This window comes from Mobula birostris, chromosome 4, assembly GCF_030028105.1.
Source record: "Mobula birostris isolate sMobBir1 chromosome 4, sMobBir1.hap1, whole genome shotgun sequence".
In the NCBI taxonomy this organism is placed as follows: Eukaryota; Metazoa; Chordata; class Chondrichthyes; order Myliobatiformes; family Myliobatidae; genus Mobula; species Mobula birostris.
The window spans coordinates 92,719,169-93,007,526 of NC_092373.1; the positions used below are offsets into that span (position 1 = coordinate 92,719,169).

General features: G+C 42.0%; 3 protein-coding genes across 5 annotated transcripts; all 3 read left to right on the plus strand.

The window, feature by feature from the left end:
* The first annotated feature begins 43,511 nt into the window (after positions 1–43,511).
* polr2d (RNA polymerase II subunit D) lies at positions 43,512–47,328 on the plus strand. The gene is made up of 4 exons (XM_072254670.1): positions 43,512–43,621; positions 44,065–44,245; positions 45,657–45,752; positions 46,698–47,328. Exons 1-4 carry the CDS (start codon positions 43,549–43,551, stop codon positions 46,774–46,776), a joined length of 429 nt encoding a protein of 142 aa, XP_072110771.1. The 5' UTR covers positions 43,512–43,548; the 3' UTR covers positions 46,777–47,328.
* Positions 47,329–51,178: 3,850 nt separating this feature from the next.
* wdr33 (WD repeat domain 33) lies at positions 51,179–205,352 on the plus strand. Of its 3 annotated transcripts, XM_072255759.1 has the most exons (21): positions 51,179–51,454; positions 60,197–60,424; positions 85,905–85,973; positions 97,057–97,161; positions 98,490–98,585; positions 100,456–100,607; positions 102,914–103,011; positions 149,073–149,199; positions 150,843–150,997; positions 155,410–155,488; positions 155,794–155,904; positions 167,750–167,847; positions 168,456–168,542; positions 171,061–171,200; positions 172,018–172,170; positions 173,132–173,938; positions 181,477–181,573; positions 190,072–190,546; positions 202,248–202,417; positions 203,079–203,240; positions 204,811–205,352. In XM_072255759.1, the coding sequence occupies exons 2-21, from the start codon at positions 60,221–60,223 to the stop codon at positions 205,032–205,034; spliced, it is 3,609 nt and encodes a 1,202-aa protein (XP_072111860.1). In that variant the 5' UTR covers positions 51,179–51,454; positions 60,197–60,220; the 3' UTR covers positions 205,035–205,352. The 3 variants fall into 3 exon arrangements, with proteins under 3 accessions (XP_072111860.1, XP_072111861.1, XP_072111862.1); XM_072255760.1 differs by lacking the exons at positions 149,073–149,199; positions 150,843–150,997; positions 155,410–155,488; ... (9 more) ...; positions 203,079–203,240; positions 204,811–205,352 and adding an exon at positions 112,104–112,210 and having other exon boundaries at positions 51,201–51,454; XM_072255761.1 differs by lacking the exons at positions 149,073–149,199; positions 150,843–150,997; positions 155,410–155,488; ... (9 more) ...; positions 203,079–203,240; positions 204,811–205,352 and adding an exon at positions 128,059–128,102 and having other exon boundaries at positions 51,208–51,454.
* Positions 205,353–211,194: 5,842 nt separating this feature from the next.
* LOC140196483 (LIM and senescent cell antigen-like-containing domain protein 2) lies at positions 211,195–239,893 on the plus strand. Its single transcript, XM_072255768.1, has 3 exons — positions 211,195–211,456; positions 238,065–238,224; positions 239,764–239,893. Exons 1-3 carry the CDS (start codon positions 211,326–211,328, stop codon positions 239,884–239,886), a joined length of 414 nt encoding a protein of 137 aa, XP_072111869.1. The 5' UTR covers positions 211,195–211,325; the 3' UTR covers positions 239,887–239,893.
* Positions 239,894–288,358: the final 48,465 nt, after the last annotated feature.

Below are 288,358 nucleotides of genomic sequence, written 5' to 3' on the forward strand. Positions count from 1 at the left end.
TTTTATTCACAGTCACTTTCATTACTGACTGCAACTCAATTGCATCTCTGTCTGTAGATTCAATTGAAACAGCAATTTTGACTGTTCTTTTAAAGTAAGTTGTGCCTCAGTTAGGAGCCATTTTTGAATACTTTCTTGTAAGATTCCACAAACTAAATGATCTCTCGGTGCATCATTAAGACGATTACTGAACTGACAATATTCAAATCTCTTCAATTCAGCCACATATGCTGAAATGGACTCCCCTTTCTTTTGATTCCATTTATGAAACCTAAAGCATTCTGCAATCAACAATGGCTTCAGTTCTAAGTGTTCCTGCATCACTTTTACAATATCAACAAAGCCTACATCTGCTGCTTTGGTTAGAGCAGACAAACCTCGAAGCAAACTGTATGCCTTTAAATCCAATGCACGAAGCAAAATTGGCACTCATTTCTCATTGGTTACTTCATTTGCTTCAAAAATTGCTGAATTAGCTCAGTATATATTTTTTCCAGTATCTTGTGTAATTGAACATGTCAATTTTTCCAACATAGCCAGCTGTTTCTAATGATTATTTTCACCCTGTACTCAGTCTTTATGAACCCATGAATTCTTCTGTGTTCTGTCCTTTTTTAAAAACTCAATCATATCTTCCCTTCCGAAGAGTATGTACTATGTTGGTTAATAACATAGTATTCAAATGAATTTTGTGAATTGTAAATGGTGGTAACGTATCTCACTATTGGGATGGACGCACTCCTTGTGACCTTTCCTGTCTACTTGAGGATGCCTCCCCCTGTCTATCACTCGTACCTTCCGGTGGCTCAGGTCCCCCTGGACATCTGACTAAACTCAGCTTCCTTCAGTTTGAGCTGCCAAACATCTTCAACCTGCATTGGTGCTAATCAGCGAGACCTCTCTTGGGAAGTTGTGTCCTCGGTCACTCTACTAGAGTGGCAAGTAGGCTTGCAGCAGCCAACGTCAGACACGTCAGTAGAAAAGACAGCTTTGTGTTCCCACCTCTTCTCTTTAATCTCCTTTTCCATTCCGCAAGTATAGGTGAGTCACCAAAGTTGAATGACTTTGATATCAACTTCCTCGATCCAGAAAACTGTTTCTCTTCCATTTCCCCTGGAAAACTAGTCACTACCGTCACAGGAAAAAGATGGGCAACCAGCATTCCACACCTGAGGGCGACATCTCTTCCTGAGGTGTTCCTGACAATCACTGTCATCCCACTTGCTTCCCAAAGAAGTATTCTAAAGAGAGGATGAGGCCTGGTGTCTAGAAGACAATATATTCCAATCAGTGTATCAAGGGAAATAGAGTGCAAACGCTATTCCTGAAGGTCCAGTGGGACCAAGCTCTAATGTGTCCATACGGATTGAAGATGCTTATGCTAGAGCCATACTTGACATAGGTTCTTAAGTTACTTTGCTTTATAGATCCTTTTACAACTGGTAGTTTAATCATTTACCTTCACACCACTTAGTGCCCCTGAGACTTGGGGACTTAGTACTGATGAGTACCTGTATGATGGTTACTTGTCATCGAACCTGGAGTTTTTGGAAACAGACGTTGGAGTAACTGAGATAATTAGATTATAAGACCAAAACATATAGGAGCAGAATTGGGCCATTTGTCCAACAAGTCTGCTCCGCTATTTCATCCTGGCTGATCCATTTCCTTCTCAGTACTTTTTTGGGATGAATCTATCCTGTGTTTTCTGGATTTCTCCCAAAAACTTCAACCAGTGCTGTTCTTCCATCATCCCTGCTATTTTCCCCTTCCAATCAACTTTGGCTGGCTCCTCTCTCATGCCTCTGTAGTTCCCTTTATGGCACTGTAATACTGATACATCTGATTTTAGCTTGTCCCTTTCAAAAGTACAGGGTGATTGATGCCACCTAATGTTTCCTTTACTGTAGGCTCCCTAATTATATCTGGTTCATTAGACCAAAAGATCATAAGGCATAGAAGCAGAATTAGGCTATTTGACCTATGGAGTCTGCTCCACTATTTCATCACGGCTGATCTATTTCCCTCTCAGCCCCATTCACCTGCCTTCTACCCATAACCTTTAACATCCTGACCAATCATGAACCTATCAACCTTTGCCTTAAATGCACCCTGTGACCTGGCCTCCACAGCTACCTTTGACAATGAATTCCACAGAATCACCACCCCCTGGTTAAGGAAATTCCTCCTCATCTCTGTTCTAAATGGATGTCCCTCTATTTTGAGACTGTGTCCTCTGATCCTAGACTCCCCCACCAAAGGAAATATCCTCTTCACATCCCCTCTGTCTAGGCATTTCAACATTCAATAGTTTTCAATGAGATCGCCCCTCATTTTTCTAAATTCCAATGAATACAGCCCCAAAGCCTTCAATCACTGCTCATATAATAACCCTTTCATTCCTGGAATCATTCTCGTGAACTTCCTTGAAACCCTCTCCAATGTCAGCACATCCTTTCTTAAATAAGGGGCCAAAAACTGCTCACGATACTCCAAGTCAGGCCTCTCCAGCGCCTTGTTCAGCCTTAACATCACATCCTTGCTTTTACATATATTTTAGTCCTCTTGAAATGAATGTTAGCATTGCACTTGCCTTCCTCAACACTGACTCAGCCTGCAAGTTAACCTCTGGAGAATCCCACACAAGGATTCCCTAGACCCTTTGCACCTCAGATTTTTTAATGTTCTCCTCTTTTAGAAAATTATCTGTTTTTATTCCTTCTACCGAAGTGCATGACCATACACTTCATGACACTGCATTCCATCTGCCATCTCTTTGCCCATTCTCCTAATCTATCTATGCCCTTCTGTAGCCTCTCTGCTTCCTCAACACTACCTGGTCCTCCACGTATCTTTGTATTGTTTGCAAACCTGGCCACAAAGCCATGAATTTCTTCATCCAACTCATTGACATACAATTTAAAAAGAAGCAGTCCCAATATAGACCCCTGTGGAATACCACTAATCACCGGCAGCCAACCAGAAAAGGCTCCCTTTATTCCTACTCTTTGCTTCCTGCCAATCAGTCAATGCCCTATCCATGCTAGTATCTTTCCTGTAATACACTGGGCTCTTACCTTGTTTAGCAGCCTCATGTGCAGCACCTTGCCAAAGGCCTTCTGAAAGTCCAAGTACACAACATCCACCAATTCTCCTTTGACAACCTGCTTGTTATTTCTTCAAAGAATTCCAACAGATTTGACAGGCCAGATTTTCTCTTCAGGAAACTATGCTGACTTTGGCCTATTTTGTCATGTACCTCCAAATACCCCAAAACCACATCCTTAGCAATCAACTCTCAACATCTTCCCAACCACTGAGGTCAGGCTGACTGGCCTATAATTTCCTGTCTTCTGCCTCCCTTCTTGAAGAGTGGACTGACATTTGCAATTTTCCAGTCTTCTGGAACCATTCCAAAATCTAGTGATTCTTGAAAGATTACTACTAATGTCTCAACAATCTCTTCAGCTACCTCTTTCAGAACCCTGGGTGATTTATTTACCTTCAGATCTTTCAGCTTCCCAAGCACCTTTTCCTTAGCAATAGTAATTGTGCTCACTTCTGGCCCTTGACACTCTTGAACTTCCAACATACTGCTGGTGTCTTCCACAGTGAAGATTCAACCAAAGTATTTATTCAGTCCATCCATCATTTCCTTGTCTCCCGTTACTATCTCTCCAACATCATTTTCCAATGGTCCAATATCTACTCTTTCCTCTCTTTTACTCTTTATATAGCTGAAGAAACTTTTATATGATTGGCTAGCTTACCTTCATATTTCATCTTTTTCCTTTTATTGTTTTATTTTTAAAACTTTCCCAATCCTCTAACTACCCACAATTTTTTTTGCTCTATTATATGCCCTCTCTTTTGCTTTTATGCGGCTTTGACTTCCCTTGTGAGTCATAGTTGTGTCATCCTGTCTTTAGAATACTTCCTCTTCTTTGAGCTGTGTCTATCCTGCACCTTCCAAATGTGCAGTCACTGGAGAAAAATATTGAGGATCTGAGGGCAAGATTGCTGTATCAGAGGGAAATGAAAAATCGTTGTGTTCCTTGTTTGAACAAATATGGCTTACTCCCAGCATGTCAGATTCAGTGATCAAACCCGAAGGTTCTCAACTCACAGGATGGACAAACAGCTGACTCAGAGAAGGCAAAAGGTGGAGATGTGTGTTTCATGATGGTGGCGCTCTGATGAGGCGGTTTTGTTGAACTCGTGTTCTCCTGACCTTGAACGCCTAACAGTCAAATATCATCCATTCTATTTACTTAAGGATTTCTTTTCCTTACTTTGACCGCAGTTTACATTCCACCAGTGGCTGACTATAATCAACCACTTGAGAAACAGCATGATGCTGTCTCCAAACAAGAAACAGTCCATCCCAATGCATTTCAAATCAGAGCTGGGGACTTCAACCAAACTTGTTTGAAGAAAACCCTATCCAATTGCCATCAGCATATAACCTGTAGTACCAGAGGCCCCAACACACAAGACCACTGTTATACTAAGACAAGTATTGCCCATGCCCAGACTGCACTTCGGTAAATCTGATCACTTCAATAGTTCAAGAGTTCCATTTAAAAATCAGAGAAATGTATACAATATAGAACTTCAAATTCTTACTCTCCTCAGACATCCTTGAAACAGAAGAAAAACCCCCAAAGAATAGATGAAAAAGAAAAAAAGCAGCAAGAACCCTAAAGTCCCCTGTCCCCCTCCCACACACAAGCAGCAGTGTCAACTCTCCCCACTCACCAAATTATTCTGGCATAAAGCATCAGCATTCCCACCACCCACCTTGCAAGCAACAGTGAAGCCTCCAAAGAGTGTCCATGGTCTACCGTACATCAAAAAACTAAATCTGTTCATTTCAATCTCCCTCAGTCAGTCTCAGTCTCTCTCCCTCTTCCCTCTCTCTCCCCCCTCTCTCCCCGCTCTCTCCCCCTCTCTCTCTCCCCCTCTCCCCCTTGCCCCCTCTCCCCCACTCTCTCCCCACTCTCTCCCTCCCCTCTCTCTCCCTCTCTCTCTCTCCCCCCCTCCCCCTCTCTCTCCCCCTCTCTCCTGCTTCTCCCTCTCCCCCCTCTCTCTCCCCCTCTCTCCCCCTCTCTCTTCCCCCCTCTCTCCCCCCTCTTTCCTCCTCTCTCTCCTCCCTCTCTCCCCCTCTCCCCTTCTCTCTCCCCTTCTCCCCCTCTCTCTCCCCCTCCCCCCTCTCTCTCCCCCTCTCACCCCCCTCTCTCCCCTTCTCTCTACCCCACCGTTTCTTTCTCTCTCTCTCTCTCCCTCCCTCCCTCCCTCCAGATATTGCTCCTTCCACAGCGACAGGGAATACAGCAGTTGCTATTTTGATGTTACAGTCAGTCCGAGGTGTTGCTTCTCTATTTCCAGATAAGCTGACAGGAGAATCGGCAGATCAATTACTGAGTGCCGAGCCCTCCAAGAGCTAACCTCGCTGTCTTCGATGTTCCAACTCCCGCTACGCTTCGGAATGTGACAACAGCAAGAATTTGTGTCCACAGGGCTGCGCAGGCCAGGCATTGACCTGGACATACTGAAACGTGGCTTATTGGCGAGCTCCAGGAACAGGAACACGCCATTGTGAAGAACTGCGGCTTTTGAGTGCCGCTGTAGAGCAAAGATCCCGCTAGGACTCCAGCTACCCCTCATTAGAATAGGAAGAATTAAACTACTCACTGATGACCTGGGAGAAGTCGCCGTCCAGTGCCATCTTTAGCTCCAACCACTCTTGGCTATCCTTCTACCTGCATACAGGCAGCGGCGAAAGAGCAACGCTCCAGAGGTGAGGACAACAAAGAGGTGTTTGTGGGAGGCAGTGCAGCAGCCATGGGATTGCTTTGAGTCGGTGGACTGGGTCGTACTTAAGGACTCATCTGTGGATCTGAATGAATAAACCAGGGTTGTAAAACACTTTATTAGAACAGTTGTAGATGAGTCTGTCCCCACAAGATCATTCAGAGTCTTTCTCAATCAGAAGCCCTGGATGAACCATGAGATCTGCATTCTGCTGAGGGCCAGATCAGAGGCGTTCAAGTCTGGTGACCAAGAAAGTCACAAGAGATCTAGATATGATTTCAGGAAAGCCATCTCAGGGGCGAGTGGCAATTCCAAACTAAATGCAAAACAACAAAGGATGCCTTACTGTTGTGGTAGGTATTGAATACTATCACCGCTTATAAAATTAAATCAGGCTTCATAGATGATAACAGGGCTTGCTTCCAGACTGTCAAAACATGGAAGAACCATCATGAACTCCCACAGCCCGTGATGTTTTTGCGATTTCATTCTCTGAACGTGTGAGCAGCATTCAGGAGGGTGAATCCTTAAAAAGCATCCAGGCCAGATGGGGTAACCAGCCAAATCCTAAAGACCTGTGCTGATCAATCTGCGGGAGTGCTCGTTGAGATGTTTAACCTCTCACTTTGGCAGTCTGACGTATTAACCTGCTTCAAGCAGGCTTCAATTATCTGGTCCCTAAGAAGAACGTGGTAACCTGCCTCAGTGACTATCACCCAGTAGCACTTACATCCAGTGTGTTGAAGTGTTTTGAGAGGTTGGTGTGAAACATATCAACTCCTGCCTGAGAGCGACTTGGATCTGCTTACATTTGACTACCAGAGCAACAAACCACAGCAGATGCTGCCTCACTGGCTCTTCACTCAACCCTAGAACATCTGGACAGCAAATTTGCATATATTTGGATGCTCTTTATTGACTACAGCTTGGCATTTAATACCATCATCCCCTCAAAACTAATCAATAAGCTTCAAGACCTTAGCTTCAATACCTCTTTGTGCAACTGGATCCTTGATTTCCTCACTTGCATACCCCAGTCAGTTTGGATTGGCAACAACATATCCCCCACGATCTCCATCAGCACCCCAAGCCTGTGTGTTTAGCCCCCCTGTTCTACTTGCTTTGTACTTATGACTGTGTGGCTAAGCACAGCTCCAATGTGATATTCAAGTTTGCTGATGACCCCACTGTTGTAGGCCAAATCAAAGGTGGTGACGAATCAGCATATAGAAGCAGGGTTGAAAATCTGGCTGAGTGGTGCCACAACAACAACCTCTTACTCAATGCCAGCAAGACCAAGGAGCTGATCATTGGATTCAGCAGAAGGAAACCAGAGGTTCGTGAGCCAGTCCTAATCAGAGGATCAAGGTGGAGAAGATAAGCAACTTTAAATTCCTAGATGTTTCAGAGGATCTGTCCTGGATCCAGCAAGTAAGTGCAATTATGAAGAAAGCAGTGCAGTGCCTCTACTTCCTTAGGAATTTGCAAAGGTTCAGCATGACATCTGAAACCTTGACAAACTTCTATAATAGTTACTATTCTATTAAGGATTTTTTGAGTACGCTTACAAGAAAATGAATCTCAGGGTGACATATATGTACTTTCATAATAAATTTAGTTTTTGAACTTTTTCCTCTCCTGACAGTCACTCAGCAACCTGCCTCCTACAATGTAGAGGTGACTACTTCACTGCAGCTTCTATCAATCACTTTCTCATTCCCCTATATGAGCCGGAAGTCATCTAGCTGCTTCAGTTCACTAACATGGTTTGTAAGGAGCTGCAGATGTAGTTATGAGGGAGTTTGGAGACCTCTCAGAATTTCCACATCTTAGAAGAACACACCACTGACCCTGGGCCCATTCCCACTGCGCTAGCTATGCACTAATAGACAAGGAAAGAAAGAAACCTACCAGAAATTTATCTTAGCCTTCGCCTCTTTTCACTGAAGCCTTAAACTAGCGACTTCAGCAAGTAATGCAGCACATATTCTTTAATCTCTTTCCTTCTCATCGCCATTCACGTGTATTTCTTCAAATCTAGTTCACTGCACTCAGTGTTCATAATGTGGTCTCTTCTACACGGACAGACCAAACACAAATTGGATCAACACACATCAGAGTTACTGGTGAACGCAGCAGGCCAGGCAGCATCTCTAGGAAGAGGTACAGTCGACGTTTCAGGCCGAGACCCTTCGTCGGGACTAACTGAAGGAAGAGTGAGTAAGAGATTTGAAAGTGGGAGGGGGGAGGGGGAGATCCGAAATGATAGGAGAAGACAGGAGGGGGAGGGGTCACTTTGCATTCATTCCTCAGAGGTGTCCCTGAGCTTTCTATCGCTGTCACTTTAATTCCCCATTCCACTCCAACTCTGACCTATTGGTCTGTGATCTCCTGCACTGTTATTATGAGGCCCATTGCAAGCTTGAGGAACAGCTCCTCATCCTCTGTCCTCTTGGACTCCATATTGAATCCTACGATTTCAGCTAACTCTATTCCTTTTATTTTTTTTATTGATTATAGAAACAGGTCCTTCCGGCCCTTCAAGCCATGCCGCCCAGCAAACCCCCATCCCAATTTCATCCTAGCCTAATATCCATTGTCCAACTGTAAACAATGGCTCAGCTTGATTTTTTTCCCTCTGGGAGTGGAGAGCACATCCAGACTGATCTGCTGAGTATGTCTTCCTATTCTGCATATTGTAGCTCCTACATTCCTTTATTTCTGTTCTTTTGCCCATGTTCTTTCTTGGGAAGTAGTGAATCAAACATTCATTGGTACATCCTTGGTGTCTCTCATGCAAGATGTATATATAATCCAACCTATCAGTCTGCGATCTCCTTCACTGTTATAATGAGGCCCATTGTAAAACAGCATGAGAATGAAGTACAGCTATCCGATAAAGGGAGGAACCCTGAGTGAAAGATTTAGAGAATGCTGAGTACTACAAGTCTAAGATGCATCACCAGTTGCCTTTGTAAATGGAAACCATGCAATCTGTGAGCACTTATGCTTTGCCTTTATAGTGACAATCTTGAATAAAGTTATGTATACCTTCCACCAGTTTTCAGTTGTGTGACTCTAATGTGAGAGTGAATTTGATACACCACCTTGGTTTTGAATGTATCCACCATCCAAACAGTTTTATCATTACTTCTGAAGATTAGGTCCACTTTCACAGGAAGCTTATTGGAGGTAAAACAGATTAAGAAATGAGTAACAACACTGCCATCTATCTGCCAATGTGAAAAATTGCCCAGGAATGGAATTGTAGGATCAGAGATTTGACGTTTTGGGCCGAGACCCTTCGTCAGGACTAACTGAAGGCAAATCTAGTAAGAGATTTGAAATTGGGAGGGGGAGGGGGAGGGGGAGATCCAACATGATAGGAGAAGACAGGAGGGGGAGGGATGGAGCCAAGAGCTGGACAGGTGATTGGCAAAAGGGATATCCTCATATCCTCAAATCTCTTACTAGCTCTTCCTTCAGTTAGTCCTGACAAAGGGTCTTGGCCTGAAACGTTGACTGTACCTCTTCCTAGAGATGCTGCCTGGCCTGCTGTGTTCACCAGCAACTTTGATGTGTGTTGTTGACTCATAGAGTTGGCAATAAACATCCACGCCCATTTACACGAATGTACATTAATCCCATTTTTCTTATTCTCTTCAGATTCTCATGCACTGGATTCTCTCCCATTTTCACCATTCAACTACTTACTAGTCCAAAGTTACAGCAGTCAATTACCCAACCAGAATTCATACCTTTGGGATGTGAGAGGAAATTGGATGAAATTGGTCACAGAAAGCATACAAACTCTCTCGAAATACACTAAGGTTAGGATTTAACCTCGGTCTTTGCCACTGTGAGGTAGCAGCATATCTCTGCAGTGGTTGGAGTCTTCTGCAGTACTGCAATATGTCTGTAGACATTGGAGATCAAACATTCCATCCCCAAGATATCACAGCAAGAGTTACTCACAGTGGGGTCCAAAGTCAACCATTTTGAACAGCTTCATCACTGGTCTTCTTTCCATAATAAGCTCAAAATTCATTGCATTTGCTGATGACTGTATGGTGGTATTGGGTTCACTGTCAGCAAAGACCTTACTCGAAGTGAAATTTTAAGCCCTATCGATAAAGTTATCTACCGGTACCTTCACTCTAGGAAGGTCATACTGAATCAACCTTCTCTTCAACCTTAGCTTACTTCCATGTCTAGTCTCCGTGTTGAAAACTAGCTGCAATATCCATTACTTGGGTGGGTGGTGGGTCCCCATCCCTACCAATGGGGAGATACTTGCAGTTACCTAAGTTTAAACACAGTTTTTAATGATAAACATTAAAATTTAGACAAATAGTTCTTAACACACACTTAACACCAATGGAGGATTTTTGATTTATAGAAGATCTCCAAATTACAAAAGATTTATAAACTACAAAGGATTTCCAAATACAGATACAATTCTTAGAACTGAAAGAATATACCAATAAGTTCCAGATGAACAAGTTATCTTGGTTCTTCTTTCTGTCACGCCGTCTTTCTATCATTCTCCTTGTAATTCCTAACAATTCCCAATGCTTTCTAACATTTACACTGATTTGCACATGATGTTTTTTGGATACTTTTGACATTATCTGCATGTGATGTTTTTCATGGAACAAAATAATTCACACAGGTGGTCTAAAAGTTTCTGGGGACAGAGATCCCAGACACCCAAAATTAATGCTGTGAGAGCTGACTCACTGAGCACATAAATATCCCAATTGTTACTTGATCAACTCTACTTGTGACCATGTTTGATGTGCTAAATAACAAAATCAGTCTGGTCTACAAACTTCCATTAACTCGGTCACAATGGTGCAAATACTTAGCTGGTGTTTTCTAATTTGATGCAGACTAATTAATATAACCCCATTGTTTTACATTGATTAAACATGAGCCTACAAGACCTTGTTTTTTACTTGTTTACAAGAAGCTGAGCAAGGAATATTGGTTAGAAGTTTAACTTTGTCACAATCAACTCTGACTCTTTGGAAAGGTCATGCTGCAATGCTAGAAAGCTGAGGTGAGCAATAAGCCTCTCAGATCATGGAAGGTGAATATCCATCACAATCGCACAATGTTCAGTTCCACTGGTAACTCTGCAGTAAGTGCATGCTGCAAGTCTGGACAGTATGAGCTGATAACTGGCAAGTCATGTTCAGGCCACAAAACTGCCAGCCAATGACTACTTCAACAGCAGAGTTTAACCATCTATCCCTCATATGCAATGACATTAGTGTTACTAAGTGCCCCACTAATAACATCTTGAAGGTCAGCAATAACCAGAAGGTACAACCAGAAGACTCACACATATGTAGATAAGGAGTAGGCCAGAGATTGAGCAACCTGTGGTGAGTGACTGGTGAATAAGTGTTGCTGTAACAACACTAAACATGTTCAAAGTATCCAAAGGCAATTATTGTTGGGCAATAAATGCTATCTATTTTAGCAATGCCTCATTTCCTCAAAAATTAATTAAAATAAATCACTTTCCCCCCTTTCCCTAACTCCGACTATTCATTCATATCACAGGCAGCATCATCTGACTTTGATTGGTGAATAAATTCAAGGGATTAAGAGACCAACTCCTGCTTCTGTTTCCAACATTCATATCCTGAAATGCTAAATCTAACTTTCACCAAAACTTGCTCTTTCTTTTCAGTCTTTAGCCCATCTATAACAAATAAAAACAAAAACAATCACTTTCCTACTGGAAAACAACTTCCCCAAAACAACGATTTCTTCGAAGCAATGACGATCTCAGCCGAGAGACGTCTTGCATGAAGGAATCAAGAAGAAATACAGGAACTGACCTTTTGACTGGAGGGTGGTCACTGCACAAACCTTCCCACCCTGGCAGGGGTTTTACTCAAACATGCACGCCACAATTCCTGAGTGAAGATTAAAAAGGTCGATCATTCCCAAGAAGCTGAACGACATTAACTCTACTCAATCCTTTGCTCAGATAATTCTGGTAATATCTTCACTCTCCGATACTGGACTGTAAAGGAAAACAAAGGTGCAACAAACAAAAACTGGCAGTGATTTTCGAAACTGCCGGCGCAACGTTACACTAAAAATAAAAGTGAGAACTGCATCACCGTGGCGGGCTTTTTTTCATACCATGCCATCATGTGACATCACATCACCCCATTATCTCAAGACCATTACATCATTCCAATTGCATGAGACCATTACATCATGCTCACAAGATAATTACATCATGATCACGGGATACGTAACAGTAGAGAACACCAATATCTTTCTGGGTTCAGGAGGAGGGATCAATAGAATGTCTCTGTAGAATCCTTTCTACATCACTGGATCGATACCTTTGCAAACTACATCAACATCAAGAATTGAATTTATTTAATGCAATTTATTTACCAAATCATTCCAAGATTCTTCATGTAATAATAACAATAAACTTTGAGAAGAAGCCCCATTACCAATCTTAAAGCAGTTGATTAAAAGTGGGTTAACGAGATTGTTTAAGAGGCATCCTAAATTGTACAGCCAAGAAGCGACTAGCAAAGTCATTGATGGATGTTAAGGAGCAGCAGATAAATGGAAATCAGGAGAGGATAAGGATAGCTTTTGTTGGGGTTCAGGGCAGAAAGAGGACCTTTGTTGGTGGTCCTTAAACTACACTGCTTGGACGAGAATGGAACCAGGCAAATGTTGACAACAATCAAAATCTGTTGGAGGAGGAAAATAGTAAGGATAAGAAAGTATAAGCTGCCTCTAACACAATCTTATCAGATGACATTAGTGTGGGAACACAATTAGAGGGATGCACACTCACTTTAAGGCAAAAATTTTGAAGGACAAAGTGGAGTACTTTGGAGGCAGAAAATATGAAGGACTGGCAAATTACTTTCTAGAGAACCATTAGAAAAAATCAGCAGGCAGATGAGGCCAGGTAGGGAAGGTATATGACGAGTAGTATGGTGCGGACAAGATGTACTCAGAAAGACCCCGAGGGAAAACAGCAGAAAATAGAACAAGATTTGAGTTCAGGGATTTGTTGTTGGGTGGGGAGAGTCTAAAAAGGCACAATGCCAGTGATGAGAAGTCTATGAAGTGAGGGATGGACAGAAGCTGAGAGTTTTAGACTCTGACCAAGTCCATTAGATCCTCTTCCTTTTATGAGATAAGGGTAGAAGAGAAAGGAGAAAGGATATTGATGCAAAGAAGACAGGACTTACCTTTGAATTCCAGGATAAGAAGATATAGATGAATCTTTGAAATATCTGTCAAACCCCTCAGTAAATATCTAAATTTAAGATGACAAGGATGAGAACAATAGGTGAGAGTAGCCTGAGTGACAGATGATAACTGTCCTTACAAATGAGGCAACACTTCACCTGTGAATCTGTTGGGTTTGAATATTATATCCAGTACTCCCAACGTGGCCTCCTCTACTTTGGTGAGACCTGGCGTAAATTGGAGGACTGCTTTCTTGAGCATCTGCAAAAAGTGGGATTTCCCATTGGCTAACCATTTTAATTCCTATCCCACTCCCATTCTCATTCTGACATGTCAATCGATGTCCTCCTCTTCTGCCACAATGTGGCCACTCTCAGAGTGGAGGAGCAACACCTCATATGCTAACCAGGTAGTGTCCAATGTAATAGCATGAACATCGATTTCTCCTTCCAGAATTTTTCCCTCCCCCTTCTCTCTCCTTCTGTTCCCCACTCTGGCCTTTTACCTCTTCTCCTCACTTGCCTATCACCTCCCCCTGGAGCCCCTCTTTTTTTGCTTTCTCCCATGGTCCACTCTCATTTTCTATCAGATTCCTTCTTCTCCAGCTCTTTACCTTTCTACCTATCTTCTTCCTCTTGTAAAGTTTAATGGTGGTTGGCAGACCAACAAAAGGTGCATAACCACCACCCACTGAGTTGGAGTGTGTAGCAAAGGGACAGGAAGTATACCCACTAAATTCACCGTCCCCAAAAAACTCAAAAAATATCAAAAAGCCTAATGTTTTTCAGAAACATTATATATAGTGATAGCCTAACAAACTCTCCATGTTTAACCGTGTTTGTCCCAAATATCTCAATTGAGCAATTAGATGTTTCCTCTGCACATCATAGGAGCTCCATTCAAACAATATATGCTGCACTGTTTCTTGACAAATGCACTCCATACAGATGCCAGTATCATGCATATTAATTCTGAGCAGGGAATTATTCAACCTAGTATGTCCAATACGTAAACATGTAAGTATAAGTTCATATCTCCTTTTATACCCCTCTCCCATTTGAGTTCCCACCATCCTCTAAATTTTATACAAATGCCATCCTTTCCTTTCCTTATCTCATCTTTGTTGCCAAAGTGATTGGATGGACTTTTTAATTATGGCTTTCATCTCCCCTTTACACAAAGTCACTACATTTTTTCCTTAATTTTAAGTGATTACTTGGCAAGAATGTCTGCCATCTTGTTCCCTTCAACCCCAACATGGGGTGGGGGGGGGTGGAGGAACCCGTATGAAGTTTATAGGCCGGCCTAAACCCTGAAGCTTCTACAAATGTTGCCCAATCTCAAGAAGAATATCGAGCCTACAATTTGAAGTACTTGATTTGATAGATGTTTAGATTGAGAATGAATCAGAGCACAGAAGTACATAATCAGGGCTTATCTCTTCGACCCATTCCAAGGCTAAAATGATAGCCTTGGAGACAGAAACACCTGTACAACTTGTCACTGGATCTTTTGAAACATCCATGTAGATATGTAAGAATCCATAATATCTGCCCTGCATATATAACGCCCCTGGCTGGCGAGCCAAGCTGGCACATGAGCTCTGGCAACTCTACTAACAGCTACATGACTCAGTGGTGAGCAGGCCACCTTCTAAACAATGTGTATCTAGCGTCGGTATGATTTGGGGTTCAACCAAACAGGAATGTTGGGAATTCCAATTAAAGGATCCTCAATTTGAGAGAATACTGTATAAATTCTGCCCATACACAATTATCAGTCACCAAGAAATTGGATCGTACACCAGCATAGAATTATCAAGAAAGTATATTTACTAATTTCAGCTTTATCAAACAGTTAATAGGAAAAAGAAAGGGGCCCATTACAATTAAACGGGTCCAAATGTACACACAATGCTGGAGCTCATGCCTGTAATGGTTGGGTGTACCGCTTCACTCATCGCGCTGAATTCTCATCACAAATTACAGGTAGAATTTCCCTTCTTCGACTCTGTCTTGTGAAGCACTCCTTGTATTAAGGTCTTCCAATCACAAACAAGAGAATATCTGCAGATACTGGAAATCCAAGCAAAACACACAAAGTACTGGTGGAACTCAGCAGGCCAGGCAATATCTATGGAAAAGAGTACAGTCGATGTTTCGGGCCAAGACCCTTTGGCATGGCATTCCTTCAGATAGGACCTTCCCTGATCCTCTCCTCTCTGCATCTCCCACCAAAAGACCACAAACCCGACTACTGTCCATCAGAAATCCTTCTCTGCTCCACGCTCTCTAGAACCTTTTCTCCATCCCACCATCCTGATTGGCTGACACAACATTCCTAAGTTGAACAACATGGCTCCTTATCTTTAGCTGAAACCAAAACACTTTCACCAGCAGGGCATACTGCTTTTACAGAAAGCTGCTAAAATGAAATACCTCATAGCGTAGCAGTAGAGCTAGGGCATTACATTCTTCCCCACCATGCCCCCCACCCACCAAAAATAGTCATGTCTTCATGACTTTGGAACTTATGAAACCATTATTAATAACGTAGTATTCAAATGAATTTTATGAGTTCAGCACCCCCCCCCCCCCGGCCAATTCCATCTGTAAGGCAGTAACATATCTCACTACTGGGATGGATGCAACACTATGTTTCCCTGGTGCATCATATGCCAGCTTATCTTGGGGTTTCCTGACTCTCTGTGACTTTCTTAACTCATTATCAGCTTCTTCAGACTCAGGCACTTCTTATAAATATTCCTGTTTATTTAAGAATGCCTCCCCCGTCTATCAATCGTACCTTCCAATGACTCAGATCCCCCTGGATACCTGACTAAACTCAGCTTCATCCCTAATTGTATTGGAGTCCAGTTTCCCCTCACTGCCTATTATCGCATCTGCCTGTACACTGGTAATCTTTCCTGTTACATCTGTGTCATGGTCCAGTCTGTGAAGTCTGCATTCCAGTTCACGGTCCGGTCCATTGTTCCTTATTCCAGGTTTCCCGGTTTTCCCTTGTTCTGTTGGGTGCTCTAATTGAGGCACCTGATTCTCATTTTGGGCTGGCTACATAAATAGCTCCTGAGTTCAGCTTCATTTGCTGGCTGGGGTGGAAGACCTGGTGTGCTCTTGGTTCTGGTGCTGGGAAGAGGGCTGTGGCTGGTGGGAGGACATTCTGTGGGAATATTGATTGATGGCCTGTATAGGTCTAGAATGATATTTGTACACGGTCCCTTGCAAACTCTGATAGGATGGCAGGGAGGGAGACTGATGGTGACAGCAATAGCACGGAGTGTGATTGGGAAGAGGTAGGGAGAGGGACTGAGAACAGGAAGGTGAAGGGTTGGAAGAGAAAGAAAGGAGGTGGGTCTAGTGTAGGTGGATTGGAAAGTGAGGGAAGAGAAGTTGAGGACAAGGGCCTGAGGGCAAAATTGCTAAATGTAGTGATAAGATTTGAGGAGGAAGTGGGAGTAAAGAAAATCAATCTGCTTAAGCTAACAAAGATCATTAGAGGACAAGTAACGGAAGTGAACCATGCGAGAATTTTAGGAGATGGAAACCTGCTGATAGGATGTAAAACGGAAGAGCAGATGGAGAAGGCAATGAAGCTGACTAATGCTGGGAAAGTCAAAGTGTCCAGGGTTGTAAGAGTTGGAGCACAAAGGGTCAATGGTTGCAAGGGGGTGATCTCCAGGGTTCCCCTCAGTGTTAATATGAAGGAGCTGGTGGAGAACTTGAGAGTGAGGAATAGTTCAGTGAAGAGTGTGAAAAGAATGACAAGGGGAGCAGAGAAAAGGGAGACTGAAACCGTTCTGGTAGAATTTGAGGATAAGGTGCCTCCAAAGGAGTTATACTTTGGATTTCTAAGATACAATGTAAGAGAATATAGATTAGCTAGATTATGAGGACACGCAGTCCTCTTTTATTGTCATTTAGTAATGCATGCATTAAGAAATGATACAATATTCCTCCGGTGTGATATCACAAAGACATAGGACAGACCAAAACTAAAAAACTAACAAAAACCACATAATTATAACATATAGTTACAACAGTGCAATGATACCATAACTTGATGAAGAGCAGGCCATGGCACAGTAAAAAAGTTCAAAGTCTCTCGAAAGTCCCACATCTCACGCAGGCGGGAGAAGGAAGAAAACTCCCCCTGCCATGCCCGACCACTGTCTGACGCTGAGTTGTCCGAAAACTTCGAGCCTCCGATCAGCCCTCCAACACCAAGTACCGAGCACCATCTCTATCTGAATGATTCGACCTCAGCCTTGGTCATCAGCAGCAGGCAAAGCCGGGGATTTTGGGGACTTCCCTCCAGAAGATTCTTGATCGCCCAGTAACAGCGGCAGCGAACTGGCGTTTCAGAAATTTCTCCAGATGTTCCTCTGTGCTTTCATGTCTGTCTCCATCAAATCAGAATTGTCTATGGCCCCTATTTAACAGAAACAATATCATTTTCACTGGAGAGCTGCGCGTGCACATCGCGCTGCCATCTTCTCCTCCCGCCTTTCAAATATGTATCAAAACCTATGAGGTGTTTCAATTGTCAGGAGCTTGGGCATGTGGCCGAAGTGTGCAAAGGAAAGAGAAGATGTGCAAGGTGTGGTGGGAACATGAATATGGAAAATGTGGAGAGGGAGTGAGACCAAAGTGCTGTAATTGTGGAGGTAACCATAGTGTAGTGTATTGGGGATGTGAAGTTTTGAAAAAAGAGGTGGAGGTGCAGCAGATAAGGGTGAAGAAGAAAGTCTCATATGCTGAGGCAATCAAGTTGGCAGGACAGAAGAAAATGAATGAGGGAGGATGTAGCAAAGAGCAGGCGGCAACTAAAGAAAAGCAAGATAAGAAGAATGCATGGATAGAGAAGAAGAAATTGTTGACCTTTATAGCAGGAGTGGTTAACGCAACTTATGAGATCAAATCTAAAACTGAAAGGATTCAGATTATTGTGAAAGCTGCAGAGCACCATTTGGGTATGATAGGATTAAAATGGGAAGAAGTAAACGATGAACTCAGGGTACAGTCAAGTCAAGAGACAGTATGTGTGGGTTGATATTACTAATAATTTTACTACTTCAATGGAATGCAAGAAGCCTGATTGCTAATGGACAAGATTTCAAGCAGTGTATAGCTAGTAGGAGAGAAAAGCCAGACATTGTGTGTATCCAGGAGACCTGGTTAAAGCCTAATTTGGACTTTGTTTTATATGGTTATGAGGCAGTAAGGTGAGACAGCAGAGAGGGTGGAGGAGGAGGAGGATGTGCAACTTATGTAAAGCAAAGAACTTCTTACAGAATACTAGGTGTAGGAAGTGAACAAGAGTATGTGGTAGTAAAAGTATGGGCTGAAAGGAAAGAGTTGGTGATTATGAATTATTATAATCCATGCAGAAGACTAGAGTTAAACAAGCTTGAGGAGATAGAAGGGCAGAATAGTAAAAACGTTGTTTAGTGTGGTGATTTTAATGGACATAATGTATTATGGGGGAGTGACAGAACTGACATCAATGGTCAGGTAATAGAGGAGTTGCTGGATGAGAAGTATTTAGTGTGCCTAAATGATGGCAGTAGTACTAGAATTGATGTTAATAGAAGTAAAGAATCTGTGCTTGAATCAAACTCCATTGCATCAGTGTGTGATTGGTTAGTGTACCAAGAAGGAACTGTAGGGAGTGATCATTACTCAATCTGGTGCAAGATAAATATTTCTGCTTCATTGGTCAGAGAATACAGGTGGGAAATGGATCCTTCAGAAAGCCAATTGGGAGAAATTTCTGGAAAAAAGTGATAGCTATCTAAGTTAGGTCAGTGATGGAATGGATATAGAAACACTTGACAGTATATTAAAGCAAGATATAATATCAGCTGCATTAGAATTCATTCCTAAAAGTAAAGGAAGAGCCATGAAGAGAGTAATACCATGGTGGGATGATAATTGTAAGGAAGCAGTGAGAAATAGAAATAAAGCATTTAAACTGGTTAAAAGAACTCGTAACTTCCAATATATGATTCAGTACAAACAAGCTCAGGCAGTAGTAAGGAGGACAATAAATGCTAAAAGAACACACTGGAGAAAGTATTGTGATTCAATTGGAAACACAACTCAAGTAGGAGAGGTGTGGGGGATGATGAAGAGGATGGGAGGGGACAGGAGAGAGTGGAGGTGCCCAGTTCTGGTTGATGGAAATGTGACTGCAGTAACACATAAGGAAAAGGCAGAGTTGTTGGCAAACACTTTTGTTATGGTACATAGTTCCGATAATTTGTCTGAGAAGGGAACAAGAGGTAGAGAGAGAACAAAAGCTGAAAATATGGAGGCTTTATGTAGGAAAACTTACCTTGGTGTGCAAGATGTCTTTTTCAGCATGGGAGAATTAAGAAAGGCAGTAGATAAATCAGGAAAGACTGCGCCGGGTAAAGATGAAATATGTTATAGTATGATAAAACACTTGAGTGAAGGAAGTCTGGAGAAACTACTGCTTCTGTATAACAAAGCCTGGGTTGAAGGGAGAATACCAGGGAGCTGGAAAGAGACAATAATTATTCCAATAAGGAAACCTGGGAAAGATGTCAGCAGGCCAGGAAACTACAGGCCAATTGCCTTGACGTCACATGTATGTAAACTTATGGAAGGTATGATAAATGAGAGGTTAGTGTACTTCTTGGAAAGTAGAGGTATGGTGGCTATGTATCAAAGCGGGTTCAGGAAAGGAAGGAATACTATGGATCCAGTGTTGTGTCTAGAGGACGGAATAAGAATAGCTCAAGTAAATAAAGAGACAGTGGCTGCAGTTTTTTTTGATGTTGAGAAAGCTTATGATATGTCATGGAAAGAGGGGCTCCTAATCAAGCTACATTTAATGGGAATGGGGGGGGTGATGTTCAATTGGGTTAAGGACTTTTTAAACAGGAGAACTATTCAGGTGAAGATAGGATCAGAGCTATCAAGCCAGTATGTTGTAGAAAACGGGAGCCTAAGGGGAGTGTAGTGGGCAATGTTCCCTCTAATTTTTAGTAGTCAGTGTGCACAAAAATCTTATGTTGTGCAAATTTTTTTCCTGTGACAAAAGTATGTGCGCACTGAATGCACACATGGCACAGTTTATGTAGCTTTACAAAATATTTGACATAAAACTGCCCAGAACAATGACAAAATAACATACATATTTAAATCACTCAGTTATTTTTTTCTCTCTCCTGTCTTTGGCATTTACCCGTTCTTTGTAAACTCTATCTAGGCTGATAGAACTTCCATCCAATTGACAGCTTTTGTTTCTCATTAACATATCCAAATGACATTCACCTAAACGGTTTCTCAGCTTGTTTTTGAGTTGATTCATTAGGCTAAAACCTCGCGCACTAGACGCAAGAAAGGTTCTCCCAATGTCCATCAACTGTGCAAGGTTGCAAAACTGTTCATTTTGAAGTACAAATGCCACCATTTGAGCAAAGTTTGAAATCAGTTTGGATCTAATTTTTTCTTGCACGGAAAATATGAAATCATTAAACCGCCTAACTATTACAGTATTTTCATCTAGAAAATCATGATATTTTAGACATAAGGCATTAACTTGCGTACTCAACCGTAACATGCGTAGCACTCCTGTAACGGGTGATGACAGGTTCTGTTGCCTGAGCTTTTGTACACCGTCCAAATGCAATTTACTTGCCAAATGACACTTCAAAAAGTCAAGTTTCCAAATATCATCCCACTTCTTTCCACTAGCAAATTCTCCAGCAACTTTCACATCATGACAATACAGATAACTCCAGTTTCCAGATCATTCATAAATATTTCTCATAGCTGAACATTCATGCCCTCATGAGCTTTTGGTGTAGCAGTTTCTAGTATTTTGCTAAGCCATTCAACTTTAAACAGATCTGCAGTTTTTTGGCACTTCACGCCCTTCGCTTCTTTTGAATTCGACATACTGAATCAATATTTTTTTCAATAAAAATTTAGTAAGCTACCTAAGGATTTGAAACAGATCTTTGTAAACTTTATGATATGAACACTGTCCGTCAAAGGTGGCTGCTGCCGTGATGCAGCTGTACAAACCGGAACAGGATAGGTGAAGTGACGTGAATTAGTGACGTGCATTATGGTATTTGAAAAACCGTCTAACCGTCTAGTTAACAGAAACATTTAGCTAAAAGATTATTTTCAATAAGTATAATTATTAATTACTACATTATTTTAGGTAACTAACCTTTTGTGCGCACAGTAACTTCCTTTGAGCGCTGGTTGAAAAACGTGTGTGCGCGTGCACACACGCACAGCTTAGGGGGAACATAGGTAGTGAGTCCAACTTTATTCTCCATTTTGATAAATGATATATTCGTAAATATTCCAACGGAAGTGGGGAGGTCATTGTTTGCAGATGACGGGGCTTTGTGGAAAAGAGGGAGAAATATTGAACATATTGTTACGAAAATGCAAAATAGAATTAATCAAGATGAAGAGTGGGGGACAAAGTGGGGTGTTACATTTTCAGTGGAGAAGACAAAAACCATGTTCTTTACAAGGAAAAAGTTCAGGGGACTTAATTTGAATCTGTATGGGAGTAACCTGGAGAGAGTTGAAAGTTTTCGGTTTTTGGGAGTGCACTTTGACTTGAGATTAAAATGGAGAGAACATGTTAGATATGTAGTTAGTAAATGTGAAAATGTGATAAATGTCATGAGGTGTCTTGCTGGATTGGAATGGGGTGCTGATTTTGCATCACTGGAGTATATTTATGTAGCATTAACAAGATCAAGATTAGACTATGGAAGTATTGTATATGGGTCAGCAGCAAAATCTGTGCTGGCAGAACTGGATATCGTGCAAGTTCGGGCTCTAAGGGTGGGCTTGGGAGCGGTTAGAACTTCCCCCGTGTGTGCACTCCAAGTTGAGGCAAATGAAATGCCATTGGGGCTGCGGCGTAAACAGCTGGAGGCCAATCACTGGATTAATTTAAGGGGGCATGGTGATAGCCATCCTACAAAAAGGGTGCTGCAGACATGCTGGGAGAAGGAGAGGTCACAAAAAGAAAGTTTTGGCTGGACAGGAGAGCAAACAGCAAAAGATATGGGTGTATACGATAACGAGGAATTCTGCAGATGCTGGAAATTCAAGCAACACACATCAAAGTTGCTGGTGAACACAGCAGGCCAGGCAGCATCTCTAGGAAGCGGTACAGTCGAAGTTTCAGGCCGAGACCCTTCGTCAGGACTAGACAAAGGGTCTCGGCCTGAAACTTCGACTGTACCTCTTCCTAGAGATGCTGCCTGGCCTGCTGCGTTCACCAGCAACTTTGATGTGTGTTGGGTGTATACGATAAAGAGTTTTATCTAAGTGTGGTGTGGCCTGTCAGACCTTTCTGGGTATTAGAAAACCCCTCTGTAGATTTGAAATTGCTTAAGATTAAGCACAGTAATAAGACGGCTGATATACTCAGTGAATATCATAGTTATAGGGAATGTAAATATAAAGGCGTACAGATATTTACGGATGGTTCAGAGGATCCAGAAACAAGTGCAACAGGGTCTGCAATTGTTGTACCAAGTTATCAAGTGGAAATTAGCAGGAGAACACCTGATTGCTTGAGTGTATATGCAGTTGAAATGTTTGCCATATTGTTAGCACTAGAATGGAGTGAGCAGGTTGATTGTAATAATATTGTGATATGTAGCGACTCTGTGTCGGCCCTTGCAAGCATTAAGGCGGACACAGCTAGAGGTCACCAGGATCTGCTTTATGAAATCCTGTTTGCAATTTCAAGACTGGCTAGACAAGGCAAAAATATTGCATTCATGTGGGTTCCAGCACATTCGGGTATTATGGGAAATGAGACAGCGGATAGGCTGGCAAAAGCAGCAGTCAAAAAAGGATCTGCAAGGTCAATATTAGACTATCAAAATCAGAGGGGAAGAGCATAGTGTGGAGAAGGATAAATCAACAGTAGCAGCAGCATTGGGATAGAGCAATAAAGGGAAGACATTTACATTCAATTCAGAACAGAGTAGATGTGGGAAGAAGTAGGGGAGTAAAGCGGAAGGAGCAAGTAATTATAAGTAGACTGAGAATTGGGCACAGCAACCTTAATGGCATTCTGGCCATCATAAATAAGCATCCAACAGGTTTTTGTGATCTATGTCAGGAGACTGAAACAGTAGAGCATATCCTTATTTCATTGAGGAAATTTGCACAGGAAAGGCAACAAATGTTACAACAATTACGCAAAATGGGACTGGTAGAGAACAGCGTTAAAGGTTCATTGGAATGTGGGGAGAGTGATCAGGGGAGGAAATGGTTGTTTAGTTACTTAAGGGCGACGGGACTGGAAAGACGGCTTTAAAGTGAATGGACAATGAAGGACAATAAATCCTGAAGATGGCAGTAATGCAACAATGTGGATGCCAACTGCCGTAAAAACTCAAGGAGAAAGAAGAAGAAGAAGTTTCATTTGCTGGACTGTTCCCTTCCCTTCACCTTCCTTCTGAAGCCTTGCCTGCAACCTTTGCCTGCGTCCTCACCTGTATCGCTGTCAGGTTCTACCACCGGAGCAAGACTGGAGCCTTGCTGTGTCTAGATAAGGAACTGTCTATCGTTGTTTGGAACTGCCTCTGTGTCCACGCCTTTACTAGATAGATCCAGCTGTTTGCTGCTGCCTTGTGTTGGGAACTGTCTCATCGCGTTCAACATTCCGTGTATGAGTCCTGGCCCTACATCCTGTCCCAAGGAGGGGTCCCGGCTCTGTGTTCCATGTTCCTGCCTCTCATGTCCAAGGCTCCGTGTTCCCATGCTCTAGACCAAGGCTCCGAGCGTCCAGTGCTCGCCCAAGGCTCTGAGGTTCCTGTGCTGCCAAGACCAAGGCTCTGTGTTCCTGTCCTCCCAAGACCAAGTCAAGGCTTCAGTTTCCCATCCTGTCCATGTGCCTCGTCCTGTGCAGGAGTTCCACATCCAGTCCTGTAGTCACGTCTTGTCCTTGCCTAGTTCTGGGTTCCGAGCCCAAGTCAAGACCCAGGTTCCGGGTCCCTGTCCAGTCTCTGGCTCAGAGTCCAAGCCCTGGCTCCTATCTCCTAGTTCCTTGTCCTGGTTCTGCTTTCCTAGCCAAAGTCCTAGCCCAAGTCTGTTCCTGTCCCGCTCCTAGTCCGTGTCCTGTCCCATCCCTAACTCTAGTCCTGTCCTGTTCCTTGTACTTCAGTGTCTGTGACTTCCATTTGGGTCCACTCCCAGCACCTCTCGTTATGACAATCTGAGTCAGGGCTGAGAGATTCAGAAATCTTTTCATCAATTCTTGGGGAGTTTGCCCAAGTTAAAGCATACCATACTCTCATTTCCTCATCCTCTGAGTCTGTATAGTACTCAGTGGCCGGTCCCTCTTCAGTCCTTTCCACTGAAATCACACTGTTGTCAGCTGGATGCCTTTCTGTTCTCCTCTTTCTGCACAGAGTTCTCCTGCTAGACGTAGGTTCCATGTCAGGCTCTGGATCAATACATACTTCCTGCCCAGGGGGTAGAAGGTGATTCTGATGAGAATTTTGACAGGATCATTCCCCTGGCTTCACCCAGAAAACTGGCACATTTGGCTTCTGGCTCTCTACTATCTAGGTGTAGACACCCAGTGGTCGGCCAATATATGCTTCCCTGGTGGCCCCAAGTTTCTTTTTAAAACTCAGTCTCCTGGCATCAGCTGAGAGAACCTGGACAATAGACAATAGGTGCAGGAGTGGGCCATTCAGCCCTTCAAGCCAGCACCACCATTCACTGTGATCATGGCTGATCATCCACAATCAGTACCCTGTTCCTGCCTTCTCTCCATATCCCTTCACTCCGCTATCTTTAAGAGCTCTATCTAACTCTTTTTTGAAAGAATCCAGAGAATTGGAAGGGAACCTAATTAAAAGAACCTAATCTTTTGATCATACCTCCTCTTGTTTGTTCGGTTTTGCTTAGTAGCAAAAATCTCTGCAAACTCAGAAGGTTTTTGCAGTTCTTTCCTGATGTCAAGCATATACCTGAGAAACGTTTTCTGCAGGAAGCCTTCACTCCCAGCTCCAAAACAGAGATCTACAGGTAATCTTGCCTTGGGCCCGAACATCAAATAGTATGGCTAGTATCCAGTAGCTTCATTCTGTGTACAGTTGTAGCAGTGTATCAAATTCCCAATATGCTGACTCCACTTGTTATTTTTGTTAGCATCCAGGGTTCCAAGCATGTCTAACTAAGCCTGGTTGTACTTTTCAGGCTAAGGATCACCCTGAGGGTGATATGGCATGGTCCTTGACTTCCCAATTGTAAACATACCCAGTAACTGTTAAAATCCCTTCCCTCATCACCATGTATCCTTCTTGGGAGGCTAGAATGAACAAAATACTTCTCCCAGTACACCTTGGCAACTGTGGATACTCGCTGATCTTCTGAGGGAAAGGCTTGCGCATATATGGTGTAGTGATCTGTGATGACCAAGACATCCGCAGCATTGCTGGAATCAGGCTCTGTGGAGAGGAAATCCATATATACTAAATCAAGTGGTCCTGTACTCTGTAAGTGAGATAATGGAGCAACTCTCATAGGCAGCATCTTCCTCCAAATACATTGGATACATGACTGACAGTACTCTTCAACCTCAGACTTCATTCGGGGCCAATAGAACTGATCTCAGATCAATCCGTAGGTCTTGCCAAACCCAAATGACCTGAATTAGCATGAAGTGACTTTAGTACAATCCTCTGGTACTTCTCAGGCAAAACCAACTGGGAACTCTGAGGTCTGTCTGGAGGAGACATGACCCTGAATAAATCTTTGTTCCTCAACTCCAGTTTGTCTCATTCACTCATCAGTAGATGTATAGTAGGGTGTTTTGTCTCCTCTACTTGGGCAAATCCCCTTTGACAACAGATGACCAAATGACACCTATACAAGGCATGTCTCATTGTGCTGCTGCCAGTTCCACAAGATTCGTCAGGCGACTGCTTCGTATCCAGAGCAGTAACGTTGCAGTATGCTTGTGGTATGGCACAACTAAGTGATCCACAGCTCCATCATGCTGCAAGCTTGCCTCTGATTTCCCCACTGTGGAAGACTGACACATTGCTTTAACACCAGAGGCAGGAACACCACCCCCTGCCAATACTTCAGGCTGAAATCAGAAGCAGACAACACCACCAACCAGCGATGACCAGTGGCATCCAACTTCAGTGGACTGTTGTCAGTCTTCACCCCGAACTTGGCACCATATAGATGGTCACTTAACTTATCCACCATGACCCATTTCAATGCCAGACACTCCAATTTATGCATAGGGTAGTGTTATTTGGAGAGTGACAGATTCCGACTGGTGAAAGCAACAGGTCTCAAACCTTTACCCTGGTCCTAATATAGAATACCGTCCAAACCCTCACAGCTGGTGTCTGTATGCAGTACATATGGAAACTAGGGTTTTGCAAAGGCCAACTCTTTCAGCAGCTAAAAGGCCTCTTCACAATTTGCATCCCATCTTTCCCTGATGGGCTCCAAAGGGCTAAGATAAACCTTGGCTTTTTCATTCATTCTCCTCCCTTTCTCCCCTGAAGTTGGGGGAGGGGGTAACCATACAGAAGTTTATTCAAAGGGTGGCTTACTCTGGAGTAATCCTTCACAAATCTCCATTAGTACCCACAGAATCCAAGGATTCAGCGTAGAGCACTCACATTCTTGGGCCTTGGCAATGTGGTCACTGCATCTGTCTGGGACGGATCTGTAGCTACTCCAATCTGTAAGACTACATGTCTGACATAGTTAACTAGCGTCTTACAGAACTGGCACTTGTCCAGTGACAGTTTTAGCCCTACCGCTTTCAGGCAGCCTAGTGCCTTCAGTGGCCTCGTTTCATGCCCCCTTCAGTGTAGACTCAAACACTATAATATCATCCAAGTACACCAGTACCTCCCGAAAGTTTACGTCCCCAACAGCCTTCTCCATGACACATTGAAAAGTAGCTGGTGCTCCTGATATACCCTGGGGCATCCTTTCAAACTAAAAGAATCCAAGTGGACATATAAATGCTGGCTTCTCTTTATCAGCTTCACACATGGGAGTCTGATAATATTCACTCTTTAGATCCAACACACAGAACTATTTTGCTCCACTCAGGCAGGCCAGAGCATCCTCGATCAATGCAACAGTATATTGATGTGGGACTTTATGTCGGTTCAGTGTCTGATAGTCAACACGCATTTGTACCTTCCCATTCTTCTCGCTCAGCACCACTATGGGTGACACATAGGAACTCCTTGATTCAGTGATAGTGCCAGCTTCCTTCAGTTTTAGCAGGTGCTGCTGGACATCTTGGACCTCCACTGGTGCTAACCATCGAGACTTCTTAAAGGAGTGTCCTCTGTCACTCAAATAGTGTGGTGAGTTTTCTTGGAACAACCCACATCAAACTTGTCAGTAGAAAAGACATCTTTGAGCTTCAACATCCTCTCCGTTAGTCTCCTTTTCCATTCCTCAAATACTGGAGAGTCATCAAAGTTGAATGACTTTGCTGTTAACTTTCCCAATCCAGGAAATTGTCTCTCTCCTGGTTTTCTCACCAGAAAACTAGGTATTACGGTCACCAGGAAAGGATGTGCCATTGGCATCCCACGTCTGAGGGTGACCTCTCTCTCAAGGAGTTTCTGATAATCACTATCATCCTGTTTATGTGTACAGCCAAAACTTTCTGCTGTTCAGGTCCACCAGCATTATAGCAGCTAAGCATGACCCTTTATCATGATCCTCTGGAGCATCCACCAGCAAGGCCTCAGCATCAGGCATTCCAGGGAATCTGGGCTTTCCCACCACTCAAGCTACTTCCTCAGGATGTGACATGACAAGTTTGGACAGGGTGTACCATATAGTTCCTCGTTTATGCGCAATCATCCTGCTTAGGAGGAACTTGTACCTTCTCAAAAACAGCTCTGGACACTGGGTGGATAGACAAGATTTTCAAAAAATTCTCTCCATTTCTCTCCTTGTGTGCTCCCATAGACCCTCTCACAATGGGACTATTTGTTTCCACAACAATGGAAGCTTCACCTTTTTCAACCAGATCCGGAAAAACCAACATTAATATATCAAAGGTCTCAGCTACTCCAACATCTTCTTCCAAAGACTCCGGCTTTAATAACAAGTAACTATTATATGGGTAATCTACAGTACCAAGGCCCCAATTTCTAGGGCATTGAGTGGCATCAATGGTAAATGTGTCAAATACAATTGTAAAAGGATCTGTAGAGTTGAGTAACCTGAGAACCTGTGTCAAGTATGGCTCTAGCATAAATACCCTCAATCTGTATGGATATACTCAAACTTGGTCCCACTAAGCCCTCAGGAACAGGGTCTTGCACTTTAGTGTTTCCATTGATTAGAACATATTCTCTCCAAAATGCCAAGCTGCTCCCTCTAGTCTGAAAATGTAGACAGAGAGTTCCTCCCCTTTCTTCTGGAATGTGTGCCTAAATCTCATCATAAGCTCTGTCATGCCAAAAACATTTTCTAACACTTGCATGTAGTCCAAGGTCATGACCAACGGGTTTTTAGCCTTTAGGGACCTCACCACCTCAGCAGCTGGATGCCTCCTCCACCCAAGTCTCATATTCTTCTTCCCCATCGGAGGTAGGCTTGACTCTAGAGAGCATTCTCAGCCTCTGATAACTTTGGTTCTCCGCAGGTATGCTTTGGCATTTATCAGCTAGTGATATAATTGCCAAAGCCAGCTCAGAATTCCATCAACCACTGGAGGACCCATTAGACCTTTCACATCAGACAACCCCTTTCCCTCACTTCACAAAACTGAGAAGAACTTGTCTTCACCCTCAGCTACAAGCAACTTGTATTTAAGTCTTCACCCTCAGCTACATTCCCCATTTCTCTAAAAATATGGACTGCCCATTGCCCCACCTCTCCAGGTTCTCTTAACGTATCAGGCAGTGCAACTTCAGTTACATCACTGTTTTCTGGGCTAACATGACATCCTTACTAGCCAATTGGTCAAAATGCCATTCAACCAGCGTAACTTTCCCAATACTTTTATAGAACTCAGCACCCTGAGCAGTCTGTTGGGACTTTGAATATCCACCCTGCTCAGAACACAACCATTGTTTATGGATAACCTCTTAGAATTACACCAAACATTTACCTCTGCGGCGTCCATAATAATGTACAGTAATTACTTCCCCCGACACTAGCTTAAACACTGACTTAAACACACAAACCACTTAATCAATCCTTAACCAGCATTCACAGAGCATTCAAATCCCGGATGAGCCCCCACAAATGTAACCCCCTTACCAGAGCTGGTATGCCAGCTTGGCTCTTTAGCTAACTCTGCTAACAGCCATGTGACTCAGCAGTGAGCAGGCCACCTTTCTAAACAATATACTATATGTCCAGGGACAGTATGATTTGGTGATAAATCAAACAGGAAAGTTGGGAATTCTGATTAAAGGAACCTCAATTTAAGTGAATGCTATGTGAGTACTGGCCATACACAATTATCAGTTGCCAGAAATAACAGATCGTACACCACATAAAATTATAAAGAAAGTATATTTACCAATTTCAGCGTTATCAAACAGTTAATAGGAAACAGAAAAAAAAATTAAAGGACCCAGTACAATTAAACCAGTCTAAATGAGCATATCAATGTTGGAGCTCATGTCTGTAATGGTCGAGTGTACCGCTTTACTTGCTGTGCTGAATTCTCATCACCAGTCACAGGTAAAACTTCCCTTCTTCGTCTTGTGAAACATTCCTTGCATCAAGGTCTTTCCTTCAAATAGGATCCTCCAGGTGTATTCCCTGATCCTCTCCTCTCTACATCTCCCTCCAAAAGACCACAAAACCAACTACTATCCATCAGAAATCTCTCTTCACCCTGCTTTCTCTAGAACCTTCTCTCCATCCTACCATCCTGATTGGCTGACACAACATTCCTAAACACTTTCACCGGAAATTTTAAACAGGGTATTACACATTCAAAATGTTGCTGAACTTCATGTGCCACTCATTCTTCATCTTGATCTTTTCTTGAAGGCTTAAATCAACCACAGACAAAGGGAAAAGTGGCAGAAAAGGGTACATTGGGACCATATTTCACATTAATCAACCCAAGATTTTGTACCCATTCATTTCCCATCCACCCAAGAATGAAGACCTTACCAATGCAGTACTCCCAACACTCTACTATTGTTGCTAATATTGTATGATCAACTTTATGTCCTCTTATACTAACCCAATAAACCATTGCTAACTGTAGCCTGCATAGATATAAGGGTACTTTACCCATTTCTACTAGTAATGCTGAAATTGGGGATGATTTAATTGCACTACAACATAATCTCAATGCTTGAACTCAAACTTTATATAGGGGCTTTAGGACTGCTGGTGAGGCTAATCCATAAGCAACTCATTCATAATCAAAGACAGATCTGAGTAAAACAATATACTTTTGTTTATGTGACCTTCCACTCGCACCCCGATCACAGCAAGGGCTTTTTTACACTTCTCTAGAATTTTATTCACATGCACCTTCCATGTGTCCGTCCATATACCTAGAAACTTTACTACTGACTCCTGTTCAAGAGATTTGTCTTGTAACTTGAGATCAGAATCAGGTGACGTGAAATTTGTTAACTTAGCAGAGAAAGAAAAAAATAATAAATAAAATAAAACAATAATAAATAAACAAGTAAATCAATTACAGTATGCATATTGAATAGATTATTAAAAATGTGCAAAAACAGAAATACTGTATATTAAAAAAGTGAGGTAGTATCCAAAGCTTCAATGTACATTTAGGAATCAGATGGCAGAGGGGAAGAAGCTGTTCCTGAATCACTGAGTGTGTGCCTTCAGGTTTCTGTATCTCCTACTCAATGGTAGCAGTGAGAAAAGTGCATGCCCTGGCTGCCGGAGGTCTTTAATAATGGATGCTGCCTTTCTGAGACACCACTTCCTAAAGATGTCCTAGGTACTTTGTAGGCTAGTGCCCAAGATAGAGCTGACTAGATTTACAACCTTCTGCAGCTTCTTTTGGTCCTGTGTAGTAGCCCCTCCATAGTGATGCAGCCTGTCAGAAGGCTCTCCACAGTACAATATAGAAGTTTTTGGCATGTATTTGTTGACATGCCAAATCGCTTCAAACTCCTAATGAAGTATAGCCGCTGTCTTGCCTTCTTTATGACTACATCAATATGTTGGGACCAGGTTAGATCCTCAGAGATCTTGACACCGAGGAACTTGAAGCTGCTCATTCTCTCCACTTCTGATCCCTCTGTGAGGATTGGTATGTGTTCCTTCGTCTTACCCTTCCTGAAGTCCACAATCAGCTCTTTTGTCTTACTGATACTGAATGCCAGGTTGTTGCTGCGGCTCCATTTCACTAGTTAGCACCTCTCATTCCTGTACACCCTCTTGTCACCACCTGAGACTCTACCAACAATGGTTGTGTTGTCAGCAAATTTGTAGATGGTATTTGAGCTATGCTGAGCAACACAGTCATGTATATACAGAGAATAGAACAGTGGGCTAAGCACACAACCTGAGGCGCACCAGTGTTGATGGTCAGCAAGGAGGATATGTTATCACCGATCTGCACAGATTGTGGTCTTCCGGTTAGGAAGTCGATGATCCAATTGCAGAGGGAGGTACAGAGGCCCAGGTTCTGTAACTTCTCAATCAGGATTGTGGGAATGATGGTATTAAATGCTGAGCTTTAGTCGATGAACAGCATCCTGACGTAGTCGTTTGTGTTGTCTAGGTAGTCTAAAGCCGTGTGGAGAGCCATTGAGATTGCATCTGCCATTGACCTATTGTGATGATAGGCAAACTGCAATGGGTCCAGGCCCTTGCTGAGGCAGGAGTTCAGTCTAGTCATAACCAACCTCTCAAAGCTTTTCATCACTGTCAATGTGAGTGCTACTGGGTGATAGTTGTTAAGGCAGGCCACATTATTCTTCTTTGGCACTGGTATAATTGTTGCCTTTTTAAAACAAGTGGGAACTTCCGCCCATAGCAGTGAGAGGTTGAAAATCGATTGTGGGTGTAATTTTCTTCTTAGAAAAACAAATAACTTGAGCCTTTGCAACAGAAATTTTAAACCACCACTGACATCGCCATTCTTCAACTTCATTAATAGCTGCCTGCATTTTCCTAACTATATAATTTATACTCTTGCCTGTCTTCCACACTGCACTATCGTCAGCATCTAATGATTTGGAAATGTCTGAGCCAACATTTAAGAAAATATCATTAATCATAACATTAAAAAGGAGTGAGCTGCACACTCTCCCAGTGGAGACCCATTCTCTATCTTGGAGAATGATAGTCCCACCCTTCCTATCACATAAAAAATATTGAATCCAGTTGAACATTCTACCACCTATTCCCACATATTATAGTTTAAGCAGCAACCTTTGTGTCCATAACCTTTAGCTTTTACTACATCAAAAAAACTGCTATCACTGATTCCTTCTTAACTTGGGCCTTACGAACATCAGATTCCAAACTTAACACTGAGTCCATGGTTATTCTCCCTTTTAAAAAAATCTAGATTGGTATACAACTACATTTCCACTACTTCCCACAAAATAAGAAAGCCTTGCTATAACCTTTATCTTACATAAATGCGAATATAGCAAAATAGTTCGGTAATTGATTGATCCTTACGAGGTTTCAATGTATGGATAATAACTGCTGACTTCCAGTAGCAGGAATGCACCCTTCAACCCATATTGTGATAAAGAATTTCAAAACTAACATGTTTACTTAGTTTTAAACTCTAAAGTTTAGAGTCTGATGATCACATAAACATATTACAACAAATATTATTTTTTCCAGGTGATGTATGACGAACACTATTAATAGCCCTTTTAAGTTCAGACTAGATAAATTTGACATCCAAGCAGAAACTAGAACATTCTTTTTCTCGACAATCTGAGGATTGCTTGCCAAAGCTGCTTTGCTCTGAGGCCTCTCTTCTTTACTTAAATTAACCGAACTATGTACTCTGACATCACTGACATATGTTTTTGCTAATAACACTGCTTTTTCAGAGTCAGTAACTGCACCCTCCTCCCCACCGAGCAAAACTGATAATGCGTCGAGTTTTCTAAGTCCCTCACCCCCCATTTTCAGTATCATACCCCAAACTTCCCCTACCTGGATCTCTTTCCCAATGCCATCACAGAACATTTTTCAACATATTTTCTTTGCCCTTCTGACTAGTTTTCTAACTGTAGCTTGAGCTCTTTTATATTGTGTGAAAAATGAATAGGAGTAACACTGTGTAACTTTTCTAAAAGCTCCATGCCACTCCTTGACAGCTCTTTTACATTCATCCATCCTCCAGGGAACAGCTCTCCTTTTATTCTTGTCAAATGATCTGGGAATTGATTCCTTAGTTATTTATTGAGTTGAATATAGAGCATTATAAATTGTTGCTCATCTTGATATCTTCCAAAAGCAAATGATCAGGAAATCCACTTTCACATAAATCATCAAATACATCCCAACTGGCCTTTTTAAAATTCCATCCAGGAATGAGAGATCCTTTCCTCAGATACACATCTATTCCCATTCTACAGATAATGGGAAAATAATCACTCCCCACTGTTGTATCATTATACACTTCCCGGTTACACACATTTGCTATATCCTCAAATACCAGTGTAAGGCCTATAGCAGAAACAATGTTGTTAAACAGATTTATCCTTCTACTCCTACCATCATTCAAGCACACCAAACACTTTTCTTCCAAAAAGTCTCCCACCACCGTCCTATTCACATTTATGTCACTACAACCCCACAAAACCATAATGAGCATTCAAATCTCCACACCATACACCCACAATTCAACCCACACTTTCCAATATATCAGCTGTTAACCTTTCACAAGGATTATAAAAATTATTATTTGTACTTTACCATTCTTTCCCCAAATTTCAACTACAATTGATTTATAAACAACCCCAATTTCCAAGACACTGTGCTATCTCACTTCTGCCAAAGGTAGCCACCCCTCCTCAATTGCCCATTTTCTGATCGTGTCTTATATCAACATAAACTCCTATCTTAAAACTTAGACAAGATTTCAACCAGATTCCCTGTACGCATATAATATCAGGTTTATTAGTCAAATTTTGAATAAATTTCAAAACTTTTGACCTTTAGCTAGCAGGCTTCTAGCATTCCATTGTAAGATTGGAAAAACCAATACCAACCCTTCTTTGAAGTCTGAACATTATTTACCTGGTAACGTATCTTTAAAATCTTCTAGAGTTAAGTCTTTTATCTTCAGAAGTTTTTCTGCAGCTTTTATGATAATTTTAATTTCTCTCCTACTTCTAGCTTGTGGTGTACAATGTACCACATCTGCCATGAAAGGGACTAACTTTAGTTTATAAACAGTCAGAAAATACTTCATCATATGATCATGCACTTTAATCTACCTGTATTCTGGATATTAATAGGTCTCATTGACACTGTCTTCTGTACTTTCTGCAGAGCCTCTGTATACGATATGCCCATTTCCACGTGAACACACTGCACTTCCACAGCTTTCTGATATGTAGGGCACCCTACATAGGCAGAGCTATGTTCTCCTTCACAGTTGCTACAATTTAACCTAACATTTTCTCCACAATTGCCATCATTATGTTCTCCACATATACAAGCTGTGTATTTGCCTCCACCACTGACTCAGGCAGTGCATTCCCTGCACCAACCACGCTCTGAGTAAAAAACCTTCCTCTAATATCTTGAACTTCCCACCCCTTACCTTAAAGCCATGTCCTCTTGTACTGAGCAGTGGTGCCCTGGGGAAGAGGTGCTGGCTATCCACTCTATCTATTCCTCTTATTATCTTGTACACCTCTATCATGTCTCCTCTCATCCTCCTTCTCTCCAAAGAGTAAAGCCCTAGCTCCCTTAATCTCTGATCATAATGCATACTTTCTAAACCAGGCAGCATCCTGGTGAATCTCCTCTGTACCCTTTCCAATGCTTCCACATCCTTCCTTATAGTGAGGTGACCAGAACTGGACACAGTACTCCAAGTGTGGCCTAACCAGAGTTTTATAGAGCTGCATCGTTACATCGCGACTCTTAAACTCTATCCCTCGACTTATGAAAGCTAACACCCCATAAGCTTTCTTAACTACTCTATTCACCTGTGAGGCAACTTTCAGGGATCTGTGGACATATATCCCGAGATCCCTCTGCTCCTCCACACTACCAAGTATCCTGCCATTTACTTTGTACTCTGCCTTGGAGTTTGTCCTTCCAAAGTGTACCACCTCACACTTCTCCGGGTTGAACTCCATCTGCCACTTCTCAGCCCACTTCTGCATCCTATCAATGTCTCTCTGCAATCTTTGACAATCCTCTACACTAACTACAACACCACCAACCCTTATGTCATCTGCAAACTTGCCAGCCCACCCTTCTACCCCCATATCCAGGTCGTTAATAAAAATCACGAAAAGTAGAGGTCCCAGAACAGATCCTTGTGGGACACCACTAGTCACAATCCTCCAATCTGAATGTACTCCCTCCACCACTGCCCTCTGCCTTCTGCAGGCAAGCCAATTCTGAATCCACCTGGCTGAACTTCCCTGGATCCCATGCCTTCTAACTTTCTGAATAAGTCTACCGTGTGGAACCTTGTCAAATGCCTTACTAAAATCCATATAGATCACATCTATTGCACTACCCTCACCTATATGCCTGGTCACCTCCTCAAAGAACTCTATCAGGCTTATTAGACATGATCTGCCCTTCACAAAGCCATGCTGACTGTCCCTGATCAGACCATGATTCTCTAAATGCCTATAGATCCTATCTCTAAGAATCTTTTCCAACAGCTTTCCCACCACAGACGTAAGGCTCACTGGTCTATAATTACCCGGACTATCCCTACTACCTTTATTGAACAAGGGAACAACATTCGCCTCCCTCCAATCCTCGGGTACCATTCCCGTGGACAACGAGGACATAAAGATCCTAGCCAGAGGCTCAGCAATCTCTTCTCTCGCCTTGTGGAGCAGCCTGGGGAATATTTCGTCAGGCCCCGTGGACTTACCTGTCCTAATGTATTTTAACAACTCCAACACCTCCTCTCCCTTAATATCAACATGCTCCAGAACATCAACCTCACTCATATTTCCTCACCATCATCAAGTTCCCTCTCATTGGTGAATACCGAAGAGAAGTATTCATTGAGGACCTCGCTCACTTCCACAGCTTCCAGGCACATCTTCCCACCTTTATCTCTAATCGGTCCTACCTTCACTCCTGTCATCCTTTTTTCCTTCACATAATTGAAGAATGCCTTGGGGTTTTCCTTTACCCTACTCGCCAAGGCCTTCTCATGCCCCCTTCTTGCTCTTCTCAGCCCCTTCTTAAGCTCCTTTCTTGCTTCCCTATATTCCTCAATAGACCCATCTGATCCTTGCTTCCTAAACCTCGTGTATGCTGCCTTCTTCCACCTGACTAGATTTTCCACCTCACTTGTCACCCATGGTTCCTTCACCCTACCATTCTTTATCTTCCTCACCGGGACAAATTTATCCCTTACATCTCGCAAGAGATCTCTAAACATCAACCACATGTCCATAGTACATTTCCCTGCAAAAACATCATCCCAATTCACACCCGCAAGTTCTAACCTTATAGCCTCATAATTTGCCTTTCCCCAATTAAAAATTTTCCTGTCTTCTTTCATTCTATCCTTTTCTATGATAATTATAAAGGCCAGGGAGCGGTGGTCACTATCCCCCAGATGCTCACCCACTGAGAGATCTGTGACCTGACCCGGTTCATTATCTAGTACTAGATCTAGTATGGCATTCGCCCTGGTCGGCCTGTCCACATACTGTGACAGGAATCCATCCTGGACAGACTTAACAAACTCTGCCCCATCTAAACCCTTGGAACTAATCAGGTGCCAATCAATATTAGGGAAGTTAAAGTCACCCATGATAACAACCCTGTTATTTTGGCACCTTTCCAAAATCTGCCTCCCAATCTGCTCCTCTGTATCTCTGCTGCTACCAGGGGGCCTATAGAATACCCCCAGTAGAGTAACTGCTCCCTTTCTGTTCCTGACTTCCACCCATATTGACTCAAAAGAGGATCCTGCTACATTACTCACCCTTGCAACTGTACAGGGTACTGGTGAGGCCACACCTGGAATACTGCATGCAGTTCCGATCTCCTGATTTGAGGAAGGATATACTGGCTTTGGAAGCAGTGCAGAGGTGATTCACCAGGTTGATTCCAGAGATGAGGGGGTTAGACTATGAGGAGAGATTGAGTTGCCTGGGACTGTACTCGCTGGAATTCAGAAGAACGAGAGGGGATCTTATAGAAACATATAAAATTATGAAAGGGATAGGTAAGGTGGAAGCAGGAAAGTTGTTTCCACTGGTAGTTGAGACCAGGGCTAGGGAACATAGCCTCAGGATTTGGGGGAGTATATTTAGGACAGAGATGAGGAGGAACTGCTTTTTCCAGAGAGTGGTGAATCGATGGGATTCTCTGCCCAATGAAGCAGTGGAAGCTACCTCAGTAAATATATTTAAGACAAGGTTGGATAGATTTTTGCATAGTAAGGGAATTAAAGTTTATGGTGAAAAGGCAGGCAGGTGGAGATGTGTCCATGGCTAGATCAGCAAAGACCTTAATGAATGGCGGAGCAGGCTTGACGGGCCAGATGGCCTACTCTTGCTCCTACTTCTTATGTTCTTATGCATCTGCTCTCAGGATGAGCCTTTTCATTCCAGAACTGGAATGCTTGTCAGGGAAAATATTACTGCAGTGCTCTGGCAGGATAGATTAGAGGGCTCGTCTAAGGAGGCTATTTGGGTGGAACTGAGGAATGGGAAAGGTGTAGTAACACTTATAGGGGTGTAGTATAGACCACCTGATGGGGAGTGAGAAGTGGAGGAGCAAATTTGTAAGGAGATAGCAGATATTTGTAGTAAGCACAAGGTTGTGATTGTGGGAGATTTTAATTTTCTACACAGAGACTGGGAAGCCCATACTGTAAAAGGGCTGGATGGTTTGGAGTTTGTAAAATGTGTGCAGGATAGTTTTTTGCAGCAACACATAGAGGTACCAACTAGAGAAGGGGCAGTGTTGGATCTCCTGTTAGGGAATGAGATAGGTCAGGTGATGGAGGTATGTGTTGGGGAGCACTTCGGGTCCAGTGAGCACAATGCCATTAGTTTCAATATAATTATGGAGAAGGGTAGGTCTGGACCAAGGGTTGAGATTTTTGATTGGAGAAAGGCTAACTTTGAGGAGATGTGAAAGGATTTAGAAGGAGTGGATTGGGACAAATTGTTTTGTGGGAAGGATGTAATAGAGAAATGGAGGTCATTTAAAGGTGAAATTTTGAGGGCACAGAATCTTTATGTTCCTGTTAGGTTGAAAGGAAAGGTTAAAAGTTTGAGAGAGCCATGGTTTTCAAGGGATATTGGAAACTTGGTTCGGAAAAAGAGAGATATCTACAATAAATATAGGCAGCATGGAGTAAATGAGGTGTTCGAGGAATATAAAGAATGTGAAAAGAATCTTAAGAAAGAAATTAGAAAAGCTAAAAGAAGATTAGCGGTTGCTTTGGCAAGTAAGGTGAAAATAAATCCAAAGGGTTTCTACAGTTATATTAATAGCAAAAGGATAAAATTGGTCCCTTAGAGAATCAGAGTGGACAGCTATGTGTGGAGCCAAAAGAGATGGAGGAGATTTTGAACAATTTCTTTTCTTCGGTATTCACTAAGGAGAAAGATATTGAATTGTGTAAGGTAGAGGAAACAGGTAGGGAAGTTATGGAAACTATGATGATTAAAGAAGAGGAAGTACTGGCACTTTTAAGGAATATAAAAGTGGATAAGTCTCCGGGTCCTGATAGGATATTCCCTAGGATCTTGAAGGAAGTTAATGTAGAAATATCAGGGGTTCTGACAGAAATATTTCAAATGTCATTAGAAACAGGGATGGTGCCTGTATTGGCGTATTGCTCATGTTCTTCCATTGTTTAAAAAGGGTTCTAAAAGTAAACCTAGCAATTATCGGCCTGTGAGTTTGATGTCAGTGGTGGGTAAATTGATGGAAAGTATTCTTAGAGATGGTATATATAATTATCTGGATAGACAGGGTCTGATTAGGAACAGTCAACATGGATTTGTGCGTGGAAGGTCATGTTTGACAAATCTTATTGAATTTTTTGATGAGGTTACAAAGAAAGTTGACGAGGGTAAAGCGGTGGATGTTGTCTATATGGACTTCAGTAAGGCCTTTCCACATGGAAGGTTAGTTAGGAAGGTTCAATCATTAGGCATTAATATTGAAGTAGTAAAATGGATTCAGCAGTGACTGGATGGGAGATGCCAGAGCGTAATGGTGGATAACTGTTTGTCAGATTGGAGGCCGGTGACTAGTGGTGTGCCTCAGGGATCTGTACTGGGTCCAGTGTTGTTTGTCATATACATTAATGATCTGGACGATGGGGTGGTAAATTGGATGAGTAAGTATGCAGATGATACTAAGATAGGTGGAGTTGTGGATAATGAAGTAGGTTTTCAAAGCTTGCAGAGAGATTTAGGCCAGTTAGAAGAGTGGGCTGAAAGATGGCAGATGGAGCTTAATACTGATAATGTGAGGTGCTACATTTTGGTAGGACTAATCAGAATAGGACATACATGGTAAATGGTAGGGCATTGAAGAATGCAGTAGAACAGAGGGATCTAGGAATAATGGTGCATAGTTCCCTGAAGGTGGAATCTCATGTGGATAGGGTGGTGAAGAAAGTTTTTGGTATGCTGGCCTTTATAAATCAGAGCATTGAGTATAGGAGTTGGGATGTAATGTTAAAATTGTACAAGGCATTAGTAAGGCCAAATTTGGAGTATTGTGTACAGTTCTGGTCACTGAATTATAGGAAAGATGTCAACAAAATAGAGAGAGTACAGAGAAGATTTACTAGAATGTTACCTGGATTTCAGCACCTAAATTACAGAGAAAGATTGAACAAGTCACGTCTTTATGCTTTGGAGCGTAGAAGGTTGAGGGGGGACTTAATAGAGGTATTTAAAATTATGAGGGGGATAGTTAGAGTTGACGTGGATAGGCTTTTTCCATTGAGAGTAGGGGAGATTCAAACAAGAGGACATGAGTTGAGAGTTAGGGGGCAAAAGTTTAGGGGTAACATGAGGGGGAACTTCTTTCCTCAGAGAGTGGTAGCTGTGTGGAACGAGCTTCCAGCAGAAGTGGTTGAGGCAGGTTCAATATTGTCATTTAAAGTTAAATTGGATAGCTATATGGACAGGAAAGGAATGGCGGGTTATGGGCTGAGTGCACGTTGGTGGGACTAGGTGAGAGTAAGCGTTCAGCATGGATTACAAGGGCCGAGATGGCCTATTTTCATGCTGTAATTGTTATATGGTTATATGGTTATAACTAATGAGATGTCCTCCTTCTTCAAAGAAAGGGGCTTTCCTTCCTCTACCATCAATGCTGCCCTCACCCGCATCTCTTCCATTTCATGCACGCCTGTCCTCACCCCATCCTCCTGCCACCCCACCAGGGATAGGGTTCCTCTTGTCATCACCCACCACCCCACCAGCCTCTGCATCCGGCACATAATTCTCTGTAACTTCAGACTGGGCAACCACTTCACTGGGTACCTATGCTCAGAAAAAATGAAATCTCCTGGTGGCCACCCATTTCAATTCTACTTCCCATTCCCATTCCGACATGTCAGTCCATGGCCTCCTATACTGCAGCGATGAGGTCACACTCAGGTTCTGTCCTCTCCTATCTGACTCCTCCTCCAGCCCTTTATCTCTTCATAGGGCTTTACTTCACCTATCTTGTTCTTTTCGTTCTCCTCCTCCCACCTTCTTACTCTGACTTCTCATCTCTTTCTCCATTCCTGATGGAGGGTCTCAGCCTGAAACGTCAACTGTTTACTCTTTTCTGTAGATGCTGTCTGGGCTGCTGAGTTCCTCCAGCATTTTGTGTGTATTATTTTGATTTCCAGCATCTGTAGATTTTCTCTTGTTTGTGATTCAACCATCTCCCATTTGCTATTTCTATTGCTTCCTGCCATCTCTATCCCCACTTCCTACCTGAGAGAAAACTCCCAAAAGCAGGCTCAGTCCTTTGCTCCAACCCCTTCTTCTTTTGTGCAAATGATGGCTTGCACATATCAGGAAGGTACATTAACACCACCTATCATAATTGAGTATGTCGGGAGCCATAATGGGGATCAGATCTCGCCTTCCAAACCTGTTTTAATTAAAAAGTTCACCAGGGCCCAACATCACTTAACCGTCTCTGCCTCAGGTGCCAGAACATCCTGCAAACTGGGCAACCCAGATCTACCCAATGATTGCCTAAACAGCTTCCGACGTTCCAATGAATATTTCTGGCACACCTTGATCATATGTTCCACTCTCTCTGGGACCTTACAAAAACCATGCCACCCATCCCCATGCATATCAACAAGTGCCAAAGTGGAGTGCAAACCCCTATGTCCAAACCTCAGTCTCATCAACCACACCTTTTCCCTCTTATTCCTTCCCAAAAGGCACCTCCCCTGAAGTGATGGAATCAAATTGTAATACTACCTTCTTGTCCCACTTCTATCCCACAATTTCTGCCATTTGCCTATCTCAGCCAACCTAATACAAGATTTTGCTTCATACGTTCTCATACTATTTTTAATATCTACTTACTCCAACACCAATCCTGCTAACTGATCTCAACCATGCCCAGCATCCCCTCCCCCCTTTCCAATCAACTCCCAGTTTCTTACTTCATCCCACCTTTCCCTACCAACCTGCCTTTACCTGTTACCTTATCCTTCCCCTCCCCCATCATTCTTTATTCCGGCATCTGCCCCTTCCTTTATAGTCGAGATGAGGTGTCTTGACCGAAGCACTGGACATTCATTCTTTCCATAGGTGCTGCCTGGCCTGCTGAGTTCCTCCAGCATTTTCTGTATGTTGCTAATGATCTAATGGGAATGGGTACAATACATCCACAGGAATCTCGGATTTTGAACAAAAGATTGGGACATTAACAGACATCCCACCTACCCTGGAAGTTCCGGGAGTCTCCCGCATATTCATAGCGGCTCCCTGACGCCCGCAAATTATATACAATATCCCGGAAATCGATTTTTTTGAGAGGGGAGAGGGGAGAGAGAGAGAGAGAGAGAGAGAGAGAGAGAGAGAGAGAGAGAGAGAGAGAGAGAGACAGAGAGAGAGAGACAGACAGACACGTAGCGAGAGAGTGAGAGAGAGAGCATCCTGATTGGTCTCTCTTTGTGCTAAGTAGACCTATCAGTTTTCTCTGTGGGCAGGCTTTACAGTTGACCACTCTCTCTCTTTCATTGTCCATCAGTTCAGTGTCCTGCAGCGCCATGGCAGAGTGTTCTACAAAAAGAAAATATAAAACATATGTCACCCCAGACTACACTAAAGTGTACCCCTGCCTAATAGGGGTCAAAAATAATGACAGTGTTGCTCGCTGCACCTTTTGCAACAGTGACTTTTCTATTGCCCATGGTGGGTTAAATGACTGTAAAAGACATGTTGAGGTGAGTTTAACATGTGTCATTCATTCATTAGCATAGCTAACATTATTTAAACTAACAACACACATCAAAGTTGCTGGTGAACGCAGCAGGCCAGGCAGCATCTCTAGGAAGAGGTACGGTTGACATTTCGGCCCCAGACCCTTCGTCAGGATCTCGGCCCGAAACGTCGACTGTACCTCTTGCTAGAGATGCTGACTGGCCTGCTGAGTTCACCAGCAACTTTGATGTGTGTTGTTTGAATTTCCAGCATCTGCAGAATTTCTCGTGTTTGCGATTATTTAAACTAGCTGGCTAGCTGCTAGGGAGCTACTCTATTGATGTCCTACGTGATGAGGCCAAACTCCCTGTAGACTTGCTTAAAGTTGTAATAGAATAAAAAACGACTCCATGATAATATAAGTACATATTTTAATGTCACATTTTCTGCATAAGACAATATAATAAGGATACACTTTATGCTTTCACAGTGCAAGGAAAATTCGCAAAAGAATTAGAAAAGCTATTTGCATTAGCTTTTAGCATTGAGATTGCCTACAAAATACACAACAAGGAATATATGTGTGTGTAAATAGTTTCAATGTGTGATCAAATAACTTGTTGTGTTCTTCCGTAATCAAACGTCCTGTGGAAATCGACAGGGGGAGGGAGTAGGGGTTGCGGGGAGCGAGGGTGGTGGTGCTTCCTCTTTGAAATGAGTTTTTGCAGGGTGGTACGTCTGCATTAACGGAGCAAAGAAAACGTACGCGCTAGTTGAAGCCACCCAAGCGGAGCACTGCTGTCACTCGCAGTGAGCGGCTCCCAGACTTCACCAGTATCACAGACTCTGCGCATGCGTGCTGCCCATTCCGTGTGAAGATGGCGGCGTGCGGCACCGAGGCCCGAGTGGGAGATGTGGAGGAGGATGCTTCGCAGCTCGTCTTCCCGAAAGGTAGCCGAAGGCGATGGACCCGATACCCAACGAAACTGGGCGACAGCAGCAGGGACACGGGAGGAGGGATGGCAAGGGCCGAGCCGAATTATGGAGATAGTAGAATTTTGCTGCAGCATCATCTCCCCAACACCTACAATCCCCCTCCCGTCTACAAACTAATTCCCTGCATCCACTCTCCCGTCTACAAACCAATTCCCTCCATCCACTCCTCGCCCTACCTCCCCTACCACCGCCAATCCCCGTCCCCCTTCGTCCTCTCCCCCCGCTGTGCCCCGTCCTCCAACCCCGCCGATCCCTCTCTTTCCCGAATCCTCCCCCTCCCCACCCAGTCCTCTCTCTAGACTGGAGAGATTATAGACAACAAAATGTCTTAGAAGTGATTTGATTGGAAAAGTTATTTGTGTTAACATAATTTGGATGAATTTTGTGTTCCCTCTTAGAGTTCGAGAGTTCGGAGACACTGTTGAACTCTGAAGTTCACATGCTGCTGGAACACAGGAAACAGCAGAATGAGAGTGCAGAGGATGAACAGGAGCTTTCAGAGGTTTTCATGAAAACGTTAAACTACACAGCCAGGTTCAGTCGGTTCAAAAACAGGGAGACCATTGCAAGTGTCAGGAGGTCAGTGTGTAAGCCTTTAGAAGGCTGAATGCCTCATTTACTGAAGTTTGACTTAAATTGTTTTCCCAAAGAGCTGGGAGATAGGATGAGATTTGGTCTGCTGCACCCTTATGTGAAACTATATTCTTCATCATTTCTATGTGTTTTTTGTATTTGTACTAATTAGTAAAGTTGCTAATAATTGATTGCAATTGAGGAGTCTTAAAAAGTATGAAGATATCAACCTTACAGTAAAACTTTGGCTGCCTGGGACTTTGAGACTTTGCTGGACTGAGAAATTTTCAGGTCTGTTGGAGGTTATTTGAACAGCCAAACACATTTTAATTCACTTTATTTAGATATTAATAAAAATTTTTCAGTGAACCTGGTAGGTTTAGAAGGACAGTATGAAATGGATCCCTGGAGATTTTAGAAAGAGTCCAGAAACTGAGGCAATGGTAGTTAACTGGATGTTCAGAAACAGTGGTGCCAGAGAGTTGGAGGGGAGCACGAGAACTGGGACCCTGATATGGGAAGGGAGCATGGGAATGGGCTGTGGGAAGTCAGGGGGGACTGTAGGAGCTGGGCTGCTGGTGAGTTGCAGAGCAAAGTAGGAAATATTAACGGGTGAGCTGATTGAGATATTTCCAGATGTTGAGCAGGTTATCTAAGTTTTAATAAGTGTGTAATCGGTACTTCAATATGTACAAGTGTACACGATGAAACCTTAGACTCCCAAGTTGAGCACCAATATCTAAAGTTTAAGTTTTGCTCTTTAATATTGTCACAGTTACGTGACATATTGATCCACCTTCCTTTGTAATTTTGCTTAGTTTGTCACTAAACAAGTAGCTAAAATCTCGTTTGTGATTCTCAAGGTGTTACTCCTTCCTACTTAATAACATTCAGTTTTTATCTTCAGTAATTCATCAATTATCCCTAAACTCTTGCATGTACTTATAGTTTCACTTATAGTTTATAGTTTCACAAATAAAGGTGGAGAAATCTAGTTAACTCTATTCTCTCACCCATGCTCAATTATCAAAATTATTTGAACTTTTTATCATTATCTCATCTTGGCTCCAAAGGAATTTTTTTGTTGCTCTGGAAATTGTCTTGACTGAACTTTTAACCAAGGTTAATTTTGTCATACATAAGTGTTATTCAGTTATTGACTTATTTGATTCTGAAAAACGCATGTTGAAGAAGCCTGTATTTGGATAATGTTTGTACTTTGGGAATGAATCATGTACCTGACTTCATAGGATACCTATAAAAATGAAGAGTACAATCAATTCATTTTAATAATTAGAACAATGTGTATGAAGTATTCATGTTTGGCATTTATTCACTCGTTACATCTAAGCATGCAGTGACAGAACTGAAAAAAGAGTTGATGTAGTGTAGTTTTATTGGAATGCCTTTCTTGCAGTCTGCTGTTACAGAAGAAATTGCACAAATTTGAGCTAGCCAGTCTGGCTAACTTGTGTCCTGAAACAGCTGAAGAGGCCAAAGCTCTTATTCCCAGGTCAGTGTTCTATCTGTTCACATTATAAGACTGCATAATATACGGATGTTTGCAGACTTTAAAGTTGCAAATTAATTATCAGCTGTATTTTTAATGAGAATGGTATAACTCTAAACATTCAACTATTAGCTTCTGGATTGTTTTTGCGATGATTTTGTGAAAATGGTCAAAATGACAATCAGTGCTTGTTAAGCCATGGTCGGCATCACCCAACTTGAGAATCCTCTTTGGGATGTCACTCAAAATGCGGCTAAAGAAAACAAGTTAGACCATAAGTATTTTCAGAATGGTGAAATTTAAGAGGTGCTTTTTATACATGTGCTTGAATTTCTAAGGACAAGGTTTATGTTCATTCTTTTTATCTATAAAACATAGTCTGAGTGTTTGCCCTTAAGAAGACTGAGCTCACTGTGGTGCTGTGACTAATTGTGCCAACTTTTGGTATAAATGATGTGATTTTTGTCTTCGGATGATTCATTGATCCTTGTAGAGATAAAATGCTTAAGATAGAAATGAATTAAACACGAAACAGAAGAATACTCAAGATGTCATGTAACATCTGTGCAGAGAGAAACAACTAATCTTTCAAGTTGGCTGTGTATGAAATGGATGGATTTTGTAATAGGGTCTGCAAAGGTTGCAATGTATTCAAAGCAACAAAGCAACACGCAAAATGCTGGAAGAACTCAGCAGGCCAGGAATCATCTACAGAAAAGAGTAGACAGTCGATGTTTCAGGCCAAGATCTTTTATTAGTCCTGGTGAAGGGTCTCTGCATGAAGTACTGACTGTCTACTCTTTTTCCATAGATGCTTCCTGGCCTGCTGAGTTCCTTCAGCATCTTGTTGGTGTTGCTTTGGATTCACAGCATCTGCAGATTTGCTTGTGTTTGCAATATTTTCATATCTTGTCTTTTTCTTCACCCTTCTCCATTTCTTGAATTCAGTCTGGAAGGTCGATTTGAAGACGAAGAGCTGCAGCAGATTCTCGACGACATTCAGACCAAACGAAGCTTTCAGTATTAATATCACTGGCTCCAGTCAATAACTCTTTTCAGTGTTTTTCCATTGGAAATTGGCACCGGTGCTTCACACTAGCACCAAGTTGTTTTAAAAAGTGAAGATGGACCAACTGTGGCTTGAACAGACCAAACAAGTCACACAACGTGAAGACCTGATAATCTGCTGGGTTATTTCTACATCCAAAATCACTTAGTAGCACATTTGACGAGTCCCTGAATGTAAATATACTCTGGAATTGCTAGAGATAAGTTATTTTTTTATTCAGATATCCAGGTGCCCTTGTGTGTCAATTTTCTAACTGTCACTACTGACAAAGTGAAATCTTGTAACTCATTCTCAGCACCCTGGCTCCTTTTTTGTTTCATAGTAGGAATGCACGCAGGCTCCTTGGGGAGAGGTTAAGGGCAACTGTGCTCTTCCCTCACTGACTAAATTCAACTGAGACTGGTTATGGTCTGAAGATTGAACCCAGGGAGCGTGCTTACATTTGGATGTTGAGGTGAAGGCCTGGTGTCTCAACTCGCTTTCTACGGTTCCATTAAAAGATTGACATAATTTGATGTATTACGTAAATTTGTCTGGCTGTCGTACTGTTTTTCTAAATCTAATTTGCTATAGATTCTTCACCTCTAGAAATGAAGTGGAAAATGAAAAGAGTTAAATTGGTACTTCTCTTCACAAGTAGTTGTTGAAATAAAACTCCTGTGGAGTTGGTCAAAAACTGGCGTACTGGAGGTCATTCAGCCACACAGCTCCATGCCAGTGCCTATCCCTTCAGCTTGCTTTTCTAGGTTTGTTTTCCACTTCCCCAAGTGACATTTTACTGTGCCAGTTAACCAACAAGCATGTTTTTGGGAAACAAGACAAAATCATTGCATGCAGCAGAAGCCCCAGCAGTCAAAAGAAAACATGCAAGCTCCACAAAGACGGCACCCATTTATCAGAATGGAACCCAGGTTCCCGGAGCTGTGAAGTGGCAATACGTACTATGGGCTGTGCCTTACATTTTGTACTAGCAATGTTGCTATCTCATCTAACCATTTTAAGACCCATTTTCAAAACCAGCTTTGCAACTGAGTGATTATAAATTAAGGATATTTTATAGGCTTCTGCACACTTTGGCTTTTTTTTGCAGGTAGCAAGCACGTGGTTGAGATCTCAATTCAAATATTAGCTTACGAGGTGGCAGTTGCGCATCGATCCAAAATATTCAAGTGCTCCAGCTCCTATTTCTGCTTTTTGTATTTGTTCTCTCTGGATTCATAGCTAAGTTCTGCTGATGGCTTTGGGAACAATGGCTCAGTAATAAGTAAACTGTTCAAGTCAGCTGTCAAATCATATTGGCTAAAGGCAATTGTCAAGTCAATGAATGGCAGGTCAAAGAAAATAAATGGACATGAGACTGGGCTGTGGTTGAACAAAAAACTATAAAAAGTGGATTCCATTAAAAAATAATAAAGTTATTTTGAGCTTGTATGTGTAGCTAGAATATTCTGGGCTGGAGGGAATTGAAAGGGTCAGTTATTTAAGTACATAAATGAAAGTAAAGTGGGATCCTTGAGAGGCTCAATTTTTGAATGCTGATGAGCACTTTATGTATTTAGTTGTTTGCTCTATTGGTGTTCAGTAAAACGATGTTCACATAGTTCACTGTTTGGAGAGAGGCAAAATACTGAAGATGCTGGAAATAAGATGTAAAAAAAAATGTAAGAAATTGCAGACTTGTCACCAACTGTGGCAAAAGAATAATTAAAATGTTTTAGTGCATGATTTATTGTCATCCATTGGCCTATAGTTTTCATTCTGTTTCTCTCCAACAGTATTGCTCGACTAGAATATCTCCAACATTTTCTGCTTTTAGCCTGAAAGATGTGTTATAACCAAGGAAAAACGTTTATTGTCATGTGCTGTAGTATTGCATCAATTTGTACCATGTAGGCTCCAACAAGTAGTGTAATCATGACCAGATAATCTAGTAATTGAGGGACAAATGTTGTTTGAGGTAGAAAGGATTACTCCCATACTCTTCAAATTAATGTCTTGAGATTTGTAGGGTCATAATTTAACCTCCCAAACTTGCAATGCTTTTTCAGTACAGTACAGGGCACAATTTTGTGTTCTCTTGAGTGGGACTTGAACCCAAAGCTTTCTGACTAATTGAGACATGGTTGAGGAAACATGGAGTTCAATTCTAAAGAGAGTAAGAATGAAATGTGCAGTATTATGATGGATATAATGATTTTTGGATAGGAAGATTAATTCCCTCTCCTACTCAAATTTTTTGTTCATTCCTATCAATTTTTTGTCACTTATGAAACCAATCATCAGATCTAAAAGCGAAACAATTTTATTTCTGTCATCCCTTCTAAATGATATTTACTGCAAATTATCAATCTTGGCACTCATCTCTGAAGTACACCATCACTTGTTCCTTCTGTATTTGGACAGTTTCTCTTTTTCCTCTGATTCATCCAGTTTTCAATGGATTTCAAAAGTTACACCACATTCTAAGCTAAAGGACTAATTTTCTGTATGGTACTGTGTTAAAATTATGACAAAAATGTAAATATACCAAATAATAGTTGAGAGTGGCATTTGAAGTATACCAAACCTTGCAGGCTTTTGTTACCAAAAAGTGATAAGGAAATTGTCACAGGAAGTTGTCTTATCTCTCTATTAACAATCTATAACATTTGTAAAATGATAATGGGGTTTTACGAACCTGGAGTTGAGATGTACATTGAGAAACAGCACCTGAAAGTTGGACTTTGGGCCATTAGCCATAGCAGGCATATACATAAACATGATTCTAATAATACTATCAAGCTAGGGGTTATGACCTTTTTCAGTGAAGAGAGTAGAAGGGCATGCCTGCTCTTTCTGGAACATTTTCCTGAAATTCACTCCAGATCAGCAAAATCCCAGTACAGTGAGGGCCTTCTGCAAAACAGTGGGCTCTTCCCTCAGAAATATCTTGACGGTTGTTTAAGTCATGGCCCTAGGCTGACTGGCTGTCAAAATTGTTAGTGGTGGAAGATTTGTGAGTCAAAAATATTTAAATCGATTATAAGTTATAACTGCAAAAAATAGTTAGAATTTAAAGATTTAAAACATTAAAAAATTCAAACTAAACTACATTAAAATCAAGAAATTAAAGGATTTTAATAATTTTGACTAATATTTTAAAAACAGTCACTTTAAGAGATTAAAATAGCACTCAAAACTGTTAAACGCATTAATGCAACACACATCAAAGTTGCTGGTGAACGCAGCAGGCCAGGCAGCATCTCTAGGAAGAGGTACAGTCGACGTTTCAGGCCGAGACCCTTATTAATGTTTCAGTTACAATTCAAACAATTCCACACTACAACAGTTCTCCAGGTTATGACAGAGTTCTGTTCCTGAGAATTGTTCATAACCTATGTCGGAATTGAGCCTGGCCGAATGTATTTAAATAAAAACACAGGCTAAGCGGGGCCTATAATGCAAGCATTCAGATTTCTCTGCCAGGTAATATTACCGTGAACGAAGCCCCGCAGCGGTAGTCAAATCCATCCCACTGGTCTCATAAACGCTCGTTCATAGGGACGGGCTGTGTCGAATTCAGGAGTTTTTAATCTGAGGAGGATCTATGTTTGAAATGTACTACTCTCGCTCGCACCCATTCAGATGAACGTGCTTCAGAATTTAGGAAATGGAAAGTTAAATACGACTGCAGACACATCGAGGAAATGGAGGAATGCTCCGTTCTTCTAGCTCCTTTGTGGATGTGCTGGAGTTCCTCCAGCTATTTTGCTTGTTGTACCTGATTTCCAGCAACAGCAGTCTATCATGTCTCCAAAACCTGCCAATGTTGGAAATCCTAAACAAAATTCGAAAACATAGCAAAGGAGCAACAAGCTAGGATTCGTGAAAAGAGGAACAGTTTAAATGAGTTCATTCTCTTTTCCCATGTGTTGATTGACCTGCTGAATGTTTCCAACATTTTCTGGTCTCATTCAATGAGTGCATGTAACTCGTTTGGTCCTTTGTCCTTTGTTATTAAATTAGAATACGGTCAATCTTTTACCTCGATGTATTTTCCTGCCTATATATTTTGGTTTCTTTACGTTCTTCAGGCACCAAGCTGAATCTACTAGTGTGAGCAACCGGATTTTCCAGCAGAGTGACGTTTCACTGGAGTTAATAGTTAATAAATTAGAGCATGTCATTCCTCAGGAAATTTCAGTTGACTGCTCCTCAGAGTACTTGGGATTGTTAGCTTGATTTTCTCGGCAAATCGATGTGTGCCGCGGGAGATATTAAATAGGTTATTTAATTTAGTTTTGCTACTGAAACAATTATATTCAGCGTAAAGTGTCGCTCTGGAATGTCTGGAAGAAACAAGCCAACACTGAAAGCAAAGGTTCCGACACAAAGATGAAAACGCCGGGAAGGTAACCGCGCGTCCGTCCACACACGCAGTTCACGCGAGGGCCAGACGGACGCCGCGGAGGGTTGGCGGACGAATTGCGTATACACGAGCCAGGGACTCACGTACGCGCACGCTTTGACGTAATTCCGGTGCAGGCGATGTTTGTGGAAGATGGCGGCAGCAAAGAGACCCGTGACTTGAGGAACGAAAAGCATCGGCAGGAAAACGAAGTGGGAGTAAGGTCGAGCTGAAAAAGGCTGCAGTGTGGTAAGTCAGAATGTCGTATACTGCAGTGGCGTACCTGCTCTCCTCAGCCACCCAGACAAGGCGGCGAGGCTGGCGCAATGCGATCCGGCTACCGCCATTTTGGTTATGGGACAGGGAGGGCCGCCGGGCCGGATTGAACAGCGAGCTCGATGTGCTATTCAGGTACACCGAGGTCTCACACCGTCAACCGCTCTGAATAGTCCTCTCCTAATTCCGTATTTAGTGGTATGTTCGGACGAAACACAGTTTGCCCTCCTGCTCAGTGCGGGAATGTTTAATTACACCTGGAGGAATTGAAATTAAATGATCTGAAGATGGAGTGCAGGTGGCCGTAGTTAAAAATGACAACGTTTACATCCGTGAAACATTTTACAGTGCACCTATTTAGGGTTCACTCCTTAGCCGTGTTCTCGAAAGTAAAAGCTGATAAGGCTGGAGTTAATTATGTCCACATTTAAATCAATATACATTTCCTTTAAAAGATGCGTTTGAAATCAACGTGGCTTAGAGACAATGTTGGGAGCACAGTTGCCACCTAAATCGGAATTCTTATTTGTGACCCACGTGCTGACAAAGATAATGTGAAATTCTGAAAGCCTTGGTGCTCGATTCCAGACTGCCACAGTCAAAGATATTGTGTTGCTTGTCCTATAAGAATTCCTTTTGTGTATTTCTTCAAGTAAGAAATTCGATTGACAGGGCAGGAGTGTTAATTAAAAATACTTGATGCTGCGTAATTATGATTTGGATTTAGCAGTTGAGTGCTGAGGAAATTTGTTAGGCTAACTCCTTGAATTATCATCCAAGAGATATTGGGTACCTTGAGTTTCTATTTGTTGGAGTTCAGGAGAATGTGGGTTGACTTTATTCAAACATATAAGATTCCCAGTCGATATAAGGATGTTTTCATGAGCAGGACAGTCAAGGGAACATGATAACAGGAAAATGAGCCAGACGTTTAAAACTGAGGTACATAGAAATCTCTACTCAAATAAGCTGAATTTCTAGAATTCTATCTTGGCAAGTGGTGGAATAAAATATTTGATTAAAGAATGAATGGGTGTGGAGAAATAGTACCGAAGAGGAGTTGAGGCCAACCTAAATCAGTTAGGTTGAATGACCCGATGGCCTGTTCCCATTTTTCTGTTCTTAGAGCTGATGACTGGAAGTTTGCTCAAAGAAGAGGACTGGACAGATGAGAAAACTGGCAATGTTTAGGGAATAAATTCCAGATCTTTCAACTTTTGGAAATGTCTCAAGGCTCAAAATGAAGGAGCACAGCAAATAAGTGGGGTCAAAGACATTACAGAGTTTGAATTGGCAGACCATGGGGGCATTTGAATGTGAATTTAAAAAAATCTAAACATAGCTTAGAAACATTGGGTGCACTACTGGATGCCAGACAATGTAGAAATAATATGTTTAAGCATATATTGATTAGCAGAAAGAAATTATGGCAGGAGAGAAAGGGAATTCAGCTCAAATGTTATAAATAGAATGACTAATAATTTTGAAAAGTAGTCATAAACTTTTCCTGGGCTTCCAGCCATGTCCAGGTAAGCCTCAGAAGAGTTTTATGGTCATGTACACTGGGAAAGCACTGGATCTTTTTTCAGAAGCAGTCATGTTGGTAAAAGCCTTATTTTGGGAGAAGTATTAATATATAAGGGTAATCTATCAAGGTTTGTCTTATTGTTACCTGTACAAAGACAGTGGAAACATTTGTGCCACCCTAGCAGATTATGCCATACATAAGTTTCTCAAAGCCTCAATGGATATTGCATGGCAAAGGAGTAACTAATGTCACTGGCCAAGTAGCATGAATAGCATTCCAGATACAAACCTCAAGAGAGTAAACATTAAAGGTAGTTATTGAAAAGACTGAAGTGGAAAACTAAACAATTGCAGGGACCATTGTACACTACTTCATAAATAATTTAGGCTTTGCAACAATTTGTCTGATTCAAAACTTTGTCATACCGGTGTAGCTAATTCGTTGGCCATAATCTATTTAAAATTCACTCAGTAATGAAAGTAAAGTTTAACATTATTTAGTCAATCTGAAATCGGTGTATTAAATATAAACAAAATATAAAGCATGAGTTGGCTTTAAAATTTGGGTAAGCGTACTGAAAGATGTTGGTAAATAAGCAATGGCTAGCATTTTAAAGAATTACTACATACTTTGCAGTATACCCTTTTAAGGATCAAATATTCAATTGGATAGCTGTAGTTTGCAAGTGAAGTTAAAAGTTTTACAACTGATGGTGGTACGCAGTACTTCCTGACCTACCTCACTCAAAATCATCCAGGGATTTCAGTAGCCATCCAGAATGGCAAAGATTAATTTCCTCAAACTTCGAATACTGCATTCAGTGCTCAAGGGCAGACAAGATGACTGATTTGCAGACCACTGTGCCCTTTCCATGATGGCCATTCTCAACTCCTGGTTGCATTTTATTTCAACTTCCCTCCCATTCCCACATCCCAATGTCTTTTCACAGTCTTCATAGCAAAGGTTAGGGCCAAAGCAAACTAGAAAATCAGCACTTCATATTCTGTCTGGGTAGTCTATAATCCAATGATATGTACACTGCATTTTCCAATTTCATTTAACTCATATTTCCTGTGTTCATCTCTCATCTTCAATCTATTTCTGATTTTATTCACATTTTCATTCCCTTTCCCATACTCCTTTGAGACTCCCATTACCAGTTTTGTTCTCTGTCTGTTGGTTCTATCTGCTTTTCAACTACCCACTAGTGGTTCCTATTATCACCTTCTTTACTTTTCAGATTTCTTCCTCTCTCTATCCTTCTTTTCCCTCAGCTGGCTCCATTGTCACTTTTTGCTCCACTGTTGTCTGCTTCCACTGACTACCTATTTTCTTTTGTCCCCAGCTTGCCCCCCCCCCCAAACCTGGTTCGCTCTGCCCCTCATCCTTCACCCCTCCTCAGTTTAGCTGTCACTACTGGCCCTGGTCTCATCCCTGCTCTTGTCAATACTCCGGCGATCTTTCTTTTGTCAATTCTGATGCACAGATGGTGCTCAACCTGTTTTGTTCCTCCACTAGGTTGATTTTTGCTCCAGATTCCAGTATTTGCATATTTTTGTAACTCAGAAGTTTTGTTATGTTGCCAAATAGAGAAGGAAACTTGAGGGGGATTGGAGCGGCAAAGGTGGGCCAAGATATTAATAAGGGAAAGCAGGATAAAGAAGTGTTCTAGCATGAAGCATAAAAAATGTTTAAAGCATCAACAGATGTGCTGGTAGGAAAATGTAAATGAACGTTAACTTGAGATGGAAATATATTAAGGAATAAGGAATGTTGGGCAAATTGTGTATTTTGTCAGAATTCACATAAAATGCAGAAAATATCTTTAAAATGGTGGTGAGTAAGGGTTTGCAAGTAATCATTGGGACTAAAAGCTGGTTAAATCCTTGCAGCTAAGACCAGCATCTCAAGGACTTGATAAAGAGTTGATAGTGGAGGTAGTGGACACACTTTTTCCTCTCAGGAAATTCTATGACTTTTAGAACTGTTCCTACAGATCAGAAGGGAACAAATGTAACCCCAATATTAAAGTAAAGCAGAGAATGACATATGAATTAACTTGGTATTGGTAATAAAGATATTAGACTATATTGTTATGGTACTAAGACACTAGGAAAAATGGGGTTGGACAGTACTAGTATAGATTTATGAATGAAAATAGTGGTTTTTTAAGGTTAAAATAGATGATGGGAAACATTGTGCATTTGAAAGTTTGGAAGACCTTTGAACTGTTGCTATATGTGGTTGTTGGTGTCTGAGGTGTCTTGAAGATTGTTCAACGGATGAAAAGAGTAGAAATAAGTTATTTTTGGGTTGGTCTCGTGTGATTAGTGGGGTATGGAAGGGGTTTGTGCCGATGTTTCAGTTGCCAGAATTTATATTAATGAAGTTTGAGAGGACCATCCAAACTTGCTGATAAAACTGGGCAGGGAGCCTTGGGAATATTGACGGGCACATTTGAGGGAAGGATAGTGTATGCTGAGTAGCATCAGATGTCATGATGATGGCTGACCTTGATATGACAAGATTGTGGGGAAGTGTGCAGGCAATTGTGCACCTGGTTTATTGATTGATAAGGAAAAGTATTGAATAATGAAAAGGTACAGTGTTTAGTCAATTTGATTTTGGGAGCAAGTCACTATAGATGAGTGCACATTGAGAAGAACTGAAGAATTATCTAAATATCTGAAAGGTGATCTGAAATGTTGCCACTAGATTTGGTTGATTTTATTTTTTAACACAAACATTTACAGTTCCTCTAAATCAAATTTGATACTTCAATTTGACGGGTGGGGCAATATTTTGGTTGCTTTCAACATTGAACAATTAGGATGCTTGTCAAACGTATACAGAGACATATTTATGAATTTTGAGTTACACAAATGTGTTAACTTTGGGCTTTTATAATAAATTACAACTAAAATTGAAGGTGGCATGATAACTGCAAAATTGAAGTTATCTGTCATTATTTGTATTTTTTCTAATCCAGACACGTCACCTTCAACTACTGAGTTGCATCACTGAAAACTTTTAAACTAAGCATCTAGAGCAAGTGCATTTAGTTCCATCACCTGTGCATCATCTTCACCCTGAAGCCTTATTTTTACACCAAGTGCATGGTTAAATAACACTAAAACCAAAGCAATCTTAACCTCTTATTTTCTGTTCAAATGATTGCTAAAAAATTTGGACCACTGCTTTCATTAAAACAGTGTTTCTTAACTGGTGATAAATGTTATATACAGTATTTTGTAGTTTTTCATGCTTATGTTATCTTCACTTTGGCCATTGTAAGCTTTTACAGGTTTCCAATCGCTGGAGGAATTTTTATCTGACCTGTATGGAATTCTAAGCATAGAAATATATTATGTAGTCTGACCAGTTTATGCTGCAGACAAGTTTCCTTTCACTCAATATATGCTGCTATCGGTCTATTATGTTATCATTTATTATAGATTAATTTGAGTGTAGTTTATCCTTTTCCCCTTTAGTTTTAGGTTTGTCAGGAAGTGGAAACATTTCCATTTGAAACTTGATCAATATTTTCAGTGTATCGGCATCTGAGGCTTCTCTAGATTCCATTCCATTTAAACCTTTACACAGAAGATTTGCTCTCTCTGTGTGTGAGCTCATACTGGACACTTCTGACCAATTTCTGGTGTACACTCACATTATGCTGAAACATTAATTTCATCTATGGTTTTATTACTATTTATTACTTATGGTGCAACTGTAACGAAAACCAATTTCCCCTGGGAACAATAAAGTATGAATATGACTATGTCAGAATTTTCCGCCATTGTTAGCTGTCAGTTTATGCTGCATGTTTTTAAAAGTTTCAAACATCCCTAATTTGGATCACTTGTTGCTTCTGTCCATCCAAACACAGTGGATTCTGGTTAATTTGGACCAGTACATTTTGTCCCAATTAAGCACCTGCTCCAATTAGATGAAGTTTCATGGAAATAGTTAAAAAGATATATACAAGACAAACTACTGTTTATGACTAGCAAATTATGAATGAAATACAGATTAAATTAGAACACTACCAATATAGTACTATAAAACTGTATTAGTTCCTAATAGTTAGTGCTGGAGGAGATCACGCATGCTACACTGCTGTTTATTTTTGATTGCAAATGAACAAAATCAGTCCAGACATTGGTGCAGATAGTGAACTGCCTTCATACAATGCCTGCAGCATTTGCATCCTTCAAGACTTCATTTTCATCATAACATTCAAGATGATTGTCAATACCTTGATTCTTCGTAGTTTCTAACTTGAAATTAAAGAACCCTTTTCTATGCAAACTACTCATATAAGGAGAGTACAGAACCTTTAACTGTTGAGAGGAATATTGCCCTATGAGTGATGTGAAAAGTCAGAAGAGTCAGTTTCTTCTGTCTAATGGTGCAGTAAATCAAAAGCAAACCATGATGTTCTGACAGGCTCAAACTTGCAAGCTGTATATCAAATGGCTATTAACTGCCAATTGCTTGAGAATGCAGATGTTGGAATTGTAATTCAATTGTAAGTGGCTTGTTTATTTAACAGATTCCTTTCAATCAGAAAAGATTAAATTATACTGTTCTTTACAGACCTGTTGAGAAGACGGTCTTCAAATATATTTTTTGCCATTCATTGTCATGAGTGAAGTCTTTGTTAAGCAACGAATTAATTAAAGTGCTTTATTATACGAAGATTCATTAAGTAATTTTTTATTAAACATGGGTGAGCTGTACTCCAAATGGCCAACAATGGTCATTTGGAGTACTATCATCTAAATGCTTCAGTTCTGGTGGAGTCCTGAGACAATGCTGGTGCTCTTCATATAGCAGAACAGACTGTCCTCTTGGGCGGCCAATAATATAACAAATTTCAAATCATTTCCAAAATGATTGTAAGATTATTTTGCAAGACAGAGGAACAGATGGGTTATTTCTTTGTGGGCATATTTTCTATTAATCCGTTAGTGTTTGATTGTTTCTATATGTGAACATTGTCTGATATCTGCATACCTTGTACAGAAAGAGTTTGCAATTCCAAAAAGATTGAGTTTCCGGGAGTGTTTTCAATTTAGCATTTTTTTAAAATTGAGAGATGCAAGGCAATTTACAATGACCAATTAACCAATGATTTGTAATGTGGGAGAAAACCAGAGCATCCAAAGGAAACCTGGGCATTCATGCTTACAAACTCCTTACAGACGGTGTTGAAATTGAACTCCGAAGTTCGTCCTGAGCTACAATAGCATTGTTTTAACAGCTTTAACATGGTGTCATCCCAAGAATTTTATTTAATTTAAATATACAGCGTGGTTCCAGTCCAACAAGCCCTCACTGCCCATTATACCCATGTGACCAGTTCACCTGCTAATCCTTTCTTTGGAATGTGGGAGGAAACTAGAGCACCCAGAGAAAACCTACATGGTCATGGGGAGGACATACAAACTCCTTATAGATAGCAACGGGAATTGAACTTGGGTTGCTATCGCTGTAATAGCATGTACCAACTGCTATGCCACTGTGCTGCCCCTATGATGGATTTCATTGGTATATTTGGATCTGGTGAATTCTCCCATCAGTTTCCATATAGTGATTGCACGTAAATGTTTGTGTACTGTTGTATCCTTATTTTATTTGGGTGTTTCTGATTGATTTGTAATTTTTGCTTTTGAATATTAATTTTTTTATGATTTGAATAAATGAAACATACGGCCTATCAAGAATTTGTTTCTAATATCATGTTGAAGTATAAAACAAATAGCATGCAAAAAAATGTCGATCCCTTTTTAAGAAAGTAATGTTTTCACTAAAAATTTCTTTTCAAAGTTCAGTATGTCAATGAAGTAGGGAATTGTTCCATTCTTACCAGTCTAAATTGGCAATTTTCATTGTAGTTGAGTATAGAGGAATTTATAGCCAACAAAGCTGACTAAAAATGTGTGCCTATACCAGGTTCTTAGTATTACATTTTCTGGTGCTACATGTTCATTCTTAGATGGTTACTGGAGGAAAATTCAATGGAAGTCATCCAGTACTTCAGCTCCATGAGTGAGTATATATTGCATGACGTGACAGCTTGATTGTGAGGGTTGTTCTGAGTGACCTGAATCTATCTGTTTGATATTTGCACATTTCACTCTGGAACAAGAGGATTTGGGGTGGTGAGCTCCGCAAGTTGAAAAATTCTACTGGTGCTGTACTGGAGTCAGTTACTTTAGAACAGGGTGCAAAATACAAGTGTTCTTAGTTGAGCACTATTTTCAAGTTGGACATCTCCATGTCAAAGCTTTGAAAAGCTGGTAGGAATAATTGTAATTCAAAATAAAATTATAACAACTAATGGATTTTTGGGAAGAATATCATGTTTTTTTTATTGATAGCAAGTTAGTTTCATATTTTTGATAATAGTTGATTTCATCTGAGTTAACTTCAATTCATTACAGTTGTATCTAATACTTATTTTTTCATAATTTGAATGTGTTGAACAATTTAAAATAAAATTAACCAATAGATTTGCCAATTATTGTATTAATCCTTCTACAGCTAGAGGTAGCAAGGATACTTTGTTTTGAATCATTTGGATCTAGACATCATGCTCACCAGTTTTGCACATCTGAGATGAGAGCTAATCATTCTATACTACCAGCAGTTAGTTTTCCTAACCCCTCTACTACCCTATTCTCAGTTCCTTGCAATAGTGTGCCCATTCCCTGTTTTTATTGAGTTATTTATCTTCACTAGCAGAATTCTGACAAATACTTGTAAAACCCATTCTCTTCAAATTCTGACTGTTATAAATGAACAATGACAGAATGGTATTTTTAAACCTGGTGTTATACATTTGTAAAGCTCCCCTGGCATAGTGTTAAAGGCAATTGGTATTGTAGATTCTTTGTCAATGCTCTTGAAATAAAGTAAAATGAATTACAAATGTGTGATAAATGTCATCATCTTCAGTAATTATTTCTACTGGAGACAGGATGTATCCATTGATAGAGTTGATTTCATTTGTGGAGTTAAGATATCTTGCTCACTTAACTGACAGCAGTTATAAACTATTACTAAAAGTTACTAATTGTTTTTAGAATATGCGGAAATGTTTATAGTAGAAAGTGCAGAGAAATTAAAGGAGTTGTATAAAATTTCAGCTGACAATTCATATGAATTTTTTTCCTTTGCAGATTTGTTAGAAGAATTTTATCACCATGGCTTTGGAAATAACCTCACCTCCTCGATTTTTTCACATGCCAAGGTTTCAGCACCAGGGACCAAGGCACACATTTTACAAGCGACCAGATTTTGCCCAGCAGCAAGCAATGCAGCAACTGACCTTTGATGGCAAACGTATGAGAAAGGCTGTGAACAGGAAGACGATCGATTATAATCCATCAGTTATTAAATTTTTAGAGGTGAGATCAGAATAACAGTGAAACTGCTGCACTACTAAAAATGAGCTTGAGGTGGAATGCACTGCACTTAATGCAAAGTGCAAGGATTTGGTACCATTCTGTATTTATTTCTGATATAGTTGTGAATGTGTAATATGACCCCTGCGCTGACTTTTTCTTTCTAGGGTAAGCAATTCTTTCCTGTCAATGTTTCAGTGACAGTAAATATTCTAATCATCAGTGCAGTGTAAATAAATTATGCACGTACTACGTCTAAAATTATTCCTAACATTTATTGCTTATTTGTTAATTCCTGCTGAGCAGTTAAAGTGTCCCTACAGTCTTGCAGATTGGTAGTTTTAAGATTCTGGCCCATTGACAATCAAGATAGGGCACTAGATTCTGTGTGACTGGAAAGAGAACTTCAGAGGAGATGGGATTTCTAAGTGTCTGCTGTTTTTGGCGGTGTCCCTGATGGCAACTTTGGGCGGGAGTCTTAAATTGAATGCATCTTGGAGATGGATTTGCACTATTCTTGATCACTTTCAGTGGAAGGAGTAGCAATCAAGTAGGCTGCCTTTTCTTGCATGGTGTTGATTTTGTTCTGTGCTAGTAGAGAATTTCATCACAGTTCTAGCTATCATGTAATACCGCCTCTGATCTTTAGATCTAACCACGGTATTTGTGACTGGTTTTATTAAGTTTAGAATCAGTGTGGACTCACTAAATGTTTATGGTTTTGGGTAGCTTTTTTCAATAGAAATATTACATTTCATGGGGAGGCTGTTAGACCTGTAAGAATGATAGTTATTCCTTTGTTATCGTTTGGTACTTTTTTGTATGTGGATGATACTTGTTCTATATCACTGTGTTGAACATTGGGTCTTGCTGCACGAGTGTATAGATTGCTTTCTTATTTGAGCAGTGCACAGCAGTTTGTGAATATCACTTCGCACTTTGTGATGGAATGAAGGTGCTTTTTGAAGCAGCAGAAGATCAGGGGACCCTTCGTTGACAACAATAGGCTGGTTCTGTGCTGAATGAGATCCACTGCCACAGCTATCTTATGCCTGTAATGAGCATTCAAAGTAACTTTTACCACTATCTCCTACATGCAAAAGATTTACTCGAGCTTGTTAACAATGCACTCCGTCAAATGCTGCAAAAGTAGTCATTCTCTCCATGCCTTTGGAGTTCATCTGTCAATGTGTACTCTGGCCGAAGTGGAACTCAAGCTGAGCATTTCCTGCAAAATACAGAGTCTGGGATACCTTCTGTCACTCATTTAAATTTTGTCTTACTTTTTGTGACCGTAATATTGTGTCAACTTTGTCATTTGAATAATGCATAATAAATTGGTGTTGAATAACTATAAGTTTGGCAGGGAATCTTGTCAGTTTGGAAGAAATATGTAATGTGTGTTAAGGTCTTTTTTTTCAAAGGAATCGTTATTTATGGGCTTGAGGTGATACATTTTTGCAATTTCAGAATGTGATTTTCCTTGTCTAATGCCTTTGCAGCAAACCAGAGTGATGGAATTCAAACATGAAATCATCTCATCTATACCATCTAGCGATTGCATTGTGCGACTCTAGATCTTGTGCACTAATTTCCTGGCCCTGAATTTCCATATGATTGACACTTGGGACGATGGAAGTTTCTAATTACTACACGAGGAACCTTTTTTTAAGCATCATCCTGCCAAATTTTGTACCTAAAATGACAACTCAAGCAATCTGTTGAAATAATTTGAAAAAAAGTTTCCATTTGTAATTTTATTGCTTTAACATTCCTTTCCTCAAGTTCTGTGCACTTGTTGGGTGTATTGAAAATAAGTACCAATGAGTACCATTTACTCCGGAGCTTGGCATAAGGGCAAGTTTTTCATCGATAAATATGGATTAAAACAGCTTTCACATGGGGAGGTGGGGAATAAATGACATTATGTTCTATCTCTTAACCTTGGATGATTGAGAGGTGGTGTGATGACAGCTCAACTTGAAAATTGCTAACCTGCCAATCTAGTAGCAGATGAATTTTATTTACTAGGTTTAAGACAAAAAATGTACAAACTAATAAAAATGAGAGTCACATTCAAATTTATTTGGTTCTGTAAGCATAATCTTTTAAGTTTCAGGTAAAAACTTTTCATCCTCAGTCAGTTTAACTAATTTACTTTTTCTTTTGAAGTCTTTCTGTTGATAGCCTAGCTCCTGCAGTTTTGCATCACTTCATGGCCTCTCTGGCCTAGCCAGCTAACTCTTTGTGGTGTTGACAATTGTTACAATTTTATTTTAAAATATTTCACCCTGCGATTGAGAAAATATTTGAATTTCATCCAGGCTTTAAATGTGCATTACGTTGAATTGTTACATGGTATGCAATTCCAACCTTGACCAAATATTAATCTGAGATTCCATCTAGGTTTTTAGTTGGATGTTCCAGTGCCAGTGTTAAAGGATGTCTAGAATTTCTTGGCCATTGTTTCTCGCTTATTCAAAGCCTTGAGGAAATAGACAAGTTTGTTCATTATTAATCTTGAGGATGTTGGTGATTTAGAATTGTGATCACCATTGCTCACAAGATTTAGTGGTTTAAGGAAAAATTGTGAAGTAGGTTTGGGCGCCCTCTCTGTAAATACACTTAAGTATACCCTCAGAAAAGATTATGGAAATTTAATGTGGCCTCAGCCTAGAAAAGTAGAACTAATATATTTCCATACAACATGCCTTTACTTCCAAGCATAAATCAAGTTTGTAGTATTTATCACTGAGAAAGGGAGATAGGTTAATTCCACAACCTGCCTTAACTTTATCAGTAGACCAAGGACCATTTTCTGTTTCCGTTTGCTTTAATTGTCTCAAAATCTAAGGTCAACAGCTATTTGAGTGTTGCCTGCACATACTTATTTCTTCCACTTGATGGGCCTCCAATGTCATTACCTAGCTTTTCATTATTTCTCAAGTATGGTTGAGGTATTTGATATTCTCTTCAGTGCTTTAATTGCTGTAATAAGTGTTCAGTTTTTTTTGTCCACATTCTTGAGGTATCTGGCTATAAGTTCTTACTTTGCATTATCCCTGACTTGCAGTGAATAATGTTACAAACATCCTGAAAATTTAAAATTCAGTATATACATACACATGGCAAAAGTTCAAGAGAAGAGACAGAGTATCTACTGCCCTCATTACGGTTGCATTCCTGGAATCACATATTGAAGTTAACATGGAATGGAGCTAAGCACTCATAACCATAAACTAGGATTTTGATAGAAAAGTGTATTTTATATGGAATGTCTAGCTGCAGTTTTTGGAATAGAGCATGTAATGTTTGCCATTTTGTAGTAAGTAATATCTGCATGTAAACTCACAACATCTCATGAAGAACACAAGATCCACCTTTTTGAATTAAGTAGGCTGTGTGAAAGAACTGGATGGTACTTACAGACAATTATTGCAGATAGCTGTTGCTTGCTTCATCACCTGAATTGCTAAACTGAAGTTTAAAATACAGATCAGTGAAATTTGAACTGCAGCTTTTAGACTGTATGTGTCATCTGTCTTGGGGCTCTTCATGTTCTCTATTTTCTGCATTAGAATACTAAAGTTGATTATACTTTAGAATATGGTAATTAGACTGTATCTTCCACTGTAGATGACTAATTCTATGACTATTTTGAAATTATTGTAATATGAAGACTTAATTTGTGTTAGTTAATATAATACCCTGTGATATAAGCAAAAAAAAGTCCAGCGTACTTCCAGTGAATGCACTGATACTTCATAATTTGGATTTGAATTTAGCTATGTAAGCAATGATGACTCTTAACAAAAACTGAGATTATTATACAGAAGGTAGTTATGACATGGGAAGTAATTAATGTATTTCCATGAATTGTCCTCTGTGTATGGAGTTCAATATTAGGACAAAACAAATGTAATGGGGGTACTCATTTTGACAATTGATAATCGTACATTTCAGAGGCCCTTGGGCCACACTGTCCATGCCAACCATCTGGTACCTATCTGTACTGATCCCTTTACCAGCACTTGGCTCATGTCCTTGGTGATTCAATTGCTTATCCAGATACTATTTGAATGTGAGAGAAAAGATTCCAGCACCCTTTTGGTGCATTACAAACTCTAATCATCCTCTGGGTAAAATTTTTTAACATCCCTTCTGAGCCTCTTTCTTACTCTACCTTACATTTGTATCCTTTGGTTATTGATACCCCTGCTATGGGAATAGTTTACTGCTGTCTACCCTATCTGTGCTCTTATTTTTGTTAATCTCTATCAAGTTCCCCTTCATCAATCACTGCTGCAAGGAAAACAAACGTAGCTGAATCTGGTATCTTCATAACTGAAACACTCCAAGTTTTAACGAATCCTGCAGAGTAATCATATCCTCTTTCTAATGTGACTGAAATTGTCCACAATTTTCTAGATGTTGCCTCAGCCAATGTTTTATAAAAGTTGCACCATACATTACCCCCACTCTTATATTCTGTGCTCCAGTTAATAAATGTAAGTGTCCCATACACCTCTTAATCTGTATATGGTTCTGCCTTCAACTATACTGAGGTCCCTTTATTCCTCAATACTCTGGACTTTATAAAGCATGTATATTCCACCCTTATTTGTTTAATGAAATGCACTACTTCATTGTCTGAATTAAGTTCCATCTGCGTTGCTCTCCCCGACTTAACAACTGATCATCTCTTTCTGCACCTCCTCACCATACACAACAGCATTTTGTGAAATCTGGGGGGGGGGGGGGGGAGGGCTAATGGTACCTCCTATATTAACATCTGTTATTATTGATAACAGGACAGATTGTTGTGGTCACTTTCTATTAACGACCCTCCATTATTGCCCATTGTTTCCTGTGATCTAGCTATTTTGCTTTGTCTCACAGTTTTTAACTTTTTAGAATCTTTGGCTATATCTGCAGTTAAATTTATACATGATGCTTGCTGAAGTGGTGTGCAGGGCATATGTATGGCCCTTTTAGCTTCTAGCTATTATGAGCGTGGCTCCAGAGTCATTGCGGAGCGTTAATGGTGTTGCAGTTTCTGTTCTTTTCCCCTCGTCTCAGTACTTGCAAGGACTGTTTTGTTTCTGTTAAATAGCTAATCCACTTGAGATTGTGGATTGAAGATTTCAATACATCCAATTTTGCCCTTTCAGAATAGCACTGACCATCTTCTTGTCATTTCACTTACTAAGTTTCATGACCTTATTTTAGCATTCTAAAGTAATTTTGTATGTGATATTTTCTAGCTATTGCCTGCAACTCAAGTTATACTCATTCACTTTCTGGAATTGGTTATGTAATTTCCAAATTGTCTTTTTTTTAAAGGAAAATAATTAATGTAATATGGATGCTTTTAAATAAAACACTTGACTAACAATGAAGATGCATATGAAGAAGGTTAAAAAATAACTGTACAATGAGAACTTAAATATCTGACTGATACAATTGAAATATGTAACCAGAACCATTGTAATTGCTACCTATGTTGCTTGCATTTTGGTTCACATGTGGGTGAAAGAATCCATGCTGCAGAAAACAGTGTCAAAGAGCCATCATAAGAGAAGTGCTAGGAATTCAGTCTTATGAGGCTATTGAATTTGAGTAGATGACATAATAGTATTTAGTGTTTGGGGAAGGGGAAGGCCCCAAAAGACTTCAAAAAGCAGGGGTGCAGCTGACCTCGAGCAGTGGTAGTGAGCAATGAATGCTGGCATTGCCAGTGATGGTATCAACCTCAATGAATAAAATGTAGTTTGTCTGGGAGAAAAATAATGTAAATTAGGTGGTGTTGGGAGAAGTAAGAAGTTCAAATTCAAATTTTTGTTTTTATAGACCAGATAAAGAATTGTTTCAATTATATGATCATCTCCCCCCCCTCCCCCCCCCCCAGTAGTTTCCTTTTCTAAATGTTACCTGTACAACAGGGAGATTATTTATAAAGTTCCATTATATTTTAACTTAACATTTCTTTGAAGTACATCCAATGACTATTAGGTACACTTGTACACCTTGTTAATGTAAATATCCGTTCAGCCAATCACGTGGCAGCAACTCAGTGCATAAACACATGCAGATATTGTCAAGAGGTTCAGTTGCTATTGAGACCAAACATCAGAATGTGGAAGAGATGTGGTCTATGTGACTTTGACTGTGGAATAATTGGTGCCAAACGGAGTGGTTTGAGTTTCTCAGAAACTCTTGATCTGAGATTTTCCTGCCCAACATTTTCTAGAGTTTATAGAGAATGCTGTGATAGTGAAAATGCCATGTTAATGAGTGAGGTCAGTGAAGAAAGTCTGTTTAAAGCGGACTGGAAGGCAACAGTAGCTCAGACCATGCGTTGCAAGAAGAACATACATGTCAAACCTTGAAGTAGATGGGCTACAGCAGCAGAAGACCATGAACATACAGTCATTGGCCTCTTTATTAGGTGCAGGAGGTTTCTAATCAAGTGGCCACTGAGTATTTTTCCAAAAGTTAATTGAGTTCATTGTTAAATTTTGTAAGATCTGTGATATTCCTTTAATAATAATTCATCTCTACTCCATTAAGTCATTCCTGCAAGTTCCATTAAGACACTCCTTTAATGAACAAATTAATCTTTTCAGTACAAATTTATGTACTAGATGTTATAACTTGAAATGAAACTTAATTCAGCTTTCATGTTGTATATTTTTAAGTGTTTATCTGTGGCAGGTTGACATTCTGAGATGCAAACATAGAGTTTTATTTCTTTTAATGTATGACGTTCAAAGATCTCTTGGTTCACTTATATTTTCTCTTTGATAACTGCCACATCCTGGTTAAGCACACTGCAAAAAAAAAAAGTGCTGAGTTTGTGCGAAAATAAATTGATTTGGTATGTAACTAATGCTCTCTGTAGATAATGAGTGCCATTAATTTTTTTTTCAGAAGAAAATTCTCCATGGAATTCTGCAAGACTGAACCATTTTGTCCCATGGGATGTATATTGTAGATACATGGAAAGTTAATTTTCAGTGAAATGAAATGGAGGGAAGAAGTAGAAAATCATAATTTCTCTGATCAGGATGTGTGAAGATCTGACATTTGAAGACTGAGGAGGGAGTTTTCCCAGTGTCCAGGTTAATGATATCTCCTTCAGTACCAATGTCAGAGCACTTCAACACACTCTCTTACTGTTTCTGGAAACACATATATCATGTCACTGCTTGTGTGTTCTCAAATCTGTCCCCAGATATGTTGTGACTTCTCATCTTATCTAAATTGTTTTTGTCTGCAGTCAAAAAATTTAACAGAAACTTCACTTCTGCAGGCTTCAACTTATAGGCAATAAAAGAAATCACATCTGGTTCTTCCTCTTTGCCTTTTTTTCTGACTCCATAACTGCTTTCATTCTCATAATTTTTTTTCAACCTAAATTAAATTTAGGTCCTCTTTTATTGTCGTTTAGTAATGCATGCATTAAGAAATGATACAATGTTCCTCTGGTGTGATATCACAGAAACACAAGACAGACCAAGACTGAAAAACTGACAAAAACCACATAATTATAACACATAGTTACAGCAGTGCAAGCAATACCGTAACTTGATGAAGAACAGGCTATGGGCACGGTAAAAAAAAAGAGCTCAAAGTCTCTGGAAAGTCCCATGATCTCACGCAGACGGGAGAAGGAAGAAAACTCTCCCTGCCATGAGCTTCCAGCGCCGCAAACTTGCCGATGCAGCATCCTGGAAGCACCTGACCACAGTCCGACTCTGAGTCGTCGGAAAACTTGGAGCCTCCAACACTGAGCACCATCTGTCCCGAACTCTATGACCCCAGCCCTGGCTGCCAGCAACAAGCAAAGCCGAGGATTTGGAGTCTACCCTCCGGAGGTTCTCGGTCGCACAGTAGCAGCGGCAGCGAACCAGGCATTTCAGAAATTTCCCCAGATGTTCCTCCGTGCTTCTCACGTCTATCTCCACCAAATCAGAATTGTGCACGGCCCCCTATTTAACAAATATGATATAATTTCACCAGAGGGGCTGTGTGTTGCTATCTTCTCCTCCTGCCATTTTTATTTCTGATGTTCTCTAGAGAGATCGATCGGTCCTCAGCATAGGACATCTTATATCTCCACCTCATTGAATTTTGAACTTGCCTCAGTGTCAGCTGCACATCTGTTGCCTTTGCATTCATGATGACTTCTGCCACTATTTCAATCTCTTACTCCTAAACTACAAAGAATAGGAATCTGAAATAAAGGTGAAGGAAATTCTCAACAGCTCAATTAGCATTGGTTGACAGAAATGATTATTGTTTCAGTTCAGTGAGCTTTCATCAGAACGGTTGTGATTTATTTCATTTTCTCTACTCTGTTAAATTCATTCATCCTAATGTGCAGCACTCAACCTCACAGAGTGAGTTTTAACATTATCATTAAGTTTGTGGAGAAAATAATCCATTGCTGTTTGGCAAATCTGTCTTTTTCTGTGATGGGCGCAGTAATGTGAATTAACTTACCCGGAGAACTGCTTTCAACAACATTCAAACTCCTCGCAACCCTGAACATTCAGCTTTGAATCATCAACTCCCCCCACCCCCACCAACCCATAAACAAACAGGACTGCCTCTGGGAGGTGTATGTCTTTAAGGTTCATATCTCATGATAAATACTACCATTTCAACTTTTTTTTCGCTTCTCTTGTCTTCAAAGTTATATCTGCAGTTCAGCATCTTCCACCTAGTTTTCTTGCTGGCTCTATTCTTAAGAATATCTAGTTCCAGTAAAGTCTCCATTTTTAGCAGGATGCAAAGGGAGTTTTTCTCCTTTAAATGAATGTCGATTTGGTCACTGCACCATATTTCTGTCTGTTGCACTTAATTTTTCTTTGAATCCGATCACTTTATCAAATGAAATTATTATTAATGCATGCATCTAATGTCATACTTTTCATGAGGTACATCAGAGCTCCATTCTGTTCATGTATTATCTCTCATACCTTTCCAGTACTGCTGACTTTATGCACTGGTGCAGGGGTACATTAGAAATAGGAGCAGGATGGTTCATCCATCTTCTCTGTTCACCAAGATCATGCTGATATTCTGCTTTAGCCCTGTTTTCCTGTGACATTGCAATATCCCATTATCACTTTGGTCAACAGTATGCAGAAACATGTCTTTTTATTGGGTCGCCATTTTCCTTATCTTCCCTTCCACTGCCTCCACGTACAGAGAGTCATTCTCTGGTACTTCCAAAACATATGCCACTAAATACATCTTCCGAAACATTCTTCCCTTCATTCTAAAGAAACAGTTTCTCCTTTGGTACCTTGCTTTGCCTTCCTGTTGTTCCTAACACTTGCTTCCCCTGGTGCTCGGCAATCATTGTGGAAAGTACACTGGTTAGTCTTCATGGCAGTCCAGGTCCATGAGCTTCATTTTAGGGAAATTGATGATTTATTTGTAAAATGCTATTTAGCCTGGAGCTGTAGTTCAAACCTTGATTTTACTGGCCATGTTCTCAACTTTTTGTGTTACTTTCAATAATGCTCAGCAAAACATAGGACATCTCAGTTTTTAAAAATTAGGAGCTTTTTGGTCTTCTGGATATGGTGTAGACGTCATTAACTTCAAGTCAGAAACGTTGTTCACCTTGCAGCAGGTGCCCAGTACTCTTATGGTCATTTATGTAGTTTTTGAGAGATTTTATTTTCCCCATTATCTCATTATTGTAATTTTTCTCTTCCATTTTCAACTTTTTTACTGTATAATCATTCTTACTTTCATGCCTAATACAGACTTTTGTTCTTTGCTCCCCTCATCCTCCTCTGAACCCACTTTCCTAGACTTTATTTGTTATCTTAATGATTGTGATAGCTATCCCTCCTTTTACTTTTCGAACTATCTGCAACCTTTGTCAGTATTTACCCTGTTGTCATCGTTCAGTTTATCTCATTGACACAATTGATGGTACTGGAGTTATATTTGTGTGCAAACTCATCCATATGCTCATAGAATTCTGCAATGGTCAATTTTCTTCTCAACTGTTGGCTTTGGTGCTATCTCCTGTTCCTTACCCCAGTACCGTATTCTGGCAACATTGACTGAAAATAATCCATTTTTATGTGTATACTGATGATACCAGCTGTACCTGCACCAATTTTAGTGACTTCACTGTCAGACTTGCTGTCCAATATCTAGACCTGAATAAGAATATTCTTCTTCCAACCAACATGAGCAAGATATGGTTAAAATTCCAGTTGCACTGAGTGTGCAAAAATTGTGAGTACAGCAGGTAACAAAGTCCATGGTAGAAAGGAAGATTTGTCAAAGGAGGGGATTTTTGAAGAATGAAAGGTAATCTTATTGAATCCGACAAAATTATTGTAGGCTTCATGGAGATCAAAGGATTCAAAGTATGTATACAGTTTACAATCCTGAGATTTGCCTTCCCACAGACAGCCATGAAACAAAGAGCGATCATGGAACAAATAAAAGAAAAATATTGAATTCTTCCCCCCCCCCACCATGCGCAAAAAAAACACATTGCACAGATGGCAACCAAAAAAAAAAACAAAAACACAGAATATTAAGCACAAAATCGGAAGGCATATTTCAGTTCAGCTCAGTGTTCATTATTTGTAGGCCTCCCATTTCATAAATCGCCCAAAAATAACAACCAAAAAATAGAACACATAACATCAATTAGAGTCCAATTTATAAACTGCTGTCGATTAAACCTTACTCTGGCACCATTTCCAACAACATTGAGGGAGAGAGAGAGAGATCAATTGAATGCAAGAACCTTGCCCCGGTAGCAGCAAGAGAGACCGTCTTCCTCCAGCAGCAGCAAGTGAGAGGCTGGTAGATGGTGCTGAACACCTACATTAGCATCTGCTTCGATGATTTCAGTCTTCCTCAGCACTTTAATCAGTGAAATCAATGAGAGATGGAGTCCATCGTGGACTCGTGTCCTGTCTCCAGACTTCTTGGCATCCATGCTGCACGCTTTGCTCGCAGCGTCTTGGAGATAGCAAAGTGTCAAGAACACAGCCAGAATGTAGATAACAGTCTCCCAACCTTAGCAGAACCACATCTGAAATAAAAAGATGTGAACGGAGTTGCCTCGTCACCCATCTTGAGGATGTTGCCCTTGGTAGCCTTATTCACTGGCTCCATCCGGTAAATGAAGAGTTGATACTTTTTCTGGCTGTATTAGGATCCATAGTCTCAAAATAAGAATTTGGGCTTTCGGAGCAGAGGAAGTAATACTTCTTTTACCTATTTGGTTATAATCTTTGAAGTTCTCTACCCTGGGGGTCTACAGAGGTTCAGTGATTTTTTTCAAGTCACAATTGAATAAATAGTTTGTCCAGAGTGCATTTGCAAAATTTAATGGGAGATTATGGGGTTAAATGCAGGAAATTAGAAAAGAAGGAGATGATCAGTCAAGATCTTAATGAATGATATAGCAGGTGCAAAAAACTAAAAGGTATCTTTCTGCTACTCAATAATATAAAATTAAATCACATCTTTAAGCTCACTTTGAAAACCTCAACCAGCAAATTCTGTGAATCTGGGAGCTTTGGAAAGGATTTGAAATATTTGACAAAATAACCAGAAGAATGTATTTGTAACTTTGAAAAGAGCATTAGGTATGTTCTTGAAAAGTTCATTTTGTGTACAGCAGAGTAACAAAATTGGGCAATGGACAAATGGTTGGGGATTAACTGATTATTGCTGAAGAGCTGACACATGCAAGTTGTGCCTTTTTAAATTACCACCTCCTGTCAATGCTCACTGGTTAGAGCTTGAGGTATGTGGAATGGGAAGGAGATATCATTTGGAAATGTAGTTTCACATAATAGTAGTGTTTAACTTCCATGGTATGTGTTTTATTTTAAAGGAACCTCCAGCCAAGAGGTCACTCTGGTTTGAGGCAATTCTGCAGCATGTGTCCATAGCTCAGAAATCGATAAATTTCAGATGACAACTGTTTATATAAAAGAAGTTTGTCTTTTAACCCCCATATTATCTTGTTTTTTCCTTTACCTACATTTAACAAACCAGCATATTCAAGTTTTTCTAGTAGCATACAGGCAATCGCTTTAAAAATATATTTTTCTTGCTTTCATTTTGCACAAGTTCTTATTTCACTGTAAACTCAATGTGACCACCTTCAGTTGTGCATTTTGCTGCAAACCAAGCAAATATTTAACTTTTGGCACTCTATTCTCGTGATATTGCATTTTAATGGGCCTAGATTTCAAACAAATGCCACTTTTGCATAGTTGTAGGACCAATTTAAGCATTTGTATATTTTGCTAAATTACTCTCATCCATGTCTTCCACTTAATATTTGTTTACTTGATGCTGTCTTTGAATCCTTTGGGTTATGCTCATGATGGCAATATTATTAGTCCTTGATGCTGTTGTTCACTTCAGGGTTTTTATTTCTTACTGGAATGTAGTCTTAGGGAAATTTGAAATCATAGTTTAAGTGCTTTTGTTTAATGACTGGAAAACCCGCTAGTTTGCAAATATGGCCTCATATGTACATAATTTGGTCAACTGAACCTATATTGAATGGGGAGGGGGGTAGATAGACTGCCAGAATGAAAAAGTTAGAGGTGTCGTGATGGTTCTTTTGTACTGCTGGAAAGATAATCAGAGACTGGGGGAGAGATGAGAGAGTCGATTTTAGGTGAATTAATGATTTTGAGATGATTATCCCTGGTTGTTAGTATTAACCCTCCAGTTTAAGATGGCGCTGGTGAAACAAAGCGATGTCCTACTGGCAGGAAACAACTCTACTAACTACTTAAATCATATTACTTTTTCTAGAGAACAATCACTGCAAGCAATAGCCTGTAAGTTCCCTTTCGGAGTTGAGCTTTTGACCTGCCTGTGCAACCTGGTGTTTTTGCGGAGTGAGCTGATGTCTTGAAGGCGCAGGATGGTTGCGGCACGGCGTGGATGGGCTGAATTGAGACAACGGGGCTTGGGCCTGAGAACAAGGAACGTGGCCACTGCTAGAGTGGACTTGGAGCTGATTCGAAGCAGTGGAGCCAAGGCGACAGGGCCCAGGCCAGATTGGAAAGGTCACATACGGACCAAGTCGAGTGGCTGGGCCTGAGAGTGAAGATTAACCCGATAATTGGCTGATTTAAGTGCCAGGCCAGATTGAAAAGGTCGGGCTATTGGTGCCTGAGGAGGCGAGGGACAGGCTGGTGTTCAGCTCGCTGCTCAGTGAGGTTTACTTCTCTGTGTTGTACTGAGGCTGTGGCTTGCAACTAAAGAGCTCCTGGACTGGCTGCAGCGATGACTGTCTTTGTGGTTGTGAACTCACTTTCATGAGCTTCAGTTCAGAATGTTATTTGCCTACTTATTGTTTACACAATTTGCTGGGTTTTTTTGCACATTGGATATTTGAGGGTCTTTTGTAATGAGCTCTATTTTTTTTGTGACTGCCAATATCAGGATTGTATATAGTTTACCTCGATAATAAATGTACTTTGAACTTGACATCACCTGATTTTTGGGTAATTTTTGTGGTCTCCTGAAGGTCCACATTCATTTTCTAACCCTATTTGAACTTGTTACCTGACTTGTCATCTGAGGTCATTTGCCTTCTCCCCTTAAAATCTATCCTAAATAATTTCTAATATTCACATTGCACAGTATTTGCTGTTGACTATCCTATCCTTTTCATAGTGGTACTGGAGCTGGTCTAAGATTGCTCAATTAGGATTAACCTTAAATCTGCAACTAATCAATAGGTTGCTGAACATTGCAACATTGAATACTGGTGCATTATCACCTCATAGTTTGAGTATGTCTGCAGTGCTGGATTTGCTATCCAAATTTTCAGGTCTCTTATTATTGAAAAAGTTTGGTATATATTCAGCATGGATCTGAATACTTTTACAATTGTCAGTTTTGACTTCAGTTGGACATGAATGATTTAAGTGGCAAATAGTTGCTGCAAATGACCTCAGAATAAACACTCATCTTGTTGTTGCACATAAACATCAAGTGCTCTAAGGTGGCATTTTGAGCAGAAGGCGGAATTTTTAGTTGACTGGTTAGCCCCTGTTTTTGAAAAAGCTCTCAAAAGAAATGATATGTTGTAATCGGTTTCCTCCTGGGAAGAGTAGAAAAACAACCACTTTTAGTTAATGTAAGGAAAATTTCAGTTTTTTATTTTACCTTCCAATCCGAATTTTTCCCTACAAAAAAAGATTTCAGTACCAGGAGACCAAACAATTTCACTTAACATCATGTTTCCAGCACTAGCAGAATAAAGCTTGAATTTAAGAGCATTTACCTGACTCATCATAAGTTATCATTGAGCACAAGATAAATGCATAACAAAGTTCACTTTATTTTCTCCAACTTAGAAACAGTTGTAAAAAGTGTTCTGCAACATTGTGTGAAATGCGATGAGAGTGAAATGTTATATGTAATCTTCTTAACACAAGTGAAAACCTGCTTCAAAATGGAAGTGAGGAAGGAAATGAAAGCATGAGACAATGGCAAGAATTATAGAAAGGAATCCAAAAGAATCCGATGTAAAAGTAAACAGGAAATGGATTGTGAGAGTATAAAATGGACCGATCAGAAGTTTACTCATGAAGATTGAAGTTATCGTTGAGGTACTGAATGAGTACTTTGCATCAGTCTTCAGGGATGAAGTTGCCATGGAGTCTAAGCAAATGAAGAACCAGTTAGGACACTGAGTTAAAAGTCTAGGAGGGAATGGAAAAAATGTATGAACTTCCAATTTGATTTGATAAGGTTTCTTAGTGTACACTTGTAATCTGTTGCAAAACAGATATTTCTTAATAAAGTTCAGGACACTGGACATTTTTCCCCTTGTTCAGTCTGTCATTGTTATATGCCACTTTAATCTCATCAGTTTGGAGATTGTACCATATTATGCTTAACAATGGTCATTAAACTTGTAATAGCAAGGTCGCTGTGAAATGAAGTGAAACGAAGAAAGGAAATCAACGGCTTGCATCACGTACAACAGAATGTGATGAGACAAACTAGCATCCCAACTGGCAGCAGATGGAACACCCATTTCTAATACTGATAATATACACATTGCTGGCCAGGGTGCAGTTCTGAGTCTCACATCTAGCCTTCTGCCATGACTGACTTACAACCAGCCCTTCTCCATCCTGGTGAGATTCACAGACAGTGCTAGCATGAGGGCAAGGTTATGTCCCTGCTGTCCATCATGGGGACTACATTCTGAATGCTAAATGAGAAAGTGGCATGTTACATCCATTTCTGGATGGCACACATTAGGAAAGATGCAGAAGTTTTAGAGAGAGTGTAAGAGACTGAACAGAATGACCTCAGGTTCAGAGACTGGCTGAGCTGTGATATTTTCCTTGGAAGAATGGGGGCTTTGAGGTGGAGAGGTATTTAATATAAAAGTTGGAAAAGTTATAAAGGAATTGATCGCATTAGAAAAGGGATCAAAACAAGGTACATAGAACGAAATATTTGCTAAAAGAACCAGAGTAGGTGCTTAGCATCCAGAATGCACTGCAGGCTGATTGAAGGAGGTAAACTAAAATTGAACTGCTCGAGCGTCGCATAACTATCTGAAATGAGAATTTGCAAGACTCTGGAGAGAAGATGAGGAAAGGGGCTGACTAGATTGCTCGTTTGGAGCCGGTACATATCTGTGCTACAACAATTCGGAACTGTTGTGGTTCTGCACAAAATTTACTGGGACTTAAAGTGGGTGATTTAAATTATTATAACCTCTGAAATGGTTGGCCAAGTTACTCAAACACAAGAAAGGCAGACATTCCAATGCACATCAGCAGAGATGTGGTATTTATCTTCCCTTTATCAATGATTAGAGGTGGAGATGATTGACAGTTGCATGTATTTCACTTATGTTTGAGTGTCCTTGGGTGGCTGGAGTGCTTCAAGCGCTGGGCAACTTCAGATATGGACACATAATAAAAGCCAGCTAATGACAGTCTCCAACAAGAGATTCTCAGCCTATCCCTTTAATGTTCCAGCAATTCTCCATTGCCAAGTCCCACCATCCATGTCATAGTAATCAGTATTCATCAACAAGCTACAAATCTGGACTCTCCAAAGCTTTTAATCCACATGGACCTAATCAGGATGGTGATTTACAGTTGTCTTTCTTGAGATAAATGCAGTTCTTAAAACAATTGAAGCTTGACATTGTCAAGCTGCCTGATCAACTTTGGATACACTAGCCTAAGCATTTGCCCAATAACTTGTACAATATTGGGTGATTATTATAATACAGTAGTGCATGTTTTGAATAGAAGGGGATTGGAACGCCACCACCTATCCTGATGGTCTCTGATGTACAGTTGCAAGAACAAGTTTGTGAACCCTTTGCAATTACCTGGTTTTCTGCATTGATTACTCATAAAATGTGGTCTGATCTTCGTTGAGGTAACAATAATAGACATACACAATATGCCTAAACTAATAACACATAAGACTATAAGAAAAAATACCACTAAGAAAAACACTGAACAAGAACGGTGTTCATGGAAGGACACCAAGGAGGAAACTACTGCTATCTTAAGAAAAAACATTGCTGCACGTCTTAACTTTGCAAAAGACCACCTGGATGTTTCACAACAATTCTGGGACAATATTCTTTCGACAGGTGAGACAAAAGTTGAACTTTTTGGCAGAGATGCACCCTGCTATGTTTGGAGGAAAAGGGCACTGCACATCAGCCCCTCATCCCAACTGTGAAGTATGGTGGAAGGAGCATCGTGGTTTGGGGCTGCTGTGCTACTTCAGGGCCTGGACCGCTTGCAATTGTTGAGGGAACAATTAATTCAAAATTGTATCAAGACATTTTAGAGGAAAATGTCAGGGTAGCAGTCCGTCACCTGAAGCTTAATAGAAGTTGGATGATACAACAGAATGATGATCTGAAACACAATAGTAAATCTGTCTGTACTATCTTTTGGCCTTACCAGTTATGTACTTACAGAAACTGATTGTAACGTTTCTACAGTAAACCCGACTGTTTCTGGGATTACAGATGAAGCATTGCAATCAGTATCTCTAAGTGTGTGACTGTTAAGGCCAAAGGATAGTATGGATAGAATTGATAACAGTCACAAAGCTTCCATCGTCACGAGTAAATCAACAGAATGCTTTAAAAAGAAGAGGATTTGTGTTTTGGCATGGCTAAGTCAGAGTCCAGACCTTAACCCAATTGAGATGTTGTAGCATGATCTGAAGAGGGCTGTTCATGCAAGGTATCCCAGAAATATTGATGATCTTAAACGGTTTTGTATGGAGGAATGGCCTTAAATTCCTCCTCGCCGTTGTGCAATTCTGATCGGCAGCTACAGGAAACATTTGGTGGAGGTTATTGCTGCTGAAGGAGGTTGTACCAGTTATTAAATATAAGGGTTCACTTAGTTTTTCCAGCCTGGACTGAATGATTAAATATGTTCAACAAAAACATGAAAAGTACAATTGTTTTCGTGTTATTAGTTTAGGCAGATTGTACTTGTCTATTATTGTGATCTAAATTAGGATCAGACCATTTTTTATGAGTGATTAATGCAGAAAAGCAGGGAATTGCAAAGGATTCACAGACTTTTTCTTGCAACTGTACCTGAACAGACTCTCTATTTTGGCCTGAGATTTCAAGAGTGAATCTACCTAGGTGATGTCCTGGATCCCGTGCAGATCAGCTGGTGGGGCTATTTGCAGGCATTTTTTTACCCCTCCATTCTTCAATATGAAGTTACCACCTATTTAAAGAAGACCTCTTGGATTCTGATCTTTTAATTCAAGGTTCTTTCAGAAGTCAGGAAAGAGGCACAAAACTGGTTCATTACAATCGTTTTATTAAGCATTGGTAGAACAAAGGAAAATTGAAATGGACTGTGATAGAGGTCACTGCAAAGGGAAATGGAAGCAGAAAGAACTAACAGGGCGCCATCTTGTGATGCAGCTATTTTTATACTCATAGAAGAGAAACATTTCATTCAGACTTGTAGGTAAGTGACAAACAATGAGGTATCCCCTCCCCATTCAAATAATGCAGCACCAAAAGAACCTTCCAGGAGCATACATATGTAACCAGTAGGGGACACACTGAACCACCACATATACACACTGTGACCATTAGTAAGCATAGTAAGCAGTTACTTGTATATAAATACAAGCTGACAATTAATTATTAAATGGCAAAGAAATTAACAATTAAACAGTTGGATCCAATACCTCTATCATCCCGTTTGCTCAGTAAAACAAGGTAATGTGCCTTAATGATTACTGCCTGGTGGCTGTGAGATTCACCATCATGAAGTGCTTCAGGAGGCTGCTCTTGTCGAACATTAACTCCAGTCTCCCAGTGAACTTGACCCACTGCAATTTGACTACCGATGAAACAAGTCTATATTTGATGCATCTCCCTTGCCTGAACTCATCTCTGTAGCATCTGGACAATTAAGTATTGTTGAGTAAAGTCGGACTTCAGTATTGTAAGGACATCTTTGAAAGGTGGTGCGTGAAGAAGGTGGCATCCATCATTAAAAAGCCTCACCACCCGGTGCATGCCTCTCCTCATTAAAGGTACGTCGTATCCAGAGTTTCTCTGGTTAGCGGACGATTTCCCTCCACGCCTCTCGGATGTAGTGGGAAACCGCGTACGAGGCAAGTTACAGCAGTGGTTTGCCATTGCCTTCTGCCGGGTGAGTTTCCAAAGAGATCAGCAGCTCATAACCCAGCACGGATGGAAAGCGTGCGGGGGAGCCGGCTGGATTCGAACTCGGGACCTTTCGTCCCAAAGTCTGGCACTGATGCCACTACGCCGCCTCCTCATTACTACCATCATAAAGGTGGTACAGGAAACTGCAGACAAACACTTACCAATGTAGCTATGGTTTCTTTCCCTCTGTCACCAGGTTTCTGAACAGTCTGTGAACTCATGAACACTACTTCACTATACCTTTGCAGTATTTCCAGTATTTATTCATTTTACTGTAAGTTAGTAATTTCTAGCATGTCTCCCTTGACCTTCAGCAATATTTATTAATGCACCATAGAAAGCATCCTGTCTGGGTACAGTATGGCTTGGTTTGGCAACTGCTGTGCCCATTATCACGAATTGTGGAGAGTTGTGAACACAGCTCAGCACGTCATTGAAACCAAATTTCCCTCCATGGGTGCTGTCTACACTTCTCACTGCCTCAGTAAAGCAGCCAGCTTGATCAAACATCCCGCCCATTCTGGACATTCTCTCCTGCTCCTCTCCCATGGGGCAGAAGATAGAAAAGACTGAACGGACGGATGACCAGGCTCGAGGATAACTTCTACCCTGCTGTTATAAATTCTATTGTATATTTCCTGTGTATGATATGTGGTCTCTAGACCTCATAATTTACCTCTGTTTGCACTGCACTTTCTCTGTACTGTAATGCTTTTATTCTGCACTTCGCTATTTTACCTTGTACTACCTTACTTAATTCACAGTTGTTTGAAATCTGTATTGAAGGTATGCAGGGCAAGTTTTTCACTATTCCTCAATACACGTGACCATCATTTTACCCTGACCAAGTGCCTTTATGCCGAATGAAAACTACAATTAATAGCAAGCTGAGGGACAGATTAAAGCTGATCTGGTTAGTTCATACCTCTTTTGTACAAAGTATACTGATGCAAAGATAGCAACAGTTGCATTATATAGAACTCTTAAGAAGAAAAATGCTCTGAAGTTGCATGTTATTATTTAACTGGCCAACAGAGTAAAAGGTGAAAATATTTTACTTTGTAGGGGATATTGTTTACCAGTTTTTATGACAACAAGCTTTAACAAAACTACAAGTAGCCCTCTCTTAGAATTGTTTTTTTGTTTTCCCCTTATTTCCCTCAACTTTGTCACCGCTCCTGCTTATACTTCTTCCTCGACTCTGCTTTTGTTGCTGACATCTGCTTTTTGGTGAATCACTGAAGAAGTATCTTTCTGGACCCAATAGTCTATGGGTGCCTGTTGTTACCCACTGTAATTCATGGTGATACGGGGCCTGGTTGTTAGTGTGTTGGGCCTACCCTGACCACGAAGGGACAGGTCAGCCTAGCACATTGTGACTGCAGTGCTTACCATCTAATAAATTCATTGCAGCAATATACCTGTGCTTCTGCAACACGACCACCTAATCTTCAACCTCTAGCACTTAGGGCAAGGGCAGCAGATGTGTAAGTACCACTGTTTGCAATGTCTCCCCCCCCCCCCCCCACCCCCACCACCCGCCAGTTCAACAGCCTGACTTGGAAATATATTGCAGTTCTTTTATTCTTGCTGGGTTGAAGTACTAATTGCTTATTCAGTAGGCCTGTGGGAATGCCTTTGTGAAGAATGCAGTGGTTCACCGTCAATTTTTGAAGGACATTTAAGGACAGGTGGTAATATTGTCCTTGAGCTGTGGCCATAATTGTTTAAAGAAATAATGAAATCCCATGGGAACACAAAACAAAAAGGACTGTATCACCCCGCAAACTGCATTTCCCATGAGGTGCATCCTGCTTCATCTGTGGAAGTGTCTGCAGTTCCCATATTGGCCTTATCCCACAAGAATCTATAAAACTATAATGAAACAAGTCATCTTCAATCCCTAGGGAATGTGTAAGGAGAAGATTGAACAAGTGTCCAGAATATGTTTTGGGGGCTTTTTGCTAACAGTGAATTGGCTAAAAGCTTCTGCTATGTGAGAATGTTAGCAATTGATTTAACCACTTAATTGTCAAGATGTATAAGAATATCTGGTTACGTTAGTCCATCCACTTGGCATAGCACTGGAGTGAAAAACGAATAGACCAGATGGGAGTGAGCAGCTTCCCTAAAGATAATAGTGAATCATTTGGGTTTTGTAATAATTGAAGTTTTGTTATTTATTTAGTGATAGTCCATGTCAATTTCCAGATCATTGAACATCGTTTTGCAAATTATGTGATTGGATTAAAGAAGCATGAGAACGCTTTTCCAGCCAATCCCTGCAAGTTTAATGATAGAGCACACAGATGAACCAGATTGAATCACAAATCTAAGCAGACCTTTTAAGTGTATTATTGTGCTAAGAAAAGTGATGGTGCAAGTGGCGCTTAAAGCCCTGCCATCCCTTTGACTTTAATAATTTCACTGAGATATGTTTGAGGTTATCTTTTGAAGATGGTCTTTGGTGTTCAGGCACAAATACACAAGCAACTCTTACTGCTTACCCAGATGACCATTTTTTTTTTGAGCCCAGTGAATGAATGTAATAGGTTGACTGATCTGGAAGGCAGCTTTTTCAAGCCACAAACTGCCTGCCACTTCTGACATATGGTGTATCTGACAGTTTACTACCTCTTTTCAGGGGTTCATATGGTTGAAAGGAATTTTACAACCATTCATCATCATCATCAGGTGCCATGCCCAGTTTGAGCTTTGACTGCCATGGTCCATACACTCTTGTTTCAGGTCAAGTGGATCAATTCATTGGTATTCATTTCCAGTTCTCTGGCTGCTGTCTCCATCATCATTTGTCTTTGCCTTCCTTTTGCTTTCTTCCCTTCAATCTTTCCTATAATTACTGTGCATTCTAACTCCTCTTTCCTAATCACATGTCCAATGAAGTTACATTGCCTTTTCATGATCTCATACATTATTTTTCTTTTTGTACTTGCTCTGTTCATGACATCCTCGTTAGATATTCGTTTCATCCATGATATTCTCTGCATCCTCCTCAAAAACCACATTTCTGCTGCTTCAATTCGTTTCCTCATGTTACTAGATATTGTCCAACATTCTGATCCATATAACTGGATAAACGTAACATTTCAGTACTCTGAGGCGGGTTGTCATGTTTGGTGTTGGTCAGCATACAACCATTAATGTATTTTTAAAACGTATTATTGTTGTAATATGGGAAATGCAGCAGCCAATTTCTATACTGGCTTTCACAAACAACAGTGTGACATTGAAAGGTAATAGCTTGTGCTCCTTGAAAGTACAGCATTTCAAGAATGACAAAGATTATTTGACTCAGTGTTTCATCCTTGCTCTTCATTATTCACTCATCCTCTTGCCTCAAGCCAGTTAACATTTGAAGTTCTGACAAGACAGCAGGTATCTTGAGATTATACCTCAATGAGAGAAGAAAAATGACATTGTCTTCTGAATTTCAGTGCTCCTATTTACTGAGAGCTTAGAAAACCTGTTTATGAAGTCATTAACGCAGGAGTTGGTAAGCAGAGGAGTGGTATCTGTCATATAGAATCAGGATATTTATGACACAGGATGATTCCATTTGGAGCATTGAGTCTGTGTCACCTTTAAATAAAACAATTGCCTTGGACCAAAGCTGCCGATGCAGTTTTTTTTGGAAGATGGTGATTTTTCTTTCCATCGAGCAGTGTATTCCAGATCTTAACTGTTAAGTAAACGTTTTCCTTCCTCTCGACGACTTCTTTTTCCCTAAATCTGTACTCCCTGTTCTTTGAACTGTCTGGATAATGGAACTGTTTTTCTTGAACTGATTGTTTTAGCCTTTCAAAAGCAATTATGATCTAGTATACGTCAGTCTAAATGTGAACCACTTTGTACCAAGGAAAATCATCCCTGCATTTTCCAAACAACAGGAATTCTGCAGATGCTGGAAATTCAAGCAACACACATAAAAGTTGCTGGTGAACGCAGCAGGCCAGGCAGCATCTCTTGGAAGAGGTGCAGTCTGGCCTGCTGCGTTCACCAGCAACTTTTATGTGTGTTGCCTGCATTTCCCATTTAACTTTGTATCTGAGATTTGGAAATGATATCTCATTTGTGACCTCAAAAGTCTTGTCTGACTTCAGCATGCTTCTTCATGAATGAAAAGACTGCGTAAACATTGCTAACTGTCTCAACATGTCCTGCCACTTTCAAGGGTTAAAATACATATACTTCTGTTCCTGCACATCTTTTGGAACTGCTGTTTAGCCTGACTTTATTCTTTCAGTCAGAACATGTAACTTCATAGTTCTCGCTATTAAATCTGTCCTCTTGGCTAGACATTCTCTTCACTGTTCAATGTACTTCCAAGCATGATACCACCCACATATTTGCGTTGTGTACCCATGTCACATTTATTAACATTTGGTACAACATTGTCAGACATCCCACCTCTCCCGGAAGTTCCGGGAGTCTCCCACATATTGATAGGGGTTTCCTGACGCCTGGAAATTATATACAATATCCCGGAAATAGATTTTTTTGAGAGGGAGAGCAAGCATCCTGATTGGTCTCTCTTCATGCTAAGAGTGGTCCCCACCACTGGGCTGCAAGGAAACAATATGATTTGGTGATATGAAACGATATGAGTCAGCTGCACCTTTCCTCATTCCCTGTCACGCACTGTTGAACTTGAACGCACGCGAGGTCATCAGTGACCCAAGACGTGCAAAGGAATGGGTCCGTGACCCATTTGTGAATGTCCCTGGTGAATCATCCATGTCAGTGCGGGAAAAAGATCAACTCCTCGAGCTTGCAAATGACAGTGGGCTGAAAAGTATGTTTGACATAACATCTCTGCCGGCATTCTGGATCAAAGACAAGGCTGAATATCCTGAGATAGCCACGAAAGCACTGAAAGCATTGCTTCCATTTCCAACGTATCTCTGCGAAACGGAGTTTTCTGCAATGAATGCAACGAAAACTAAATCGTGGAATAGACTGGACATAAGGAACTCCCTTCGAGTATCGATGTCTCCCATCACCCCTCGATGGGACCGTGTTGTTACAGGAAAACAAGCCCAAGGCTCCCACTGATTCAGCAATATTAGTGTGTTGCAATGATTTTACATGTTTATATGGGGAAAATATGCGCTGTGTGTTTAGTATCCAAACGTTACTTAAAATGGTATGATGCGATTGACTTATCACCTATATTCCGGTTGTGATTAACACCCCCGCCCCTGGTTGGCCGGTCTGCAAGAATATTGTCAATATTAAACCGGTCTGCGGTGCAAAAACAATTGTGGACCCCTGCTAAGTAGACCTATCAGTTTTCTCTGTGGGCGGGCTTTACAGTCGACCTCAAAAATAATGACAGGGTTGCTCGCCGCACTGTTTGCAACAGTGACTTTTCTATTGCCCATTGTGGGTTAAAATGTAAAAGACATGTTGAGTTGAGTTTAACAGGTGTCTTTCGTTCATTAGCATAGCTAACGTTATTTAAACTAGCTGGCTAGCTGCTAAGGAGCTACGCTATTGATGTCCTACTTGATGAGGCTAAACTCCCTGTAGACTTGCTTAAAGTTGTAATAGAATAAACATGATAATATAATATAAGTACATATTTTAATGTCACGTTTTCTGCATATACCCAACTTGGTTTACAGATTAGACAAAATTACTAAACAAAGTATTACATACACCCTGGAGCTCGACCGTGGGAGGGGGTGCGGATATGGGGTTGCGGCGGACGGGGGTGCTACCCCCCTGAAATGGTGGTGCTACCTCCCGGAAATGAGTTTTTGCAGGGTGGGATGTCTGCATTGTTGGGGAATATTTTTGCTGTTACTGTATTTCCATGAATCTCAGTATTGCCATCTAGAGGTTTGTGCGAGCGACTTTAATGCCTACCGTGCAGGCGTCATCTAATGAATTTCTTTCAGCTGTGTGTGCTGTTCATCATTCATTCTCCAGTAAGACCATGACATTAATTTATAGTGTTGAGATGTGCATGGAGATGGCTAATAAATTAACCTGGGTGTAATAATCTCGACAAACTATCCAATCAGGGTAGCCAAATGTGATTGCCTCTAAATAGCTTTTATTTAGCAACTAGCTCAAACTTGTTCAAGTTAAACTTTTCCTTCATTGTTTCTCAAACCTGATTTTCAAACATTACCATTTGCACCTTTCAGCTCTCTGATGCCTCAGGTATATCAAGGAAGGCTTGGAAAATCATTAACCACCCACCCCCCGCCCTCCCATTTTCCCATCAACCTAGGTCATCAACTTGCATTTTATCTATTTTCCCTTCTGAGATTTTGCCAGTTTCCTTTTCCTTGGTAAAGACGAATAGAAAATATTAATTTAGCAGTCCAGTTGTACTGCTTTTATGGTTATCATGAGTTACTGCATGAGGTATCTTTACTCCATAATATTTATGTGCTTACAGTAGACTTTGGATTCTCTTTTATGACAATAGCTATTTTTGTCTCATTATGCTATTTTCTTTTTCATTTCCTCTTGTACTGCATCTGGTTCTCGCTAGAATTATTCATCTGGAGGCAATGTGTAAGTGTATACATAGGGCCATTCACCACTGTTAGTGATGAAAAATCAAAATAGCTGCTTGTATACTGTGGTAACTGCAAAACTAAATGTTCTTTATTATATATGTAAGCTCAATTATCAGAGTACTGTTGTCTCTTAAACAGCCAAGTGAGTGTCAGAGCAATGTTATTTGCTGATTGTTTCCTTTTTTATTTTTAGAACCGAGTTTGGCAGAGGGATCACAGAGACCTCCGAGCAATTCAGCCTGATTCAGCTTATTATAATGACGTAAGCATCTCAAAGGATGTAAATTGTAATTTGTCTGTACCTGTTTCATTTAATGTGTACCATCAGTGGTTTTCTTGGTTACTCTGGTGGTGTTTTTTATAAGTTTGTTTTACCAGTGGTGTTACAGAAGTCTTTGGCTTTGAATAGTAAGTACAAATATAGTTCAGTCATTTTGGAATGAACTTTCATTTGTGAATGTACTTCTTAGGTTATGAACTCCAAAGAAGCTGTAATAAAAGTAATAATTAAATCATGCTAAAGCATCTGAATGTTGCTAGAATAGATTGGGGTTAATTTAAAGAATTAGTCTTGTACTTAAGTGCATCATAGATAGTCTGGATAAAAAAAGAAGCAATCACTGTGGAAGTATTGGAATGTATTTGTCATCATCCACGAAGCTGTGAAACGAACGTAAAGTATGTTGTTTCTGCGCCATGATATTTTCTGTTCCACTAATTGTAGACTCTTGTGTATCCCTTCATCACATTAATAGTAGCTAAGAGGTCCATTATCAAGGAGCTTGCATAGATTCACCTTTTAGTCAAGGCAATATACTCTAGGTGAGTTACTGCAAGGTTAGAGGAGTGATGAGCCATTTAGGCTGGTCTGAGTCTTATCCATTCCTGGTTTGACGTTGTTACTTTCCAAGTGGTCTGGCTGTAGGGAGCCTAGCTTGATGAGGATAATCCAGAGTTAGTTTCATGGTGATATGAAGTACATCAGTCCGCAGTAGATCAGATTGGGAACCATGTGATATGCAATGAAATGTCCTTCAACTAGTATTCCAGCAAGGCCAAATCAATGGCCAGAGAAGAGATGCATTAACAAATCAAGAAAAATGAAAACTTGAAGATGCTGGAAATCTGAAATAAAAAAACAGGAAATGCTTGAAATACTCAATAAAACAAGACAACATATTTGGAAAAGGAAGCAGACTTAGTTATTTCAGGTGCAAGGGCCTTCATCAGAACTGGAAATGAAGGTAAAGGTGAAAAGACTTAAAACATTAATTGTTTCTCATACTTCAGATAATACTTGATCTGCTGCGTGTTCCCACTGTTTTCTTTTTATAGATCAAATCATCACTCGGCTTTTAATCAAAGGAACTAAACTCAGGTGTTTGAACCAGATCATGCCTAGGCCTTTGTGTGTCTTTGTGTCACATCTGCTTGTTCATGTTGCTATCATGTTCTCTTCATTATTAGTTTTCTATCTGTGAGACAGTTCGTTCCTTGCTCTTTTTTCTTAGTTTTCTATTACCCCTATGCCCCATACCCCATCTTCTTTTCCCACTTTGTAGTCTTGCACCTCATCCTTTTGTCCTCTACCTCCATACTCCTACCCTGTCACCTTACCTCTCAGTCCACTTTTGGCATCCTGTATGAGTTGATGAATTTTGGCAAGTCACACCATCGTAAGACTTGTACTTTTTGAATGGTAGGGTTCTAGGGAGTGTAATGAAACGGATAGACTTTTGTGGAAATAAATAAATAAGGGATGGGGTAAGAAGGGGAGGAATTTTATTTATCTATTACTTTTTCCTTTTTTTTTTCCTGTCTCTCGTTTTCTCTCTCTGTCCCTCTCACAATCACTCCTTGCCTGCTCTCCATCTTCCTCTGGTGCTCCCCTCCCTGTTTCTCTCTCCCTAGGCCTCCTGTCCCATGATCCTCTCCCTTCTCCAGCCTTGTATCCCTTTTGCCAATCAACTTTCCAGCTCTTAGCTTTATCCCTCGCCCTCCTGTCTTCTCCTATCATTTCGGATCTCCCCTTCCCACTTTCAAATCTGTTACTATCTCTTCTTTCAATTTGTCCTGATGAAGGGTCTTGGCCCGAAACGTCGACTGTGCTTCTTCCTATGGATGCTGTCTGGCCTGCTGCGTTCCACCAGCATTTTGTGTGTGTTGCTTGAATTTCCAGCATCTGCAGATTTCCTCGTGTCTGGTGTCCAAACTTTAGGAATGATCACAGCTATGCTAAAGAATGTGGAAAAGATTTATTGGAGGGCTTCAGGGGATTGGTGTCACAATTTTTTTTTCCCGTATCTGTTGCAAGAGTCTGAAATTTCAACAAAAGGGTGTCTTGTATTCTGTGGCTGCAACTCATCACAATTTAGTCAAAATATTAAAAATTAAACAATACTAGTTATTTTTGAACATTGAAAAGAATTGTCTCAGACGTTGTATTGAGTAGGTTGGAGAATGGTAAGACTGCTACCCTAAGCCATTGATAGGTCATAGTGAATTAAACCAAGACCGGCTTTAAATCAAAGGAGCCATGTGAATTCTGACAGGGAAAGGTAAGCACCCTGTTCTGCCTCTCCACCCTTCCCTATTGCTTCCAGGTGTGAGTGCCAAAAATTCCATAATGTTGTGACTGGCCTAGGTGTCAATGATGCAGCATTGTGGGGTGACAGCCAGTCTGATGTATTGGGTCATTTGTGGCCTAATGCATACAAATGACCCCCATGTTACGAAGGGGTTGCATTCCTAGAAGGTGCTTTACTTTGCGATTTCTACAATGCAAACCTCTTTTTTTTCCCTCCATTGGGTCCCATGTTATAAATGGAGTTGCATTCCTGTAGGATGTTTTTTTCCCTCAGTTACAGAACACCATGGCACAAAAAAAGTATTCCTTTGCCCCATCTAGCCAATGCCAGACAGGTCTTCTGCATAGTTCCATCTACCTGCACCCAAACCATAGCCTCTTTTATCCATTTACCTACCCAAACTTCCCTTAAGTATTGCCATTGAATCCATGTGTACTACTTCCACTGGCGCCTCATTCCACACTTGCACCACCCTCTGAGTGAAGCTTTCCTCAGATTCCCATTAAATATTTCACCTTTCTTTCGTTTTAAATCTTTTTATTGAATAAGTATACAAAAAGGTAAGCCATATAGGCACTAATACACTGTTAGAATATAATAAAATTACAGGAGATATTAATACAGAAAAAAAATGATACAAACAATGTAATTTAAACATAACATACTAAGGTAACATAATAGTATACTAATTTTTATATATATATATAGAGAGAGAGAGAGAAAGAAAAAAAAATACCCCCAAAAAAACCCACCGTGCAACTAAACTAAAAGCAAAGCAAAGCAATGGGCTAACTTGGAACCAAGTAGAGTTAAAGAACTTAAAATCACGTCCTCAAACCCGACCTCCATTAAAAACAGTAAAAAAAAACAAGAAGGGTATATAAATATGGAGCAAAAAAGAGAAAAAAAATTACATTAAATGAAAATATTGAATAAAAGATCTCCAGGTCTGTTCAAATTTAAGTGAGGAATCATAAAGATTGCTTCTAATTTTCTCTAAATTCAAGCATAATATCGTCTGAGAAAACCAAAGAAAGGTAGTTGGAGCATTAAGCTCTTTCCAATGTTATAAGATACATCTTTTCGCCATTAAAGTAAGAAATGCAATCATTCTACGGGCTGAAGGAGAAAGATTACTGGAAATTTTAGGTAGTCCAAAGATAGCAGTAATAGGGTGAGGAGAGATATCTATATTCAATACCTTTGAGATAATATTAAAAGTGTCTCTCCAAAAAGTTTCCAGAGTAGGACAAGACCGAAACATATGAGTTAAAGAGGCTATCTGCCCCGGACATCTATCACAAAAAGGATTAATATGAGAATAAAAGCGAGCTAATTTATCTTTGGACATATGTGCTCTATGAACAACTTTAAATTGAATTAGGGAATATTTAGCACAGATAGAGGAAGTATTGACTAATTGTAAAATCTGCCCCCAGTCATCCACGGAAATGATAGAACCCAATTCCTGTTCCCAATCTACCCTAATCTTATAAAATGGAGCTTTCCTAAGTTTCATAATAATATTATAAATCATAGCCGATGCACCTTTCTGACATGGATTAAGGTTAATTATAGTATCTAAAATGTATGTAGGAGGAAGCATTGGAAAGGAAGAAAGTATAGTACTTAGGAAATTTCTAACTTGTAGATATCTAAAAAAAATGTATTCTTGATAAATTATATTTATTAGATAATTGTTCAAAAGACATAAGGGAACCATCTAAAAATAAATCCAAAAACCATGAAATACCCTTAGTCTTCCAAATTTGAAAAGCACGATCCGTAAAAGAGGGAGGAAAAAATATGTTACCTAAAATAGGAATGCTAGCCCAAATTGGTTAAGATCAAAAAATTTTCTGAATTGAAACCAAATACGTAAGGTATATTTAACTGTCGGGTTAGATACCTGTTTGAGGCGTTTCAAATCAAAAGGAAGAGAGGAACCTAAAATAGAGCCAAGTGTATAGCCCTGAACAGATTGTAATTCCAATGCTACCCATTTGGGAATGGATAGTATATCCTGGTCAAGTAACCAAAATTTCATATGTCGAATATTAATTGCCCAATAATAAAATCTAAAGGTGGGTAATGCTAAACCTCCATCTCTCTTAGCATTCTGTAAATGTATTTTACCCAGTCTCGGGTTTTTATTTTGCCAAATAAATGAAGAAATTTTAGAGTCAACTTTATCAAAAAAAGATTTTGGAACAAAAATCGGTAATGCCTGAAATATATATAAAAATTTTGGCAGAAAAAACATCTTAACTGCATTAATACGACCAATCAAAGTTAAATATAAAGGAAACCATTTAGATGAAAGTTGAATAATAGGGTCAATTAAGGGTAAAAAGTTAATCTTAAATAAATCCTTGTGTTTACAAGTAATCTTAATCCCAAGATATGAAACAATTATTAATCAATTTAAAGGGAAAGTTATGATATAAGGGAAGTTGTTTATTAATCGGGAAAAGTTCACTCTTACTAAGATTTAATTTATAACCTGAAAAAAGACTAAATTGTGCTAATAACTGTAAAACAGCAGGGATAGATTTTTGAGGATTAGAAATATATAAAAGTAAGTCATCAGCATAGAGTGATATTTTATGGGACTTTAAGCCCCGAGTTATCCCAGTAATATTTGGAGATTCTTGAATGGCAATTGCAAGAGGTTCTAATGCAATATCAAATAATAAAGGACTAAGAGGACAACCTTGTCGAGTACCTCGAAAAAGAAGAAAAAAAGGTGAGCTTAAAGAGTTAGTACGGACCGAGGCCACAGGAGAATGATATAACAATTTGATCCAGGATATAAATTTCGAGCTAAAATTAAACATTTCAAGCACCTTAAATAAGTAAGGCCATTCTACTCTATCAAAAGCTTTCTCAACATCTAAAGAGATAACACACTCAGGAACATTTTGTGAGGGGGTATAAACAATATTTAACAGTGTGCGAATGTTATAAAAAGAGTAACGACCTTTAATAAAACCCGTTTGGTCTTCCGAAATAATAAAAGGAAGTACTTTTTCTAATCTGTTTGCTAATAACTTAGAAAAAATTTTAGAATCAACATTTAATAAAGATAGTGGTCTATAAGATGCACATTGAGCAGGATCTTTATCCTTCTTTAATATTAGAGAGATTGACGCTCTATTGAAAGATTTGGGAAGTTTACTAAGTTTTAATGAAGCCTTGAAAACCCTACAGAACCAAGGGATTAATGAAGGTGCAAAACATTTATAAAATTCTGCGGTAAACCCATCAGGGCTAGGAGCTTTCCCCAGGTTCATAGAGGAAATAACATTCTTAATTTCATCAGTGGTAATGGGAGTATCTAGCATAGAAGACATATCCTGTGAAATCTCAGGGAAGTCTAGGTTATGTAAAAAATCAGTCATATATTTAGAGTCTCGAGGAGACTCTGATTGATATAAGGAAGAATAAAAATCAAAGAAGGTTTGATTAATCCCCGCATGATCAAGTATCAGTCGATCATTTTGATTATAAATCTGATTAATTTGAGATTTAGCATAGTTAGACTTCAATTGGTTAGCCAACAGTTTGCCAATTTTGTCACTGTGTACTACATAAAATTCACTTCCTGTTTTCTTTAATTGGTTTACAATCGAGGACGAAAGTAATAAACTGTGTTCCATTTGAAGTTCAGTTCTTTGTTTATATAACTCCTCAGAGGGAGCTGTAACATATTTCTTATCAATTTCCTTAATCTTGTCCACAATTACCAACTCCTCCTGCTTCAGCTTCTTCCTCAAAGCAGCAGAATACGAGATAATCTGACCACGAATATAAGCTTTAAAAGTATCCCAAAGAATGTTCACAGAAATATCCTCTGTATAGTTGATTGTAAAAAAAAATCAATCTGTTCATTCATAAATTTAACAAAGTCCGAATCCTGAAGCAACAGCGAATTAAAACGCCATTGTCTATTATTTTGTGTATTGGCCTGAATTTTAATAGAAAACTTAAGTGGAGCATGATCCGAAATGGTTATAGAGTCATAATCGCATTTAATCACTGAAGAAGTAAGACGAGAGTCAATAAAGAAATAATCAATTCTTGAATAGGAATGATGAACATGTGAAAAAAAAAGAAAAATCTTTTTCCTGAGGATGCAAAAAACGCCAAATGTCCATCGACCCAGAATCAGAGAGGAATGAATTTATCAAAGTTGCAGATTTATTAGGTAAGGTCCGTAGAGGAGCCGAATGGTCCAAAGCTGGAGATAAATAGGTATTAAGATCTCCGCCCCAGATCAATGAAAACTCATTCAAATTCGGGAACTGATTGAATAATGATTTATAAAATTCCGGACAGTCCATATTGGGAGCATAAACATTAAGCAAAACTACCTTTTTATTAAATAGTAGACCACTAACCAGTAGAAATCTACCATTCGGATCAGAGATAATATCATGTTGTATAAAAGTAACTGAGGAGTCTATAAAAATAGAGACGCCTCGAATCTTAGCGTTAGAGTTCGAATGAAACTGTTGTTCCTTCCAGAATTTAAAAAAACGTAGTCTGTCCCCCCTCCGCACATGGGTCTCTTGTAAAAATAGAATTTGTGCTTTAAGTCTCCGGAACACTTTAAAAACTTTTTTCCTTTTAATAGGATGGTTAAGACCATTAGTATTCCAGGAGACAAAATTAATAATAGACTCCATAAACCCTAAAGTCAATCTGCAAAAAGGAGGATTGACGATAGGCTCGACCCACGAACCCGGAAAGAGAACAGAACAAATAAGAGATACCGGGGAGGAGAACGCAACCAGTACTTCAATAGTGTACATAGCCCAAGAAGAAAAAGACTAAAACGTGAAGCCCCTCCCACCACCCCCCACCCCATGACTCCAAGGCTAAATCTAACACAGACCAGCCAGAAAGAAGCAAGCACTAAAACTACCCCCATGACTTCTGATAGACGCTCCCTAAAAAAAGTGTAAATATAAAAAAGATCAGCTAGTTATAAAACAGTAAAAGAATAAAAAAAGTAAATCAATTAAAACAAGCACTTAATATAACACAGAAAAAGCCAGAAAATATAAAACAAAACCACAACAAACCCCAGACCCTATGAGTAAACAAAAAAAGAAATGAAAATATTAACATAAGCTAGCTATGAAAACCTACAAAAAAAAGTAGATTTAAAAACTACAAAATTTAAGGCCTCAAAGGAAATACGTGGAATGACGTTGAGGGAATAACCACCCAGAATCCCCTGGGAAAAAGAAAGGAATGACGCAGATAGAAAGAAAGTTTAGCAGCCATATTAATTAATCAAAAATAAACTTTTCTGCCCATATAAGGCAAAAAAAATTAAGGCCGACAGATTCACAACCTCCGATCAAATGGAGATAGTTAAAAATTACGATTAAGGTGTTGAAGGTGAAAATTGATCCAGATAACTCTGGGCATCCGATGGAGAATCAAAAAAACGGAGGGCTCCATCCAACGTACGGATCCTTAGACGTGCTGGGTAAAGCAGCGCTGGTTTTAAATCCACCTTGTAGAGTTCCGACATCACAGATCTGTAACGAACCCATTGATCTGGAATTGGTTTCCTGAAATCCTCCACGAACCAGAAATTAAGATCCGAAAAATCAATGTAACCTTTAGATCGAACGAATCGAAACAGTTTCTCCTTGTCTTGAAAATAATGAAAACGTAAGATGACATGTCGAGGTTTATCTGACTTAGATGAGTATGATGGAACTCTGTGAGCCTGATCCAATAACGGTGGTTGGTCAGGAAATACAATAGGAAATGCATCTTTTAAAAGTTGAGAAAAAAACTTCATAGGGTTGTCAGATTCCACAGCTTCACGCACACCAATCATTCGATGATTCTGCCGTCGCATTCTGGATTCTAAGTCAGAGTTTTTAAAGGTCAGAAAGTCAAGTTTTTTCTTCATTATAGTAATTGTTTCTTCAATTTTCCCCATCTTGAGTTCATTCTGTTGCGTGGATTTTTGAAGATTAAATGTAGCCGACTGATGTTCCGTAATAGATAATTGTATCTTATCGATTGAATCGGCAATTTTCTGAAAATTAATTGAAATTTCCGAACGAATCAGTTCCGTAATAGAGGCTGAGATTTCCCTTTGAATTAGATCCGATATAGCTTTCAAAGTCACCGGTGGTTCAGTCGGAGGAAGATCGGTACCTTTCGGTCTAACCGGAGGTTTGCCGTCTTTCCCATTTTTTCCATTCTTAGACATAGCAGAAACATCCGATTATCGAAGAGCCCAATTTGTTTCAAAGTATTGTAAAAGTCGATGCCTTGATGGTTGGTTAAAATATAGCTGATCATAAGAAAAAAAACTCAGAGGTAATGGAGCGAGTCAAGAACACGACTTCACTCCATGAGCTCTACCGGAAGTCTCTAAATATTTCACCTTTCACTCTGAACTTTTGACCACTAGTTCTAGTCTCACCCAGTCTCAGGGGGAAAAGCCTGTATGCATATCACCCTATCTATACCCCTCATAATTTACTATACCTCTGTAAGATCTCCTCTGACTCTCTTGCACTCCAGTAAATAAAGTTCTACAATATTCAACCTTATAACTCAGGCCCTCAAGTTTTAGTAATATTATTGTAAATCTCCACTGTTTCCAATTTATTGATCTTTCCTGTAGGTGGGTGACTAGAACTGCATGCAGTCCTACAAATTTAGCCTCACCAACATTTTAAATGCAACTTCAATCTCCTAACTCCTGTACTCATTGTCCTGATTTACAAAGGCCAATGTACAATCATATCTAACTTTAATGCCACTTTCTAGGAAATATGGATCTGAATTCTGGGGTCCTCTTGTTCTATCACACCCTACAGTGCCTGACCAGCTTCCAAGGTGCAATACCTGACACTTGCATTCATTAAATTACATTTCAGAAACACGAGATTCTGCAGATGCTGGAAATCCAAACACATCTAGGGAGAGGAATAAATGGTCAACATTTTGGTTCATCAGGACTGGTAAAGAAGGGGGAAGAAGCCAGAATAAGAAGGTGGGGAAGGAGTACAAGCTGTCAGGTGGTAGGTGAAATCGGTTGAGGTGGGAGTGGTTGGCAATGAAGTGAGAAGCTGGCAGGTGATAGGTGGAAATGGTAAAGGGCTGAAAAGGGAGGCATCTAATGGAGGACAGCAGACCATGGGGGAAAGGGAAGGAGGAGTGACACTAGGGGAAGGTGAGGAGCATGAGGAGAGGGAAGGGGTAAGAATGAAGAAAGGAAAAAGAGAGGGGGTGAGAAATTAAAGGAAGCTAGAGAAATCAGTGTTTCTGCCACCAAGTTGGAGGCTTCCAAGATGGAATATATATGAGGTGGTGTTCTTCCAATCTGTGAGTGGCCTCGTCACAACAATTGAGGCAGTGTCAGTCCATGTTGGATTAACTTCCAGTTAATGCCCCCCCACCCCCCCACTGACCTCACCTTATGCTGACTGTTTATTCCACTCCATAGATGATGCCTGGCCTGCTGAGTTCCTCCACCATTTTGTGTGTCTTGCCATTTTCCAGCTCACTTTCCCAGATGGTCCATATCACTTTGCAAGCTTTCCATTCTCATGGTCCACTGCACTCCAGTCTTGTCAACCACAAATTTGTTGGTCCAGTTGAAGTCATATAAAATCATTTCATTAGCAATGACGAAAGGACCTAGCAGAGTTATGTCATAGCTATGACAAAACTCATAGATTAGAAATGGATTTTGAAAGTGGGATATCAGAAAAAGCGTTAGGATTAGAGAATAGGGGTTCATTGCAAAAAGGTGGTATAGAAGGAGTTCATGAAGGTAGTAAGTTAAAATATGGTGACTTAGTGGAAGTGAAGTAAAGGCTGAGGGATTACTTTCAGGAGGTTGTGTATGATGCAGCTCCCCACAGTGCAGCATGTCAGAGACTATATTTGGCAGATGAAGAGCATGGCAGCACTGCGCTCTGACTTAACATGTCTTTAGGCTGGATAAGTTGTGGCAAAGCAGGGATCACCTGTGACTGCCAACTGAAGTAATGTAACATCTTGTCCAAATTGTGTTGCCCTACCATATGAGTGAGTGCAAATTTTCTTTTGCATTTTGTGTTTCTTTTTCCACACACATTCCATGAAGGCATATTTTTGTCAACTCGAAGTGCTGCAGTGTGATGGTTGCCTGTACCAATCTTCATGCAGCCTAGTATATTTTCTGTGTAATTCAAATTGGGGCTAAGAGTTGAGGGACTTCACCTATGCTGTCACACTGGGGAAACTAGGATTGTTCTCATTGGTACAAAGCAGTTTAAGAATTAATTTGATGGAGATGTAAGAGATCATGACTGTCTCAGGAAGGATAAAGGATGTAATGCGAATAAAAGGATGTTTTACACAAAGAATAGTTATTTTTCTCCTTGAAAGTTAAAAATAGAACCAGTGATTGCCTTCAATGAGTGGATTAGGCATTTATCAGAGAGTTTGCATTGCTTTGGGGAAAGAGATGGATAAATGTGACAGGGATTGCTCAACTGGGTTTGAGTGCTATCTATAATCTGAACTGTTTTGATGTACTATTGAATTGATTTAGTCATTTATGATGTTGGGTTGGTTCTGTTGATGACCTTATGGAAGCTTGATTATCTTTGTGTTACTGGTTTCCTTGTTTAAAGGGATTTTGCCTTTGTCATTGGCTCTTGTTAATTGATCCTTCCACATTTTAAAGAGAAAATTGTGTTACATCTGTGTCTTCAATATATTTTGTAGCTGGTGCCACCCATGGGAATGCTGCACAATCCAATGAATGCTGTAACAACAAAATTTGTGCGGACCTCAACTAACAAAGTGAAGTGTCCGGTGTTTGTTGTCAGGGTAAGTTCTCAAGGAAAGAACATTTGAGTTGTGAATCTTTTGGCCTTGCCATGGCTTGTACATTCATCCATAAAGAGATTTGTCTAATTAGGTTCCTTGTTACAATGAAGGAATTGGTTGACTTTAATCAGTTTCTGATTCATAAAAGTTGTGGAGCTGGTAAACAGTGTAAACCATCTAAAGCAACTTTGTAGTTATAAGGATGGTCTCCAGTTCCACACAAGTACAATTTTCTGCCTCCAAAACATCTTTACCCAGTTTTAGAAACATCGCAATCTCCTTTGCAAGAGCCGTCATCATTGCACCATTGGAACTTTCCATTGCCTCTATTTTTGGTTACTTCTCCACGTGTCGATCATGATCTCAAAATGCGGTTTTAAAGTTTTTAAATTTCCCCTTGTTATTCATTTTATCTTGCTAATTACTGCCATGCAGTGACATCATTGGTACTCAACTTCAGTGCTACTTTTAACCTGTCTTTTCTTATGTATTAACACTTGCTACTTAAAATGTCTTATTTTTTTTGTTCATTTCATTTCATTTGTGTTATTAATGAAAACCTCGTCAATGTTGTGATGGCAGCTATTCCATTTTGCTTCAGTTCAATTAACCCTTTCTCTGCCTGTGTTAGCATTGGCAGCAAAATTTTTGGTTTGACAGTAGCTGTTACCTTTATGAGATCTGAATGTGATGTTATGTAAGTTGCTGCCAAGGGAATTACAGATGCCTGGCATTTAAGTTTGATCATGCTTGCATTGCAATATTAAACATGTGCATTCTTATTGTTAAGGTGTGTTCCCAAGCTCATGTATTTGTTTTCATTTGATGGGTGGGTTTCAGCTTTGAGGTTGAATTGCAGTGGAATATTTATATCTTGAAGGCTTTGTATAGGTGCCATCTGAAACAAGAGTAATGTACCTATATATACCTTCAAAGTAATCAAGTTTTTATTTGAAAAGTGGTCTAATATTTAATGTTACTTTCTTTAAATAAATACAAACATTACTCTGCACCATTTAATTTTTTTGGAAAATGAATGTTTAGAAACCTGAAGTTCTTTTCTACTGACACTAATGCAGAAGACAAGAAATAAACATCTAAAACAAAATGTATATAAAACATCTGGGGTGCCTAAGACTTTTGCACAGAACTGTATGATCTCTGTTCAGCACTATGATTAAAACCTATTTCGGTGATGGGCATATAAAATTTTTGAAATCCTGGAATTGCAGGGACTGTTCCTTTGTTAGACAGTTGTACAAGTTTACCATATTCTTTTGCTTGCTGTTTGTTTATGTGTGTGAATTTTTGTTTTTGTTCTGATTTAGTGGACTCCTGAAGGAAGGCGTTTAGTTACCGGTGCTTCAAGTGGAGAGTTCACTCTCTGGAATGGGCTGACATTTAATTTTGAAACTATTTTACAGGTATGAAGTGGGAGATAGGGAAAAGAGAAAGGTTTGTGAGTAAAAATGGAGTTGTATAATGTGTCCTGTGCTGTAGCAACAAATTTCTATTTCTAATGTTTCCATTGAAATGAAGCGTCTTTTGTGGATTTCAACAGATCTATCCTTACATTGCTGAACAAATAGTCATTTCTCAGTTGTAGTACTTAGACAAAACTATCTTGTTTGATTAGGGAGGTATCCACTGACCTTAAACAGTTATTCTGGGTTATTTTTGTCAGAAATGCCAGTGATATTGCACTTGCTCCCTTGCTGTGTGTGTGTGTAAGTTTTTCACATTTTCAAATCCTTGTCCATTTAGTTTGGCACCTTGTTTCTAATTTCTGCCCAGCTATTCAGATATACGAAGATAGAGAGGGTTTCTCATTGTAAATTTACCTGGTACTATTACCTGTTGGTGGTCCAACCTGATATTGTAAACCTGACCTCAGGGAAACTATGGCATCAATTATGCATGCTTCTTTCTGGTCAGGAGCACACCATGTATCCACTCACATGCCTGCCATGTCAGACGCCATCTGCCCCACTGTTGCAGATCCGACGTTGCATATCACAGAACTGGAGTGGAAGAATTCATCCAATGTATCTGATTGCATGATGGAATTGGACATTTTGTTATCAACATTATTCAATAGTACTGTTTAGTTGCTGTGGACACAATTAAAGTAAAAGCAATTATTAGACAGTCACTCATGAAGTTAAATTAAAGGTCTTGTTTGAACACTTCAGTTGTTCCAACTACACCAGCACTAATGACTTCAAGTTCTAGTAGTAGTCATGCCAACAATGCAAACAGAATATTTTTTTTATTTGTCATCTCCATATTTTTAAGATTTTTCCATCATTGACTGATTAATCCATAACTTTTCCTCTATTTAAATTCCTGATATACTTCAGTATTGTTACTCACAGTCCATTCCCTATTAAAGTAGTTGATTCTTAACAGCGATGAGCTGTTAAATTGGTTTCTTCCTTTTGCAATTACCTGGAATGATAGGTTTGTCCAGTACCATATTTTTATTGAGTGTTGTAAATATTTTTAATTTCACAAAACAAGTTAGCGAAACATCAGGAAGTTTTGTCTTAATGATCTCCTTGTCCAGGATCATGTTAATAACATCAGAGCTCTTAATCTGTGATTCTCTTAGAGATCATGAGTATTTACTATTTTTCCATGCTCTTCAGTTTGCATTTAATTTTTACACTTTCTGCTTTTCCTTCCTATTCATGTTGCTCTGAGACGATTAACCTTGGTTGTTAGACTTTAGTAGTTACATCTAGTTTGCCCATAGTACTTAGAAATGACATTCTATTCAGAAATTATACCTCTGTACCATATCTGCATTGGGTAAAGTCACCAAGCCACCCTGGCTTTTAAGCAGGGTTACATGTTGTTAGTTTGAGGTCATCGTTGCTGGTGTTTGATTTGTGATAATGTATAGAAGTGTAAGAGTGCAATGCCTACCCTTGAGCATAAGTGTCAAATGCCGACAGATGCCAAAAGCTCTCTCTCTCCATTTTCAGTACTGATGCCTTCAAATACCCTTTCCAACAGTAGGAATAGCCTCGTATTATGTTATCTTGAAGTGTTATCAGACCCATGTGCAAGCAGATTCAGAGAAATATCAGTGAATGTTTATGGCTGGTCCTGGTGTACTGAGCCACAAATCAAGAGCTTATTAGATTGTTAGGCTGGTCAAGTATTCTAAAAGCTAGCAACTAAAGTGGTGTTGCTTTAGACAAAATAAATGTTCATTTCATGTTAAATGGAAATTTAATGTTTGTAAAGCATCTTAAGAAAGTATTCTGCATTTTTTTTCTCTCTCAACAGGCTCATGATAGTCCAGTTAGAGCCATGACCTGGTCTCATAATGACATGTGGATGCTGACAGCTGACCATGGTGGATATGTGAAGTATTGGCAGTCCAACATGAACAATGTGAAGATGTTCCAAGCTCACAAGGAGGCGATTAGAGAGGCCAGGTGGATTAATGCTATGCAGTTTTCTGTAGGGATTGGTATAAATATATTGTCATTTCAATGTATTCTAGGTGAAGTTGTGCATGGTTTCTATGAAACCCTGGGAGTGATGCCTCAGATCTTATGCTCAATATTTTTATTTGTTTCCTCATTTATGCAGAGAACCACATTGTCTACTATAGAACCATGGTGTGGTATGGATACATTGCCATTTTTGAGAAATGTGGATGTTGGCAGTATGCTTTACTGCTCAGAGTTTTGCTGCAGTGCTAATGTGTACAAGTATTCCTTTTATGAGTTCTTTGTAAAGCAAGATTTGACATTTTAAATAAAGTATTTCCTTTTTTTTCTAAAACTGAATAAAGGTTAAAACTTCAGAAATAAAGCCAGTTGCATCACCAAAGTAAAGTGGTCACCAGGGTCCAGATGATGTGATCTATGGAGGAATTAAAAATAAATACTAGATCACAGACATCCATCTACAACCAGTGACAACTGAGATTGAAGAACTTCAAAATGATAAAACTTAAAAATCATTTTAGTGTTTTCACCATAAAAGCAGTAAAATTAAGTGGTGGGGTTTTGCAGCTTGTAACATTTGCTTATGGTTTGATTTCATTGGAGAGCAGCAGATTTTTTTTAGGAATCTTTTATCCCATTTCATCTGTGTACCCGTTACATTGAGCATGTCGTGTCACTGAACACATTTTAGTATCACCAGATAATACTATAACTTATCTATTTAGACAGTGGACCAAAGCAAGTCAATGAACAATTAGTAAGGCCAAAAGGATTTTCCATCAATGCCAGGAGTGGCAGGCTTTGAAATGTTCTTCAAAATTTTTGTGCTGACAGATTAACATCCTGGTTATGCTCTGATTATCGGGCTGTTGTCTGTTGACACAGCATGCTAGAAGAACCAAATGGCAGCACAGGGATACTGCACAATTGAGCATTAATACCTTCATGATCAGATAGTAGCTATTAGCAACAGCATTCATGTGGCTATGACTGTTGGTGCCCAGCTGTACAACACTGTGATACTTATGCTTGGTGTGGCTAAGTGAAGCTGTATCTTCTAACATCTGGTGCTTTCAGTACAGCAATATACCTTTAAATTTCACATTTACAGACACCTTTCACAAGTCATAAAAAATCACAACTTAACTAATCTGATTTAATTGACAAAATCTCATTGTTTTTGAAACTGAGTTTTACAATAATAGAATTTTGCTGGTTTCCTTTAACCCACTACATTACTCTAGCTAGATTCTGTCGGCAACATATATTTTTATAGCGACACCTGATTCATTTGCTTCTGTGAATGATATACTTGGGTCATTGCTTTGATGATGAGACAGATATGAGAAAGAGCTATTTACCATTACTGCCATATGCAAAAGCATTCATGTATGGATTCAAATTTTATGTAGATTTACTGTGCAAACCTTAGTATACATTTGTAGCCAGTGTTAATTCATCCTGTAGTTATCACCTTATGTGGAAGTGTATGCACTATCCATGGCATTGCAAAAGCTCAGCAAACTAAGGGTTTTTAACATGGTGGAACTTTGATTATGGGCACACCTGCAATCAAGGCGCTTGAATGTACCCAACTGTAAATTTCATTGGAGTCTGATGTGGTTATGGATGATCTAACAAAACAGATAGTGGAATGTCCTTGTTCTGAATTTTCACAATTAAGTAATTTTTGTTATGGGTGGTAAATAATTATAATCACCATCAAGGCTTTGTGTCTGGCTGGGCAGCTGTAGATGGGGCTTCATGTTGGGGAGTCTAATGCCAGCTGGAGCATTAAGTCTGGGAGACCTGCCATGGTGATGGCCTCATCCTTGGGAGACCCGTCGTAGTTATGGCCTCATCCTTGGGAGACCTGCCATAGTTATGGCTTCAACTCTGGGAGGCCAGAGCTGTACATCTGGGTGCAGAGTGGGAGTTTTGGCTCAACATGCTTGTCTCCAGCAAGAGTTAGTTTGATGATATTTCAGAATTCTTCATTAAGAAATATTAAATAATCTAAATAAATCTGTGGAAACGGGGAGAAAAATCTTGCTGTGAAGCTTTGTGTAACAAGACTTCTGTCAACCAATTTCTGTTTTCTCCTAATGGAGGATGCACTCCCATGTTAGCAGTTAAGTGAGGTTCCAGGCTAAAGCATTGTGGTTATTCTAGCTAACTTCTGGATCCATTTGTACAGAACACTTATATGAGAATGAGCCAGATTGGGCTCTGTTCGGCTCGTGTTAAATGCTGACATCTTTCCCCTACTGTGTGTCTTCATGTAACAGTTTCTCACCTACGGATAATAAATTTGCCACATGTTCTGATGACGGCACTGTTCGAATTTGGGACTTTCTTCGATGCCACGAGGAACGTATACTTCGAGGTATGTAAAGCAAAATGCTACTATATCATTTGTATACTGGGCCGACCAGTTTAATTAAGGGTGTTCATCCTGGTGTTCAAAAATCCACCACACAATTGTTTAGATAGGTTCTGACAGTCAAACTGCAATTTACACTGCTGCCCCTCTTATCAAAGAGATAAGGAAAGCACATCTTTTATACCTATGATTCATACTTAAACAAAACTGACATGCTTGCCAATTCTTAATTCTGCACCTCCTCGGCATGGTGCCATTTACTTCCCTCTATCTCTCATATATGTATCTTCATTTGAAATGATGAATTTATAACGTGGGGCATCCCACTTTGTAATTTGTGTTGGGCCAGTGTGAGAAGTATGGTTTTGCAACCTTGGGGGTCAATATTTCACAGTTGAAAAATGCACGTGGTTATTGTCCCAGGACTTTCAGCAAAGAATAATACACAGAATCTAAGACACTTGCTCTCCACTATCAATCATCAGCTATTATGGGCAGTTGATAATAAATTATACATAAGATCTATTCTGCAATTTAAGCATCTCAGTTTGAACACTCTGATCTTGATTTGTTACTACAATACTATAGTTTATTGCCAAATGGAATTTGATGGTATATGGGCTTGAATAAAATATGTGCTTTTCAGCACTGCTTTACCAACTGTGCAAACAAACACATTTTGAAATGTTTCTGCTCAGCCAGCAGTATTCTCACTGCTCAGTGAGCTAGTTTCAGGTTCAAAGAGAACAAATTCAAGAGCACAATAATCTAGGTTGGCAATTCAGTGCAGCATTGAGGAAGTCACTGTCTTAGTACATCTTCCAGATGAAATAAATAGCTAAGGGTCTTAACTGCTCTCTTGAGTAAGCAGAAAATGCCCTTGATTGTTATATACAAGAAAATCATTCCTGTTGACAAAGCCAGTGTTTATTTCTCATTCAGTAGCATTTTAAACAAGTTATTACCATTTATTAAGAGCTTTCTTTTTAGATTACACTTGCCTTTGCTGATTTTCCTTTGTTTAAGCAGTTAGGCTATTTCATTGACTGAATGCATAGGGTTATCATATGGTTGTAACAAGAGCTGGTGTTTTTCTTCTGAATGGATAAGGAGTGAGCCAAGTTCAGTAAAATACTGCATCAAGATTGTGCTGTATCATTTCCACCTACCTGAGATAGTTGACAAGACTAAGGCTTAACATTTCATTTGAAAGATAATATCTTGCACCATTCTCTGACCCATAGTCTTGCCTAAAGTTGTTCATCTGCAATTGGGGCTCAAACCAATAATCTGGCTTCGGTGAGAGAACACAGAGCAAAAATGACAGCTACTGTTCATGTCCAAATCGAGCTTAGAGTGATAAATGAGGATTTGTGAAGGCTGGGTACACACAGAACTAACCCGCATTTAATATTAATTGTCTTTCTATTCTACTTGTATGCCAGCAAGTCTAATAAGAGCTTTTAGATTTTCAGTGTCAAAGTTAATTGTACAATGCAAAAAAATGCATTCAAATTCACTATGGTAAGACAGCCTGTTCTAACACTAATTTGTTATCTGTTGTCAACTGACATCCTTTGGTTGGTCATACAGATTTTGATCATAGAATAGGTGCTTTTCTAGTGATATTTGCTTCATTGTAGTCCATGGATAAATCTGCATCACAGAACTGGGCCTCTTCCAGCGTCTGTAATTGCCTATGAGGGTGCAGTGGGGATGAATGGTAATTATAGTGTTACTGGAGGGTGAAGTGAAATGCAGCATGACCGAATTGAAAATTGTGTTAATATAGCCTTTAATGTGTGTTAGTTGAAGGGCAGCATCTCCAATAATGCAGTATTCTTTGTTATCATTCCAAATCCTCACCCCTCTGACCCATGAGCAAAAATATGAAGTAAGCAAAAGTGATGTGAAGTCAAAAATCAATACTTCAGGTACTCAAAGTCTGAAATGAAAGAGAGAATTCTGCAAATACGCAGGTTAGGCAGCACTTGCAGAAAAAGTAATTGTTCTTCAGTTTGAAAACAACAGAAATGGGAAAGTAGGAAAGCAAGTTATCATGAATCTGCAGAGGGGATGGGGGAAGTGATAGGACAGTGCATCTCTGATCAAAAGGGGAGAGATGCCCAAGTGAACTAATGTTTACAGAGCCATCTGAATCACAGATTAGGAAATTAACAGCAGTTGTATCAGATGTGCTCATTGCCACTCCATTGCATAAATCAGAGTTTGAATATGGGGCCTTCCTTCTATCTCACCATGCTGTGTCTGTTTTCTAAAGCTGGGTTCAGAACGTGCTGTTCAGAGATGTTAAATTTGATATATTTCTGAAAATTTTCAAATGTTTTTGCAGAGTAAAAATATTTTCATAAATCTTAAGTTTTTATAACTTTAGGGAGATATTGTGATGGTGAGTTTAATCTCTGAAGTTTCAGTTCAGTCCTGACTGAAGTTTTTAGTACAGCAATATTGTATATTAAATTACAAATAAGAGAAAATCTGCAGATGCTAGAAATCCAAGGAACGCTCACAAAATGCTGTTGTATATTAAATTGCTGGATTGGTATCCAGATGCCAGTTCCATTGATTCAGACAAGTTCAAATTCTATCACGGCAGCAGGAGAGTCTAAACAACAAATAAAAAATTGAATAAAAGGACAGTATCAGTTATGGCAACCATGATTGTTTTAAAATCCATCTAGTCCAGTAATGGAATTCTACCATCTTTGTTAGATCTGGCCTATATGTGACTCCCACCAATGTGAGTGCCTTTTTCACGGGCAATTTGGCTAGTTAGGGATATCAGAACAGACCAAAACTGATATGTAGAGTTAGTCCAGATTTTTAAAAGTTTTGATCAGTCAACTTGCTCTTCCAATATAAGAAGGCCTCTGCAAATTACCGATATCTGAGGTTACTTTACAGCATTTTATGTTGAAATTGAATGTTAATATATGTATCTCTTGTGGATGGAAATATTTTACCTTAATTTTTTAAATTTTTTTTTGGAATCTTGAGTGTTCTAAAGCCAGCATTTATTGTCTATCCCAAATGGCCTTAAGATGGCAGTGGTGTGTTACTGTTTTGAATGACTGCGGTTCTTCTGGTGAGTGTATCCCCAACCAATGGTGCTGATCGACAGGGAGTTCCAAATCTGGCAACATTGAGGGGCCAGAAATAAATTCCAAATCAGCACTTGTGAATAGCAGTGTTCCCATGCACTTGCTACCCTTGTTCTATTTGGCTGTAGAGGGTTTGAGTATTGCCTTCGTGAGTTACAGCAGTGAATTTTGTGATTGATGTTCGCTGCAGTTACCATGTTGTAAAGGGAATGAATATTTAGGATTGTTGATTAAGAACTGAATGTTTTCACTTGGATTGTGTCAAGCTTGACACACTCTTGACTTGTGTGTTGTAGGTAGAAAGGATTTAGAATTTGAGGTAGTAAATCATCCATAACCTCAGAGGCTGACAGGATAGTTAGCCTCTGAAGGTGTGAATTAGGAGTAGGCAACTCAAATCTGTTCAGTTACCCAATATGATCATGCCTGACCTGCTTTCATTTTTGTGGCTGGTCCATTTGAGTTTCTAGTGGTGATCTAGTGGTTGATTGTAGGGCTGTTGGTAATATCAATGGAAGATGGTTAAACAACCTCTTGTTAGAGATGACTGTTCTTTGCCCTTTCTGTTGCATAAATGTTTGGGCATTTTTCATCCCTTGTCTGGAATCTATAAGGTCTTGCTACCTGCTGGAATGGACTTGTATAAAAGAAAACTGCTTATAGAAACAGGTAGCATCTATAGAAGCAGAAGAATGGACTGCTTCATTTGCTGAGGAGTTGGGAATTGAATGTTTCCTCTTTGATTTTACAATAGGAGGAAAGACAGTAATGAAACAACTGTAAATGGCAGGGTGCAGGATACTGCCATGAATAACCCTGCTTTGATGACCTTGGCTGATAACTGACATTTGGCAGCCAAAAACATCTTTGTGTAAAATATGATTCAAAACGTTGAAGTGTTTTCTCCGTGATACCCGTTGTCTTCCATGTTAGCTGAGTTCTTTGATGTTGCAATCAAATGCTGCTTCAAAGTCAAGGGCAGTCACACTCATCTCTTTTGGAATTCAGCTCTTAGGTCTGTGTTTGGACCAAAGCTTTGAAGAGGTCTGGTGAGGAGTGGTCCTGGTGAAACTCAAGCTGGGCTTTGGTGAGCAGACGACTGCCACTTAAGAGCACTGACATCCTCCAACACTTTGAGTGTAGTTCACTGAATGTGTTGTGAGCTATCTTTTATAAACAGTTCATACACAGGTGATTTCCACACTGCTGTGTAGAATATTACTGTAACCTTAAAAAAATAAGAATGAAAATTTTCTCTCAGAGTATATTTCATGATGTTCTCAGGGAAACATCTAGCTTCTCAAGGATAATCCAATGTGCTGCTTTTTAAATCCCATAATGAGCTATTAAGAACAGTCTGTCTAATTTGCTTGATTATGGTTTCCTTAACTCTATCCTGAACTTATTCTGCAGAAGATGAAGGGCACTTGACCAACTGTTTAACTTTTTCGAAAGCTATTACTTTTCGTCTGATGCTGGTTGCTGCTATCACCTTTTAACAGATAAATTCCTGCTTCATATTGATTTCCTTAGGTCTTTTATGGTTAGGACATGTCCTAAGTTCATCCAAGAATGTTGTGAGAAGTATAATAATTTATAACTTATAATTTGCCTCATGATTTGTGCATTAATTCATATATACAGCTGTTCACATCTCTCCCAGTCAGTAGCCTGCACAATGCTATTCCGGTAATCCGCCGTTCAGCTTCATACCTTTACTGCGATCTAGATTCTTGAAAATAAATATACACTTGAAATTAAATTGGTGATATTTTACAATCCAGAAGCACAACCACCCTATATTTGTGGAGATTTCAAAGCTGGGGTCTAGGCTTGAAATACGTGCATACATATATCCTTACCTGCCAAACCAAGTTCCTAGAGGTACCATTTTTTAAATGCTAAATCCATCATGATGACTCTTTAGCACTGATTCACATTTGCATTAAATAATTGTGCACATTTTATTATAAATAGAGACCGTGAATTTTAGATGGTCCTAACCTTATTTTCCTCTATACTACTGTTGGAAGCTTGATCAGCTTTGATTTTTCAGAGTTTTTTTTATTGCAGTGACTCCTAATATTGACATTGTACCTGAATTTCAAACAATGTCCTGTGAATGATATTAATGATTCAAGGATTTGACATTTCTGAAATGTTTTCCAGTAATATGGTAAATTTACAATCATCTCCCATGTGCTTTACAAGTGCTTACTCCTGGAGGTCACATTTTGTTGAATTAGGGTTTACACCTGGAGTGAGTTTAAACTGTCAATTGATTTGCACTTGTGTTAATATCAATCAGTGTATAATCTTTCCAAACGTTTGTAGAATTTATTGATTTTCAGTCCCAAGGTTACTTTGTTTTTGCTGAAAATGTCTTGCATTTCAATTACACCTTTAACATCCTTTAAGAACATTCCAATGCTTTTAAAGTCGATGAAGAAAATGGATGAACTCAGCAGAAGAAATGTTGTGAGCTTGTGTGGCTTCAAATATGTAAATATTCACTGATTTAATTCAGGATATTACAACACGAGCCATAAGCCTGAAGAAGCAATCAAAAACAATACTGACTTCTGAAGTCATCCATATTTTAATTGACACCATAAATTAAAATGGATGACTGATTTTTTAAAAAAGGTTTTAGATTGTCATCCAGTGCAATTTTGTTCATTGAGATTAGGGAATTCTTCTGGACCAGAGGTGGAGCTGGATTGTCTCTTACCCTTTCCCTACTCCTTCAGACTGGATGTACAAACGTACACTAAAACTGATCTTTACCCAAGTTCCACATGCAACATTGGCCATTAATACTTATTTAAGTCTAGTCATTGTTTGTGATTCCAACCTCACACTCATGACTTTGTTTGACCAATGACGAGCAATGCACTTTATTTCTAGATCTTTGCAGTGATCAGAATTTTTTCATTTCACATTCCAAGATCTTGGACACACATTGCAAAACCCGCATTTATGGCCTATTCTTCACTGTTCCGAAGTTGAGTGGTGTGATATGCTATTTAGGGGCATTTAAGAATGAACCATATGATGGGTGTGGTGTCATATTTAGGCTACACTTTGTTGAAGGACATTCAGCAATTTTGCGGTTATCATTAGTAATGAAGTTCTTCAAAATTCTAGATTATTGAGTTGAAACCACTGGTATATAGATAATAACCTGGTTGTGAACACTTTTAGAATGTTGATTAAAGCAGACAGTTCTAAATGGAATGAATAATGATCTCAAATGTTTACATGAAAGATATTTTCTTTATCATTCACATATTATAATTTCAACATTTTTTAAACAAAAAACTTTGACCTGGATTTTTTGGATTTTTCAAATTTTTCAAACTGACTCCAGTCATATTGAAAACCAGCTTTGCAAAGCTTTTACATCCTTGTTACTGCTTTGGGTACTTGAGGATTTTCTTCCTTTGCAGTGATATTGGCACCGTGGTGTAGATCTGCGTATATGTGCATTTTAAGTTTCCTTATATTTGAAATACCAACGTTTGGAGGAGTTGGCATTATAAGGAGCAGGTGGAAGTGTAACAAACTTTGAAGATTATTATTACACTTTTGCCAGCTGTTGAGGAAGAAATGCTAAACCTATCCCTATAGTGTGGTGAATTGTGACCAAAATGAGGTTTAAAAGACCAAGAGCATTCACAGCATATTAGCTAACAGTAGAAAGCAGTTAATAGATACAAATGATAGGTTTCAGATTGAAAGAAAAGCATTTATAATTACGGAGGAATCAAAAACTGACTGTTCATTGCTTGTTTGCTCCAGACAAGAAATCAAATTCTGTTTTGATTTTGTTTGAACATGTACAGTAAATGGCAGAGACCTTATTGTTAATGTACAGAGAGACCTAGGGTGCAAATCCATAGCTCAGTGTAAGTGGAAACACAGGTAGTTATGGTAGCGAAGAAGACATTTGGCATATTTGCCTATGTAGGCCAGAGCATTGATTCTACTCCAGCCCTTGACCTTTCCCACCGACCTGGCTTCACCTATCAGCTTCTAGCTAGCTTCCTCTTCTTCCCCCCCCCCCACCATCTTTTTATTCTGGCAGCTTCCCCCTTTCCCCTTCATACTTCAGTCCTGAAGAAGGGTCTTGACCGGAAACGTTGACTGACTATTAATTTCCATAGATGCTGCCTGACCTGCTGAGTTCCTCCAGCATATTGTGTGTGTTACTTTGGATTTCCAGCAGCTGCAGAATTTCTCAGGTCATTGATTACTTGAGTTGGGGTGTTATGTTGCAGCTGTACAAAATGTGAGTCAGGCTCTATCTTGAGTATTGTGCACAGTTCTAGTTGCTACACAGTTGTAAGGCTATGATAGCGATAGAGTGCAGAAGAGACTCAAAAGGATGGTGCCTGGAATGGTGGATTGTAGTTACAAAGAGACATTGGAGAGCTGGTGTTTATTCTCATTGGAATGTAGGAGGCTGAGGGGTGACTTTACAGAGGTTTATAAAAATATATGTGGGATAGACTGAACCTTTTTCGCCAGAATATGAGGCAGGGTTTCAGGTGAGAGGGGGTGAAATTTAAAGGAGATATGAGGGGTGACTTTTTCACACAAGCTGGTACTTATTAGGAATGAGGAAGTGGTAAAGGCAGACACAATTACATTGTAAAAGTACATTTGGTCAGGTACTTGAATGTGAAAGGCATAGAAGAAGATGGGCTTATTGCAGGCATAAATAGGCATTATGGGCGGCATAGAGGAGGTGGGTCAAAAGAGCCCATTTCTCTGCTATAGAATTCTATGAATTTGAAACTTCAGGTTACAATGATGAGTGAAAAACATTCAATTTATTTATATCGTACAGTATAATGGTCTGCACTAAATATCACTGTGATCGATCTTGTTCTGCAGAATGGCTCATATAATCAGCCAGTGCAGACCATTGCATTTACCAATAGGCCTGACGGAAGTAATGAGATTTTTGAGTTTTGTTCAGAAAGTGGAATTTGCTATTGTAAATTGTTTGAGGCAAAAATGTAGGTGCTTGTAAAGGAAAACTAAATGATTGAAAATAAACCAGTCAGTATTACTGAAAGTTTGAGATGAGATTGAGAGTGAAAGTTTAGGTGGGGGTTGATGAGAAAACTAGTATGGATTTTAAATCCAAGTGTGTACTGGTTGGAGCATATGGCCTGCTTTTATGTTGTCTATAGTTCTATAAAGTTATCATATACTGTGTATCCAGTTCGATTTTACATCAAATGCTCTCTCTCTTAGCTGTTGCTGAGTATTTCACACTTCTACTTTTTGTGTGTAATTCTTTTGTTTTACCCTTTGGTTTGCAATGATTTAAAAGCGGGTTCTTTTTGTGGATTTTTACAAGGTCAGTGCTTGATGAAATGTGGTAGAATTTTGGCCTGTTTGTTTGATTCACTCATTTCTATGTGGTAATTAAGTGGCTGCAAGCATGCAAACTGAGACCCATACATGTTGGATTGCTTTCCCTTACTCGGTGTTAGAGTGATGCAAAGACAAAAACCTGTTGCTGCAGAAAACCAAGCTGCATTCCATTAACTGCAGTAACAGGATGGATCACATATGCATTTAGTGAATACCATTAAAAAAAAATTGTTTGGAATGTGTTTCACTGATCATTGTAATCTAAGATTACCACCTGAAGGCATCATTGAGCCCAGCTAACAATAAAGGTCACACTTGTTCAAAGTATATCCCATGCTGCAGCTTTACACCAAGCTCAATTGATGGAATTGCAAATTGTATTAGTTGGGTTAGGGTTAGAGCAAGTGCATGTTCATAAACGTGTGGCATGACCAATTAATACAAAACAAGTATCCAAGCACCAGATACTCTTACAGAATGACTGCTTAATTGTGTAGTTTCATTTTTGGGCAGAGAAGTCTGCATCCACTCAGCTCACCATTTTCCTTCATTTATTCTTAACCTTAATTGTCCCGTGCTGACTAGAAGTACTACTATTGACTTCAGGAGGAGGAAACCAGAGGTCCATGAGCCAGTCCTCATCAGGGGATCGGGGTGGAGAGGGTCAGCAACTTTAAATTCCTCGGTGTTATCATTTCAGAGGATCTGACCTGAGTCCAGCAAGTAAGTGCCATTTCTACAACTATTATCTAAAACTTGGACAAAGTGGTGGAGAGTATATTGGTTGGTTACATCATAGCCTGGTATGGAAACACCATTGTCCTTGTATGGGCAAGCCTACTAAAAGTAGTGGACACGCCCCAGTCTATCATGAGTAAAGCCCTACCCACTTTTGAGCACATCTACACAGAGTGCTGTCTCAGGAAAGCAACATCCGTCATCAAGGATGCCCACCATCCAGCCCACGCTTCCTTCTCATTGCTGCCTTCAGGAAGAATATATAGGAGCTTCAGACCCACACCACCAGGTTCAAGAACAGTTATTACCCCTGAATTGTCAGGCTGTTGAACCAGAGGAGATAACTTCACTTGCCCTGTCGCTGAACTGTTCCCACAACCTATGGACTCACTTTCAAGGACTCTTTATCTCATGTTCTCTATCTATTTACTTATTTGCTTGTTTGTTTATTTTTGCTTTTGATTAGTATGTTGTCTTTTGCACATGGATTGTCTGTCCTGCGGGGGATGGATTTCATTGATTCTATTTTCTTTCTTGTATTTACTGTGAATGCCCACAAGAAAATGAATCTCAGGATTGTATATGGTGACAATATGTACTTTGAAAATAAATTAATTTTGATCTTTGAAGCTACTTAGTGCCACCTTAAAATGCATTAGGTTTAATGTTCTAAAACCTGTGCTGATCTTTGAAAACAAACATTTACTGATACTCTATTAGAGATGCTTAAAAAAATACTTCTACATTTGTACAACTCCAAAACAGGTGAAATATGTTCCCTATTCAGCAGCTTGGCTGTAAGTGCTTTTACTACTTTTGTTAGCCTCCCTTCACTGTAGTATCCATTCCCTTTACCACAGTGAGGGGAGAGTAACAAAGCTGATGCTTTTTTGATGAATTTAAGTTATTTGGTTATGAGACCTTGAAATGCCCTATAAGAGGAGGGAAATACAGATCAGAAAATGCATATTGAAGTACTGGTAATGAAAGTCAGTGGATTTGGAAATTTGAAATGAACCGTAGTAGTAGTGTATAAATATTGATCTTTCAGTCTGGCTTTTCAGCAGTAGCCTTTAATTGCAGTTTATAAGGATTTTTTTTGTGCCAGTCAAGCCAGTCATACCACTTACATCAGGTGTGATGGGAGAAAGATGATGAAAAGTATGCTTTGTACAACTGTACACATGTATGATATTTCAGGCACGGGTTTGCATGACTAGAAAGCATTGTATAAATACTCATTCTATTTTTCAGTGGAAAGAAGTCTTTATTAAAGGAAAATTAAATGTGACATCAGTACTATCACTGCGATGTCATATCAAAATCTATTTGGTAAGGGTTCCTTTAACTCAATAGGAGTCAAAAATCCAATGATAATTTTCCTTAGCTGTGGCAATAGGTTGGAAGCAGGATGCATAGCCGCACTTCATTTCAGTGAATACCAATATTTGAAATGGTGTTTAATTTCTAGTGTATGTGCAAACATATTTATAGGCGTAGGTGTGAAATCCAGTGTTAATCATCATAGTATATCTCTGTTCTGTCTCTGTATGCAGGCGTTGCATTGTCACAGTTGACATAACATCAGTTGCTGTTTGCTGAAAAGATCTCCAAATATCTATCAACCTTCAATTTGTAGCTGTTTTCTAACTTCATTAATGTTAGGTCTGAATCTGTTCTTACACTGTCCACCCAAGTCAACCATCATGCTCTCCTCCCCCCTCCCCCCCCACCACAAACTGGAGGAAAGGCTTCCTACTACCTCTTCAGTCTTCTTGGGCACTTAGCTCCCAGTGGAGCATAGGCCATTGGGTGATAGACAGACGGGAGGAGATCAAAGTGGATAGTATGGTTGGATTTCATCAATGTTTCTGTAATCCATTGTGTACATTGTATAGGGGAGTGGCCTATACGGTTTCACCAGAGCCCTGTTGGCTGGCGTTACTAGTTTCTACCTCTCACAACAGGCGACGTAGGGTTGGACTTTGATAGGCACTACGTCTTCAGTGCCTTCTGATAACTTCAATCAACTTGCCAATTAAATCTTTAAATTCCAGAAAACACAACCTTAGTTTCTGTATTTTCTCCTTGTAATTTAACCCTCCGAATCTTAATTTCGTTCTAATAACTTCATGTTGAGCTTCCTCCTCAGACAATGTTTCCTTTCTAAGATTTGAGTCCAAGAAATAAAAATCATTCTACCTTTTGTGTTTTTTAACCACTTTTTGCACTGTGCATCTCCTTTAATTCCCTTAACACCTAAAAATCTATTGATTCTGCCATGAATATACTCAGTGACAGAGCCTCTCAGCCCTCTAGGGTTGGAAAATCCAAAGATTCACCAACCTCTGAATAAAGGAATTTATTCTCATCACTCCCCGGAATAGTTGGCCCTGTTTTTTTTTGAAGGGGAACGTCGACTCAGACCATGAGAGGCCTGCGTCGGGCATTTTCATGCCTTACAAGGTGCAGATTGGAAGTCTGTGTGGGGCACCACTTCTCGCACAGACGATAGAGCAATGTGTGGTTAAGTGCCTTGCTCAAGGACACAAACACACTGCCACAGCTGAGGCTGGAACTGGCGAACCTCAGATCACTAGAACATCTTAACCACTTGGCCACATGCCCAACATGTTTCTTTTTTGAAAGTGACCGTTGAAAGAGGATGCTGTCTAAGTTGCATGCCATCTTGGTCAATGTCTCCCATCCACTACATAATGTACTGGGTGGCACAGGAGTACATTCAGCCACAGACTCATTCCTCCAAGGTGCAGCACAGAGCATCATAAGAAGTCATTCCTGCCTGTGGCCATCAAACTTTACAACTCCTCCCTTGGAGGGTCAGACACCCTGTGCCGATAGGCTGGTCCTGGACGTATTTCTTAATTTACTGGCATAATTTACATATTATTATTTAACTATTTATGGTTCTATTGCTATTTATTATTTATGGTGCAACTGTAACAGAAACCAATTCCCCCCTGGGATCAATAAAGTATGACTATGAATAATTCCAGTCAGGAGGAATATTACCTCAGTATCTATATTGCTGAGCTCCTTAAAGGTTGAAGTGCCCAGAATCGATCTGAATATTTGGGGTGAGGTTCAATCGGGGCTTTCCATAGCTACAGCATAACTTCTGTGTCTTCATAGCTTATATAAAGGCCAGTCTTTCATTTGTATTTTTCTGTTTGTGAGATCTAGATAATCTCTGTATGGTTGTTGGACCTGCATTGGTTTATCACCAGAAAAGTATTTACGTTTTCCGTGTTGAAACCTGATGCCAAAGTTCTGTCGCAATGTATTAATATTTTTTGTAATTTAATTATTTTCATCTGCAGTGTTTACAGTTTATTTGTGGTATTAACTTGGAAATGTTGCTTTCTGTGTCAGTCACTTAATATAATGAGTTGTTGCCTCAATCCATGTCATGGGCCCACCAGTCATGGCGTGCAGATCTGAGCACCTGCTCATCCTTGCCCTGTCTTATGCTCAGCCAATTTCATGTTGAGCTCAATAAATTACCTCCAAACCCAAAGGGATATTTGAAAGTAATAATAATAATTTATTTGTAGAGTACTTCTCAAACAGACAATGTAGTTCAAATTGCATTACAATGGAATAAAGTGCAAACATGAAAATAGATGGGAAAAAGATGTTAGTTAAAAGCAAGGTTAAACAAATAGACTTTGAGCTGATGATTAAAAAGTGTCAATTGATTATGCATCCCTTATAATTTTAGGTATTGAGATTAGGAGCGTAGTTCAAAAAAGGCTAAGCTGCCTATTTTGAGAGAGTTTGTTTAAATGAAGTCTATAAAAATAATGTCCATACATATTTTCCTCACCATCACAGCTTCCATTTCATCAGGATTGGCCTTCTGATTATAATACATTCTTGTTCTATCTGGTCATATGAAGATTTTAAAACATCTTTTGTCATTTTGTCTTCAACCATGGGCTAAGAATTAGGCTAACTAATTCTCTGCTCCTCTTTCCCCACCCATTTTACAATCATTTGGCAAATTATTAGAACTTATAAAATTATAGCGAGGTCAGTAGTATCTAGTGCTTTCTGTAAAACCCTGAGACAGAACCTTGCTCATCATTTCACCATAGCTTTCCACTTTTTGCTTTGGTATTTATTCCTAAAATAGTAGATTTTTTGGCATACCCTCATTCAAGCACTCATTTTATGTCACCACAATTTGATTTTAGAGTGTCCACACAACGTTATGATTTTTTGAGGATGCCTTTGCAACTTTCTTTTTATATTCCTGATTTGTTACTTACTGATTTCTTTCTTCACTTCTTGTACTTTGAATCTTTCTCATTTACCTGAATTTGTACCTTTCTGTTTGCTTTTAGTTTTACGTGGTTTCTTTGGTTGTGCATGGATGTGCTTGAGGATATAAACTTGTTCTGTATTGCAACAAATTATTTCATGAATAATCTTGACTGCTCAATAGGAGTTACACCAAGTAGCATAATTATCAAGTTCATCATGAACTGTATCTCCATCACTGGATACGTACAAGTACAGCTTCTGAAATCTAGATTTGTGACCAGTAATTCACATTTCTCCTATTTGGAGGACTATATTAAATTAATCTAAGATAGTTGCATTTCTTGGAGCATTCTGGAAATGTGTAAAAGTGCACACCATTGTTTCATCCTTAATGAGAGACAAACAAAATGCAAGCCCAATAATTTCATGGTAGTTCCATGGAACAAGAATGTGCTGGTCAAAATATGTTTAAAAGGTTAGTTGCATTAATTACAAATTTATGATCTAGTCTTGAAGTACACTTGAGATGCTGCCTAAACGAGCCAGTGTCAGAAATGCAGCACGGTAGCAGACCCTTCGGCCCAACCAGTCCATGCTGACCAATTTGTCCACTCAAGTTAGTCCATTTGCCTGTTTGGCCTCGATGCTTCTAGCCTTGCTTACTCATTTACCTGAACAAATGCCTTTTCATTGCTGATAGTGTACCTGCCTCAGCCATTTCCACCTGCAGCTCATTTTGTGTGTGTGTGGGGGGGGGGGGGGGGGGGAGAAGTGTTTCCACCCAGGTCTCTCTCAAATCTTTCTCCTCTCACTTTGAACTTTCGCCCTCTAGATTTTGGTTCCTATTCCCTGGGAAACTACTGTGTGCATTGAAACAGGACCTTCAGCCATCGTCTTTTATATCATGTCCATACCATCTCTTTTGTAAGAGTTTACATTAGAAATGACTATTTAACACAGTAATGCAGATTATATTTTCTTCTCTTCACGCATTCTAGATATTGCAATTTTCAGTCTTTCAGCATAAATTACCATTATTCATATGTGGGTAATGTTAGGCAGTCATGCCAAGACATACTTGTCTACCCAGAAATGAATACTATATTTAATCGGGTCAGGTTTTCCTCCCTTGATGACAATAGAGCACTCCTGCACAATACATCTCAAACTTGCCACACTGCAAATTTCAGGAAATAATGTAAATTTTGCCATCCATGTGTATGAGGCCAGTGAGGTTGAGATATTTACTAATTAATCATTCTGGTAGAACATATGCAGAGAATTTTGTCAGCAGTTTATAATCTTTCTAGAGACAGCATTACATGGCTGCCACTGATTCCATTTGCTGTAAACCAGTTTTATTGCTTGCTCTTTCTGACAGTGTTTCAAGTTTGTTTTGCTGGTTGTTTGGCATTTATATATTTATAGTAGTCTATACTCTATGGCCCCTCCTGTATCTAATAAAGTAGCCACAGTGTATGTTCATGGTCTCCTTTTGTAACCCATCCACTTCAAGGTTCAACGTGTTGTGCGTTCAGAGATGCTCTTCTGCACACCACTGTTGTGTGTGGTTATTTGAGTTACTGTTGCCTTCCTGTCAGCTTGAACCAGTCTGGCTATTCTCCTCTGGCCTTTGATTAACAAAGGGTTTTTGACCACAGAACTGCCACTCACTATAAGTGTTTTGTTTCTCACACCATTCTCTGCAAACTGTAGATAGAGATTGTTACGTGTGAAAATCCCATGAGATCAGCAGTTTCTAAGATTCTCAAGCCACCCCATCAGGCACCAATAATTGGTTCATGGTGAAAGTCCCTTAAGTTGCATTTCTTTCCCATTCTTAATGTTTGGCCTGAACAACAGCTGAACCTCTTAACCATTGATTTGCTGATTAGATATTTGAACTAAAGATTAGATGTACCTAATAAAATGGCTACTGAGTGCATATGCCAGAATTTCAACACATTAATTTTGCTTGTTTAGAAGACGATTGTTACTTTAGTTCAATTGCAGAAAACCTTTGACGGTGGAGGTTTACTTTTATTTGATTGAGAACATTTGAAGATTTACAACTGTGGAAGATGATTCAGTGTAACTGAAACACAAGAATGGACTGGAACTTGCTATTATCTCGGTCCTCCAATAACTTGGTATTTTAAATATTCATAGAATAATTTATTTAAAGTATAGTGACAACATAGGATACACTAGGTGCATCCACCGAATATTTGAACTACTTGGATTTGGTTTCTGTAAGATTTAATTCTAAATTTAAGGTTCAACTCATTCAGATTTTTGTATGCTACACGATTGGCTCTTGCCCTTCAATTAGGAAAGAGCCAAGTAATTTTGTTCTTAAACAAGAGAAAATCTACAGATGCTGGAAATCCAACAAAATTACACAAAATGCTGGAGGAGCGCGTGACTGTACTCTTTTCCATAGATGCTGACTGGCCTGCAGAGTTCCTCCAGCACTTTGTGTAATTTTGTTCTTAAATATAATACAGCTGTTCCTGTTTGTTCTTAATTGTGTGAATGTTGTTTCAGGTGTAGGTAGGTACTTGATGGTTGGCACAGACTTGGAGAGCTGAGGGCCTGAATCTTGTGCTGCGTGAACCCTGTGACAACATTTGTCTCTTCTGAAGTGCCTTTTCTGGTATTAGCCTCTTTACAAAGATCTTAAGTCTTGTCCCATGTACCCAGGATTTGTTGTCTTTAAGAAGAGTAAAAATCAAGTTTAAAAAAAAAATAAATATTTATTTGAAATTCTTAGAAGTGAATTGTGTAAAATAGACACTGGAGGGCAGCATAGGTTTATTAGTTGAAAGCATTCAGTTCTGAACTTTAAGTGCTTTACTAGTAATTCCAGAGGGCATATAAGGTGCAATTTTTCTTGTTCATATAATTTCTGCCTGTATTGAAATCATCTCTAATCTTATGGAGACCTGATATATACATTTCAACATATCTGATAAATTGTTTTACGTCTTTTGGATTTTAATCAATTATCTTTCCCAATTTTTTAATCCTATGATTTTTGGCAAGAAGCATTTCCTCTCTGGCACAACTGATCATCTGGGAATAAAAAAAATAATTTATACCAGTTGGCCTCACTCTACAGTGCAGCTTTGTGGACTGGACAAATTTAGGATAACCTCATTAATGAATCATATGTTGCACTGTGTAACACAGTAAGAAGTTACAAAAAATGTTTTCCTTTTGGGTACCCATCTTAAATACTATTATTTTACAAAGCACCCGGTGCAATAAAATAGGGCAGAAAATTTCATGACAGTATATTTTCCCTATTACTATTAACTTGCACCTCTAGACGAGAGACGTGATTGCTTGCCACCTTGTCTTCCTCACAGCAGTTCCTTGCATGGTGTTGACAAGCCGAGTTAGAATAGAGTCTGACTTAGATGTAAGTGCAATTTTTTTTGACGATTGTTGGCTCTGATTTTGTTTAGATTTTTCAAATGCCTCTTCCTGTTCTAATACATCAGGCAAAGCCAAAACCCATCATAAGTGCACTCATTCAGGTTAGAATTTAATCCTCAACTACATACAGGAGTTCATTTTATGTAATATCGCACCCTTCATTTTGCAGACAACAGACTCTGTTCATTCAGTTTTCGTAAAATTCAAACAATCCCAAGCAGATTTAAAATTTTGTTTTATTTTTGAATCCTCTGTTCTTTATTCTAAAAACAAAATCTATTTTTATAATTACTTTCTCTATCGACAGTACTATTCCTCACATGTTGAAGCCCAAGGGTACAAATGGTGTTCTTGACTGGCATCACTATTCTGTGTTCATGACTTTCCTTAGTGCTGATGACACATACAACATTTCAGCATTGAAGGTTCTTGATCTCTTGAGGTCATCATGGTTTCATAGTCCAGCATTAATGAGGCCCCAACTGTATTTCATCTGTTATCCTTTGATAATGGTGTTACAAACTATCTGTGAACACAGTGTATTTTACATGAAAGGATATCATGACATTATGTTCTCCCCGAAAGTAGTGAGGCACAGGCTTCTGTATGTTGCATTTCTTTTTCCTCTGTTTGATATAGACCATAAATAAAGTGATGGAATAATGTGGCTTTAGTTCTCCCTTTGCAGCTTCATAATTACAGCACATAATTATGAAATGCAAGCTTAACATATCAGGTTCTTCCAGTAAAAAATTCTCTTGGGGAATGGTACTCAGTCTTGGCTAAAAATCAGTCCAAGCAAAAATGTAGAAATCTTATACAGTGTCTGGTAACCTTTTGCATTGAGGTACATTCTTTGCTGTTACAGACTGTAGACACTGGAGTGTTAGCTTCCAGCAACAAAGATTTGTTAAATATACTTCTAAACTCTAGCTGATATGAAGTTTCATTCTAAGGGAGGTGTCTGGTTAAATCAAAGCATTTCTTTGCAGATACATGTTTTTTTTATTTCCCAGTATTTGGATCATACAAGTTTTATTAGAACTGTTCTCAACAAAAGTAATTTAAAACTTGAGAAACAGCACTCTTGAGTTGCAACCTTAATAAAAAAAATATGCCTACTTGAAGAACTATTTTAAAGGTATCTTGAAAATAGAAATTTTTGTGCTAATCACACTGTTAAATGTTCTCAGCGTATACTAATCAAATTAAAATGTACAATTGTTTCTTTCATCATTGTAGTTATTTTTAAACTCCCGAAAGTTTGAAAAGTCAGCTATAAACAAGATATTCTGCAGGATGTTGGAAAAATACAAAATTACAAGATACTGGAGGAACTCAGCAGGTCCGGCAGCATCTACGGAAAGGAACAAACAGTCGACATCTTGGACCAATATGTCGACTGTTTATTCCTTTCCATAGACGCTGCCTGACCTGCTAAAAGCCAGCCAAATCTTTTATTTTATATTTTTCTTTTTTAGGTGGTTCTCATTTGAAACAATTATTTTCTTACTTAACAAAATCTCTTTGTAGTTCAAACACCTCATTCATTTATTTAGTCAAATTTAGATACAAGAGTCAGTGTATCTTTACTGTGATTACAAAAAGATGGTTTGGAATGTGACAATATACAAAACTATCCTCCTGTAATTGCAGTGTTAAGTGTCAAATTACAAAATCTGAATATCAGAGTTTATTCTCCAAGGAAGAAAACTATAACATTCAAATATTAAAAACGCAAACTTGAGGAAATCTGCAAATGTTGGAATTTCAAGCAACGCACACAAAAGATGCTGCCTGGCCTGCTGCATTCACCAGCATTTTTTGTGTGTGTTACATTCAAATATTATCTTTCATTACCTTTCGAGGTTTCATTGTACTTAGAGGTAGTGTAGTATATTAAGTTCGTGAATGGAATGTGGGAGTTTGTATAAAGCAATATTCCATAAATGTTAGAAGATGAATTATCAAATAATGTTTTTGAAGCATTTGTGAAACAGCTTAAAATAATGCATCATTTTATAAATGAATTTAGAGTGAATTAGAAACATTTGCAAATCTTTGGGGAAATATCAGACCAATTAGATTATATTTCAGAGCCAGCATGAGCTTTATAGTGTAAATAAATACCTGCGCATTATCATGTTGTATCCTTTTGGTGTAGGTTCAATTTTTTAAAAATTTTACTCTTGGCTCACAGGCATTGATTTTTTTTAAGGCCCCTCTCCAAATGGTGGTGTTTCCTTTAACCCTTCACAAACCATTGTGGTAAAGGTCACTTCCATGTTGCAATTACATGGAGAACTCCTGGAAACTGAGCTAGTGATGAAGATATTTTCACCTCTGTTTAGTGATGTGCTTTGAATAAAGCTAGCAGAGCTCTGGTACATCAGCTAATTTCATCCTTGGCTTTCATGTGGAATGTTGATACTGAGGCAAGGAGAAATAAATTCCTTTTCAAATTTGGCATGACATTTTGATGTCTACTTTGGAGGGCCAGCAGGCTTTGGTCTATCATTTCATTGCACTTCCTACAATGAAGTTTGAACCTCAATTTACTTAATGCTGGCCGGCTTCCAACAGAGCTGTGGCTGGTTTGTAACTCTGAAATCCAAGTTATTTGAAAGAAGGTCTTCACTTTCCTGGATGACAAAGCAACTCAGTCTGATAGTTCTATCAATAGTTGTAGAATTTGTTACTTCTGTCTCCTTCCAACCAAAAAAAGAGGCTAATATTGGAAATCTAAATTAGAAAGTTCTGGAAGCATTTAGCAAGTCAGCAACATGAGTGGGAAGAGAAATGGTCAACATTTCAGGTTGAAAACTCTTCTGAAGAACTCAATCAGGTTTATTATCATTGATGCATGTCATAAAATTTGTTGATATGCAGAAGCAGTACAGTGTAATACACAAGATATAACAAATTATAAAAATATCAAATATACATGAAAATAAACTTAAGTAATGCAAAAAGAGAACAAATATGATGAGGTAGAGTTCTTCAGTTCATTGTCCATTCAGAAATCAGATGCTGGAGTGGAAGAAGGTGTTCCTCAAACAGTCAGACTCAGCATTTAATATAACTGGTATATGTCATGAAATTTGTTGATTTGCAGCAACAGTACAGTGCAATAGTAATTTTTTTAAAACTAAATTGCAATAAAAATATTTATAAAAAATTTAGTGCAAAAAGAAAGCAAAAATATGGTGGAGGAGAAGAAGCTGTTCCTGAAATATTGGGTGTGTCTACAGAATCCTGTACCACCACCTTGACGGTAGCATGAAGAAGAAGGCATGTCCCTGGTGATGGGGGTCCTTAATGATGGATTCCGCCTTCTTGAGACATCAGGTTTTGAAAATATCCTTGATGCTGGGGTGGTCATTGCCCATGATGGAGCTGGCTGCATTTACAACTTTGCAGCTTTTTCTGATCCTGTGCAGTGGCCCCTCCATACCAGACAGTGATGCAACCAGTCAGAATGTAGAAATTTGCAAGAGTCTTTGGTGACATACCAAGTCTCCTCAAACTCCCAATGGAATATAGCCACTGTTGTGTCTTATTTGTAATAGTGCCCACGATAGATCTTCAGAGCTGTTGATGCCCAGGAACTTGAAACTGCTCACCCTTTTCACTTTTGATCCCTCAATGAGGACTGGTGCGTGTTCCCTCGTCTTGCCCTTCCTGAAGTATACAATCATTTCCTTGGTCTTACTGACATTGAGTGCAAGGCTCTTGTTGAGACAATGCTCAGCCAGCTGATCTATCTCGCTCTTGTATACCTCCTTGTTACCATTTCAAATTCTGCCAATAAATTCAGCAAATTTATAGATGGTGTTCGAACTGTGTGTGTGGAGAGAGTAGAGGAGTGGAGTGGGCTAAGCATGCATCGTTGAGGTGCTGATCTGCAGTGACTGGTCTTCTGGTGAAGAAGTCAAGGATCCAGTTACAGAGGCCCAGATTTTGGAGCTTGATGGTTAGCACTGGTGGTTTGTTTGTGTTGAATGCTTAGCTGTAATCAATAAATAGCAGCCTGACATAGGTATTGCTATTGTCTAGGTGGTCCACCATCAAGTGGAGAACCAGTGAGATTATATCTGCTGTAGACCTATTGTGGTGATAGGCAAATTGTAGCAGTCCAGGTCCTTACTTAGGCAGAAGTTGATTCTGGCCATTGCCAACCTTTCAAAGCACTTCATAGTAGATGTGAGTGCAATTGGGTGATGGTCATTGAGCCAGATCACTCTACCCTTGGGCACTGCTGTGATTGTCACCCTTTTGAAATAGGAGGGAACCTCTGACTGCAGCTGTGAGAGATGGAAGATGATCCCTTGAACAGTTCTGCCTGTTGGTTAGCACAAGTTTTCAGTGCCCTAGCAGGTACACCATCTGGACCTAACATCTGGTGGTGGTTCACCCTGTTGAAAGGTCTGACATCAGCCTCCAAGACTGAGATCATGGGGTCACCAGATGCTGCAGGGATTCACACAGGTGTAGTTTTATTCTCTCTTTCAAAGCTAGCACAAAAAATGTTGAACTCATCTGGGAGTGAAGCATCACAGACATTCACAATGTTGGGTTTTGCCTTGTAGGAAGTAATAGCCTGTAAACCCTGGCCAGATCTGATGTGCATCTGATTCCAACTCTTAACTTCAATTGGAATTGTTTTCTCACCCTTAAAATAGCCTTCCGTGGGTTGTACCTGGACTTGAATAGTTCTGAACCACCGATCTTGAATGCCATAGATCTAGTCCTCGCAGACTACGATCTTACTGTTTGTCCTCGGCTTTTGGTTTGGGTATGTCCGGTATGTTCTCAAAGGCACACACTCAGCCACACGGGTCTTAATGAAGTTGGTGACAACTGTGGTGGATTCATTCTGTTTCAAAGGTACGTTCCTGAATATTGTCCAGTCCACTGACTCAGAGCAGTCCTGTGAGCCCTCCTCCACCTCCCTTGACCATAATTTCTTGGACCACACCACTGGTGCTGCAGTCTTTACTCTTTACCTGTATGTTGGGAGTAGAAGTACAGCCATGTGATCAGACTGGCTAAAGTATGGGCATGAGATAGCAAGGTAGGTTTCCTTGATGGTGGTCAAGTGTGTTGGCTCCTCTGGTTCCACAGGTGAAACATTGATGGTAGTTGTTTGGAGACTTCTTCAAGGTGGCCTGGGTGAAATCTCCTGCAATGATGGGGAAGACATCAGGATGAGCTGTTTTGTGACTGCTGATCACGATGCTCAGCTCCTCCTGAGCCTGTTGGACTCAGGTGAAATGTACACCATTGCTAGGGTAATGGCAGAAAACTCTTCACTTTTAAGCAGAAGGTGGTTCATTGTCATGGCCAGAAGCGTGGCAGGTGGTGAACTCCCAAGCCAGGCTGAAAGACAGAAGAATGAGACCTCCTCTACCCAGAACCTTGTTAACAAAGGTGCATTTGCTGGAGAACAAGATTGAGGACCTAATTATTCTATCGGAGGGAAATGAGGAATTGTTATGTTCTGTGTTTTACTGAGCCAAGGTTTACTCCGAGCAAGCCAGATTTGAAGATAAGACTTCTCAAAACACTGGGTGGACCAGAAATCTGTTTCAGAAAAGGCAAAAGGTGGGGAGGGGGGGATGTGCGTTTCATGATAAACACTCTGTGGTGCTCCGATGTGGAGGTTTTGCCGTACTTGTGTTCTCCCGACCTGAAACAAAACAATCAAGTACCTGCTATTTTATTTACCAAGAGAGTTCTCCTCCGTGACCCTGGTTGCAGTTGATGCACCACAATTTGCTGACTGTAGTCAGGCACTTGAGATACTACATGCTGTCGACACCAAACAAGGAGCTGTTTACTCTGGCACATTTCAAATCATAGTTGGAGACTTCAAACAGGCTTGTTTTAAGAAATCTCTGCCCAAATACCCTTAACCTATAGCACCAGAGATCCCAACACTTGACCACTGCTATACTACGATAGGGAATGCCTACCATTCCATGCCTAGACTGCATTTCAGGAATCTGATCATTTGGCTGCCCACTTAATTCAGGCAGAGGCTAAAGAGTAAGGCTTCAGAGATGAGGACAGCAAAGAGGTGGTCGTGGGGGACAGAGCAGTAGCTACGGGATTGCTTTGAGTTGGTCAGCTGGGCTGTGTTCAAGGGCTTACCGGTGGATCTGAATGAATACGCCACGGTTGTCACGGACTTTATACAAGCAGTTGTAAATGAGTATGTCCCCACAAAAACATTCCGAATCTTCCCCAACCAGAAGCTCTGGATGGACCATGAGTCTGCTGAGGGCTAGAACAGAGACTTTCTTACTAACCCACCCATCTACATTTTCATCCAGGGCATTTATATACATCACAAACAGCAGAGGTCCCAGCACAGATCCCTGTGAAACTGACCTCCAGTTCACTTCAACCACTGCCCTCTGTCTTTTATATGCAAGCTAGTTCCTGAATCCAAATACTCAATTTGCTGCAGACCTCATGCATCCCAATCTTCTGGATTAGCTCCCCTTGAGGGACTTTGTCAAATGCTTTTCTAAAATCCATATTGACAACATCCACTGCTTGACCTTCATCAGTCTCTCTCGTCACTGTTACAAAACTCCAGTCAAGTTGGTAAGACATGATCTGCCCTGCACAAAGCCATGCTGGCTCTCCTTTATTATTTTACACATCAATAGTAGTAGGCAGTTAATCAAATTGGGGGAAAAACATTTATTTAAGAAGGAATTATATCATTTCAGTTCATACCATATCCGAAGGCCAGAAGTGTTTCTTTTATCAGCATTCAATATTTGACATTTTCTTCATTTTGCTTTCCTTCAAGGTTATATTTAAGATATATTATGCTGTTTTTTTTACAAGGTACAAATTATTTTAGTAGCCCATTTGCAAAATCATTTCAAATACTTTTCCGTATTGGCAAATGACATAATGAATCCAGCTCGTGAGTCCTGAGACACCCCAATTTTTTCTTATTGACTACTATTTTGTTTTGCAAACTGTCAATGGGATGGTATCTTCAGCCCTTATTTGGCTATGTAAACAAGGTTTCATAATAGTTGGGCTAGAGAAGCATAGCATCACTTTTAAAGCAATCTCTTTTTATAAAGTTTCAATAAATGCCCAAAGAACCAAATGGAAAGCAGGTAGGGATCAGGCTACCAGAATCTTCTTTAAAGTGACTCTTTTAATCACATAGTGCCTTGCCTATTTTTCAGAAGAAAGACAAGATTTTTTTAATGGTAATAGGAGAATTTCACTTTAAGACAGAGTGCTAAATTATAGAGAAGCAGAATGGAATGAAAGTGACCATTTGTTCCAGCAGACCTAGTTCCTGCACAGATCATATCTAGCCAGTCATCACTAATTCCAACTGAAGGGCAGCTCTGTGGAGTTTCTATATACCTCTTGCCCCAGTCCATTCCCATCAAAAAAAAATATAAAAGCTCTTATGTGCTGCAGTCCTCTCATTTATTGCTCGACTACTTTTACCTTACCATTCCTTCATGAAAATGATTCAGTATTTAAGGTACAGTGGATTCCAGTTAACTAGTCTGTTGGTTAATCAGGGCAGCCGCTTATTTGGAACAGCTCTTGAAGAACAAAACTAAATAAAGAAAATAGCTGGAATTCCCTTCATTTATTTGGGACACTATGCTGCTTAATTAGAACAGGAGACTTTTGCCAAACAGTTTCTAGTTAACGTCAGTCATGTAAACTTGTGGTAAGAATGAACAGTTTTTAAAAAGCGACAGTTGTGTGTGTTTGTGTTCAAAAAGCAGTTGATTTTTTTTCACTGATAGTTGGCAAGAAATAAGCAGTAAGACAATTTAGAATTGCTTTGCTCGCTGCAATTTCAAGCATTCAGGCTTGGAGATGCCAAAAGTGGGCGGGAGTGAAAATGAAGCTATTTCACTACTTCAACAAGTTAAGAATAACAAATAATTTGAAGATATCAACAATCATCTTGATTGTTAGAATAATGAAAGTTTGGAGGATGAAATTGCCAAAGGCATTGTATGAAGGCAGTCCATTATCTGCACCAGATGTCTGTGTTAATTTTGTTCATTTAAAGTCAATCAAAAGGACACAGCTGCTCGTTGATTGTCCGTCGTATCTGACGATGACAGTGAAACCCGTGGAGGAGAGTTTTTAAAGTGGAAAACTGGAACAGTACCGCTCTTACAACTTCAGAAGTCTGAATCCAGTAATATGAGTAGTTGTCACAAACTGGGGTCACCGTGACTACTTCCATGCCTTATCACGCCCTTCACTTTCCATGAAGCATTACAGAACTGTCTTCTTGGCTGTTGGATCTCACTGTTGATCTCATCTGCTCAGTCTGCTGGAGCTGACTTCACATGCTAGGACTGGCATGTCTCTCTTTCACCAGGTTATGAGGCCCACCAGCTACCCTCACCTTGTTTAGCCCACCTTTCTGCTGTCTCACGTGGACAGCTACTGGAGTCATAGGTGAGAGCTGAATGTTCCCTGGGTACCAGTGAGTGAGCAACCCCAGAAAGGACTGGACAAAGGTGCTACCCCTTCCTGAATACCCCATACATAGCAGCATGCATTGGATCAATAATTATTAGGAATTAATACACAGCTTTATAGTCTGGTGGTAGCATTGGTGTATTCTAATTCATTCTATATCTTAATTGCATAATTTGTTACTCAGTTAAAGGGTAATTTGTCTTTTATTTATACCCTTTTACCTCTTTTCATGAGAATTCAGCTAATTGGGTGAAAATGTACTGGAAGTGATGTGTCCCAATTAACGGGAATCCATAATTTATAATTTACAACTTTTCTTAAAAAGTTAGCTTTAATATGAATGGACTTTTCTTTTTAATTCCATTTGGTGTAATACTTTGTGTCTGCACTCGTTAAAGCACTCTCTACATTCGCCTTGTTGGAAAACTTTGTACTCCGTTGTCTAAGTTGTTTATAAATGTGAAAATTTTGCAACCATAACTCAGCCTTGCAAGGTACCTTTCTTAATGTTTATGTATTTATATCAAATAAACTACCAGTCTCATCCTTGCCTCACCTGTTTCATCAGTGAAAGAGAAGTCATGGTTTTGCTTATCTTCGTGACTGGTCAACAGCATGTCACTCTTGATAATTTTTTCTAAATTTCACAATTAGAAAGGAATTTTTAGGATGTGATATTATCACTATGAAGGTATTTGTTATGCCCTATAGCTTCATGTGACTTGGGCCAGATTTGTCTTTTGACCATCTTACAAATAACTACTTCCATATAATCCACAATATAAGATCATAATGTATGCCATGGCCTGTGATCTAAAATATGTAATCTTGCATCTAATTTTCCACATTGCAAACCAGTCCACTTGTTACCAAGTCTTTTCACTGCAAGGCTGTTAGGGATCATAAATGAATGGGAATAGTTTCCATAACATTTAATTTTCTAATGAAAACCAAGTTGAAATGTTTCAAACGTTTATGTAAGCCACGAAGCTCCATGGAATTTATGGTTAACTGCTTCTGGCTCCTGTTGGACATTTTCCCATTTAGTTATAAAGTATGCAATTTAAATTTGTCTTTAACTACTTTTATAGTTCTTTCCACAAAGGATATATTTATACTTGAACATATCTTTACGGCAGTTTAATAAAGAAAAACGACATGCTTCTAGCTGAATGGTGGCTGAGTATGTAAAAATGCACTGCAAGTCCAGTACTGAGATCACAGATTCCATTCCAATAATGATATAAAGATTAAAACTTGGCCTAGAGTAAAGTGCATGAAAAACATTAACCAATATTCTGTAGATTTTATCATTCATTTAAGTGATTCTGGCCTTTCTCATCAGCCTTGGATCATTTAATTCACTGATGCAATGTCTAAAATGTACAAGACGTATCTGGAAATCCTTGTACGCAGATGGTTTCATATTAGGTTTGTAATGAGCATTGTGGGGATTAGAAAAAAGAATGAAATTAGCAAAGAAAAATACTGAGTGCTAGAAATGTAAAATGCAGCTGTTGGAAATGCTGATCTAATTGCTGGAATCGCTGCTATCTGTAAAAGTTTGAAATGTTCCCAGTCAGAAGATGTGATTGACCTTCACTTTGAGAGTTTATTTATTTAGTCCCTGTTACTTTCTGCTTGTTTTCTGTTCTGGCCGTTGGTTCCTTTGGTATGGTCTAGAACAAGCCCTCTTATAATAAGAACAAATAAGAACAGCTCTTGAAGGACCGTGTTGGGGCACTGGAGAGGCAACTGGATGACCTCAGGTTCATCCGGGAAAATGAGAGTTTTCTGGACAAGACCTACAGTGTGATCATTGCACCGAAAACACAGGAAGAGAGAAGAGGGGCGACCATGAGGAAGGGTTGGAAGCTTGGAGTACAGGAGACCCCGGGGGATGTACCTCTTGAAAACAGGTTCACACTCTTGGAAGCTGTCGGAACAGAAGACACTGCCAGTCTGAGAGGCAGACAGGTCTGCGAGTCAAAAAGTGGCGCTGAAGCAAAGCTGGGGAGACAGACATCAGGCAGAGCTGTGGTAGTAGGGGACTCCATAGTGAGAGGTACAGGAAGGGGTTTCTGCGGCAACAGGCGGGATTTAAGGATGGTGTGTTGCCTCCCTGGTGCCAGGATCAAGGACATCACGGACCGATTGCAGGGCATCCTCAAGGGTGAAGGTGAACAGCCGGAAGTGGTGGTGCATGTCAGCACAAATGACGTTGGGAAGAGGAGGAAAGAAATTCTGCAGCGTGACTTCAAAGAACTCGGAAGAAGGATGAAAAGCAGGACCTCCAGTGTGGTTATCTCTGGTTTGCTTCCAGTTCCTCGTGCTGGTGAGGGCAGGAACAGGGAGATAGGGGATCTGAATGTGTGGCTGAGGAGCTGGTGTGGGAAGCAGGGATTTAGATTCTTAGACCACTGGGATCTGTTTTGGGGTAAGGATGAATTGTACAAAAGGGACGGGTTGCACCTTAACAGGCGGGCATTCTGGCAGGCAGATTTGCCACTGCTACATGGGTGTGTTTAAACTAAGTAGTGGGGGAGGGAGGGAGGAGAGGAAATATAAGGATGGAGTTAAAGGGAAAGAGAGAATAAGGAAAGTTAAGAAAGACAACAGAATTAATGGGGCAGAAAGATCAGGAAGGGATCGGAGAGTATGGCCAAGTGCAATAGGAATCGATGTGAAAGGTGAGGGGAGTAATGTATTATAAGTATTATATATGAATGCATGAAGTATAAGAAATAAAGTGGATGAGCTTGAGGCTCAGTTGGAAATTGGCAAGTATGATGTTGTAGGAATAACAGAGACATGGCTGCAAGAAGACCAGGGCTGGGAAATGAATATTCAAGCGTATACGTCCTATCGAAAGGACAGACAGGTGGGCAGAGGGGATGGGGTGGCTCTGTTGGTGAGAAATGAAATTCAGTCCCTTGCGAGGGGCGACATAGAATCAGGAAATGCAGAGTCAGTATGGGTAGAACTGAGAAATTGTAAGGGCAAAAAGACCCTAATGGGAGTTACCTACAGGCCTCCAAACAGTAGCCTGGATATAGGGTGCAAGCTGAATCAAGAGTTAAAATTGGCATGTCGCAAAGGTAATTCTACGGTTGTTATGGGGGATTTTAACCTGCAGGTAGACTGAGAATATCAGGTTGGTACTGGACCTCAAGAAAGGGAGTTTGTGGAGTGCCTCCGAGGTGGATTCTTAGAGCAGCTTGTACTGGAACCTACCAGGGAGAAGGCAATTCTGGATTTAGTGTTGTGTAATGAACCAGATTTGATAAGGAAACTTAAGGTAAAGGTTAGGAGGTAGTGACCATAATATGATAAGTTTTAAACTACAATTTGAGAGGGAGAAGGGAAAATTGGAAGTGTCGGTATTGCAGTTGAACAAAGGGGACTATGGAGTTATGAGGGAGGAGCTGGCCAAAGTTGACTGGGAAGATACCCTAGCAAGGATGACAGTGGAACAACAATAGCAGGTATTTCTGGGAATAATACAGAAGGTGCAGGATCAGTTCATTCCAAAGAAGAAGAAAGATTCTAAGAGGAGTAAGGGGCAACCGTGGCTGACAAGAGAAGTCAAGGATAGTATAAAAATAAAAGAGAAGAAGTATAACATAGCAGGGGACTTACGGTAGAGCTCATGGAGTGAAGTCGTGTTCTTGACTCGCTCCATTACCTCTGAGTTTTTCTTCTTATGATCAGCTATATTTTAACCACCATTAAGGCATCGACTTTTACAATATTTTGAAACAAATTGGGCTCTTTGATAATCGGATGCTTTTAAGGTCTGCTATGTCTAAGAATGGAAAAAATGGGAGGGACGGCAAACCTCCGGTTAGACCGAAAGGTACCGATTTTCCTCCGACTGAACCACCGGTGACTTTGAAAGCTATATCGGATCTAATTCAAAGGGAAATTTCAACCTCTATTATGGAGCTGATTCGTGCGGAAATTTCAATTAATTTCCAGAAAATTGCCGATTCAATCGATAAAATACAAACATCCATTACGGAACATCAGTCGGCTATATCTAATCTTCAAAAATCCACGCAACAAAATGAACTCAAGATGGGGAAAATTGAAGATACAATTAATATAATGAAGAAAAAACTTGACTTTCTGACCTTTAAAAACTCTGACTTAGAATCCAGAATGCGACGGCAGAATCTTCGAATGATTGGGGTGCGTGAAGCTGCTGAAGCTGACAACCCAATGAAGTTTTTTTCTCAACTTTTAAAAGATGCATTTCCTACTGTATTTCCTGACCAACCACCGTTATTAGATCATGTTCACAGAGTTCCATTGTACTCGTCTAAGTCAGATAATATACCTCGACATGTCATCTTACGTTTTCATTACTTTCAAGACAAGGAGAAACTGTTTCGATTCGTTCGATCTAAAGGTTTCATTGATTTTTTTTGGATTTTCATTTCCGGTTTGTGGAGGATTTCAGTAAACCAATTCGGGATCAACGGGTTCGTTACAGATCTGTGATGTCGGAACTCTACAAGATGGATTTAAAACCAGCGCTGCTTTACCCAGCACGTCTAAGGATACGTACGCCTGACGGAGCCCTTCATTTTTTTTGAATCTCCATCGGATGCCCAGAGTTATCTGGATCAATTTTCACCTTCAACATCTTAATCGTAATTTTTAACTATCTCCGTTTGATCGGAGGTTGTGAATCTGTCGGCCTTAATTTTTTTTGCCTTATATGGGCAGAAAAGTTTATTTTTGATTAATTAATATGGTTGCTAAACTTTCTTTCTATCTGCATCATTCCTTTCTTTTTCCCAGGGGATTCTGGGTGGTTATTTCCTCAGCGCCATTCTACGTATTTCCTTTGAGACCTTAAATTTTGTAGTTTTTAAATCTACTTTTTTTTGTAGGTTTTCATAACTAGTTTATGTTAATAATTTCATTTCTTTTTTTGTTTATCCATAGGGTCTGGGGTTTGTTGCGTTTTTTTTATATTTCTGGCTTTTTCTCTGTTATATTAAGTGTTTGTTTTAATTGATTTACTTTTTTTTATTTTTTTACTGTTTTATAACTAGCTGATCTTTTTTATATTTACACTTTTTAGTGAGCGTCTATCGGAAGTCATGGGGGTAGTCTTAGTGCTTCTTTCTGGCTGGTCTGTTTTAGATTTAGCCTTGGAGTCATGGGGTGGGGGGTGGTGGGAGGGGATCACGTTTTAGTTCTTTTCTTCTTGGGCTATGTATACTATTGAAGTATTGGTTGCGTTCTCCTTCCCGGTATCTCTTATTTGTTCTGTTCCCTTTCCGGGTTCGTGGGTCGAGCCTATCGTCAATCCTCCTTTTTGCGGGTTGACTTTAGGGTTTATGGAGTCTATTATTAATTTTGTCTCCTGGAATACTAATGGTCTTAACCATCCTATTAAAAGGAAAAAAGTTTTTAAAGTGTTCCGGAGACTTAAAGCACAAATTCTATTTTTACAAGAGACCCATGTGCGGAGGGGGGACAGACTACGTTTTTTTTAAATTCTGGAAGGGTCAACAGTTTCATTCGAACTCTAACGCTAAGATTCGAGGCGTCTCTATTTTTACAGACTCCTCAGTTACTTTTATACAACATGATATTATCTCTGATCCGAATGGTAGATTTCTACTGGTTAGTGGTCTACTATTTAATAAAAAGGTAGTTTTGGTTAATGTTTATGCTCCCAATATGGACTGTCTGGAATTTTATAAATCATTATTCAATCAGTTCCCGAATTTGAATGAGTTTTCATTGATCTGGGGCGGAGATCTTAATACCTGTTTATCTCCAGCTTTGGACCGTTCGGCTCCTCTACGGACCTTACCTAATAAATCTGCAACTTTGATTAATTCATTCCTCTCTGATTCTGGGTCGACGGACATTTTGCATCCTCAGGAAAAAGATTTTTCTTTTTTTTCACATGTTCACCATTCCTATTCAAGAATTGATTATTTCTTTATTGACTCTCGTATTATTTCTTCAGTGATTAAATGCGATTATGGCTCTATAACCATTTCGGATCATGCTCCACTTAAGCTTTCTATTAAAATTCAGGCCAATACACAAAGTAATAGACAATGGCGTTTTAATTCGCTGTTGCTTCAGGACTCGGACTTTGTTAACTTTATGAATGAACAGATTGATTTTTTTACAATCAACTATACAGAGGATATTTCTGTGAACATTCTTTGGGATATTTTTAAAGCTTATATTCGTGGTCAGATTATCTTGTATTCTGCTGCTTTGAGGAAGAAGCTGAAGCAGGAGGAGTTGGTAATTGTGGACAAGATTAAGGAAATTGATAAGAAATATGTTACAGCTCCCTCTGAGGAGTTATAAACAAAGAACTGAACTTCAAATGGAACACAGTTTATTACTCTCGTCCTCGATTGTAAACCAATTAAACTAAACAAGAAGTGAATTTTATGTAGTACACAGTGACAAAATTGGCAAACTGTTGGCTAACCAATTGAAGTCTAACTATGCTAAATCTCAAATTAATCAGATTTATAATCAAAATGATCGACTGATACATGATCATGCGGGGATTAATCAAACCTTCTTTGATTTTTATTCTTCCTTATATCAATCAGACTCCTCGAGACTCTAAATATCTGAATGATTTTTTACATAACCTAGACTTCCCTGAGAATTCACAGGATATGTCTTCTATGCTAGATACTCCCATTACCACTGATGAGATTAAGAATGTTATTTCCTCTATGAACCTGGGGAAAGCTCCTGGCCCTGATGGGTTTACCGCAGAATTTTATAAATGTTTTGCACCTTCATTAATCCCTTGGTTCTGTAGGGTTTTCGAGGCTTCATTAAAACTTGGTAAACTTCCCGAACCTTTCAATAGAGCGTCAATCTCTCTAATATTAAAGAAGGATAAAGATCCTGCTCAATGTGCATCTTATAGACCAATATCTTTATTAAATGTTGATTCTAAAATTTTTTCTAAGTTATTAGCAAACAGATTAGAAAAAGTACTTCCTTTTATTATTTTGGAAGACCAAACGGGTTTTATTAAAGGTTGTTACTCTTTTTATAACATTCGCACACTGTTAAATATTGTTTATACCCCCTCACAAAATGTTCCTGAGTGTGTTATCTCTTTAGATGCTGAGAAAGCTTTTGATAGAGTAGAATGGCCTACTTATTTAAGGTGCTTGAAATGTTTAATTTTAGCTCGAAATTTATATCCTGGATCAAACTGTTATATCATTCTCCTGTGGCCTCAGTCCGTACTAACTCTTTAAGCTCACCTTTTTTCCCTCTTTTTCAAGGTACTCGACAAGGTTGTCCTCTTAGTCCTTTATTATTTGATATTGCATTAGAACCTCTTGCAATTGCCATTCGAGAATCTCCAAATATTACTGGGATAACTCGGGGCTTAAAGTCCCATAAAATATCACTCTATGCTGATGACTTACTTTTATATATTTCTAACCCTCAAAAATCCATCCCTGCTGTTTTACAGTTATTAGCACAATTTAGTCTTTTTTCAGGTTATAAATTAAATCTTAGTAAGAGTGAACTTTTCCCGATTAATAAACAACTTCCCTTATATCATAACTTTCCATTTAAATTGATTAATAATTATTTTTCATATCTTGGGATTAAAATTACTTGTAAACACAAAGATTTATTTAAGATTAACTTTTTACCCTTAATTGACCCTATCATTCAACTTTCATCTAAATGGTTTCCATTATATTTAACTTTGATTGGTCGTATTAATGCAGTTAAGATGTTTTTTCTGCCAAAATTTTTATATATATTTCAGGCATTACCGATTTTTGTTCCAAAATCTTTTTTTGATAAAGTTGACTCTAAAATTTCTTCATTTATTTGGCAAAATAAAAACCCGAGACTGGGTAAAATACGTTTACAGAAAGCTAAGAGAGTTGGAGGTTTAGCATTACCTAATTTTAGATTCTATTATTGGGCAATTAATATTCGACATATGAAATTTTAGTTACTTGACCAGGATATACTATCCATTCCTAAATGGGTAGCGTGGGAATTACAATCTGTTCAGGGCTATACACTTGGCTCTATTTTAGGTTCCTCTCTTCCTTTTGATTTGAAACGCCTCAAACAGGTCTCTCACCCGATAGTTAAATATACCTTACGTATTTGGTTTCAATTCAGAAAATTTTTTGATCTTAACCAATTTGGGCTAGCGATTCCTATTTTAGGTAACATATTTTTTCCTCCCTCTTTTACGGATCGTGCTTTTCAAATTTGGAAGACTAAGGGTATTTCATGGTTTTTGGATTTATTTTTAGATGGTTCCCTTATGTCTTTTGAACAATTATCTAATAAATATAATTTATCAAGAATACATTTTTTTAGATATCTACAAGTTAGAAATTTCCTAAGTACTATACTTTCTTCCTTTCCAATACTTCCTCCTACATATATTTTAGATACTATAATTAACCTTAATCCATGTCAGAAAGGTGCATCGGCTATGATTTATAATATTATTATGAAACTTAGGAAAGCTCCATTTGATAAGATTAGGGTAGATTGGGAACAGGAATTGGGTTCTATCATTTCCGTGGATGACTGGGGGCAGATTTTACAATTAGTCAATACTTCCTCTATCTGTGCTAAACATTCCCTAATTCAATTTAAAGTTGTTCATAGAGCACATATATCCAAAGATAAACTGGCTCACTTTTATTCTCATATTAATCCTTTTTGTGATAGATGTCCGGGGCAGATAGCCTCTTTAACTCATATGTTTTGGTCTTGTCCTACTCTGGAAACTTTTTGGAGAGACATTTTTAATATTATCTCAAAGGTATAGATATCTCTCCTCACCCTATTACTGCTATCTTTGGACTACCTAAAATTTCCAGTAATCTTTCTCCTTCAGCCTGTAGAATGATTGCATTTCTTACTTTAATGGCGAAAAGATGTATCTTACAACATTGGAAAGAGCTTAATGCTCCAACTACCTTTTTTTGGTTTTCTCAGACGATATTATGCTCAAGATATTATTTCTCAATTTTTGGAGAAAATTAGAAGCAATCTTTATGATTCCTCACTTAAATTTGAACAGACCTGGAGATCTTTTATTCAATATTTTCATTTAATGTAATTTTTTTTTCTTCTCTTTTTTGCTCCATATTTATATACCCTTCTTGTTTTTTTTTACTGTTTTTATTGGAGGTCGGGTTTGAGGACGTGATTTTAAGTTCTTTAACTCTACTTGGTTCCAAGTTAGCCCATCGCTTTGCTTTGCTTTTAGTTTAGTTGCACGGTGGGTTTTTTTGGGGTTTTTTTTTCCTTTTCTTTATTGATATATATATATATATATATATATATATATATATATATATATATAAAAATTAGTATACTATTATGTTACCTTAGTATGTTATGTTTAAATTATATTGTTTGTATCATTTTTTTTCTGTATTAATATCTCCTGTAATTTTATTATATTCTAACAGTGTATTAGTGCCTATATGGCTTACCTTTTTGTATACTTATTCAATAAAAAGATTTAAAAGGAGAAGTATAACATAGCAAAGGTGAGCAGGAAGCCAGAGGACTGGGAAACTTTTAAAGAGCAACAGAGGATGACTAAAAAGGGAATACAGGGGGAAAAGATGAGATATGAAGGCAAGCTAGCCCAGAATTTAAAGGAGGATAGTAAAAGCTTCTTTAAGTATGTGAAGAGGGAAAAATTAGTTAAGACCAAAGTTGGGCCCTTGAAGACAGAAACGGGTGAATTTATTATGGGGAACAAGGAAATGGCAGACGAGTTGAATGGGTACTTTGGATCTGTCTTCACTAGGGAAGACACAAACGATCTCCCAGGTGTAATAGTGGCTGGAGGGCCTAGGGTAATGGAGGAACTGAAGGAGATTCACATTAAGCTGAAAATGGTGTTGGATAGACTGATGGGACTGAAGGCTGATAAATCCCCAGGGCCTGATGGTCTGCACTTCAGGGTACTTAAGGAGGTGGCTCTAGAAATCGTGGACATATTGGTAATTATTTTCCAATGTTCTATAGATTCAGGATCAGTTCCTGAGGACTGGAGGGTAGCTAATGTTATCCCACTTTTTGAGAAAGGAGGGAGAGAGAAAACAGGCAATTATAGACCAGTTAGCCTGACATCAGTGGTGGGGAAGATTCTGGAGTCAATTATAAAGGATGAAATAGTGGCATATTTGGATAGCAGTAACAGGATCGGTCCGAGTCAGCATCGATTTACCAAGGGGAAATCATGCTTAACTAATCTTCTGAAATTTTTTGAGGATGTAACTTTGAAAATGGACAAGGGAGAGCCAGTGGATGTAGTGTATCTTGACTTTCAGAAAGCCTTTGATAAGGTCCCACATAGGAGATTAGTGGGCAAAATTAGAGCACATGGTATTGGGGGTAGGGTACTGACACGAATCGTAAATTGGTTGGCAGACAGGAAACAGAGTAGGGATTAACGGGTCCCTTTCAGGATGGCAGGTGGTGACTAATGGGGTACCGCAAGGCTCAATGCTGGGACCGCAGCTATTTACAATGTACATTAATTTTAGATGAAGGGATTAAAAGTAACATTAGCAAATTTGCAGATGACACAAAGCTGGATGGTAGTGTGAAATGTGTGGAGAATGTGGAGATAATGCAGGATGACTTGGGCAGGTTGGGTGAGTGGGCAGATGCAGTTTAATGTGGATAAATGTGAGGTTATCCACTTTGGTGGCAAGAACAGGAAGGCAGATTACTATTTGAATGGTGTCAAGTTAGGAAAAGGGGAAGTACAATGAAATCTTGGTGTCCTTGTTCATCGGTCGCTGAAAGTAAGCATGCAGGTGCAGCAGGCAGTGAAGAAAGCTAATGGCATGTTGGCCTTCATAACAAGGGGAGTTGAGTATAGGAGCAAAGAGGTCCTTCTGCAGTTGTACAGGGCCCTGGTGAGACCACACCTGGAGTATTGTGTACAGTTTTGGTCTCCAAATTTGAGGAAGGACATTCCTGCTATTGAGGGAGTGCAGTGTAGGTTCACAAGGTTAACTCCCGGGATAGCAGGACTGTCATATGTTGAAAGATTGGAGCGACTGGGCTTGTATACACTGGCATTTAGAAGGATGAGAGGGGATCTGATTGAAACATATAAGGTTATTAAGGGATTGGACACGCTAGAGGCAGGAAACATGTTCCCGATGTTGGGGAAGTCCAGAACCAGAGGCCACAATTTGAGAATAAGGGGTAGGCCATTTAGAACGGAGTTGAGGAAAAACATTTTCACCCAGAGAGTTGTGGGTCTGTGGAATGCTCTGCCTCAGAAGGCAGTGGAGGCCAATTTCCTGGATGCTTTCAAGAAAGAGTTAGATAGAGCTCGTAACGATAGTTGAGTCAAGGGATATGGGGAGAAGGCAGGAATGGGGTACTGATCATGGGGCCATGATCACAGTGAATGGCGGTGCTGGCTCGAAGGGCCAAATGGCCTACTCCTGCACCTATTGTCGATTGTCTGTTGTCAAATGGAAATCTCCGCTGGGTCAACAGAGCTATATACGGTAGTCCCATATATTTAAAGAGAGTTCAGCTAATGGTAGTGTGTTCACCTATTTAGTATTTCTTAGATATAATTTTGATTTTTGACAAGTTTTTCTACTAATCAAGTGGTATAGTGCACATCAAATGGAATTATGAAATATAATAACAAAACTTTAGGGAAAGTAGCTTTCCTAACTTGTCCTGACAGCCTTCAAAACAGCATGTAAATATACCTTGGTCTTTATGACTTGCACTCTTAAGCTTTTATTATCTTTTGTTGTTCTTGCACTTTTTTGGTTAACTTTTATCTACCACATACATGTCCAGTCCACTAGCCTTCCTGTCTGGCATGGTCATTATTCTTCACACTCTTTGCTTTCAAGTTCCATGCCATTGGCATGTCTTGAAGGTATGCTACAAACCATTACTACATCAATACAAGTGGTGGTCCTGAGGAATATCACTGTCTTTTTTTTTCATTCATTCTGAAAGATAGTTATGGCCATGCCCGTTCTTTGTCCCTTGACTAATTGCCCAGTATCCCTGTTGGTATTGCCTGTTTGGTTTTGTTAACAAGTCCATTCTGTGACTCTTTACTACCAGTAGAAGATACAAAAGCCTTAGCCCTTTTCCAGTGAAAGATACAAACCTTTCTGCTTCCTAACCAAAATATATGGTAGTTACACATAGCTGACATCTAAGGTGCTGTGTGGACCTCCCTAAATATGCATTCTCAACTGGCTATTAATTTTGCCCATCTTATTGATTCTGATAGTGCTGACCAGTCTTTGGGTTTATTCTTGCATCCTTTTTGAATAAAGTCATAACAGTTTCAAATATTTGATGGTTTGGTCTTGTGCTTACATATTTTCCACTAAGATTGAAAGAGTACAGAGAAAATTTACAAAGATGATGCTGGGATCTGAATTATAGGGGAAGGTTGAATAGATTAGGACTTTGTGTTTTTTTGGTGTGTTGGAGAATGAGGGGAGATTTGATAGAGATATACAAAATTGAGGGATATAGATTGGGTAAGTGCAAGCCAACTTTTTCCACTGAGTAGGGTGAGACTGCAACTAGAGGTCATGGGTTAAGGGTAAAAGGTGAAGTATTTGGGGAACATCTCCACTGAGAGGGTGGTGTGACTGTGGAATGAGTTGCCAACGGAAGTGGATACAAGTTCAATTACAACAACTAAGAAAAGTTTGGATAGGTATGTGAATGGGAGGGTTTATGGTGGGCTGTGGTCCAGGAATGGCTCAGTAACACCAGGTAGAATATCATTTTGGCATGTCTCATTGGGCCAAAGGGCCTGTCTCTGTGCTGTAGTACTCTGACTCTTCCTTCCCTCAACTGCCTAGCATTCAGATCCGATGACATATGTGCTGTTTGTACAGCCATCTTTTTTGGTACCTCGCTCTTCAATTTTTGCATTTTCATTATCTCAATAATTTCCCTTGACTTTGGCTTTGACAACTGTATCTACAGTAGTAGAAATGGCATATACTCATTTAGTACATCTATCATGATCTTTAAGTTAAACCACAGATTTGATTTTTGGTCCTTAACTGTCTATCCCTCCCTTTACCTCTCAGTTACTACTTATACACGTAACAAAAAAAATTAAATCCCATTTTACATTAACTATCAGTCTATTCTGTGTCAATCTTTAATACTTTTTATTTCCTTTTTCATTTTTACTTAGAACTTTTTATACTGGTTCTTAGCTATTCATCAATATGAAATCTATCATATTTTCTATAATCTCTTCCATTATCTAGAAAACTTTGTGTCTGGCTCCTGTGGGAACTTAGCCAAACTGTTTCCTCTTTAAAGGGTACCCATTGCTCATTTGGGTTTGCTTATCAATCTTTGTTGCCATTTTACCCCAGCCAGATAGCTAAAGCTGGCTTTCACTAATTAAGTATTTTTATTCTAGATTGCACTAACCTTTTCTCTAGTTAATCTAAACATTGTGAAAAAAGCATTTTGTCTGAATGTTCCCCTTCTGACATTTGTAATACTTGAATTGCCTTATTCCCAAAAAACAGAGATTGAGGATAACTCCTTTTTTCATTGGGCTGGGAACATTCTGGAATAAGTTTTCTGGAATATGGAATCAATTTTTCACTTTGCAACATTATTACCCAGATCTACATAACTCCAATATCACCACCTCAAAATTCTTGCACCCATCTATCTTGAAAATGAGGTCCAGACTGTAAATCTGAGGGACAGAATTTCAGTTTGTTTTGTTTTGACAAGTTAAAGCATTCCTAGGTGCTGTTACACAGTGGTCAACCCCATCATGGATACACAATTGCAGCTTTTGTATTGTTGCCAGTAACACTTTCTTTTATCCATGGGAATTCTGTTCCCCTAGCCATTACAAATAATTTTGTAGTGTAATGCAGTACTCATACCATTCTCTTTTGTGCACGGGGTTTCTTGTTCGGAAATGTTTAGTAGCCACACAAAACTTTGGAGAAGTTCAGGTCAGAATTTATGGAGTGATGAACAGTCAATATTTCAGGTTAAGACCTTTCATCTGGACTGTGCTAGTACCCGGTGTTGCCTTTTTTCCACGACAGTTTTCTGTTATCAGAACATTCCATTGTAACCATTAATGCCTGTACCTCATCTATTTGAATGCACTATAAGGTTGACATGGACATTCTTTCTAAATTAGATTCTCCTAATATCATGCAATTTCTATCACTAATACATCTTGTTTTTCCTTTTTAGTGCTCCAATGCTCCCCTCACCCTGCCAAATTGATTAAAACCTTGCCCCAGGTATTTGGAGACACAACCAGTCTGGCTTTTATAGAATGTTTGAAGAAAAGCTGGAGAAGTTTCAAAAACATTATTGGCTTGTTTTACAAGGGAAGGCTATCAAGAGTGAGGGAGGAAAACTGGAACAGCGATTGTTACTTTTGTATCGGCGAGCTTTCTATATAGTAGTAGTTTCATTTCAAACACAATTGGCCACACATCCAGAGCGTGTATAAGTAGCGAGTGATGAATCAAACAGAAAAGAGAAGTAACAATTGTTGTAACTGAGGGATACAGAACATGGCAATTGCTGGAAAATGCAAATGATCAAGAATGTTAGAAATATTCAGCAGGGCAGACAGCATCTGTGTAGAGAGGGGTGCCACCAGTGGCGTAACAGTTAGCACAACGCTATGACAGCTTGGAGCTTGGAATTCAGTTCTGGTGTTGTCCTGTAAGGAGTTGGTACTGTACGTCCTCGCCATGAATACGTAGTTTTCCACCAGGTACTGTGGTTTCCACCCACATTCCAAAGCCGTATTGGTTAATGGGTTAATTAGTCATTGTAAATTGTTAATGCCAGCAGGCCCGGACCTCTCCAGACCGTGATCCCTGCTGACCTCAACGGCTCTTAACAATCCAGGGCATATTCTAAACCCGGACTCCACCGTTACCAATGTGGGTTCTCGCGACCTCGGGCACCACCAAAGTGCTGATTGAGCCTATTCCGATGTGTCTGTCCGTGATCTCCTCCACTAAGGAGTTCGGCCTGAAATGTCGACTGTACTTTTTCCTGTGGATGCTGCCTGGCCTGCTGAGTTCCTCCAGCATCTTGTGTGTGGTGCTTGGATTTCCAACATCTGCAGATTTTCTCTTGATTGTAAATTGTCCTGTGATTAGGCTGTGTTAAATGGGTGGGTTGCTGCGGTGTGGCTCATTGGGCTGGAAGGACCTGTTCCGCAGTGCGTCTCTAAATAAAATAAAACAATTATTGAAATAACACTTTGCAACTTGATGACCTCAGAATTTGATTAAAATAGAAAATGCTGGAAATTGCTGGTTGGTCAGGCACTATCTGCGGAGAGAGAGGAAGGCTGATCGATGACCCTGCTTTTATTGTTTCCAGATTTTAAGAATCTTCAACCTTTGCTTTTCATTTATATGATACCATTCTGACACAAACTGGAGATTACTTGACATTGGTGACTTCAGCTTTGTGTCCTGAGGGCAGCAATATGGATAGAAGACAAAATGGTGTTTCTTGAGTTCACATTGAACCTCATTGGAAAAGCCGTGGACAGAATCAGAGTTTTAGTGGAGAATTAAAGTGACATGGGACTAGAGACTCAGGGTCCCTTTACAGATTGAACAGAAATGCTCTGCAAAACCATTACCCAATTGGTGTTTGGAGGGGTACATGTAGTGAGCACTAAATGTAGATTGGAAGAAGTACAAGTAAACTGTTGCTTCACCTGTAAGGCATACTTGGGTTTCCAAAAGCTAGAAAAAAAGAGAGGTGATGTGCTTTGCAGTCGCAGGCTGCCATATTAAGGGAAGCGGAAGTGAATCGGACAGTTATAGAGAGGCTTGTCCATTTGGAACTCTGGGAGAGTAAGAAAAAGCTTGTCTGGAGTTGGTATCTCATTAAAGATGGTAGAAATTATGAGGGTGATTTTTTTTTTTGGATATGGAACCTGGAGGTGTGGAATGCGAGGACAATGAAAGCCCTATCGCAGATGTGGATGGGTTCAGGTTTGGTTGAGAGTAAGGTTAACTGTAATGGAAAAGCTATGGTTAAAATAAAGGAAGATATTTTAAGTGCACTAATGAGAGAAGTCTCATCAAAACAGGTTGGACAGAGCTAAAGCAAACTGGGAGGAGGTATGATCAAGATATATGTGAAGTCTGTGAATTTGTAATTCATTTTTGTAACTCACCTATGCCTTGAGATAGTGATAGAGAAGTCTAGAGGAAGGGGAGAATTAAAAAATAAGAAAATTGCCCTTTGGTAACATTCTTGGTGCTCTATAATTGTGCAGTTTTGTATGTGAATAAATAAATCAATACCATCTTTGACTCCATAATCATAGAATTACATCATAAAATATTTAGTATCACCTAGTCACAGAAAATATCGCTTCTGAAAATGTCTTATCTTGTATTCAGCACACTGCTAAAAATAAATCCACATTAACAGAATTAGAAGCTTTAAAATGTCCACAAGTTGTTCACATTATCTTCGAACTGTTCCTCGACTCTTCAAAGCCTAACTTAATTTCTTGTTATACTTAGTAGCCTTGCATCATGGATTATTTCAGTCATGTAAAGCCCAGCTAAATCATTAAACCATTGGGGATTGTAGAATGTTTAAACTTGGGGAAAAGTGTAAAATTGCTTACAACATGAACCAAGTATGCGATAACATAGAGCCTTTCTAAGTAGCGTTGCAAGTCCTGGATGTCGCTGCCATTACTCTGCACTTTTGCACTTTGGTTGTTTATCCATTTGCCATGTGTCATTGTACAGAATTAGCTCCATAAATTCCATCCTGTGATATTCTTTCTTCCATTCCTTATCAAAAACAGTATTAGGATAAAGTATGCTATGAATTAAATGATCCATATTTGCACTAAATCATGAATAAATGTTTAGTTTGTAAATTTTGTTCTAACAACAGCAGTTGTAAATTTTGGAAAGCAGTTCATAACAGTGTAGCTGATTCTGAAGTAGAAAGTTCCAGGTTCAAGTCCATCAACAGGAATTCAATCAAATTTCTTTGACCAAATCACAGGCACAACCCTCCCCACCATTGAGAACATCTTCAAGAGGCAGTGTCTCGAGAAAGCACCAATGCAGTATTGAGGGAGTGCTTAACTTTGGGGATGCCACCTTTCAGATGAGATGTTATTACTGAAGCTCTCAAGTGGATAGCAAAGGTTCTGTACTAAAAGAAGAGCCGGATGAATTTTGATCAACTTGGATAAATTGGACATCAAAAAGATTTTGAGTTGTTGGAGAGGAAAGTGCAATTTTGGAGCAAAGTTTTAGTATGTGATTAAAGAATCAGATTTATTATCACTGACATATGATATAAAATGCATTGTTTTGAAGCAGGAATACAGTGTGAGACATACAAATCTATAAATTACTCAAATAATATTAGAATAAAAGTGCAGAAAATAGTGCAATAATGAGGTAGTGTCCATGGATTTCACCTGCAAGCCACTGTACTGAAATCGAGCGTTTGCATTTTTTGTTGTTTTACTTCCAACTTTATATAACCAATGGGTTAGATGAGTTAGAACTTTGTGCATTCTGATTTCTAAGTGAATTTGGTGAATAACTCTGTTACCTAATTCCTGTGAGTTTAGTGAACTCATTTGGATGTTTGTGATATGGTTATACAGTTGCAAGAAAAAAATCGTGACCCTTTGCGATTACCTGCTTTTCTGCATTAATTGCTCATAAAATGTGGTCTGATTTTTAAGCCACAATAATAGACAAACTCAATCTGCCTAAGCTAATTGAACACAAGCAATTGTACTTCTAGTCAATACTGAGTACATCATTTAAAGAATCGCAGTCTAGGTTCAAAAAAGTATGTGAACCTCTGGGGTAATGCCGTCTATAAAAGATATTTGGAGAGTGTATTCCAATCAATGAGATGAGATTGGAGGTGTGAGTTGTAAAGGTCCCTTGCCCTTTTTAAAAAGACACAAAGTCAGGTTACTGACAGTCTGTGCTCTTCTAAAGAAAGATCTGTTTATTTGCACCATGCCTTGATCAGAATAATTTTCTGAGAATGTTAGAAGAATTGTAGAGATGCATAAAGCTGGAAAAAGCTACAAAAACATTTCTAAAGATCTGAGTGTTCATCAGTCCACAGAAAGAGAAATTGCCTACAAATGAAAGAAATTCAATACTTCTGCTATTCTCCCTAGGAGTGGGTATCCTGCACAACATACAATGCTGAAGGAGGTGAAGTAGAACCCCAGGGTAACAGCAAAAGACCTGCAGGAATTTCTAGAACTTACTGAAGTCTCTATTTATGTGTCCACTAAAAGAAAAGCACTGAATAAGAATGGTGTTCCTGGAAGGACACCATGGAGGAAACCACTGCTCTCCAAAAAAAACATTGCTGCAAGTCTCAAGTTTGCAAAAGACCACGTGGATGTTCTACAATGCTTCTGGGACTATGTTCTGTGGACAGCTGAAACAGAAGTTTAGTTTTTTGGCAGAAATGCACATTGTTATGTTAGGAAGAGAAAAGGGTACTACACACCAACACCAAAACCTCATCCCAGCTGTGAAGTATGGTGGAAGGAGCATCATGGTTTGGGGCTGCTTTGCTGCTTCAGGGCCTGAAGCTTGCAATCGTTGAGGGAACAATGAATTCAAAATCGTATCAAGGCATCTTACAGGAGACTGTCAGGGTAGCAGCCGTCACCTGAAGCTGGATGATAGAAGTGGGATGATACAACAAGGTAATGATCTGAAACACCAGAGTAAATCTATCCATATTATCATTTGGCCTTAGCAGTCACATACTTACAGAAACTGATTGCAATGTTTCAACGGTAAACCCGACCGTCTTTGGGTTTACAGTTGAAACGTTGCAATCGGTATCTATAAGTGTGTGACTGTTATGGCCAAAGGATGGTATGGATAGATTTCATAACAGTCACAAAGCTTCCATAGTCACAAGAGTAAATCAACAGAATGCTTTAAAAAGAAGAAAATCTGTGTTTTGGAATGGCCAAGTCAGAGTCCAGACCTTAACCCAATTGAGATGTTGTGGCATGTCCTGAAGAGGGCTGTTCATGCAAGGTATCCCAGAAGTATTGATGAACTGCTTGAATAGCGTAAAATTCTTCCTCACCGTTGTGCAATTCTGATGAGAAACTACAGGAAATGTTTGGTGGAGATTATTGCTGCTAATGGAAGTTATACCAGTTATTAAATACAAGGACTCGCATACTTTTCCTAGCATGGACTGTGAATGATTCAACAATGTGTTAAATAAGGACATGAAAAGTACAATTGTTTGTGTGTTAGTATAGACAGTTTGTCTTTGTCCATTATTGTGACTTAAATGAAGATCAGAACACAGTTTATGAGTAATTAATGCAGTAAAGCAAAAGATTCTCAAACTTTACTTTGCAACTGTAGATGAAAGAGGGGTTACTTTCTAAACCAGGTTACCATGTCTTTGCTTTGCTGTGGTTTAATTTGCTGTATATGACTGGAGAGGAAGGGTAATGTTACTTGCAGAGCTTAGCAGAAAGATGGACTGCATTGTGTTGTGCCTTAGTTGAACACATTGTTTATGCAGTTGGGCTGGCCATTGCTGGGATTAAAGCATGTTTCAGAAGTACAAAGGATGAGTTTTTTGTGTCGGGTTAATAAGACAATTACTCTATGGTCACAGGAGGTGAAGCCAAATTGATCTTATGCTGCTGTAGCCCATCCACTTCAAGGTTTGATGTGTTGTGCATTCAGCGATGCTTGAATGCACGTCACTGTTGTAACGGATGATTATTTGAGTTACTGTTGCCTAGTGGTAGCTTGAACCAGTGTGGCCATTCTGCTCTGACCTCTCATTAATAAGGCATTTTTGCTCACTGGATGATATTTCTTTTTCACACCATTCTCTATAAACTCTGGTGACTTGTGCGTGAAAATCCCAGGAGATCAGCAGTTTTAGAAGTACTCAAACTGCCCCGTCTGGCACCAATAATCATTGCACAGTTAAGGTCACTTAGGTCACGTTTATTCCTCATTCTGATATTTGGACTGAATAACTAAACCTTTTGACTGTTCTCCATGCTTTTATTCATTGAGTTGCTGCCACATGATTGGCTGATTAGATACTTCTATTGCAAGTGTACCTAATAAAGTGGCCACTGAGTGTAAGTGCCAAACTTATTTATTTATTGGTTGATTGAGATACAATGTGGAATAGACCATTCTGGCACTTTGAGCCACACCGCCCACCAATCCCCGATTTAATCCTAGCCAAATCACGGAGCAATTTATAATAATCAACTTACCGACTGATGGAAACCCATGTGGTCACAGGAAGAACGGACATGCTGTTTTCAGGCACAGCAGGAAATGAACCCGGGTGCCTGTACTGTAAAGCAATGTACTAACCACCACACGCTACTGTACCTCCCCTTTTCTGATCATGTGGATTGATTGACTGAGTTCCAAGTGCAGTTTAATGAGAAGATTGTAAAGTAGTTTGCTTTGAGTAATACTTGTAATGTATTTGTGCTCTCACTAGGACATGGTGCTGATGTGAAGTGTGTAGACTGGCATCCCACCAAGGGATTGGTTGTATCTGGAAGTAAAGACAGTCAACAGCCAATCAAATTCTGGGATCCTAAGAACGGTCAAAGTCTTGCAACACTGTAAGTCATGATGGTTTCAATGCAAATGCTGTTCACAATGTATTGCTGTCTAGGCCACTAATGAGATTAACTCAGCTAGAAGTCTAGCAGGGAGGAAGTATTTTCATTGAAGTTAAAGAGGAATTTCAAGCTTTTAATTTCCTGGATCCTCCGCCACAAAATTTGAGACACAAACGAAGGAAAATACTGATTCTGTTTAATGGATTCTGCATTGTTAAGCTCTGGCCTATTATGGTCCAGAGAGCAAAGCCATAGTTTAGTTCTGTTGCGGTGGACTAGAGTTACAGTAATTCTCAGTTGAAGAAGAAAGTTTCAAATAAGTCATGATTTAGATTCTGATCACAGTTGAGGCATGTTATTAGTCACTCATACAATTTCTTCCTGGGGTGCCAGTATAAGGAGTATTCCAAATTAGGAACATTTGCATTATTTTTGGCCTTTACTGTGGTATTAATTGCTGCAGGAACTGGGAGTAACATATGGTACCTGTTGTGCAGTCAGGTCCAGGTTTGAAACATAAAGAGAGTTCAGAGCTCTGGGAGCTGTCAGCTAAGAATAGACAGTTGAGGCTCTGTAGGCAATCGTGTGTCTGAAACAAAGAGCAGCAGACACTGCAGATTTTGTTACATCTTTTATAGGAAATTAACTGCTGACCATGAAAAAGGGTGTATGCCAAAGAATGCAGTGAATATGTAATTTGAATTGGAGGATTGTGGGCAGGTAGTACAATCCCTGGGATAGTAATATGCAGCTTGACACACAATGTAATGTATTCATGGCTGTGGGTAAAAGTACATGATACTGGGAAAAGAATTTTGTGTTGTATGAAGTAGTTGTGCAGATAATTGCAGTACAGGAGTAATGACTTAATAGATGGCAAAGATTAATTTTAAGTAATCTTGCAGTTTTCAGCACTCAGTTTAAAGGCATCAGACACAAGATTCCCTAGTATGGTATTCACTAGGATAGGGAGAGAGTTAAGGTGCTGGACCAGTAAAACATAAACAATAATTGAGGGAGGGGATTTAATAGTAGACTTTGTTTACATTTTAGAATTCCATTAAGTAAGTTGGGAAATTTTGTTTTCTCTTGTGGTTGCAAGCCACAATTTAAAAAACATTGCAGTGAGATTAGATAATAGGCAAAATTTCTGTTTGTTGAAGTGTGGCATGTTTTTACTGATGGTGCATTATTTGGTCGGGACAGAGATACTTGTACCAAACATTTAGATGCTTATAGAAGCCAAGATCATTGCAAGGTTTTTGGATAAAAGTAGGATAGTGAGATTATTTTAGTATTGCTCCTTTAAAGAATGACTTCCTTATGTGCTGTACCTCCACCGTATGGACGAAGATTGCTGCATTGTTAGAAAAACCTAAACTGGTTCACTATCTTCCGGGAACAAATCTTAATATTTTTACCCAGTCCAACCCTGGAAATATAGTTGATTCCTAACTACCACCCTAGAGATGGGCAAAATCCAGTCCTGCCTCTGATTTCCACAATCCATAAGTGGAAAAAAAATGTTGACATTTGTACCATTGAACTGTTTGAAATAATGATTAAATTCATTGTGCTTTGCAGTGTTAGATCTGTAATTGTGTTTATGTAGTTCATACGCTGATTATGATGTTTCTTCCCAGTCATGCTCACAAGAACACAGTCATGGAAGTTAAATGGAATCAGAATGGTAACTGGCTTCTCACAGCATCGCGTGATCACCTCTGTAAAATGTTTGACATTCGGAACTTGAAGGAGGAGCTTCAAGTCTTCCGAGGACACAAAAAGGAAGCTACAGGTCAGTAATAGTTGTCTTTACCAAATCTGTGGACGTTAGGAACACAGACTACCAGAGTCAGACAAAATCCTAAACTCTCATAATATGTGTGCTGAACATAATGCCTAATCTAAATTTCTTCTGCATTTGCATAACCCATATCTCTCTATTCCCTGTATTATATTCATTCATATGCCTATCTCCCTTAAGCTTTCTACTGAGTTGATGAGAGACCCACACATGGTGTTTCATAGAACAGAATGTGCTCATTAAACCCAATCAGGTATAACGATTGTCTACGGTTGGAATGTATATGACCATATGTAAGATATTTGGCAGAGTCCCTTGGAAGAGATTGTCACTACTGTAAATCTCATGTGATGGAAAACACTTTGTTAATGTGGCAAAGAAACAGGTTGAGCATCAGGAAGTAGGGACTAAGGATGGTGGCTAGGTACTGCTTGTGGCAGGAGGATAATGGTGTCCTGTAAGGTGATGGAAACATCAAGTTACAAGGAGTTATTAAACAAATAGGAAGAACAGTGGGAATTGGAAGGCAAAAGTGATATCAACACTGAGCCTAAATTTTCAAAATGGGGAAATGCTATAAATATTGTAGGCTCAATGGGATGTATGAATATGTGTTTTTACGTCATAAGGAATGAAATGAAATTTTACTAGAAACTGAAGGTGGTGGAATTTGGAGCTCTCTTTTTTGCTGCATGTATACTCTACATCAACATGTTTATCCAAATTTGTGTTTCTCTCATAGCTTTCACAGGATTTTATTTTTATTTACTAGTTCACTTGAATGTGAATGGAGCTGTATCCTAGGCCAAACTGGATAAAGATGTCCTGTTTCCTTCCCAGATGGCTTTTGGAACAGTCCTGTAGTTTCAAAGTTACCATTAATGAAGCACACCTTAGTAGGATTCAAACTTGTGTCTCCAATGGTGAAAATTCATGGATATTAGTCCAATAAGTCAGCCATTATTCTGCCATGCCTTGTCAGTGAAGACCTGTTTTAAGTTTTATTTTTTCCCTGAGTTTCAACAATATCACAGAACCCAACGTATTGATATTGAGGTTGGGAGCATATTTTGTGTCCAGTTTGGAGTGTTAAATCCATTTTGTATTCTATTGGTGTCTTGGTTGGTCTTTTTTTCATTTGTTTTATTTGTCCACAGCTATCAAACTCAACAGTTTGAATGGAAGAAAATTATCTGCCCTTGATACTATGCTAAAGGAGACTAAGTTCCATCTCGTCACATAGAGGATTAAGTAGTGACAAATACTTGCTTCAGTGTTTCAAATAAAAGCATTCCATGCTAATCAACCCTATAGAGTCAACCAGGACTAGGAGTGGGAGGGGTGGGGTGTGGTAGCTTCTTCCTGTTTTTCTGAACAGTACAGCTTAATGATTTTAATGTTACAATGAAATAAACCAACACAAAAATAACTATCACTGCAGTTAGTTGGGTATCCCCTTTTAATTTTTTAAGTTCTTGCAAGAAATCCCCAAGGTCCAGCTTGTCATTACATGCAACAGAGTAACCTGTATGTTAAGAATAGTCTTGTTTTGATTTGTTGTTTATCAACAATATGCAGAGTGAAAAATAAGTACAGTCCTCAGTTAATTTGTAAAGACTAATTCTGTAAATTTTTACACTAGATTTGAATCTTCCTCCGGTATCTGCAGTGTAAGCACTACTATCTGAACTTTCTCTTGGTAAATGGGCCCTGTGCTCAGGAAAGGGATAGATAGGAAAAATTTCCGGGGCACTGGAATTTATGACAAGGTTACTATAGTATTCGTAAACACCTATCCGCTTGAATACATTGTATCAGAAAGGTTGATGATAATGATGGAAACTAATACGTGATCTGACCATTATGTTCAAGTTAAAGCTAATGCGTTTACTTACAGATGCTTACATTTGCAGATGCTGGAAGAAAGTTCATATTTATTGTTGTAGCGTACTGAGGATTGTACTTATTTTTCATTCTGCATATTGTTGGTAAATATAATACAAAAATACTCAAGGTCACCCTGAGTTACTTGCAATTCACAGTAAAACAAAATGGAAATCTGAAAGAAAATGCAGGTCAGCAGTAAGGTCAGTGGCCTGAAATGTTAACTTTTGTTTCTTTTTCCATAAATATACCTGCTTAGTATTTCTAGGCTGTCTTTATTATGAATGGTGTTAATATGGAAGGAGATAATTAAAGGTAAAAACAGACATTAAATATGAGCTTCTCTTCGAAACATATTTGTAACTTCATTGGTAGCATCCATCTGTCTTGAAGGACAATGGGGATGAGCTATGGGTCAGTCCAGTGTCGAGTTGACCTCTCCGGGGTACAAGCCTGAGCGGAAGGAATGAAGATCCTGGTATGCCCAGTTGTCAAGTTCCCCTTCTTGGCCTCAGATGTGTAGTCCAAAGGAAAGCGAAGCAATACGTTTGGCACCAGCTTGGCTGCAGGAGCTGTCTGAAGGATGTTCAGTGATGTCCAGCCGCCTTAGGAGCTCCACTCTTGATTTTCTGTCTAGGTTTACTCCCGTAGCCTTTGACGCTCCTGAGACTGCCCACAAGGCAGGGGGACTGCTTACCCTAGTCAGGGATCTGGTTCACGCAATGGTAGACCTCTGTCCTACATGTGCAGACGACAGACCACTTCCACCCATCTTTAGTTCAGCCTGAGTCCAAAAGGAGTTCAGTTTCTGTGTGTCGCCAGTGAGGAGAAGCTACATGAAGCTTGCTGTTGGAGAGATTGTGTACTGGCAGGGAGAGACTTGCATTTCAGCTCTTCTTTTCGCAAGACTGCTAGCCAGCGATGGAAGCTGTGAGCGAGAGCTACAAGCACTACCCACAGTACTACCACTACCAAACTAGATGTGTCACAACAACCATTGTGACACCATTGGTCATGCAATTAATCCATGCAATTTGATTTTCTTGATTGATATCACCCTATTTTATTTCAGAGGAAATTGAGCAAAAATGAAACAGTTTTCATGCTTTAACATTACTTTCCTGTTAAGTATTAGCATTGATCCAATTTATATTTTAACAAATCATTAGGATGAATTTGTCTTTCTCAGTTTTAAGGCTTGCATTTTAAAGAGCAAATGCCATACCAAAAAGCAACATAATATTTATAATTTTTTTATTGGCTGTTGTGCAGTGAAATAAACTGCTTATTTTATACACTGATTTGATTTTAAAAAATTTGAAAATAATGTTGTCCAGAAGTTTCTTCAGAAATCCGAAATGAGGTGAAAATCTTACGGTTACAGCTGTTTTGTTACATGTTCATCATAGTACAGGTCAGTCAGAGTCAGCCTGTACCTGCAAGCAAGGCTGAAAAGTAACGAGAAAGTTGTGAGCATTCACACTTCAGCTTTGCAGACAAATAAACTACAGAAGTACAGTCAGTGTCACTTTATTAAGTACTCCCTTTACTTGACAAAGTGGCCACTAAGTGTATGTTCGTGATACTCTGCTGCTGTAGGTTCAACGCGTTATACATTCAGAGACGCTTTTCTGCACGCCACTTGTAACACATGGTTATTTGAGTTTCTGTCATCTTCCTGTCAGTTTGAATCAGTCTAGCCATCCTCCTTTGACTTTTTTCATAACAGGGTGTTTTTGACCACAAAACTGTCACTCTGGATATTTTTTTGTTTTTCACAGTATTCTCTGTAAATTCTAGAGACTGTTGTGTGTGAAAATCCCAGTAGTTTCTGAGATGCTCAAACCACCCTATCTGACACCAACAATCATTCCACGGTCAGAGTCAGTTAGATCACATTTCTTCCTCATTCTGATGTTTGGTGTGAACAACAGCTGAACCTTTTGACCATGTCTGCATGTGTTTATGTATTGAGTTGCTGCCTTGTGAATGGTTGATTAGATATTTGCATTAACAAGCAGGTATTGAGGTATACCTGATGAAGTGGCCACTGAGAGTATATATTCTGTAGATGCTGGAAAACTTGAGCAACACCCTCAAAATGTTGGAGGAACTCAGCAAGCCTCATAGCATCTGTGGAGGGAATCTAGGTTTCGGGCTTAGGCCCTTCATCACGACTGGAAAGGAAGGGAGAAGAAGCCCGACTTGTTGATTTCCTCCAGCAATTTGTGTCTGCTGCTACAGAAATACAGTACAAGATACTAAAAGGTTAAAGACAAATGGGTGATTGTACAAATATAAAGAAGCAAAAACTACTCGGAAAAACATAAAAACAACAATTTGGCCCCTAATCCAACATAAATTTAAAAAGTTTTTTTTTTTATCACATTTACTTGTCTTTTTACAGAAAAGAGAGTAAAAATTTCCCTAAAAGTCTCATAGTATAATTAACAGAAACATATTGTAAGGTGATTTAACCCTGTATCCTCTTTTAATTCCTGACTTCTGTTTGCTTATAGCTGTGGCTTGGCATCCAGTGCATGAGGGGTTGTTTGCCAGTGGGGGATCTGATGGCTCTTTGCTCTTCTGGCATGTTGGGTAAGTAAAATTCAAAATAATAATCAAAATAAATGTCCTCTGCTCTTTTTCTGCCCTTTTGACTTGTTCAGTTAAAAGTAGGCCCATATATAATTTTTCTAGCCTGCATCTGAATACACTGTAATCAATACCACACAAACCCACAAGAAAACAAGTTCTGCTCCCATGGCCAATATCTCTTCAGTATCTCTTCAGTCCATGTTTGCAAAACTTGATGACGACCTGTATTTTTATGCTGTTCTCGTTAATGTTCCACATTGCACCTTAACTGATCAGATTTTGTTAATGGATTTATTTGATTACAGTGTGGAGAAGGAGGTTGGAGGAATGGAGATGGCTCATGAAGGGATGATCTGGAGCCTGGCCTGGCACCCACTTGGACACATACTTTGTTCAGGATCCAATGACCACACCAGGTATACTTCAACTGAAAATAAATCAGAGGACCTCATGATCTTCACGAATATGTCATGCATAGAAATTTACAGTCAGGAAGGAGGGCCATACTGGCCAAAGTGAGAGTTATTCAGATTGATTCCACTTCCTCGTTCTCAATCTTTAGACTGGGGGTTGCAACACTTCAGGTGGTTTCTGAATATAGCAAATGTTTCTGCCACCACACGTTTCAGTTCTTGAGTTCCAGGCTACAACCACAATTTGTAATGTCCCTTCAGTCTTTCTTCAACATATCAAGGCTACGCTTAGTGGCCACTTTATTAGTACCTCCTGTACCTAATAAAGTGGCCACTGCGTGTATATTCATGGTCTTCTGCTGCAGTAGCCTGTCCATTTCAAGGGTCAATGTGTTAGGCATTCAGAGATGTTCCTCTGCACACCACTGTTGTGATAGATGGTTGAGTTACTGTCGCTTTCCTATGAGCTTGAACCAGTTTGGCCATTCTCCTTTGACCTCTCATTAACAAGAACTGCCACTCACTGAATGTTTTTTGCACCATTCCCTGTAAACTCTACAGACTGTTATGCGTGAAAAATGTAGGAGATCAGCAGTATCTGAGATACTCAAACCACCATGTTTGGCATCAACAATCATTCCACAGTCCAAGACATTTAGATCACATTTCTTCTCCATTCTAATGTTTGGCCTGAACCTCTTGACAATGTCTCCATATTCTTGTGTATTCAGTTGTTGCCATATGATTGGCTGGTTAGATACTTGGTGCAGAGCAGGTGTACAGATGTTCTTAATAAAGTGGTCTCTGGGTGTATGTTACCAGATTATGCTATTGGAAATAGGTCATTTTGTTTGGCATACTGAGGTCTTCAGTCTTGCTTCAGCTTCCCCCAGCCCAGCAAACCAGTGATCTATAACTGAACTACTTTGGCATTATGCGCTGTACTGCCTTCGTATCCTTCCTGTAATCTTATACTGGTAATTGTACTCTAGCTGTGGCATCAGTGGTATTTTATGCAGTTCTGCTGTGGTCAAATTGATTTTCGAATCTTTGTATCGGCTAATAAATGAAAGCTTACCTTAAGCATAATAACATTTGTTTATCTTGCTACCGTAAGTGATTTAATGCATTGCATTCCAAGATCCATCCTTTCATCTGCACATAGAATCCTACCATGTATTCCATATGTCCTTGACTTGCTTTTCTTCCCAAAGGTATTACCTCACCATTCACTCATTCATACAGTGCAGAAACATCCTTCTGTCAATCATGTCCATCCAACATTACTGGATTAAATTTTGTTTTAGGTTTATCACATACCACATAACTGATACCTTCCTGCAGCCTTCTTTACCAACTGTACTGCTTCTACAACCTTACAACAAACAGCTTTAAAACTCATTTGCTCTTTCCCTTAGCTTGAGCAATATATGGATTCAACTTGTCAATTTCTTTAAGTTCGCATGGGTTACTCTTCATTTGAACCTTGTAAGACACTTTACTAACATAATATAGATATCAAATACACAAAGCTCATCAACTTTGTTACTTCATCACATTTATTCATGATCTTCCATTAATAAATTAATGCTGCCACATAATTAGCCTTTGAGGGCTAATTTATTCCATCCTTTAATAATCTCAATACATTACTAACAGTCTACTAAATATTCTGTAATAAAAAATTTTAAATGCTGAAAAAAAAACTCAGCAGATTGAGCAGAGTTAATATTTTAATTGTCCACCCTTAGTTCTTTTTAAATGAAGGATTATCTTTGTGGTTTCTGGTCCTCCAGGAAAATATTAATAAGCACAAAGAATTGGAAAATAGTGCTTCAAGTCTTCCCACTTTTACTCTTCCTGAAGGCTGTCAGAAATCTTTTATAGTTACCAAACTAATTTTTGGTTGGATTTAATTCATTCCCTTAATTTATTATTGAATAATGCACTTTCTAGAGCCTTGGCTCTGATTATGCAGTCAGTCTGCCTGTCACACCTTCAAAGAATTCAAGCAAATTTGTCAAACATGATTTACCTTTCATAAAAACAGGTTGACTCCACTTCCCTAAATGAATAGTTATTGACTAGTATCTTGTCAACAATACATGCAATAAATACTAACTGGCTTTGAACAGGGGACTCATGTTGGCTATTTTTCAGTCTTCTGGTTCGTTCCTGGAATTTAGGAGGTTTTGAATAAATTCAACGAATGGGTCTATTGTGACTACAGCCACTTCCTTAAAGATGCAGGCTACTGAACCCTGGTAATTTGTCTGTCTCTAGCCCTGTAAAAGTTTCTATAATATTTTATCCCTCATGATTTCAAATAACTGGGAGGAAATTAGAAAACATAGAAAATAGGTGCAGGAGTAGGCCATTTGGCCCTTCGAGCCTGCACCGCCATTTATTATGATCATGGCTGATCATCCAACTCAGAACCCTGCACCAGCCTTCCCTCCATACCCTCTGATCCCCCTAGCCACAAGGGCCATATCTAACTCCCTCTTAAATATAGCCAATGAACTGGCCTCAACTGTTTCCTGTGGCAAAGAATTCCACAGATTCACCACTCTCTGTGTGAAGAAGTTTTTCCTAATCTCAGTCCTAAAAGGCTTCGCCTTTATCCTCAAACTGTGACCCCTCGTTCTGGACTTCCCCAACATCGGCAACAATCTTCCTGCACCTAGCCTGTCCAATCTCTTTAGGATTTTATACGTTTCAGTCAGATCCCCCCTCAATCTTCTAAATTCCAACGAGTATAAGCCTAGTTCATCCAGTCTTTCTTCATATGAAAGTCCTGCCATCCCAGGAATCAATCTGGTGAACCTTCTTTGTACTCCCTCTACGGCAAGGATGTCTTTCCTCAGATTAGGGGACCAAAATTGCACACAATACTCCAGGTGTGGTCTCACCAAGGCCTTGTACAACTGCAGTAGTACCTCCCTGCTCCTGTACTCGAATCCTCTTGCTATAAATGCCAGCATACCATTCGCCTTTTTCACCGCCTGCTGTACCTGCATGCCCACTTTCAATGACTGGTGTATAATGACACCCAGGTCTCGTTGCACCTCCCCTTTTACCAATTGGCCACCATTCAGATAACAATCTGTTTTCCTATTTTTGCCACCAAAGTGGATAACTTCACATTTATCTACATTAAATTACATCTGCCATGAATTTGCCCACTCACCCAACCTATCCAAGTCACCCTGCATCCTCTTAGCATCCTCCTCACAGCTAACACTGCCGCCCAGCTTTGTGTCATCCTCAGACTTGGAGATGCTGCATTTAATTCCCTCATCCAAGTCATTAACATATATTGTAAACAACTGGGGTCCCAGCACTGAGCCTTACGGTACCCCACTCGTCACTGCCTGCCATTCTGAAAAGGTCCCGTTTATTCCCACTCTTTGCTTCCTGTCTGCTAACCAATTCTCTATCCACATCAATACCTTACCCCCAATACCGTGTGCTTTAAGTTTGTACACTAATCTCCTGTGTGGGACCTTGTCAAAAGCCTTTTGAAAATCCAAATATACCACATCCACTGGTTCTCCCCTATCCACTCTACTACTTACATCCTCAAAAAATTCTGTGAGATTCGTCAGACATGATTTTCCTTTCACAAATCCATGCTGACTTTGTCCGATGATTTCACCGCTTTCCAAGTGTGTTGTTATCACATCTTTGATAACTGACTCCAGCAGTTTCTCCACCACCGACGTTAGGCTAACCGGTCTATAATTCCCCGGTTTCTCTCTCCCTCCTTTTTTGAAAAGTGGGGTTACGTTAGCCACCCTCCAATCCTCAGGAACTAGTCCAGAATCTAACGAGTTTTGAAAAATTATCACTAATGCATCCACTATTTTTTGGGCTACTTCCTTAAGCACTCTGGGATGCAGACCATCTGGCCCTGGGGATTTATCTGCCTTTAATCCCTTCAATTTACCTAACACCACTTCCCTACTAACATGTACTAACATGTATGCCTCCATCTCACTGGACTCTCTGTCCCCTACTATTTCTGGAAGATTATTTATGTCCTCCTTAGTGAAGACAGAACCAAAGTAATTATTCAATTGGTCTGCCATGTCCTTGCTCCCCATAATCAATTCACCTGTTTCTATCTGTAGAGGACCTACATTTGTCTTTACCAGTCTTTTCCTTTTTACATTTCTATAAAAGCTTTTACAGTCAGTTTTTATGTTCCCTGCCAGTTTTCTCTCATAATCTTTTTTCCCCTTCCTAATTAAGCCCTTTGTCCTCCTCTGCTGAACTCTGAATTTCTCCCAGTCCTCAGGTGAGCCACTTTTTCTGGCTAATTTCTTTGGAATTGATACTATCCCTAATTTCTCTTGTCAGCCACGGGTGCACTACCTTCCTTGATTTATTCTTTTGCCAAACTGGGATGAACAATTGTTGTAGTTCATCCATGCAATCGTTAAATGCTTGCCATTGCATATCCACCGTCAATCCTTTAAGTGTCATTTGCCAGTCTATCTTAGCTAATTCACGTCTCATACCTTCAAAGTTACCCCTCTTTAAGTGCAGAACCTTTGTTTCTGAATTAACTATGTCACTCTCCATCTTAATGAAGAATTCCACCATATTATGGTCACTCTTACCCAAGGGGCCTCTCACGACAAGATTGCTACTTAACCCTTCCTCATTGCTCAAAACCCAGTCTAGAATAGCCTGCTCTCTAGTTGGTTCCTCGACATGTTGGTTCAAAAAACCATCCCGCATACATTCCAAGGAATCCTCTTCCTCAGCACCTTTACCAATTTGGTTCACCCAATCTACATGTAGATTGAAGTCACCCATTATAACTGCTGTTCCTTTATTGCACACATTTCTAATTTCCTGTTTAATACCATCCCCGACCTCACTACTACTGTTAGGTGGCCTGTACACAACTCCCACCAGCATTTTCTGCCCCTTAGTGTTATGCAGCTCTACCCATATCAATTCCATATCTTCCCGGCTTATGTCCTTCCTTTCTATTGTGTTAATCTCCTCTTTAACCAGCAACGCCACCCCACCTCCTTTTCTTTCATGTCTATCCCTCCTGAATATTGAATATCCCTGAACGTTGAGCTCCCATCCTTGGTCACCCTGGAGCCATGTCTCTGTGATCCCAACTATATCATAATCATTAATAACAATCTGCACTTTCAATTCATCCACCTTGTTACAAATGCTCCTTGCTTTGACACACAAAGCCTTCAGGTGCTCTTTTACAACTCTCTTCGCCCTTATACAACTATGTTGAAAAGTGGCCCTTTTTGATGCTTGCCCTGGATTTGTCGGCCTGCCACTTTTACTTTTCTCCACAGTACTTTTTGCTTCTACCCTCACTTTACACCCCTCTGTCTCTCTGCACTGGTTCCCATCCCCCTGTTGTGAACTAACCTCCTCTCGCCTAGCCTCTTTAATTTGATTCCCACCCCCCAACCATTCTAGTTTAAAGTCACCTCAGTAGCCCTCGCTAATCTCCCTGCCAGGATATTGGTCCCCCTAGGATTCAAGTGTAACCCGTCCTTTTTGTACAGGTCACGCCTGCGCCAAAAGAGGTCCCAATGATCTAAAAACTTGAATCCCTGCCTCCTGCTCCAATCCCTCAGCCACGCATTTATCCTCCACCTCATCGCATTCCTACTCTCACTGTCGCGTGGCACAGGCAGTAATCCCGAGATTACTACCTTTGCGGTCCTTTTTCTCAACTCCCTTCCTAGCTCCCTGTATTCTCCTTTCAGGACCTCTTCTCTTTTCCTACCTATGTCATTGGTACCTATATGTACCATGACCTCTGGCTCCTCACCCTCCCACTTCAGGATATCTTGGACACGATCAGAGATATCCTGGACCCTGGCACCAGGGAGGCAAACTACCATCCGGGTCTCTGGACTGCGTCCACAGAATCGCCTATCTGACCCCCTTACTATCGAGTTCCCTATCACAACTGCCCTCCTCTTCCTTTCCCTACCCTTCTGAGCTACAGGGCCGGACTCTGTGCCGGAGGCACGGCCACTGTTGCTTCCCCTGGGTAAGCTGTCCCCCCCAACAGTACTCAAACAGGAGTACCTATTGTTAAGGGGCACAGCCACCGGGGTACTCTCTATTACCTGATTCTTCCCCTTCCCCCTCCTAACCGTGACCCACTTGTCTGCCTCCCGTGGCCCTGGTGTGACCACCTGCATATAACTCCTCTCTATCAACTCCTCACTCTCCCTGACCAGACGAAGGTCATCGAGCTGCAGCTCCAGTTCCGTAACGCGGTCCCGTAGGAGCTGCATCTCGCTGCACCTGGCGCAGATGTGGACGTCCGGAAGGGTTGGAGACTCCAGGGCCTCCCACATCCGACACCGAGAACAACAAACTGCCCTCACACTCATACTGCCCCTCTCCTCAAATAACAACAGAAAATGAATGCCAAACCTTCCTCGCCAAACCTTACATCACAAGTGATGTAAAATCCCACTGGGAATATAAGCAAAATCCTCTATGGTGAGGACTGATGCATGAACTAACTGCCATTCCTTTGTTTCCTGTTATTAATTCGCCAGCCTCAATCTTTTGAGATCCCATGAAGTCATAAGACATAGGAGCAGAATTGAGCTATTCAGCCTATTGAGTCTGCTCTACCATTCTGTTATGGCTGATCTATTATCCATCTCAGCCTCATACTCCTACCTTCTCCCTGTAATGCTTTACATCCTAATTAAACAAGAACCTATCTCAACCTCCAATTTAAATATACTCAATGACTTGGCTTCCAGAGCAGTCTGTGGCAATAAGTTCCATATATTCACTACTTCTGTCTAAATAAATTCCTCCTCATCTCAGTTCTAAATGGATACCCTCTATTCTGAGTCTGTGCCTAGACTCACCCGCTATAAGAAACATCTTCTCTACATCCACTCTAACTCAGCCTTTCAATATTCGATAAGATTTCAATGAACCCCCACCCCATTCTCTGGAAATGAATGCTAACATTGCTTTTGCCTTCCTTACTACCAACTCAACCCTCAAGTTAGCTGTTAGGGAATCCTGCGCAACAAATCCCAAATCCTTTTGCACCTCTTGAGTTTTCAATTTTCTCCAATTTAGAAAATGGTCTACACTTTTATTTCTTTCACCAAAGTGCATGACCATACATTTTCCCTGCACAATATTCCATCTGCCACTTCTTTGCACATTCTTCTAATCTCTCTAAGTCCTTCTGCAGACTCTCTGCTTACACAATATTACCTGCCCTTCTACCTACCTTCATATAGTGCACAAACATGGCCACAAAGCCACCAATTCCTTTATCCAAATCATTGATACATAACGTGAAAAGAAGCAGTTCCAACACCGACCCCTACAGAACACCAATAGTCCCTGGCAGCCAATCAGAAAAGACTACTTTCGTTCCCACTCTTTGCCTACTGCCAATCAACCAATCTACTATCCATGCAAATTTCTTTCCTGTGATACCATGGGCTCTTGTTCAGCAGCCTTATGTGCAGCACCTTGTCAAAGGTCTTCTGAAGATCCAAGTACACAAGATTCACTGATTATCCTTTGTCTATCCCATCTGTTATTTCCTCAAAGAATTTCAACAGATTTGTCAGTCAGGATTTCCCCTTAATGAAGCCATGATGACTTTGGCCTATTTTGTCAAGTGCCTTCAATTATCTCAAAACCTCAACTTTAATAATGGACTCCAACATCTTTCAAGCATTGAAGTCAGACTAATTGGCCTATAATTTCCTTTCTTCTGCCTCCCTCCCTTCTTAGAGGGTGGAGTGACGTTTACAATTTTCCAGTTCTCTGGAACCATTCCAGAATATAGTGATTCTTGAAAGATCATTGCTAGTACCTCTGCAGTCTCTTCAGCTACCCCTTTCAGAACTCCAGGATGTAGTCCAACTGGTCTAGGTGACTTACCTACATCAGATATTTCAACTTCCCAAGCACCTTCTCCTTGGTAATAGCAACTGCACTCACTTCTCCCCATTATTAACTCTCCAGCATCATTTTTCACCAGCCTGATATCTACTCTTGTCTGTCTTTTACTGTTTATCTGAAAGTAGTTTGATATCTTCTTTTATATTATTACCTATCTTATCTTCTTATTTCACCTTTTCCCTCCTTATGGTTTTTCTGGTTGCCTGCTGTTGGTTTTTAAAATGTTCTCTATCCTCTTAACTTCCCACTAATTCTTGCTATATTATATGCTCTCTCGTTTTATGCTGTCAGGCTCAGTTGCCTCATCCTCCCTTTAGAATGCTACTTCATCTTCAGGATGTATCTATCTTGTACCTTGCAAATTACCCCCAGAAACTCCAGCTGTTGCTGTTCTGCCATCACCTATGCTAGTGTGCCCTTTCAATCAACTTTGGCCAGCTCTTCTCGTGCCTCTGTAATTCCGTTTACTCCAGTGTAATACTGATACATCTGACTTTATCTTTGTTCTCTCAAAATACAGGGTAAATTCTATCATATTATGATCACTATCTCCTTAGGGTTTCTCTACCTTAAGCTCCGTATTCAAATCTGGTTCATTATACAACACCCAATCCATTTTGGGTTGCCGTTTTTTCCAGAATTACCATTTCCCTAGAGGGCTAAGCCACAAGCTGCTCTATAAAGCCATTTTGTAGACATTTTACAAATTACCACCCTTGGGATCCAGTGACTGCCTAATTTTCCCAATTACCTGCATATTGAAATTCCCCCATGATTGTTGTAATATTGTACTTTTGACATGCATTTTCTATCACTATTGTAATTTGTAGCTCACATCCTGGCTACTGTTCAGAGGCCTATGTATAACTCCCAACAGGGTCTTTTTATTTTTGTAGTTTCTTAACTCTACCAACAATGATTCTACATCTTCTGATTGTCTGTCAACTCTTTCCAAGGATTTGATTTCATTCTGTACCAATGGAGCCATCCCACCCCCTCTGCCTACATGCCCATCCTTTCAATATAATGTGGATCTGTGGATGATAAGCTCCCAACTAAGATTTTCTTTCAGTCATGACTCTGTGCTGCCCACAACGTTATACCTGCCTAAGTAACTGCTTTACAAGATCGTCTACCTGATTCTCATACTGCATGCATTCAAATATAACACCTTCAGTCCTGTATTCATCACCCTTTTGAATTTTGCCCCCATGTTGCACTTCAACTCATCCCACAGCCTGCAGTTTTGCCCTATCATCCTGTTTGTCCTTCCTCACAGTCCCACTACACACAGTGCATCTACTTGTATACCGGCTGCCTCATCTTCATCCCTATCACTCTGGTTTCCAAACCCTTGCCAAATTTGTTTAAACCCTCCCCAACAATTCTAGTAAACATGCCTGCAAGGATATTGGTCCCTCTTGGTTCAGGTATAAGCTGTTCTTTTCACCAGAAGAGATCCCAATAATACAGATATTTGAAACCTTGCCCCCTACACCAATTCCTCAGCCACGGGTTCTTCTGTCATATCTTGCTATTCTTGCCCTTACTGGCGAGTGGTAGAGATCACTACACTGGAGGTCCTGCTTTTCAGCTTTCTATCTAACTCCCTAAATTCTGTCTTCAGGACTTCCTCCCTTTTATTATTGAGGAGAACAGCCGCAGGGTACTCTGCACTGCCTGCCTATTCGTTTTCTCTCTTACAGGCCACCCAGGTACCTGCCTCCTGTAACTTTGGGGATGACTACCTCCCTTTAGCTCCTTTCTTAGTGAGGCCCTTCTTTGGTCAGGCTTTTGTGTCCTAACTGTCTACACGATACGGTACACAAACCAAGGCAGTACGATATGGAGAGCATGCTGTTACTTGTGTAGCAGGCTGACCTGGCTCCATACAGTTGATGAATCCAGACTGTACAATTATTAAGGAAGTATATTTATGAATGTAAGCTTAAACAAACAGTTATGAAAGAAAAGAAAGAAAAGAAAAAACAAAAGGGCCCATCATAATTAGACAGTCAAGTAGGCACAGGTTGGAGTTCAAATCTTCGAAATCTGTTGTGTCGGATGTACTCACAGTGCCAACTCCTGGTAGAATTCCCCCCAACGAATCTCACATTCCCACCGGATTCCTACTGCCGGTTCTCTCGAGTTTCTTCTCTCTCCATCTCCCGCCGACAAAGACCTCGACCCAACTCAATGTCGTCACAAAATCTCTCCCCCAGCGTTCTCCAGAACCTTTTCCCATTTCCACTGTCCTGATTGGATGACACCACATTTCCTAAGCATCCCTTTATCTTTTTACAGGAATCCAAACACTACCGGCAGAACACACTGCTTCATGCAGAAAACCATACCCTGTAACATTAGCAGTAAAGTCTTACTCTCTCGTCCCACCAAAAATAGTTATGTTTTTATGACTTTGAAATTTATCAACCCATCATTAATAACATTTTTTCAAAGGAACTTTGTGATGTCAGGATCTCCGATCCACTTGTAAATGGTAGGACATATCTCACTTTGTTCTCGTGGTTCATCATCGGCCAGCCTCTCTCCACGAATCTTTGCAGTGTCCCCACCCCCACTATACCAAACATTGGTGCAGCCAGTTAGAATGCTCTCCGTGATACATCTGTAGAAATTTGTGAGTGTCTTCACTGACATACCAAATTTCTTCAAACTTCCAATGAAATATAGCCAGTGTTGTGCCTTCTTTTGTAACTACCTCGATATGTTGGGCACAGGATAGATCCTCAGAGATGTTGACAGCCAGGAACTTGAAATTACTCACTCTTTCCACTTCTGATCCCTCTAGGAAGACTGGTGTGTGTCTTACCCTTTCTGAAGTTCATAATCAATTTTTGTGGTTACTGATACCGAGTGCAAGGTTGTTGCTGTGACACCAGTCAAATAGTTGATACATCTTGCTCCTGAACGCCTTTTCATCACCATTTGAAATTCTGCCAACAATAGTTGTGTCATCACAAATTTATTGATGGCATTTGAGTTATGCCTAGCTACACAGTCTTGGGTGTAGAGCATTGGGCTAAGCATACGTCCCTCAGGTGTGCCAGTATTGATTCTCACCAACAATCACCACTTCGTATTTCCTACATTTTCACTCTCATTCCATCCTTGTTTAACAACATACTCTTGCCTCCTTTCCCTTTGGCCTGTTGTTTTGGACTCCACAACCACATCCCTGTTATTAATCATACTAATTTGTTGCTATCTGTGGTATCAGCCTATCTATTGCTGTGTGCATTGAAATAAAGACACTAGATCTTTGATTTTTTGCAGTTTTTCCTAACACTATTGCTCTTTGAGGCATATTTTCTATCCCAGCTTGCTGCGCTTTGCTTCTCAATTTCCCCATCACTATCCTGTGCCACTTCTCTCTTATTTCCTCATGATTAAAACATATGCTCTTAGATCCAATCCTCTTCCTATTTATTTTAGTGCTCTGTCTACAATCCTATTTATGCGGTTCGTCAGGATACTTGTCCTGGCGCAATTGAGGTGAAATCCATCCTGTTGGTAGAACTCTCATTTCCTGGTACTGGTTCCAGTGCCCCATGAATCTGAACCCTTGTTTATCACAACAAACTTTGAACCATGAAGTTATTTTTCTAAACCTGTTTATCCTTTGCCAATTTTCAGATGGTAATAATCCAGGGATAATCACCCAGTTTTGTTTCCAAGCTCCTTTCTAGTCCTAGCTATTTTATTAGTTCTTACATTGAATCCTATCCCTCTCTCAAGTTACGCACTTTCTGAAGTTCTCTTCCAGCCTAGAAGCAATGTCCTAACCCTAGCACCAGGCAGGCAACACAATCTTAGAGGATCTCTGTTTTGTGTCAGTTCCCCTAACTCTGTCCTCTGTGACTTCCATCTGCAGCAAATTCTGGACAAGAAATAGACCTGGAGATAAAATGAGAGATCGCTACAATCTCAACCTGCTTCCAGGAATGTCAGATGAAGCAGTGGGAGAGTATGGTAAGTGAGGAATATGCCTTGGTAGCATACATTATGCAGTGTTTTACAATGGAATAAATAGCAGAAGCAACCAGACTGTAATGTGATTGCAGTTCACATTTGATTTCTAATTTACAATGTAATCTAATATATTAATGTAAAATGTATCACAGTCTTTCCACAATAATTGTTTCTGTGTATGATTGTAATCTGATTCATCCAGTTATATCTGGAATTCAGAGAGCACAAAAATTTTTGTAGCCTCTTAGAAAGTTTCACAGGGCTGAGAATAACTGGTCTGTGTACTCTTATGTGATTGGCAAGACCAATGTGAGACGTATTAATTCACAGGAGGAGCAAGAAATGACAACAGGTGAGGCATAGTTTGGAAGGTGTGTACACTCCCTCCACCTTTTTCATAGGATTCCTCTTCACTCCCGGTGAAGAGACTCCAGGTTCTGAATGCCTCTTCTCCATTGTGAGCCATCATGGAAGAAGTCTACTCTAGTTTATAATACCTCTTGTCCAAGTATAGTGGTCATGGTGGAAAGAAACATTTAAGTATAATAGTACATAAAGATGAAACTCTGTATATATCCTGAAGTTTTGTTTATTATGGAATTTCACAGATGACATTGAGCCAAACAGTCTATCCAGTATTCCTGGGATGGGCATTCCAGACCAGTTGAAACAAGCCTTGGAGCTGGAACAGACCAGTAAGTAGTCTACAAAGAAGTTAATGGTAACAGCCGGGGGATGAGCTTCACCATGTTTTGCTGTGGCCTAGTAGTCAGAAAGTAGCTGCAATTGATTTAAGGTTAGAACTTACACTAAGTAAATGGTCTAGAATTAACTGAAAAGCTGTGGTTGATGCATTCAACATGAAATCCTTACCTTAGGAGGGGAAAGGTCACTGTAACTTGTGAAGTAGTTAGCAGTTTACTATGTTAACTTTGAGCTATGTGCCACCTCATGATAGGCTCATCCAGTAAAGGAGATGCATTCTATCCACAGTGACCTGGACGCTTGGATTCAGAATTGGCTTGCTCATAGATTGATGGGTCAAGACTACTGGTGTTGTGGATAAGTTAAAGAGCAAATACACAGTTAATGGCAGGATCCTTAACAGTATTGATGTACAGAGAGGTCTTAGAGTCCAAGGCCATAGATCCCTGAAAGTGGCTGCGCAGATTGATAGGATGATAAAGAAGACGTATGGTGTGTTTGCCTTTAGTAGTCAAGGCACTGAGTTCAAGAGTTAGAGTCATACAATCCAGAAGCAGGCCCTTCAATTCAACTGATCCAAAATTCCCATTTAAGCTAGTCCCATCTGGCTGCGATTTTACCCATGTCCTTCTTTTTAAGTGTAACGTCTGTGATCCCAACTGACTCCCGTTGCCTAGGGTGAATAGCCGTCGACCCCGCCAAACAGTACAAATGCTTTGGTGCGGATACAGTGTGAGGCACCCAAATATCAGCCACAACAGAAATATCAAACAATATACAAAGTGCGAGTAAAGAGATATATTTTATAGTAATTCCTGGTGAGGGGTTAGTAGAAACAACTAAAAGAAAAGGCGCTGCATAAGTAAACTTATCAGTCGTGCACATAATATTTTAATACGTTGGAACTCTTGCCTCCGATTCCATCCACAACGTCCTTCTGAGACCTCAGCCACCATACGAACCGCCGAGACCTGGTATCTGCCGCCCTGGAGCCGCTGTCCGTTCCCCACACGTCCGTCCTCTCCGCTCGCCTCCCGAAAAAAACCCATGAGCCCCAGCTCAGCATATACATACAAGATAGCATAACATAGCTTTCATTGGTTAGTTCCTCCGTTATCTATAACTATAACCCAAACACTTCAGCAACAGAGAACATTACCTCATAGTTATCATTACAAAGAAGTCATTTCATTATAACACTTCAGAGAACCCATTTTATAATAAGCAGTTAACGGACCAGTTAATATTACTGAGAACCCTACATAAAAAATACCTTTACTATCCATGTACCTGTCCAAATACTTTTGAAATGATTTTAATGCCTCAACCACTTCCTCTGGCTACTCATTCCATGTACAGACCACCCTCTGGGTGGAAAAAGTTGTTTCCTTAAGTTACTATTAAATTTCTCCCCTGTCACCTTAAATATCTTGATTCCCCAACCCTGGGAACAAGACTGCATGCATTCAGATTCAGGTTTATTGTTACTGACGTATTGTGAAATTTCCTGTTCCTGCAGCAGTAAAGTGCAGGCATAAGAAATTGCTATAAGCTACAATGAAAAATAAGTAGGTAGCACAAAAGAGAAAGGGTGAGATAGTGTTCATGAGTTCATGGACAATTCAGAAACCTGATAGCAGAGGGAAAGAAGCTGCTGCTATAACATTGAGTGTGGGTCTTCAGTCTCTTGTACATCCTCCCTGATGGTAGTAATCAGAAGAGGGGATGTCCCTGATGGTGAAGGTCCTTAAAGATGGATGCCACTGTCTTGAGGTACTGCCTTTTGAAGATATTCTGAATAGTAGGAAGCTGTGCCCATGCTGAAGATGGCTCGAGTTCACAATCCTTTGAGGCCTCTTGTGCATTGGCATTTCCGTACCGGGTAGTAATGCAACAGGTTAGAATGGTCTCTACAGAACATCTGTAGAAATGTGTTGTAGTCATACTAAATCTACTTGAATTCCTAATGGAGTATAGCCACAGGCATACCTTCATTGTGATTGTGTAAATATGTTGATCCCGGTATAGATCCTCTGAGATCTTGACACCTGGAGCATGACTGAACAACAGCCATTTTGTGGTGGGGTGTCGTAACATGGCTGAGAAATGAAAATTTGAGACAGTGTGGTGGCAGATGGAGTTGAAATCTATAACTTCTGGTGGGGAGGGTGTTGGTTTGCATCAGCAACAAAATGACAGCCAGGATTCAGAGGAAATATGAGTTTGGCATTGTGCAAATCTTGAATTTGTTTTAAAACTTGCCTTTCTTTCACTAGCATTTAAAGAAATTATGTCAATTTGCAACTGTGCTAATCACGCTGTCATTAATTGGTAACCCAAATAATAATTTAATTACTGAAGGAGGTAACTGCTTTGCAATATTCTAGCAGTTTTTCCATTTAAATAGATTTTGGCTGCATTTGTGGTATGCGAAATGAGTCACTCCATAAATATTTTGAAAATACTCTGCCTAGCTTCATAGCCTTATAAAGCTTGATTTGTTTACAGACAAGGAAGAGGTGAATGAAGTGGAGATGGCAATCCCAGGATTGGATTGGGGCATGGATGAAGTGATGTTAAAGGATCAAAAGAAAGTAATACAGAAGAAAGTCCCTTATGCAAAGCCCATTCCTGTACAGTTTCAACAGGTTTGTCAAATCCAATACACTTCATTCCTATGTAGGTTGACTTGCAAGGAACTGTACACAGTTGACAGTGACACTGAGCTTGATGGGTGGGGAGTATCTAGATTTGATATTTGCTTAGTGCTGATTTAGCCAAATTACTTACAGTGCAATGGGAGTTTGATGCCCTAGTGTTTGTAGGAAGGAGAGGAATGAAATTTGATTGACCCATGGCAATTTCTGCTGAGAATTTAGTTTCTTGGATTTAAAAAAAAGGGCCTCTTTGAACATGAAAGTTGCCTATTATATTTGAATACTGCTATGGTTCATAGAATCTTATTCCTGTACAGTTTTCACCATTCACAAGAGTGCCACGTGAGAGGAAGAGTATATTCAATAAATGGAAGTGGGCGGGGGGGGGGGGAATGCCAATTGGCATGAAGAGTATTTCCAATAAGCAGGGAGTGGGGGGGTGCGAAAGGAACACTTTTCATGTGCTGAGGGTGTTTCAAAGCACTTCAGTACAGAAATTATTTTGAAGCTAGTCTAAATATGATATGAAACATGAGAGATGATGTATATACTAGAAATGAGAGAAAATATAGGACACTTCCTTACCAAGCTAAGAACTACACACATCTTTCAGCTTTTATGTATTAATGGCAGTTCATATTTATAGCTCCAGATAGACAAGTGACACCATGCTTGTACAACAATGAACAAAACTTCTTGTCAATTGAGTGAGGTAAAATGGTGGAATTCAAAGTGATGGGGTGGTGGTGGGAAGTTTGAAGATGGGATATATCAATTTATGTAATAATGTTCTTATTTTTACTGACAGGCATGGTCTCAGAATAAGGTTCTCACAGTCCCTGTTGAGGAGCCAAAGATTGAGAGAGCAGAGGAGAAGAAAAAGGATGAAAAGAAGAAATCTCAAGCAGAAATTGAACAGGAGATGGCTGCCCTCCAGTACACCAATCCATTGCTCCTGGAGGTTAGAGAGCTCCTTCGTTGTCTAAATCCTTTTAATCTGGATAGCTTGTAACCTGTTGTCAATCACAGTTTCCAGCTAACAAGGAGTTTACAACTTTGAGATGTGTTGCCATGTTGTTTTTGGTAATTTTTGCCCTGTTTAATATTTAAAAACAGATCAATTAAATGCTTGATCCAATATATGAAATAAGTAAAATGCGGGATGAACCATGAAGGCATTGTTATTGCAAATCAGGATGTTACCTCATGCATGTTGTATCTGCGCAGAATGGTTTTGTAGTCTTGGTTGGTCAGGATAGAAAGGCTTATTGCCCTGGATGGTGTGCAATTCCCATTAGGAAATCATATCAGAATCCAGCAGCTAAACACATTTTATTGTGCTCTGAAACTTCAGGCGTTCCTTGAGACAAATACACGATAGCCGTTCTGCATGTGTCAATGTTGACCACATTTGCAATTGATGTAGCCACAGGCAGGGGACATGAACTTTGAGCCCCCACTCGTTTCTCACAGATGTACACTTCCAGGGGTAATAGATCGCCATTGTGGTGAACCCTTCCTTCCAGGGTCTCTGAGGCCATTTATAGCTCTTTTACTAATTTAAGATTAACAAACAGCAAATTCAGCTGATGAACTGAGGCAATAATCTGGATATCTCTCGTCAGGGCCAAAAACCTTTTTACATTGTAGATTTATTTCATTAATTGCAATTCTGTCATTGTTGTTTACATTGTGTTCACTATAAAATAATGGCAATTAAAGAAGTGCCCATTGCGGTTGGAATCAGAAGATAAAAAAATAGCATTGTCTGATAGCGTTTCAAGCTCTACATTATACAATCCCCTTAAAGATTGCCACAATGAACTATATTATTCACTAGATTTCTTTGATAGACTGTGATACACTTAAAAATTGTGATACATTTATAAATTGTAAATAAGCTTCTCTTTTCTTCATCATAGCAACTGAAGATTGAGAGGATGGCACAGAAACAGGCGGAACAAGTTCAGCAGCAGCAGCAACAGCAACAGCAAGGTCCTTCTTTGGCACCACAGGCATTTCCGGGACAAGGATTTATTCCACAGGGTCCACAAGGATTTCAGCAGGCACATCCACCTCAACAGATGCAGATGAACATGCCTGTTGGACCCTCAGGACCACAAGGCAATTTTAGAGCACCAGCACCTCCAGGACAAATGGGTCCTCAAGTCCCTCCACTAATGCAGGGACCTGTTGGGTCTCAAGGATTAATGGGACCCCAAGGACACGCAGGACCACAAGGAATTCATGGTCCAGGAGGCCATCCAGGACCCCAGGGTTACCCAGGACCTCAGGGTCACCCAGGGCCACATGCATCACAAGGTTTTCCAGGTCCCCAAAATCACCCTGGGCCACAAGGACAGCAAGGACCCCATGTTCAGCAAGGTTTAGGACCCCAAGGTCATCCAGGTTCACAGGGACATCAAGGGCCCCAAGGATTACCTGTGGGACAAGGAATGCAGGGGCCATCTGGTCCAAGAGGAATGCAAGGCCCTCCACTGCAGGGACCTCCACAGGGAATGCAAGGACATCCCCAGGGAATGCAAGGACATCCCCAGAGCATGCAAGGACCACAGGGGCCTCAAGGGCCACAGTGTGCAGCAGGAGGACCACCACATTCTCAGCAGGGTGCTTCAAACACTCAAGGGCCACCTCATCAAGCAGCTTCCTTTCAACAGCCAACTAAACCATCATTGCTGGGTGATGGACCCAGAATGCCATTTAATCAGGTGAGCCATTCTGTGAATACTAGGTGTCCCACAATATACAGTAGTTATATCCATACACTGTGCAAAGTAACTGAAGATCCAAGGAAGCTTGCATTTATGTTTCAGTTGAATTGTTGTACACTTGTGATAATTCAAAATGCTATGGAGATTTTAAATAAACTTTCTTCAATCTGGATAATTGAAATCACTAATCCCTTTGCTGGTGTTTTGCTGAATCATATTTCCACTGCTAATTTTCAGCTGTTCACCCCCAAAATGGTAAATATTGGCAGCATGATTGACGTAATGGAATGTCAGTTGCAGAGACTCAAATGCAGAAAAAGTACCAGAGCCTGTTTCAGTGAGGCAGCCATGATGAATGTATTTGGTTATACACAGAATCCCTGTCTTTCTGAACTATTGAATGTATTGCAAAGTAAAAGCTTATGTTGTCATGCTTTAGAACAATGTTACTGTGCTGAAGTAAAGGTCATTCTTGGAATAAATTCTGTATTGGTAGTCTCCAACCTAATAGTGTCAACGGAGGTCACTAACGTCCGGTAATCACTTCCCTCTGTAACCCCTTCTCTTCCTCCCCCCTTCCTTTATTTTCACACACTCTTCTGGCCCCTCTACTCTTTTTTTTTTTCCTTCCCATCCTAATGAGACGTACCCATTACCTTCATTTTTCTTTGGTCCCCCACTTCCTTTACTCTTTTTTTTTCATGATCTGCTCTCCTCCCTATCAGATTCGTTATTTTTCAGTCCTTTCCCTCGCCTACCACCTTCCAGCTTCTCACGTCACTTGCTCCTCCATCTTCCTACCTGCCAACCCACCCCCCCCACCCTGTCACCTGGATTCACCTATCACCAGCGAGCTCATGCTTCTCTCCTTCTCTCCTTTCACTTTGTCCTTCCAGTTGCGATGAAGGGTTTCAACCAAAAATATTGATTGTTCATTTTCCTCCATAAATACTGCCTGACCTGCTGAAGTTCTCCAGTGTTTTGTTTGTGTTATTCCAGATTTCCAGCAGTTTCTTGGAATAAATATTCATTTTAATGACAGCTTCTAAATATATTAAAAATAGGGCTTTAACATTTTACCCTAATATTCATGGTCTGTCATGTGCAAACGGCTTTAATATTTACAGGAGTATTCCAACATTGCATTAAAATTAATGACTAAGAGGTCCGCATCTCTGAGGAACTACCTCAGCTGGAAGAACCTGCATTGAATGTAGAACGATCTTAGAAAATGCAGTAAGACAATCTGTAACTCAGATGCATTCAGTAAACCTTAAGACAGCCCTTGATCTCAGTGAAGTACATCTGCTTTAAAGAATCACCATGCATTAAATATAGGCCTCTTGTATTTAGGATCTATACAGAGAAGCATGAAACCTTAATATTTTGGCTCAGAGATGAGTGCTGCCATCTGTTTCATACCAAGAGCAGTGCACGTGTTTGAAGTATGTAGAAACTTCTTTGAAGTTGGCCAGATGGACATCACAGAGCTTTTGCCTTACCGTTTGAGGTTTACAATTTCAAACACGTGGCTGAGAGCGGATGGTTCAACACACCATTTCTCAATCTAGTTCACTATTATTTAAGTGATGTGTGTGTTGTATGCAAGGCCAGTGTTTTTGTCTGCCTATATCTGTGAGATGTGTGGCAATTCTAAACCCTTACCCATAACTTCATTCATATTTCTTCAGGTCTGAAGTCACATTTCTTCCCTAAAAGGTAGTAGTGAGTAAAATGGGAATTTACAACAATTTTGTAGTTTCACCGGTACTAATCAAGCTTTTTTGCTGAACTAAGTTATAAATTTCTCAGCTCCTCAGGTGGGATTTGAACTTTTATTTCTGGATCATTAGCGCAGGCCTCCGGATAACTAGAGTAAACTTCAGTAATTGCTCTACACACTACTATATGGTGTCATGATTTGTTTCAGAGTGCACATTTCTTTTTTGATAGATAATTTAATTTCCTGCAACATATCTGTATGTTGTGAATAGTAAATCAGTTAGCAAATCAGTCAAAAAGTTTTACATCAAAATTCATATTATGATGTAGATTGATAGTCTGTCAACAAATTTTATTGAAAAATTGTGGAAGTGTTTTATTGACGTCTTGACTGTGATCATGTATTGATCAAGCAGATTAGTTCTGATTAATGGTAAAGATCCTATGATAGTATTGGAAGAGGTGCAGATAGCCACATCATCAAAAGTCTTAGTTCACAGAGAGAGGTTATGTGCTATAGTATTGCTAATAGAATGGCTATAATGACTGTTCAAAACACTCCTGGCTAGCTTTGATGATATCTGTATGCTCCAGTTCATTCACCACTATGCTGCCCTGTCTTAACCCATACTCAGCCCCATTCTGTTATCATCTTCAGTTCCCAGCTGAGCAATAGGTCCATGTTAAAATTTCCATTCTCATTGAATTCTTTTATGGTCTAGTGTTTCTTTGTAATGTCCTCTAAGTTGTTTGCTGCCCTTCAACTCTGACAAGACTGTGACTTGTGTATAAGATTCCAACCTTGCCAATATTTGGATGTTATTGGACTTCTCCCTAAAGATGCAAAAAGTGAGCTCTCAATAATCTTGAGGGGTCTAGTAGTTTCCTCCTTTTGGAAGGTATAACAGGGTACTCTGGATAGATAATGCTGAATCTAATAAGTTCTGTAAGCCAGAATGAACCTATTGTACTGATTCCTGTTGTCACAACACCATAGAATCCAGGGAATATGTGATGTAACATCACTGTACTTCATACATTAAAGGAAGAATACAATGCCTTATAAAAGTATTCAGCCCCGAATCCTTTGTTTACATAGATGTGTATTTCAACCAGGGATTTTGATCATTTTAATTGCGAATTTCTATTTATCTACTGCACGATTTTTTTTCCAAGTAGAGACCCCCAGAAAAATAGAGAAAATGCTAAAGCATGAAAAACTAAAAATTCAGAAAACTGAAATGTCAGCAGTTCAAAAGTATTCATCCTCTTTTAATTCAACTTCGTTGAATCATCTCTTGCAGCGATGACAGCCAGTAGTCTTTTTGGATAAGTCTCTATTAGCTTTGCTCAATGTGATGGAGCAAAATTTACCCATTCCTCCTTGCAAAATTGCTCAAGCTGTGCCAGGTTAGTTGGGGACAGACAATGGACAGTAGTCTTGAGGTCTTGCCAGGGATGTTCGATTGTGTTAAGGTCAGGACTCTGGGCTTCTCAAGGACATCAATTTTCTTCATCTGAAGCCACTCCATGGTTGCTGACGATGTGTTTTGGGCCCTTGACCTGCTTCCACCTGGCTAGCAGGTTTTTATCCAGGATCTCTCTGTATTAACGCAACAACAGGAATTCTGCAGATGCTGGAAATTCAAGCAACACACATCAAAGTTGCTGGTGAACGCAGCAGGCCAGGCAGCATCTCTAGGAAGAGGTACAGTAGACGTTTCAGGCCGAGACCCTTCGTCAGGACTAACTGAAGGAAGAGTTAGTAAGAGATTTGAAAGTTGGAGGGGGAGGGGGAGATCCAAAATGATAGGAGAAGACAGGAGGGGGAGGGATGGAGCCAAGAGCTGGACAGGTGATTGGCAAAAGGGATATGAGAGGATCATGGGACAGGAGGCCCAGGGAGAAAGACAAGGCGGGGGGGGGAACCAGAGGATGGGCAAGGGGTATAGTCAGGGGGACAGAGGGAGAAAAAGGAGAGTGAGAGAAAGAATGTGTGTATAAAAATAAATAACGGATGGGGTACGAGGGGGAGGTGGGGCATTAGCGGAAGTTAGAGAAGTCGATGTTCATGCCATCAGGTTGGAAGCTACCCAGATGGAATATAAGGTGTTGTTCCTCCAACCTGAGTGTGGCTTCATCTTGACAGTAGAGGAGGCCGTGGATAGACATGTCAGAATGAGAATGGGATGTGGAATTAAAATGTGTGGCCACTGGGAGATCCTGCTTTCTCTGGCGGACAGAGCGCAGGTGTTCAGCAAAGCGGTCTCCCAGTCTGCGTCGGGTCTCGCCAATATGTAGAAGGCCACATCGGGAGCACCGGACACAGTATATCACCCCAGCCGACTCACAGGTGAAGTGTCGCCTCACCTGGAAGGACTGTCTGGGGCCCTGAATGGTGGTAAGGGAGGAAGTGTAAGGGCATGTGTAGCACTTGTTCCACTTACAAGGATAAGTGCCAGGAGGGAGATCAGTGGGGAGCGATGGGGGGGACGAATGGACAAGGGAGTCGCGTAGGGAGCGGTCCCTGTGGAAAGCAGGGAGGTGGGGGGAGGGAAAGATGTGCTTAGTGGTGGGATCCCGTTTGAGGTGGCAGAAGTTACGGAGAATAATATGTTGGACCCGGAGGCTGGTGGGGTGGTAGGTGAGGACCAGGGGAACCGTATTCCTAGTGGGGTGGCGGGAGGATGGAGTGAGAGCAGGTGTGCGTGAAATGGGGGAGATGCGTTTGAGAGCAGAGTTGATGGTGGAGGAAGGGAAGCCCCTTTCTTTAAAAAAGGAGGACATCTCCCTCGTCCTGGAATGAAAAGCCTCATCCTGAGAGCAGATGCGGCAGAGACGGAGGAATTGTGAGAAGGGGATGGCATTTTTGCAAGAGACAGGGTGAGAAGAGGAATAGTCCAGATAGCTGTGAGAGTCAGTAGGCTTATAGTAGACATCAGTGGATAAGCTGTCTCCAGCAGAGACAGAAAGATCTAGAAAGGGGAGGGCGGTGTCGGAAATGGACCAGGTAAACTTGAGGGCAGGGTGAAAGTTGGAGGCAAAGTTAATAAAGTCAACGAGCTCAGCATGCGTGCAGGAAGCAGCGCCAATGCAGTCGTCGATGTAGCGAAGGAAAAGTGGGGGACAGATACCACAATAGGTTTAGAACATAGATTGTTCCACAAAGCCAACAAAAAGGCAGGCATAGCTAGGACCCATACGGGTGCCCATAGCTACACCTTTAGTTTGGAGGAAGTGGGAGGAGCCAAAGGAGAAGTTACTAAGAGTAAGGACTAATTCCACTAGACAGAGCAGAATGGTGGTAGAGGGGAACTGATTGGGTCTGGAATCCAAAAAGAAGCGGAGAGCTTTGAGACCTTCCTGATGGGGGATGGAAGTATAAAGGGACTGGACATCCATGGTGAAAATAAAGCGGTGGGGGCCAGGGAACTTAAAATCATCGAAAAGTTTAAGAGCGTGAGAAGTGTCACGAACATAGGTAGGAAGGGATTAAACAAGGGGGGATAAAACCGTGTTGAGGTATGCAGAAACGAGTTCGGTGGGGCAGGAGCAAGCTGAGACAATAGGTCTGCCAGGACAGGCAGGTTTGTGGATCTTGGGTAGGAGGTAGAAATGGGAAGTGCGGGGTGTGGGAACTATAAGGTTGGTAGTAGTGGATGGGAGATCCCCTGAGCAGATAAAGTCGGTGATGGTGTGGGAGACAATGGCCTGGTGCTCCTTAGTGGGGTCACGATCGAGGGGTAAATAAGAGGAGGTATCCGCCCCCTCTTCCCCCCCCCGTCTTTCTCCCTGGACCTCCTGTCCCATGATCCTCTCATATTCCCTTTGCCAATCACCTATCCAGCTCTTGGCTCCATCCCTCCCCGTCTTGTCTTCTCCTATCATTTTGGATCTCCCCCTCCCCCTCCCACTTTCAAATCTTTTACTAACTCTTCCTTCAGTTAGTCCTGACGAAGGGTCTCGGCCTGAAACGTCGACTGTACCTCTTCCTAGAGATGCTGCCTGGCCTGCTGCGTTCACCAGCAACTTTGATGTGTGTTGCTCTCTCTGTATTAAGCAAAATTCACCTTCCCATCAATCCTGATCAGATTTTCAGTCCATTCTGCTGAAAAGCATCCCCATAGCATGATGCTACCTCCACCATTCTTTACAGTAGGGATGGTGTTATCTGGCTGATTCACAGTATTAAGTTTACGCCGCACGTACTGCTTAGTGTTGAGATCAAAAAGTTCCATTTTAGTCTTGTCCAACCACAAGACCATCTTCCGCATCTTTACAGTATCTTCTAAGTAATGCTTTGCAAAGTCATTCAGGGCAAGGATATACTTTTTTTAGCCAGCGCTGCCTCCTTGCTAACCTTCCATAAATACCCTTTTTGTGCAAGGCCACAGAGATCGTGGAGCCATGAACTTCATCTCCATTTGCAGCCACCGACTTCTGCAGTTCACTCAGAGTGATTGTTGTTATCACAGTAGCCACACTTATAAGTGTCATTCTTTTCTGGCGACTAAGTTTAAAGGGGCAGCCTGACCTAGGCAGTGTGGCTGTGGTTTCATTTTTCCCACTTTTTCACAATGAGCTCCAAGATATGTTCAGTGCCTTTGAGATGGTCTTGTACCCTTTCCCAGATTTGTGCTTCTCTGTTATATCCCTGACTTGTCTTGAATGCTCTTTTGTCTTCATTTTTGTCTGGTCCGATGAACATCTACAATACTATTGGACCTTACAGAGAGAGGGGAGTATTTATTCTTATGAGGTAATTCTCCAATTTTCTACATCAACAATTTGAGTAAGTTGACAAGGTAATATGTTGCACCTGACGAAAGTTAGTGTAATAATTACAAAGGGGATGAGTACTTCTTCAGCCTCAGAATTTTTATTTTTTGATTTTTAGTAAATTGTTGACAGATTATGGAATTTTGATTTAACATAATGCAAAATGTTTTGTAGATTAGCTCAAAAAATCCTAAGTTGAATATATTTTAAATTTTAAAAATGAAACAGTAAAAAATATGAGTAAAAAATAGTCCAAGGCATTTTAAGTATGCTTTTGAGCTCTCTTTATTCAAATAAAAAATATTGATATATCTGTTTACCTTTTTGGAGGGAATACATGTGATTACCAAAATCTCATGACTTGCTAGGAAACTGAGAGAAGCTCATGAGCCCAGTAATTGGAAGAAAGTCATAAACATACACATACGTTTAAATAGCCCTGTTTCTGCTGCTCCCTTTTGCAGGTAAATTGAGATGTTGAGGATTGGAATTCATGATGTGCACCTTTCTTTTGACCCCCATTTTTGTCTTTTCACTATCGCTAAAATATACCCCCATAAACTTTCCTTTATGGGACCCTCTCTATCCTGTGACTTAATTTCTACTCAACATCTGCAACTTCTGGTTGGGCAGCATCTATGGAAAGAGAAAGTCTTAATGTTTCATGAAGATGAATTATTGCTGTGATAAATTTTCATCATTCAATGAAGTTGGATTTAACAAAAATTGATGTATGTAATATATGAAGTGTTACCTCTTTTCTATTTGCGTGTCAGATGAAGTCTATTGAGTCTTGTTTGTAAAACGAGATTCTGCAGATGCTGGAAATCCTGAGCAATGCACACAAAATGTTGGAGGAACTCAGCAAGTCAGACAATATCTATGGAGGGGAATAAACAGTTGATATTTTGGGCCAACACCTTTTACAGACTGGAAAGGATAGGGGAGAAGGCAAAAGCCATTTGTAAATCATGATTTGCTTTAAGTTTATCTTGGTCTCGTAGTTGACTCACTTATTTTTTTCCCAACAAAAGGCTTCAAATCAGGTGCCTCCGTTGATGATGGTGGGGCAGGGACCAGTTCGTATGCCTGCTTCCAATCAAGGGGCTCCAGGTCCTGGGCCAAACAAAGGTGAGAAGAGCCGCAGAGCACTTGCATCTTCTCCAAACTCAAGCTGCTTTGCTAAATTATATTGTATATGAAGGTTATTAAAGAAGCTTGAAAATCCTGATTTATTAGTAATTCTGTTTTATACCATATCATTTAACTTGTGACAAGAGGAAATAAGCATATACGATTATTATGTGTAGGACTCTTGCCAAGCTGGTGGGATGGCTATAAACAACTTTCAGTGTGCCAGATGCATATGAAAGTCCCAAGATTAAAATGGGCTTTACAAATGATGTTACTGACCTTGTCACAGTTTTAAATAAGATTCAAGATGCATTTGTGTTGAAAACCTTGGTATACTTTATATCAGAATATAAGACCCCAATTTTGAGAGGATGCTTTTTGCCTAGGTCAATAGCTGTTTTATTTTGAGTGATTATTTTTTAAATAGGAAGTGACTTTTGCAATAAGCTGCATACAGCTGCCAAAAATATTCACTAACCTGTATCAATCATTTGTTGTTTGTGTCAATCATTTGTTACCGGCCAGACAACTGAGTGTTATTGCATATAAATTATTGTGTTTCCAGTAAAATTCTTACTAAGCTCTCATGAGATAAGTAACATTTATTGATTTATAAACTTTCTCATGCACAACTGAAATGGACACTTTTCATTTAAAAAAAATCAACAAAGCTAAGAAGGCTTTTTTTTAAAACAGTAAAAAAACTTTTTCACCCAGAGAGTGGTGGATATATGGAATGCTGTGCCCCAGAAGGCTGTGGAGGCCAAGTCTCTGGATACTTTCAAGAAAGAGATGGATAGAGCTCTTAAAGATAGCGGAATCAAGGGTTATGGGGATAAGGCAGGAACTGGATACTGATTGTGGATGATCAGCCATGATCACAGTGAATGGCGGTGCTGGCTCGAAGGGCCAAATGGCCTACTCCTGCACCTATTGTCTGTTGTCTATAAAGATTGCCATTGCTTCCAGGTTTCTCTTCTAAGTGCTGTTCAGCTTATTCTTCAATCAATAAAACTCTGTCCAAAACTAATGCACAAAGTCAAATAGAGCTGCAGGACTGTTCTGTCTGATTCACCTTGGTAATGAGTAAACCTCTGAGACTCAACAGACCCGCACTTCCATTTTATCTGCACCACTCACGCAAAGTGCCAGGCAGTGAATTTCATTAGTCATCAGTGGAGACTCCCTTCACTCAAGGATAGATCTGGCCACCTGTAGGTGCTGTTCTACCCAGAGCTATGAAGTTCCAAGGGGTGGCTGGTTATTAACCAGTGTTTGGTTCTTACTATATAGAAAATGAATTGCTCCTGTCTCTCTGAAAAGCATAATGTGGAACAACTATGTCCAATATCTTCATGCAAAGGTGACTGAGACATTCCAGCCCCAACCCTGAAACTAGTCCCTGATTGACGAAGTCTACAGAGCACAGAGACCTTGTGGTCACTTGTCTCCTTGCTTCCCTTCTCCCTACCCCATTCCCCTGATGTGCTGAGCCACAAAACTCCAAGCTTATAGGGTCTGAGCTACCAAAGGTCAGTGGTGTTTACAAACATTCAAAGATGATCAGTTCCAATTAAAATTAATCATACTGTTTTTATTTCAACCTCACTTATGAAAACATTAAAAATTCAATTATTATCATGAAGAACCATAGACCTCTTGATTTCACTAGAAATTGTTCCTGTCCATCCAAGCTGCAGATAGTCTAACCCAGCACATGTTCAACACCAGATTTCCCAGCACAGCAGAAAGTGACTGCTGTGTATCTCCATAAGTAGTGTACAGTCATTGTGCAGTTGAAATGAGTGGTTAAGCCCTCAAAAGTGTTTTGAATTGACTTTCCATTAAAAAAAATTGCTTTACACCTGTTTCAAAATAATTACATTTTGAGAAAAAAAAATTAAAAGTTCATATGATACTTGCTCTTGAAGCAGTATCCCACATAAGTTTATAGAATTCATTTCTACTCATGAATGTGACTAAGCACATTGATGAAAGTAGAGCCATAAATGTAGTGTAGATGGATTTTAGCAAGGCTTTTGATAAGGTACCCCATGCAAGGTTTATTGAGAAAGTAAGGAGGCATGGGATCCAAGGGGACATTGCTTTGTGGATCCAGAACTGGTTTGCCCACAGAAGGCAGAGTGGTTGTAGGCAGGTCATATTCTGCATGGAGGCTGGTGACTAGTGGTGTGCCTCAGGTATCTGTTCTGGGACCTCCACCCTTTGTGATTTTTATATATGACCTGGATGAGGAAGTGGAGAGATGAGTTAGTAAATTTGCTGATGACACAAAGGTTGGGGGTGTTGTGGATAGTGTGGAGGGCTGTCAGAGGTTACAGTGGGACATTGATAGGAAGGCTTTGTGTGTCAATGCCAGGAGCATTCGTAACAAGGTGGATGAATTGAAAGTGCAGATTGTTATTAATGATTATGATATAGTTGGGATCACAGAGACATGGCTCCAGGGTGACCAAGGATGGGAGCTCAACGTTCAGGGATATTCAATATTCAGGAGGGATAGACATGAAAGAAAAGGAGGTGGGGTGGTGTTGCTGGTTAAAGAGGAGTTTAACGCAATAGAAAGGAAGGACATTAACCGGGAAGATGTGGAATCGATATGGGTAGAGCTGCATAACACTAAGGGGCAGAAAACGCTGGTGGGAGTTGTGTACAAGCCACCTAACAGTAGTAGTGAGGTCGGGGATGGTATTAAACAGGAAATTAGAAATGTGTGCAAGAAAGGAACAGCAGTTGTAATGGGTGACTTCAATCTACATGTAGATTGGGTGAACCAAATTGGTAAAGGTGCTGAGGAAGAGAACTTCTTGGAATGTATGCGGGATGGTTTTTTGAACCAACATGTCGAGGAACCAACTAGAGAGCAGGCTATTCTAGACTGGGTTTTGAGCAATGAGGAAGGGTTAATTAGCAATCTTGTCGTGAGAGGCCCCTTGGGTAAGAGTGACCATAATATGGTGGAATTCTTCATTAAGATGGAGAGTGACATAGTTAATTCAGAAACAAAGGTTCTGAACTTAAAGACGGGGAACTTTGAAGGTATGAGACGTGAATTAGCTAAGATAGACTGGCAAATGACACTTAAAAGGATTCACGGTGGATATGCAATGGCAAGCATTTAAAGATTGTATGGATGAACTACAACAATTGTTCATCCCAGTTTGGCAAAAGAATAAATCAAGGAAGTTAGTGCACCCGTGGCTGACAAGAGAAATTAGGGATAGTATCAATTCCAAGGAAATTAGCCAGAAAAAGTGGCTCACCTGAGGACTGGGTGAGAGTTCAGCAGAGGAGGACAAAGGGCTTAATTAGGAAGGGGAAAAAAGATTGAGAGAAAACTGGCAGGGAACATAAAAACTGACTGTAAAAGCTTTTATAGAAATGTAAAAAGGAAAAGACTGGTAAAGACAAATGTAGGTCCTCTACAGATAGAAACAGGTGAATTGATTATGGGGAGCAAGGACATGGCAGACCAATTGAATAATTACTTTGGTTCTGTCTTCACTAAGGAGGACATAAATAATCTTCCAGAAATAGTAGGGGACAGAGGGTCCAGTGAGATGGAGGCATACATGTTAGTACATGTTAGTAGGGAAGTGGTGTTAGGTAAATTGAAGGGATTAAAGGCAGATAAATCCCCAGGGCCAGATGGTCTGCATCCCAGAGTGCTTAAGGAAGTAGCCCAAGAAATAGTGGATGCATTAGTGATAATTTTTCAAAACTCGTTAGATTCTGGACTAGTTCCTGAGGATTGGAGAGTGGCTAACGTAACCCCACTTTTTAAAAAAGGAGGGAGAGAGAAACCGGGGGATTATAGACCGGTTAGCCTAACGTCGGTGGTGGGGAAACTGCTGGAGTCGGTTATCAAAGATGTGATAACAGCACATTTGGAAAGCGGTGAAATCATCGGACAAAGTCAGCATGGATTTGTGAAAGGAAAATCATGTCTGACGAATCTCATAGAATTTTTTGAGGATGTAAGTAGTAGAGTGGATAGGGGAGAACCAGTGGATGTGGTATATTTGGATTTTCAAAAGGCTTTTGACAAGGTCCCACACAGGAGATCAGTGTGCAAACTTAAAGCACATGGTATTGGGGGTAAGGTATTGATGTGGATAGAGAATTGGTTAGCAGACAGGAAGCAAAGAGTGGGAATAAACGGGACCTTTTCAGAATGGCAGGCAGTGACTAGTGGGGTACCGCAAGGCTCAGTGCTGGGAACCCAGTTGTTTACAATATATATTAATGACTTGGATGAGGGAATTAAGTGCAGCATCTCCAAGTTTGCAGATGACACGAAGCTGGGCGGCAGTGTTAGCTGTGAGGAGGATGCTAAGAGGATGCAGGATGACTTGGATGGGTTGGGTGAGGGGGCAAATTCATGGCAGATGCAATTTAATGTGGATAAATGTGAAGTTATCACTTTGGTGGCAAAAATAGGAAAACAGATTATTATCTGAATGGTGGCCGATTAGGAAAAGGGGAGGTGCAACGAGACCTGGGTGTCATTATACACCAGTCATTGAAAGTGGGCATGCAGGTACAGCAGGCGGTGAAAAAGGCGAATGGTATGCTGGCATTTATAGCAAGAGGATTCGAGTACAGGTGCAGGGAGGTACTACTGCAGTTGTACAAGGCCTTGGTGAGACCACACCTGGAGTATTGTGTGCAGTTTTGGTCCCCTAATCTGAGGAAAGACATCCTTGCCATAGAGGGAGTACAAAGAAGGTTCACCAGATTGATTCCTGGGATGGCAGGACTTTCATATGAAGAAAGACTGGATGAACTGGGCTTGTACTCGTTGGAATTTAGAAGATTGGGGGGGGATCTGATTGAAACGTATAAAATCCTAAAGGGGTTGGACAGGCTAGATGCAGGAAGATTGTTCCCGATGTTGGGGAAGTCCAGAATGGGGGGTCACAGTTTGAGGATAAAGGGGAAGCCTTTTAGGACTGAGATTAGGAAAAACTTCTTCACACAGAGATTGGTGAATCTGTGGAATTCTCTGCCACAGGAAACAGTTGAGGCCAGTTCATTGGCTATATTTAAGAGGGAGTTAGATATGGCCCTTGTGGCTACGGGGATTAGGGGGTATGGAGGGAAGGCTGGGGCAGGGTTCTGAGTTGGATGATCAGCCATGATCATAATAAATGGCGGTGCAGGCTCGAAGGGCTGAATGGCCTACCCCTGCACCTATTTTCTATGTTTCTATGAACTAGGCTTGTACTCGTTGGAATTTAGAAGATTGAGGGGGGATCTGACTGAAACGTATAAAATCCTAAAGAATTGGACAGGCTAGATGCAGGAAGATTGTTCCTGATGTTGGGGAGGTCCAGAACGAGGGGTCACAGTTTGAGGATAAAGGTGAAGCCTTTTAGGACTGAGATTAGGAAAAACTTCTTCACACAGAGAGTGGTGAATCTGTGGAATTCTCTGCCACAGGAAACAGTTGAGGCCAGTTCATTGGCTATACTTAAGAGGGAGTTAGATATGGCCCTTGTGGCTAGGGGGATCAGAGGGTATGGAGGGAAGGTTGGTGCAGGGTTCTGAGTTGGATGATCAGCCATGATCATAATAAATGGCGGGGCAGGCTCGAAGGGCCGAATGGCCTACTCCTGCACCTATTTTCTATGTTTTCTATGTTTTCTAAAACTGGGCTGAGAAGTGGCAGATGGAGTTCAACCCAGATAAGCGTGAGGTGGTTCATTTTGGTAGGTCAAATATGATGGGAGAATATAGTATTAATGGTGAGACTCTTGGCATTGTGGAGGACCAGAGGGGTCTTGGGGTCCGAGTCCGAGTCCATAGGACACTCAAAGCTGCTATGCAGGTTGACTCTGTGGTTAAGAAGGCATGTGGTGCATTGGCCTTCATCAATCATGGGATTCAGTTTAACGTAATGTTGCAGCTATATAGGACCCTGGTCAGACCCCACTTGGAGTACTGTGCTCAATTCTGGTTGCCTCACTGTAGGAAGGACGTGGAAACCATAGAAAGGGTGCAGAGGAGATTTACAAGGATGTTGCCTGGATTGGGGAGCATGCCTTATGAGAATAAGTTGAGTGAACTCGGCCTTTTCTCCTTGAAGCGACAGAGGATGAGAGGTGACTTGATAGAGGTGTACAAGATAATGAGAGGCATTGATCGTGTGGATAGTGATCCCCAGGGCTGAAATGGCTGGCACGAGAGGGCATAGTTTTAAAGTGCTTGGAAGTAGGTAGAGAGGAGTTGTCAGGGGTAAGTTTTTTATGCAGAGAGTGGTGAGTGCGTGGAATGGGCTGGCGGCGGCGGTGGAGGCGGAAACGATAGGGTCTTTTAAGAGACTCCTGGGTGGCTACATGGAGCTTAGTACCTGTGGCTTTAGGAAGTCCATCATTCCAGTTCCAGGACACTACTACAGGAATTCCTTAATGCAGTTTCGTACGCCCAAACACTTGCAGCTGTTTCATCAATGATTTTCCTTCCTTTCATCTTAAGGTCAGAAGTAAGTCTGTTTGTTGATTGTACAATATTCATTTCCATTCTCAACTCCACAACAAATGAAGCAGTCAATGCCGGTGTGCAGCAAAAACAGTGGTTAATAACTGGCAAATAACATTTTCTCCCAACATGCTAGGCAATGGTCATCTTCAACAAGAACCACTACTCAACGTTCATAAACAATATTATTGTCAAGTCTTTCTCTATGAATGTTTGGGGTGGGGGAGATCGAGAGTTACCTTTAATAGATGTATAACCTATTTCTTTACACTTGAAAACCCTTCCATCAAGGCACAGGTCAGCGATATGGAGAACTCTTCATTTGTCTGGATGACCACAGCTCCAACAAAATTAGTTCAATAGTTCCATTTAATATCAGAGAAATGTATGCAATATACATCCTGAAATTCTTGTTCTTCACAGACATCTGTGAAAACAGAAGAGTGCCCCAAAGAATAAGTGACAGTTAAAACACCCGAATCCCAAAACACCCTCCTACACACAAGCAGCAGCAAAGCAGTGACCCTCCCCAATCCCCACCCCTTCCACAAAAAAGCATCAACACCCTCCACCCACCAAGCATTTGCAATAGTAAAGCCTCCAATAAAGACAATGATAAACACAGGACAAAGCAGTCTCCTCAACCACCATAAACATTTCCACAGGCATACCATGTGACATTTACATAGTTCATTGTAATTATTCACCTGGACTACTCTAAACTAACCTCCCCAACCTGTGACTAGCACCAAGAAGAAAACCATGTGGGATCACCACTACCACCAGGTTCCGTCCAAGTCACACACTATGAAATTTTATGGTCCTCCTTTGTCAATGGGTCTAAAACCTGGAACTTCCCATTGTTTCCTTATGGAGCACCTTCATCAAAAGAAGTTTTGCAGTTCAAGAAGGTAGCTCAATTTCTGTAGGACAATTAAGGGTGGGCAGCAATGCAGGTTTTGTTAGTGATACCCATGTGCCAAAAATGTGAAAATAACCTCTGAAATTCCCTCTTGTTCTTAATCTAAAGAGGTCTGGCATAGTACAAACTGGGCAGGTTCCCGGTGATGAGAGGATAAGCATGCTTATGAATTCGATCCTGGTTTAGTCTTTAACTGTTCACTCTTATTTAGAGCTTTCATATGACCTATTACTGCTGGGACTGCTTCACTGAGTCTGTAACATGCTACATCTGTCACCATTTCTGTGTTGCAGCTTCTCCAGTTGGCACCTCCAAGATGTCTGGTTCTTTTGCCAGCACTCACTTATGCTCCATTTATACCCGACTTGGTTGCCTAATTTAGTGACCATGCTAGAATGAGGAATGTGTCCAATCATGAGTTTACAGACACACTTTTGTAGCTAATCATAAACACACAAGATTCCGTAGACGCTTGTATGTGTTGCTGTGTAGCTGAAAGGTGACTAATTTTGACTTGCTAGACTTATTGCAGACTGTCCCACAAAGATGGTGAGAGCGTGTTGCCTGTCAGGGTAGAAGAGGTCCCCACAAGGGCAATGGTGCTGTAGGCAGTGAATCTAGCATGGATCAGTAAGGACAATGTGTAGTAAGTATTGGCTGATGCTGATTTGTTCGTTATTTATCATAGACCCAGTTTCATTTTTGTCACTCAGGCGTCTTCAGTTTCATCAATGCTGGAGTCACAGAAATGTTCGGTAATGAATATTTAAGTCTGTCACCCATTTTGTGCCCTTGTATCCCCAAGTGCTGCTTCTGTAGTCTTCAATTCCAGGAGTTCTTCATCTTAAGAAGGAAGCTTCCTTGAAGATGGTTCAGAAATATATTCAATGTTGACAGCTATGTAATGTGACTCAGGTGTACAATTTAAGATGTCAGTCTTAGCTGCTGCATTTTTTTTTAGCAATGTGATAGAGTCATTATTGTTTACACATTTAACTTGACAACAATCTCAGATTGTTGTGCCTGTGTAGTTTACCTGTTTGAATTAAAATAATTAATTTTGTCCTGACAGGTGACTCTCATGGTCCGCCAAACCATCACATGAACCATCCACAGGAAATGAGGCGAGATCAGAGTGCTGAGCGTGATCCTGAGCGGGGACCACCGTTCAGGGGATCTCAGGACTGGGGGGAGCCCCGAGAAAACAGAGGGTCTGCAGAGCGACATGGCCCACCCCAGGAATTCCACGATCGCTTTGAAGGACCTGATCAGTTTCATGACGATTTCCGCAAGGATGAACGATTTGGCCACAGACCGCGGGAATTTGAAAACCGCATGGGCCCGATGCCTCATGAAGAGGGTTGGCGGAGAGGCCCTGGTCCTCAGCGGGATTTTCCTCCTGATCAGGAGTATAGGGACTTTGGGGACCCTGAGCACAGAGGCCCAGGCCGGGGTCCACCCCAAGGATGGGATGGAAGGAAACCCTTAGATGATCGATTCTCACGGGAGCCTGAAGATGCACGTTTTCGTGGGAGAAGAGATGACAGGTGGGAATAAGTTCTGGACAATTGGCAAGTGGGAGACTAATATGATTTTTTATTTAATTAGGAATCCTGTCTCTTCACTCTCAATTTTGTAGATTTCAAAAGGCATAGTTTGATTTGAGGTCCAGCCTGTTGAACCCTTCCATCACCTGAAAGTGCATTTTAAGCATTTTTGTAACTTGAGCAAATCACAGCGGATAACAGGAGGTAGACATTAGTGGTAGACTGAAGAGCCGGTGGGTGTTGGGTCAAATGATTAATGAAGATATAGCACATGAACTCTTCCTTTACAGAAAGGAAACCTGTGAACAGTTCCATTGATCGTAAATGGGAGCACAGTGCACATGAATGCAGAAACTCATGTGCATGCCTTCAAAAGCGAGTGAAGAATGTGTTTCAGAGAAATATCACAGTCCCTACAATTGTAACATAATACTTGAGGAGAGAAATCATTGATCCTTTGATGTGCTTAGAATTCCATAAGTATTCCACTGCCACAAAACTGGAGGCCAATTTTCTCAACTGTTCAAAAAAAAGCATGCACACTGAAGAAGGCAACATAATCTAAAAATCCGCGTTGGGAAAATTTGAGAGCATTCCATAAGATTCTGATGCTTGGGAGTTTCCAAATTTAAAATCTGTCCATGAATTTATTTTGAAATGGATCAAGCAAAAGTCAACAAGAAACACGTACTTTTAACTGTAAACGTAATTATTTACGAACACCTGGGTAACACATAGACAAAGCTAACGTTATCAGAGGATAATAGAAAGGGAGTAATAGAAACATTAACAGGGGATAACAGAAGCACCCATGAGGAACCCATGTGTCAACCCAGGAGAATGTACACAGATTTCCAGAGCTTCCAGTTGTTAACTGTTTATTATCAGTCACTTGCTTGTGGTTCAGAACATATCTGTCAATGTTTCTTGCATGACCTGTCAAGAGGGATTGAGGAATTATTTAGCAGCTGAAGTTAGTGATAATGTAACATATCCTGTCTGTGAATTATGTGGGAATCAGAGCTGAAAATGTGGTATGTCTGTGAGCATGAATCTTCTGCCTGTTATATTATACATGGTCTCTTGAAGAATGGCCCCACACGATGTGGGAAGGCACGAAGACAAACCTCCCGAGGTTCAGCCTGTTTATGCTTTAGAGAGCCCGTCAGCATTTGTGTCTCCAAATTGGTTTTAATGTTGAAAGGGCTAGATAGGGTAGATAGAACATAGAATAGTACAGCACAGTACAGGCCCTTCGGCCCACAACGTTGTGCCGACCCTCAAACCCTGCCTCCCATATAACCCCCCCACCTTAAATTCCTCCATATACCTGTCTAGTAGTCTCTTAAACTTCACTAGTGTATCTGCCTCCACCACTGACTCAGGCAGTGCATTCCACGCACCAACCACTCTCTGAGTAAAAAACCTTCCTGTAATATCCCCCTTGCACTTCCCACCCCTTACCTGAAAGCCATGTCCTCTTGTATTGCGCAATGGTGCCCTGGGGAAGAGGTGCTGGCTATTCACTCTATCTATTCCTCTTATTATCTTGTACACCTCTATCATATCACCTCTCATCCTCCTCCTCTCCAGGGAGTAAAGCCCTAGCTCCTTTAATCTCTGATCATAATGCATACTCCCTAAACCAGGCAGCATCCTGGTAAATCTCGTCTGTACCCTTTCCAATGCTTCCACATCCTTCCTATAGTGAGACGACCAGAACTGGACACAGTACTCCAATTGTGGCCTAACTAGAGTTTTATAGAGCTGCATCATTACATCGCGACTCTTAAACTTTATCCCTTGACTTATGAAAGCTAACACCTCATAAGCTTTCTTAACTACCCTATCTACCTGTGAGGCAACTTTCAGGGATCTGTGGACATGTACCCCCAGATCCCTCTGCTCCTCTACTACCAGGTATCCTGTCATTTACTTTGTACTGTGCCTTGGAGTTTGTTCTTCCAAAGTGTACCACCTTACACTTCTCCAGGCTGAACTCCATCTGCCACTTCTCAGCCCACTTCTGCATCCTATCAATGTCTGTCTGCAGTCTTCGACAACCCTCTACACTATCTACAACACCACCAACCTTTGTGTCGGCTGCAAACTTGCCAACTCACCCTTCTACCCCCACATCCAGGTCGTTAATAAAAATCACAAAAAGTAGAGGTCCCAGAACAGATCCTTGTGGGACACCACTAGTCACAACCCTCCAATCTGAATGTACTCCCTCCGCCACGGCCCTCTGCTTTCTGCAGGCAAGCCAATTCTGAATCCACCTGGCCAAACTTCCCTGGATCCCATGCCTTCTGACTTTCTGAATAAGCCTACCATGTGGAACCTTGTCAAATGTCTTACTAAAATCTATATAGATCACATTCACTGCACTACCCTCATCTATATGCCTGGTCACCTCCTCAAAGACCTCTTATCAGGCTTGTTAGACACGATCTGCCCTTCACAAAGCCATGTTGACTGTCCCCGATCAGACCATGATTTTCTAAATGCCCATAGATCCTATCTCTAAGAATCTTTTCCAACAGCTTTCCCACCACAGACGTAAGGCTCACTGGTCTATAATTACCCGGACAATCCCTACTACCTTTTATGAACAAGGGGACAACATTCGCCTCCCTCCAATCCTCTGGTACCATGCCTGTGGACAACGAGGACATAAAAATCCTAGCCAGAGGCTCAACAATCTCTTCCCTCGCCTCATGGAGCAGTCTGGGGAATATTCCGTCAGGCCTCGGGGACTTATCCGTCCTAATGTATTTTAACACCTCCTCTCCCTTAATATCAACATGCTCCAGAACATCAGCCTCACTCATATTGTCCTTACCATCATCAAGTTCCCTCTCATTGGTGAATACCGAAGAGAAGTATTCATTGAGGACCTCGCTCACTTCCACAGCCTCCAGGCACATCTTCCCACCTTTATCTCTAATCGGTTTTACCTTCACTCCTGTCATCCTTTTGTTCTTCACATAATTGAAGAATGCCTTGGGGTTTTCCTTTACCCTACTCGCCAAAGCCTTCTCATGCCCCCTTCTTGCTCTTCTCAGCCCCTTCTTAAGCTCCTTTCTTGCTTCCCTATATTCCTCAATAGACCCATCTGATCCTTGCTTCCTAAACCTCATATATGCTGCCTTCTTCCACCTGACTAGATTTTCCACCTCACTTGTCACCCATGGTTCCTTCACCCTACCATTTTTTATCTTCCTCACCGGGACAAATTTATCCCTAACATCCTGCAAGAGATCTCTAAACATCGACCACATGTCCATAGTACATTTCCCTGCAAAAACATTATCCCAATTCACACCCGCAAGTTCCAGCCTTACAGCTTCATAAGTTGCCCTTCCCCAATTAAAAATTTTTCTGTCCTCTCTGATTCTATCCTTTTCCATGATAATGCTAAAGGCCAGGGAGCGGTGGTCACTGTCCCCCAGATGCTCACCCACTGAGAGATCTGTGACCTGACCCGGTTCATTGCCTAGTACTAGATCTAGTATGGCATTCTCCCTAGTTAGCCTGTCCACGTACTGTGACAGGAATCCGTCCTGGACACACTAACAAACTCTGCCCCATCTAAACCCTTGGAACTAATCAGGTGCCAATCAATATTAGGGCAGTTAAAGTCACTTATGATAACAACCCTGTTTTGCACCTTTCCAAAATCTGCCTCCCAATCTGCTCCTCTGTATCTCTACTGCTACGAGGGGGCCTATAGAATACCCCCAATAGAGTAACTGCTCCCTTCCTGTTCCTGACTTCTACCCATACAGACTCAAAAGAGGATGGGTCATTACCCACCCTTTCTGTAGCTGTAATAGTATCCCTGACCAGTAATGCCACCCCTCCTCCCCTTTTCCGCCCTAAAGCTCTGAAATCCAGGAATATTGAGAATCCATTCCTGCCCTGGTGCCAGCCAAGTCTCTGTAATGGCTACTACATCATAATTCCATGTATGTATCCAAGCTCTCAGTTCATCACCTTTGTTCCTGATGCTTCTTGCGTTGAGGTACACACACTTCAGCCCTTCTGCCTTTCTACCTTTACACCGTTTGTTCTGCTTCTCTTTCGTCAAAGCCTCTCTATATGTTAGATCTGGCTTTACTCCATGCACCATCCCCCTTGCAAATTAGTTTAAATCCTCCTGAACCATGCTAGCAAACCTACCTGCAAGGGTACTGCTCCCCCTCGGGTTCAGGTGCAACCCATCTAATCTGTACAGGTCCCACCTTCCTCAGAAGAGATCCCAATGATCCAAAAATCTAAAGCCCACTTCCCTGCACCAACTCCTCAGCCACGCATTCAACTGCCATCTCCTCCAATTCTTACCATCACTGTCACGTAGCACTGGCAGCAATCCTAAGAACGCCACCCTTGAGGTCCTGTTCTTCAGCCTTCTGCCTAGTTCCCAAAACTCACACTTCAGGACCTCATCCTTCTTCCTGCCTATGTCGTTGGTACCAACATGTATCACGACTTCTGGCTGCTTTCCCTCTCGTACCAGGATGTCGTGCACCTGGTCAGAGACATCCCGGACCTGGCACCCGGGAGGCAACAAACCATGCAGGTGTCCTTCTCACGTCTGCTCCCCTGACTATAGAGTCTCCAATGACGACAGCTCTCCTCTTCTCCGTCCCATCCTTCTGCACCACTGGGTGCAGACTCAGTGCCAGAGGCCCTGCCACCATGGCTCACACCTGGTTGGTCATCCCCTCCAACAGTATCCAGGACGGTAAACTTATTATTCTGGGGAATGGCTACAGGGGTGCTCTGCACTACCTGTGCTCACCTTTGCTTTCCCCGCCTCTGACTGTCACCCAACGACCTGCTTCCGACATCCTAGGTGTGACTACCTCCCTGTAGTTCTCACCTATGACTGCCTCATTCTTCCTTATGAGTCGAAGTTCATCCAGCTGCTGCTCCAGATTCCTTACGTGGTCTTCCAGATCGCCCAGCCGCACTTCTGGCAGATGTGACTCTGCGGGAGAGGAGAGTTCCCCCAAGACTGTCACATCTCACATGACACATAAACAAATTAATCTCAAAATTATTTTTGAAGGTTTGAACTCAGCTTGATCAACATGACAACATGGCAATTGGTGGTGCCCACCTCAGGACAAATAAGAACCAGATTTTGATTCACGTGATCATTTTGAAAATTCATGAGTGTTTTACAAATCACATGTTAAATGTCCACCAAGCTTTACACCACTGGAACCTCTTAGAAATAGGAAATGGAAGTGCTTCTTCAAGTTTGGCTGCGAGCTGGCCACAACCAAGCAGCAAATCAGGCCATTGCACAGTTGCACCAATAGCTCAAAACAGTTTATTCCCATTCAAGCCTAGTCTAGATATTTCTTTTGCCCAGCATGAAAAACCCACTGGCAAATGTTTGCTTCCTGGGACAGCTTGTTCAAGGTGAGCTGTGAACTCCTTTCTTAATACTAGGTAAGATGTAGGGATTCCAATATAACTTGTATTACTTTGGAAGAATACCATCAGCCATGTCAAATCGTTTGGTAAATATCAAAAATAGGAACATATCTGTTTACAGAAGCAGCAGTATAAATACTCTACAGCAGCGGTCCCCAACCACCGGGCTGCAAAGCATGTGCTACCGGGCCGTGAGGAAACGATATGATTTGGCGATTTGAGTCAGTGGCACTTTTCCTCATTCCCTGTCACGCCTTCTGTTGAGCTTGAATGCACGGGAGGTCATTACCCATACGTTATCCATGTCAGCGCGGGAAGGAGATCAACTCCTCGAGCTTGCAAATGACGGCGGGTTGAAAAGTATGTTTGACATAACATCTCTGCCGGCATTCTGGATCAAAGCCACGAAAGCACTGAAAACATTGCTTCCATTTCCAACATATCTCTGCAATAAATGCAACGAAAACTAAACTGTGGAACAGACTGGACATAAGGAACCCCGTTCGAGTATCGCTGTCTCCCATCACCCTTCAATGGCACCATCTTGTTGCAGGGAAACAAGCCCAGGGCTCCCACTGATTCAGCGATATTGGTGTGTTGCAATGATTTTATACGTTCATACGGGGAAAATATGTGCTGTGTGTTTAATATCCAAATGTTACTTAAAATGTTATGATGCTATTGACTTAGATTTAAGGCATCCGTTAGTTTTGCGAGACCATGGATCTGCGCCCGGAAAGTCTTCACTCTCCAGGGCGCAGGCCTGGGCAAGGTTGTATGGAAGACCAGCAGTTGCCCATGCTGCAAGTCTCCCTTCTGCATGACACCGATGTTGTCCAAGGGAAGGGCATGAGGACCCATACAGCTTGGCACCAGTGTCGTCACAGAGCAATGTGTGATTAAGAGCCTTGCTCAAGGACTTACTGACTTATAAGTGACTTATATAACCATATAACCATTACAGCATGGAAACAGGCCATCCCTGCCCTTCTAGTCCTTGCTGAACGCTACTCTTACCTAGTGCCACCGACCTGCACTCAGCCCATAACCCTCCATTCCTTTCCTGTCCATATACCTACACAATTTTTCTTTAAATGATAATATCGAACCTGCCTCTACCACTTCTGCTGGAAGTTCGTTCAACACTTACTTCAAGCTCCACTGTCCTCCCCTGATAATTGACTTATCACTATATTCATGCGAGGAAAATATGCGCTGTGTGTTTAATATTAAATTTGTTAGATAAACCCTTTTAGAAACGAAATTGAGTGTATTAGCCACTTATCACTTATATTCCAGTCGTGATTAACACCCCTCCCCCCAAACAAAATTGCCAAAAACGATTTGTAGAAAAAAATCGGCATGTACCCGCATGCGCACACAGGTACCCGCGCAGGGCTTCATGGTCATGGTAGTCTTTCTCAGGGTAAACACAACGTATTTGACTGCTACTCTTGTCCGTTGGCAACCCTACCCACCTCCCCGCCCTGCCCCCGGGTCGGCCGGTCCGCAAGAATATTGTCAACAATAAATCGGTCCTGCCCTACAGCAGGGGTCCGCAACCATTTGCGCACCGCTGACCAGTTTAATATTGACAATATTCTTGCGGACCAGCCGACGAGGGTGGGGCGGTGTGTAGGGGAGGTGTTCAAGTTCAACAGTACGTGACAGGGAATGAGGAAAGGTGCAGCTGACTCATATCGTTTCATATCGCCAAATCATATCGTTTCCGCGTGGCCCTGTGGTTGGGGACCACTACTCTACAGGATCGTTTTAGACTGGGTGATAGGGAGCCATATCTCAAAGCACTCAAGTCTGTTGATAAATCCTTTACCATACTTGAATCAAAGTGCTATGTTAAAAGAGGCAGTGGCCTTATCTTCTACTAGGCCCATTGAATTGCATACTTTCCATCCTCAGATAAGCTGCTTGATGCTGACAATCTACAAAGTCAGAACCAGGAATTGAGATGATACCAGTGAGTGTTCATTGTTGTGCACAAGTGTATGTTTGGACTGCTTTCTAATTTTCCATTAGTGGATCGAAATCAGCAGCCATTTTAACAATTGTTTCTACTGGTACATCACCCGTGATGAGTTTTGCCATCAAAATGTTCCTAAGTCTGGGTTAGCCATCCCTTATGGTTTTGTACAGTCCTTGACCTTCCAGCCCTAAACAACTGGGCAGCTTTCAAAACTAGAAAGTAAGGAGACTACACAGGTTTGTAAAGAATTAATCTTGGACACAGTGCCTCATTAATCAGGAGTTCTACACTAAAGCACCAAGATCTGTGCTAAGATGTACAGCTAATGCCCAGTGTAAATAATTGTGACTTGTAGAACTGACATGTAATGCTGCACTTTTGGTTTGTGTTGGGCAGTGCAGCACAGGATATTGAAATGGGAACAGTTTACACTTTTGGTTTGTGTTGGGCAGTGCAGCACAGGATATTAACATGGGAACAGTTTACACTTCTGGTTTGTGTTGGACAGTGCAGCACAGGATATTGACATAGGAATAGTTTACTGCTTTCTCAACCCCAATATTCAGTGGGGCACCATGGTAGTGGTTAAGCTTGGGCGTTGAAGTTTGGAGTTCAATCCCGGCAACCTCAAACAAGTTTGTACGTCCTCCCCGTGCAATGCATGTGTTTTCCATGTTTGTCCTGGTTTCCTCCCGTAGTTCAAAGACATACTGGTTAGTAGTTTAATTGGTGGAGGGACAGGTTGTGTTCAGGAAGCAGAGAAGCTGTAGAAGGCCTTATACTGATTAGGAGAATGGGTAAAGAGGTGACAGATGGCAGAGAGTGTCAGGAAGTGTAAGGTCATGCACTGTGGTAGAAGGAATAAAAGCACAGGCTATTTTCTAAACAGGGAGAAAATTCAAAAATCCAAGGTGCAAAGGGATTTGGGAGTCTTTGTGCAGGACTCCTTGGAGGTTAATTTGCACGTTGAATCGGTGGAGGAAGGCAAATGTAATATTAGCATTCATTTCAAGGGGACTAGAATATAAAAGCAAAGATGTAATGTTCAGGCTGTATAAGGCATTGGTGAGGCTTCACTTGGAGTATTGGGCCTTTTATTTAAGAAAGGGTGTGCTGGCATTGGAGAAGGTTCAAAGGATGGGATTTTGGGAATGAAAGGGTTATATAAGCAGCAATTAAAGGCTGTGGGCCTGTACTTGCTGGAATTTAGAAGAATGAGGAGTGATCTTATTAAAACCGATTGAATGTTAAAAGGTCTAGATAGAGTAGGTGTGTAGAAAAGGTTTCCCCTGGTAGGGGAGTCTAGGACCAGCGTGCACAGCCTCAAAATGGAGAGGCATCCATTTGGAATGGAGATAAGCAGTAATTTCTACAGAGTCACGCCCCTTTGGCTAAAGGGATTTGGGAGTGGAGGTGGAGGCTGATAGATTCTTGATTAGTCAGGGCACAAAAGGTGATGGGGAGAAGGGACAGGAGAATGTGATTAAGGGGGAAACAGATCGGCCATGATGAAATGGCAGAGCAAATTTGATGGGCTGAATGGCCTAATTCTGCTCCTATGTCTTATGGTCATTGTAAATTGTCCCATGATTAGGTCTGGGGTTAAATCGAGTTGCTTGCAGCGTGGCTTGAAGGGCTGGAAGGGCCTATTCCGCACTGTATCTCTAATTCCGAGAACTGTGTGCGATCTCAGCTGTGGATCCTTATTCTTAAACTATCCTTTAAGCTGATCCTCTCCACCTCTGAATCCCCAATGGAGACTAGCTATGGACCTTTGGAGCTTGGAGCAAAGTTTTTAAGTAGCGTCAGTTCAGCGTGTTTGTATTCAAAAAGCAATGATTTTTTTGTCACTGATGATTGGCTAGAAATAAGCAGTAAGACAATATAGAACTGTTTTGCTCAAAGCTGTTCAAGCATTCAGGCTTGGAGATGCCTGAGAGTGAAAGTGAAACGATTTCACTACTTTAGGTTAGGAATTATGAAGAATTCAAAAGTATGGACAATCATCTTGAATTTTATAATGAAAATGAAGATTTAAGTCGATGCAATTGTTGAGAGCCTTGTATGACGCAGCCCATTATTTGCACTGGTTGCCTGCACTGATTTTGTTCATTTACAGTCAATCAATGGGACATGGCAGCATACACTGGATAAATTCCTCGGTCAATAACTATTAGGAACTAATACATAGCTTTATAGTACTATAGAGGTATTGGTAATGTTCTCTATTTAATTTAAATACATAAATTGTTACGCAGTAACATGGTATTTTGTCCTTTTTATACCTTTTTAACAATTTCCGTGAAACTTAAGCTAATTGGGAGAGCTGCTTAATTAAGCCAGAATGTACTAGTCCCAATCCAATATACTCAGAATCTCTTTTTAATAGAAGCATCATGTAATTTTATTTTCTACTTTCTTGTGCTTGCACACGTGGCACTAATTTGTTTTAAGGACACATAGCTCCTTGTAAATATTGTCACCTTTCCAAAAAGAAAATCGGTTTTTCTAATTTTTCCCAGAGAAGTGGATAACCATATTATGCCATACAGGTTTCCCCCGCCATTCGAAGGTAGAGTGTTCCTATGAAATGGCTCGTAAGCCGAAATGTTGTAAAGCGAAGAAGCAATTGCCATTTATTTATATGGGAAAATTTTGTGAGCTTTCGCAGACCCAAAAATAACCTACCAAATCATGCCAAATAACACATAAAACCTAAAATAATAGTAAACTATAGTAAAAGCAGGAATGATATGATAAATACACAGCCTATATAAAGTAGAAATACTTCTCTACAACGATTGCCTGCACAGATCTCCGTAGCGAAAATCTCACGCAAGCGCTGTTGGCATAAATGTGCTCTCCAGTAACCTTTAAACTATGAAGCTGCCAAATCTACCAAATAACACATAAAAATACACAGCCTGTATAAAGTAGAAATAATATATGTACAGTGTAGTATCACTTACCGAAATGGGAAAACAGCACCGAGCACACTGATGATGGTGTGTTAGACTGAGTCATCGCAGGCTGGGTGGTGCAGTGGCCCCCACCCTCCGGGCCGCCGATCGATACATTGCCGCGAAGAACGCAGCAGTAGCCGGGAGGCACACAGCTCATCATTAAGAAAAAAGCCGAAATAAACATGCTAATTAATTAGGTGCCGCCGACACGTAATTGTCAGCCCAGATCAGAGGCGATGCAATCAGAAATCGGTTCTTGGTCATGGGATGCCAAAACCTCTTCAACATCGTCTTCGTCAACTTCCACAAGCCACATTCACTTTGTCCTTGCTTTGTTCACCACGATCGAAATGCTTAATTATGTCTAGTTTTACGCTAAGTGCAACACCCTTACGAGCTCTTTCAGGCTTTTCTGACACCTTAGAACTCACCTTGCTAGTGGCTGCTCAATGCAACATGTTTCAGCAATGCCGTTCCAAATCTGGGGAGAGCGGCTGCTCGGGGCGCGCGCTGCCTTTCTTCGTAACAGTGAAAACACCTTCTGAAAGCGAAAACAGGGTACTAATGTAAGTCTTTCGTAACAGTGAGGTTTCGTAAAGCGAGCGTTCGAAAAGCAGGGGACACCTGTATTTTATTTCACAGCTACACTCTTCCTCAACATCATATTTTTATTTCAGGTTGCCTTACTGTTGCTTTCAGCTTACTCCAGTGAGCTGAAAGCAACTGCACTGACTCCACTTTATTCTCAGGAGATTATGGCTGCAGTTATTTTACTTACAGTTGGAACTATGATTGCATTTCAAAGGCAATCACTTCCTCATAGACGATTTTGTGATTACTTTGTGATCAGATCTTGTACATGTCGTACCTGTCAATGTGGTTGTTCTGTGTCAAAATGCTGAATAATCTCTTAATGAAGAATTTTGACTAGTTCACCATGTGCAGTCAGCTGAGAGAGCATGCCCGTAGGAATATGCAATATTTAAATGATGGTTTGTAGTATTCAGATATTGCAGCACTTTGGAGTGTTATCTGAAGCAATAAGGTTTTTCAGATAGAGCTAGTGTAAACAGGACATCACTAATAGTTACTGTGACTGTGTACTGGTGATTGTGACATGCCTGTCTTCCACTGGGCCTCTGGAGTTAGAACAGTGGTAGATCAGGGCATGTCCAGTGATAACCTTTAAATTCATGTTTTCTTTCTTTTTGAAAAGATCTGAAGCCTTTAGGCAGTTTCTGGTCACAGTGAGGTGAAACCACTTGGGTCAGTGAAACTGAGTTTCTAAATGTTTTATTTCTAGGTTCCGGCCAGGTCGAGGGGGGACTCGGCACGATGGCTGTGGCCCACGAGGGAGAGATGCTTTTATGAACATGGATGACTTTATGGGCGAAGAGGAGTTTGACCAAACAGAAGAGAGTGCAAGGGGTCGTGACCCAGGAGGGAGAGGACGAGGTCGTGGAGCAATGCGAGGTACAGCTGAATATTGATAGATCATATCTCCATCCATAATTTTGTGGAAATAAATGATTAATCAATTTATACAGCAGCTCAAACATGTAAGTGGTCACCAATACTGATAACCCTATTCTAATAAATATAGAGATACTCTCTAGGTTGCAAGCCCTAATGTGCAGTAAAGTAGACCAAATTGTGGACTATTTTCAGAGTAACACCTTGAAAGGATCTAACCATTGATGGCTGGTCAGCCTGCCCCACTGTCCTTACTTCTCATAAGTATACTGGTTTACCACACCATTCAATCAGAAAATCATTGATCCATATTCTAACTTTTATCCAATCCTAACTTCACAAAATCCTGTCAGTCTTTATTTTCAAATTTTTCATAATTCTCCCTTATCTCGAACCTTTTTAATGTGATTTTGGGTTCTTCCAACCCTTCAGGAAGAGGTTCTTTCTGATCACTCTTGTTCTAACTTCAGGCCATGCCCCTCCTTCTGAACTCTCACTTCAGAGGAGGTAATTCCCTTCCATCCATCCTGCCAAGTCCTCCAACCATCTTAAACAACTTGTGACATTCCCATGATAGTGAGGCACCAAAGATACCAGTGGCTCCTGAGTCTGATGGAAGTTGCTTCATTGTCAGTGTCTAATGTGCTGAACTGTTCTACAGGTGGGCGAGGAGGTCTCCTTCCCCTACCCGGCCATGATGAATTCCCACGCTTTGAAGGTGGCCGTAAGCCTGAGAAAAGGCCATTGTCTCCAGGAGGTCATCGCGATGGCTGGGGTGGCAGAGGGGACCGTGGAGAAATGCATGAACCTGTCAGAGAACAAGGTTTGTTCGGGGGAAACCTCCACCATCCACAGTCAAAAACTGTCAGTAGAGGAACTAAACTTGGCCCTGAAGGTGGTGGTGTCAAGGTGAACTGCCCACCTATCCTGGCCTCAACAGGCCTTAATATTATTTACGTGATTATCCACAGTTATGTTAGAAACTACCTCTCCCTCAGTTAATTAGTTGAAAAGATTTGTAAAGGTAACCTGATATCCTCAAGATTAAATTATCCTAATATAAAACATTAATTTACTTTTTCTATCATTTTTTAATTTTAAGCCATTCAGAAATATGAAATGGGCCGGGAAAGTGGGTGGGTTTGTGTCCATAGCTGAGGTTCAAAGTGCCTCCCTTTAACCTCACAGGGTTCACTGATTTATTGCACCTCTGTGTAACATGTAAAAATAAGGAAATAAAGGTTTGTTTTGCTATTTGTAGCAGTAGTGACTAGTAGTCTAGACTGACTAACGGTCCAGCAGCAGCAAAGTCTCCAGCATGCCATACTGTTGGAATTTTAATATATAAACCAAAGGACCTGAGTCGCTGAGAGGGAGAATTTGAATGCAGTGGGTTGCCGTTTGAAGGACAGGGGCCCCAGGAGGTTTTGGAATGTATACACTCAGCCAAAACTGCAATCACAAAGTAGTCATCTGAGCAATCAAGTCCACACTGCTGCCACTTTCAGTCCAACCAAGTATAAGGTCTTGACCCAGAATGTCCATTTCCCTCTGTAGATCATGCTGGACCCACTGAGTTCCTCCAGCTTTTTGTGTGTTGCCATCAAATTAATTTTGTTCTGTCTGTGCTAGATTTACTTCAGGGGGAAATTGAGTTAACAATTACCATTGTAAAGCAGCATGGCAAGAGTGAAGGACTGCTGTGGGAGCCACTGTGTTGCTGCACAATAGAGCTGCACTAGCAGACGAGTCCATAGTTATCATGTATGAGTAGATGGGATTGAAGGCTCAGGTGCAATGTTTGGTCTTGACTGAAGATTTTACTGGCTCATTGATTGCCGAATAAACTTTCTGGTTGAATATGGGGCACTTCGCTATTTGCTTAAGGTCGGTGGATGTGCAGCTCCTACCAGTGCTAGGTTGACATACAATCTTAAGGAGGTGCAACAGGGAACGAGCTGTTCAGCCCAGTTAGTCTGTGCTAACCCATTTGCACTAATCCAGTGTTAGTTAATCCCATTTTATTTAACACTATATTCTAATCAACTTCCTCCAGCTTCTATGACTCATCTGTACACCACGGGTAAGTTTATAGGAATGAGTTAACTTACCAAGCTCTATAACTCTGGGATGTGGGAGGAAATCAAAGCACTCAGAGACAGGGAATGCATGCAAACTGCCCACTGAGGTCAGGATCGAACCTGTATCTCTGGAGCTGTCAGGCAATGGTTCTGCTAGCTGGATCACTGTTCCGCTCGGTAGTATCACACACACTAAGAAAGGATAGTGTGGGCTGCTTTGTCATCAGTGCAGAGGTGCTTATTACAAAATAATCATCATGAGCAGGAGTTAGAAATTGAACTAACCTGTGCCTGTATTGTGTTGTTTTACAGGCCGAGGTGGTCCAGCTGTATCACCACGAGTGCCTAAAACTGGCCGTTCCAATTCACATGAGGGAGATCGACATGATGGCTTTCACCGAGACGATGGATTCAGTGGGCCAGGAGGACCTCCTCCACGGGGTGGTGGCAGGGGTGGACCTAGCTGGGGAAGAAGTGGGAAGGGCTCGGTTCCACCTTCACGTCGAGGGCCTGCCAGAGGCAGTAGAGGGAGATGAGCAAGCAACAGTACTGAGAGAAGGGATTTTACTCAAGATATCCTGGGGCATGTATAGTCTTTCAACCGAACCTTGCACGAGTAACCCGTGCAAGAGTCAGGTCCTGGGAGAAGCAGCAACCTTTCTTTTTTTTTCATTTTTGTACAGCTGGCAGCAGTGTTTGTTGTTAAACTCCAGCAGTTTTAGTGTTGTGAGGTCTGGAGCACTGCCACACACGCACATGTGTCAGATCGAAGCAACTCTGACTCAATGTACAGTTTGTCTTGAGTGTCATTTTGTAAGACTACACAATATAATTTGTGCAAAATTTAACAAAGATTGAGACCTGGTCTGTTTTTATTTTGTCATGTCTTGTTTTATGTACACAAACACATCTTTTAACCTCTGAGATCCTTCTCAGAAGAACAGATGAGGAATTAAAAATCGGTTTCATTGATTTCAATCTGTTTCAGGGATTTGGACAGTGGTTCCTGGTGCTGACTCCAAGGGAAGCATCGGTCAGTTTCAGCTTCCTGGTTTTGCAATATACAAAGGACTACTGACAGCTTGTGAGAGAGAAATGCTTAACAAGACAAGAGAACTGCTTGCCTTGCAGCATGTGTCATGCCTGCCCAGACAGTCAAATGTAGCGCCTTCAGTAACGCCGCACTTCCTCAGTACTGCACTCTGCTGGCACTGTAAATAATGTACTCAAATCCTGGAGAGGGATTTGAACCTTCTCAATGGTCATTGTCATTATGTGCTATGTCTTATGATGTGAGTGATCATCTGTCTTTAATCTGAGAACTTCTAATAAGCACTTCAAGACTTCTGTCTGTCCACCTCTTAATGTAACTCATGAATATCATGCACTGTCGACAGCAACTTTTTCTTCTATTAATTCTTCCTGTCGCTGCAAGATGTTCAAGCTTCTCTTTCCTTAGTACGTGTCCTGGAAATTATAGCTGCTATTGGTGATATCAACTCTCTTCTTATTCCGGTTTTTCACAACTTCTCCATTTCTTACTCTGTCCTTCCATGATCATTTCATCATCATTCTCAAAAGCCACATTTCCACAGCTTCATTTTGCTTTGATATTGTCCAACATTCACTTCCATATGTTAGTGTGGAATACTTGTAGCGTTGTATCACTCTGAGTTTCGTACCCATAAAAATAATGTTATTCTTTAGTAAGGCTATTAATGCAACCAAGATAACCTACTAGGGATAATGGAGGCCCATGCTCAGAATAAAGCTTCAGATAATCCAAAACACGAGTTACAATCATTAGGCATCACCCTTCCAAGTTGAGTAGTGCAGTCACAGATTGAAGACTGACCTCTAGACAGCATTTTATTCACACACAGAGAAAGAAAGTATTTGTTGTGCAAACACAGTACTGATTCATTTGTGCACAGCTACTGAAGGTGTAAGATGCATTGGAGAGGCAGAGGAAACTCAGCTGTAGGCAATACATTGTACTGATGGTGCAAAGGCGGTTCCAGGTTTTAGCCATCTAATTGGATCTATTCAGATCGGTTCATCCCATCAGTGCATTGAGATGTACAAGGGGAAAACAATAAAAATGCAAAGTAAACACGAGGAATTCTGCAGATGCTGGAAATTCAAGCAACACACCTCGGAAGTTGCTGGTGATCGCAGCAGGCCAGGCAGCACCTCTAGGAAGAGGCACAGTTGTGACGACCTGACACAGTTGTGTCTGGGCCTGAAATGTTGACTGTGCCTCTTCCTAGAGATGCTGCCTGGCCTGCTGAGTTCACCAGCAACTTGGAAAATGCAAAGTAAAGTGCTGCAGGTGACAGAGTAAGTCCATTGTAGGCAAACAAAGTGAAGGGTCATGATGAGGTCAAGAGCCCATTCTTGTCATATTAAGGTACCATTCAATAGTCTTATCAAAGCAAGATAGAATCCTGCTTGGTGATTCAATTTTTGGGTTATTTTTATCTTCTGCCCAATTGGGGGTGAGAGGCAGAAGAGATGATATCTGGGATGGGTGGAGTCTTTGATTGTGTTACGGAGGCAGCAAGAAGTATAAACTTGAGTCCATGGAGGGGGTGGGAGGCTGTTTATCATGATATACTGAGCTGTATCCACAACTTCTTGTGGTCTGGAGCAGAGCAGTTACCATACCGAACCACGATGCATCTGGATAGGATGTGTTCAGTCCTGATGGTCAAAGGGGGCGTGTCAAAAGTAGTATTCTTCCGAGGAATCGAGTGTCCTATATTTAAGATGATGCAAGTCTGGTAGTGAGGAGGAACAGAGGGATTCAGAGGCAGGATGTGTGGAGAGTGGGAAGATGCGTAATCACCCTCTAAAAGAAAACAATTGAAAAGGGGAATACTGTACTTTGTTTAAATGGTAAGTGATTGAAGGATAATTTTGTTGGGGGTGAAGGCGTGACTGCTGGAATTTAAGGTATAAGTACAATAAGAAATTAAGATCCTAATAAATTTAGCGTTTGTTGTAAGAGGGTTTAAGACTTAACCACAACAAAATGAGTCCGTGGTGAGACCACGCCAGGCTAATGTGTACAGGTCTCGTTTCCCTTGCTATGGAAGGTTATATAGAGGGAATGGTGTGAAGCTTCTCCATATTGGCTCCTGAGATAGGCTAATCATATGGGGAGTAATTAGTCTGAGCCTATTTTGCACCAAGTTTAGAAAGATTAATGGTGATCCCGAAACATGGACAATTCTGTGTGTGTCTATGGGTTGCTGAGGAAATGACATCTCCAGTTCAGTGTGTGTCCAGAACCGGTGCTGGCCCATTCGGGATTTTGCTCTCCCACAAGATCGTGATTTGGAACTCTCTACGCAGCGGTTTGTGGAGGTTCTGTTGCTGAGGATGTTCATGAGGAAATTTGGAGATTTTTGAATGTTAGGGGAAATGGGATTAAATACAAGTATAATAACTTATAGAGAGCTTTTCACGCAAACAATGTCTTTCAACGTACTTTACAATAGGATAAAGTGCACGCATAAAATAAAAAGGTGTCATTAAAAATAAAAAGGTGTTCAACGCAAGGTTAAATAAATAGGTTTCCAGCTGGCGTTTAAAAGTGTCAAAAGGTAAGCTATGAACAGACAGGAAGGGCGGAATGACCAAATAAATATAAACCAACGCAACAATGGAGGGTACTTGAAGGGCCGACGGCCCGCTTCCTTTCCCATAATTTTGTCGGATGTATTCAAGAGGCACGGGCACTTGTTTGAATCTTGAACTTGGGAAGGATATTGGAACACGTTCAAGTAAACAGCAATGTGGAGTACTAGAGCAAGGGCACTCCGAGTGAGAGGCCAGTCAGTGAATACCCCCCCCCCCCCCCTTTGGGGAGTATTGGCAAACTTCAATCATGGGAGGTTTCGAGGCAGTGCTGCCTTTGACCTCGCCCCGGCCAAAAGCTAAGAACACATTCTCGAGCGGTATTCTAGCCAGCGTAGAGGCCGAATAAGCGGCGGTATCTGGCTGAATTGAGGCAGAGCCCTTGTAGATAGGACAATATGACCAAGCCATTGCAAGTCGCAAAGGTTCTGGTGTTCAGGTTCCCACGGGGGTAAACAGTCCCTTTAAAGCGCCTTCGCTCAGATTCCGATCTGGTTCAGGGCTCTGAGCTGTTTACGAGATTTCAGTAGTTACACTCCCCCTTGGGAAGTCGCCCCGTGGTGTTGCCAAGAGCGCACGGCAGCCCAGTGCTGTCCTTTTTTGGGTTGAAAACTTTCGGCAGAGTTTCTGTCTCCCGGCAGTGAGCGAGCGGGGAGCCACGCCGAGGATCATGACCGGGAGGTGAGGAGACGAGTGGTGCGGAGTTAGTACAGAGAGCAGGAGCGTTTCGGGGAGGGAGAGGGTGAGAAAAAGAATGGAGAGGGCATTATGAGAGAGGGGAACGCGAGAGAAGTGTGAGTAAGGGCGTGGAAGAGAGGGTGACTGTGAGACAGGAAAGGAGTGGGAATAAGCAGGGGCTTGCAATGAAAATGTGAGAGAACCAGTGTAAAAGGATATAAAGAGAGAATAAGGGAAATACGTGGAGAAATCAGTGTCTAAGAATGGAAAGAGAGGGAGTGGACAGAGTGCGTGGAGAGCTACATCACCAACTGTTGAGATGCCCGGAGTAACATTGGGTACTCTGATTATAATCTTCCAGGGTTACGGGTTCTGAAAATTTCTTATGAAAGGGGAGGAAAGGAAGGAGAGACAAAACAGGGAGCTACTGACATACTGTAGAGCTTGGGGAAATGTTGAAGTCGGTAGTAAAGGATGTAAATAACAGCAACTTGAAAAAATAAGCAGGAACGAAAGGAGCCCGTGTTAGACTAATCCAATAAAGTCATTTGAGCATGTGCATAATAGAAAGGGAGGGGGTGCCAGTGGCTGGGCGGCGTTGGAATTTGCTGAAGGCTTTCAATATAATGCCAGCCAGGTCAGCCCACGGAGTGTGGGAATAAAGGAATCCTCAGGTTGGCGGGCTGAAACGGATTGGGTACCATTAAGTCCACAACCTTCCGCCGTCTCAGGGGACCCATGTGACAGTTCATGGCTTACCGATGATTCTGCAACTGTGGATAGGATGTAAAAAGGTTTCAATGGGACACAGACAAGCTGAGTGACTGGGCAAGATTATCGCGGATATAAGATAATATTTTTAAAACATTTATTATAATGCATGTTTTTTTTTAAGAAAAAGGTGAAAGATTCCTGTTCACAGCAACCCAGAGGTCTTTTGACACAGTACACCCAGCACCGAAACGCAGGTGTTGCAAGCTGTTACGATGGAAATGGTATTATTGTGGTCTCTACGAGAAGATTTGAGTGCAGTGTAAACCGTCTTAACAGGACCTTGGCAGGACCATAGATGGAGTATCATGCAGTTTTGGTCTTCTCAGCATATAGTTTCCACAGAAAGTGAAAAATCATCAGTAATGCTGGGTTTGCTGTATGAGGGACTGGGTCTGTATTGCAGTTTAGAAGGAAAAGAAGCGACCCCACGACCTTTTGGCGAGTTGGGAATGTGCCCCAGCTGAGGTGTTTCAAACCAGGGGCACGATCTCAGAATCCGGGGCCAGGTGTTCACTGTTGAGTTGAGGAGATATTCATTCACTCGAGGGCGAGTATATCTTTGGAATTCTTTGCCGCAGAGAGGTGTAGAATCTCAGTCAGTGGCCTCACTCGAAGCAGAGATCCATAGAGCTCAGAGCATTAAATGTTTGGGGATATAGAGACTGGGCGGGGTAGTTCAGCCGTGTGGTGGAGCACGTTTTAGTGGTGATAGTCTCCGCACGTTCTATGTGTTTGGCTGCATGAGGGAGAGAAAGTGTGTTTCAGGTATAGGAACCGTGTCAGTGTTGCAACAGTGAGTGAGTGAGTGTGTCAGTGAGTGTGAGCTGTGTGCTAATATTGATTTGCTGTCAGCGTCAACGTTCAGTAGGAGTGTGTGTATGCACACCAGTGTTGGGGTGGACGTGAATGTATCGGTGTTGGTGAGTGTGACTGTGTCAGGATTGTAATCCGTGTGAGTGTTTCAGGGTGTTACGGGCTGAGTACGAACAGGCCAGGTTTGTAAGCATGGGATGGAAAATAGTGTGTTGGTGTTGGTTAACTGTGACTGTCTGCAGTTGTGTCAGTGATGGGTTTGAGTGTCTTAGTGTGAGTGATGTGTTTGGGTGTGGGCTGTGGGTATGCCAGTGTGAATAGGTGTGTCATTCTGGTGTGAGATTGTGAGGTTGTCATTGTGGGTGGTTGTCAGTGTGAAGATCTCAGTCTGAGTGAGTGTATGAGGGTGAGTAATAGCATCAGTGTTGGGTGTGAGTGTGTCAGTGTGAGGTGTATCAACATGAGTGTTGTTACAATGTGCCTCACTGACTCCCACATTTTGGGTTGCCCTGGATTCTGTGGGCAGTGGCAGTCTCAACCTGGTCCAGGGGCAGACTCTAGGAACTCAGTGCCTCCTCTGGTCCATGATGGCCTCCATGATTGGCCATCTGGTGGTCCAGCCCCAGGGTCCGAAGACTGGGATCTCCCTCTCCCCCTTCACTGCACAGCCTATGTTTCAGCTGTAACTCCACCTCCCTCCATGCCTGAGCTCAGGAATCCTGGTATTCCTGTCAGGAAGGAAGCCGGAGGCTGACAGGACAATCTCCGCTTTTCAGATTGTGCAGCTTTGGTCTGGCCAACCACATCATTGAGACTGTTGTGGGGGGAGGGAAACAGACTGCGACCTTGTTCTGGGAAAGCGACGGTGCCTTTTCTGAAGAAGGAATCATTCGGAAAGCCAGGCTGGGATAGGCCAGGAAATGCTGGTGAGGCTGATGGCGGGGGTGAGGCTTCGCGAGCTGTCTTCGTCCCAGCTCTACCGCCGTCGCTACGGACGCCACAGTGGGCTGCTGGAGATGTGGGGTTCCAGGTCCGAGCCCCCAACACCAGGGTAGGTGGAGAACACACGCCTAGGGCACTCAGTCTGAGAGCTAGCGTCAGAGAAAGGGCAATCAACACTCCAACCCTCTCCCCCTTGCCCACTCTCCTCTCAACCTCAGGCCTTGCATGAATCATGCAGGACAGTTATGCCCTTACAGTCAGGGCACCTGAGGTTTACCTTCTCCCTCCCCTCCAGACCTGTCCTGCCCCATGGAGATTTTCATCTGGCTGTACATCCTGTTTGGGAGCTGGGGAGGTGGAGTGCTCAGGGGCCAGCAATGGTGGTGAACAAGGGCTCAGAGGTGGTGGTGTTGGTCTGGGCGTGAATGTATCAGTATTGATGAGCATGAGTGTACCAGAATTGTAATAGTTATGAGTTACTGGAGTTCTGAAATATTCAGTTCAGGTTCAATAGGGGTGCTCAGGGTTCAGTGGGAGTGATCACAGGTCAGTAGGCATTGTTAGGGGTCAGGGGATGGTCAGGAGTCACTGGGGTGGTCAGGGTTCAGTGGGAGTGGTCACAGGTCACTGGGCATTGTTAGGGGTCAGAGGTTGGTAGGATGGTCAGGGATTGGTGGGGGTGTTCATAGGTCAGTCAGGGTAGTCAGATATCAGGGATCGATGTGGCCTCAGTTCTTTGGCCTTATCACTGAATAAACTGAAGATTAGGGCAGCAGAGTCCCAGTGGTCTATCCTTTGGCCTAACAGGCAGTGGATTGGTCCTAGACAGGCAGTGGATCGGTCCTAACAGGCAGTGAATTGGTCCTAGACAGGCAGTGGATCAGTCCTAACAGGCAGTGGATCGGTCCTAGACAGGCAGTGGATCAGTCCTAGACAGGCAGAGGATCGGTCCTAATAGGCAGTGGATCGGTCCTAGACAGGCAGTGGATTGGTCCTAGACAGGCAGTGGATTGGTCCTAACAGGCAGTGGATCGGTCCTAGACAGGCAGTGGATCAGTCCTAACAGGCAGTGGATTGGTCCTAACAGGCAGGTGATCAGTCCTAGACAGGCAGTGGATCGGTCCTAGACAGGAGGCAAATGGGGGGAGGGGTGGGGTGGTGGGGTCTCAGCTGGGGTTGGAAGTGAAGGGAGCAAGAGGACAGAGGGATAGGGTAGGTGGGGTGGAGGGATTGAGGAGAGGAAAGGGAGATGGAGGAATGATGGAGGGAAGGGGATGAGGAGTTTAGGAGAGGGAAGGGGATGTGATGGAGGTGCTGAGGAGAAAGAAGAGGTGAGTGATAGAGGGGTAATGGTAGGAAGGGACTTGATGGGGAGGGGAGGAGTGATGGAGGGGGCGGTAGAGGAGGGAATGGAGGGATGGGATACAGAGGGAGGAGTAGGTGGGGATAGAGGATAAGGAAAGGGGAAGGATGAGGATTCAGGGAAGAGGCAGGGTAGGAGGATGGTGGAGAGGTGGCGAAAGAAGGGGACAGAGGGGTGTGGAGAAGGGCTAAGGGGCAATAGATAAAGGTGTTATGAGAGGGTGATGGAGGGATGGAGGAGAGGGGAGAGCTGACGGGAGAAGGATACTGGAACTAACTGTTTCCAACATAGAGTTAGTCAGCTCTTGAATGGCAGAATGGACTCCTGTGCCGTAGAGGTCTGAATTTCAGACAGAGAATGGTGTAGTGGGAGAGGGTGAAGAATGGTTGTGTGATCCTTGGTGTGGAGAGTAAGGACATCCTCTCCCACGGGAGGGGTGCAGGCAATTGAATACTCTGAGTAGAAGCCTTTGTCGATGAGGGGGCTGTCTGCATCGACAGTTATCTGCAGAGGTTTGTCTACAGTGGGAATCATGGCTCTGGTACAGGGAGGGTGATTCATGCTCAGAATGAGATGGGGAGATGTTAGAATGGAAGTGTTTATACCGGGAGAGGGGCAATTGGATGTGAGTGGATAAGTTGAAGGGGGTGGGCATTGCATATATTGGGAGTGTGGCCATGGCTTGCTGACCCAGGGGGATCCCTTCGTGGGATGACAATTCCATCCAGCACCACATTCACAAGGAACCTACTGCTTCAGGACCACTTTGCTTATCATAGCCTTGGTCCAAATATAGATCTAGGCTCTGATTCCAGAAGTGTGGTAAGGGGGACTTCCCTTGGCATTTGACTCTACATGACTTCTAGCAGACTTGCTGAAACTGAAGTCATTGGTCATCAAGGAGAAAGAAGTCAATGGTTCACACTAAGGAGCACAGTTATAGCTGTGGATGTCACTACAGGACCTCACTAGAGGAGTTCATGGCTCAACCATCTTCAGTTGCTTCATCACATGTGCAAAAGTTCATTCATTCTTCATTAGTAAGAGTTTCAAAAATTACAGGGAGAATGCAGGAGAATGGGGTTGGGAGGGAAAATAAATCAGCCATGACTGAATGGCAGAGCAGGTTTGAGGGGCTGAATGGCTTAAGGTCTTATGATTGCACAAGGCTCAATTCAGGCAGGGGTCGCTAAGTGGCAGTAACATGCACACCAAGTGCCAGGCAGTGACCATGTCCTTCAGATAGAAGCCAACCTCTGATATTCAATGGCATTACCACCACTAGCTTCCCCCTGCACCCCCATTAACATCATCCCGTGGCTACGGCAATGGCTGAGGGGTTGGGGTTCCTGCCACCCCAAGGCTTTTCCATCTACAGGGCATAAGTCAAGTGTGTGAAGTGAAGGAACACCCTCCACTTACCTGGATGAGTGAACCTTCATGGCTCCCTAGAAACTCAACGCCATCCAGGACAAAGCAGCCCCTTGAATGACATCTCACCCACCACTCTAAACACTCCCTCTCTCCATCACTGAAAACCAGTGGCTGCAGAGTGCCCCACCTACACATCACACTGCACTTACCCTGCAACTCTCAAACCAATGCCCTCTGCACCCAAATGGGCTAAGGGCAGCTGGGGAAATCACCACCTGACGGTTCCCTTCCAAATCTCACACCATCCTGATTTTGAAATCATGGCTTATTGACTTTTCCAACTTTCTTTTGAATTCACAGCTTAAGAACAGGAGAGGATATTTGATCCGTTTGTAACCTCAACTCAACGGTCTCATCTACCCTGGTGATAGAACAGCACTGGGCAAGCCATTCAGCCCATGGCATTGTGCTGAACTTGATGCTGATTTACAAAATAGGTTCCTATGGACATCCATATCCCTCCATTCCCTTCATAATCTTTCACCCTCTCACTTGTCAGGAATCAGCTCCTATGCCTTAACAGTATCCTCTGCCTCTGTTTCCACCTCCTTTCAAAGAGGAGGTTTCCAAAGATTCATGATCCTGTGTGAGGAAAAAAATGCATTAAATAGGCAAACCCTTATTTCTAAACGCACAACCCTCTCCAGATTCTTTCACAGGGATGAGTGGCCTCTCCATATCCAACTAGTCAGGATCTTGTAATTTATCGTGAATCTGCGTGTCACTTTTGCAGAGGCCAGTAGCGACCATGAATGGGTTAAGTTATGGAGTCTTTTGCTTAGGCTGTGATTAAGTGGTGTTCTAATTCAGATGAAATATTAAATGAACTGAACAGGGAAGTTGGGGAAAAAAAGTACTTCCTCTGGTGGAAGTGTGTTGTTCATGAGGCATATCCTCAAAATAGGAGCTAGGTCAGTCAAAGGTGACTTCAAGGGGAAGCCTTTACACAAAGCTTTATCATACAGAGGGTAAACAACAGGAATTCAGCAGATGCTGGAAATTCAAGCAACACACATCAAAGTTGCTGGTGAACGCAGCAGACCAGGCAGCATCTCTAGGAAGAGGTACAGTCGACATTTCAGGCCGAGACCCTTCATCAGCACTAACTGAAGGAAGAGTGATAAGGGATTTGAAAGTTGGAGGGGGAGGGGGAGATCCAAAATGATAGGAGAAGACAGGAGGGGGAGGGACGGAGCCAAGAGCTGGACAGGTGATTGGCAAAAGGGGATACGAGAGGATCATGGGACAGGAGGTCCGGGAAGAAAGACAAGGGGGGGGACCCAGAGGATGGGCAAGAGGTATATTCGGAGGGACAGAGGGAGAAAAAGGAGAGTGAGAGAAAGAATGTGTGTATAAAAATAAGTAACAGATGGGGTACAAGGGGGAGGTGGGGCATTAGCGGAAGTTAGAGAAGTCGATGTTCATGCCATCAGGTTGGAGGCTACCCAGACGGAATATAAGGTGTTGTTCCTCCAACCTGAGTGTGGCTTCATCTTTACAGTAGAGGAGGCCGTGGATAGACATGTCAGAATGGGAATGGGATGTGGAATTAAAATGTGTGGCCACTGGGAGATCCTGCTTTCTCTGGCAGACAGAGCGCAGATGTTCAGCAAAGCGGTCTCCCAGTCTGCGTCGGGTCTCGCCAATATATAAAAGGCCACATCGGGAGTACCAGACGCAGTATATCACCCCAGTCGACTCACAGGTGAAGTGTTGCCTCACCTGGAAGGACTGTTTTGTGCCCTGAATGGTGGTAAGGGAGGAAGTGTAAGGGCATGTGTAGCACTTGTTCCGCTTACACGGATAAGTGCCAGGAGGGAGATCAGTGGGGAGGGATGGGGGGGATGAATGGACAAGGGAGTCGCGTAGGGAGCGATCCCTGCGGAAAGCAGAGAGAGGCGGGGAGGGAAAGATGTGCTGAGTGGTGGAATCCAGTTGGAGGTGGCGGAAGTTATGGAGAATAATATGTTGGACCCGGAGGCTGGTGGGGTGGTAGGTGAGGACCAGGGGAACCCTATTCCTAGTGGGGTGGCGGGAGGATGGAGTGAGAGCAGATGTGCGTGAAATGGGGGAGATGCGTTTAAGAGCAGAGTTGATAGTGGAGGAAGGGAAGCCTCTTTCTTTAAAAAAGGAAGACATCTCCCTCGTCCTAGAATGAAAAGCCTCATCCTGAGAGCAGATGCGGTGGAGACGGAGGAATTGCGAGAAGGGGATGGCGTTTTTGCAAGAGACAGGGTGAGAAGAGGAATAGTCCAGATAGCTGTGAGAGTCAGTAGGCTTATAGAAACATAGAAACATAGAAAATAGGTGCAGGAGTAGGCCATTTGGCCCTTCGAACCTGCACCGCCATTCATTATGATCATGGCTGATCATCCAACTCAGAACCCCGCCCCAGCCTTCCCTCCATACCCCCTGACCCCCATAGCCACAAGGGCCATATCTAACTCCCTCTTAAATATAGCCAATGAACTGGCCTCAACTGTTTCCTGTGGCAGAGAATTCCACAGATTCACCACTCTCTGTGTGAAGAAGTTTTTCCTAATCTCGGTCCTAAAAGGCTTCCCCTCTATCCTCAAACTGTGGCCCCTCGTTCTGGACTTCCCCAACATCGGGAACAATCTTCCTGCATCTAGCCTGTCCAATCCCTTTAGGATCTTATACGTTTCAATCAGATCCCCCCTCAATCTTCTAAATTCCAACGAGTACAAGCCCAGTTCATCCAGTCTTTCTTCATATGAAAGTCCTGCCATCCCAGGAATCAATCTGGTGAACCTTCTTTGTACTCCCTCTATGGCAAGGATGTCTTTCCTCAGATTAGGGGACCAAAACTGCACACAATACTCCAGGTGTGGTCTCACCAAGGTCTTGTACAACTGCAGTAGTACCTCCCTGCTCCTGTACTCGAATCCTTTCGCTATAAATGCCAGCATACCATTCGCCTTTTTCACCGCCTGCTGTACCTGCATGCCCACTTTCAATGACTGGTGTATAATGACACCCAGGTCTCATTGCACCTCCCCTTTTCCTAATCGGCCACCATTCAGATAATAATCTGTTTTCCTATTTTTGCCACCAAAGTGGATAACTTCACATTTATCCACATTAAATTGCATCTGCCATGAATTTGCCCACTCACCCAACCTATCCAAGTCACTCTGCATCCTCTTAGCATCCTCCTCACAGCTAACACTGCCACCCAGCTTTGTGTCATCCGCAAACTTGGAGATGCTGCATTTAATTCCCTCATCCAAGTCATTAATATATATTGTAATATATATTGTAGTAGACATCAGTGGATAAGCTGTCTCCAGAGACAGAGACAGAAAGATCTAGAAAGGGGAGGGAGGTGTTGGAAATAGACCAGGTAAACTTGAGGGCAGGGTGAAAGTTGGAGGCAAAGTTAATAAAGTCAACGAGTACAACAACTTGGACAACATCGGTGTCGTGGAGAGAGGAGACTTGCAGCAGGGGCAACAGCTGGTCTTCCATACAACCTTGCCCAGGCCTGCGCCCTGAAAACCTTCCAAGAGACTAACGGATGCTAAAGAAAAGAAAGAAAAAGATGTGCTCAATGGTGGGGAGGGCTTTATCCATGATGGACTGGGCTGTATCCACTACTTTTTGTAGGATTTTCCATTCAAGGGCATTGGTGTTTCCATACCAGGCTGTGATGCAGCCAGTCAACATATTCTCCACTACACATCTATAGAAGTTTGTCAAAGTTTTAGATGTCATGTCGAATCTTTGCAAACTCCTCAGGAAGCAGAGTTGCTGTAGTGCTTTCTTCGTAATTGCACTTACTTGCTGGGCTCAAGCCAGGTCCTCCCAAATGGTAACACTGAGGGATTTAAAGTTGCTGATCCTCCAATGACGACTGGTTCGTGTACCTCTGGTTTCCTCTTCTTGAAGTCAATAATCAACTCCCTGACCTTTCTGGCATTGAGTAAGAGGATGTTGTTATGATATCACTCAACCAGATTTTCAATCTCCCTCCTATATGCTGATTCATCACCAGCTTTGATTTGCATTGGAGCTGTGCTTAGCCTTGCAGTTGTAAGTGTAAAGTGAGTAAAGCAGAGGGTTAATCTGGCACACCTGCGCTGATGGGGATTGTGGAGGAGATGCTGTTCCCAATCCAAACTGACTAGGGTCTGCAAGTGAAAAAATCAAGCACTCAATTGCACAAGGAGATATTGAAGTCAGGGTCTTGAAGCCTATTGATTAGTTTTGAGGGGATGTTGGTATTGAATGCCAAGCTGTAGTCAATAAATAGCATCCTGATGTACACATCGTTCGGTTGTGTGAAAGGCCAATAAGATGGAATCTGCCGTGGACCTATTATGCTGGTAGGCAAATTGGAGCAGATCCAAGTCACTTCTCAGGCAGGAGGTGATATGTTTCATCACCAACCTCTCAAAGCTCTTCATCACAGCAGATTGCGGATCTCATAGTTCATCCAGGTTACAAATGCCATGAAAATTAGCAGCACAGTACACTACAAACATGACAAACAAGAGTAACATGAACTTAAATTCACATCATTTATATATAACAATCAGTAATATAAATTCAATAGGAGCATGGCTGATAGGGCATTCAAGTTCACTTCTCTCTCCTCACAGTCCTGAGTCCTCCACTGATTAGAAATCCATCTTGGCTCTAAACATTCTCAAGGACTCCACCTCCATACTAGAATATCCAAATTCACAAACACAAGCGAAGAATTTTTTCCTCTTAAACACAGAGTCTGGCCCCATGGCTCAGAAGGGTAGGGAAAGGAAGAGGATGGCAGCAGTGATAGGGTACTCTATAGTTACGGGGTCAGACAGGCGATTCTGTGGACGCGGATGGTAGTTTGCCTCCCAGGTGCCAGGGTAAAGGACGTTTCTGATCATGTCCATGATACTCTGAAGTGGGAAGGTGAATAGCCAGAGGTTGTGGTACATATTGGTACCAACGACATAGGTAGGAAAAGGGAGGAGGCCCTGAAAACAGACTATAGAGAGTTAGGAAGGAAGTTGAGAAGCAGGACCACAAAGGTAGTCATCTTGGGATTACTCCCTGTGCCACGTGATAGTGAGTATATGAATAGAGTGAGGTGGAGGATAAATGCATGGCTGAGGGATTGGAGCAGGGGGCAGGGATTCAGATTTCTGGATCATTGGGACATCTGTTGGGGCAGGTGTGACCTGTACAAAAACGACGGTTTGCACTTGAATCTGAGGGAGACCAATATCCTGGCAGGAAGGTTTGCTAAGGCTTTTAGGGAAAGTTTAAACTAGAATTGCTGGGGGGTGGGAACTGAAATGAAGTGACGGAGGAAGGGGTTGTTGGCTCACAAATCAAGAAAGCTTGTAGGCAGTGTGAGATGGAGGATAGGCAAGTGATAGAGAAGGGATGTGCTCAGACTGATGGCTTGAGATGTGTCTATTTTAATGCAAGGAGTATCATGAACAAAGCAGATTAACTTAGAGCGTGAATCAGTACTTGGAGCTATGATGTTGTGACCATTACAGAGACTTGGATGGCTCAGGGGCAGGAATGGTTACTTAGAGTGCCAGGCTCTAGATGTTTCAGAAAGGACAGGGAGGGAGGCAAAAGAGGTGGGGGCGTGACACTGCTGATCAGAGACAGTGTCATGGCTGCAGAAAAGGAGGAAGTCATGGAGGGATTGTCTACTGAGTCTCTGTTAGTGGAAGTTAGAAACAGGAAAGGGTCAATAACTCTACTGGGTATTTTTTCTCGACTACCCAACAATAGTAACAGGGACATCGAGGAGCAGATAGGGAGACAGATTCTGGAAAGATGCAATAGAACAGGGTTGTCATGGTGGGAGATTATAATTTCCCCAATATTGATTGGCATCTCCCTAGGGCAAGGGGTTTAGGTGGGGTGGAGTTTGTTAGGTGTGCTCAGATGTTCAGGAAGGTTTCCTGACACAATATGTAGATAAGCCTACAAGAGGAGAGGCATTGGGATTGGTATTGGGAAATGAACCTGGTCAGGTGTCAGGTCTCCCAGTGGGAGAGCATTTTGGAGATAGTGATCACAATTCTATCTCCTTTACCATAGCATTGGAGAGGAATAGGAACAGACAACTTAGGAAAGCGTTTAATTGGAGTAAGAGGAAATATGAAGCTATCAGGCAGGAACTTTGAAGCATAAATTGGGAACAGATGTTCTCTGCAAATGTATGGCAGAAATGTGGCAAATGTTCAGGGGATGTTTGTGCCATGCGTTCTGTATAGGGTCGTTTTAATGACAGGGAAAGGATGGTAGGGTACAGGAACCATGGTGTACAAAGGCTGTTAAAAACCTAGTGAAGAAAGGAAAAGCTTACGAAAGGTTCAAAAAACTGGGTAATGATAGAGATCTAGCAAGAAGGAGCTTAAGAATGAAATTAGGAGAGCCAGAAGGGGCCATGAGAAGGCCTTGGTGAGCAGGATTAAGGAAAACCCCAAGACATTCTACTAGTAAGTGAAGAGCAAGAGGATAAGATGTGAGAGAATAGGACCAATCAACTGTGACAGTGGAAAAGTGTGTATGGAACTGGAGGAGACAGCAGAAATACTTAATTAATACTTTGCTTCAGTATTCACTACAGAAAAGGACTGTGGTGATTGTAGGGATGACTCACAGTGGATTGAAAAGCTTGAGTTTATAAACATTAAGAAAGAGGATGTGCTGGAGCTTTTGGAAAGCATCAAGTTGGATAAGTCACTGGGACCAAACGGGATGTACCCTGGGCTACTGTGGGAGGCGAGGGAAGAGATTTCTGAGCCTCTGGCAATGATCTTTGCATCATCAATGGGAACAGGAGAAGTTCCAGAGGATTGGAGGATTGCAGATGTGGTTCCCCTATTCAAGAAAGAGTGTAGAGATAGCCCAGGAAATTATAGACCAGTGAGTCCTACCTCAGTGGTTGGTAAGTTGAAGGAGAAGATCCTGAGAGGCAGGATTTATGAACATTTCGGAAAGGCATAATATGATTAGGATTAGTCAGCATGGCTTTGTCAAAGGCAGGTCGTGCCTTATGACCCTGATTGAGTTTTTTGAGGATGTGACTAAACACATTGATTTCAGCAAGGCATTTGATAAGGTACCCCATGCAAGGCTTATTAAGAAAGTAAGGAAACATGGGATCCAAGGGGACATTGCTTTGTGGATTGAGAACTGGCTTGCCAACAGAAGGCAAAGAGTAGTTGTAGACGGGTCATATTCTGCATGGAGGTCGGTGACCAGTGGTGTGCCTCAGGGATCTGTTCTGGGACCCCTTCTCTTTGTGAGTTTTATAAATGACCTGGATGAGGAAGTGCAGGGATGGGTTAGTAAATTTGCTGATGACACAAAAATTTGGGGGTGTTGTGGATAGTTTGGAGGGCTGTCAGAGGTTACAGCAGGACATCAAAAAGTTGCAAAACTGAGCTGAAAGGTAGCAGATGGAGTTCAACCCAGGTAACTGTGAGGTGATTCATTTTGGTAGGTCAAATATGATGGCAGAATGTAGTATTAATGGTAAGACTCTTGGCAGTGTGGAGGATCAGAGGGATCCTGGGGTCCAAGTCCATAGGACACTCAAAGCTGCTATGCAGGTTGACTCTGTGGTTAAGAAGGCATACAGTTCATTAGCCGTCATCAACTGTGGGATTGAGTTTAAGAGCTGAGAGGTAATGTTGCAGCTATATAGGACCCTGGACAGACCCCACTTGGAGTACTGTGCTCATTTCTGGTCACCTCACTACAGGAAGGATGTGGAAACTATAGAAAGGGTGCAGAGGAGATTTACATGGATGTTGCCTGGATTGTGGAGCATGCTTTATGAGAATAGGTTGAGTGAACTCGGCCTTTTCTCCTTGGAGCAGCGGAGGATGAGAGGTGGCCTGATAGAGCTGTATAAGATGATGACAGGCATTGAACATGTGGATGGTCAGAGGCTTTTTTCCCAGGGTTGAAATGGCGAACAGGAGAGGGCACAGTTTTAAGGTGCTTGGAAGTAGGTACAGAGGGGATGTCAGGGGTAAGTTTTTTACGTAGAGAGTGGTGAGTGCGTGGAATGGGCTGCCGGTGATTGTGGTGGAGGTGGAGACAACAGGATCTTTTAAGAGGCTCCTGGATAGGTACATGAAGCTCAGAAAAATAGAGGGCTATGGGTAACCCTAGTTAATTTCTAAAGTAAGTACAAGTTTGGCACAGCATTGTGGGCCGAAGGGCCTGTATTGTGCTGTAGGTTTTCTATGTTTCTATGTTAAACGGATGCCAACTTATTCTGAAACTGCTTCCTCTGGCACAGGCTTTCTCATGAGAGGAGTGCAGGAGAGTTTTACCAGGATGCTGCTTTGATTGGAGGACATGTACTATAAGGAGAGGTTGAACAAACTTGGGTTGTTTTCTCTGGAGAGGCAGAGGCTGAGGGGAGATCTGATAGAGGTTTATGAGAGTCACCGGTAGAGAAGACAGCTGGTGGTCTCTTTCCCAAGGTTGAAATGTCTAATACCAGAGAGCATGCATGTAAGGTGAGAGGGCATAAGTTCAGAGAAGATGTGTAGGGCAAATTTTTTGCTGAGTGCTGGGTTCCTGGAGTGAGCTGCCTAAGCTGGTGATGAAGACAAATATGATAGAGGTGTTCAGAGGCTCTGAGATAGGCTTGTGAATGTGCAGGAAGTGGAAGGATATAGACATTGTATACACAGAAAGGATTAGCTCAGTTGGGCATTTGACTACTGGTTAATTAGTTTGGCCAAAAGACCTGCTCTCCTGCTGTAAGAACTATCCTCCCAGCAGTTACCCTGTCCAGAACCCTCGGAATCTTACATTTTCATGAGATCACCTCTCATTCTTCTGAACCATGCACAGAGTCCCTACATTGCCTCATGGGGCAGCCACTCTGTATTCAGACTAGTTCCATGAAATTATGTTCTTTTCTTCAATAGCATGAGCAAAATTGTTCATCAATCAGCCTGTAGTTCCTCATTTCTTGCCTCACTCCTTTCTGAAAAGGGTAATTCACATTGACATTTGTCCAATCCCTTTGCACTACCTCCACAATCTAAGGACTTTTAGAAGAGTGTAACTTTGATATTCCAACATCCAGTTGTTCAGGCATCCAGCATTGTGTCAATCACTGTATTGCTTTATCATTGTCACATACAACAAGATACGGTGAAAATCTTGTTTAGCATGCCATCCAGAGAGAGCATTTCATTGCACTGAGGTAGTATAAATGAAAACAATAACAGAAGTGAAAACAATGAAGTGTTACAATTGCAGAAAAAGTGCAGTGTAGTCAGGCAATAAGGTGCAATTTCATAATGAGAGATAGATTGTCAAATCAAGAGTCTGTCTTGTGGAACAAAAGGACTTCAATAGTCTTATAACAGTAGGATAGAAGCTGAAAGCAAAGAAAACCTGCAGATGCTGGAAATCCAGAACAACACACACAAAAAATGTTGGAGGAACTCAGCAGGCCAGGCAGCATATGTGGAAAAGAGTAAACAATTGATGTTTCGGGCCCAGACCCTTCATCAGGACTGGACGAGAAGTTACAGCAAGTGGGGGGGGGGGGAGGAATAAGTACAAGCAGGTAGGTGATAGGTGAAACCCGGAGGGGGAGAGGTGAAGTAAAGTGCTTGAAAATTCATTAGTGAAAGAGATAAAGGGCTGGGAAAGGGGGAATCTGACAGGAGAGGACAGAAGACCATGGAAGAAAGGGAAAGGTGGAGCACCAGGGGGAGGTGATGGGTGGGTAAGGAGGTAAAGTGAGAGAGGGAAATGAAAATGGGGAATGGTGAAGGGGGTGGGGAAAGGCAAATACCAGAAGTTTAAGAAATCGATGTTCATGCCAACAGGTTGGAGGCTACCCAGACAGAATATAAGGTGTTGCTCCTCCACCCTGAGTGTGGCCTCATTGAGGCAGTAGAGGAGGCCGTGGACTGGCATGTTGGAGTTGGAATGGGAATGGGAAGTAGAATTGAAAGGGATGGCCACTAGGACATTCCGCTTTTTCTGGCAGACAGAACTTAGGTGCTCAGTGAAGCTATCTCCCACCCTATGCCGGGTCTCACTGATATACAAGAGGGCACACAGGGAGCACCAGATATACAGTAGATGACCCCAACAGACTCAGAGGTGAAGTGTTTCCTCACCTGGAAGGACTGTTTGGGCCCTGAATGGTGGTGAGGGAGGAGGTGTAGCACTCGTTCCACTTGCAAGGATAAGTGCCAGGAGGGAGATCAATGGGAAGGGATGAATGGACAAGGCAATCCCCGCGGAAGGTGGAAAGCGGATTGGGGGGGGAGGGAAAGATGTGCTTGGCAGTGGGTTCCTATTGGAGATGTCCTTGAGCCTGGTGGTGCAGGCTTTTAGGCTTTTGTATTTTCTGCCTGTTGGAATAGTAAGAATCACACACAAAATGCTGGAGGAACTGAGCAGATCAGGCAGCATCCATGGAAAAGAGTACAGTCGATGTTTCAGGCCGAAACCCTTCGAATGTACAGTACTCTATTCCATAGAAGCTGCCTGGCCTGTTGAGTTCCTCCAGCATTTTGCGTGTGTTGCTTGGATTTCCAGCATCTGCAGATTTTCTCCTGTTTGGGGATAGGAAGAATGCTTGGGATGGTTGAGGGTCTTTGATGATTGGGGGTCTGCTTTACTGAGGCAGCAAGAAGTGTTGAGAAAAGTCCGCCAAAGGGAGGTCGGTGTCCATGATATCCATAAATTTCTGCAATTCCCTTCATCCAGTGCAGAGCATACTAAACCAGGTGCATAAATAAAACTTAGTCTAGTCCCAATACAGGTTATACCCAGGAAGTTACAGTATCACCATTCCTGGTGGTTACAGTATTCCTATTGCTCCCAAGGGGTTACAAAATCCAAATTACAGGGTATCCCCTAATGGTTACAGTATCCACATTACAGTTTATACCCCGGGGATATAGAATCCTCAGTACAGGTTATAACCTGGAAGTTACAGTATCCACATTAGAGGTTATACCCCAGGGTTTACAGAGTCCCAATGACAATTTATGTCCAGGAGGTTGCAGAATTCATATTACAATTTAAATCCCACAAGCAACAAACAATCTGCTGAAAGATTTCAGTGGGACCAACATGTCAGAGGAAAGAAACTGTCAATGTTTCTGGTGAAATCCTGCATAAGGTTTGAACTCATACAGTACATCTACAATTCCTCTCCTCCCACTGGTGGTTTGAACTCATACAGTACATAAGGTTTGAACTTATACATAGAAACAAGGAAAATAGGTGCAGGAGTAGGCCATTCGGCCCTTCGAGCCTGCACCGCCATTCAGTATGATCATGGCTGATCATCCAACTCAGAACCCTGTACCAGCCTTCCCTCCATACCCACTGATCCCTTTAGCCACAAGGGCCATATCTAACTCCCTCTTAAATATCGCCAATGAACTGGCCTCAACTGTCTCCTGTGGCAGAGAATTCCACAGATTCACCACTCTCTGTGTGAAGAAGTTTTTCCTAATCGCGGTCCTAAAAGGCTTTCCCTTTATCCTCAAACTGTGACCCCTCGTTCTGGACTTCCCCAACATCGGGAACAATCTTCCTGCATCTAGCCTGTCCAATCCCTTTAGGATTTTATACGTTTCAATCAGATCCCCCCTCAATCTTCTAAATTCCAATGAATATAAGCCTAGTCGATCCAGTCCTTCATCATATGAAAGTCCTGCAGTACTGTACTGCATACAGTACATAAGGTTTGAACACATACATCTACAATTCCTCTCCTCTCACTGATGGTTTGAACTCAAACAGTACTAGGGGTTTGAGCACTCTGGACAGTGCACACCCCCGGCTGGGCACAGTGGGGATCGAGGCCTCCACCCACGGAAGGGCGAGTCCCGAGTACTTGCGTGACTGTGCACGGGATGTATCACATTCCGACATTCCGACTGCCAGTTCTTCCTCTCGGTCTCCTGGGAATGTTGCGCTGGGAATGTCTTGTTCTGCATACAGGAAGTCAGTAAATACCGAGCTGCGTGACGGCTCACTGAAACTTCAGCTGCTAACTCCTGCTGTCTTGGTGTGGGTGGGACGGAATTGCTGGTCCGTAAATCACAGAGGGAGCGACAGCCAACCGGGGGATGGGAGCACAGTATCCCACTGCACCGTGACACAAAGTGAATATCTGTAGCGGAGTCTGCCTCGGCTACCCACCCCACAGGACATCTCTATACTCAGACCCGGCACAGTGCCAGGTAGCGAGGGACTGAGTGTGAGCGGTCCATGGTACTCTGAGAGTTATCCAGAGTGACTCGGACAGTCAATCGGACGACACCGGGTGTGACTCCGAGAGACTCTTGCAGTGACTCAAAAAGACTCCGGAGCTGCCTCTGGGAGTTATGACGTGAGTGAGTCCGGCAGTGATGCTGCAGACATCCCACCCTGCAAAAACTCATTTAGTGATAGGGGACTCGATAGTTAGAGGTGCAGATAGAAGGTTCTGTGGTCGTGACAGAGAATCCAGGATGGTTTGTTGCCTCCCGGGTGCCAGGGTCAAGGATGTCTCTGATCGATTGCATGACATTCTGAAGTGGGAGGCTGATCAGCCAGATGTTGTGGTGCACATCGGTACCAATGACATAGCAAGGAAGAGTGAGGAGGTCCTGGAGAGTGAGTATAGAGAGCTTGGTAGGAAGTTGAAAAGCAGGACCTCAAGGGTGGTAATCTCAGGATTGCTACCTGTGCTAGGTGCCAGTGAGGGTAGGAATAGGATGCTCTGGAGGAGGAACAAGTGGCTGAGGAACTGGTGTAGGGGGCAGGGTCTCAGATTTCAGGATCATTGGGACCTCTTCTGGGGCAGGTGGGACCTGTACAAGAGAGACGGGTTACACTTGAACCACAGGGGAACCAATATCCTTTCAGGGAGGTTTGTTAGTGCTATTGGGGAGGCTTTAAACTAGATTTGCAGGGGGATGGGAGCCAGGGTGCCAGAGCTGACAGTGTGGCTGGGGTGAAAATAAATGATATTGAAAGTTTAAGCAAATCCGCTGATAGAAAGGTTGTGAGTGGTGGTAAAAATCTTCTGAGGTGTATATATTTCAATGCTAGGAGTATTGCAGGGAAGGCGGATGAGTTGGGGGCGTGGATTGACATGTGGAATTATGATGTTGTGGCAATTAGTGAAACTTGGCTACAGGAGGAGCAGGACTGGCAGCTTAATATTCCAGGATTCCGATGTTTCAGATGTGATCGAGGCAGAGGAATGAAAGGTGGGGGAGTAGCATTGCTTGTTAGGGAAAATATTACGGCAGTGCTCAGGCAGGACAGATTAGAGGGTTTGTCTACTGAGTCCTTATGGGTGGAGCTGAGAAACAGGAAAGGTATGGCCACATTAGTGGGATTGTATTAGAGACCACCCAATAGTCAACGAGACTTGGAAGAGCAAATCTGCAGAGAGATAGCAGGCAACTGCAGGAAACATAAAGTTGTGGTGGTAGGGGATTTTAATTTTCCATACATTGATTGGGACTCCCACACTGTTAGGGGTCTAGATGGTTTAGAGTTTGTAAAATGTGTTCAGGAAAGTTTTCTAAATCAGTATATAGAGGGACCAACTAGAAGGGATGCAATATTGGATCTCCTGTTAGGAAACAAATTAGGGCAAGTGACAGAAGTCTGTGTAGGGGAGCACTTTGGTTCCAGTGATCATAACACCATTAGTTTCAATTTGATCATGGACAAGGATAGATCTGGTCCTAGGGTTGAGGATCTGAACTGGAAGAAGGCCAAATTTGAAGAAATGAGAAAGGATCTAAAAAGCGTGGATTGGGACAGGTTGTTCTCTGGCAAAGATGTGATTGGTAGGTGAGAAGCCTTCAAAGGGGAAATTTTGAGAGTGAGGAGTTTGTATGTTCCTGTCAGGATTAAAGGCAAATTGAATAGGAATAAGGAACCTTGGTTCTCAAGGGATATTGCAACTCTGATAAAGAAGAAGAGGGAGCTCTATGAAATGTATACGAAACAGGGGGTAAATCAGGTGCTTGAGGAGTATAAGAAGTGCAAGAAAATACTTAAGAAAGAAATCAGGAGGGCTAAAAGAAGACATGTGGTTGCCTTGGCAGTCAAAGTGAAGGAGAATCCAAAGAGCTTTTACAAGTATATTAAGAACAAAAGGATTGTAAGGGATAAAATTGGTCCTCTTGAAGATCAGAGTGGTCGGCTTTGTGCAGAACCAAAGGAAATGGGGGAGATATTAAATAGGTTTTTTGCGTCTGTATTTACTAAGGAAGCTGGCAGGAAATCTATGGAATTGAGGGAATCAAGTAGTGAGACCATGGAAACTGTACAGATTGAAAAGGAGGAGGTGCTTGCTGTCTTGAGGAAAATTTAAGTGGTTAAATCCCCGGGACCTGACAGAGTGTTCCCTCGGACCTTGAAGGAGACTAGTGTTGAAATTGCAGGGGCCCTGGCAGAAATATTTAAAATGTCGCTGTCTATGGGTGAAGTGCTGGAGGATTGGAGAGTGACTCATGTTGTTCCGTTGTTTAAAAAAGGATCGAAAAGTAATCTGGGAAATTATAGGCGGGTGAGTTTAACGTCAGTAGTAGTTAAGTTATTGGAGGGAGTACTAAGAGACAGAATCTACAAGCATTTGGATAGATAGGGGCTTATTAGGGAGAGTCAACATGGCTTTGTGCGTGGTAGGTCATGTTTGACCAATCTGTTGGAGCTTTTCGAGGAGGTTACCAGGAAAGTGGATGAAGGGAAGGCAGTGGATATTGTCTACATGGACTTCAGTAAGGCCTTTGACAAGGTCCCGCATGGGAGGTTAGTTAGGAAAATTCAGTCGCTAGGTGTACATGGAGAGGTGGTAAATTGGATTAGATATTGGCTCGATGGAAGAAGCCAGAGAGTGGTGGTAGAGAATTGCTTCTCTGAGTGGAGGCCTGTGACTAGTGGTGTGCCACAGGGATCAGTGCTGGGTCCATTGTTATTTGTCATCTATATCAATGATCTGGATGATAATGTGGTAAATTGGATCAGCAAGTTTGCTGATGATACAAAGATTGGAGGTGTAGTAGACAGTGAGGAAGGTTTTCAGAGCCTGCAGAGAGACTTGGACCAGCTGGAAAAATGGGCTGAAAAATGGCAGATGGAGTTTAATACTGACAAGTGTGAGGTATTGCACGTTGGAAGGACAAACCAATGTAGAACATATAGGGTTAATGGTAAAGCACTGAGGAGTTCAGTGGAACAGAGGGATCTGGGAATACAGATACAAAATTCCCTAAAAGTGTTGTCACAGGTAGATAGGGTCGTAAAGAGAGCTTTTGGTACATTGGCCTTTATTAATCGAAGTATTGAGTATAAGAGCTGGAATGTTATGATGAGATTGTATAAGGCATTGGTGAGGCCGAATCTGGAGTATTGTGTTCAGTTTTGGTCACCAAATTACAGGAAGGATATAAATAAGGTTGAAAGAGTGCAGAGAAGGCTTACAAGGATGTTGCCGGGACTTGAGAAACTCAGTTACAGAGAAAGGTTGAATAGGTTAGGACTTTACTCCCTGGAGCGTAGAAGAATGAGGGGAGATTTGATAGAAGTATATAAAATTATGATGGGTATAGATAGAGTGAATGCAAGCAGACTTTTTCCACTGAGGCAAGGGGAGAAAAAAACCAGAGGACATGGGTTAAGGGTGAGGGGGGAAAAGTTTAAAGGGAACATTAGGGGGGGCTTCTTCACACAGAGAGTGGTGGGAGTATGGAATGAGCTGCCAGACGAGCTGGTAAATGCGGGTTCTTTTTTAACACTTAAGAATAAATTGGACAGATACATGGACGGGAGGTGTATGGAGGGATATGGTCCGTGTGCAGGTCAGTGGGAATAGGCAGAAAATGGTTTGGCACAGCCAAGAAGGGCCAAAGGGCCTGTTTCTGTGCTGTAGTTTCTATGGTTCTATGGTTCTATGGGAAGGTAGAACCACCACCCTCCCCCCCGCCCCGGTCGACCTCCAAGGGTGTATGTATACAGGACATTTGATTATAGAAAATAGACAATAGGTGCAGGAGTAGGCCATTCGGCCCTTCGAGCCAGCACCGCCATTCACTGTGATCATGGCTGATCATCCACAATCAGGACCCCGTTCCTGCCTTCTCCCCATCTCCCTTGACTCCACTATCTTTAAGAGCTCTATCTAACTCTTTCTTGAAAGAATCCAGAGAATTGGCCTCCATTGCCTTCTGAGGCAAAGCATTCCACAGATCCACAACTCTCTGGGTGAAAAAGTTTTTCCTCAACTCCGTTCTAAATGGCCTACCCCTAATTCTTAAACTGTAGCCTCTGGTTCTGGACTCCCCCAACATCGGGAACATGTTTCCTGCCTCTAGTGTGTCCAATCCCTTAATAATCTTATATGTTTCAATCAGATACCCTCTCATCCTTCTAAATTCCAGAGTATACAAGACCGGTCGCTCCAATCTTTCGACATATGACAGTCCCACCATCCCGGCAATTAGCCTTGTGAACCTACGCTGCACTCCCTCAATAGCAAGAATGTCCTTCCTCAAATTTGGAGACCAAAACTGCACACAATACTCCAGGTGGTGTCTCACCAGGGCCCTGTACAACTGCAGAAGGACCTCTTTGCTCCTATTCTTAACTCCCGTTGTTATGAAGGCCAACATGCCATTAGCTTTCTTCACTGCCTGCTGTACCTGCATGCTTGCTTTCACAACAATTTATCTGATCACATATTGAAACTACACACACACACGCACACACACACACACACATGCACATATATATATTCCTTGTTGAGTATTTTTATATATTCCTTGTTGAGTATTTTGTTGGCAGTCTCAACGCTAATAGCTAAGCACTAATGCAAATAGCTTTTCTATTTCTTTTGCAAACTTTCCTTGTACTGTGATGCGGCTTGCTTGGCAGATTTGAGCACTTTGCCAGAAGTCTCAACCTCATAGCAGTCTGTGTCAATGAATTTGTTAATTTTGCAAGACATCAGATTCACAAGATTCACAATTATATTATCATGGAGTCATTTTTTTAAATTCTACTACAACTTTAAGCAAGTCTACAGGGAGTTCAGCCTCATCAAGTAGGACATCAATAGCGTAGCTCCTTAGCAGCTAGCCAGCTAGTTTAAATAACGTTAGCTATGCTAATGAATGAATGACACCTGTTAAACTCACCTCAACATGTCTTTTACAGTCCTAACCCACTCAATCATGGGCAATAGAAAAGTCACTGTTGCAAACAGTGCAGCGAGCAACAATGTCATTATTTTGACCCCTATTAGGCAGGGGTACACTTTAGTGTAGTCTGGGGTGACGTACATTTTATGTTTTCATTTTTGGAACACTCTGCCATGGCACTCTAGGACACTAAACCGAACTGATGGATAATGAAAGAGAGAGAGAGAGAGAGAGAGAGAGAGAGAGAGAGAGAGAGAGAGAAAGAGAAAGATCGAATGTAAAGCCCGCCCACAGAGAAAACTGATAGGTCTACTTAGCACAAAGAGAGACAAATCAGGATGCTCTCTCTGTCACTCTCTCGCTACATCTGTCATTCAGTCTTTCTGTCTCTCTCTCTCTCTTTCTCTCTGTCTCTGTTTCACTCCCTTGCTCTCAAAAAAATCGATTTCCGGGATATTGTATATAATTTGCGGGCATCAGGGAGTCACTATCAATATGCGGGAGACTCCTGGAACTTCCGGGAGAGGTGGGATGTCACTCAGGGTATGACTTAGATTCATAGAGACACAGAAAACTACAGCACAGAAACAGGCCCTTCAGCCCATCTAGTCCGTGCCAAACCATTTAAACTGCCTAATCCCATTAACCTGCACCCAGACCACAGTGTCTTTCCATTCCCCTTCCATTCATGTACCTATTCAAACTTCTCTTAAACGTTGAAATCAAAATTGTATCCACCAGCTGGCAACTTGTTCCACACTCTCACCACCCTCTGAGTGAAGAAATTTCCCCTCATGTTCCCCCTTAAATATTTCACCTTTCACCCTTAGCCCATGACCTCTCATTGGAGTCTCATCCAACGTTAGTGGAAAAGGCCTGCTTGTCTACCTATACCCCTCATAAGCTGATATACCTCTATCAAATCTCCCACCAATCTGCTGTGTTCTAGGAAAAATAAATCTTTATAACTCAGGTCCTCCAGTCAGGCAACATCCTAGTAAATTTTCTCTGTACTCTTTCAACCTTGCTTACATCTTTCCTGTAGGTAGGTGACCAAAACTACACACAATACTCCTAATTAAGCCACACCAATGTCTTATACAGCTTCAACATAACATCCCAATTCCTGTACTCGGTACTTTGATTTACAAAGGCCAATGTGCCAAAAGCTTTCTTTACAACCCTATCTATCTATGATGACACTTTCAATGAATTATTGACCTGTATTCCCAGATCTCTTTGTTTTACTGCACTCCTCAGTGCCCTACCACTCACTGTGTAAGACCTACCCTCGCTGGTCCTCCCAAAGTGCAACACCTCACAATAGCCTGCATTAAATTCCATGTGCCATTTTTCGGCCCATTTTTCCAGCTTGTCCAAATCCTGCTACAAGCTATGGTAGTCTTCCTCACTGTCCACTACACCCCCAGTCTTGGTCTCATCTGCAAATTTGCTGATCCAGTTGACTACATTATCAACCAGATCACTGAGAGAGATGGCACACATCAATGGATCCAACACTGATCCCTGCGGCACTGTATTAGTCACAGGTCAGAGAGGCATCCCTTTACTACCACTCTCTTGCTTTTCCCACAAAGCCAATTTCTAATCCAATTTACTACCTCATCCTGAATGTCAAGCAACTGACTTTCTTGACCAAACTCCCATGTGGGACCTTGTCAAATGCCTTGCTAAAGTTCATTTTGATAACATCCACTGCCTTGCCTTCATCCACTTTCCTGGTAACTGCCTCGAAAAAGCTCTACAAGATTGGTTACTCACGACCTACCATGCTGACCATCCCTAATCAGTTCCTGTCTACCTAAGTACTCATATATCCGGTCCCTTAGGACTAGAAAGGACTAGATAGGGTGGATGTGGAGAGGATGTTTCCTATAGTGGTGGTATCCAGAACTAGAGGGCACAAAATTGAACGGCAAACTTTTGGAACAGAGGTAAGGAGGAATTTTTTTAGCCAGAGAGTAGTGAATCTGTGGAATGCTCTGCTACAGACTGCGGTGGAGGCTAAGTCCGTCGGTATACTTAAAGCGGAAGTTTATAGTTTCCTGATCGGTCAGGGCACCAAAGGATATGGCGAGAAGGCAGGTGTATGGAGTTGAGTGGGATCCGAGATGAGCCATGATGGAATGGCGGAGCAGACTCGATGGGCTGAATGGCTTAATTCTGCTCTTGTGTCTTACGGTCTTACAGTCTTAGAATACCTTCCAGCTACTGATGTCAGGCTCACCAGCGTATCATTTCTTGGTTTACTCTTAGACCTTTTCTTAAACAGCAGAACAATGTTAGCTACCCTCCAGTCCTCTGGTACCTCTCCTGTCACTAAGGATGATTTAAATATCTCTGCTAAGGCCCCTGCAATTTCTGTACTTGCCTCACTCAGGGTTCGAGGGATTTGTTCACCCTAATTGGACCCAAGACAGCAAACATCTTCTTCAAGCAACACACATCAAAGTTGCTGGTGAACGCAGCAGGCCAGGCAGCATCTGTAGGAAGAGGTGCAGTCGACGTTTCAGGCCAAGACCCTTCGTCAGGACTAGACGTTTCAGGCTGAGACAATCTGTATTGGTCCATGAACTTGCTGCTGCTTTGCCTCACTTCTATAGACTCTGTGTCCATCTCCTAAGTAAATATAGACACAAAAATCCATTTAAGATCCTCCCCATCTCTTTTACTCCATGCATGAATTACCATTCTGATCTTCCAGAGGACAAATTTTGTCCCTTGTATTTATCTCGCTCTTAACATATCTGTAGAATCCCTTAGGATTCTCGTTCACCTTGTCTGCTAGAGCAACCTCATGCCTTCTTTTAGCTCTCCTGATTTCTTTCTTAAGTGTTCTCTTGCATTTCTTGTACTATTTTGTACTCCATAATACCTCATTTTTTCCTACTTGCCTATAACTGCTTTACACCTTCCTTTTTTTTCTTAACCAGGGCTTCAATATCTCTCGATAAACAAGGTTCCCAAAATGAGTTATCCTTGCCTTTTGTTTTGACAGGCATGTACAAGCTTTGTACTCTCAAAAGGCAACTTTTGAAGGCCTCCCGCTTACCAAGTACACCTTTGCCAGAAAACAGCCTGTCCCAATCCACACTTGCCAGATCCTTTCTGATATCATCAAAATTGGCCTTTCTCCAATTTAGAATTTCAACCGAGGACCAGACCTATTCATTTCCATAATCACTTTGAGATTAATGACATTATTACAACAAGATGCAAAGTGTTTCCCTTCTATCACCTGCCCTGTCTCATTCCCTAATAAAGATCAAGTATTACACACTCTGTCATTGGGACTTCTATGTACAGATCAAGGAAACTTTCCTGAACACATTTGATGGACTCTATCCCATCTAGTCCTGTTACAGTCTGGGATTCCCAGTCAACATGTGGAAAGTTACAATAACCTACAATCGCAACCTTATGTTTCTTGAAACAGTCTGCGATCTGTCTATAAATTTGTTCCTCTAAATCCTGCTCACTTTTGGTTAGTCTACAATATAGCCCCATTAATGTGATCATACCTTTCTTATTCCTCAGTTCTACACATAAAGCCTCACTAGATGAGTTCTCCAGTCTGTCCTGACTGAGCACTGCCGTGACATTTTCCCTGAGTAGTAACACCATCCCTTCTGCTCTATCGTGTCTAAAACAATGGAACCGAGAATACTGAGCTGCCAGTCCTGCCCCTCCTGCAACCAAGTCTCACTGATATCTACAACGTCATAATTCCACGTGCTGATCCATGCCCTGAGCTCATCTGCCTTTCCTCCAATACTTCTTGCGTTGAAATATATACTACTCAAGATGTTTCTCTTGGGTCTGGTCCAAAGGCTGAGATATGACAGTGAAATTCACGTGGATTTCACTTCTTGCCTTGACTTCCTTCTACATGTGCACCTTTCATGTTGAGTACCTTAAAAATATCTGTTCTTTCATGAATTTTGACAACCTGGTAGAAATCCAATACTTCTTATAATCAAGTAAACCTTCTGAAAACTAGTTTGTAATTGCTACTTCATCAGTGCTGATTGGATGGCATAAGCAAGATGGAGCTTTTCTCTATAGAGAAAAGGAGGAGTGAATCGTTTCATTCCAGGGATCATTGTTTGAACCTCCTCTAGATCCTCTTCAATGTCAGCACATCCTTTTTTAGATAAGGACTGCTCGCAATACTCCAAGTGAGGCCTCATGAGTGCATTATAAAGCTTCAGCATTACACCCTTGCTTTTATAGTCTAGTCCACCAAAAATGAATGCTAACATTGCATTTCCCTTCCTCACCACCAACTCAACCTGCAAGTTAATCTTTAGGGAATCATGCACAAGGTCTCCCAAGTTCCTTTGCACCTCTGATTTTTGAAATTTCTCCCCATTTAGAAAATACTCTATGACTTTATTCCTTCTACCACAGTGCACAACCATACAATTCCATACACTGTATTCCTTCTACCATTTCTTTGCCATTCTCCCAACATATCTAAGTCCTTCTCCATACTTCCTTCTTCTTCAATACTACCTGTCTTGCCACCTACCTTCATATTGTCCATAAACTTGGCCACAAAGCCATCAATTCCATCTTCCAAATCATTTACAGATAGTGTGAAAAGAAGCGGTCCCAACATCGATCCCAGCGGACCACCACTAGCAACCGGCAGCCAACCTAGAAAATGCCCCCTTTATTCCCACTCTTTGCCTCCTGCCAGTCAGCCAATCTTGTATCCAGGCTAGTATCTTTCCTGTAATACCATGAGCTCATATCTTGCTAAGCCTCATGTGCGGTACCTTGTCAAAGGTGTTCTGAAAATCCAAGCAAACAACATCTACTGACTCTCCTTTATCTATCTTGCCTGTTATTTCCTCAAAGAATTGCAGCATCTGGAAATCTCGTTCTCATCCATAGAATCTCCTTTTTGTTCCCCTAACTAATGAATCCCCTATCACCACAGCTCACCTATTCTTCCCCCTTCCTTTCTGAACCACAAAGCCATACTCAGAGGCAGAGACCTGACCGCCTTAACTTTTCTCTTCAAAATGGTGAACCGGTTGTTGAGGGGGACGGTCACGGGGTACTCCTCACTTTCTGTTTAACCCCTTTCACCTTCCTGGCTGTCACACAGTCTCCTGTGTCCTGCACATTGGGTGTAACTACCTCTCTACATGTCCCGTCTATCACCAAGTAATCCAGAGTTCACCTTAATGTGGAGTGTGAGAAGCTGCGTTTGGATGCACTTTTCACTGGTGAAATTGTAAGGGACACTTGGAAAGACTCTGGGAATAACTCGGAGATACTCCGGGAGTAACCTAAAGAGAATCTTGGGGTGCCTTTGTGATGCTGGAGTGACTCTAGGAGTAGCCCAGAGACTCTAGGAGTAACTCAGAGACTCTGGGAGTGATTTGAAAAGAATTTGAGTATATCTCTGGGAGTGATGCTGAGAAAATTGTTGGGAGAGACTCTAGAAGTGACACTGGGAGGGATTGGTAATGATTCTGGGAATGACTTCTTGAGACATGCTGGGTGTATATTATGATCTGGATTTGTCAGAGTCCATCAGAATGCTATTGAGCGTGAGCTGCTGCTCATGAGCTTCCTGCAGTCCACTCTTCCCACATTTCTTCCACTTTGAGATACATTTTATCCTCCCACAGCTCCCAGCTTCCTGATTACCAGTAAATCAAATACTTGGCATAGAGAAGTACTGTGGTCAGTTCTGCCACTGGACCCTCCCACAGGGAGACCAAAGGATGGAGCTCGACAGGGAGGGTCATGGATGGAATTCCATGGGGCGAGTAAGGAATGAATCTCCACAGGGAGGTTCATGGATGGAATTCCATGGGGTGAGTAAGGCAGACCAAGGGCATGGTGTTCCCTGAAAAAAACTGAGGGATAGAGCTGCAGGGTGTGAGGGTCAGGGTGTGAGAGGTCAAGGTGCAGAGTCAGAGGGCGAGGTTCAAGGAGTGGAGGTCAGGGTACAGGGGTCAAGGGTTGTGGGGTCAGAGTGTAGGCTCAGGAGGTGGCTAACAGAGTGAGGGATCAGGGTGTGAGGAGTTGGGGAATGGGGGGGATCAAGGTGCAAGGCTCAAGGTATGAGGGAATTTGGAGGGAAGGGGTCAGGCTGCAGAGGTGAGGTTGTGAATGGTCAGGATTAGGGTCTCATGGGTTAGTGGACGATCTTTGCTGAGAGCACCTTACCTCCTGTGTACATAGCCACACACTCTGCAGTGGTCTGAGGGAACCCATGTATCCCTGCTGTGGGGTGGAATTTGCAGGGTGGGAGGGGGAGGTGAAGAGAGTGGGATGGGGCTCGGGGATGGTGGGGAGTATGGGGAATATTCTTTGTCAAACAACAGCACAGTGTTTGCACCAGTGATCAGTTCTCCACCTTGGATATTGGGACATCCAACCGCGCACTGTCCTGCATCTTGTCCTCATCACTAAGCAGGTACAGCTCATGGACACAGGTGGGCGAGAAAAGAGAAGAGAGAGGCAGAGAGAGGGACAGGAAGGTAGAGAAAGGGTGGGACTGAAGGAGTGGGAGAGGGAGCTGCTAATTTGTTAAACTGAACCCTACATCACTGCTTTGCCTCCTGTTGTCGCAAACCCTCAATGGACGCCAATGGCTCTGTCTGTGATCCTTTGCTTTCCTCTGATGACTGGTCTGGACTAACCTGTCGTCTCCCATAACCCCCTCCTCCCCACCCCCACCTCCTCTGCAGCAACATGTCGGAGGCCTTGGCTAGTGCCACCTGCGGGCACTGCCGCTCGCACTTTGACCCCATGGAGCGAATCGTCAATAGCAACGGGGAGCTCTACCATGAGAAGTGCTTTGTCTGTGCTCAGTGCTTCCAGCAGTTTCCAGGAGGAGTCTTTTATGAGGTAAGGGCTTTTCCTTCAGTGGCTGTATGCAGCCGAGCTGTTAGATCGCCAAAGCATAGACAGCTAAGGACCAAGTGTGGGTAAACGAGTTCAGTATGAAGTACTTGCTGGTGGACTTGATGGACCAAAGGGCCTGTTCGTGAGCTTTCTGAACCCTACAATGCCATCGATGCTTAAAACTACAAACTCTTCAAAACCAGAACATGCTGGAAACACTCAGCCTGCCAGGCAGCATCTGTGGAGGGAGAAATAGTGTTAATATTTCAGATCTAGGACCTTTTGCCAGAACTGGGAAGGAGATAATATGAGTGGTTTTAAGTTGTAGAGAGAGTGGGGTAGGGGTGGATAGGACAAAGGGCGAGACCAAGGTTACCATGGAGACAAGTCATCCAACAAAATAGATGAACCGGATGGTTAGACACTTCCTTGCCAGGGTATAGTTGCTAACAGCAGGGCTACGGGACATCCACATTACCCAGAGGCCAGGCTGTACAAATGGAGTGAGGTTATCTGAACTGTTAACACAAATGGATGGCTTAACACATCAGATACCAACAGAGCCCAGCTCTGCGCCCTGTTGGCTAATCTTTACACTTCTCCTGGGGGAAGGCGTGGGAAGTCTCTGTGGATGTGTAACAACACCGCTCACCTGTCCTTCATGAGGGGCTCTGCAGCTCGGAGCTCCGTCACTCAGACAGCTAACAGTGGGCCATTACCTGCCCTCCATCACCTGTCCTCAATGAGGGGCTCTGCAGCTCGGAGCTCCGTCACTCAGACAGCTAACAGTGGACCATTACCTGTCCTCGAGGGGCTCTGCAGCTCGGAGCTCCGTCACTCAGACAGCTAACAGTGGACCATTACCTGCCCTCCAACACCTGTCCTCAATGAGGGGCTCTGCAGCTCGGAGCTCCGTCACTCAGACAGCTAACAGTGGACCATTACCTGTCCTCCATCACCTGTCCTCGAGGGGCTCTGCAGCTCGGAGCTCCGTCACTCAGACAGCTAACAGTGGACCATTACCTGCCCTCCATCACCTGTCCTCAATGAGGGGCTCTGCAGCTCGGAGCTCCGTCACTCAGACAGCTAACAGTGGGCCATTAAGCTATTGAGATGAATGAGCAGGCCAGAGCACTTGACTGGGAGCCCACACAGTCACAAGGAGAATGTGCAAACTCAACACAGGCAACACCGGAGGTCAGGATCGAACCCAGGACCCTGACGTTGTGAGGCAGTGGCTCTACCTGTCACACCACTGAATGAGGAGCATGCTGTCACTGTCCCTTCTGGTAGTGAGCCCACTTTGTCAACTCTCACACCCTCATCACTGGAGAATCATTTACCCTCATCACTGGAGGATAATTTTCACAAGCCCCCTCCTCTAATGGAAATGATTCTCACAGGTAGCACAATCCCAGAGACAACAACCCCACCCCTCCCCTCCCACCGCTCTCTGTCAAATTGTATATGTCTGAGCTCTGTAGACCGAGAGACCACCTGAACGTCCGTCAGCCGCTGCTGACTTTTCTCTTTTTCTTCCAGTTTGAAGGCAGGAAGTACTGTGAACACGACTTCCAGATGCTTTTTGCACCTTGCTGTGGACAATGCGGTGAGAACTCATTCACATGTTCCAGATGTGTCTGCGTGTCATCCATGAGTGGGTGAGTGTGTATGTGGGTGTGTTTATGGGTTGGTAGTATATCTGGACATGTGAGGTGTGCTGGTGTGTGTGTCTATATGTAAGTGTGTGCGTTTGCGTGTGCATGTGTGTGTGTGTGTGTGTGTGTGTACGCACGTGTGTGCATTCCACATGAGGTGTGCTGGTGTGTATTAGTGTGTATATGTGAAAACTTTTATAAGCACACAGCTATCTGAGCATGAGCCATTGTTCATGCTTGCATCTGTTTATCTGGATGTGCCAGGCCCTTCCCTCTTTCTCAGACATGGAATTAGAACAACACAGGCCCTTTGGCTCATGACGTTGTGCCAAACTTTTAATCTACTCTAAAATCAATCTACCCCTTCCTTCCCACATAGCCCTCCATTTTTCTATCATCTATGTGCCTACCTAAGAGTCTTTCAAAAATCCCAAATGTATCTGCCTGTACCACCACTCAGGCTGGGTGTTCCATGTACCCACAACTCACTGTGGAAAAAACGACCTCTCACATCAGCTATACTTTCCTCCAGTCACCTTAAAATGATGACACCTCTTTTTAGCCATTTCCATCCTGTGAAAAAGGCTCTGGCTGTCCACTTGATCGATGTCCCTGATCATCTTGTCAACTCAATCAGGTCACCTCTCACCTCCTTCGTTCCAAAGAGAAAAGCTCCAGCTGGCCCAACTATTCCTCAGCAGACATGTTTGCTATCTAGGCAGTATTCTGGTCATTCTTCTCTAAAGCATACACATCCTTCCTATCATGAGGTGACCAAAAGTGAGCACGTGCACAACTGTCCTATTTCCTTCAGGACTCCCCTACCACAACTCCTGTAGTGAGTGAAACAATGGGAACTGTGATCCGGTACCAAACACCAGTGAGTCCCAGCTCCAGCTCCAGTGGAGAGTCAGGATTGTCATGGCTCCCTGGTCTTCCAATGTGGCAGGAATCAATCTCGCCGTACAATCCACATTGTACAATTCCTTCTGTACAATCTATACAGTATAATCCCTCTTCTGCAATCCACACTGTACAATCCCCTCTCTACATTCCACACTGTACAATCCCTGCTCAGCAATTCACACTGTACAATCCCAGCTCTACAATCCACATTGTACAATCCCTGCTCTATAATCCACATTGTACAATCCCTGCTCTATAATCCACACTGTACAATCTCTGCTCTACAATCCACACTGTACAATCCCTGCTCTACAATCCACATTGTACAATCCCTGCTGTACATTCTACTCTGTACAATCCCCACTCTACAATCCACACTGTACAATCACTGCTCTATATTCCACACTGTACAATCCCTGCTCTACAATCCACAGTGCACAATCCCTGCTCTACAATCAACACTGTACAATCCCTGCTCTACAATCCACACTGTACAATCCCTGCTCTACAATCCAGACTGTACAATTCCCGCTCTACAATCCAGAATGTACAATCCCTACTCTACAATCAACACTGTACATTCCCTGCTCTGCAATCCACACTGTCGAATCCCTGTTCTACATTCCACACTGTACAATCCCTGCTCTACATTCCACACTGTACAATCCCTGCACTAAAATCCACACGGTACAATCCCTGCTCTACAATCCACACTGTACAATCCCTGTTCTACATTCCACACTGTACAATCCCTGCTCTACACTCCACACTGTACAATCCCTGCTCTACATTCAACACTGTACAATCCCTGTTCTACATTCCACACTGTACAATCCCTGCTCTACATTCCACACTGTACAGTCCCTGCTATACTTTCCATACTGTACAATCCGTGCTCTACATTCCACACTGTATAATCACTGCTCTACAATCCACGCTGTACAATCCCAGCTCTACAATCCACACTGTATAATCCCTGCTCTACAATCCACACTGTATAATCGCAGTTCTACAATCCACACTCTACAATCCCTGCTCTACATTCCACACTGTACAATCCCTGCTCTACATTCCACACTGTACAATCCCTGCTCTACATTCCACACTGTACAGTCCCTGCTATACTTTCCATACTGTACAATCCGTGCTCTACATTCCACACTGTACAATCCCAGCTCTACAATCCACGCTGTACAATCCCAGCTCTACAATCCACACTGTATAATCCCTGCTCTACAATCTAGACTGTACAATCCCTGCTCTACAATCCACACTGTACAAGCCCTGCACTATAATCCACACTGTACAATCCCTGCTCTACAGTCCACGCTGTACAATCGCTGCTCTACAATCCACACTGTATAATCCCTGCTCTACAATCCACACTGTATAATCGCAGTTCTACAATCCACACTGTACAATCCCTGCTCTACAATCCACACTGTACAAGCCCTGCACTACAATCCACACTGTACAATCCCTGCTCTACAGTCCACGCTGCACAATCGCTGCTCTACAGTTTATACTGTACAATCCCTGCTCTGCAATCCACGCTGTTCGAATCCCTGTTCTACATTCCACACTGTACAATCCCTGCTCTACATTCCACACTGTTCTAATCCCTGTTCTACATTCCACACTGTACAATCCCTGCTCTACAATCCACATTGTACAATCCCTGCTGTACATTCTACTCTGTACAATCACTGCTCTACAATCCAGACTGTACAATCCCTGCTCTACAATCCACACTGTACAATCTCTGCTCTACAATCCAGACTGTACAATCCCTGCTCTACAATCCACACTGCACAATCCCTGCTCTACAATCCACACTGTCCAATCCCTGTCCTACATTCCAGACTGTACAATCCCTGCTGTAGGTTCCACACTGTACAATCCCTGCTCTACAATCCACACTGTACTATCCCTGCTCTACAATGCACACTGTAGAATCCCTGTTCTACATTCCACACTGTACAATCCCTGCTGTACATTCTGCACTGTACAATCCCTGTTCTACAATCCAGACTGTACAATCACTGCTCTACATTCCACACTGTACAATCCCTGCTCTACAATCTACGCTGTACAATCCCTGCTCTACAATCCACACTGTACAATCCCTACTGTACATTCTGCACTGTACAATCCCTGCTCTATATTGCACACTGTACAATCTCTGCTCTACAATATGCACTGTACAATCCCTGCTCTACAATCCACATTGTACAATCCCTGCTGTACATTCTACTCTGTACAATCCCCACTCTACACTCCACACTGTACAATCACTGCTCTATATTCCACACTGTACAATCTCTGCTCTACAATCCACACTGTCAAATCCCTGTTCTACATTCCAGACTGTACAATCCCTGCTCTACAATCCAGAATGTACAATCTCTGCTCTACTATCCACGATGTACAATCCCTGTTCTACACTCCACACTGTACAATCACAGCTCTATATTCCACACTGTACAAATCCTGCTCTACAATCCACAGTGCACAATCCCTGCTCTACAATCAACACTGTACAATCCCTGCTCTATAATCCAGACTGTACAATTCCCGCTCTACAATCCAGACTGTACAATCCCTACTCTACAATCAACACTGTACAATCCCTGCTCTACAATCCACACTGTCCAATCCCTGTCCTACATTCCAGACTGTACAATCCCTGCTGTAGGTTCCACACTGTACAATCCCTGCTCTACAATCCACACTGTACTATCCCTGCTCTACAATGCACACTGTAGAATCCCTGTTCTACATTCCACACTGTACAATCCCTGCTGTACATTCTGCACTGTACAATCCCTGTTCTACAATCCAGACTGTACAATCACTGCTCTACATTCCACACTGTACAATCCCTGCTCTACAATCTACGCTGTACAATCCCTGCTCTACAATCCACACTGTACAATCCCTACTGTACATTCTGCACTGTACAATCCCTGCTCTATATTGCACACTGTACAATCTCTGCTCTACAATATGCACTGTACAATCCCTGCTCTACAATCCACATTGTACAATCCCTGCTGTACATTCTACTCTGTACAATCCCCACTCTACACTCCACACTGTACAATCACTGCTCTATTTTCCACACTGTACAATCTCTGCTCTACAATCCACACTGTCAAATCCCTGTTCTACATTCCAGACTGTACAATCCCTGCTCTACAATCCAGAATGTACAATCTCTGCTCTACTATCCACGATGTACAATCCCTGTTCTACACTCCACACTGTACAATCACAGCTCTGTATTCCACACTGTACAAATCCTGCTCTACAATCCACAGTGCACAATCCCTGCTCTACAATCAACACTGTACAATCCCTGCTCTACAATCCAGACTGTACAATTCCCGCTCTACAATCCAGACTGTACAATCCCTACCCTACAATCAACACTGTACAATCCCTGCTCTACAATCCAGACTGTACAATTCCCGCTCTACAATCCAGACTGTACAATCCTTACTCTACAATCACCACTGTACATTCCCTGCTCTACAATCCACACTGTCAAATCCCTGTTCTACATTCCACACTGTACAATCCCTGCTCTACAATCCACACTGTACAATCCCTGCTCTACAATCCAGACTGTAGAATCTCTGCTCTATAATCCACACAGTACAATCACTGCTCTACATTCCACACTGTACAATCCCTGCTCTACAATCTACACTGTACAATCCCTGCTCTACAATCCACACTGTACAATCCCTGCTGTACATTCCACACTGTACAATCGCTGCTCTACAATCCACACTGTACAATCCCTGCTGTACATTCCGCACTGTACAATCCCTGCTCTACAATCCACACTGTACAATCCCTGCTCTACAATCCAGAATGTACAATTCCCGCTCTACAATCCAGACTGTACAATCCCTACTCTACAATCAACACTGTACAATCCCTGCTCTACAATCCAGACTGTACAATTCCCGCTCTACAATCCAGACTGTACAATCCCTACTCTACAATCACCACTGTACATTCCCTGCTCTACAATCCACACTGTCGAATCCCTGTTCTACATTCCACACTGTACAATCCCTGCTCTACAATCCACACTGTACAATCCCTGCTGTACATTCCACACTGTACAATCCCTGCTCTACATTCCACACTGTACATTCCCTGCTCTACAATCCACACTGTCGAATCCCTGTTCTACATTCCACACTGTACAATCCCTGCTGTACATTCCACACTGTACAATCCCTGCTCTACAATCCACATTGTACAACCCCTGCTGTACATTCTACTCTGTACAATCCCTGCTCTACAATTCAGACTGTACAATCCCTGCTCTACAATCCACACTGTACAATCCCTGCTCTACAATCTAGACTGTACAATCCCTGCTCTACAGACTATACTGTACAATCCCAGCTCTACATTCCACACTGTACAATCCCTGCTCCACAATCCACACTGTACAATCCCTGTTCTACATTCCACACTGTACAATCTCTGCTCTACAATCCACACTGTACAATCCCTGCTCTACAATCCACATTGTACAATCCCTGCTGTACATTCTACTCTGTACAATCCCTGCTCTACAATCCAGACTGTACAATCCCTGCTCTACAATCCACACTGTACAATCCCTGCTCTACAATCTAGACTGTACAATCCCTGCTCTACAGACTATACTGTACAATCCCAGCTCTACATTCCACACTGTACAATCCCTGCTCCACAATCCACACTGTACAATCCCTGTTCTACATTCCACACTGTACAATCTCTGCTCTACAATCCAGACTGTACAATCCCTGCTCTACAATCCACACAGCACAATCCCTGCTCTACAATCCACACTGTCCAATCCCTGTCCTACATTCCAGACTGTACAATCCCTGCTGTAGGTTCCACACTGTACAATCCCTGCTCTACAATCCACACTGTACAATCCCTGTTCTACATTCCACACTGTACAATCCCTGTTCTACATTCCACACTGTACAATCTCTGCTCTACAATCCAGACTGTAGAATCACTGCTCTACATTCCACACTGTATAATCCCTGCTCTACAATCTATGCTGTACAATCCCTGCTCTACAATCCACACTGTACAATCCCTGCTGTACATTCCACACTGTACAATCCCTGCTCTACAATCCACACTGTACAATCCCTGCTGTACAGTCCGCACTGTACAATCCCTGCTCTACATTCCACACTGTACAATTCCCGCTCTACAATCCAGACTGTACAATCCCTACTCTACAATCACCACTGTACAATCCCTGCTCTACAATCCACACTGTACAATCCCTGCTGTACATTCCACACTGTACAATCCCTGCTCTACAATCCACATTGTACAACCCCTGCTGTACATTCTACTCTGTACAATCCCTGCTCTACAATCCAGACTGTACAATCCCTGCTCTACAATCCACACTGTACAATCCCTGCTCTACAATCTAGACTGTACAATCCCTGCTCTACAGACTATACTGTACAATCCCAGCTCTACATTCCACACTGTACAATCCCTGCTCCACAATCCACACTGTACAATCCCTCTTCTACATTCCACACTGCACAATCCCTGCTCTACAATCCACACTGTCCAATCCCTGTCCTACATTCCAGACTGTACAATCCCTGCTGTAGGTTCCACACAGTACAATCCCAGCTCTACAATCCACGCTGTACAGTCCCTGTTCTACAATCCACACTGTAGAATCCCTGTTCTACATTCCACACTGTACAATCCCTGCTGTACATTCTGCACTGTACAATCCCTGCTCTATATTGCACACTGTACAATCCCTGTTCTACAATCCAGACTGTACAATCACTGCTCTACATTCCACACTGTACCATCCCTGCTCTACATTCCACACTGTACAATCCCTGCTCTGCAATCCACACTGTACAATCCCTGCTGTACATTCCGCACTGTACAATCCCTGCTCTACAATCCACACTGTACAATTCCCGCTCTGCAATCCAGACTGTACAATCCCTACTCTACAATCAACACTGTACAATTCCTGCTCTACAATCCAGACTGTACAATTCCCGCTCTACAATCCAGACTGTACAATCCCTACTCTACAATCACCACTGTACATTCCCTGCTCTACAATCCACACTGCAGAATCCCTGTTCTACATTCCACACTGTACAATCCCTTCTCTACAATCCACATTGTACAACCCCTGCTGTACATTCTACTCTGTACAATCCCTGCTCTACAATCCAGACTGTACAATCCCTGCTCTACAATCCACACTGTACAATCCCTGCTCTACAATCTAGACTGTACAATCCCTGCTCTACAGACTATACTGTACAATCCCAGCTCTACATTCCACACTGTACAATCCCTGCTGTACATTCCACACTGTACAATCTCTGCTCTACTATCCACGATGTACAATCCCTGTTCTACACTCCACACTGTACAATCACAGCTCTGTATTCCACACTGTACAAATCCTGCTCTACAATCCACAGTGCACAATCCCTGCTCTACAATCAACACTGTACAATCCCTGCTCTACAATCCAGACTGTACAATTCCCGCTCTACAATCCAGACTGTACAATCCCTACCCTACAATCAACACTGTACAATCCCTGCTCTACAATCCAGACTGTACAATTCCCGCTCTACAATCCAGACTGTACAATCCTTACTCTACAATCACCACTGTACATTCCCTGCTCTACAATCCACACTGTCAAATCCCTGTTCTACATTCCACACTGTACAATCCCTGCTCTACAATCCACACTGTACAATCCCTGCTCTACAATCCAGACTGTAGAATCTCTGCTCTATAATCCACACAGTACAATCACTGCTCTACATTCCACACTGTACAATCCCTGCTCTACAATCTACACTGTACAATCCCTGCTCTACAATCCACACTGTACAATCCCTGCTGTACATTCCACACTGTACAATCGCTGCTCTACAATCCACACTGTACAATCCCTGCTGTACATTCCGCACTGTACAATCCCTGCTCTACAATCCACACTGTACAATCCCTGCTCTACAATCCAGAATGTACAATTCCCGCTCTACAATCCAGACTGTACAATCCCTACTCTACAATCAACACTGTACAATCCCTGCTCTACAATCCAGACTGTACAATTCCCGCTCTACAATCCAGACTGTACAATCCCTACTCTACAATCACCACTGTACATTCCCTGCTCTACAATCCACACTGTCGAATCCCTGTTCTACATTCCACACTGTACAATCCCTGCTCTACAATCCACACTGTACAATCCCTGCTGTACATTCCACACTGTACAATCCCTGCTCTACATTCCACACTGTACATTCCCTGCTCTACAATCCACACTGTCGAATCCCTGTTCTACATTCCACACTGTACAATCCCTGCTGTACATTCCACACTGTACAATCCATGCTCTACAATCCACATTGTACAACCCCTGCTGTACATTCTACTCTGTACAATCCCTGCTCTACAATTCAGACTGTACAATCCCTGCTCTACAATCCACACTGTACAATCCCTGCTCTACAATCTAGACTGTACAATCCCTGCTCTACAGACTATACTGTACAATCCCAGCTCTACATTCCACACTGTACAATCCCTGCTCCACAATCCACACTGTACAATCCCTGTTCTACATTCCACACTGTACAATCTCTGCTCTACAATCCACACTGTACAATCCCTGCTCTACAATCCACATTGTACAATCCCTGCTGTACATTCTACTCTGTACAATCCCTGCTCTACAATCCAGACTGTACAATCCCTGCTCTACAATCCACACTGTACAATCCCTGCTCTACAATCTAGACTGTACAATCCCTGCTCTACAGACTATACTGTACAATCCCAGCTCTACATTCCACACTGTACAATCCCTGCTCCACAATCCACACTGTACAATCCCTGTTCTACATTCCACACTGTACAATCTCTGCTCTACAATCCAGACTGTACAATCCCTGCTCTACAATCCACACAGCACAATCCCTGCTCTACAATCCACACTGTCCAATCCCTGTCCTACATTCCAGACTGTACAATCCCTGCTGTAGGTTCCACACTGTACAATCCCTGCTCTACAATCCACACTGTACAATCCCTGTTCTACATTCCACACTGTACAATCCCTGTTCTACATTCCACACTGTACAATCTCTGCTCTACAATCCAGACTGTAGAATCACTGCTCTACATTCCACACTGTATAATCCCTGCTCTACAATCTATGCTGTACAATCCCTGCTCTACAATCCACACTGTACAATCCCTGCTGTACATTCCACACTGTACAATCCCTGCTCTACAATCCACACTGTACAATCCCTGCTGTACAGTCCGCACTGTACAATCCCTGCTCTACATTCCACACTGTACAATTCCCGCTCTACAATCCAGACTGTACAATCCCTACTCTACAATCACCACTGTACAATCCCTGCTCTACAATCCACACTGTACAATCCCTGCTGTACATTCCACACTGTACAATCCCTGCTCTACAATCCACATTGTACAACCCCTGCTGTACATTCTACTCTGTACAATCCCTGCTCTACAATCCAGACTGTACAATCCCTGCTCTACAATCCACACTGTACAATCCCTGCTCTACAATCTAGACTGTACAATCCCTGCTCTACAGACTATACTGTACAATCCCAGCTCTACATTCCACACTGTACAATCCCTGCTCCACAATCCACACTGTACAATCCCTCTTCTACATTCCACACTGCACAATCCCTGCTCTACAATCCACACTGTCCAATCCCTGTCCTACATTCCAGACTGTACAATCCCTGCTGTAGGTTCCACACAGTACAATCCCAGCTCTACAATCCACGCTGTACAGTCCCTGTTCTACAATCCACACTGTAGAATCCCTGTTCTACATTCCACACTGTACAATCCCTGCTGTACATTCTGCACTGTACAATCCCTGCTCTATATTGCACACTGTACAATCCCTGTTCTACAATCCAGACTGTACAATCACTGCTCTACATTCCACACTGTACCATCCCTGCTCTACATTCCACACTGTACAATCCCTGCTCTGCAATCCACACTGTACAATCCCTGCTGTACATTCCGCACTGTACAATCCCTGCTCTACAATCCACACTGTACAATTCCCGCTCTGCAATCCAGACTGTACAATCCCTACTCTACAATCAACACTGTACAATCCCTGCTCTACAATCCAGACTGTACAATTCCCGCTCTACAATCCAGACTGTACAATCCCTACTCTACAATCACCACTGTACATTCCCTGCTCTACAATCCACACTGTCGAATCCCTGTTCTACATTCCACACTGTACAATCCCTGCTCTACAATCCACACTGTACAATCCCTGCTGTACATTCCACACTGTACAATCCCTGCTCTACATTCCACACTGTACATTCCCTGCTCTACAATCCACACTGTCGAATCCCTGTTCTACATTCCACACTGTACAATCCCTGCTGTACATTCCACACTGTACAATCCCTGCTCTACAATCCACATTGTACAACCCCTGCTGTACATTCTACTCTGTACAATCCCTGCTCTACAATTCAGACTGTACAATCCCTGCTCTACAATCCACACTGTACAATCCCTGCTCTACAATCTAGACTGTACAATCCCTGCTCTACAGACTATACTGTACAATCCCAGCTCTACATTCCACACTGTACAATCCCTGCTCCACAATCCACACTGTACAATCCCTGTTCTACATTCCACACTGTACAATCTCTGCTCTACAATCCACACTGTACAATCCCTGCTCTACAATCCACATTGTACAATCCCTGCTGTACATTCTACTCTGTACAATCCCTGCTCTACAATCCAGACTGTACAATCCCTGCTCTACAATCCACACTGTACAATCCCTGCTCTACAATCTAGACTGTACAATCCCTGCTCTACAGACTATACTGTACAATCCCAGCTCTACATTCCACACTGTACAATCCCTGCTCCACAATCCACACTGTACAATCCCTGTTCTACATTCCACACTGTACAATCTCTGCTCTACAATCCAGACTGTACAATCCCTGCTCTACAATCCACACAGCACAATCCCTGCTCTACAATCCACACTGTCCAATCCCTGTCCTACATTCCAGACTGTACAATCCCTGCTGTAGGTTCCACACTGTACAATCCCTGCTCTACAATCCACACTGTACAATCCCTGTTCTACATTCCACACTGTACAATCCCTGTTCTACATTCCACACTGTACAATCTCTGCTCTACAATCCAGACTGTAGAATCACTGCTCTACATTCCACACTGTATAATCCCTGCTCTACAATCTATGCTGTACAATCCCTGCTCTACAATCCACACTGTACAATCCCTGCTGTACATTCCACACTGTACAATCCCTGCTCTACAATCCACACTGTACAATCCCTGCTGTACAGTCCGCACTGTACAATCCCTGCTCTACATTCCACACTGTACAATTCCCGCTCTACAATCCAGACTGTACAATCCCTACTCTACAATCACCACTGTACAATCCCTGCTCTACAATCCACACTGTACAATCCCTGCTGTACATTCCACACTGTACAATCCCTGCTCTACAATCCACATTGTACAACCCCTGCTGTACATTCTACTCTGTACAATCCCTGCTCTACAATCCAGACTGTACAATCCCTGCTCTACAATCCACACTGTACAATCCCTGCTCTACAATCTAGACTGTACAATCCCTGCTCTACAGACTATACTGTACAATCCCAGCTCTACATTCCACACTGTACAATCCCTGCTCCACAATCCACACTGTACAATCCCTCTTCTACATTCCACACTGCACAATCCCTGCTCTACAATCCACACTGTCCAATCCCTGTCCTACATTCCAGACTGTACAATCCCTGCTGTAGGTTCCACACAGTACAATCCCAGCTCTACAATCCACGCTGTACAGTCCCTGTTCTACAATCCACACTGTAGAATCCCTGTTCTACATTCCACACTGTACAATCCCTGCTGTACATTCTGCACTGTACAATCCCTGCTCTATATTGCACACTGTACAATCCCTGTTCTACAATCCAGACTGTACAATCACTGCTCTACATTCCACACTGTACCATCCCTGCTCTACATTCCACACTGTACAATCCCTGCTCTGCAATCCACACTGTACAATCCCTGCTGTACATTCCGCACTGTACAATCCCTGCTCTACAATCCACACTGTACAATTCCCGCTCTGCAATCCAGACTGTACAATCCCTACTCTACAATCAACACTGTACAATTCCTGCTCTACAATCCAGACTGTACAATTCCCGCTCTACAATCCAGACTGTACAATCCCTACTCTACAATCACCACTGTACATTCCCTGCTCTACAATCCACACTGCAGAATCCCTGTTCTACATTCCACACTGTACAATCCCTTCTCTACAATCCACATTGTACAACCCCTGCTGTACATTCTACTCTGTACAATCCCTGCTCTACAATCCAGACTGTACAATCCCTGCTCTACAATCCACACTGTACAATCCCTGCTCTACAATCTAGACTGTACAATCCCTGCTCTACAGACTATACTGTACAATCCCAGCTCTACATTCCACACTGTACAATCCCTGCTGTACATTCCACACTGTACAATCTCTGCTCTACTATCCACGATGTACAATCCCTGTTCTACACTCCACACTGTACAATCACAGCTCTGTATTCCACACTGTACAAATCCTGCTCTACAATCCACAGTGCACAATCCCTGCTCTACAATCAACACTGTACAATCCCTGCTCTACAATCCAGACTGTACAATTCCCGCTCTACAATCCAGACTGTACAATCCCTACCCTACAATCAACACTGTACAATCCCTGCTCTACAATCCAGACTGTACAATTCCCGCTCTACAATCCAGACTGTACAATCCTTACTCTACAATCACCACTGTACATTCCCTGCTCTACAATCCACACTGTCAAATCCCTGTTCTACATTCCACACTGTACAATCCCTGCTCTACAATCCACACTGTACAATCCCTGCTCTACAATCCAGACTGTAGAATCTCTGCTCTATAATCCACACAGTACAATCACTGCTCTACATTCCACACTGTACAATCCCTGCTCTACAATCTACACTGTACAATCCCTGCTCTACAATCCACACTGTACAATCCCTGCTGTACATTCCACACTGTACAATCGCTGCTCTACAATCCACACTGTACAATCCCTGCTGTACATTCCGCACTGTACAATCCCTGCTCTACAATCCACACTGTACAATCCCTGCTCTACAATCCAGAATGTACAATTCCCGCTCTACAATCCAGACTGTACAATCCCTACTCTACAATCAACACTGTACAATCCCTGCTCTACAATCCAGACTGTACAATTCCCGCTCTACAATCCAGACTGTACAATCCCTACTCTACAATCACCACTGTACATTCCCTGCTCTACAATCCACACTGTCGAATCCCTGTTCTACATTCCACACTGTACAATCCCTGCTCTACAATCCACACTGTACAATCCCTGCTGTACATTCCACACTGTACAATCCCTGCTCTACATTCCACACTGTACATTCCCTGCTCTACAATCCACACTGTCGAATCCCTGTTCTACATTCCACACTGTACAATCCCTGCTGTACATTCCACACTGTACAATCCATGCTCTACAATCCACATTGTACAACCCCTGCTGTACATTCTACTCTGTACAATCCCTGCTCTACAATTCAGACTGTACAATCCCTGCTCTACAATCCACACTGTACAATCCCTGCTCTACAATCTAGACTGTACAATCCCTGCTCTACAGACTATACTGTACAATCCCAGCTCTACATTCCACACTGTACAATCCCTGCTCCACAATCCACACTGTACAATCCCTGTTCTACATTCCACACTGTACAATCTCTGCTCTACAATCCACACTGTACAATCCCTGCTCTACAATCCACATTGTACAATCCCTGCTGTACATTCTACTCTGTACAATCCCTGCTCTACAATCCAGACTGTACAATCCCTGCTCTACAATCCACACTGTACAATCCCTGCTCTACAATCTAGACTGTACAATCCCTGCTCTACAGACTATACTGTACAATCCCAGCTCTACATTCCACACTGTACAATCCCTGCTCCACAATCCACACTGTACAATCCCTGTTCTACATTCCACACTGTACAATCTCTGCTCTACAATCCAGACTGTACAATCCCTGCTCTACAATCCACACAGCACAATCCCTGCTCTACAATCCACACTGTCCAATCCCTGTCCTACATTCCAGACTGTACAATCCCTGCTGTAGGTTCCACACTGTACAATCCCTGCTCTACAATCCACACTGTACAATCCCTGTTCTACATTCCACACTGTACAATCCCTGTTCTACATTCCACACTGTACAATCTCTGCTCTACAATCCAGACTGTAGAATCACTGCTCTACATTCCACACTGTATAATCCCTGCTCTACAATCTATGCTGTACAATCCCTGCTCTACAATCCACACTGTACAATCCCTGCTGTACATTCCACACTGTACAATCCCTGCTCTACAATCCACACTGTACAATCCCTGCTGTACAGTCCGCACTGTACAATCCCTGCTCTACATTCCACACTGTACAATTCCCGCTCTACAATCCAGACTGTACAATCCCTACTCTACAATCACCACTGTACAATCCCTGCTCTACAATCCACACTGTACAATCCCTGCTGTACATTCCACACTGTACAATCCCTGCTCTACAATCCACATTGTACAACCCCTGCTGTACATTCTACTCTGTACAATCCCTGCTCTACAATCCAGACTGTACAATCCCTGCTCTACAATCCACACTGTACAATCCCTGCTCTACAATCTAGACTGTACAATCCCTGCTCTACAGACTATACTGTACAATCCCAGCTCTACATTCCACACTGTACAATCCCTGCTCCACAATCCACACTGTACAATCCCTCTTCTACATTCCACACTGCACAATCCCTGCTCTACAATCCACACTGTCCAATCCCTGTCCTACATTCCAGACTGTACAATCCCTGCTGTAGGTTCCACACAGTACAATCCCAGCTCTACAATCCACGCTGTACAGTCCCTGTTCTACAATCCACACTGTAGAATCCCTGTTCTACATTCCACACTGTACAATCCCTGCTGTACATTCTGCACTGTACAATCCCTGCTCTATATTGCACACTGTACAATCCCTGTTCTACAATCCAGACTGTACAATCACTGCTCTACATTCCACACTGTACCATCCCTGCTCTACATTCCACACTGTACAATCCCTGCTCTGCAATCCACACTGTACAATCCCTGCTGTACATTCCGCACTGTACAATCCCTGCTCTACAATCCACACTGTACAATTCCCGCTCTGCAATCCAGACTGTACAATCCCTACTCTACAATCAACACTGTACAATTCCTGCTCTACAATCCAGACTGTACAATTCCCGCTCTACAATCCAGACTGTACAATCCCTACTCTACAATCACCACTGTACATTCCCTGCTCTACAATCCACACTGCAGAATCCCTGTTCTACATTCCACACTGTACAATCCCTTCTCTACAATCCACATTGTACAACCCCTGCTGTACATTCTACTCTGTACAATCCCTGCTCTACAATCCAGACTGTACAATCCCTGCTCTACAATCCACACTGTACAATCCCTGCTCTACAATCTAGACTGTACAATCCCTGCTCTACAGACTATACTGTACAATCCCAGCTCTACATTCCACACTGTACAATCCCTGCTGTACATTCCACACTGTACAATCCCTGCTCTACAATCCACACTGTACAATCCCTGCTGTACATTCCGCACTGTACAATCCCAGCTCTACATTCCACACTGTACAATCCCTGCTCCACAATCCACACTGTACAATCCCTGTTCTACATTCCACACTGTACAATCTCTGCTCTACAATCCAGACTGTACAATCCCTGCTCTACAATCCACACTGCACAATCCCTGGTCTACAATCCACACTATCCAATCCCTGTCCTACATTCCAGACTGTACAATCCCTGCTGTAGGTTCCACACTGTACAGTCCCTGCTCCACAATCCACACTGTACAATCCCTGCTCTACAATCCACACTGTAGAATCCCTGTTCTACATTCCACACTGTACAATCCCTGCTGTACATTCTGCACTGTACAATCCCTGCTCTACAATCCAGACTGTAGAATCTCTGCTCTATAATCCACACAGTATAATCACTGCTCTACATTCCACACTGTACAATCCCTGCTCTACACTCCACACTGTACAATCCCTGCTCTACAATCCACACTGTACAATCCCTGCTGTACATTCCACACTGTACAATCCCTGCTCTACAATCCACACTGTGCAATCCCTGCTCTACAATCCACACTGTAGAATCCCTGCTCTACATTCCACACTGTACAATCCCTGCTCTACAATCCACACTGTACAATCCCTGTTCTACATTCCACACTGTACAATCCCTGCTCTACAATCCACACTGTACAATCCCTGCTGTACATTCCGCACTGTACAATCCCTGCTCTACAATCCACACTGTACAATCCCTGCTGTACATTCCGCACTGTACAATCTCTGCTCTGCAATCCACATTGCACAATCCCTGATCTACTATCCACACTGTACAATTGCTGCTCTACAATCCACACTGTACAATCACAGCTCTACACTCCACACTGTAGAATCCCTGCTCTATAATTCACACTGTACAATCCCTGCTTTACATTCCACACTGTACAATCCCTGCACTACAATCCACACTGTACAATCCCTGCTCTACATTCCACACTGTACAATTGCTGCTCTACAATCCACACTGTACAATCCCCACTGTACAATCCTTGCTCTACAATCCACACTGTACAATCACTGCTCTACAATCCACACTGTATAATTCCTGCTCTACAATCCAGACTGTACAATCCGCGCTCTACATTCCACACTGTACAATCCCTGCTGTACAATCCACACTGTACAATCCCTGCTCTACATTCCACACTGTACAATCCCTGCTCTACATTCCACACTGTAGAATCCCTGTTCTACATTCCACACTGTACAGTCCCTGCTATACTTTCCATACTGTACAATCCGTGCTCTACATTCCACACTGTATAATCACTGCTCTACAATCCACGCTGTACAATCCCAGCTCTACAATCCACACTGTATAATCCCTGTTCTACAATCCACACTGTATAATCGCAGTTCTACAATCCACACTGTAGAATCCCTGCTCTACATTCCACACTGTACAATCCCTGCTCTACAATCCACACTGTACAATCCCTGCTCTACAGTCCACGCTGTACAATCCCTGCTCTACAGTCCACGCTGCACAATCGCTGCTCTACAGTTTATACTGTACAATCCCTGCTCTGCAATCCACGCTGTTCGAATCCCTGTTCTACATTCCACACTGTACAATCCCTGCTCTACATTCCACACTGTACAATCCCTGCTCTACAATCCACATTGAACAATCCCTGCTGTACATTCTAGTCTGTACAATCACTGCTCTACATTCCACACTGTACATTCCCTGCTCTACAATCCACACTGTCGAATCCCTGTTCTACATTCCAGACTGTACAATCACTGCTCTACAATCCACACTGTATAATTCCTGCTCTACAATCCAGACTGTACAATCCGCGCTCTACATTCCACACTGTACAATCCCTGCTGTACAATCCACACTGTACAATCCCTGCTCTACATTCCACACTGTAGAATCCCTGTTCTACATTCCACACTGTACAGTCCCTGCTATACTTTCCATACTGTACAATCCGTGCTCTACATTCCACACTGTATAATCACTGCTCTACAATCCACGCTGTACAATCCCAGCTCTACAATCCACACTGTAGAATCCCTGCTCTACAATCCACACTGTATAATCGCAGTTCTACAATCCACACTGTAGAATCCCTGCTCTACATTCCACACTGTACAATCCCTGCTCCACAATCCACACTGTACAATCACTGCTCTACAGTCCACGCTGCACAATCGCTGCTCTACAGTTTATACTGTACAATCCCTGCTCTGCAATCCACGCTGTTCGAATCCCTGTTCCACATTCCACACTGTACAATCCCTGCTCTACATTCCACACTGTACAATCCCTGCTCTACAATCCACATTGTACAATCCCTGCTGTACATTCTAGTCTGTACAATCACTGCTCTACATTCCACACTGTACATTCCCTGCTCTACAATCCACACTGTCGAATCCCTGTTCTACATTCCAGACTGTACAATCCCTGCTCTACAATCCACAGTGTACAATCCCTGCTGTACATTCCACACTGTACAATCCCTGCTCTACAATCCACATTGTACAACCCCTGCTGTACATTCTACTCTGTACAATCCCTGCTCTACAATCCAGACTGTACAATCCGTGCTCTACAATCCACACTGTACAATCCCTGCTCTACAATCTAGACTGTACAATCCCTGCTCTACAGACTATACTGTACAATCCCAGCTCTACATTCCACACTGTACAATCCCTGCTCCACAATCCACACTGTACAATCCCTGTTCTACATTCCACACTGTACAATCTCTGCTCTACAATCCAGACTGTACAATCCCTGCTCTACAATCCACACTGCACAATCCCTGTTCTACAAACCACACTGTCCAATCCCTGTCCTACATTCCAGACTGTACAATCCCTGCTGTAGGTTCCACACTGTACAATCCCTGCTCTACAATCCACGCTGTACATTCCCTGTTCTACAATCCACACTGTAGAATCCCTGTTCTACATTCCACACTGTACAATCCCTGCTGGACATTCTGCACTGTACAATCCCGGCTCTATATTGCACACTGTACAATCCCTGTTCTACAATCCAGACTGTACAATCACTGGTCTACATTCCACACTGTACAATCCCTGCTCTACATTCCACACTGTACAATCCCTGCTCTACAATCCACACTGTACAATCCCTGCTGTACATTCCGCACTGTACAATCCCTGCTCCACAATCCACACTGTACAATCCCTGCTCTACAATCTAGACTGTACAATCCCTGCTCTACAGACTATACTGTACAATCCCAGCTCTACATTCCACACTGTACAATCCCTGCTCCACAATCCACACTGTACAATCCCTCTTCTACATTCCACACTGCACAATCCCTGCTCTACAATCCACACTGTCCAATCCCTGTCCTACATTCCAGACTGTACAATCCCTGCTGTAGGTTCCACACAGTACAATCCCAGCTCTACAATCCATGCTGTACAGTCCCTGTTCTACAATCCACACTGTAGAATCCCTGTTCTACATTCCACACTGTACAATCCCTGCTGTACATTCTGCACTGTACAATCCCTGCTCTATATTGCACACTGTACAATCCCTGTTCTACAATCCAGACTGTACAATCACTGCTCTACATTCCACACTGTACCATCCCTGCTCTACATTCCACACTGTACAATCCCTGCTCTGCAATCCACACTGTACAATCCCTGCTGTACATTCCGCACTGTACAATCCCTGCTCTACAATCCACACTGTACAATTCCCGCTCTGCAATCCAGACTGTACAATCCCTACTCTACAATCAACACTGTACAATTCCTGCTCTACAATCCAGACTGTACAATTCCCGCTCTACAATCCAGACTGTACAATCCCTACTCTACAATCACCACTGTACATTCCCTGCTCTACAATCCACACTGCAGAATCCCTGTTCTACATTCCACACTGTACAATCCCTTCTCTACAATCCACATTGTACAACCCCTGCTGTACATTCTACTCTGTACAATCCCTGCTCTACAATCCAGACTGTACAATCCCTGCTCTACAATCCACACTGTACAATCCCTGCTCTACAATCTAGACTGTACAATCCCTGCTCTACAGACTATACTGTACAATCCCAGCTCTACATTCCACACTGTACAATCCCTGCTGTACATTCCACACTGTACAATCCCTGCTCTACAATCCACACTGTACAATCCCTGCTGTACATTCCGCACTGTACAATCCCAGCTCTACATTCCACACTGTACAATCCCTGCTCCACAATCCACACTGTACAATCCCTGTTCTACATTCCACACTGTACAATCTCTGCTCTACAATCCAGACTGTACAATCCCTGCTCTACAATCCACACTGCACAATCCCTGGTCTACAATCCACACTATCCAATCCCTGTCCTACATTCCAGACTGTACAATCCCTGCTGTAGGTTCCACACTGTACAGTCCCTGCTCCACAATCCACACTGTACAATCCCTGCTCTACAATCCACACTGTAGAATCCCTGTTCTACATTCCACACTGTACAATCCCTGCTGTACATTCTGCACTGTACAATCCCTGCTCTACAATCCAGACTGTAGAATCTCTGCTCTATAATCCACACAGTATAATCACTGCTCTACATTCCACACTGTACAATCCCTGCTCTACACTCCACACTGTACAATCCCTGCTCTACAATCCACACTGTACAATCCCTGCTGTACATTCCACACTGTACAATCCCTGCTCTACAATCCACACTGTGCAATCCCTGCTCTACAATCCACACTGTAGAATCCCTGCTCTACATTCCACACTGTACAATCCCTGCTCTACAATCCACACTGTACAATCCCTGTTCTACATTCCACACTGTACAATCCCTGCTCTACAATCCACACTGTACAATCCCTGCTGTACATTCCGCACTGTACAATCCCTGCTCTACAATCCACACTGTACAATCCCTGCTGTACATTCCGCACTGTACAATCTCTGCTCTGCAATCCACATTGCACAATCCCTGATCTACTATCCACACTGTACAATTGCTGCTCTACAATCCACACTGTACAATCCCCACTGTACAATCCTTGCTCTACAATCCACACTGTACAATCCCTGCTCTACAATCCACACTGTACAATCCCTGCTCTACATTCCACACTGTACAATCCCTGCTCTACAATCCACACTGTACAATCCCTGTTCTACATTCCACACTGTAAAATCCCTGCTCTACAATCCACACTGTACAATCACAGCTCTACACTCCACACTGTAGAATCCCTGCTCTATAATTCACACTGTACAATCCCTGCTTTACATTCCACACTGTACAATCCCTGCACTACAATCCACACTGTACAATCCCTGCTCTACATTCCACACTGTACAATTGCTGCTCTACAATCCACACTGTACAATCCCCACTGTACAATCCTTGCTCTACAATCCACACTGTACAATCACTGCTCTACAATCCACACTGCATAATTCCTGCTCTACAATCCAGACTGTACAATCCGCGCTCTACATTCCACACTGTACAATCCCTGCTGTACAATCCACACTGTACAATCCCTGCTCTACATTCCACACTGTACAATCCCTGCTCTACATTCCACACTGTAGAATCCCTGTTCTACATTCCACACTGTACAGTCCCTGCTATACTTTCCATACTGTACAATCCGTGCTCTACATTCCACACTGTATAATCACTGCTCTACAATCCACGCTGTACAATCCCAGCTCTACAATCCACACTGTATAATCCCTGTTCTACAATCCACACTGTATAATCGCAGTTCTACAATCCACACTGTAGAATCCCTGCTCTACATTCCACACTGTACAATCCCTGCTCTACAATCCACACTGTACAATCCCTGCTCTACAGTCCACGCTGTACAATCCCTGCTCTACAGTCCACGCTGCACAATCGCTGCTCTACAGTTTATACTGTACAATCCCTGCTCTGCAATCCACGCTGTTCGAATCCCTGTTCTAAATTCCACACTGTACAATCCCTGCTCTACATTCCACACTGTACAATCCCTGCTCTACAATCCACATTGAACAATCCCTGCTGTACATTCTAGTCTGTACAATCACTGCTCTACATTCCACACTGTACATTCCCTGCTCTACAATCCACACTGTCGAATCCCTGTTCTACATTCCAGACTGTACAATCACTGCTCTACAATCCACACTGTATAATTCCTGCTCTACAATCCAGACTGTACAATCCGCGCTCTACATTCCACACTGTACAATCCCTGCTGTACAATCCACACTGTACAATCCCTGCTCTACATTCCACACTGTAGAATCCCTGTTCTACATTCCACACTGTACAGTCCCTGCTATACTTTCCATACTGTACAATCCGTGCTCTACATTCCACACTGTATAATCACTGCTCTACAATCCACGCTGTACAATCCCAGCTCTACAATCCACACTGTAGAATCCCTGCTCTACAATCCACACTGTATAATCGCAGTTCTACAATCCACACTGTAGAATCCCTGCTCTACATTCCACACTGTACAATCCCTGCTCCACAATCCACACTGTACAATCACTGCTCTACAGTCCACGCTGCACAATCGCTGCTCTACAGTTTATACTGTACAATCCCTGCTCTGCAATCCACGCTGTTCGAATCCCTGTTCCACATTCCACACTGTACAATCCCTGCTCTACATTCCACACTGTACAATCCCTGCTCTACAATCCACATTGTACAATCCCTGCTGTACATTCTAGTCTGTACAATCACTGCTCTACATTCCACACTGTACATTCCCTGCTCTACAATCCACACTGTCGAATCCCTGTTCTACATTCCAGACTGTACAATCCCTGCTCTACAATCCACAGTGTACAATCCCTGCTGTACATTCCACACTGTACAATCCCTGCTCTACAATCCACATTGTACAACCCCTGCTGTACATTCTACTCTGTACAATCCCTGCTCTACAATCCAGACTGTACAATCCCTGCTCTACAATCCACACTGTACAATCCCTGCTCTACAATCTAGACTGTACAATCCCTGCTCTACAGACTATACTGTACAATCCCAGCTCTACATTCCACACTGTACAATCCCTGCTCCACAATCCACACTGTACAATCCCTGTTCTACATTCCACACTGTACAATCTCTGCTCTACAATCCAGACTGTACAATCCCTGCTCTACAATCCACACTGCACAATCCCTGTTCTACAAACCACACTGTCCAATCCCTGTCCTACATTCCAGACTGTACAATCCCTGCTGTAGGTTCCACACTGTACAATCCCTGCTCTACAATCCACGCTGTACATTCCCTGTTCTACAATCCACACTGTAGAATCCCTGTTCTACATTCCACACTGTACAATCCCTGCTGGACATTCTGCACTGTACAATCCCGGCTCTATATTGCACACTGTACAATCCCTGTTCTACAATCCAGACTGTACAATCACTGGTCTACATTCCACACTGTACAATCCCTGCTCTACATTCCACACTGTACAATCCCTGCTCTACAATCCACACTGTACAATCCCTGCTGTACATTCCGCACTGTACAATCCCTGCTCCACAATCCACACTGTACAATCCCTGCTCTACAATCCACACTGTAGAATCCCTGTTCTACATTCCACACTGTACAATCCCTGCTGTACATTCTGCACTGTACAATCCCTGCTCTACAATCCAGACTGTAGAATCTCTGCTCTATAATCCACACAGTATAATCACTGCTCTACATTCCACACTGTACAATCCCTGCTCTACACTCCACACTGTACAATCTCTGCTCTACAATCCACACTGTACAATCCCTGCTGTACATTCCACACTGTACAATCCCTGCTCTACAATCCACACTGTACAATCCCTGCTCTACAATCCACACTGTACAATCCCTGCTCTACATTCCACAATGTACAATCCCTGCTCTACAATCCACACTGTACAATCCCTGTTCTACATTCCACACTGTACAATCCCTGCTCTACAATCCACACTGTACAATCCCTGCTGTACATTCCGCACTGTACAATCCCTGCTCTACAATCCACACTGTACAATCCCTGCTGTACATTCCGCACTGTACAATCTCTGCTCTACAATCCACATTGCACAATCCCTGATCTACTATCCACACTGTAGAATCCCTGCTCTACAATCCACACTGTACAATCACAGCTCTACACTCCACACTGTAGAATCCCTGCTCTATAATTCACACTGTACAATCCCTGCTTTACATTCTACACTGTACAATCCCTGCACTACAATCCACACTGTACAATCCCTGCTCTACATTCCACACTGTACAATTGCTGCTCTACAATCCACACTGTACAATCCCCACTGTACAATCCTTGCTCTACAATCCACACTGTACAATCACTGCTCTACAATCCACACTGTATAATTCCTGCTCTACAATCCAGACTGTACAATCCGCGCTCTACATTCCACACTGTACAATCCCTGCTGTACAATCCACACTGTACAATCCCTGCTCTACATTCCACACTGTACAATCCCTGCTCTACATTCCACACTGTACAATCCCTGTTCTACATTCCACACTGTACAGTCCCTGCTATACTTTCCATACTGTACAATCAGTGCTCTAAATTCCACACTGTATAATCACTGCTCTGCAATCCACGCTGTACAATCCCAGCTCTACAATCCACACTGTATAATCCCTGCTCTACAATCCACACTGTATAATCGCAGTTCTACAATCCACACTGTAGAATCCCTGCTCTACATTCCACACTGTACAATCCCTGCTCTACAATCCACACTGTACAATCCCTGCTCTACAGTCCACGCTGTACAATCACTGCTCTACAGTCCACGCTGCACAATCGCTGCTCTACAGTTTATACTGTACAATCCCTGCTCTGCAATCCACGCTGTTCGAATCCCTGTTCTACATTCCACACTGTACAATCCCTGCTCTACATTCCACACTGTACAATCCCTGCTCTACAATCCACATTGTACAATCCCTGCTGTACATTCTACTCTGTACAATCACTGCTCTACATTCCACACTGTACATTCCCTGCTCTACAATCCACACTGTCGAATCCCTGTTCTACATTCCAGACTGTACAATCCCTGCTCTACAATCCACACTGTACAATCCCTGCTGTACATTCCACACTGTACAATCCCTGCTCTACAATCCACATTGTACAACCCCTGCTGTACATTCTACTCTGTACAATCCCTGCTCTACAATCCAGACTGTACAATCCCTGCTCTACAATCCCACACTGTACAATCCCTGCTCTACAATCTAGACTGTACAATCCCTTGCTCTACAGACTATACTGTACAATCCCAGCTCTACATTCCACACTGTACAATCCCTGCTCCACAATCCACACTGTACAATCCCTGTTCTACATTCCACACTGTACAATCTCTGCTCTACAATCCAGACTGTACAATCCCTGCTCTACAATCCACACTGCACAATCCCTGCTCTACAATCCACACTGTCCAATCCCTGTCCTACATTCCAGACTGTACAATCCCTGCTGTAGGTTCCACACTGTACAATCCCTGCTCTACAATCCACGCTGTACAGTCCCTGTTCTACAATCCACACTGTAGAATCCCTGTTCTACATTCCACACTGTACAATCCCTGCTGTACATTCTGCACTGTACAATCCCTGCTCTATATTGCACACTGTACAATCCCTGTTCTACAATCCAGACTACAATCACTGCTCTACATTCCACACTGTACAATCCCTGCTCTACATTCCACACTGTACAATCCCTGCTCTACAATCCACACTGTACAATCCCTGCTGTACATTCCGCACTGTACAATCCCTGCTCCACAATCCACACTGTACAATCCCTGCTCTACAATCCACACTGTAGAATCCCTGTTCTACATTCCACACTGTACAATCCCTGCTGTACATTCTGCACTGTACAATCCCTGCTCTACAATCCAGACTGTAGAATCTCTGCTCTATAATCCACACAGTATAATCACTGCTCTACATTCCACACTGTACAATCCCTGCTCTACACTCCACACTGTACAATCCCTGCTCTACAATCCACACTGTACAATCCCTGCTGTACATTCCACACTGTACAATCCCTGCTCTATAATCCACACTGTACAATCCCTGCTCTACAATCCACACTGTACAATCCCTGCTCTACATTCCACACTGTACAATCCCTGCTCTACAATCCACACTGTACAATCCCTCTTCTACATTCCACACTGTACAATCCCTGCTCTACAATCCACACTGTACAATCCCTGCTGTACATTCCGCACTGTACAATCCCTGCTCTACAATCCACACTGTACAATTCCTGCTGTACATTCCGCACTGTACAATCTCTGCTCTACAATCCACATTGCACAATCCCTGATCTACTATCCACACTGTAGAATCCCTGCTCTACAATCCACACGGTACAATCACAGCTCTACACTCCACACTGTAGAATCCCTGCTCTATAATTCACACTGTACAATCCCTGCTTTACATTCAACACTGTACAATCCCTGCACTACAATCCACACTGTACAATCCCTGCTCTACATTCCACACTGTACAATTGCTGCTCTACAATCCACACTGTACAATCCCCACTGTACAATCCTTGCTCTACAATCCACACTGTACAATCACTGCTCTACAATCCACACTGTATAATTCCTGCTCTACAATCCAGACTGTACAATCCGCGCTCTACATTCCACACTGTACAATCCCTGCTGTACAATCCACACTGTACAATCCCTGCTCTACATTCCACACTGTACAATCCCTGCTCTACATTCCACACTGTACAATCCCTGTTCTACATTCCACACTGTACAGTCCCTGCTATACTTTCCATACTGTACAATCCGTGCTCTACATTCCACACTGTATAATCCCTGCTCTACAATCCACACTGTATAATCGCAGTTCTACAATCCACACTGTAGAATCCCTGCTCTACATTCCACACTGTACAATCCCTGCTCTACAATCCACACTGTACAATCCCTGCTCTACAGTCCACGCTGTACAATCCCTGCTCTATAGTCCACGCTGCACAATCGCTGCTCTACAGTTTATACTGTACAATCCCTGCTCTGCAATCCACGCTGTTCGAATCCCTGTTCCACATTCCACACTGTACAATCCCTGCTCTACATTCCACACTGTACAATCCCTGCTCTACAATCCACATTGTACAATCCCTGCTGTACATTCTACTCTGTACAATCACTGCTCTACATTCCACACTGTACATTCCCTGCTCTACAATCCACACTGTCGAATCCCTGTTCTACATTCCAGACTGTACAATCCCTGCTCTACAATCCACACTGTACAATCCCTGCTGTACATTCCACACTGTACAATCCCTGCTCTACAATCCACATTGTACAACCCCTGCTGTACATTCTACTCTGTACAATCCCTGCTCTACAATCCAGACTGTACAATCCCTGCTCTACAATCCACACTGTACAATCCCTGCTCTACAATCTAGACTGTACAATCCCTGCTCTACAGACTATACTGTACAATCCCAGGTCTACATTCCACACTGTACAATCCCTGCTCCACAATCCACACTGTACAATCCCTGTTCTACATTCCACACTGTTGAATCTCTGCTCTACAATCCAGACTGTAGAATCCCTGCTCCACAATCCACACTGCACAATCCCTGCTCTACAATCCACACTGTCCAATCCCTGTCCTACATTCCAGACTGTACAATCCCTGCTGTAGGTTCCACACTGTACAATCCCTGCTCTACAATCCACGCTGTACAGTCCCTGTTCTACAATCCACACTGTAGAATCCCTGTTCTACATTCCACACTGTACAATCCCTGCTGTACATTCTGCACTGTACAATCCCTGCTCTATATTGCACACTGTACAATCCCTGTTCTACAATCCAGACTGTACAATCACTGCTCTACATTCCACACTGTACAATCCCTGCTCTACATTCCACACTGTACAATCCCTGCTCTACAATCCACACTGTACAATCCCTGCTGTACATTCCGCACTGTACAATCCCTGCTCTACAATCCACACTGTACAATTCCCGCTCTACAATCCAGACTGTACAATCCCTACTCTACAATCAACACTGTACAATCCCTGCTCTACAATCCAGACTGTACAATTCCCGCTCTACAATCCAGACTGTACAATCCCTACTCTACAATCACCACTGTACATTCTCTGCTCTACAATCCACGCTGCAGAATCCCTGTTCTGCATTCCACACTGTACAATCCCTTCTCTACAATCCACATTGTACAACCCCTGCTGTACATTCTACTCTGTACAATCCCTGCTCTACAATCCAGACTGTACAATCCCTGCTCTACAATCCACACTGTACAATCCCTGCTCTACAATCTAGACTGTACAATCCCTGCTCTACAATCCAGACTGTAGAATCTCTGCTCTATAATCCACACAGTATAATCACTGCTCTACATTCCACACTGTACAATCCCTGCTCTACACTCCACACTGTACAATCCCTGCTCTACAATCCACACTGTACAATCCCTGCTGTACATTCCACACTGTACAATCCCTGCTCTACAATCCACACTGTACAATCCCTGCTCTACAATCCACACTGTACAATCCCTGCTCTACAATCCACACTGTACAATCCCTGTTCTACATTCCACACTGTACAATTCCTGCTCTACAATCCACACTGTACAATCCCTGCTGTACATTCCGCACTGTACAATCCCTGCTCTACAATCCACACTGTACAATCCCTGCTGTACATTCCGCACTGTACAATCTCTGCTCTACATCCACATTGCACAATCCCTGATCTACTATCCACACTGTAGAATCCCTGCTCTACAATCCACACTGTACAATCACAGCTCTACACTCCACACTGTAGAATCCCTGCTCTATAATTCACACTGTACAATCCCTGCTTTACATTCCACACTGTACAATCCCTGCACTACAATCCACACTGTACAATCCCTGCTCTACATTCCACACTGTACAATCCCTGCTCTACAATCCACATTGTACAATCCCTGCTGTACATTCCAGTCTGTACAATCACTGCTCTACATTCCACACTGTACATTCCCTGCTCTACAATCCACACTGTCGAATCCCTGTTCTACATTCCAGACTGTACAATCACTGCTCTACAATCCACACTGTATAATTCCTGCTCTACAATCCAGACTGTACAATCCGCGCTCTATATTCCACACTGTACAATCCCTGCTGTACAATCCACACTGTACAATCCCTGCTCTACATTCCACACTGTACAATCCCTGCTCTACATTCCACACTGTAGAATCCCTGTTCTACATTCCACACTGTACAGTCCCTGCTATACTTTCCATACTGTACAATCCGTGCTCTACATTCCACACTGTATAATCACTGCTCTACAATCCACGCTGTACAATCCCAGCTCTACAATCCACACTGTATAATCCCTGCTCTACAATCCACACTGTATAATCGCAGTTCTACAATCCACACTGTAGAATCCCTGCTCTACATTCCACACTGTACAATCCCTGCTCTACAATCCACACTGTACAATCCCTGCTCTACAGTCCACTCTGTACAATCCCTGCTCTACAGTCCACGCTGCACAATCGCTGCTCTACAGTTTATACTGTACAATCCCTGCTCTGCAATCCACGCTGTTCGAATCCCTGTTCTACATTCCACACTGTACAATCCCTGCTCTACATTCCACACTGTACAATCCCTGCTCTACAATCCACATTGTACAATCCCTGCTGTACATTCTAGTCTGTACAATCACTGCTCTACATTCCACACTGTACATTCCCTGCTCTACAATCCACACTGTCGAATCCCTGTTCTACATTCCAGACTGTACAATCCCTGCTCTACAATCCACACTGTACAATCCCTGCTGTACATTCCACACTGTACAATCCCTGCTCTACAATCCACATTGTACAACCCCTGCTGTACATTCTACTCTGTACAATCCCTGCTCTACAATCCAGACTGTACAACCCCTGCTCTACAATCCACACTGTACAATCCCTGCTCTACAATCTAGACTGTACAATCCCTGCTCTACAGACTATACTGTACAATCCCAGCTCTACATTCCACACTGTACGATCCCTGCTCCACAATCCACACTGTACAATCCCTGTTCTACATTCCACACTGTACAATCTCTGCTCTACAATCCAGACTGTACAATCCCTGCTCTACAATCCACACTGCACAATCCCTGTTCTACAAACCACACTGTCCAATCCCTGTCCTACATTCCAGACTGTACAATCCCTGCTGTAGGTTCCACACTGTACAATCCCTGCTCTACAATCCACGCTGTACAGTCCCTGTTCTACAATCCACACTGTAGAATCCCTGTTCTACATTCCACACTGTACAATCCCTGCTGTACATTCTGCACTGTACAATCCCGGCTCTATATTGCACACTGTACAATCCCTGTTCTACAATCCAGACTGTACAATCACTGCTCTACATTCCACACTGTACAATCCCTGCTCTACATTCCACACTGTACAATCCCTGCTCTACAATCCACACTGTACAATCCCTGCTGTACATTCCGCACTGTACAATCCCTGCTCCACAATCCACACTGTACAATCCCTGCTCTACAATCCACACTGTAGAATCCCTGTTCTACATTCCACACTGTACAATCCCTGCTGTACATTCTGCACTGTACAATCCCTGCTCTACAATCCAGACTGTAGAATCTCTGCTCTATAATCCACACAGTATAATCACTGCTCTACATTCCACACTGTACAATCCCTGCTCTACACTCCACACTGTACAATCCCTGCTCTACAATCCACACTGTACAATCCCTGCTCTACAATCCACACTGTACAATCCCTGCTCTACAATCCACACTGTACAATCCCTGCTGTACATTCCACACTGTACAATCCCTGCTCTACAATCCACACTGTACAATCCCTGTTCTACATTCCACACTGTACAATCCCTGCTCTACAATCCACACTGTACAATCCCTGCTGTACATTCCGCACTGTACAATCCCTGCTCTACAATCCACACTGTACAATCCCTGCTGTACATTCCGCACTGTACAATCTCTGCTCTACAATCCACATTGCACAATCCCTGATCTACTATCCACACTGTAGAATCCCTGCTCTACAATCCACACTGTACAATCACAGCTCTACACTCCACACTGTAGAATCCCTGCTCTATAATTCACACTGTACAATCCCTGCTTTACATTCTACACTGTACAATCCCTGCACTACAATCCACACTGTACAATCCCTGCTCTACATTCCACACTGTACAATTGCTGCTCTACAAACCACACTGTACAATCCCCACTGTACAATCCTTGCTCTACAATCCACACTGTACAATCACTGCTCTACAATCCACACTGTATAATTCCTGCTCTACATTCCACAGTGTACAATCCCTGTTCTACATTCCACACTGTACAGTCCCTGCTATACTTTCCATACTGTACAATCCGTGCTCTACATTCCACACTGTATAATCACTGCTCTACAATCCACGCTGTACAATCCCAGCTCTACAATCCACACTGTATAATCCCTGCTCTACAATCCACACTGTATAATCGCAGTTCTACAATCCACACTGTAGAATCCCTGCTCTACATTCCACACTGTACAATCCCTGCTCTACAATCCACACTGTACAATCCCTGCTCTACAGTCCACGCTGTACAATCCCTGCTCTACAGTCCACGCTGCACAATCGCTGCTCTACAGTTTATACTGTACAATCCCTGCTCTGCAATCCACGCTGTTCGAATCCCTGTTCCACATTCCACACTGTACAATCCCTGCTCTACATTCCACAGTGTACAATCCCTGCTCTACAATCCACATTGTACAATCCCTGCTGTACATTCTACTCTGTACAATCACTGCTCTACATTCCACACTGTACATTCCCTGCTCTACAATCCACACTGTCGAATCCCTGTTCTACACTCCAGACTGTACAATCCCTGCTCTACAATCCACACTGTACAATCCCTGCTGTACATTCCACACTGTACAATCCCTGCTCTACAATCCACATTGTACAACCCCTGCTGTACATTCTACTCTGTACAATCCCTGCTCTACAATCCAGACTGTACAATCCCTGCTCTACAATCCACACTGTACAATCCCTGCTCTACAATCTAGACTGTACAATCCCTGCTCTAGAGACTATACTGTACAATCCCAGCTCTACATTCCACACTGTACAATCCCTGCTCCACAATCCACACTGTACAATCCCTGTTCTACATTCCACACTGTTGAATCTCTGCTCTACAATCCAGACTGTAGAATCCCTGCTCCACAATCCACACTGCACAATCCCTGCTCTACAATCCACACTGTCCAATCCCTGTCCTACATTCCAGACTGTACAATCCCTGCTGTAGGTTCCACACTGTACAATCCCTGCTCTACAATCCACGCTGTACAGTCCCTGTTCTACAATCCACACTGTAGAATCCCTGTTCTACATTCCACACTGTACAATCCCTGCTGTACATTCTGCACTGTACAATCCCTGCTCTATATTGCACACTGTACAATCCCTGTTCTACAATCCAGACTGTACAATCACTGCTCTACATTCCACACTGTACAATCCCTGCTCTACATTCCACACTGTACAATCCCTGCTCTACAATCCACACTGTACAATCCCTGCTGTACATTCCGCACTGTACAATCCCTGCTCTACAATCCACACTGTACAATTCCCGCTCTACAATCCAGACTGTACAATCCCTACTCTACATTCCACACTGTACAATCCCTGCTCTACATTCCACACTGTAGAATCCCTGTTCTACATTCCACACTGTACAGTCCCTGCTATACTTTCCATACTGTACAATCCGTGCTCTACATTCCACACTGTATAATCACTGCTCTACAATCCACGCTGTACAATCCCAGCTCTACAATCCACACTGTATAATCCCTGCTCTACAATCCACACTGTATAATCGCAGTTCTACAATCCACACTGTAGAATCCCTGCTCTACATTCCACACTGTACAATCCCTGCTCTACAATCCACACTGTACAATCCCTGCTCTACAGTCCACTCTGTACAATCCCTGCTCTACAGTCCACGCTGCACAATCGCTGCTCTACAGTTTATACTGTACAATCCCTGCTCTGCAATCCACGCTGTTCGAATCCCTGTTCTACATTCCACACTGTACAATCCCTGCTCTACATTCCACACTGTACAATCCCTGCTCTACAATCCACATTGTACAATCCCTGCTGTACATTCTAGTCTGTACAATCACTGCTCTACATTCCACACTGTACATTCCCTGCTCTACAATCCACACTGTCGAATCCCTGTTCTACATTCCAGACTGTACAATCCCTGCTCTACAATCCACACTGTACAATCCCTGCTGTACATTCCACACTGTACAATCCCTGCTCTACAATCCAGACTGTACAACCCCTGCTCTACAATCCACACTGTACAATCCCTGCTCTACAATCTAGACTGTACAATCCCTGCTCTACAGACTATACTGTACAATCCCAGGTCTACATTCCACACTGTACAATCCCTGCTCCACAATCCACACTGTACAATCCCTGTTCTACATTCCACACTGTTGAATCTCTGCTCTACAATCCAGACTGTAGAATCCCTGCTCCACAATCCACACTGCACAATCCCTGCTCTACAATCCACACTGTCCAATCCCTGTCCTACATTCCAGACTGTACAATCCCTGCTGTAGGTTCCACACTGTACAATCCCTGCTCTACAATCCACGCTGTACAGTCCCTGTTCTACAATCCACACTGTAGAATCCCTGTTCTACATTCCACACTGTACAATCCCTGCTGTACATTCTGCACTGTACAATCCCTGCTCTATATTGCACACTGTACAATCCCTGTTCTACAATCCAGACTGTACAATCACTGCTCTACATTCCACACTGTACAATCCCTGCTCTACATTCCACACTGTACAATCCCTGCTCTACAATCCACACTGTACAATCCCTGCTGTACATTCCGCACTGTACAATCCCTGCTCTACAATCCACACTGTACAATTCCCGCTCTACAATCCAGACTGTACAATCCCTACTCTACAATCAACACTGTACAATCCCTGCTCTACAATCCAGACTGTACAATTCCCGCTCTACAATCCAGACTGTACAATCCCTACTCTACAATCACCACTGTACATTCTCTGCTCTACAATCCACGCTGCAGAATCCCTGTTCTGCATTCCACACTGTACAATCCCTTCTCTACAATCCACATTGTACAACCCCTGCTGTACATTCTACTCTGTACAATCCCTGCTCTACAATCCAGACTGTACAATCCCTGCTCTACAATCCACACTGTACAATCCCTGCTCTACAATCTAGACTGTACAATCCCTGCTCTACAATCCAGACTGTAGAATCTCTGCTCTATAATCCACACAGTATAATCACTGCTCTACATTCCACACTGTACAATCCCTGCTCTACACTCCACACTGTACAATCCCTGCTCTACAATCCACACTGTACAATCCCTGCTGTACATTCCACACTGTACAATCCCTGCTCTACAATCCACACTGTACAATCCCTGCTCTACAATCCACACTGTACAATCCCTGCTCTACAATCCACACTGTACAATCCCTGTTCTACATTCCACACTGTACAATTCCTGCTCTACAATCCACACTGTACAATCCCTGCTGTACATTCCGCACTGTACAATCCCTGCTCTACAATCCACACTGTACAATCCCTGCTGTACATTCCGCACTGTACAATCTCTGCTCTACATCCACATTGCACAATCCCTGATCTACTATCCACACTGTAGAATCCCTGCTCTACAATCCACACTGTACAATCACAGCTCTACACTCCACACTGTAGAATCCCTGCTCTATAATTCACACTGTACAATCCCTGCTTTACATTCCACACTGTACAATCCCTGCACTACAATCCACACTGTACAATCCCTGCTCTACATTCCACACTGTACAATCCCTGCTCTACAATCCACATTGTACAATCCCTGCTGTACATTCCAGTCTGTACAATCACTGCTCTACATTCCACACTGTACATTCCCTGCTCTACAATCCACACTGTCGAATCCCTGTTCTACATTCCAGACTGTACAATCACTGCTCTACAATCCACACTGTATAATTCCTGCTCTACAATCCAGACTGTACAATCCGCGCTCTATATTCCACACTGTACAATCCCTGCTGTACAATCCACACTGTACAATCCCTGCTCTACATTCCACACTGTACAATCCCTGCTCTACATTCCACACTGTAGAATCCCTGTTCTACATTCCACACTGTACAGTCCCTGCTATACTTTCCATACTGTACAATCCGTGCTCTACATTCCACACTGTATAATCACTGCTCTACAATCCACGCTGTACAATCCCAGCTCTACAATCCACACTGTATAATCCCTGCTCTACAATCCACACTGTATAATCGCAGTTCTACAATCCACACTGTAGAATCCCTGCTCTACATTCCACACTGTACAATCCCTGCTCTACAATCCACACTGTACAATCCCTGCTCTACAGTCCACTCTGTACAATCCCTGCTCTACAGTCCACGCTGCACAATCGCTGCTCTACAGTTTATACTGTACAATCCCTGCTCTGCAATCCACGCTGTTCGAATCCCTGTTCTACATTCCACACTGTACAATCCCTGCTCTACATTCCACACTGTACAATCCCTGCTCTACAATCCACATTGTACAATCCCTGCTGTACATTCTAGTCTGTACAATCACTGCTCTACATTCCACACTGTACATTCCCTGCTCTACAATCCACACTGTCGAATCCCTGTTCTACATTCCAGACTGTACAATCCCTGCTCTACAATCCACACTGTACAATCCCTGCTGTACATTCCACACTGTACAATCCCTGCTCTACAATCCACATTGTACAACCCCTGCTGTACATTCTACTCTGTACAATCCCTGCTCTACAATCCAGACTGTACAACCCCTGCTCTACAATCCACACTGTACAATCCCTGCTCTACAATCTAGACTGTACAATCCCTGCTCTACAGACTATACTGTACAATCCCAGCTCTACATTCCACACTGTACGATCCCTGCTCCACAATCCACACTGTACAATCCCTGTTCTACATTCCACACTGTACAATCTCTGCTCTACAATCCAGACTGTACAATCCCTGCTCTACAATCCACACTGCACAATCCCTGTTCTACAAACCACACTGTCCAATCCCTGTCCTACATTCCAGACTGTACAATCCCTGCTGTAGGTTCCACACTGTACAATCCCTGTTCTACAATCCACGCTGTACAGTCCCTGTTCTACAATCCACACTGTAGAATCCCTGTTCTACATTCCACACTGTACAATCCCTGCTGTACATTCTGCACTGTACAATCCCGGCTCTATATTGCACACTGTACAATCCCTGTTCTACAATCCAGACTGTACAATCACTGCTCTACATTCCACACTGTACAATCCCTGCTCTACATTCCACACTGTACAATCCCTGCTCTACAATCCACACTGTACAATCCCTGCTGTACATTCCGCACTGTACAATCCCTGCTCCACAATCCACACTGTACAATCCCTGCTCTACAATCCACACTGTAGAATCCCTGTTCTACATTCCACACTGTACAATCCCCTGCTGTACATTCTGCACTGTACAATCCCTGCTCTACAATCCAGACTGTAGAATCTCTGCTCTATAATCCACACAGTATAATCACTGCTCTACATTCCACACTGTACAATCCCTGCTCTACACTCCACACTGTACAATCCCTGCTCTACAATCCACACTGTACAATCCCTGCTCTACAATCCACACTGTACAATCCCTGCTCTACAATCCACACTGTACAATCCTGCTGTACATTCCACACTGTACAATCCCTGCTCTACAATCCACACTGTACAATCCCTGTTCTACATTCCACACTGTACAATCCCTGCTCTACAATCCACACTGTACAATCCCTGCTGTACATTCCGCACTGTACAATCCCTGCTCTACAATCCACACTGTACAATCCCTGCTGTACATTCCGCACTGTACAATCTCTGCTCTACAATCCACATTGCACAATCCCTGATCTACTATCCACACTGTAGAATCCCTGCTCTACAATCCACACTGTACAATCACAGCTCTACACTCCACACTGTAGAATCCCTGCTCTATAATTCACACTGTACAATCCCTGCTTTACATTCTACACTGTACAATCCCTGCACTACAATCCACACTGTACAATCCCTGCTCTACAATCCACATTGTACAATCCCTGCTGTACATTCCAGTCTGTACAATCACTGCTCTACATTCCACACTGTACATTCCCTGCTCTACAATCCACACAGTCGAATCCCTGTTCTACATTCCAGACTGTACAATCACTGCTCTACAATCCACACTGTATAATTTCCTGCTCTACAATCCAGACTGTACAATCCGCGCTCTATATTCCACACTGTACAATCCCTGCTGTACAATCCACACTGTACAATCCCTGCTCTACATGCCACACTGTAACAATCCCTGCTCTACATTCCACACTGTAGAATCCCTGTTCTACATTCCACACTGTACAGTCCCTGCTATACTTTCCATACTGTACAATCCGTGCTCTTACATTCCACACTGTATAATCACTGCTCTACAATCCACGCTGTACAATCCCAGCTCTACAATCCACACTGTATAATCCCTGCTCTACAATCCACACTGTATAATCGCAGTTCTACAATCCACACTGTAGAATCCCCTGCTCTACATTCCACACTGTACAATCCCTGCTCTACAATCCACACTGTACAATCCCTGCTCTACAGTCCACTCTGTACAATCCCTGCTCTACAGTCCACGCTGCACAATCGCTGCTCTACAGTTTATACTGTACAATCCCTGCTCTGCAATCCACGCAGTTCGAATCCCTGTTCTACATTCCACACTGTACAATCCCTGCTCTACATTCCACACTGTACAATCCCTGCTCTACAATCCACATTGTACAATCCCTGCTGTACATTCTAGTCTGTACAATCACTGCTCTACATTCCACACTGTACATTCCCTGCTCTACAATCCACACTGTCGAATCCCTGTTCTACATTCCAGACTGTACAATCCCTGCTCTACAATCCACACTGTACAATCCCTGCTGTACATTCCACACTGTACAATCCCTGCTCTACAATCCACATTGTACAACCCTCTGCTGTACATTCTACTCTGTACAATCCCTGCTCTACAATCCAGACTGTACAACCCCTGCTCTACAATCCACACTGTACAATCCCTGCTCTACAATCTAGACTGTACAATCCCTGCTCTACAGACTATACTGTACAATCCCAGCTCTACATTCCACACTGTACGATCCCTGCTCCACAATCCACACTGTACAATCCCTGTTCTACATTCCACACTGTACAATCTCTGCTCTACAATCCAGACTGTACAATCCCTGCTCTACAATCCACACTGCACAATCCCTGTTCTACAAACACACTGTCCAATCCCTGTCCTACATTCCAGACTGTACAATCCCTGCTGTAGGTTCCACACTGTACAATCCCTGCTCTACAATCCACGCTGTACAGTCCCTGTTCTACAATCCCACACTGTAGAATCCCTGTTCTACATTCCACACTGTACAATCCCTGCTGTACATTCTGCACTGTACAATCCCCGGCTCTATATTGCACACTGTACAATCCCTGTTCTACAATCCAGACTGTACAATCACTGCTCTACATTCACACTGTACAATCCCTGCTCTACATTCCACACTGTACAATCCCTGCTCTACAATCCACACTGTACAATCCCTGCTGTACATTCCGCACTGTACAATCCCTGCTCCACAATCCACACTGTACAATCCCTGCTCTACAATCCACACTGTAGATCCCTGTTCTACATTCCACACTGTACAATCCCTGCTGTACATTCTTGCACTGTACAATCCCCTGCTCTACAATCCAGACTGTAGAATCTCTGCTCTATAATCCACACAGTATAATCACTGCTCTACATTCCACACTGTACAATCCCTGCTCTACACTCCACACTGTACAATCCCTGCTCTACAATCCACACTGTACAATCCTGCTCTACAATCCACACTGTACAATCCCTGCTCTACAATCCACACTGTACAATCCCTGCTGTACATTCCACACTGTACAATCCCTTGCTCTACAATCCACACTGTACAATCCCTGCTCTACAATCTAGACTGTACAATCCCTGCTCTACAGACTATACTGTACAATCCAGCTCTACATTCCACACTGTACAATCCCTGCTCCACAATCCACACTGTACAATCCCTGTTCTACATTCCACACTGTTGAATCTCTGCTCTACAATCCAGACTGTAGAATCCTGCTCCACAATCCACACTGCACAATCCCTGCTCTACAATCCACACTGTCCAATCCCTGTCCTACATTCCAGACTGTACAATCCCTGCTGTAGGTTCCACACTGTACAATCCCTGCTCTACAATCCACGCTGTACAGTCCCTGTTCTACAATCCACACTGTAGAATCCCTGTTCTACATTCCACACTGTACAATCCCTGCTGTACATTCTGCACTGTACAATCCCTGCTCTATATTGCACACTGTACAATCCCTGTTCTACAATCCAGACTGTACAATCACTGCTCTACATTCCACACTGTACAATCCTGCTCTACATTCCACACTGTACAATCCCTGCTCTACAATCCACACTGTACAATCCCTGCTGTACATTCCGCACTGTACAATCCCCTGCTCTACAATCCACACTGTACAATTCCCGCCTCTACAATCCAGACTGTACCATCCCTACTCTACAATCAACACTGTACAATCCCTGCTCTACAATCCAGACTGTACAATTCCCGCTCTACAATCCAGACTGTACAATCCCTACTCTACAATCACCACTGTACATTCTCTGCTCTACAATCCACGCTGCAGAATCCCTGTTCTGCATTCACACTGTAGAATCCCTTCTCTACAATCCACATTGTACAACCCTGCTGTACATTCTACTCTGTACAATCCCTGCTCTACAATCCAGGACTGTACAATCCCTGCTCTACAATCCACACTGTACAATCCCTGCTCTACAATCTAGACTGTACAATCCCTGCTCTACAATCCAGACTGTAGAATCTCTGCTCTATAATCCACACAGTATAATCACTGCTCTACATTCCACACTGTAGAATCCCTGCTCTACACTCCACACTGTACAATCCCTGCTCTACAATCCACACTGTACAATCCCTGCTGTACATTCCACACTGTACAATCCCTGCTCTACAATCCACACTGTACAATCCCTGCTCTACAATCCACACTGTACAATCCTGTTCTACATTCCCACACTGTACAATTCCTGCTCTACAATCCACACTGTACAATCCCTGCTGTACATTCCGCACTGTACAATCCCTGCTCTACAATCCACACTGTACAATCCCTGCTGTACATTCCGCACTGTACAATCTCTGCTCTACATCCACATTGCACAATCCCTGATCTACTATCCACACTGTAGAATCCCTGCTCTACAATCCACACTGTACAATCACAGCTCTACACTCCACACTGTAGAATCCCTGCTCTATAATTCACACTGTAGCAATCCCTGCTTTACATTCCACACTGTACAATCCCTGCACTACAATCCACACTGTACAATCCCCTGCTCTACATTCCACACTGTACAATCCTGCTCTACAATCCACATTGTACAATCCCTGCTGTACATTCCAGTCTGTACAATCACTGCTCTACATTCCACACTGTACATTCCCTGCTCTACAATCCACACTGTCGAATCCCTGTTCTACATTCCAGACTGTACAATCACTGCTCTACAATCCACACTGTATAATTCCTGCTTTACAATCCAGACTGTACAATCCGCGCTCTATATTCCCACACTGTACAATCCCTGCTGTACAATCCACACTGTACAATCCCTGCTCTACATTCCACACTGTACAATCCCTGCTCTACATTCCACACTGTAGAATCCTGTTCTACATTCCACACTGTACAGTCCCTGCTATACTTTCATACTGTACAATCCGTGCTCTACATTCCACACTGTATAATCACTGCTCTACAATCCACGCTGTACAATCCCAGCTCTACAATCCACACTGTATAATCCCTGCTCTACAATCCACACTGTATAATCGCAGTTCTACAATCCACACTGTAGAATCCCTGCTCTACATTCCACACTGTACAATCCCTGCTCTACAATCCACACTGTACAATCCCTGCTCTACAGTCCACTCTGTACAATCCCTGCTCTACAGTCCACGCTGCACAATCGCTGCTCTACAGTTTATACTGTACAATCCCTGCTCTGCAATCCACGCTGTTCGAATCCCTGTTCTACATTCCACACTGTACAATCCCTGCTCTACATTCCACACTGTACAATCCCTGCTCTACAATCAACATTGTACAATCCCTGCTGTACAATTCTAGTCTGTACAATCACTGCTCTACATTCCCACACTGTACATTCCCTGCTCTACAATCCACACTGTTCGAATCCCTGTTCTACATTCCAGACTGTACAATCCCTGCTCTCAATCCACACTGTACAATCCCTGCTGTACATTCCACACTGTACAATCCCTGCTCTACAATCCACATTGTACAACCCCTGCTGTACATTCTACCTCTGTACAATCCCTGCTCTACAATCCAGACTGTACAACCCCTGCTCTACAATCCACACTGTACAATCCCTGCTCTACAATCTAGACTGTACAATCCCTGCTCTACAGACTATACTGTACAATCCAGCTCTACATTCCACACTGTACGATCCCTGCTCCACAATCCACACTGTACAATCCCTGTTCTACATTCCACACTGTACAATCTCTGCTCTACAATCCAGACTGTACAATTCCTGCTCTACAATCCACACTGCACAATCCCTGTTCTACAAACCACACTGTCCAATCCCTGTCCTACATTCCAGACTGTACAATCCCTGCTGTAGGTTCCACACTGTACAATCCCTGCTCTACAATCCACGCTGTACAGTCCCTGTTCTACAATCCACACTGTAGAATCCCTGTTCTACATTCCACACTGTACAATCCCTGCTGTATTCTGCACTGTACAATCCCGGCTCTATATTGCACACTGTACAATCCCTGTTCTACAATCCAGACTGTACAATCACTGCTCTACATTCCACACTGTACAATCCCTGCTCTACATTCCACACTGTACAATCCCTGCTCTACAATCCACACTGTACAATCCCTGCTGTACATTCCGCACTGTACAATCCCTGCTCCACAATCCACACTGTACAATCCCTGCTCTACAATCCACACTGTAGAATCCCTGTTCTACATTCCACACTGTACAATCCCTGCTGTACATTCTGCACTGTACAATCCCTGCTCTACAATCCAGACTGTAGAATCTCTGCTCTATAATCCACACAGTATAATCACTGCTCTACATTCCACACTGTACAATCCCTGCTCTACACTCCACACTGTACAATCCCTGCTCTACAATCCACACTGTACAATCCCTGCTCTACAATCCACACTGTACAATCCCTGCTGTACATTCCACACTGTACAATCCCTGCTCTACAATCCACACTGTACAATCCCTGTTCTACATTCCACACTGTACAATCCCTGCTCTACAATCCACACCGTACAATCCCTGCTGTACATTCCGCACTGTACAATCCCTGCTCTACAATCCACACTGTACAATCCCTGCTGTACATTCCGCACTGTACAATCTCTGCTCTACAATCCACATTGCACAATCCCTGATCTACTATCCACACTGTAGAATCCCTGCTCTACAATCCACACTGTACAATCACAGCTCTACACTCCACACTGTAGAATCCCTGCTCTATAATTCACACTGTACAATCCCTGCTTTACATTCTACACTGTACAATCCCTGCACTACAATCCACACTGTAGAATCCCTGCTCTACATTCCACACTGTACAATTGCTGCTCTACAAACCACACTGTACAATCCCCACTGTACAATCCTTGCTCTACAATCCACACTGTACAATCACTGCTCTACAATCCACACTGTATAATTCCTGCTCTACATTCCACAGTGTACAATCCCTGTTCTACATTCCACACTGTACAGTCCCTGCTATACTTTCCATACTGTACAATCCGTGCTCTACATTCCACACTGTATAATCACTGCTCTACAATCCACGCTGTACAATCCCAGCTCTACAATCCACACTGTATAATCCCTGCTCTACAATCCACACTGTATAATCGCAGTTCTACAATCCACACTGTAGAATCCCTGCTCTACATTCCACACTGTACAATCCCTGCTCTACAATCCACACTGTACAATCCCTGCTCTACAGTCCACGCTGTACAATCCCTGCTCTACAGTCCACGCTGCACAATCGCTGCTCTACAGTTTATACTGTACAATCCCTGCTCTGCAATCCACGCTGTTCGAATCCCTGTTCCACATTCCACACTGTACAATCCCTGCTCTACATTCCACACTGTACAATCCCTGCTCTACAATCCACATTGTACAATCCCTGCTGTACATTCTACTCTGTACAATCACTGCTCTACATTCCACACTGTACATTCCCTGCTCTACAATCCACACTGTCGAATCCCTGTTCTACACTCCAGACTGTACAATCCCTGCTCTACAATCCACACTGTACAATCCCTGCTGTACATTCCACACTGTACAATCCCTGCTCTACAATCCACATTGTACAACCCCTGCTGTACATTCTACTCTGTACAATCCCTGCTCTACAATCCAGACTGTACAATCCCTGCTCTACAATCCACACTGTACAATCCCTGCTCTACAATCTAGACTGTACAATCCCTGCTCTACAGACTATACTGTACAATCCCAGCTCTACATTCCACACTGTACAATCCCTGCTCCACAATCCACACTGTACAATCCCTGTTCTACATTCCACACTGTTGAATCTCTGCTCTACAATCCAGACTGTAGAATCCCTGCTCCACAATCCACACTGCACAATCCCTGCTCTACAATCCACACTGTCCAATCCCTGTCCTACATTCCAGACTGTACAATCCCTGCTGTAGGTTCCACACTGTACAATCCCTGCTCTACAATCCACGCTGTACAGTCCCTGTTCTACAATCCACACTGTAGAATCCCTGTTCTACATTCCACACTGTACAATCCCTGCTGTACATTCTGCACTGTACAATTCCTGCTCTATATTGCACACTGTACAATCCCTGTTCTACAATCCAGACTGTACAATCACTGCTCTACATTCCACACTGTACAATCCCTGCTCTACATTCCACACTGTACAATCCCTGCTCTACAATCCACACTGTACAATCCCTGCTGTACATTCCGCACTGTACAATCCCTGCTCTACAATCCACACTGTACAATTCCCGCTCTACAATCCAGACTGTACAATCCCTACTCTACATTCCACACTGTACAATCCCTGCTCTACATTCCACACTGTAGAATCCCTGTTCTACATTCCACACTGTACAGTCCCTGCTATACTTTCCATACTGTACAATCCGTGCTCTACATTCCACACTGTATAATCACTGCTCTACAATCCACGCTGTACAATCCCAGCTCTACAATCCACACTGTATAATCCCTGCTCTACAATCCACACTGTATAATCGCAGTTCTACAATCCACACTGTAGAATCCCTGCTCTACATTCCACACTGTACAATCCCTGCTCTACAATCCACACTGTACAATCCCTGCTCTACAGTCCACTCTGTACAATCCCTGCTCTACAGTCCACGCTGCACAATCGCTGCTCTACAGTTTATACTGTACAATCCCTGCTCTGCAATCCACGCTGTTCGAATCCCTGTTCTACATTCCACACTGTACAATCCCTGCTCTACATTCCACACTGTACAATCCCTGCTCTACAATCCACATTGTACAATCCCTGCTGTACATTCTAGTCTGTACAATCACTGCTCTACATTCCACACTGTACATTCCCTGCTCTACAATCCACACTGTCGAATCCCTGTTCTACATTCCAGACTGTACAATCCCTGCTCTACAATCCACACTATACAATCCCTGCTGTACATTCCACACTGTACAATCCCTGCTCTACAATCCACATTGTACAACCCCTGCTGTACATTCTACTCTCTACAATCCCTGCTCTACAATCCAGACTGTACAACCCCTGCTCTACAATCCACACTGTACAATCCCTGCTCTACAATCTAGACTGTACAATCCCTGCTCTACAGACTATACTGTACAATCCCAGCTCTACATTCCACACTGTATGATCCCTGCTCCACAATCCACACTGTACAATCCCTGTTCTACATTCCACACTGTACAATCTCTGCTCTACAATCCAGACTGTACAATCCCTGCTCTACAATCCACACTGCACAATCCCTGTTCTACAAACCACACTGTCCAATCCCTGTCCTACATTCCAGACTGTACAATCCCTGCTGTAGGTTCCACACTGTACAATCCCTGCTCTACAATCCACGCTGTACAGTCCCTGTTCTACAATCCACACTGTAGAATCCCTGTTCTACATTCCACACTGTACAATCCCTGCTGTACATTCTGCACTGTACAATCCCGGCTCTATATTGCACACTGTACAATCCCTGTTCTGCAATCCAGACTGTACAATCACTGCTCTACATTCCACACTGTACAATCCCTGCTCTACATTCCACACTGTACAATCCCTGCTCTACAATCCACACTGTACAATCCCTGCTGTACATTCCGCACTGTACAATCCCTGCTCCACAATCCACACTGTACAATCCCTGCTCTACAATCCACACTGTAGAATCCCTGTTCTACATTCCACACTGTACAATCCCTGCTGTACATTCTGCACTGTACAATCCCTGCTCTACAATCCAGACTGTAGAATCTCTGCTCTATAATCCACACAGTATAATCACTGCTCTACATTCCACACTGTACAATCCCTGCTCTACACTCCACACTGTACAATCCCTGCTCTACAATCCACACTGTACAATCCCTGCTCTACAATCCACACTGTACAATCCCTGCTCTACAATCCACACTGTACAATCCCTGCTGTACATTCCACACTGTACAATCCCTGCTCTACAATCCACACTGTACAATCCCTGTTCTACATTCCACACTGTACAATCCCTGCTCTACAATCCACACTGTACAATCCCTGCTGTACATTCCGCACTGTACAATCCCTGCTCTACAATCCACACTGTACAATCCCTGCTGTACATTCCGCACTGTACAATCTCTGCTCTACAATCCACATTGCACAATCCCTGATCTACTATCCACACTGTAGAATCCCTGCTCTACAATCCACACTGTACAATCACAGCTCTACACTCCACACTGTAGAATCCCTGCTCTATAATTCACACTGTACAATCCCTGCTTTACATTCTACACTGTACAATCCCTGCACTACAATCCACACTGTACAATCCCTGCTCTACATTCCACACTGTACAATTGCTGCTCTACAAACCACACTGTACAATCCCCACTGTACAATCCTTGCTCTACAATCCACACTGTACAATCACTGCTCTACAATCCACACTGTATAATTCCTGCTCTACATTCCACAGTGTACAATCCCTGTTCTACATTCCACACTGTACAGTCCCTGCTATACTTTCCATACTGTACAATCCGTGCTCTACATTCCACACTGTATAATCACTGCTCTACAATCCACGCTGTACAATCCCAGCTCTACAATCCACACTGTATAATCCCTGCTCTACAATCCACACTGTATAATCGCAGTTCTACAATCCACACTGTAGAATCCCTGCTCTACATTCCACACTGTACAATCCCTGCTCTACAATCCACACTGTACAATCCCTGCTCTACAGTCCACGCTGTACAATCCCTGCTCTACAGTCCACGCTGCACAATCGCTGCTCTACAGTTTATACTGTACAATCCCTGCTCTGCAATCCACGCTGTTCGAATCCCTGTTCCACATTCCACACTGTACAATCCCTGCTCTACATTCCACACTGTACAATCCCTGCTCTACAATCCACATTGTACAATCCCTGCTGTACATTCTACTCTGTACAATCACTGCTCTACATTCCACACTGTACATTCCCTGCTCTACAATCCACACTGTCGAATCCCTGTTCTACACTCCAGACTGTACAATCCCTGCTCTACAATCCACACTGTACAATCCCTGCTGTACATTCCACACTGTACAATCCCTGCTCTACAATCCACATTGTACAACCCCTGCTGTACATTCTACTCTGTACAATCCCTGCTCTACAATCCAGACTGTACAATCCCTGCTCTACAATCCACACTGTACAATCCCTGCTCTACAATCTAGACTGTACAATCCCTGCTCTACAGACTATACTGTACAATCCCAGGTCTACATTCCACACTGTACAATCCCTGCTCCACAATCCACACTGTACAATCCCTGTTCTACATTCCACACTGTTGAATCTCTGCTCTACAATCCAGACTGTAGAATCCCTGCTCCACAATCCACACTGCACAATCCCTGCTCTACAATCCACACTGTCCAATCCCTGTCCTACATTCCAGACTGTACAATCCCTGCTGTAGGTTCCACACTGTACAATCCCTGCTCTACAATCCACGCTGTACAGTCCCTGTTCTACAATCCACACTGTAGAATCCCTGTTCTACATTCCACACTGTACAATCCCTGCTGTACATTCTGCACTGTACAATCCCTGCTCTATATTGCACACTGTACAATCCCTGTTCTACAATCCAGACTGTACAATCACTGCTCTACATTCCGCACTGTACAATCCCTGCTCTACAATCCACACTGTACAATTCCCGCTCTACAATCCAGACTGTACAATCCCTGCTGTACATTCCACACTGTACAATCCCTGCTCTACAATCCACACTGTACAATCCCTGCTCTACAATCCACACTGTACAATCCCTGCTCTACAATCCACACTGTACAATCCCTGTTCTACATTCCACACTGTACAATTCCTGCTCTACAATCCACACTGTACAATCCCTGCTGTACATTCCGCACTGTACAATCCCTGCTCTACAATCCACACTGTACAATCCCTGCTGTACATTCCGCACTGTACAATCTCTGCTCTACATCCACATTGCACAATCCCTGATCTACTATCCACACTGTAGAATCCCTGCTCTACAATCCACACTGTACAATCACAGCTCTACACTCCACACTGTAGAATCCCTGCTCTATAATTCACACTGTACAATCCCTGCTTTACATTCCACACTGTACAATCCCTGCACTACAATCCACACTGTACAATCCCTGCTCTACATTCCACACTGTACAATCCCTGCTCTACAATCCAC

What these genes read in the sequence shown, in the direction of transcription:
- LOC140196483 (XM_072255768.1), top strand. Translation starts at nt 211,326, where the DNA reads ATGCTGGTGAGGCTGATGGCGGGGGTGAGGCTTCGCGAGCTGTCTTCG. An exon ending in TCCGAGCCCCCAACACCAGG is followed by an intron (nt 211,457 to 238,064) that starts GTAGGTGGAGAA and finishes CCTCCTCTGCAG; the next exon opens with CAACATGTCGGAGGCCTTGG. An exon ending in CAGGAGGAGTCTTTTATGAG is followed by an intron (nt 238,225 to 239,763) that starts GTAAGGGCTTTT and finishes TTTTTCTTCCAG; the next exon opens with TTTGAAGGCAGGAAGTACTG.
- polr2d (XM_072254670.1), top strand. Translation starts at nt 43,549, where the DNA reads ATGGCGGCGTGCGGCACCGAGGCCCGAGTGGGAGATGTGGAGGAGGAT. An exon ending in ACCATTGCAAGTGTCAGGAG is followed by an intron (nt 44,246 to 45,656) that starts GTCAGTGTGTAA and finishes CCTTTCTTGCAG; the next exon opens with TCTGCTGTTACAGAAGAAAT. An exon ending in GCCAAAGCTCTTATTCCCAG is followed by an intron (nt 45,753 to 46,697) that starts GTCAGTGTTCTA and finishes TCTTGAATTCAG; the next exon opens with TCTGGAAGGTCGATTTGAAG.
- wdr33 (XM_072255759.1), top strand. Translation starts at nt 60,221, where the DNA reads ATGGCTTTGGAAATAACCTCACCTCCTCGATTTTTTCACATGCCAAGG. An exon ending in TGAAGCAGTGGGAGAGTATG is followed by an intron (nt 167,848 to 168,455) that starts GTAAGTGAGGAA and finishes GGAATTTCACAG; the next exon opens with ATGACATTGAGCCAAACAGT. An exon ending in CGTGGGAGAAGAGATGACAG is followed by an intron (nt 190,547 to 202,247) that starts GTGGGAATAAGT and finishes TTTTATTTCTAG; the next exon opens with GTTCCGGCCAGGTCGAGGGG.